The sequence below is a fragment of the Ursus maritimus genome, unplaced genomic scaffold (genome assembly GCF_017311325.1).
Source record: "Ursus maritimus isolate PB19 unplaced genomic scaffold, ASM1731132v1 scaffold_15, whole genome shotgun sequence".
In the NCBI taxonomy this organism is placed as follows: Eukaryota; Metazoa; Chordata; class Mammalia; order Carnivora; family Ursidae; genus Ursus; species Ursus maritimus.
Genome location: NW_024423897.1, coordinates 16,699,905 through 16,955,381, shown reverse-complemented (window position 1 = coordinate 16,955,381; position 255,477 = coordinate 16,699,905). Strand labels below are relative to the sequence as shown.

At 45.4% G+C, this 255,477-nt stretch overlaps 6 protein-coding genes and 1 non-coding gene across 13 annotated transcripts in view; 4 read left to right on the top strand and 3 right to left on the bottom strand.

The window, feature by feature from the left end:
• Window positions 1-14,887: 14,887 nt before the first annotated feature.
• On the bottom strand, window positions 14,888-17,927 carry FAM71B (family with sequence similarity 71 member B). Its single transcript, XM_008692445.1, has 2 exons — window positions 17,283-17,927; window positions 14,888-16,465 (listed from the first exon to the last, which is right to left on the bottom strand). Exons 1-2 carry the CDS (start codon window positions 17,901-17,903, stop codon window positions 15,272-15,274), a joined length of 1,815 nt encoding a protein of 604 aa, XP_008690667.1. The 5' UTR covers window positions 17,904-17,927; the 3' UTR covers window positions 14,888-15,271.
• A 13,122-nt stretch (window positions 17,928-31,049) lies between these two features.
• On the top strand, window positions 31,050-91,120 carry ITK (IL2 inducible T cell kinase). The gene is made up of 17 exons (XM_008692444.2): window positions 31,050-31,366; window positions 50,056-50,160; window positions 52,008-52,089; window positions 53,806-53,934; window positions 57,168-57,208; window positions 59,677-59,828; window positions 63,612-63,677; window positions 67,591-67,645; window positions 76,019-76,101; window positions 77,991-78,124; window positions 78,511-78,585; window positions 80,658-80,829; window positions 81,212-81,428; window positions 82,341-82,405; window positions 82,496-82,614; window positions 85,613-85,770; window positions 87,457-91,120. The coding sequence occupies exons 1-17, from the start codon at window positions 31,229-31,231 to the stop codon at window positions 87,526-87,528; spliced, it is 1,863 nt and encodes a 620-aa protein (XP_008690666.1). The 5' UTR covers window positions 31,050-31,228; the 3' UTR covers window positions 87,529-91,120.
• A 7,088-nt stretch (window positions 91,121-98,208) lies between these two features.
• On the top strand, window positions 98,209-219,177 carry CYFIP2 (cytoplasmic FMR1 interacting protein 2). 3 transcript variants are annotated; one of them, XM_040630371.1, is made up of 32 exons: window positions 98,209-98,335; window positions 118,469-118,603; window positions 120,099-120,188; window positions 124,663-124,740; window positions 126,247-126,348; window positions 129,867-130,018; window positions 131,733-131,856; window positions 133,156-133,284; window positions 135,512-135,616; window positions 137,668-137,759; window positions 139,581-139,698; window positions 142,133-142,252; window positions 142,787-142,912; window positions 146,379-146,545; window positions 147,251-147,398; window positions 149,520-149,594; window positions 150,489-150,642; window positions 151,569-151,725; window positions 152,272-152,368; window positions 155,645-155,721; window positions 158,553-158,661; window positions 160,772-160,891; window positions 166,249-166,448; window positions 168,033-168,120; window positions 183,308-183,451; window positions 184,875-184,965; window positions 186,041-186,171; window positions 205,874-205,946; window positions 206,416-206,510; window positions 211,631-211,869; window positions 213,348-213,495; window positions 216,269-219,177. In XM_040630371.1, the coding sequence occupies exons 2-32, from the start codon at window positions 118,487-118,489 to the stop codon at window positions 216,434-216,436; spliced, it is 3,834 nt and encodes a 1,277-aa protein (XP_040486305.1). In that variant the 5' UTR covers window positions 98,209-98,335; window positions 118,469-118,486; the 3' UTR covers window positions 216,437-219,177. The 3 variants fall into 3 exon arrangements, with proteins under 3 accessions (XP_040486305.1, XP_040486303.1, XP_040486304.1); XM_040630369.1 differs by lacking the exons at window positions 98,209-98,335; window positions 118,469-118,603; window positions 120,099-120,188; ... (4 more) ...; window positions 133,156-133,284; window positions 149,520-149,594 and adding an exon at window positions 137,957-138,146; XM_040630370.1 differs by lacking the exons at window positions 98,209-98,335; window positions 118,469-118,603; window positions 120,099-120,188; ... (6 more) ...; window positions 137,668-137,759; window positions 149,520-149,594 and having other exon boundaries at window positions 138,171-139,698.
• LOC121102811 lies at window positions 143,885-143,991 on the top strand. The gene has a single exon (XR_005834927.1). It is a non-coding gene; the product is annotated as a U6 spliceosomal RNA (small nuclear RNA).
• On the bottom strand, window positions 169,015-174,236 carry FNDC9 (fibronectin type III domain containing 9). The gene has a single exon (XM_040630372.1). The coding sequence runs from the start codon at window positions 170,849-170,851 to the stop codon at window positions 170,135-170,137; it is 717 nt and encodes a 238-aa protein (XP_040486306.1). The 5' UTR covers window positions 170,852-174,236; the 3' UTR covers window positions 169,015-170,134.
• A 20,266-nt stretch (window positions 219,178-239,443) lies between the features above and the next one.
• On the top strand, window positions 239,444-250,898 carry NIPAL4 (NIPA like domain containing 4). Its single transcript, XM_040630200.1, is given in 8 exon segments — window positions 239,444-239,510; window positions 239,513-239,542; window positions 239,545-239,664; window positions 242,891-243,130; window positions 246,045-246,101; window positions 247,212-247,302; window positions 249,277-249,437; window positions 250,229-250,898. Coding segments are annotated over 8 exon segments (1,395 nt in total). The 3' UTR covers window positions 250,858-250,898.
• Window positions 250,899-254,335: 3,437 nt separating this feature from the next.
• The window catches only part of ADAM19 (ADAM metallopeptidase domain 19), a 79,398-nt gene continuing 78,256 nt past the window's right edge, over window positions 254,336-255,477 (bottom strand). For all 5 annotated transcript variants that reach the window (XM_040630366.1, XM_040630364.1, XM_040630365.1 and 2 more), the window contains one exon: window positions 254,336-255,477. This exon is cut by the window's right edge and continues 2,475 nt beyond it. The gene's annotated coding sequence lies outside the window, so the exon portion shown is untranslated.

Here is a 255,477-nt window from a genome sequence, read left to right as displayed (position 1 = left end):
AGAGGGGCAGAGGGAGAGGGAGAGAAGCAGCCTACCGGCAGAGCATGGAGCCCACTGAGTTCGATCCTACAACCCTGAGATCATGACCTGAGCCAAAACCAAGACTCAGACTCTTAACCGACTGATCACAGGCACCCCTTTATGGATTTCTTTTTAATAGCCTTCTCCATCTCTATTTTCCCCCCATATCAATGTATTTGTTGAAGAAATCCATTCACTTGTGAGCATACTCCAATCAGACTTTCTCCCCAACTAAGAACAATGTTGTTACAGGGTTGCAGGATTCTTGTCTCACAGTCAAAGAATGAATCTCACGCACACAAAAGGGTGAAGTGAAGTGAAAGTTTATTACGTGAAGGAGAGAACAGAAAGGACAGAAAAAAGCACTCTAGAGTGAGAGGGGTTGCCACTGTGGGCTTTTACTGGCAGTCTTTTACTGAGAACTGACCGGGAAGTTTGTGGCTTTGAAAGTCTTCTGCTTTCTTGGTTTGAGCAAGGACTGTTGATAACATCCTTAATGGCTTACTTCTTTGAGGTCTGGTCAGTTTCTGTGATTACAATGTGGCTGCCAGAAAAAAAATAAAATAAAAACTCCCTAACATTCAGGGCCAGGCGATCTGGTTTGTTCCCTTTATCTCTGGTTTTGTATGCCTCAGCATTTCTCCACATCTGGGATTTCTGTGAGCCTGGTCACGTAGCCCCGCATAAGCCTAGTCAGGGGAGTCAGGGGCCTCCTATCTCTCCTGCCTAGATCTTAACCCTTTCCTTATTCAGTGTGACCTACACCAGGACCTCCCATGGTCATTCTTAGTCCTCATTTTACTCCACACTCAGCAACATTTGGCACACTTGATCCTTTGTATTGCCCCAGGACTCAGTTCTCATTTCTTAGTGGGATTTCATCCAAGTAATAAAATCCAGGTGATATCCAGACCCTGGCAACACACTCTCCTTTGTCCTCAGACCCCTTATCCAACACTGTCACACATCTTTACTCAATTGCACTTGACTCGATTGCAAAGACTCAAATCTAAAGATTTACCTTTTAGTTGTCTTTCTGCTGTACACCACTGAGACTACCACACTTGCCTTTTGTATTACTTGTATTTAGAATAAGTAAAACTCCCAAATATATCCAATTTTCACCATTCCTACTGCTATGGTCCTAATCCATGCCACAGGACTGGAAACCGGACTTCCAAAATAGCTTTCTAAATGGTTTCCTTGCTCCTACTTTTGCCCTCCCCCAGCCTCTTTATCACAGTCTTAAAATATAAGAATTATCATTATTCAGAATTCTCCAAGGTTTTCTATCATATTTACAATAAAAATCTAATGTCCTCACAATGGCCTATATAAGGCCCTACAAAACCCAGTCCTTGGCTGCTTCCCCAATATAATTTCCTACAATTTTTTTCCATGCTCACTCTTCCCCAGGCCTTATTTCTTCCCCTCAAAATTGCCACCATAACTCTTGCCTCAGGGGCATTGTATTTGCCTGGAACTCTCTTCCACAGATATTGACATGCCTCACTTTCTCCCTTCATTCAGGTCTCTGGTTCAATGTGACCTTCTCAGAGAGGTCTTTCCTGGTCACTGTATAAAAGAGCAGGTTCCCTAATCATTCTCTTGGGGGTTGCCCCAATCCCTTTACAATGCATTATCCTTTCTTCATAGAACTTATCATCATGTGATATCATATTATGCAGTATATTTATTTTTATTGTCTTTCTTCCCCATCAAAATACAAGGTTCATGAGTGTAGGGCCTTTGTTTCATTCACTGCTACATTCTCAGCCCTCAGAATGGTGGCTGAAATTGGCAAGTACTCAATGGACATTAATTGTATAAATAAGAAAATGAATTCAATCATCATTTTCAAATGAATTCACTGTGTGACATTGAAGGATAAATCAGTCTACTTAGCCAAGGCCCCATTGTGTGAAATTATCTTCCTCTAAATTTTTGCTATTATTAATACACTGGATGAACATCCTGGTGCATATCTCTTTGTACATAGGTCCAATTTTTTCCTTGAGATAAACTCCCGAAAATTGAATTGCTGGACCCAGAGGTGCAGTGTCTCTCGGGCAGTAGCAGGATCGAGGCTAGAATCTAGAACTCTTAACTCTCGGGCTAGTGTTCTTTACAATAAACGACAAATAAATAATGATACGAAATTCATACTGTGAAAGGAAAGAGGCTAGTGAAAATTTAGCATGTAATAAATATTTATTTATGTGGCTATATTTTCAGACTCTAAACGGAAAGTTTACTCCTGAAAGATGTCTTCTATAGCCTGACAAGGAATATGGCCATTTGACAAATCTTTACTGCATATCTACTGTGCCAGGGGCTGTTCCAGAAGGTAAAAAAGACAAAGTCTTGCCTTCTAATGGAGAGACACAGACAGCAACATGCAAACAAGTAAGAATTTCAGATAGCGATAGGGTTATGGAGGAAAAAAATAATATAAAATGATGTGATAATTGTGTGGTTTTGGGGGTAGCTACTTTATTGAGAGTGGTCAGGGAAGCCTCTCCCAGAGGTGACTTTGGAGATAGGACATGAATGATGACAGGGGACAACAATGCAAAGACTTGGAAGATAGCAAGTACAAGGAGCCCAAAGCTGCCATGATCTTCCCGAGTTACAGAGACAGAGGGGGCCTGCATGCTCTCAACCTAGTGAGCAAGAAAGAGTGGTAGATAAGGGGCAGAAACAGGCAGGGGTCCATGGTCACTGGCATCTTACCTTTAGGAACTTGGCACATCATAAAAGACATCACTATCATTTGAGCCTAAATGGCAGCAGAAATATTTTCTCTACCCTATTGATTTTTTTAAGATTAGTTTGATGAGGAATAATTTACATATAATAAAATTCACTTCAGGTTAATTTCAGTTCGATGAGTTTTGATGAATACATACTGTCCTAGAACAACCACCATCAGAATTAAGATATAGAATACTTCTATCACCCCAAGCGGTTCTCCTTGTGCACCCTTTGTATTCAACCCCCTCCCTTCACCCCCAGCCCCTAGTAACCGCTGATCTGATTCTGTTCATATGGCTTTGCCTTTTCCAGAATGTCATATAAATGAAATCATACAGTATGTGGACATTTCACGTAGCATAAAAACCTTTGAGGTTCATCAGTGTTGTCGAATGCCTCAATAGCTTGTTCCGTTTTACAGACAAGGAGTATTCTATTGTGTGGATGCACCAAAAGTCATTTATTCATTCACCAGTTGATGGACATTTGGGTTATTTTCCTATAAATATTCATATACACATATGTTTTCATTTCTTTTGAAAAACTACATAGGAATGGGATTGCTAGGCCTTATAATAGTTATATGTTTAGCTATGTAAGTGTCAAGCAGTTTTCTAAAGAGGCTGTATCATTTTCATTTCTACCAGCAAACTATGAGACTTGCAGTTACTCTGCATTTTCAACTGCACTTGGTATTTTCCTTTTACTTCTTAATAGCTACCTAGTGCTTTTGTTTGCATTTCCCTAGTGTTGTGTATCTTTTGTGTACTTATTTGCCATATGCACCTTCTTTGGAGAGCTATCTGTCCAAATTTTAATTGGCTTTTTTGTTTTCTTACTATTCTGTTGTAAGATTGCAGGTGCACATACACACCCAGGATGTAAATCCTTTATCAGATATGGGTTTTGTAAATATTTCCTCCCAGTCTGTAGCTAATCTTTTCATTTTCTTAACAGTGCCTTTCAAAGAGCAGAAGTTTTTAGTTTTGATGAAGTCCTATTTATCTATTGTTTTCTTTTTATGGTTTATACTTTTTGTATTCTATACCAGAAATCTTTGCCTAACCCAAAGTCACAAAGATTCTTCCCATATTTCCCTTTTTCCTCCCTTTTCTTTCTTTCTTTCTTTCTTTCTTTCTTTCTTTCTTTCTTTCTTTCTTTCTTTCTTTCTTTTTCTTTCAACATATTTATTTATTTGCCAGAGAGAGCCAGCGAGCACAAGCAGGGGGAGGGGCACAGGGAGAGGGAGAAGCAGGCTTCCTGATGAGCAGGGAGCCCACCCGATGTGGGGCTCCACCCCAGGAACCTGGGATTATCACCCTGCCGGAGCCTAAGGCAGACACTCAACCAACTGAGCCACCCAGGCATCCCTCTTTCCTTCTTTTTCTTCTTCTTTTCTTCTTCCTTTTTTTTCTTCTTTCTTTCTTTTTTTCTTTTTCTTTTTTTTTTTTTTGCATGTGGGAGTCCAATTGTTCTGGCACTATTTACTCTGATTTTGATTTTGTTGGTCTAACTACCTCTATCACTGATCGACAAGTTCATAAATAAAAATCTGTGAGCTCATACTAGTCAGTTACACTGTGTCTCTGCTTGTTAATCAGCCCAGATAGAAAAATGGAGGCTGGAAAATTAAATTTTTCATCTCCAGTCCCTGTTTCTTCCTGTCATATGATTTTTATCAGCTCATATATATTGTTTAAACAATGCACTTTGGGTGAGAGTCGTGGCTAATGTATTGTTCCCCCACAATCTGCTGTATAGTTTCAATGTGTAACCACCATTTTCATGTTATTGTCTCATGGGTACTACAGACCTTCTCACTAATAACAATCTCAACAACCCAGACCTGCCTCTGGCAAATGGGAGGAGAGGATGACGGCAGTTTGCTTTGCTTGCTACACCTTTCTATGGCAGGAGGGGGCAGCAGTAACCCTGGCATTTGGGAAAGATCCCCAGTTCACACTTTCTTTTATGACAGCAAGATTTGTTTCCCCGCATACGAGGTCCCACTAAGGGACAATTTCAGTTAGCTCTCACAAGCGGAAGAACCTAAAAAAGGATTTAGAATCCTACGAAAAGGCAGGGAAGCCCTTTCGGATTATTTGTTGTAGCTGTTACTGTAGTTAGAGTCCACATTTACATTATGATGTGGAATTTCACCAAAGAAAAAGTAGCCCAGCCATTATCGTAACTGTTTTGGAATCATCACAAGATCTACCCATTTCATAGGTTGCTTGATTTATTTCCTACACATTCCCTAAAGACTCTAGGCTACAGTCCACCCATTTAAGGTCCTCTTTAAGGTCCATCTCAAATGTGACCTTCTCCAAAGGATTTCTCCAAGATCACCCAAATACAAATTACCTCTAAAACCTCTTATAGCCTCTCTTCTGTACTTACAGCACCTCTCTTCCTTAAGTTGTAATTATCCACTTGCTTTATTTATGTGGCGAGAGTTCAGTTCCTGATTTACCTGGCATCAGCTCTAACATTCCCAACATTACTTCCCACATAGCCAGGGCTAAATATATTTTTGGTAAAAAATTGATATTGAACAAAAGCAAAAGAAAGAAGAAAAACTCCATGTCTTCTGAATGGCAAGTGTGTACAGTTAGGGGCTGCCTGCTTTTGATATCACTTCATATTGGGACTGGACTAGGGTCAGGTGAGGCACTTGCCTCAGATGCAAAATTAAGGAGGGGGAGCAAAACTCAGTAATCAAGATAAATATTATTTATTTATTTTTTTAAAGATTTTATTTATTTATTTGACAGAGAGCCAGTGAGAGACGGAACACAAGCAAGGGGAGTAGGAGAGGAAGAAGCAGGCTCTCAGCAGGGGAGCCTGATGTGGGGCTCGATCCCGGAATGCCGGGATCACACCCTGAGCCGAAGGCAGACGCTTAATGACTGAGCCACCCAGGTGCCCCAAGATAAATATTATTTAACTGAAATATTTTAAAGATAAAAATTAAGGCAAAAAAATTCCATCCATGATGGATAAAATATTACAATTTTAAATAAAGACAGGATCAGTAGTTCATGTGCTACCATTTAAAGAGGAGAGGTCCTTCTGAGGGACTCTTATCATTCAAAGATTGGAATTATTTTCCTGAAAGCATGGGTGGCAATATCCTCTTAGACAGATTTCTAGAGTTTAATGACGTATTTGTGTTCTAATAAATTTGTTCATTCACCAATATATATTGCTCATCTACTGAATGTCAGCTGCTATCCTAGGGGCTGTGGCTAGAGTGGCCCAACCCACTGCAAGCCCGGGAGCTGTTTCTCTGCGGTTATCTGAGAAGGTCTTTATCCACTTGGTTCTACCTATTTCAGGTCCAAAATGAACTTCTCTTAGAACCTTGGGCCTCCAAAGGGTGGAGACAGATTTTATGAATTCAGACTCCCATTTTTTCCTTTACCCTATGTATACAGACTCCAGTCTTTGTGACTTATGCAGGATTTGGCTATCTTCCTTCTGAATCTACTTTGTCCCCTTATCATCTTCCTCTGGCTCTGACACCTGAGTCCCAATTTGTTCTCCAGCACATGTTAACCTGGGCTGAGGAACCCTCCAATTTAATCAGAGTTGAGCAGAGTGGAGAAAGCTCTGGTCTGGGAGTCAAAAGATCAGAGTTCCACCAGACTGGTAGATAATCTTAGGCAAGCCGTATCTCTTCTCAGCAAAATGAGAATCTTAGGCAGAATCAGTAGCTTCTAAGTCATGGAAATGCTTTCCAGGTATCTACGGAGGCAAAGGGCAGCCTAACTGGTAGGTCTTTAGCCTGATCACTCTATCCCCACCTTCAGCCAGAGCACCTACACCTTCATGACTCTTTGTTTAATAGATTCTATTTAAGATTTCATATAAAAAAATGTTTAAAGGTCAAACTGTACCAAAAGTTTGGAAGTCACTAAATCACATGGCTTCTAAGTTTTAAAAAAGATTTGACATTGATTAGTTCTATTGTTATCACCCTAGGTATGTATCATTGAGTATATACACCTTAGAGATAGCAATCTCACGCATTTCAAAGTGCATGTGAAAAGTCATGCCCAAAGGGATAAAAAGCTTTTCTTCCCAGGGTTCAGGAGAAAGCTCCGTAATTCCATAACTGAAAAGCTCTGTAAGTACAATTTTTAAATAGACTCTACTTTTTAGAGCTTTCGGGTTCAAAGTTTTAGAGTTTTAGGCTCATAGCAAAATTGAGTGGAAAGTGTAGAGTTCCCGTATAACCCCTTCCCCCAACTACTCATAGCCTTTCCCACCATCAACATTCCCCACCAGACTGGTACATCTGTTACAATTGATGAACCAACATTGACACATCGTTGTTACACAATGTCCATAACTTACATTGGGGTTCATTCTTGGTGCTAAATATATAATGATATTTATCCACAATTAGACTGTCATATAAAAGTTTTACTGCCCTAAAAATTCCCTGGAGTTAACCTATGTATCTCTCCCTTCTTCTAAACCCCTGGCAACTACTAATCTTCTTACTGTCTCCATAGTTTTGCCTTTTCCAGGGTGTCATAGAGTTGGAATCATACAGTATGTAGCCTTTTAAGATTGGCTTCTTTCACTTAGTAATATGCATTTAAGTTTCCTTCATGTCTTTTCACAGTTTGATAGCTCATTTCCTTCTATTGCTGAATAATATTCCATTGTTTGGATGGACCACAGTTTATTTATCCACTTACCTACTGAAGAACATCTTGGTTGCTTCCAAGTTCACGTACTTATGAATAAAGCTGCTATCCATGTGCAGGTTTGTGTGGAGTTTTCAACACCTTTGGGTAAGTATCAAGGAGCACAACTGCTGGATCATAATAAGAGTGTGTTTAGTTTTGTAAAATACCACCGCTGTCTTTAAAAGTGGCTGTACCATTGTGCATTCCCACCAGCAATGAGTAAGTTCCTGTTTCTCCACATCCTCCCCAGCCCATGTTGTGGTCAGTGTTTTGGATTTTGGTCATTTTAATAGGTGTGTTACAGTATCTCATCATTACTCTGCACTTCCTTGATGACATATGACGTGGAAAGTTTTTTGTTTGTTTGTTTTGTATGTTTATCCGCCACATGTGTATCTATTTGGGTGGGTGTCTATTTCGGTCTTTGGCCAATTTTTAATTGGGTTGTTTGTTTTCTTATAGTTGAATTTTTAGAGTTCTCTATATATTTTAGATAATCGTCCTTTATCAGATGTGTCTTTTACAAATATTTTCTCCCAGTTTGTAGCCTGTCTTTTCATTGTCTTTCCAGGATCATTCAAAGAGCAAACAGTTCTGCTTTTAATGCAGTCAAATTTATCAATTTTTCCTTCTGTGGACTATGCTTTTGGTGTTAAATCTAAGAACTCTGCCCAGCCCTAGATCCCAAAGATTATCTCCTATTTTCCCCCCTAAGAGTTCTATAGTTTTACATTTCACTTAAGTTTGTGATATATGTTGAGTTCTTTTTTTTTTTTAAATAAGGTGTAAAATCAGGTCAAGGCTAATTTTTTTGCTTATAGATATCCAATTCCTCTAGCACCGTATTTGGAAAAGGCACTCTTTCTTCCATTAAACTGCTTTTGCACCTTTATCAAAAATCTATTGGGAATGTTTGTATAGTCTGTTTCTGGGTTCTCTATTCTGTTCATTTATCTTAGTGTCTTATCCCTCCACCTATGTCACAGTCTTGAGTACTATAGCTGTGCAACAAGTCTTGTAATTAAGTAGACTGATTCCTCCCACTTTATTCTTCTCTTTCATAATTATTTTAGCTATTCTAGTTCTTTCTTGTCTATATCTACAAAATTTCTCTCTGGTACTTTAATAGGAATTATATTATATTTAGAGAAAACTGAAATTTTTACTATGAGGAGACTTCCAATCCATGAACATATATCTCTCCATTTACTTGGATCTTTGATTTCTTTCCTCAACATTGTGTCATTTTCAGCATACAAATTCTGTATAAGTTTTCTTAGATTTACATATAAGTATTTTTTTAGCTATTGTAAATGGTATCGTATTTTTAATTTTTTTAATTTTGCATGAGTTCATTGGTAATTAATATATAGAAATGTGATTAGTTTTGTATTCTTCAAACTTGACCTCACTTTTTATTTTTTATTATTATTTTTATCTCCTTTTTATCACATAGTTTTTGGAACTTTTTTGTAAATTGTTTGGGATTTTCAATGTACATAGTCATGTATCCTGCAAACGAGGGCAGTTTTATTTTTTTCCTTTATGATCTGCATGCCTTTTTTTTTCCTGCCTATTGCACTGCCTAAAACTCGAGCACTATGTTGCATAAGAGTGATGAGAGTTGACATCCTTGCCTTGTTCCTGATCCCAGGAGGACTTCGCTTGGTCATTGTGTCCTATTCTTTTTATATATTGCTGAATTCTATTTGCTAATATTTTGTTAGAAACTTTTGTATCCATATTCATGAGTAATAATGGTCTTCTTTTTGTACTACCTTTGATTTTGTTATCAGAATAACACTAGCTTCATAAAATAAATATCCCGGACGATATTTTTACTGGGCATAGGTTTTGGGTTTTCCTTTTTTTTCTTTCAGCACTCGAAAAAACATTGTGCTACTTTCTTCCGTCCTCCTTAGTTTCTGATGACAAATCCACTGTCATTCAAATTGTTTTCCTGTATAGGTAAGGCATCATTTTCCTCTGGTTGCTTTTAATATTTTGTTTTCAGAAATTTAACTGTGATTTGGACTGCTGTGGATTTCTTTAGGTTTCTCCTGTTTAGGATCCACTCAGCTTTTTGACCCTGTAGGTTTATATCCTTTGCCAAATTTTGGATGTTTCTAGCATCTCTTCAGCCCCACGATTCCTCTTTTCCATCCAGGACCCCAATGATGTGAATGTTGGATCTTTTGTTCTAGGACCACAGTTTCCTGAAGCGCTGTTCATTTTCCGCCAGTCTATTTTCTCTGGGTTGCTCATATTGGGTAGTTTTGATTGTTCTCTCTTCCGTGTCACAGATTCTTTCCTCTTTCCCCTCCATTCTGCTGCTGAGCCCAGTCACTGAGATTTTCTTTTCTTTTTCCAGTTATTGTATTTCAGTTGCAAAATTTCCATTTGGTTATTCTTTTCATCTCCTATTTCTTGGTTGAGGCTTTCTATTTTTCATGTGTTTTAGGCATATTCCAAATAGCTTTTTTATGAATGCTTTAAAATCTCTGTCAGATAATTCTAACATCTGCCATCTCAGGGCTGCCATTTATTGATTGTCTTTTTTTAAAGATTTATTTATTTATTTGAGAGAGAGAGTGTATGCACATGTGTACATGTATGCAGGGCAGGGGAAGTGGCAGAGGGTGAGAATCCTAAGCAGACTCCCCGCTGAGCATGGAGCCCAGTGTGGTTCCATTTCAGCACCCTGAGACCACAACCTGAGCCAAAACAAAGACTTGGACACTTAACTGACTTATCCACCCAGGCACTCTTGATTGTTTTTTTTTTTTTTAATCAGTGTAAGATTTTCCTGTTTCTCAGTAAGACAAGTGATGTACCAGTGGAAGCCTGGACATTTTTGTATTATGTTAGCAGACTCTGTGTCTTATATAAACTTCTTTTAACAAGCTTCCTCTGACACTACTCCAGCAAGGGAATGAGGGTGGGAGAAGGACACCATCTTGTTACTAGTGTAGGAGTCCAGATATCCCACTTGGCCTCAGTTCCTATAGCAGAGGTTGGAGGTGCTTGTCATTACATTCTGGCATGGTGAGATTTCCAGCTCCCCACATGGTCTCCAATGACATGGGGATGAGTGGGGAGGAGCTTCGTTGCCAGCTGGCTGGATATAAGCCCTAGCTGCTTACTTACCATTCTCTGACACCACCCAGTTGGGAGTATGGGATGCCTTATTAGTCTAGACTTCCCCCTTAACCCTTGCCTGCATGAGTGGGAAGTTAGGGAGCATGTTTCTTTCTGGGATGTTTAGCTGGGCTAATCCTTGTCTAAAAGCTTTCTTTTTTCTTTCTTTCTTTCTTTCTTTCTTTCTTTCTTTCTTTTTCTTTCTTTCTTTCTCTTTCTTTCTTTCTTTCTCTCTCTCTTTCTTTCTTTCTTTCTTTCTTTCTTTCTTTCTTTCTTTCTTTCTTAAAGCTTAGTGTCTTTCTTGGCTGCTCCTTTACTGGTCTTTTGGCTAGAGAGATAAAGCTTTTGTTGGGACTTTTTTTTTTTTCCAGGATTGCCAGCTTCTTTGCAGCTCCAAGTCTGAAATGTATAAGGCAAAAAGAAAACCCAAGGAACTCATCACCATGTTGTTCTCATTTCCTAGAATTCCTGGCTGGTCTGTCTTCTTCTCTCCATCTTTCAGAGTCTTCTAATAGATCTTTAGTCATATAAACAATGAGAGGAATAGAGAAAATATGTCTACTCCATCTTTCTGGAAGCATAAGTCTAACTGGTCCATCTTGGGGTAAGCAATGCATTATCAAGGCAATCAATGGCATGTTTCCTTCATTTTCATATCTCCATGTTCTAAAATTTCTAAAATAGATACAATTTTGCAATAGGGAAATGTATTTCATTTTTAAATGATTTAAACTCAAACCGTGTAGAGTGCATTATACCCTTATCGGCTATCACCAACTATTTTCACAAGGTTAGTGGAATTGGGGAAGGTGATCACAGCACATTATGCTAGCACAGCATCACAGGTCGTGTTCTTCCAGAAGCAGATTTTGAGATGGCATTTTGTGAGAGGGATGTTAAGAAGCACGCCTAGGACCAGCACTTGTGGAAGGGAAGGACGCAAGCAGGAGTGCACCCAGGGTAAAGCCCAGCTATGATGCAGGCTCCACTGGGAGCTCTTGAACTAGAACGGCTCTTGAGAGTTGGTCTGTGTTGGGATAAGATGGCCAGATCTTCACACTCCACATCAATCCACTCTTATTGTGTGCTCTGGAGAATGTTACTTGGGTGAGGGAGTTCTCTGAAGCAGAGGCAATTTCCAGACTCACTGCCAGCTGAAGGCTGTCCATGGTCAGCACTCCTAGCAGCTGTGGCTACAAGTCCTTCATTGAAGGACTGACTACCCCACATTGATATTTCAAATGGAAATGTATCTTTCAAAACATCCCCTCCAATCTCTTCTTTTTATGGGTCCTGTGGCAAAAGACAGGAAATGACAAAAGGTCACATATCAACAACTTCTTTCCCAGATATTTCCCTTCACAGCAACCACAGTGCCCTTTACAAAGTTCAGATTTGATCAAGCCACTCCTTCATTTAAAACACTTCAGGGGCACCTGGGTGGCTCAGTCGGTGAAGTGTCTGGCTCTTGGTTTTGGCTCAGGTCATGATCTCATGGGTCGTGGGATCCAGCACTGAATCGGGCTCCAAGCTCAGTGCAGAGTCATCTTGAAGATTCTCTCCCTCTGTCCTTCCCCCCACTTGCATGAGTGCGTGTGCAAGCGTGCTCACTTGCATGCTCTCTCTCAAATAAATAAATATTTAAAAATAAATAAATAAAACATTTCAGTGGCTTCCTATTACTCTACGGTCAGAAGTTAAAATCCTTTAGATGACCTCAAAGCCTTGTGTGGCCTGTCCCTGCTGCATTTTTTCCCATCATTTTCACCATCAGTCTTGACACTGCCTTCAACATTTTGAGGCACCTTGCTTCTTCCCACCATAGCACATCTTGTGTCTGAAGGACTCCATTCGATCACAACAACACCATGAATAACCTTATTTTGCTGCCGGCCAAAGATCCCTTTCTTGTCTTTTGTGTGTGTGCCAGACTTTATGTTTGGGACGCTGGTTAGTAATCAACCATCCACTGCATCATTGTACTTGCAGCAGCAGAATTGCTACCATGGTGATGAATATTGCTGTCAAAAATATTGACTTTATCTGATAGGGTATATTGACTTGATGCCCCAATTGATATCTCCCTCAGGAGGAAGAGGTCTGTTGTTTTTAAATACGTAAGTATTTATGCATGAGTCTGTTGATGAGCTGTCAAGATAGAAAAGGAAATGCAGAGAAAGTGCCTGGCAGAGCACGTTGTAGTGTGCAAGTCCCCACCTCCATTTTACTTTGGAGGCATTTGTGTAAATCATGGGTCTTCTCAGCTAACATCCTGCATGGTGGACAAACAAGGTTTATATTAAAGAAGCCCTTTGGGGTGTCGAAGTAGGAATGCACAGAACAAGACTAAGAGAAGGACAAAAGACAAAGCCATGGTCTACAGAATCATGTGATTAAGGAATCTGTATCTTCAATAATTCAATCTCTGGCATAGCTTGAATTTGGGACTCTGAGTCAAAAGCTTTTGAATGAGTCCCCCTTTATCTGTCTCCCATACCCCATAACCTCACACATTCCCAGGAGGCTTCTCCAAAGGCGCTATCATGTCTTTGAGGACATGACTCTTTCTCTCCTTCTACTTGTACCCACTGCTTCAAGAGTCAATTCCAAGGACACCTTAATCCCCTGCATCTATTGGTCTTTGCATATTGGAAATCACAAGGTGGGATTTTCCAGCCACCCACCAGAGCAACTGAGAAGGACTTCCCCCTGATGCTCCCAAACCACCACTCCTTCCAGAGAGTACCTCGTTTCTCACCTCCCCCACTTTGCCACACAAATTTGTTCTACAGAGAAAGTCCCCAGGTTTTACTGGAAACCCAACTTCCATCCTAGCAGACACGACTGTCAGAATAAGCAAAGAATTGCAAAGCTGGGCGATGACCTCCAGGCTTATACAAACACACCTGGTTCTCAGAATCATTTTTCTCAAAACCAACTTTTATCATCTGTTAACAGTTTAATGATTTTCATAGACCTGTGAAACTTATCTACAACTTTTTTTTAAATTGAAAAGACAATGTTATTTCTTTTTCACAACAGGCATTTTTAAAATTTATAATCTCATTCCTAATGTAGTATGACTTTTTATTTTTGGAATTATTTTCCACATGCATACATAATTTACACAGTTCATTTGTACACAACCTTTTCGATTATTCTATTATTTCTTAACAACATATCTATGGCTTTTCTGTGTTCCTGAATTCCGAGTATTTATATCACTTAGAATTTTTATTTTATACTGACTGGAAGATATCTTCCAGATTTAGGTCTTTTGTCATCTACCTCTCTTTGCATATATTAATAGGAAAATGTAAGTGAAATTTGTTAAGGTATTTCTAAGGTGGCAACTGCCACCTGGCTGACAACAATTTAAAAACCATCCTGATTTCAGGGATGTTAAAATAAAAAAAGATTCCATAATAAATTACCATGGACACAGTCCTTTGTTTGACAGAACAATCTCCACTCTGTTGAAGTTCTTTGTGCCTTCCAGATCTTCCTCTCGGCTTTCCACTTTATAGATATCTACAATTCTGAATGCTGTGTTACTGTTTTGTTTTTCTCTACACTTTAAGTAAATATGTACCCCCAAATATGTTGTTTGATCTTGTTTTTGAATTGTTCTACAAATGGAACTATATCCTTTGTATTTTTCTATTGCTTCTATTATTCGATATTATGTGAGATTCATCCATGTTAACATGAATAGCTGCCATCCATTTTCACTTTTACCTAATATACACTGTAGTCATATATTACAATTTATCGATCCTCCTATTGGATGAACATTTGTGCTGTTTCCAGAGTTTTGCTACTACAAATTGTTTTACTGTAAACATTCTCCTAGTTATCTCCTGGTGAGCATATGAGAAAGTTTCTCCAAAGTATATACCTAGGAGGAAGAGTTGTTAATATTGGATCTGGAGTGGGCAAACCTTTTCTGTGAAGTACCAGATAGTAAATATTTTAGACTTTGCAGACCATAAGGTCTCTGTTGTAACTATTCAGATCTGCCATTTTAATGAGAGTAGCCATAGACTATATACAGATGAATGGCTGTGGCTATGTTCCAATAAAACTTTGTTTACAAAACCAAGCAGTTGGCAAGATTTGGTTCTCCGGCTGCCAATTCCTGATCTAGATGATAAACTCCTCATTCTGAACGTCTACAAATGTGGCTATACCCCCTTTACCTCCCGATTATCCCAAGAAGACATGAATCCTGTCTTTAGTCTATGGACTGGATTGAAAGTCCATGTTCAGGGACCTTTGGGGAAGAGAAAGAAGAGCATGGGAACATGGTATTGGTGGTGCTTTCCAGCCTATAGTCTGTGACTTGTAGCCATGGTCTTGGGGAAAACAAAGGCAGAAAGGGGTTGAGGCAAAGCACGGCACTCCTACTGGCTCTGCTGGTCATGGGTGGGAGGTGAGGATGTGTTTGACTGGAGACTGGGGTGTCAGGCTGCAGCATGGGTCACATCACAGGAGCCACTGTGAGGTCACTCCCAGGCTAGGGGATATAGACATTCAAACGAGAAAGCATTTCTTTTGGAGTTGCATGGTTTCCTTTATTAGAGAAAGCTAGAATTGACTCTCTAGGGATTCTTCCCTGAGGCTGGGTCTCCACTGCAGCTTCCTGCCTGGTCTCCTATTCAAATGGATTTACCTTCAATGATTATGGTCTCCATTGTCTCGGATGTCACGGTACCAGAGATCTCCAGATCTTCGCTGCCCGGGCATTTCTCTAACTTGGCCTCTATGTTGCGCTTCTCTATTGACTTAGCCACGAAGTCTACCCCTCTATCCTGTGATGTGACCACTGTTTTTGAGCCAGGAATGACTTTCAAGTTCCTGAAGAAAGAGCCAATTTTACTGGATTTCTTACTTACAGCACCTGAACTGCTTGTAGATTTGATCTTCCCCAATTTGTGAGCTGTCCTTGACTCCTTTGCTGTGGGGCTGTGGCTGCTACTCTTGCGAGAGCTGTGTCCTCTGCTTTTTCCGTGGCTCTGCCCTTTTTCCTTTTTGTCATCTCTTTTGTCGTGGCCGGATATGGACCGGTGGGAGGATGATCTCCGGGTCGACTTGTCCCCTCCTGTCCGGTGGTGACTTTCCCCTGTCCTGTGGTGACGGGAACTTTTCCTAGTGGAAGTTCTGTCCTTCTTTTCTCTTCTTTCTTTCTTTCCCTTCCGGGTTTCAGCACCGGGCTGGGAGACCTTCTGGCTTCCATCCCGCTCACTCATGTAGCCTTCACTCTGCAAGGTGGAGACCAGGGGTCCTACCACGGTGCATGCGGCTTTTTCTGCAGCAGGTGGGCCCGTCGTCACTGCGCCTGCAAACACCACGCTCGTGCTGCTCCCTGGGGAGACGCTGGCAGCCCCCGTCGTGAGGGTGGAAGCACCGACCGAGGACATGCTTGCAGCACCCAACGCCACGTTCGTACCCTCTGAGGAGATATTGAGAGCACCTGCGAGGGCCTTGCTGGATCCACTTTCTCCTGAACATCTGCTGGTGGCTCCAGACAGGGCCGTGCTTACCTGGCCTGTACTTGTCGCCTTGGTTGCTGCTACGCTCAGCGCGCCTGATGAAGAGCTCGTTCTCGCCCCAGCCATGGCCAAGCCCGTGGTAGCGCTCGTGGCCGCCCCCGCCATGCCCGCGGCCGCCCTGGCGCCTGCTCCTTCCGCACTCCCGGCAGCCCTCGCGACTGCAGGGGAGCCCAGCATTCTGTGGTAGGCGTGGTGGATTCCCTCTCCCCCCGCATACGCGGAAGAGGTGGCTCGAGACACCTCTCGGGGCTTGTGAAGCCTGAACTCATCCTGATCCCCTTCTCTATGGAGCTCTGCGGCCTGCGCCAGGGGGAGGAGAAATAGGTAAGAGATGATAAAGTGAGACTAGAACCGTCCGCTCCTTTCTCAACGCGGCGCTGGAGCTGAGCAATTCAAGGGCTTCTAATGGGAACGACCCTTGAAATGATCAAATCTATGCTCTCACTCGATGCAAGGTCCCATCTATAGCACCCCTGCCAAGTGGTCACTTGGTTTTTACTTAATGCCAGTGCCAGGGAAAGCACTGATACAATTCACCATCCTCATATACTTTTCTTTTACACACCTGTGTTTATATCTCTGCAGGACTGATTTCTAGAAGTAGGATTGCTGGGTCAAGGGATCCACACATTTTCATTTGGTGGCTGCGAAAATCGTGCATGTGCGGACACACATGGGTGGTCCGGATTTTGATCAGCACATGGTAGTCACAGGGATATGGAATGAAGGAAAGACTTCCTAATTGCTAGCAATGTTTCATAGCTGCTGAGGCTCACTGGGTTGGGGTAAGTGTTCGAGAAGAGACTGGGCCATCAGGATGCCCAGATGGATGGAACGAGTTACAACCCTGGGTATGAGACCAGAACAGCTGATACGTGAGGTCTCTCTGAAATTCAGCCTCGTGGAAAAATTGGGAGAAGCACTCGGAACCACAAGACAAAAGAAGCACTAGGGGTGTTAAGTCCCCTAGTCGGGGCTCATTTAGCCCTGAGCCTATTCAAGTGGAATGCATTTCCCAGGTGAGCCTCAGAGAGCACCAGAGCTTCTGCAGGGCCAGCTTTGAGCTGCTCTCCCAAAGCACCCTGCCCCATGCTCTTGAGTCTCTGTTGATGCTTACCACTAGGCACTTGTCATCCTCTAGGGTGGCTGCGTCCCCAGTTTGCAGGGTCGGTGTACTGCTGCAGCTATCCACTGGTGGTCTCAGGAGATAGACAAGTTTCTCCCAGTAGCAAAAGAGGTCTTCTCGTGCATCTGAAGGGGGACACAGCTGCAGGTAGAAAGTGCGGCCAGTGGCAAGCTTCAGGCGCAGCTGCTGTTTCTCGCGATCGTGAATGGAGATCTTGACAAACTTGAGGGGAAGCAGCCTGGTGAGCTCTAGGGTCTTTGTGGGCTTGCGACCTCTCCCCTTGGTGGTCCGGGCGTGTCTGGCATGCTCTTCGCAGATTTTTGTTGGTCGAGCCAGCAGCATGACATCAGGTAGGGGGAGGATAGGGCTGGTGGATGCAATGCCCACGGTCACCATTCGGACGCGGTTGTGTACATCGATCACCTCTCCTTTTTTGCTGATCTGGATAAAGTCGCTTTCAAACATAGGTGCATATTTGAAAATGTCATACTCTCCTCCTTTGTACAGTTGTCGTTGCAGGTCCCCCATGGAGGTATTGAACACGCCCATTGAACGGTAGCTGTGGGCCGTGTAATAAGGTAACAAACACTCGCTGCTCATAGTTCTCTTCATTTGAGACAGCTCCACCAGCCACAAATCGAGTCCTTGAGAGAGAGAGGGAGTGAAGGCAACTGCCCATCTCCCTGCAGGGCTCTGCCTAAATCTCCTCTCACCACCTCATTTATCCTCCACCGTCCTTTGTGACCTGTCCCCATCACACACCCCTTTGTCCCAGCCTCCAAGCAGCCACCCCCTGGGGGCAGGGTCACTAGTCTCCCCCCCCAAACTAACCAACACCTCCCCCAGGGGACAGGCAGACCCTGCCAGGGTGGAGGTGGGGGTAGGCTGCATCTTCTTTCAGTCAAGATGTTAGGATGTATTGTGTATGAAACCATTCTGCTTTTGTGAATATCTGGGTTGCTTCCAGTTTCACTGTTGTTACAGATATCCCTATAGTGATTATCTTCCTGCAAGTGTATGTTTGCATCTGCTAAATTATGTCCTGAGGATCCAATCCTGGAACTGGACTGTGTGCTTGCTAAGGGCAGGGATCCTGTTGGGATTGCCGTTCTGCATGCCCCGGTGTAGAGCGCAGTGCTGTAGGCACTCAGGAGTTGCTGAGTAAATGGCCCAAAGGGGCTTCTGCTACCTGTTAGAACCAGAGCTCCATTTGTAGAGTGGTTTTCAGGGTATGGAGGCTTCTCTCACCCATTTTCTCATATGAAGGAGGTGACACTTTAAAACCACAATTTTATGGTGATGAACTAAGGCTCAGGATTATCTTGGTCAGCACCAGAATGCAGAGCTGGATTCCATCCCAGGTCTTGTGACTCAGGTCAGGACTTTTTCTCTGCCTCAAGGTGCACGGCTTACCATTAGACTCTCATTCTGCACCAAATATGGAATTATTTGCGGTTAGCAATATGCGTGGGGACTTACTGGGAACCACAGGAATTCATACAGATCTTGAATCACCATAGGATTTCCCGCACTGGTATGTCTGCTGCTTCACTCTTGATGTCTACCTGATAAATCACTGGTGTTTTGCTTCTTTGAAAAGCTCTTCAGAGAAATTATGGCAAAGACATCTTTCTGGAGGGTTTTTTTTTTTTTTTTTTACTTTGTACAGGTGATGAATCCAAATTCCCCCTCCTCCAGTTAGAAGACTACTTCTAAAATAAAAATGTGCCCCCCCCCAACTCAACAATTACCATGTGGAGGTCTTAAAATAAATTTCAACCCCAAAATGTTCTTTTTTAAAACTTTATTTATTTATTTATTTTAAGTAGGCTCCTTGCCCAGCATGGAGCCCAACACGGGGCCTGAACTCATGACCCTGACATCAAGACCTGAGCTGAGATCAAGAGTTGGACGCCCAACCAACTGAGCCACCCGGGTGCCCCCAAAATGTTCTTTTTTATATCCTTAGCGCCTACTACAGTACCAGAAACATTGTTGCCTTCCCATAAATACAAACTTCCTTATAGCCATTGAGATTAATTCTTCTATTTGTTTTTTCCACAAAACTGATTGAGCAAGTATGAATTTGGGGACCAGCTAGAAAATGGAATTGCAGAGATAAAGGTCGTACCTCTGAAGAGCTAAACATTTTTTTTCCTAAAGATGTTAAGTGGCTTCTCCAAAAAAAAAAAAAAAAAAGAACAAAGTGGCTTATGTTCTATTATAAGGAGACAGTCACCAAAAGTTAACACTCTAAGGTTTAAAAATAAGAAGTTAGGTTTTTCTATATTATAGTCAACCATATATTCCCATAAGTTTATTTCTGATGAATGATAAATAATGAGAGGAAACATAATCATATTTTTAAGAACTTATAAGCTAGGCATGTTACTAACCACTTCACATTCCTTTAAAAATGTAATCCTCACAGCAGCTCTATAAATTTAGGTACAATTACTATCCATGTTTTTTAAAGGAGCAAATCAAGGCTGAGAGAAGTTAAACAACTTCTTCAAGGTCACAAGAGATCAAAAGCACATGTGGCAGTGGTTAAACTATGCCAGACTGAGTCACACAAATAGAACACACATATACGAGTATTGTGCAGCATACATTCACCCATTTAATGACAATTCAGTGCCTACTTTGTGCCAGGCCCTGTTCTAGATGCGAAGAGTAAAGCAGTGGACAAACAGACAAATACCCTAGCTCTCACAGAGCTTGTATACAGACAATAAATGAGTAAAATGATGATAACTGCTACGGAGAAAGATAAAGTAGGCAAACTGAATGGGAGTCTGTGTGAATGGGGAGCTAGAGGTGGTGGTCAAGAAGAGCTCAGTGAGAAACAATATGTGAGCAAAGACCTAAAGGAGGTCAAGGAGGAAGCTGTGCAGACATCTGGGGGTGTAGCCTCGCAGTCAAAGGGAATGGGAAGAGCCAAGATTCTGAGGTAGGAGAATGGCTGGTGTGTTAGTGGAACACCAAGGGGTCTATGGTGATGGTGACAAGACTGGAATGGAAGAAAGTGGTTGGAGATGAGGCCAAGAGGCAACTGTGGCAACAGTGGAGAAGCATATGGTGTGGGACAAACCTTGTAGAACTGTGAGGTCTTTGGCTTGCTCTAATGGGGAGATGATCGGACTGACGTAGACAAAGGATCATTCTCACCACCATGTTGAAAAGAGATTGTAGAGGTGCAGGGGGACAGAACTGGAGACTAGGTGGCTTCTGCAAGAGATGATGATGGCTAAGACGAGTGTGGTAGCAGCATAAGAAGTGATAAATGATCAGTTGCTACACCTGTTTTGATTAAGGCAACTATTATATATACTGGTGTTGAACAATTTTCAATAGATGTTAGTAAGTAAAAAAAGCAAGTTGCAAAATAGCATGTATGGTATGCCATATATTTTCAAATCAAAACTCTTAAAACATGTGTGTGTCTATGTGTGTGTATGTATGTGTGCAAAGAAGTGCAAGAAACTGGCAACAAACAGGAGCAACCTTAGGGCAACTTGTTGGCTGAAGGAAATGGTGAGATGGAGACTGCTCTCCAGGGCATTCTCTTTTATACATTTCAGATTTTATTTTGTTGCGTATACTACTTACATAAAAATAGATAATATTTTAAGATTTATAGATTTATAAAAATGTCATGTCAGTAAAGCTCTATTCTTAGAATATTCATTGATTCAGGTTTTGATATAGAAAAGAAGTAAGTAAATAGCTTCATTCGAAGGTAACTCTCTTTAGTTCAAAACTTCAGAAATTGAGAACCAAAATATAAAAAATCATTCCAAATTTATTTTCTGATTTCTCTTTAAGACCTTTCAAAAATTTATTCTCTCCTCCCAACCTTTAAAAGTCTGACACATCCCCTATCAGTAAAATGGAGATCAATAAGTCAGGCTATATTTACTGATTGGCTATTCTATTGCCCATTATTGTGCTAAGAGCATTCAGGTTTTCAAAATGTAAGTCTCAAAAAATTTTTTAAACATGACTGTCATACAAATATAGAATGAAAACATCTTGAAGATTTAATTAATCCATCAATGCGGGAACCAGCAGGATGGTAAAGCTGGTTCCAAGGAGAATCAAGGAATAGTCATTGGCACTGGAAAAAGAATGTCAGGTGAACATTGCCAGGTTAGTTACTAAACTGGTTAAATCTCTACAGGGCTATAAAATCTTAACCTTTGGGGTTATCTTTTTTTTTTTACAAGCCAGAAATCATTTGCATCTCTTCTAAACAAAAATCTATAAGTTATTACAGAACTTCACAGACTCTGAGACTTGAATCAATAGTCAATAGCCTTCTTAGGGACTGAAAATTTTCTCAAATAATTACATTGTGATGGTTACAAACTCTGAATATACTAAAAACCACTGAACGGTACAGTTTCAATGGATGGATTTTATGGTATGTGAAATGTATCTCAGTAAAGCTGCTAAAAATAATAGATAGCAATACTTCAGTCATAACTTACTGATCCAATTCCATTGTCTTACTTCCTTCTCTTAGACAATTAAATAATCCTTGGGCTGGCTTGTTAAGGAATGCTTTAATATGGCACTGAAAATACATGTGGCCTGCTTTTCAATTTTTTTACTTACAAGTTTTGGGTAATTTTTATTTTTTATTTTTTACTTCTTATTTTTTTAAGATTTTATTTATTTGGGAGAGAGAGCACAAGCTAGGGGGAGGGGCAGAGGGAGAGGAACAAGCAGGCTCCCGGCTGAGCAGGGAGCTGGACAACAACAATGTGGGGTTCCATCCCAGAACCCCAAGATCATGACCTGAGCAGAAGGCAGATGCTTAACTGACTGAGCCACCCAGGCGCCCAGTGGGTAATTTTTCTTAACAAAGAAGATAGTGAAGCATGTGTAAGCCACAACCTTAATTTCAGAAAGCTCACTATCCAGGAGAACACAGGGTAGAAACAGAGAACAAAACAGGAGGGCAGTTAAATATATGCTAGGGTAATAGTGAATGAGTTGAATGAATGGTAAACCTAGTAACACCCATCCCGATATTAAAATCAACAGTAATTATTTTGTATGAAAGACTGCTGGGGTTCCTGGGTGGCTTGGATGGTTGGGCATGTGCCTTTGACTCAGGTCATGTCTCCAGGTCCTGGGATGGAGCCCATGTCGGGCTCCCAGCTCAGTGGGGAGTCTGCTTCTCGCTCTCCCTCCCCCACCCCACACTTGTGCTCTCTCTCTTAAATGAATAAATAAAATCTTTAAAAAAAAACTGCCAAAGCCACAATTCTAAGCATAATTTTCCATATATTTTTAATTGGCCTAAGATTAAAGAGACGTGCAAAGTGAAAACACTATGTATGATATATTGAGTATATGTCGACCTCGACCTGCAAGATTATAGGTGATTGAAGTCTGCATATTTATCATGGGAAGAGGTTTCAAGTCAATAACTTTTGTTCCCCATGTATTATTTTGAAAACCAAGGCAAGCAGACAGCTATATATAGCCTTTTTAATGAATATGCCACCCAAGAGGGCATTGTGAGCGAGGGCAGGATGTGAGGGTGGGGAGATTTCCATACAGTACACAATATGTATCTGCTGGGTAAATCCCCTGGCCTAAAATACAATCCACAGTACTTTTATGTCAATGCTGCTAAGCACGGTGGCGGCGTGGGATGAGCTGTGGTTAGCCTTAGGCACCTAGGACTTCAGGAAGCCAACCTGATTTCTGTTTCACCTCTGGCTGTCAGAAAAAGACTGCAGTCACCTTGACTCTTCCCCTGAGGGCCAGTATGCAAATCAGTTTGCTTCTGCCTTGGGTTACAAAGAAAATGAGCTGGTAGGCATAAAAGAAGCCAGACAGGTGATCTAAATAATTTTATTTCTCAGTACTATGATCCAACTCATATCACCCTCTCTTCCCCTTCTACCTTCTTTTGGCTTCTTTCTTCTGTCCTGCACTGCCACATGTAGCCCCACGCTGAGCCAAAATTCTGCCCTCATTTTGCCTTAAGACTGTTTCCTTCTCAGCTTCCAATTTTGCTGTTTAGAAGCCGGGAGATGTCCTACCTCGGCTTATATACTTATTTCTTTGATGTTATACTAAAGAAGCTTGTCATTAAATATACACACAAATACTAAAACAGTTAACAGTAAAGATAAAAACGAAGATTAGAAACTGTATACAGGTAGAGGGAGGTCGCTGATTCAGGAGCTGGGATAAGATGATTATTACTATTAAATATTAAACTTAACTCTGAAAAGTACTGGAGGAATGTACAATCAGTGTTAGCAGTGATTATCTCTGAGGGGTGACACTAGAAGTAATTATTAATTTTGTCTATATTTGCTGGTTTGCCTTTTCCAGCAAGGATGCATTTCACTGTTATAACCAGAAATATGTATGTATTTTAGAAAATTAGCTCTAAGCTTCCTGGCCACCTGTTATTACAGTCTTCTGCTAATTAAACCAAAGATTTACGACAAAGGGCATAATTTTCTTCTATTTTAAATTGGAAAGTAGAAAAGAATTCTCCCATATCATTTTTTTAATTGTATAAATTAAAAAGTGAAATATCTTTCTACCCTTTCAATTCCATTTGCTGGAAGTTTGATATGTGAATTCCCTGACATCGCTGTGTGTGTGTGTGTGTGTGTGTGTGTGTGTGTATACACACACACACACACACACACACACACACACACATTAATATAAACATAAAAGGTTTTTAGGTAAAAACAGGATTATGTCATACCTACTGGTCTAAACATTTCCTGTCTTAAATATATCTAGTACTTTTTAAGAGTGGTACATTATAGATTAACTTTATTCATTTTCATGATCTTAGAGCGTCCTGTCGAACGGATACACCATAGATTATTTAACAAGTTTCTCAGTGATGCACATATAGACCATTTCTGTTACAAATGACACTGCAGGGAACACTTTGTGCATATGTATCTGTGTGCTCGTGCTTTTTTTTTTCTGTAAGATTGATAGCTCTAGAAGGAATAAAGGTTTGTGAGGTTTTGTTTTTTTTTTTTATAATAATATTTTTTTATTATATAATGTTAGTCACCATACAGTACATCCCTGGTTTTTGATGTAAAGTTCCATGATTCATTAGTTGCGTATAACACCCAGTGCACCATGTAATACGTGCCCTCCTTAATACCCATCACCAGTCTATCCCATTCCCTACCTCCTCCCCTCTGAAGCCCTCAGGTTGTTTCCCAGAGTCCATAGTCTCTCATGGTTCATTCCCCCTTCTGTTTACCCCCCCTTTCTTCTTCCCTTTCTTCTCCTACCGATCTTCCTACTTCTTATGTTCCATAAATGAGTGAAACCATATGATAATTGTCTTTCTCTGCTTGACTTATTTTGCTTAGCATAATCTCCTCCAGTCCCGTCCATGTTGCTACAAATGTTGGGTAATTGTTCTTTCTGATGGCTAAGTAATATTCCATTGTATATATGGACCACATCTTCTTAATCCAGTCATCTGTTGCAGGGCATCTCGGCTCCTTCCACAGTTTAGCTATCGTGGACAATACTGCTATGAACATTGGGGTGCATATGGCCCTTCTCTTCATTACATCTGTATCTTTGGGGTAAATACCCAGTAGTGCAATTGCTGGATCATAGGGTAGCTCAATTTTTAACTTTTTAAGGGTTTTTAAAACATTTTTCAGAAGAGGCCATGTAATTACCAGAATATCCTGGGTATCATTTTTATACAGATATAAATAAACCTGATCAAGTTCAGATGAGAACTACAAGGAAAATAGAGAGCTTCGAAGCCACATCCTAAGAGGACCATTAAAGGATCTCTGGCCTGGACATTGGAAGGCTCTGGGGTTACATAAGAAGCATCTTTGCTTTTCTGAATGGTTATTCCCTAGACCAGGGAAGAGGACTAGAATTGTGGGACCTCAAATGATAAAGCAACAAAGATGGACCTTAGGTTAGTGTAAAGGCAGATCCTTTATTGAGGAGTTGGCATCCGTTCCGCTTTCTCTGGTGACAGCACCTGGTGTTCCACCCCCCGTCTATACTCTCAGCCCATATGGGTGGGTAGGGCTGACGGTGCCCCACCCCCAAATCCAGGAGAGAGTACACCTAGAAATAGGCAACAGAACATTCTACTGCCTTGGCTGTGATGCTGGCGGTGCATGGGATCAGGTCGCTCAAGCCAGGTGGATGACCCACAGTTCTGAGGGGTTTGCTGGAACTGTTAGGGAAAAGAATCCAGTTCCAGCAGTAACATGCCAGCCTATAACTCCCGGCATCCATTGCGCTGCTGTGAAGGAAAGTCGGCCTCAGCATGAAGTCAACACCGAACAAAGAAATGAAAGTGAACATTTCTGATGTCTGGATCCGGCAGTGCCAGACTGAATTGTTTGTTTTTTTTCTTTGCTATAGGAAGTTAAATGAGGTTCTCTAACTCAGTTTCAGCCGAGGCCACAAAGGCCTATAATGCTATAATTAAGGGAATCAAGTACCTTCCTGTCCTAAAATAGGATACTATGTCATCTGTGACACAGTACCAAGCAAAACAGGTTCTGCCAGGAATAGTGTCTGCCCACCTCCAGCTCTCAGAAAACAAGGGCTTGAAAAGTCAAGAGAAAGACTTTGGTGCACTACATACTTCCTCTCACAGCCCCCCCCCCCCCCCCCCCCCCCATAGGGGAAGGAGAGTGGATGCTTGCATTCATCAGAAGCCTAGTGACAGGGACATGAAGGGACTACTCAGTGAACTTGACACAAGTCTCATAGAGTTTAGGAGACATAAGGACTGGTGTCTAAATCCCACTTGGAGAAATGTCCTGGTGAAAGTTTGTGGAACAGCTGCTTATTTGGTGCCAAGGGGGGGAGGGGCTGTGCGTGAGGCAAATGGCACATCCCTCAATTGCAGGGCAAGGATCCCTGAGGCTTGCAGTAGAGCCATAAAAGGAATAAATGGCATGCAGTTCATTTTCAAGGAAAACTCACCCAAGAGGGCAGCCCAAATGGCGAAAGGAATCCCAACAGAGTTGGACGGAGCAGGAGGCACACTGAAGATGCGGCAGCAGACATCCGAGCGCTGAGGGTTGGGCTCACTGGCCAGTCCAAGCGGCATCTCCCACATCAAGAAAGCTGCTGTCAGAGCCCTCTGAAAATAATGACAACAACAAAACACATGACAAAACTTTCCTGTGGAAGAAAAGCAACAATTGTGTATCCACCACATGCAGAGGGCATCAATCCCAGATTACAACGGTAGCCTCATTGAATGCTGTACCTTTTTCCCTTCTCCCCACTCAGCCTGAGCCTGAATGGGTGGGTCAGGAGCCAGGCTAATGGGAGTGGAAAGAGGAGGAGTTAGGACATGGTGGAAAAGTCAACATACTTCTAAGTCTGAAGCAGGCTCATGCTTAGGTTGAGGAAAAGCATTAAGTTGAATACATGTTTGGACTTTTGATTGTTATGCTGATCTGGACTGGCCTTGTTTTCTCTTTTTTTAACTTTTCATGATGGAAATTTTCAAACATACAGTAACATAAGGAGAATAGAATAAAGAACCCCCATCTACCCAACACCCAGTTCCAGTAATTGTCAACTCATGGACAAACATTTTTCATCTCTTCCCCTGCTATTTCTCCTCCTTCCCTGAGTTAAAACAAAGCTTATCTTGAGCATTTTATTATTTTATAAATAATTATTTCAGTATGTTTCTGTGCAAAATAAGGACCTTTTAACATAACAGGGCCATTATCACACCTTAAAAATTAATAATCATCAAATATGTAGTCAATGTTCAGATTTCCCAGTGGTCTCATAATGACTTTGTATAATTGGTTTGTTTAAATCTAAATCCAAACAAAACCATCACATGCTTGATATGCCTCTTAAAGTCTTTTAATCTCCAGGTTCTTTCTCTGACTTATTTGTTGTAGACACAGGGTCACTTGTGTTCAGTGTTTTGTGTATCTGGACTTGTCCAATCGCAGCTCTCTGTATCTTTTGTTGTGTTCCTTTATCTCCTATATTTCCTGCAAGCTTGGATTTAGATCTAGAGGTTTGATGAGATTGAGGTCTGATTTTTTTTTTTTTTTTTTTTGGTAAGACTTCTGCGTAGGTGGTTTTGTGTACTTCCTATTGCGTCGCGTCAGGAAACATAATATGTCTAGTTGTCTCTCTCTTTCTGTGATGTTAAGATTCATCAGTACGTGACAGTGTTATCAAGCTAATGTATAAACTATAAATTTTCCTGTTGGTTTTTCACATCATGATTTTAGCAGCCACTGATGATTGTTGCCTAAATCCGTTGTGTCTTTGGGATTGTGAGATGGCAGTGTTCTATCACTCCCTCTTCATGTATTGTTGATATTCTTCTCCAATGAAAGACTTTCCCTTATTAAATATTTGAATACTAAACTGAGATATAGTTCTTCAAGAAAGACAGGAGACATGTTTTATTCTTTCCCTTTGTTTTCTGGTTTTCAGAATAATAAATTGGCTCTCCAGCATCCTCCAAAAGTGATCAATAGATTGAGATTTTTTTTTTTAAGCATCTTATGAACTCATGATTTTAACATTTGGCTGTTCTTCAGTTTATCGTGGTTAATGTTCTTTTTGATGCCCAAATCATTCCATCTTTGACAATTGGGAGCTTTTTGAATTTAGCTCCTGTGAATTGGACTTTTTAAAACCAAAACAAAAGAGACACCTGGATGGCTCAGGCGGTTGAGCATCCAGCTCTTGGTTTAGGCTCAGGTCGTGATCTCGAGGTCGTGGGGTCGAGCCCTGCATCAGGCTCTGCACTCAGCACTCAGCATGTCTGTTTGGGATTCTCTCTCACCCTCTGCCCCTCCCCCTGCTCGCACACACTCTTTCACACTCTCGAATAAATAAATAAATAAAATCTTAAAACATAACAGAACAAAGGGATTATATATTTTTATGAATGTTTTCTGAAAGCTATGAGAAAATATTGGGCCTCTTAAGGTGACATTTAGGTGAGGACAAAGACAAATCCCAGTGAGTGGGCTTGAAGGTATTATGAGAAAGAGAATAAAATTACTTATGATTGCACTTCATGAAGACTTGGCAAATGAAAGGCACCTATTACAACAGTTACTGATGATATTTTGCTTTCCCAGATGAGAACACTTTGTGAAGTCTGTAAATCTTTCAACCTGAACTGAATAGGTATAAATCTACCCTTCTCAAAGGAGTTTACAGTCTGTTTTGAAAGATAGCACTATATTAGTTAACACTAGGTTTGGTGTTAGTGACAGAACTTCAAAATAACAGAGGCTTAGAAAATGTAGTTTTATTTCTTTTTATGTTAAAAAAGAAAAGGGCGATTCCACGCTGGCATGGAGGATCCAAGTTATTAGGACCTATGGCTCTTTCTACCTTACCCTCTGTTGTCCTCAACGTGCAATTTTCACTTCATGATATAAAGTAGCTGCTCCAGCTCCAACCATCATATCCACATTCTAGTCAGTAGGAAGGAAGAAAAAGAGAAGGAAAAGAGTATGATGACTGCCATTAAGGACATCCCCTGGAAGTTGCCATCATCACATCTGCTATGTTCCGTTGGCTAAAAAATAGTCTTGTACTGAAAACTTAATTCTGGAAGCCATATACCCAGATAACCTTTAGGAAGTCAGTTATCCAGAAAGAAGGGGGGAGAGTAGGTGTTTGGAGAAAACAGCATTCCTTGCCTCAAGCCCATATTCAGAGAGAAAAAAGATACTACATCTTTTGGGCAGTGTATTTCCACACACGTCTTAAAACCTCAGAATGTGGGAGAAGGAATCATTTAAAGTATCTCCCTTCCTCACATTCTTGAGTGTCTTGACTATGCTGGAGCATCCAATATATGAAACAAAATTAAGCTGTAGTCTGGTAATTTACATTCAAAACAAAATTTTAGATGATTACACTCCTGTCCAGCAATAACGATTGTTTTGTTTCATTATTTGTCCCTGTACAGTATATACCATCTCTGCTTCCACTGAGATTTCTTCTTATTTACTTCATGCCAGAAGTAAGATTCACATATATTGTACTTCAACCATGTGCTACTTCTAAGGCAAGATATGTGACTAGCATCCACCATTCAGAGTTTATGGGATTCAGTCCTCAACAGGATGCTGCAAGGAGACTAAGGATCAGAGAGAATAAGTAGCTTACTCGAAGAGAACTAACTTAGTAAATAACAGAAATGGGACTCCAACACAGGTTTCTTGGTCTCAAAGCTCAAACATGCTTTGTTTTTTATACTATCCATACTTGTTTTCTGCTCTTCCACTAAGTTTTTGGATAGGAAAGTAATCATCTATTTGTAACTCCTATAGGCTTTCATTTAAACTTTAAAAACCAATAAACTTCAATGTATTTCTCTTAAGTGTTTTATGGTCATTGTCTCTTTTAACTGTCTAACCCAGTTTTGTGATTATTCATTCAACACATTTTTTTTAACATCCTTTACACACACCAGGCATTGTGATTGTTGCTGAGTATATAACGGTGAGCAAAACCACATGTAGTCCTTACCATCATGGGGCTTCTAGAATAGTGGGGAAGAGAAACACTAATGCAAAAATCACCCTCCATATGTGCAATGACAACTGTCATAATGGGTAGAAAAGAGAAAGGTATAAGGGATCATCTGCGTATAATTGGCAAATTTGACTTAGAAAGCCAGGAAGGCTTCCTCGAGGAAGTGACATGCAGGCTGAGACTTGCAGTATAATTTAGAGTTAAAACAGGCAAAGCAGGGGAGAGAAGCTGTTTTCAGGCAAAGCAAGCAGATGTTCAAAGTGGTGTAAGGGGCATGCATGGGGGCTGGAGTGAGAATGGGTGAGCAAGCTGTGAAATGAGACTGGCAAGGAAACCAGAGAGCAGCCCTACAGTGACTTGTATAGGGGCACAGCTGTCCCCTTTCACAGATGAAAAACCTGAGGCTCAGAGCTCTTGAGTAATTTGCCTAGAGACTCACAGCTAGTTACGTGTTGGAGCCAGAACTCAAACTGTGGTAGATAGAGGGATGAATCCGGTAAAGATGTCGATGCCCAACCCCTGGAACCTGTGAATGTGTTAGGTTACATGACAAAGGGGAATTAAGGTAGAAGACGGAATTATGGTTGCAATAAACTGACCTTAAAATAGAGTGATTATTTTAGATTATCTCGGCAGGCCCAGGATAAGCTCAAGCGTCCTTGAATTTGGAAGAGGGAGACAGAAGAACTTATAGTTGTATCAGGTGAGGGACCTTGACCAGCTGTGGTTGGCTTTGAAGATGGAGGAAGGGAACCACGAGCCAAGGAATACACGTGGTCCGAGAAGCTGAAAGAGCAAGGAAACAGATGCTACCCTAAGGAGCCTCCAGGAAGGATCATGAGCCTGCAGAAACCTGGATTTTAGCTCGATGAGACCCATTTTGGACTTCTGAACTACAGAATTATAAGATAATAAATTGTGAGCCACTGAATTTGTGATGAATTGTTACAGCAGCAGGAGGAAACTAATACACAAGCTGTACTCATTGGTTTCAGAGCCTGCGTTCCCACTCCTTGTGCAACATGCCTTAACTGTCAGCCGGGCTAAACCAAGGACTGTAAAGATTAAACTCTAATGCTTCCTATCATTTTGAGTCTAAAATTCTTCAAATATCATTTCCAAACCATACAGCAAAGGGTATGTATAGTTTTTACATATGCCTCTTAGTTTTGTGAATTTCGAAAGGATGTGGTTACAGCCTTTGACATCAGAGGAGAAGCTCCACGTTGTTGACTGAACACTGATCAAAAGATAACGCTGGAGGCAAGAGGCCTTTTAACAGCTCTCTGAAAATCAACTGCCTCCCCAACACCTTCCTCGTGCTGAAGCTGTTTCCACTGGTGGTGCCCCGGGGTGAGGCCCAAGGTGCATCACATCCCAAGAACTGGATCATGAACAACTTTATCCTCCTGGAAGAACAGCTCATCAAGAAATCACAACAGAAGAGAAGAACTTCTCCCTCAAACTTCAAAGTCCGTTTCTTTGTTTTAACCAAAACCAGCCTGGCGTACTTTGAGAACCGTCATGGGGTATGTGAGCACTTTGTCTTGTCTTTTTTTAAACAGTATATTTTCTTTAGAGTGGGCTGAATTATGAAGACATATGTAGAATAAAATAAAGCCAAAGGGGGCACAGACATGTTTGTTATAACAGCCTAAAAAGTACAGTAAGAGTCATCAGAAGAGAATGTGGAAAAACATTCAGAGATGGGGCGGTTGTATTAGGTGATTTTAGTTCTAAAATATGCAAAAGATTAATTTTAATATTCATTAGTGTTTTTTCCCTGCAAGTTTAAGTTTAATTTTAAAATTATAATATTTTATGTGGCAAATGTTATGATTGGATAGAATCTGAACTTCATCTGAAATATACTAGATTTTATGGGACATGATTAATAAAATATTAGCATTTAATGGGACCTAAGGGATGATCTAGCCCAGTTTCCTAAATTTATAGTGGAGGAAAATGATACTTGGAATGGTTAAGTGATAAGATCAGTGCCAACGTTTTTATTAATTTAATTCTATTGGTCGCAACGGTCATTACTCACTTAATATCTTGGAATAATATTCCCTGGGCATTTAGTTATCTAAAATTTGCAAGATCCAATGGTAAGCCTCTTTATCCCTTGGAAAACTTAGCAGGAGACAGGGGCTGTCACAGTGTTATGCAGTATAGACCAGTGCTTCTTATCCAGAAGATTACTCCTGCTTAGCCACGTCAGTCTTTTTATGTATCTAGAGATATTCTTGTATTCCACAGCAGCAATGGCATTGTTACGATTGTTCATGTTGCTGTTGTTATCACTGATAACTCTACTCCTCTCTAGGTGACTGAGCCTGGGCAAATGTCTCTACCTTTTGCATCAGATTCTTTCTTCCCAACATGAAAGGTCTGGAAATACTACCTAAGACATTCCTTTCTTCTTTAAAGATTCTAGCTCCTGTTGAGCCCTTCTCAGCAAATTTTCAAAGCATGTGTGTGACTCCTTACTATATCATTGTATTATTTTTTCCAACATTAGGAAGGGAAGGCAGGGGTTTTCACTGATATTTTACTGAAGGGGAAATAACACTAGGTGCTTGGTGGTCACTTAGAGACAAAGGCATCCCCATTCCTTGTTGGGATCTGGCTTAGTAGGTATAAGCATGAGTTTGGAATCTTCTGAGAGCAGGCTTGGAAGTGTTCAATGAAACGGAGCCTTGAAGGAGGCCAGGCTGGGTGTGGAGCCGACAGATGCTGCAGGTGAAATCAAACTGCTGCTTCTTTAGCAGTTCAAACATGCTCATCTTCAGCAGACTCGTATTGGAAATAATCGATAATCAATCTGAAGGCATATGGAATTACTTACGGACAGGGCCCTTTGCTAGATACTCAGTATTTGTGGACTAAGTTAACAGAGGGCTAGCGGTCAACTTGGAGGATTCATCATACATGGCTGATAAATCACATGGCATCGGTCAATTTTCTCTCTTACTGTGATGTTAGAACTTCTTGTTTCATATTGAAAGAGCAGTCATTTCCTTTTAAATATTTTTTCGGAGCCTATTTTGCAGCTTTCACCAATTTGCTTTCCTGACATTTGTTTTCCAGGCATCATCAGCTTTGTTATTACATATTATTTGCAGCTAATCACACAGCCAAATTGTCTTTATTTAGAATTTTGTTGGTTATAATTTGCATATAGGCAATGTTGTAAAATCACTTATTCATTTTTGACAGATTTTATTTATTTATTTGAGAGAGAGAAAGAGAAGAAGGGAGAGAAAGCACAAGCAGGGGGAGGGGCAGAGGGAGAAGCCTAGCAGGCTCCCCGCTGAGTAGGGAGCCCCATGCAGGGCTCCATCCCAAGACCCTGGGATCACGACCTGAGCCAAAGGCAGACACTTAACCAACTGAGCCACCCAGGAGCCCCTCATTTGTTCATTTAAGTATTATAAAAAAATTCCAGGACACTTAATTCTGGGGAACCATAGGCTACAGTCGCTAACATTTCCATATGGGATACAGCAGATATATAGTGCACAAACATCAAATTTTTTGTTTTCTAATGCCTATGGTTTATATTCATATATAACATTAATAAAAGCATTTCTTCAAATATTATAAAAATCCATTGGTTAGAAATTTATCCAAGGTCACTGAGAAAGGTAAGGCATGTGAGCTATTACTATTCATCCCCTATGTGTGTTCCATTGTTTAGGGCCATCGATTTGCACACAAGTGTGCACTACGTACCACCTATAGACAACAATAGCATAACACTTATGGGAAGAAGCATTTTTAAAAAACTTAAAGCCTTAGTCTTACCATCTGTGAAGTGGGTGTGATAATAGAATTCACTTCACGAGAATATGGTAAAGATTAACAGATAGAATGCATTTAGACTGAACTACTTGAAATTACTACTCAGCAGATCAAAAAAGGCCAGATATTAGCAATTTCATAGAGTTCAACTTAATATCTGAAGTACTTAGCATGAGCCCTGCCACCTCGTAAGCACCTAGTAAAAATTAGCCAGTATTTGTATCATCATCAATTCTCCAAAGGAGCAAGCAGAGTGGCATAACATATTCATTTTCAAATGAAGGACAGCATTAAAGTATTCTTTAAAGTCAGGCTAGCATCAGGGGCCTGGATTCTTTATGTTCGGTGACTAAATGCAGGTCTGTGGAGAGAGATACGTATGCATGATGAAATGTGGGATGCTGAGCCAACCAGTGCCCCTCTCGGGGTCACAGCTTCTTTTTCTCTTTTCCCATTTGGAAAATTATGTTCCTTGCAGTTTTAAAAATCTGTGGATTTATGACGTCATGTGAAAAATAATCCCACCTGCTCAGAAAAAAATTCTGTAATACTGCAGATGAAGTATGTTTTTTCTAACTTTACATAACAACCTTCTAATTTTAAATATCCATGTCTAAACATACATACTGCTGGAGCCTCTTCTTTTCACACGGATTTGGTTCCGGTGTCTGCTGGTGAAATGTGCAGGCATCTTCAGTGGAGTCGAGAAGCGCCTTCCCCCAGCAGCAACAGTGGGCCGGAAAGAAGCACAGATGGCAGCTCGTAGCTCACCGGCAGGCACACTTGCAGACAGCACCCTGTGCCTGCCAGCTTCTTTGCAAAGTGGTCCATGATGCCTGGCATTCTTTAGCAGAGGACAATGAGATCAGGGACCCATGGTATGTTGGTGAAGGTTTACAACTGCTGTGCTGGTCATGGCGTGGAGAGTGTCAGGGAGCCCCGATCCATAGTGTTGGCTGATTGCTCGTATAAGTACGCCCATGGTGGCCCATTTCAAACTACCGTTGTGATGTCTCCTGGCTCCCAAAATTCCTCAAAATTTAATCATCCGCCCTCATGGGCCACAGCAAGCCAACTCCAACACACCACTGGGCAGCTTTACAGACAAATGCTGTCCTGAGAGGCGGTCACCAGCTGCGCAACATGCCTAGTTGCACATGAGTGAAACCAGATCCCTTCCGGGGTCAAAGAGAAACAGAGGGCCTTGGGTCCTTCCGGTAAGCATGAGATCGAAGGGGCAGCATAGATGGAGACAAGTGTCACTGACTGGTGAGGCCAGTAGAGCCAGCTAGAGCTGGATTCAAATTCCGACTCTATCACTTTCTGGATGTGGATCTCGGGCAAGGTATTTAACCTCTTTAAGCCTCTGTTTGCTATTCGTAAAGTGAGGACCTCGATCCTACTTACCTTGGGCAACAGTGAGTATTTCATGACAAAGGCATGTGAGCAGCTCAGCCCTACTGGTAGCACCTTGATCTTTGGAAGGACCCTCAGGAGAACTGCAACGGTTTCCCTGTTTTAATGTATCTGCACCTTCAGGATCAAGCTTGTGGTGCTCACAAGCGTGTGAGCCATTCTGTGTATGTGGGGCAGGATAAAAAGTCAAGGCTGCCATGCTAGTCAGTGTCTGGTCAAGGGTCTCACTCCCCATGGGCTCTTCCCGTTAGCCTGCGGTCTGATCTAGCAGCAGAAACATCGCTTGGAGCATGCATCCTTCTTAAATTAAAGATGGCAGATGGGGAGATGGTCCCCTTTCCTTGCTTTTTCCTTGCTTTTCCTTGCACGTCAGTCAAAGACACAGCTTCTGGTGTCAGGCACATCTGGGTCAGAGACAAGCTCCCCACTTAGAAGCTATGCAGCATTGCGTAAGTTGCTTAAGGCTGTGTGACTCTATATAAAGCTACTTACGTCTTTTGTAATAATTAAACATTCCGTCTTTATCTTGTTTCCTTTTAATGAGGGGGAGGTTACGATTATTCCAATAATAGTAACTAATATTTACTTAACACTTAGTAGGTATCAGCCACTGTGCTAAATGTAGATTATTTCATCTAATCCTTACCACCACCCTATAAATTAGCAAGGACTATTACCCTAATGGACAGAGCAGGTGACGGAGACAAAGAAAATTTCAATACCTTATGTTGGAAGGATTTAACAAACTGCCGTATGTCTCTAAGGCCTACCCAGCCTCCCTGATAAATGGTGCTTATCACTATTAGCAGTGGTGACCCGTGAGCAGTTGGAACCTCCCTCGGGTTATTGCAGAGCGTGCAATGCCTTCTTGCTCTGAAGTCCTCAGTGGAAAGGGCAGTCCTGAAAATCAGTAAGCCAGGGCATGGATCTTCTGCAATGACACATGTTGTGAGCTCTGGCATTTCCACACATACCGCAGGACAAATCTTTGTCCTCATCGCTTCAGGGAGCCCCGCTATGTGTTCAAAAAGAAATGAGAGCCATGGCAAGCTTTGTCTCCTAAAGGTCCTCTAGAATCTTCTCTCCATTTTCTACGGTCACTTTCCCTGTGAAAGCTGCCAGCAGTTCTCGCCTGGGATGCCTAACACCTCCTAATGGTCTCCCTGCACTCACTCTGCCCCAGCCCCCCACCACCCTACTCCCCACACAGCAGCCAGCATGACACATGGTGACTGTGATCATGTCCTGATGATTCTTATCAGAAGCGGACATGTCCCTGCAGCCCTTCTCCCCTTAGACCTAGAGCAGACACCACAATCTATCACATGCCATCCTCCACATCAGCTCATGTCCCCTTTTCTTCTGTCTCTCTGGGATCCAACTACGTAAGATTTCCTTCAATGTTAAGGCCCCATTTTGAAGGTCACTTGCTTGGAAAGCCTTCCTTGATTTCTCTGGACTAGGTCATCTACTCCTGTTACGTGCCGCCTTAGCCATACCTGCCCTCTCTTCAGAGCACGTCCCAGAGTTGCAATTACCCATTTATTAAAGTGATTATTGTGCTAATGTCATTCCTCCACCCTCTTTTATATTATAATAAGCATTATGAGGGCCAGCACCCAGTTTGGTAAAGATGGTATCACCAGTGTCTATAACAGTGCCTGGCATTTTCGACTCACTCATTATTTGTGGAAGGAAGAAAAGGAGGGAAAGAGCAAGGACATGAGGGTTAGATACCATTGGAGAGGTTAGAGTTATACAAATGAGCCCCTAACAGAACAAGGCTCAATTCCAAAAGAGTAGAGAACAAAGCAAGTTATAAAGGACTTCAAAAGAAAGAGTTCTGGGTGTAGAAGTAAGTAAACAAGACTCCCTGGAGGTAGAAGTTCATGGCCCAGCCTTGAAAGAGGAAGAAGAGGCTTCAGGAGGTTGGAATTTTAAAAGCTGGGTCAGAGAGGCACATGTAGGAAACAGCAGTGGGCCAGCCCTCCACCGCTAGCCCCCCCACACTCTTTTCAGGAGAACAAAGCACTCTGTTCTCTTTTTTCCTCCTCCCTGTCTGACGCTTCCTTCCCCTCTACAGCTAAACCCTTTGCCAGTAATATTCTTAAAGTTACCTGAACATTTTTGCTTGAGACTTTCATCAGTCACAGTCTCTCCATCTCATTCCTACGTGATTGAGTTGTCTTCTGGTTGGGCTTTCACTGACACTCAAGGCTCCATAGAATTTATTTTCCATGCAACATCTAGAATGAACTTTTATTTATTTATTTATTTTAAAGATTTTAGTTATTTATTTGACAGAGAGAGACAGCCAGTGAGAGAGGGAACACAATCAGGGGGAGTGGGAGAGGAAGAAGCAGGCTCCCAGCGGAGGAGCCTGATGTGGGGCTCGATCCCAGAACGCCGGGGTCACTCCCTGAGCTGAAGGCAGACGCTTAATGACTGAGCCACCCAGGTGCCCCATAGAATGAACTTTTAAAATGATAAATCAGGTCTTACTCCCAACTTTAAAACCTTCCATGGCTGTTTAGAGTATTTAAGTAAATGCTCAGTTATAGCCTACAAGACTCTTCATCCAAGGGTCCCTACCTGCCTTTCCAATTTCATTTCACACCACACTCCCTTTATCCACCAGCCTTCTACTACATCTGCCTTCTTTCTGAGCCTTGAACACTCCAAGCTCACGCTCCCTGTAGGGCCTCTGGACACGGCCAGAGCTAGGGTAAGGCAAGTGAGGGGTACACTTGAGGGTGCTCACATCCGGGGCATGCAAGTGCGGGGTCTTTGCATTAGTTGTGCTCAGGAGCACCCCAGGCTTTTTGCAGGGCTGGTTCTTTATTATTTCTGTCTGTTTAAGTATTTTCTCAGGATCCTGTTTGTTTATTTTCTTTTCTTTTTTAAGTACATTGATACTTCAGTATATCAGCATCTACATGTACTTATTGTTTATTGATGTGCTTCCCTGTTTCTTTTCTGTCTGTGTATCCACTGGAAGGTCAGTTCCATGAAAGCAGGAGGACCTTGCTCATCACTGCATCACCAACACCTAGAACAGTGCAGGGCACACAGTAAGTGGTCAATAAATACCCAGGGAATGAACAAAGGTCTCAAAAGTCAAATTGAATTCAGAAGAGCATCTGGGAGCTAAAAATTGTCAGCCTTGTCTAGCGAGGCCAAGGGAAGTAAGGATCCAAAGATATGCGGTTTCAATGTCCACCTTAATGGATTTTCTTTGGATCCCAATTGGTTTGCCTTTGTGATGTGAGGTTGATGTTATAAGGAGAAAGCCAGTGAATAGAGAGTTTTTGTTTGGGAGGCGAAGACTCCCACATTAAAATTAAATTTGATTCCTACTGCTCAGGGACTGGTGTATCTGTCAACCAGTCTTTGCAGTAAAAATAGGCCACGGAGCAATACTATAAAGGTCTGGAATGTCGGTCTGGAAGAAAAGTTTGACTGGAAAGTCCAAGAGCTCAGTTTCTTGAGGTATGAGGTCCATGTAAAACAGGATGTCTTCATTTCAAACATAAAAATGGACCCCGCAGAAAACCATTTTAAAGCTCTTCTCAAGTTTTCATGCACCAAATAGTAAATCCTCATCTCTCTATTTTCTTAATAAGTAGTAATAAATTCTTCTTCTCCGTGGGGTATTAGGCCGACTGAAAAAGTAAATCTTCCAGGACCTAATTTTCATTCAGAGGTCAGTCTGGGTTTGACTTCATGACACTGTGGGTCTTCACTTAAAGAGATCCAGGGACAGAAATAGAAGTTCTGAAATGGATCTCCATGCATATAAAATTCCCTTTTTAGATACAATGTCTGCTCAGGTCCTTGAAATTTCAGTAAATTTGTCAGTATTTTAATTAAATAAGAACCTGATCCAAAGTCTTATGTTGTCATATAATCCCCGTTAATGTAAAGGTATTTATAAGCAAGCTTCTCATTATATTTTCCTTTTTTGATAATTAAAAAGTCACAGAAATTATACCAGCTTATTATAGGAAATCAAAATATAGGACTATTTCTACCCTAAACTACATCTATTTGTGCCAAAGTTTTTTTTATTTTTTAAACCCAACACTGTATCAAAGAAACATTTCTCTTTTGGTATATAAAGAGTCATTCATTCGTTCAGCAAACGTTTCTTGGCATCTACTATGTGCCAGGTTCTGGGCTAGGTGCTGGGAGTACAGTGGTAAATGACAGAGGAAAGGTGCCTGTCCTCACCCACTTACATGCTAATGGAGAAGGCAATGACAAGCGAGTATATAAATACATGGGGAAGATATAGATGGTGGTAGCTTCTATGGTAAGACTGAGCTGGGGCTGAGTTGGGGAGAAAGGTGGCCAGAGAAGGAATTTATATCCAGGCTGAGACCTGAAGGGTGAGAAAGAGCCAGTGACATGAAGAAATGGGGAAAAACATTTCAGGTAAAGGATACTGACAGTGTAAAGAATCGGAGGTAGGAAAAGCCTTGGCCTAGGTGAGGAACAGAGACTTAAACATACAGAGTTCAAGACAGGGGTTCTTGCTGACATCTTATAGCATTCTTCTTCTGGGGATACTTTGTCTGGAGTCATCCTACTCCATGTTTTGGTGGAAAGGTGCTTGGTGTACCAACACTGAGGACCTCAGGCACTGAGCACAGGCAGCCATTAGCAGCAAAGACTGAGGACAGGTTAGAATCAGGTTAAATCCACTTTGATTAATACAAGAGATGGAGCAGCAAACATTCATATGCCAACACTATTTTTAAAAATTGATAAAATAATTATTATTTTATTTTTTATTTTATTTATTTATTATTAAGAGTTCTCCATAACTCTTTTGTCTAAAGACATCAATTTACAGTCTCTGTGAGAATGACCTTTGCTCTTGTAAAGACATAAATTTCATGTAGTTATAATCACAATGCATGACAATTTTATATTCTTTCTTCATTTGTTCTTTTATAGATACATTTCCGCATATCTGTGTGGTCTCCAAAGTAATTATCTTCTCATGCCTATGATTTTCGTCATGATCAAATTAATTCACTTTGGAGATATATTTGTCAATTCTATGTACCTGAACAAATGGATGAACTTATCCTCTATTCTTTGACATTTAGTTGTTTCCAGGTATGGTGAGAACACTGAAAAATAGTACTATACCTAACATAAAACTGTCTCCTTTTTAAAATCAGCTCCTTATGATCTAGTACTGCGTGTGGGATAACTGTGTCATAGGAGAAGATATTTTATGGCCTCTATCGTTTGCTGTTGTACCGTCTTACAGAAATTAAAGCAATGCACGGGGCGACCGGAAGTTAGCAGAACCATTAGAGAAAACTATGCTTCTAAGAAGGAACCCATGAAAACGAAAGAATCCCACCGTTGTGGTGATTTTCAAGTGCACTATTTCTATAGGCTTTGAATATGATGGTGAGAGAGAGGGAAGATGAGATGATTTGATTTAAAGTCAGTCTTATATATATGTAGATGAACCCACCACCGATAGAGCAGGATTTAAGGAGTGCCAGAAAGCTTCCTCCTCTGCAAAAGATCCCCATTTTGTTGATGAGAAAAGAGAGGCTTAGAGAAGCTAACTACGTTTTCCTAGGCCACACATCTGGGACAAATATTAAAAGTTGGATTCAATGCTCTTCAATGGGTATTTTCAAATCTAAGCTTGTTTGGGTTTGAGAAGTCGTGTTGGGGTGAAGACTTCCTCGCTGAGTTTCCAACTCCGTGTAATGGAGGTCCTGAGTGGGGACCCCCAAGCTTACCACAATGACAGCACAACATTATCACCAACAACAATAACCAGCATCACCGCAAGGAGAGGACTGAACACATTCCTACAAATTTCCTCATGTAAGCCTCACAGTTCTCCGAAGAAGATAAAAGTAATATTCCTTCTTAGAGAGGAAGCAGTTGAGACATGGAGGAGTTAAGAAGTTCGCCCAAGGTCACTGTAGTAGTAATAAGTGTAAAAGCAGCCTCTGGCCCTGGGCTACAGTAATCCCCTATACTCGGATCCCACTAACATGCGCTTTTCTGATAGCACTTTGGTTGCCCAAGTACAATCTCCTTCTGTGAGAATTCTCTGCAACACCGACACAAGCATCTTGGCCATGCTGTTTCTCATTGCAAGTTTGTGAAGTCGCCAGTCTCCTGCGACCTTGCACAGTGTGCTTCTGTCCACCTGGTCTCTGCGGGCTCACCAAAATGCGCTCCTGAACTTGGAACCCGGAGGCTCTGCTCCTGGGGGTGACCTCTGCTAAGGAAAGATGCTGTATAAGCCTCAGCACTGTTCAGTTGAGCAGATTAGCTAATCCTAATAGCGGCTACCCCTCATTGGGCTCTTTCTTAGAATAACATTCTGGGAACGCATACGCGGAGTGGTAATACAGGAAAGACCATCAAATAGGGGCACCAGCCAAGGACCAGGGGCCCAGAAAGTGAAATTGAAGGCGCTAACACCAAACGCAGCCCCTCTTCACAGTCCTACTGTGGCTAATTTCAGGTACAGCGATCCAATGAAGTGTTTCCCGAAGTGGAGTACCATGAGGTACCCACTAGATGGTACACAGACAAATCTGGTTTTGATATAGTTTTAATTTACTAGTTATATGTTTGTTACAATTTGCTTTAGAAAAGAGTACTTTTAAATGTATGGTGATGCTTTAAGACTTCCTTTTAGAATAAATTTGTTGAAGTGAAAAATCAACTTAAATAATAGCATTAAGTATATGGTACCAGTTGGTGGAACCACATGCTGGTGGAAATTTCGTGGGTGGGTTGCAAAGTGAAGACTGGAAACACTGAATCCATGGAATAGCAACATGAATCACCTTTCATGATTCTCTGCTTTTAAACAACAGACACTTAGTCTGCTCAGAGAATGAAGTGTAATCGTCCCACTGGACACTTAGAGACAAGGAGGAGAATCCATAGAGACCAGGGCACTTGGAAAGGTGAGCATGGAAAAGGCAGGCAACATAGAGCTTCTCGGCCCCCCTGCTCTCCCTAGAAAGCCGTGACTCAGGGGCAAGGGAGCCTGCTACCACAAATGTCTGACCCCCAAATTTCTCTGAGTTCACGAGAAAGCTGGTATAATTCTTGAAAAGTTCATTATAAATCACAGTGACATTAGGTTACTGCTGTTCACGTTGCTTCATCTGTGTTGCAAATTGATCTTAGTTCACAAAACAGAACTGTTGATGGAATGAACTCTTGCCCCCTTGCTTGTACGCCTATTGGATTTCAGGCCTCTGTATTAATAGCCACTTTTGTAAGGCCATCTTCTGCAAAATACAGACTAATTTTTTAAAAAATTCTTGAGTAGATACTACATGCACATAAATGTTTTAAAAACAATTACAAAATGTTAGGCAATGGCCGACTCCCACCCTTGTCCTAAGCCACAGCACTTCATGGCCTGAAAGCGATCAGTATGATCGATTGCTTATCAGTTCTTCCAATGATACCTTATGCATATATATGTAAATATAGATAAATATTCTTCTTTTCCTCCTTTTTATACAATGATGGCATACTCTACACACACTTCTTAGCCTTTCTTTTGGTCTGTCAGCAATACTTCTTAAAGATCAAACCATATCTATATACAAAGAGCTTCTTCATTCTTTTTTGTGGTGGTATAATATTCTCATTGAATGGATAAAAAGTTATCTTAATGATGGATTTGTAGTCTGTTTTCCACTTTTTTTGTCGTTACAAATGACAAGGAACGAATAACCTCATATGTATGTCACTTTCTATATCACTATGTCCATAAGGGGCGATTTTGCCCATCATTGGCAACGTCTGGAAAAATTTTTAGTTGTCATAACTGGGGAGGGGAGTGCTACTAACATTTTTGGGCAGAGCCCAGGGGGCTGCTAAGCATCCTACAAGGCACAGGACAAATTCACAACAAAGAATTATCCAGCCTAAAATGTTTATAGTGCCAAGGTTGAGAAGCCTTGGTCTACAGAAAACATTTCTAGAAGTGGAATTGCTGTGTCAAAGGATATTTGCATCTGTTGTTTATTGAACGTGACCAAATTATTCTCCCAGAAGTTGTGCTGATGAACATTCTCCAGGGCCACATGTGAGATGCTTGCTTTGTCAAAACCTCACCAACACCATTACCATACGTTTTGATCTTTGCAAGTCTGACAGGTTTTAAAAATGGTATCTCAGTATACCTTATTTGCATTTTTGTTTTTGTAGTAACTTTGAGCATTTTTTCATATATTTAAGGGCAATTTCTATTCTTTTTGCCTGTTTTTCTATAATCTTGTTAGTATTTTCCTTAGTAATTTGTAGGAGCTCTTTGTTAGCTCAATCCTTTGTGCAGACCAGTTTGGACCTATGTTCTCATTGTCGAGAGATTTGTATCCACCTGCCAATCATTCTGGAAATCTCATTCAAATCATTTCTATTACAAGTTTTGTCATAGGGTTCATACTCATCACTTTCTGCTGCACACTTAGCCTTACCTGCTGTTCCTTCAATCAACCAATCAACAAACATTGATCGAGCATCACCTTTGTGTTAAGGTTATTTTCTGAAATGCAGTGGAGTTATTAATTTATATGCTTTGGCTACTGACTCTCCAGTGTTTGAAAGGTATATGGAAAAATACACTCTTTCAAACTCATTAAAAATCCACAGGGCCTATTCTGGAAAGAAGGAAGCTTTTGAAAGAGCATTGACAGAGCAGAGACAAAGTGTTCGGGCACCTGACCTGTAGCACTCACTTCTTGCTCTTAGTTTCTACATCACTCCTTTTCTCTCTGTTCCCTTTTGAAAACAAATCTAAACAAACATGCTTTTTTAAGGCTAGGATCACTAATATCTTTAACTAACATGAATGAGGCCTGGAAATTATTCCTCAATTATTGCTTCACTTCTAAGATAAATACACCCACATAAAAGTACAGTGTTGCCTTTTTAGAATCTATGGAGAAAATGGCTATCACTCAAGAAGACAAGAGGACCCATCATGAACGTGAACCTCCATGGAGATAGATGAGCAGGTGACAGGTACTGCCTAGCTGCCACTTACTGCTAATGGGGTCAGGAGGTCACAAGGGCAAAGAGCTCCATCATTTTGCACACCCAGCATTCGACGAGTACCTCTCAGCCCTCTCCTATACTCATCTGCCAAGGTTGTTGTACAGTGTTTTGTTTTTAAGTTTATGACTGCTTTAAAATATTATTTTCATTTTTCTGTTTAGTAAATTTACATGCTCACTGCAAAAGCTTCAAATATTACAGAAACATATAATTTACACGGGAAAGTCTGCCATAGTGCCTCCCACAAGAGACAGCCCGTGTTAGCAGAGTTCCTTTTGAGTTATTTCTTTGAGTTTTGCATATACTATTATGTATTTTATTATTTCTTTTCCCAAAAATGAGATCGTGCTCCATCTGTGGCTCTAAACCTTTTTTCAGTTAATATATATATTTTCGTCCCTCTGTATCAATTGCTTTCACTTTGTTAATGACTACAGAGTAGTCACAAGATAGATGAACCATAAGTAATTTATTCATTTGTCTATTGGTGAATATTTAAGTTTCTCTAGGTTTTTAGTGAAATAAATAATGCTGTTATGAAATCCTTTTCCCTACATCTTTATGTATTTTGAACAAATGTTCGTATAGAATAAATACTATAAGGGAAATCTTTTTCTTTCTTTCTTTTTTTCTTTCTTTCGTTCTTTCAATTAACTGTTTTTAAGTACAATAAAAAACATATATGTTCATGGAAGGATATGAGATTAAAAGCAAAGCTCTTTCTACTTCCTACTCCCAAACATCAGAATCATTCCCACAAATGTCTGCTTTTAATAGCGTCTTGTGAGAAAATACATTCATAATTTTAAGAAAGGATCCCAAATTTCCTTCTGGAAGCTGTATGAGGGTATAGTCCATTATCTATTTTTTTCTTTTCTTGCTTTTTCTCCTTTTTTGGCGTAAAATCCTCACTTTTTCCTCTTGGGTAGTCGGGGTGCTACTACTGACAAGATGGCAGACTTTAAAGGAAGCTAGAGTGTTTTCCCCACAGCACAACGAGCTTCATCGAAAACCACATTGCAAAAAGCTGAAGTGAGGAAAGCCAGTTGACTCTGGTTTAGCTATGACTAAAAGGGCTTGTAGAAAAGAGGAAAGAAAAGAAGGCAGGTGTGGGATGGATCATAGTTTCCTGACTTTAAGTCAGCCCAGGAGCCTTAAAATCTTCCCCTCAGCTCCAGATTCTCCCAGAACTGCGGTTTCATGGACATAGGGCCAGGTGAAGATGGGTTGGGGGAGGAGAGGAGCCAGCAACAGCTAATCCCAAATTGCCCCGGTGTTTTAGAAGAGGCTACATTTTCCATTGAGACAGTAACGATCCCATCTTTATTGGGTATCAGGCAACGTGCCGGGTGCCTTATCGTAGCTCTGGTCACAGTGACCCTGCATGGCAGCTGTCAGCAATACCGCTACTCCTCAAGAACTAGAAGAACGAAGAAGAGCAAAGAGAACTAAGTCCAAAGAACGGAGACGACTTGCACTGTGCTATTTGTCACCACAGAGATTCAAACCATGGCTTTCTGAGTTCTGAATCTCTGCTTTTCTCCCTTGCAACACAAAGCACGAGGCCCCCTGTATCATCAAAGACTTCTGTTGAGTTGGGAGACTGGGAGCGAATTTGTGGGTTACCTTGAGCGTATTTTACAGAGATGATGAAACTAGAATCCAGGAAGACCCCTAAAACCCTTTTTTTTTCTTCTTCAGATTTTATTTATTTATTAGAGAGAGAGCACAAGAAGAGGGAACAGCAGGTAGAGGGAGAGGCAGGTTCCTTGCTGAGCAGGGAGCCTGACGTGGGGCTCGATCCCAGAACCCTGGGATCATGACCTGAGCCTAAAGCAGCTGCTTAACCAACTGAGCCACCCAGGCACCCCTAAAACCCATTTTAGAACTGGTATTCTGCTGTGTGTGTTGGGGGAGAGACAACCCCCAAATCAGTCACTTAAGTTTCATTTCACAGGACATCAGTTTTAATTTCAATTGTGTCATTGTGCGATTTCAGATTTGTACAATGTATTATGGGCCAGAAGAGGCATTGAGCAAAATATTTGAAATTCCTTAGTTAAAATCATCACCAGAAAGATTTTCCAATCACAAAGAAACTCTGATAAAGGCAGTATGTGGCTACTTTTACAGTGTGGTCCGGGAAAGTCTGAACTCCCCTTTGAAAAATACTCTCTCAGCTAATGCCTGAAATTCCATTATCGAAGCTCCTTCTTGGCTTCGGTGTCTAACATCTGTCCTGATCCAAACTCCTCTGAAACAAGCCAAGCTTTACCCTATCAGTAAGTTAATCCCTTGGTGAATGACTACTTGGGGAAGGTTTTGACAGGCGAGTGGGAGGAAAAGCAGAAAGCAAAAGGAGAAAGGAAAAGCCCTCTGAGAGCAAATGTAACACAGTCAGTAAGACCAGGAAATAGGCCCCTTCCGTGGTTTTGGCCTGATTTTACAAACAATTTGCAAATTAAACAAATGACTCCGGAATGTCAAAATCACCAGTATCGCCAGTTAAAAATTAACGTTGCCCCTCCCAGATGGTGGTTCCTGATTACATATTTGCCCAAAAGAAAATCACCCCCCAAACTGTGGACACATAAAGACAAGAGAACAAGGTCTTATCTTATGCACAGCATTTGGAGAAGGAAAGGAAGTAACACTTGAGTGATTGGTTTATCATTTCAATGAATTTATTTTGTGAGTAGGTGTACATGGTTTTTTTAAGTCCTCTAAATTAACCCAATGACTCAGGATCTATTGTCATTCTCACTTAAAAAAAAAAAGGCACTGAAAAGTTGAGACACTTGCCTCAGTTGCATAGCAGGTCAGGCAAATGCCTGTCTACCTGAACTGAAAGTTCCAATCCTCTTCCACTCTGCCTCTCCAAAGCAGAAAGCTGAAATTCAGCTATTTTTCAGAAGGGTGGAGATAACCTCTTTCATAGGTCTCAGATACCTAGCTTCTCACTGACATATCTGTTGGACTAGCCAAACAGTCAAGGAGCCTATGTTAATAGGAGTGAAGTGGACTTATCATTCTGAGGAAGCAGAGAAAGTGCTCCCCTTTCAAATCCAGCATAATCATTGCACGACCCAATAGGGCACAGACAAATGTCTGCTGGACCACAGCTTGGAGTATAGATTCATGCAACTGATTGTTCAGTGTGGAGTCTGGGCGATGAAAATCTCCTGTGGAAAGTCAGGGCAAGTGCAAGAGCCATGAAACATAGTTGTGAAGCGCTCAGGCTCTGCAGTCATAGACTTGAGCTTACACCCTGCCATTGCACTTATTAAGAGACTTGGCCTCTGAACGTCAAGGTCCTCACTTGCAAGATGGGGCAATGATACTTTGCAGGATTGTAGATTAAATGGGCGCTGGCCTGTTGAGTGCCTGAAGTGTAAGACGTGCTCAAAAATGTGAATTGTCCTTTATTTCGGTTTTGTTCCCTGCCTCTCTCTTTGAAACTCACAGTCCAAAATTCTACTTTATGCAATATATTAACATAGAAAGGAAATACCAAAGCTGCGTGCACAAGCTTGCTTTTGTGCAAATATGTAAACACCAGCATCTTGCTGGGTTGTGTTTGATACATGTTAGGTGTCCAGGGGGAAGCTTTGGAATATGAAGACAGGGTAGCTTTGAACATGGCCAAGAAAAGAGACAAAGGCCAAGGGAGGTCTTGTGACTTTCACCCCAAGTGATGCAGATGGAACGACACGTAAGAATGAGAGCAGGTTTTTGCTGTCTCTCTTTTCCTGATGGCTCTTGTGTGGTTTCCTTGGAAGGTTTACCCTGGCATTTTTCAGAAATAGCACAGTTGTTTGGGATGATTACAGGCAATCACCATTTCTCAGAGATAGAACTGTGTTTATCTCACTGACAGGCTACTCCCCAGTCCCCAGCTCGGGGGATGCACAACTGGTCTCTTGTTGACCACGTATCAGATCTTGTGAACTTTGAAGACAACCCGCCTCAGGGAACTCGTTTAGGAAAAACAGTGAGTTTTGATGGTAGAACATGAAATCCATTCCAACAGAAGAGCAAACCCCATAGCCGGCTCACCTGACAGGCTGTTAACACAGTGTCTCTTAAAATCCATGTTTGAAGTCAGTGAATATTAAGAGGTTAAAGGAGATAATCTGAGGTTAGAGGAGAAGCCCTCCTTGGACATCTTGAAGCTGCACTGTCCAATAATGGAACCACAGCCACGTGTGGCCGCTGAGGACTTGAACTGTGGCGGGTCCAAACTGAGATGTGTTCTACAACACACGATTTCAAGGACTTAGTACAAAAAATAATGTATCTCATTAATTTTTTATGCTGATTACATGTTGAAATAATACTTTAGATATAATAGGGTAAACAAATATATTCTTAAAATTAATTTTATTGTTTCTTTTTAATTCCTTGTAGTGTGGCTACTAGAAATCTTTAAGTAACATATATGATTCCCATTCTGCTATTCTTGGACAGCACTGCTTTAGAACATTACACAGAACCTTTGTCCCTACTCACAACTCCCATTAATACTTACCTCCATTTTAGACCCTGATGATGATAGTCCTAGGCTATTAACAACCAATATGTACCCAGAACTTTGCTCTTGCTGTGAACTCTATATAGGATGCTTACCCGCCCCCACACCCCCAAACTTCATGTCTGGCACCTTTTTTTAACTCCCTGATCTTTTCTCAAAGGCCCTTTCCCCAGACAGGCCTGCCCTGTCCACAAGGTGGTCACATTAACCTGTTCTATTGTCTTTATGGCACTTGTTTATATTGTCTGCCTTGTCAACAAGACTGTGAGCTCCATGAGAAGATCTGCCATGTTCACCTCTCTATTTTCTGCTCTCAGAACAGCACTGGCCCCCAGGAGATAGTTCCTGAGGAGCTAAATGCATTAGCTTTAAATCTGCCTGAGATTGTTTAAACTGTGTTTCAACATGGTGCCCTTCGTTCATATCATTCTGACTGAGCACCTGTTGTAGGCCCGTCACTATGCCTTAGGGATATGCTGATAGATGTCCTGGTCTCACTCTCAGGGGGAGCAGGACTTAGTGGGTTCCAAGGTAAATATGTCTTGCAAACAGAGTGGTCCTATTACTGCCATGAGCCTTTTGTTGCATTTTACTGTGTATACTACTAAGGAAATAATACAACAGAGGTCAAAAAACAAGATAACCTCAAAGCTCAGACTCCCTGTTTATCCGCAGTGGCAGAAGGTTGTTGAAAAGGCGCCTTCCTTGTGCTCTTCTGTTTTCAAAAACAGATGAACCATCCTAAAGAACTATGATTATGGGCAGAACCAAGGCATGTATTTCTAGCTGTGGAAGACTCTAAATGACAAGATATCTTGAGCTCAAAGGATACGTGTTTTCAGAGGTTTTTAAGGGAAAACTGGCCTTTCAATAATACATCCTTAGATTACAAAAGCAAGCTGTAGACCACTGTGTGGAACAGATGCTTGTTTTTGTTGGTATATATCCTATAAATGTGTGTGGGAAAGACAAATGCATTCCAAATGGTTAACCTTGGCTACCTCAGGGTTGTGGAGAAGGGTGGAATGATATGACACTATAAATATTTTCTTAACATACTTCCATATTATTTCATTTGTTACAATAAACATGGATAAATTCTGTACTTTCAAAAATGAATAAAGTAGTTTTTAGAAAGAAAATTTAAAAAGAAACACCACAAAGCATCCCTGTATTTGATAGGGATACTTTTCACATCTTGACTTTTTTCATCTCAGTTCTTGCTACTGCCTCTCTGAGGCACAAGAGGCCAAGAAGTAGCTTCTGGATATATGGGGGGTTAGTTTACAAAGCTAATGGATCTTATCTAGTAGTGGATTTCTATAAGCAACCTAGACAAAAATACTGTCTGCTCTCTTCTTTAAATAGAATGTACTTTTTTTTTCCCCACAGAAAAAGCGCACATTGAAGGGCTCCATTGAACTCTCCCGAATCAAATGTGTCGAGATTGTGAAAAGTGACATTTGCATCCCATGCCACTATAAATACCCATTTCAGGTAAGTCAGTTACACCGGAGGGAACTAGTTCCCCAGTCCTTGGACAATGGTCGAAATCCTCAGTCATTGTAAAAGAAAGTGGGACAGGGACGACTCTATAGTTAGATCTTCTACTAAGCCCAGAAGAAAGCTGTTGGTGTTCATTCATTCATTCGTTCATTCATTCAATTCAACAAAGCATAAACTCTTGAAAAAGTTTTCATTTCTCATTTCCCTTTCTCTCATGTCTTCCCTACCTCAATAAAAATCCCAATTCTCTGCTCCTAGAGGAAGGAAAAAAAACCCCAAAACTATCAATGGCCCCAAACCTAATATTCTTTAAGTACAATTCACTCATGTTTGGGGGCAACCATTGCAGTACTTGATTATAAATTGTTTAGAGGTTCTGGGACAAAAAGTCTCAAATTTGATAATCTCAGAACTATCTAGAGTTTTGTTGTCCAATAGAGTAGCCACGAGCCACATGTGGATGTTCAATATTTAAGTTAAACAATATCAAAAATTCCTGAGTCACACTAAACCACACTGAATGAATGAACATTTCACATGTTTAATAGCTGTGTGTTGGACAGAGCAGTTTATAAAACATTTCCACCATTGCAGAAAGTCCTACTGGACAGAGCTGGTGGAGGTTATCATTAGTCTTTAGGTCATGACATTGTCCAAATCTTGTCATCACTCTTGGCATCTGTGACTCTGAAGCAGTGGATATCTCCTTGTACATTCTAGGGTACTAGTCCTTTTTGCCAATTTGAGAGGTTAAACATTCCATTTTTAATGTGACATAGAAAAGGACTTCTTTCCTACTAGAAAGTTGACCTCCATGAGTTGAAATTTTTAGTAATGAAAGTAAAACGATTAGCATGTATTTTCCCGTCATTAAAATTCCAATTAAAAATGGGTACATTAGGGGGCCTAGGTGGCTCAGTCGGTTAAGTGTCTGCCTTCAGCTCAAGTCATGATCCCAGGGTCCTGGGATAGTGCCCCACATTGGGCTCCCTGCTCAGTGGGGAGTCTGCTTGTCCTCCTCCCTCTGCCTCTCCCCTCATCCCCATTCATGCTCACTCTCTCTCTCTCTCTCAAATAAATAAATAAATAAATAAATAAAATCTTAAAAAAAAATAATACATTAAAGGGGAGCCTGGGTGGCTCAGTTGGTTAAACGTTTGACTCTTGATCTCAGGGTTGTAAGTTCAAGCCCTGCATTGGGCTCCAAACTGGGCATGGAGCCTACTTAAAAAAAAAAAAAAAAAAGCCAAGTACATGAAAAAACTGGTGAAATTCAAAGATCTGTACTTTAGTTAGTAGTGTTGGACCAATGTCAATTTCCTGGTTTTGAAACTGTACTATGGTTATGTAATAAGATGTTATCATTAAGGAGAGGTGGGTGAAAAGAACACAGGAACTCTGTACTATTTACGGAACCACTAGGGTGTCTTATATTATTTCAAAATAAGAAGTTTTAAAAATCTCAATTATACATTTTTTATCTAACTTCTTAGTCTTTCATATGCCAGAAAGATTTTTTTAATCACTTAAAAATTAATATGAGAAACAAACGTGCTGTCACATGGAGAGCTTTTTCTCCAACTGTTTTAATTTAACAAAGGCTTCCTAGGAACATGGAATCTCAGACAGGTAGTCTGAGCTGTGAAAATTCACCCTGTGTCTGCATGGCATTCAAATATCTGTATAAAAAGGACACTGGTCTCCTAGTCACCCAGATGTTTGCTTTTAAGCAACAAACACCTAAGGCCCCACTCTCGGCCCCCTACGCTAGATGGACCTGCTGTCAGTCATCCTTCTCTGGGTGCACAGCTCACCTTGGACTCTGTGTGTATCTCCAGGTTGTGCATGACAACTACCTCCTGTATGTGTTTGCTCCAGACCGTGAGAGCCGGCAGCGTTGGGTTCTGGCCCTTAAAGAAGGTAATTACTTTCCTGTGCCAATGGCTCCTTGAGATCCCTTGATCATCTAGCGGGCTTGGGCTCCACAGTAAGATACAGGGCAGCAGATGGTCAAATATTTCTCACTTTTGGTGTTGGTGTTAGATTCCAACTTTTCACCCTGGGCCCAAGAGGCAGCAATCAGTACAGTGTAGGGTCAGCCAAATCCAGCCTACCACCTGTTTTCATAAGGCTCTGAGCTAAGGAAGGTCTTTGTGTTTTTAAATGGTCCCATTTTAAAGGATTAGAGAAGTACCTCCATAATGTGTCGATTTTGCCTGCTGGTGAACAAAACCTAAAATATTTACTCTTTGGCCCTTTCAGAAAAAGTTTTTCCACTCCTGGTCTAGTGTGAAGCATAGGAGGATGGGCCCTTGAGTTAGATGACCTGAGTTTGAATCCCGGCTCTGCTACTTACTAGCAGACGTGCGTGGGCAACGTCCCCGGCTGCTCGGTCTTCAGTTTCCCCATCTGTAAAAGAGGAAAGAAGGAGGGAATAATAATAGTACCTGCCTCCGGAACTGCTGCGAGTAAAGCCCTTGGAACTAGCCTGGCCCAGAGTCGGCACCCAGTAAACATTAGCTAGCTTTAAAGGTTTTCAGATCAGCAGGAAGGGTATTTCTTAAGGCTCGCCTTCCTGACAGCATCATTAGAACCAGCACAGTGTTTGGGTGTACGTGAGAGGTGCAGCCAGGAAAATCCCAGCTCTGCCAATTATTAGTACGTGACCTGGGGCCAGTTCCTCGAACTTCCAGTGTCTCTATTTCCTCAGCTATAAATTCTGACTAGTAACAATCGGTCACACCATTATTGTGGGAATTAAATGTGTTAAGACATGTCAGACACTTAGAATAATACCCAGAGAAAGCACTCAATCAGTAGTACTGTTATTTTGCCTGAAGCCCTGCATTTACAGGAGAACTGGGTTCAGATATTAATCTGTCTCTAAGTAGCTTTAAGGACTAAGAGTAAACAAGCCATTTGGAATCTTGGGAGCCATGATGCCTCTAAGTGAAAAATGAGAATAAAAATACAGTTCTTATCCTCTTCCAAGGTCGTTGTCTCAAATGGGGTATGAATAGGCCAGTGCTGGGTAAGCTGAAAAATGCTCTCAAGTCATGGGGCTCAGTATAAACATTAAAGTAAACAGTTATCAAAAGGGCCCCAACTGTGTGCATTGGCTGTTTTCCCTCTGGATAGGGCTTTACTCACAGGATATTAAAGCTGGAAGGAACATTTGAGATGGCCTGTCTAGATCTCCATTTCTTATACTTCTTTTCTTTAGCGGGAGAGCCTCTTTTTTTTTTTTTTTCCTACTAAAATCTCACTTTAAAACCACAAATCTAGAACAGATAAAGGCAAATACCTGTGGTTGAAGGTGAGAGAGATGAAGGGGCAGGAATCCCTCCCACTCAGTCTTCCCAGTGCCCCTTGGGCACTTTTATGGGGCCCACTGATCCAGTCTAACATTCTCATTGCACAGAGGGGGCATTGAGGCTCAGATGAGGGTGTAATCCAACCTAGGGACATACAGTTAATGCAAGGCCAGACAAGAATCCAGATCTGATAATGTCTAAATCCAACATGTACTATTCACTCAAGCTTACAGCGGGGTCCAACCTAAGGGAGTTGTAAAGTTGGTAGCCCTTGATAGACTGACCTGGAAATAACTCTTCTACTGGTGCCAATCTCTTTCAGAAACAAGGAATAATAACAGTTTGGTACCCATGTATCATCCTAATTTCTGGATGGACGGGAGGTGGAGATGCTGTGCTCAGCTAGAGAAGCTCGCAGTGGGCTGTGCCCAGTACGATCCAACCAAGAATGGTAAGAGACCGGGAATTCCCTTTTCTTCTTTGCAAAATGACTGACCTCTCTGGTTGTAGGAGGTAAAAGCTCTCAGCTTCCCATCATCAGGGATGTCAGGGATTGAATACAAAGTTTTGCATTTTCCGAACTTTCTGAGGGAAATCATCTGCCTCTACCACTAGTCTGTTGATGTTTTTTCATCTCAAACCTACGTCTTTGTAGCTCCTTGCTGCTAAAGTGTCATCCTTGAACCTGTAGTGTCAACATCACCTGTGAGCTAGTTAGAAATGTAAATTCTCTGGCCCCATCCCAGGTCTGCCAAATCAAAGTTTGTATTTTAACAAATCTCCTGAAGATTTGTGTGCACGGTAAATTTGGGGAAGCACAGCCATAACCTTCCAGTTAGAAAATGTGAATGGCGTGGTTGACTTAATCTTAAGTTGTTGAGACAGACTTAGAGGTCCATAACATCATTTATTTATTACAGTGATGTCACATCGCACATGTGTTTAATTCCACCGGCTCAACTTTACACTCTTGGAGAGGAAGAAAGCAAAACCAAAAACTGCTTATTGTATTCTGTGGCTTCTTTCTGCCTCCCCTTCAAACTCGCCGTTGATCTCTATAATCTCAGAGAAAAGGAGGCCACAGCCTAAATGCAAAATGAAAACAAAAGACATTGTTTCTGGTCCTTGGAGGTCAAAGGCCCCGGATTGCGGGATTGGGGTGCCACCGCTTTTCCTTTCTGTGATGGCTCTGGGACCTGAACCTTCAGTGAAGTGCAACTTCACTTGCATGCACTTTGACACATGGGGTGCTCCCATTCCCCACGGTCATCCGGGGGAGATGGTGTGGGGTCACAGAAGCAGGAGACCTTAAGCATTGCCTATGCTCAGGGTCGCACAGTGAGGAAGTGCTCGGCAAAGCCATTGTTGAATAGGAATGATGGATCCTGTGAATTGTTTTGCTCCCATCCCCCTCTCCTCTCAACCTCTCTTACCCTAGCCACAATTTCTCATCTGTCAGTTTCTTTTTTGCACGAAAACCGAATACCTCACATTGACAACCCAAGGCGGATGTGCTAAATGTAACACATGGCTGGGTTTTCCGTGGCTTCCTGAGTCACAGCCCCTCTTAGTACCACTTTAAAAACCAACACTTCTCACCCTCCACCTTGAGAGAGAAAGTTTAAGGTTACAAGTCCCTTGGGCCAGAACAATATGTACCTGGTTTTAGAAGTGAATGATCTTCTTCAGTACCCTACGGACCATATTCACAAAGGCTAGTATTTCATTAAAAGGAAACAGAAGGTTTTACGTGGGTGGAATCCACCATCATAACAAGATGGCATGGGCTTTCCCCAGTTCATGAAAACCCTTTCCAAAGCTAGAGGTCTAGTCTCCAGATTCCTGGCAGCACCTTTGCTGTGGGCCCTTGGACCCATCACTTGGCTGTCAAGGGCCCTAATGTCCTCATCTCTCCAATGTTAGGGGAACTTTTAGGAGTCCTGCAATGAAACAATCTCCAAGCCCCTTTCCAGTTCTGGGATTCCTTGAGCCTGTGTTTTGTAGTTTTCACCATGCATGTTGCTGCTGACCCTCTTCAGGGTGCATAGTACTTCCCTCGGCTGAGTGCTAGACACATGACTGAGGGGGAGGAGCGTCTGAATGACTCACCAGCATGACACTTGGAGATGGCTGCTCGTGCTGAACTGCTCACCCCATGAAGCCAGGGCCTCACTACTATATAGTCACTCTCTTAGTGGTCCTACATTCATGTTTGCAACAATGGGCTTGTGGGAAGCTCTTAGCACATCTGCTGGCCCTTACTGAGCTCTCAACACATGGTAATTGTGCCCACTAGTCTTTCTTATTTTTGGACAGAGGAATTGAAGCTGAGATACAGCAGTGTGTGTGTGTATGTCTGGAAAGCAGCAGAGGTGGTTGGGTAAAAATGGACCCTGCTCTACCCACCCCACAGCGACACTCATTTCTGCAACCAGAATTGGCCCTGATGTCAATGCAAACCAACTTCACCCAGAGGGAGAAGAAAGAAGGGAAGAGCAAGACTAGAGGAAGAGATACACGTTGCAGAATGTTCAGGGCTGGAAGGGGCCCAAGGCTACACAGCTCATTCCCAGTGGAGCTGGAGTGAGAACGCCAGTCACCTGGTGCTCTGGGTTGGGTGCTGAATCGGAACCATGCTTCCAGTTATGTTTGTTTGCTTCTTCTCTGTTAATCACAAACCCAAGTCAGCCCCCCACCCTGCCCTGGCTTAAGGAGTTAGCACACGGGCTGGGTTCCCATGTCACTGTGTGTCTCCTCTTACCACATTCCTGACAGGTGCTGTCCCGGTCAGGCAGCAATCAACCTCGTACGTGAGTCAACCTCATGCAGAGAAGAGGAGCTCACCACCTACTTAGGGAGCCTATTCCTGTATTATCTCTAATTATTAAATCATTCTTTGAACTGAGTGGAAGCCCATGTGTTGCTTCTCATGCCACACCTACCCCCCAACATTCAACTTTGGTCTATTGATTCCAGGCCTGACCTTTTCAGGGCCTCAAAGGAGAAATACCAAGAGACAGAGAGGAAGAGATGAATGGAGGGGGAGAAAAAAAGGGAGAGAAAGAAGAGAGGAGGAAAGAAGGCATAAAAGAGAGGGAAATATGGAGACACAAACAGATAAACAGAGAGAGAGGTGCTAAGGGTGTTGTTTGGAGGATGTAGAAGGAATACATGCTCAGAAGCATTAAAGTAACTAAAAGTAGATTCCAGCCCTCCCAAAAAACAACGTAATGACCCCTCACCTCACCCACCTCCTCCCCAAGCCCACGGTTGCCTCAGGAAGCCAGTGAGTCACTGTTACCCTGAGTCACCAATTCCCACTCCGGGGTTTGGCAGATGGTATGTGTGTTTGTGGAGGTCTCCCAGCCCACAGGGAAGGACACAAGCCTAACGCCTCTGAAGCAACGTTTGGATTCATCTTCAACTGGGAATACAGAATATTGACTTCTACAAGTTTCTGGTATCTTCTAGAAAATGAAATGGGGAGCCAGTAGGCTAAAAGAGATAAAACATGGTCTCCATAAGGTCAATTTTTGTTTCTCTGTGTTTCATCATCTTCTGGCCCTCTTCTTCTGTTGTTCACCCAAGGGCCCCTTTTTCTCTGAAAAGCCCCCTGGCTGCTCGCCTCCGGTCGGGCACATTCGGTTTCATGCTCATTTTCTTTTTCTGTTTTTCTCATTTCAGCTTCAAAGAAGCCTCTTCCTCCTACTCCTGAAGACAACAGGGTAAGTGAGGGCTTGAGCTTTGGGCACGGTGGACGCCCATCACTGCAGCGGCCTGACTAGCATGTCCCCTTTGCACTTTCCCCATCTGCCCAGACTTCTCAAATCCTGGGCAAATGCAGCAGGTTGTAGTAATTCAGTTGATATGAACACACTGGGTCTCTTGGACCTGAACTCTCTCATGGATCTGTTTACATAAAAGGACCGCTCAGCTGCTAAATCCTTAGTTTACTTTATTCACTCAACAAAAACTTATTGATATCAAACTGTTTATCCAGCCATCTGACCCCTTTGGGGTTTAGTGACAGCTATCTATATAAAATGGTGTATTGGGGGACCTGGGTGGCTCAGATGGTTAAGCGTCTGCCTTCAGCTCAGGTTATGATCTCCAGGTCCAGAGATTGAGCCCCAGGTCGGGCTCCCTGCTCAGTGGGGAGTCTGCTTGTCCCTCTCCCTCTGCCCACTCATGCTCTCTCTCTCAAATGAATAAACAAAATCTTTTAAAAAAATAAAATAAAATTGTGTATTTACCCCATACCTTACTTTTGATAATACTTTATATTTTTCAAAGTGCTTCCGCACTTTCACTATTTATATATATGTATGTGCCTCCTTTCCTCACTCTCTATTCTAGCCACTTCAGAGTGTTATAGTTTTATTCACATTTTAAAGCTTAGGAAATCAAGTCCCAAGAGAGGTTTTGAGGCTTTTCCAAGGCCATTCAACAACTTAGTAGTTAAGCCAGTAGGCAGCACAGCTTCTGGACTCAAGTGGTGGTTCTCAAAGTGTGGTCCCTGGACCAGCAGTATCAGCATCACCGGGGAGCTGGTTACAAATGCAATGTAAATTCTCAGGCCCCACCCTAGATCTACTGTATTCGTAACTCTGGAAGAGGGCCCCAGCAATCTGCATTTTCATAAACCTCCAGGTGATTCTGGAGCACACTGAAGCAGGGAGAAACACTGATCTAATATACTGACTTGTAAGATTTAGGTGATACCAAGCCAACTCTGGGGAAGTCAACTCTGCCTTGCAGATGGTTTCCCCCATAGTCCCACCTGTATAGGGTAGAGGTAGGATCTAGGCTCAGAGTATTATTATACATTGTTATTATTATAAGCAGGTTTCTCATCACATGAATGTCTAACAGGACATTCAAAAGTTGTACAGGATGTGGAATATTGCAGAGATTTTTGCATTCCTGGCCCTCTCCCATTAAATGCTAGCAGCACACCTAAGCCTTTGTGATGTTCAAAACATCCCCATAGATGTCCAAGATGCTCCCTATGGAAAGGTACCACCATGGTTTGAGAACCTTGCTCATAGCTTTCTTTTCATTGGGATTGATCCAATTAGTTGGGCTATAATGGGATGAAAACCATGATGTCATAGCCCTCCTTAATCTTCAGATGCCCTTGAATACAACTCCTTCCCCCATTAACTCTTGGGGTGAAAGCCTCAGTCCCATTGACTCTTATCTGCAGTACTCCAATACACCACCTCATGAACTCCACCGATATCTAGACTTCAAATCCTTATCTGGGCTCAGCTGGGATGACATACTACATCAATATGACAAGCTATTCTTTCTAGATCTCCAGGATTTTTATATCACCAAATGCTTCGATGTGCTCATAGAAATGTTGGCTTCTCAACACCAAATCTCATCCCCACCAGTAATCTCAATCTCTTCCGTATTTACTGTCTCACAAAATCTGCCAACCTGTAGCAAGTGTGCCCTTCCTGAACTCCCACAATTGTTTGCTTTATCGTCTCTTCTTCATGTCTTCAACACGTCATCCTTAAAAAGGTACCGAGAAGTAGAGACTTAGGCAAGAGAGCCCCTAAGAGGAAGAAGGAAGTCCATGTGCTATCATAGAAAGAGCATTAAGACTAATTCAAGGGCTAAGCTTAGCCACATCCATTTCCCCTTTTGGGCCTCTGTTTTCCCATTCTTAAAAAAAAAAAAAAAAAAAAAAAAAAAAGAATGGATTGAATGATCCCTCAGAGGCATTCTAGCTCTGGTAGTCTGTAATCCTATGGATCTGAACAAACCCACAAGTCAAATCAGAAAAACATGTGCTGAATAACAGCACTGACTGCATCACTTTCGTCAAGAATATGATGCTTCCAGCAGAGAGACTGCAGAGTGTGCCCAACAGACTTTTATGAAAAGCATGTGGCTGCTTGGAATTCACTGTGGTCAAAATTCAGCACACAGAGTGAGAGGGGCAATGAATCCCAGGTACTGGTTGTCTTTGTGTCGTATTCAGCACTACAATCCTAAGTCATAAAGAAAGCCAACTAGAGAAGGCAGGTGGTTTCAGCGAATACCCGATGGATTATAGGAACTGGTGTGTTGACCTGGCATAAAACCAGGAGCAAGTTATAATTTAGGGACTTGTTGACCTTGTTCTGCAGTTTACCTCCTTTCTATGTCATCACTTGGTTTTCTTTTCTACCTCCTCCAGCGATCACTTCGGGAACCTGAAGAAACCATTGTCATTGCCTTGTATGACTACCAAACAAATGATCCGCAGGAACTCATGCTACAACGCAATGAGGAGTACTACCTGCTGGACAGTTCCGAGATTCACTGGTGGAGAGTGCAGGACAGGAATGGGTAAGGCATCTTTGTGGTTGCTGTCCCAGGGCTTGAGGGGAGGCGGGAATAAAGAAAACACTGGAAAGATTTGTCCTGCCTCCGTCAGTATGACTGCTGCACTGAGTTAGAAGAGGAGAGCAGAGGTAGAAGAAAGAGGAAGGCAGAAGTGGTTGAGGAGACCTTTCCACTTCTCAGAAGTGGCAGAGGAAGTCACTTGCTATGTTTGTTCCCCATCAAGCACTCCCAGCCCCCAAGCCCATCTAAAAATTCCCTGGGTTTTTTCACTAAATCCACAGAGTAGGAGATTGGCAGCTTGTTCTATGAGGAAGCACTATTGTTCTTGAGTGTTTAGATGAGACTGAAGGCACATCCCATTGTGAAGTGTCTATTTTCAGTGAAAAGAAAAGGCATGTACAAATGGTACAGATGAGTGGTTATATTAAGAAGCAGCAGGAAGAAGATACTAAAGACTTAGCTACGCTACCAGTCTTTGAACTAGCCATCTACATGATCCGGGGAGAAAGTTGAGTTGTGCTAATACCCATTGTCCACTATGGCAGTTCTGAATGAAAAAAAAATCTATGAGCCCTTCTCTGATCTGAAATACAACAAAATTACTTTTGTTAACCTTCAGAATGCTCTGGGATATATATGACTTAGATACTAGGACTTAGTTTTAAGGCATCAGATTCATGCTGCTTTATAAGGTTTCAGGTTTTGCTTTTAATATATCAGAAGTATTTACCCAAGCCCTGGAATATTCTCCAGAATATGATTTCAATGATTGCATGAATCCAACACAAAAGTGTACCATAATTTAACAATTCCCTTGCTGGCTGTTCAGGTTATTTCCAATATTTTGCAGATACTAACAACACTGCAATGAAAATCCTTGTATATTAATATTAGGGGTTTACATATTTTTAAAGTATGAGGTTATTACTGATTTAAAAACATAAAAAAGAAAAAGAAAACATTCCATCACTGCAATGTTTGGATGGTCTAGATAGTTGTTTAATTTAAAATAAATAAAAATCCAACCTCCGTTTGTCCCCATATAATTCCAAAAGTAATCACTATTGACGTTTTCTTGTGTATTCCCAGACAAAAATTTATACATACACGAATGCATCCTTTTTTTTTTTTTTTATTCACACAAAGGTGATTCTTCTGCTCTTCACCTTGCTTTTGACCTTTAGTAATATATCTTGGAGATCTTTTCATATCAACAGATACAAATTTACCTTATTTTTTGAATAATCACATAGTTTTGGAAGGTGTGTTTGTATTATAAATATTTGAATGATCTTAAATGTTAAGACGTTTAGTTTCCAAGTTATTTGTTTTCTTTGTTATTTTAAACAAGCCCACAGTGAAGATCTTATATTGCTCATGCTCATGTTTCTGGGCAATTTTTTAAAAAAAAATTTTTGCAACATATATATTTTTGAAAATATATTTTTCTTTTGAAAAAATATATATCTCACATTTCTAACTCTGGAACTGTTGAGTCAGAGCCTGTCTCAATTTTGGTAGATAATTCCCTCAGAAAGGTTGCCAAATTTACATTCCCACTACCCACCAACAGTGTGTGGGAGTGTCAACACTGGGTATCATTAATCTTAAAAAAAAAAAAAAGCTAGCTAATCTGATGAGTAAAAAAAGAGGCACACAAATATCTTTAGGGTTAAGGCTTTACTTTTTACATACACCAAAACTTGCTTCTCAAAGTGCCTTCTCTTTAAGTAGCCTTATTGACACCACTACAGGGGGAGTGAGGGAGGGGTATAAAATATAGTTCCTTCAAGGACTGTGGTCTGGGAGACAGTGTTGCTGGCTCGCTGGGAATAGACCCCAAAGCACGTCAGGTGGAACCCCCCTCTCTAGCTGACTAGCAAGTGAGGACTGTCACATCACCTTCTCTTTGCCTATTATAAGGAGCCCCATATCAGAAACAGGTTTAAGACTGCCCTGTTCTACAAACACCAGAAGAACTTACTCAGAAATTCACTCCTCCAGTCAACTGACATTTATGTAGCACACCTAATGTGCCAGGAAATTTCTTCTCCTAGGTTTCGCTTCCCCAAATGACAGTGTACCCTTTGTTCAGTGGCCTGTGGAAACGCTCAGCTCTGCACTTCAAAGGCCATCAAAGAGGACACCCTAGAGTCTAATTGGTGCTTTGGGAATTTCCCCAACGCGCTTTGTAATAATGCAGTGTAGTGGGAAGTACACAAGGTTGGGGAGACAGAAGACTTGGACTTTAACATCAGCTGCTCTTGCTGTAGGTCTTTGGAAAAGTCACTTAAACTTTGGGTGTCCACTTCCTTATCTACGAAACGCAGATGATAATATCAGCTCTATCTCTCAGTGTTGAGGAAATCAATGAGATGCTGAAAGTGAAGGGAGCTTTGTAAATTCTACATCCACGGACAAATGAAGAGAATCACCATTTGTGATCATCATATTATCACAGAATGTTATGTGGTTGGCATATTAGAACACAGTTATTCTCTTGAATGTAAAAATAGTATTTGACCTATTAATAGAATTGTAAACATACGGTGTGGCAAAACCAGACATAATCAAGTGGATTCCAAAAGACAGATATAAAAGAAAGAGTGAATTTTAGAATAACTTGACTTCTATCAATTGGCACAGACTGCCTTGAACACCATATTAGAGATGCTTCTGAAGCTGGGTGTTCGGTTCTCCAAAGGAAGCATGCTGTGATTAACTAGCAATGTCAGCCATGGGCACAGGATATGAGACAATCATCCCACATTTGGCATCCCCATTCTTGATAGCTTTACTCCTCAAAACAATTCTGTGAACTAGATTATGCATTCCTCATTAAACATCATCACTAGATTGAAAAATTGCTTTATGATATAAAAATTAAAATATGCCTTATGAAGTAAAGAGCAAGAAACTCTCAGGCATCTTTTTATAGACTGGCAGAGTTGGGAGGAATTTTATGTGGCATCTAGTTTAGGGCCCTCATTTTACAGATAGCGAGCCATAGGCCCAGAGAGTAGCAGAGACATTGTTTTCACCTTGTAGTATGAAATGCAATAGTGAATGTGAACGTGCTTTGAAAAATACAGGACCATACACAAATGTAAAGTATTTTGATATGGTGATTAGTATCTATCCATATGTCTTTGTTTATGCACAATTATGTATTCCTGCTCAAAAGAAACTCCCACCTCTAAATCCAGCGTGACTGTATTCTTTTTTCTCATGTTTTACCATTTATGTCTGAAGGAGTTCAATTAAAAACAACAAAAAAATATTAGGGAGGCCTTGAATTAAAAACTTATAATGCTGACTGGCAGTATCTTTTGGGGCCTGTGGTTGGAAAGTGATTTTTTTATATTTTAATTATTTTGGTTTCATGACTATAAAATGGTAGCACTAAAGTGGAAAAAATACTGATTGTCGCACCCCAAAGAAAATGTTTCCTGATAGAAAGTAGAGACCGAACATTAATCTTTTTTCCACTAGAGGAAAATTCACAATAAGGAGAGCAACAAACAGAGCTTTTTAAGTGAAGTAGCCGCTTCTTATTTATTATGGTTCATATTTTAGTGGTGAAATCTATTGCCTTTAACAGATGGCAGATTTTTTTTAATTTTAGCGACTCTTTTATTGTAAAACTTCAAAATGTCTTATCATGAATGCCAAATACTGTGCGACTCTCCCATCTTTAAATGACTTTTAGCGGATTGAACCACCTCTAAAATGGAGATATGAAAATTTGTCCTATAATAGTCTAAACATGAATTTCCCTCTTAACAGGCATGAAGGATACGTACCAAGCAGTTATCTGGTGGAAAAATCTCCAAATAGCCTGGAAACCTATGAGTAAGATATTTTATTTGTTTTCTAAAAATATGGTACTAAGGTCCTCTTTAGATTAGGAATATATTATTGATTGATGATAAAAGTACCAGGCATTTTTTTTTTTCTCCTTGTACTTTGATCCCTAAGTAAACAGTAGAGGAAACTTTAAATAGGAGAAGGGGGCCGATATATGTACTCACCTCCCCTTTTATCAAAGAGATGACTCTAGATATCCACATAGATTGTGGTAAAAGGAAAAGTTTCTTCCAGGAATTTTGGTCTTACTTGAGAAGGAAGAAAACAGTATGAACACTGGATCAAATACAAAGTCACTTAAAACATGATTTAAGGCAGTACTTCCAATGCCAGAATAGCAGACAAAGAGGTATTAAATATCTGCTTAGCTTGTATTGTTTATTTCAATTTGTCATTTACAGAAGAGTTCACATGGATGTAATTTTAATGGAACTACCTAGCGTTTAATAAAATCCAATTGTAGTGGACCATGTACTCAGCATGGACGTATGCTCCCTAGCTTAGCTGCTGGAAGGCCCAGAAGCAATAGCCCCATAGCATCACAACAGCCTTGTGTTCCCAGATCTTCCTTTCTAAGTAGCACTTCCCACTAAAATGGAGTTCTTGGAGAAATGGCTTGGGGATTCAGACCCGAGGCAGGGAAAGAACAAAATGAACTTGGAACACCTTGCACCAGAAAGTAAACAAGTACTGCCCCCCAAAATGTTTTAATGATATAGACTTGTGGAATGGGCAAAGAAGTTAGCTTAAAATTGTTCCTTCTGGCCAAAGATGAAACAATTTGAGTATCAAAATAAGTAGTGACAGTAATGGACTATAATCCATTGGATAAAATGGTTTTTAAAAGAAGCAGATAGTTTGATAGGTAAGTGAGTAAGTAAATAAATAAATAAACGAGAAAGTTCTTTCTTACCACAGAGTGCCAGCTAATGAATGTAGAAAGAATAATCAGGTTTAAAGATCACCATTTGTAACTCAAAGTATCTACTAATTCAGGCAAGAAACATCAATGAAAATTTCACAACTAGGGAGGTGAAAATTGGATATTTACCTAGTTTCAAAATATCTTCTCAGAAATCACTTATTAGTTATAGAGTGGAAATATCTGGTAGACCCCTGTTTTAACAAAGTGGTCAAAGTTCGCATCAATAAAGGGACAAACAGACATCCTGGGCCTCCTGATGTGACGCACTGAGAAGGACACAACATCACTTCTGTGATATTCCTGCCCAAACATGCGTAAATCTGAGTTTCATCGTGAGGAAATATAGACAATTCCATATTCAACAAAATAACCTGTGCTCTTCAAAAATGCTAATATCATAAATGACACAAAAGGCTGAGAAATTGGTCCACATTGAAGGAGCCTAAGGAGATGAGTGTTGATTATATGGACTAGTAATCTTTGATTGGATCTTGAGCCATTAAAAAAAATAATAGGGGCACCTGGGTGGCTCAGTCAGTTAAGCATCTGGCTCTTGATTTCAGTTCAGGTCATGATCTCAGAGTTGTGAGATCGAGCCGTGTGTTGGGCTCCATGCTGGGCATAGAGCCTGCTTTAGATTCTCTCTCTCCCTCTCCCTCTGCCCCTTCCTCCTGCCTCTCTCTCTTCCTCCCTCTCTAAAAAAAATAATAAAAAGTGACAAAACACATCATTGGGACAACCAACGAAATTTGAATAAAGTCTGAAATTAGATAATAGTATTGCACCAATGTTAAATTTCCTGATTTTGGTAGTTGTATTATGTTTATGTAAGTATATGTTCTATTTCTTAGAAATACATACTGAAGTACTTAGGAGTTAAAGTCTATTCTCAAATGGTTTGGGAAAAATTATATATATATATATATTTTTTTTTTTTCCAGGGGGAATGGTGAAGCACAGATGTAAAATGTCAGAAATTAGTTCATCTGGGCCAAGTGTATATGGGGGTTCTTTTGTAGTATTTTATAACTTTTCTATACATTTGAAATTATTTAAAAATGAAAAATGTTTAAGTCCTCACCAAATGTTAAGATACCAGGGTTGAAAAATATTAGCTAATGAAGACTTCTATTAACTCATTTGGGCTCTTATTAGTTCAAATGTGGTCAAGTTATTTGTTGGTGAAATTCTAATAGACACTGTTGTGAAGAGCTATCGTTTTCTGAAGAGTCTCTCAACCTGAGACTTGCTCTGATCAAGTATGTGTGAGTAGCCCCTCCCTCAGCTAACAGAAGAGTCATCAATTCCAAGAATACTTGAGCTGCAATGAAGCATGTAGGAAATATGCTTAAATAAAATTCTTTCACTTTTTATAGCCAATGCCTTTAGGAAAATAAATAGGCATTTATTTCAAATGATCACTAGGCTGGGAAGTTTTGTTTGTTTTTGCTTTTAATCAGAATCTCGTCATTGATGATAGAGGGGGCAAACTCAAAATTCCAGCAGAGTATAAAGCACTAGAGAATGGTGGAGTCTGGGGCAAATAAAAAAGTGTGTTCCCCCTCCTAAAGGTATTTTAAGTCATAAACAAAACAAAACAAAACAAAACACTACACCATACAAGCAAAACAGTCTGTGAGCCCTATTTATTCTACACCCTGTCGGCTTGCATTTTTCAGATTATGGGATCACAGCGAGAGAATGAAACGACTCACAAGCAAACATCCAGACATTTAGAAGTTTATATATATGTAAATACCCAATATGATGAGTTTTTATCCTTGAACTTAATGTTGTCTAGTGTCAGGAACATCTGCATAAGAACTAAAAAATGTACCATCTGGGAGCATAACCATGGTTTGGTACATCCACTGATTGGCTTCAGGTCTCCTGCCCTGATTTGGGGGCATAATCTTGGGCAAGTTTCCTCACCAGGCTGGATCTCAGATCCCTTTCCCTTAAAATGAAGGGTCAGACTAGATGGAGGAGGCACTTCAGCTGGCATTCCCTCCCCGTTCCTGAACTCAGGATAGACATCACTCAGTGTCACACTTACCTACTGAGCTCAGGTGCACAGCTTTGGGCAGCTGTGACTGATTGGTCAGAGCCTGCACATGAGATGAAGTATATTGGCCACCCCTGAACTCGGTAAGTTATGAGTCCACTGAGGTACAAAGCACCATCCAATTGCATCATGTTCAGACGATCAGATTGGGTTCACTAATTCCCTCATTTGTGGCTACTTTCTAATAGTCACACAAGTTTGATAAGTGGTGTCCCTTCCCTACCCAGAACTTCTCTCTTCTGGGGCTTATACTTTCCTAAAACTGATTGTTAACTGATGATCATTCTATCTCCTCTTATCTCATAAGTAGCCGGGGAAGTCAGGATGTGGCTCAAGTGTTACCAGCAACATTCAAAAACTTTACCTCTAAAAATCACTCATATTCTTCTTACCACTTTCTAGGGTTTTTTTTTTTCACCAGACCCCAAAATTATAAAAATAATATAATTACTTTGCAGAAGATCTTGAAAACCAGTCTAAAAGAGGAAAATACTGCAATTGCTTTACAAGGCTAAACTTTCAAATTTGTGCTCCATTTTTATAGCCGTCCTAGCATCATCCTACTTATAACCACCCCCTGACTTATGAAATGGGGAAGATGAAGGTTTTCTAAAATTTTATTATGGAAAATTTCCAACATGCACAAAAGTAAGGAGAATAATATAACGAACCTCCATATACCCAAAACCGCGCTTCAAAAATTATTGATACTTTACCAATTCTGGTTCATCTGTTCCCTTCCAATTAAACATTTTATTCCCTGGGAATGGTTTGTGACTTTGTTTTTAAGTTGGAAAGCACAGGTATAGACAGAAAAGGACCAGATCATTTTCTAGCATTATCTTTTACAAGTAAATAATAAAAAAAATTTTAACTGTCATTGACATATGACTTTTTCCTGCTTTCAGGTGGTACAATAAAAGTATTAGCCGAGACAAAGCTGAAAAACTTCTTTTGGACACAGTAAGTCTCCTTAACCTACCGTTTGACTGAAAATAAAATGAACTGTGCTCTTTTTTCCAGCCATCCTGTGGTTTATGCCAATGCAGTAAGCTGATATAGTGGAATGCAGTGGTTTTCACGGCCAGTGGAAATATTTCGGGGATTTATGGAAACTAGCATACAATAGGATAAGAAAACTCGGGAAGGTCCAAGGCCTTGGTATTGACATGCAACTGTCACAACAGGTAGACTGGTCTTTCTGGCTGCAGTGGTTGACCCCAGGGAGCCATGGGGCTAGTTTGCCTTGCCTGCTTCTCTGGCTAGGTCAGGGGTGGCTGTGACTTAGATACTACTTGGTTGGGTTGTGTGTCCAGAAGAAATACATCACTTGTTTTAACTTATTTTTACGCAGCGGTTCTCAAGAGCCATGCAGTATGAGCAGCAGGACTGATCTTGCCCAGGGATGTTAGAATTAAGGGAGAGAGGGATGAGAAGAGAGAAAGCATGGTGCGGTGGAGAAAGTACAGGTCCTAGTACCCTGCTCCGTCACCATCACAGTGGGTGATTTGGTGATTCTAGTTTCTTCTTCCTGGACCTTAGTTTCCCAATGAGTACAAAACGAGCGTTGGATTAAATCAGCGATGACACTTACCCAACACTTATACTGTCACTCTTCGCCCCTGATCTTATGTGACACAGTTGATCGTGGTCCGTGGCTTTGGGATCTTTCTCAACATGAGGCTCCGGGCAGCTGTCATGAGGTGATTGGCACTCGAGGTGAACCCTCTCTGCCTGGACCAGAAGGTCATTTGTTGTTCTAGGACAATGTCACTCAAATAGCTGTGTTGATGGCTCACTTTCGTGGTTGGTTTTCAATTTCCAATTTGTCACAGGCTTATATTTTATAAAATAAATAAAAATCAGCTACTAGAAAAAATAAAGAAGCAAAGACACAGAAAATGCAAGTTCAGTTTTTTTATTAGTCTTTCATTCATTAGACGTAAAGTTGCTCTGATTGCTATAAAAAAAATTTCTAAATGTCTACTCTCAATTTCTCTTTTTGTATGGTGGCAGACCAGCAACAATTTGCCATCTGGCACTCATCCTCAGACTGCACTTTGGGTAGCACTGAAAATTGCACATTTATGGCTCTTTCAGAGAAACCAAATGCATGGAGTTACAGAGAAAAAGTCTTCCACAGAGCAATCAATGAATTTACCAGCATATATGCCTAGACCAGTGGTCCTCAGGCCTGTCTGCACGTTAGAGTCCCCTGGGAAATATTTTTAAAAATACCAATGCCCAAGCCGCACCCCAGATTAATTAAATCAGAATATCTAGTTGGTAAGATCTAGGCACTAGTAATTCAGAGAAAAATCTCTCCAGGTAAGTCTAATATCCAGACTGTATTAATGACCTGTGCCCAACACTAGCCTAACCGGTGATACCAGTAAACAGTAGGTATGAGCTGATGGAGGCATTAGTCTATCTGTGCCAAAATGTCAACCCTATTTCTGCCATTTCACCATATAACATTTCCCAGTTTGGGCTTGAAGGTTTTTCTATCTTTAAGAATTTTAAATTGAATTGCAAATCTTTCCTGCATGGACTGCAGGTGGGGTGGCCAGTTGCCTGGTTGTTTGCCTGGGACCGTCCCAGTTTTAAAAACTGAGAGTCCTGTGTCCAGAAATCCCCACCCCGCTCAGTCCTGGACAAACTGGGACAGCTGGTCACCCGACCTAGTAGCCACTATTTGCGCAGTTGTTGGGGATGAGCCACCGAGAAGGGGACCTGGGACCATGCCAGGGAGGGAATGAAAGGCTATGATGGGAAGGTGGAAGGTTGATGAATATTGCCAAAACGATAATTTAAAGGCATACAGTTAATTATTAGCATGCTATGTACTTTTGTAGAAAGGGAAACTGGTGACAGATTGATTCATTCTATCAAAGGCAAAAATAGAATTTCTAAAAGAGGAAAAGGGGAGGGGAGAAGGAAAGCCCGCAGTCATACTGGGAGCGGAGAACTCCATTTTCTTCGGGTAAGTTGCCGACTAGCAAGCAGCTAGTGTAGAGGACAGGTGGGATGTTCTGCCCTTGGGCAGCTTGTTCTCATCAAAGAGAGCAAGTTCAGTTGTTTATGGATTTCCCAAAAGACTGTGCTTACCAGGGAGGGCTGCATACGAGGCAGCCTGTGTTCTGGCCGCAGTCTGCGTTAGCAGCCCGCTCAGCTATGGTGTGTGCGCCATTTCCTTGATTACGATCGCTGCCTATAAACTCGAGTGCCGTACCATTTTGCTGAGCGCAGGACGAAGCCCTGAGGGGTGCTTGAGACGGGATCTTTAAGCTCAATAAGCTTTCAACTCTCCTGGGAAACAAGACACACTGAAGAGTTAGAGGGTAATTCAAGGTAAGCTACGAGCATGAGGCAGGCCTTCAGTGACCTTGGAGCTCAGGGAAGACTCTAAGGAGTCACATCTCGTGGAGAGAAGAGGAATTGAGCTGAGTCATGACTGGACCCTGGTTTCTCCTTGGTTCCACATCAGCTCAGCACTTAAGATCATCTCCTGTGTCCCCAGGAGACCACGTGTCAGAATCCCTGGGAAGCTCTTAAGAATCCAGAATCCTGGTGGGCCCGGCCCCAGCCCTCGATTCCGACTCTCCAGAGTTAGTTCCTGGGAACCTGTATTTTTTCAAGTCAGACTTGTGATACCTGGGCTGCCGCCTCAGCTCCCCGTTCCCCAACCTATGTTATTGGAGAACAGAGTAAAACCTGGCCGATGAGAACTAACTGAGAAGATGGCAAAATTAATTAAAAACTTGAATTATAATGTGTAAACAAGTGCAGCTTTGTCATTTTCAATCACACATTGGTTAATGAAGTGTTACCCACGGAGCACTTGAAACAGCCCACATGAATGATCAGCTGAGCAGGTCTCCTGTTTTACAGCAGTGCTTCGGACGCGCTTAAGTACATTTGGCTTGCTGGGGCAGTTGAAACATTCCTCCCTGCTAATATTCTGAACTGCTTTGCCAAATCCTCTTTGCCTCCTTAGGTGATATAAGGGCAAACTTCGGGGAGTCCCTGTATTGTCTGCTGCTTGAAACAAGAGCAGAATTGTTTCCTGGGTGTGTTTAGTATCTCTTTATCTAACACGTATAGGACGCTGGTGAGGTGGATCGATACATTTTTATTAACTAGACCTCCTGATGTACGGCCCCATCCATAGCTCTCCACTAGAATATAAAGGCTTTATCTCCCTGCTATACCTAAATTGGATTTATGATGATGCAGTTGCTCAATAAATAGTGTTGAATGAATGAATACATCAAATGCTTCATTAATGTTTTTAAATTAACAACCATGCTTAAAGAAAACTAGCTGATCAAGGGCATCATTAGGGGATTGTATTTTTAACAATACAAATTCCAGACTCCAGCCATCACCAGACAGAACGTCTGGAGGTGGCACTTGGGACTTACCCAAGTTTGGGAACCGCAGAAAAGCATCTCCTACATCGTCCTATCCATTTATCAGATAACACTGCCTCTAAGAAGCCTCTCATGCTTTCCCCTTCCCTGGCCACGGAATGTGGTGGCCTGGCCTTGGAACCCTTATGGTACAATGTCGTTACTTCTCCAGTGGCACTGTTCTCACTCTGCCTTGGGCCTCAGGAGTTTCTCTTCTGTCTTAACCCATTTAGGTAGAAAAGATATTCCATACCTTACTGCAGTGTACACATTGGGTGACCTGAATTTTAGGCAGGAACCTTATTCTAAGGCATTGATTTATCATATTTCTATGATTCAAAGAAGCCATTAAAGATGCAATGTTGACCTAATAATGTTTCAAGAGAAAAAAACATCCAGCTTCTGAATGTGTCAGAGACATTCTCCTAAAGTGTAATGTCACAGGACAAGGCTATGAATTATCAGTCTGTCTTTTGCAGTAACCTACCCTGTGTGTTGAGATTACCTTCTGTAAATTCACCTTTGAAACATATGATCAGAAAGAAGAAAATATATTCCTAATATGTTGAGATATCTCAGATAAAGGCAGACAGTAGAATTAATACTTCCAACAGATGGTATACCATAGCATGTGACAATAATGGCTAATGAGAGCCGTAATCATCCTTGTTCTGGTAGATTCCAGGAAATCTTGTGTACGTTTTAATTCTCCCAACAACCTTTACAGATGAGGAAACTGAAGCTCATACATTTAATCAGGAAATAGTTGAAACTCACAGAATTATGGGCTGGTAGAATAAGAGTTCCCTTTACAGAATATCTGTGTTACAGTAGAGTAAACTGAGGCCAAGTTCGGAGTGTGAATCAGTGGCATAGTTCTGGACTAGAGGAGGGATGCCTACATACACATACACGCAGGTGCACGCACACACACACACACACACACACGGTTAACAAGGGAATATATGAGTTAAGTTCTATTCTCCCATCCCCATAATTCCCGTCCATATATTTCACCACCTCCATCACTTTTTTTCCACCTATTGATGCCTCTTTATTTTTCTAGGTAAATTAGTAAAAGGTAAACTGAGACCTTGAAGATGTCCCAAGGGAATGAGGGCCCCCCTTCTGGCTGCATTGTACAAGTCAGTGTCCCTCTGCATGGCGGTGATGTGAGCAAAGACCCCTTAAGCTCCAGTGTTCTTGGTGGTTGTGACTTCCTCTGAGCCCCTTACAGGAAGTAGGCGGTAACACACATGCTGGATGCCTCGTTTTCCTCAGAACTCTAGACTGCCTCAGCCCCAGACCAGAGTTTCCTGTCACCCTCATTGAATGTTACTTAGAGCAACGATGGTGGGGGAAGAGCTCTGAGCCTCCCATGCTCAGCTGAGCTGACTGCAAACCTTACCTCCCCTTTTTCTCACGTCTGTGGATTACTCTTGTTAACAGTTGGGCCCCACTCTGATTACAGTTTTAAAAAATAATAACAATAATGGCATCTTTGGAAGAATAAGAACAACAATAAAACATTCCTAATTAAATAGAAGAGATGTTTGCATTCCCCCCTTTACAGACACATGATAAACCTCTGGGTTTGTTTTGTTGTTGTTGTTGTGTGGGGTTTTTTGGTCTATTTCTTCCCCTTTTAGAATAACTTAGATATGCAGATAAAATCTTCCTCTGCTGAAGTTTTGTTTCTTCCTGCCTTGAGTTTAACCCATCACATTCCAGTGAAGCAAGAGCAAAAGCTTCAATATGTAGTGAAGGGGGAAATCTCTGAAGACAGACTACGCTACATGTAATGCACGGATGGGTATCACAAATGTGATGTTGAGCAAAAGAAGCCAGACACGGATTCACTATTCACAGTAGCCACAAGGTGGAAACAGCCCAATGTCCATCCTTTGATGAATGGATAAACAAAATGTCATGTGGTCTTATGATGGAATATTATTCAGCCATGAAAAGGAACGCAGTACTGAAACACACTACAACTTGGATGAATCTTGAAAACAATATGCCAAGCGAAAGGAGCCAGGCACAAAAAACCACCTATTATATTATTTCATTTACGTGAAATGTCTAGAATAGGTAAATCTATAGGGACAGAAAGCATATTAGTATGGCAGGAGTGCAAAAAAAAAAAAAAGGTATATTTGGGGAGTAATGGAAATGTCCTAAAATTAGATTGAGTTGCACAACTCTATAAATTTACTAAAAATGATTGGATTGTACACTTGAACTGGGAGAATTTCATGGTATATAAATTACACTTCAAAAGCTATTTTAAAATCAAATGAACTAATCTGGGATTTTTCATGTCACATGGATCACCTTTATTTTAGAAATTCAATAAACTACTGACCCCAAAGGGGAAAAAACTCTAAGACTTGGAGAATCAAGTTCTTTAAAGGAGGATTTGTAAGCATATATTAAAAGGGTCTTTAGTAATTCACTGGAGAAATGGTTTACATTTATATCTGAGAATGGGAAAATCAGAATCTGTTTACCACTCTTCTGTTCTCACCATGTCCAAGTTTCTGCACAGAACACCTTGTGGGTAATGTGGGATGCAAACTGTAGGCTTAAGATCATATATTGCTCCAGAAAGATTACAGCAGATTTTCTTAAATTGAAAAGAAAATCATGAAATAAAAATTAGCTACTAAACTAAATTCTATGGGAACAAAGAATACTAGGACTATTTCAGGATATCTTAGAAAAAGAAATACAGTAGCTTTCTGCATTTTCCTCCATTCTTCCCCTGTTTTCAGGCAGCAACCAGAGCAGCCCAAACTCACAGCCTTGGGATAGGGAGAACATGGCTAAGCAATAGAGACCTGAAGATTCAGGTCTCAGCTTCAAATTTCTCCCCCCCCCCCAGATTTATCAAGATATAACTGATAAATAACATTTTATAAATTTAAAGTGTACAATGTAATAATTTGATATATGTATACATTGCAAAATGATTAATATAATAAGTTTCATTAATATCCATCAGTAGACATAGTTACAGATTATTTTCTCCTATGATGAGGATGGGTAAGATCTACTCTCTTAGCGACTTTGACATAGAAAATACAATACTGTTACCTATTGTCATCATACTGTACCTTACTTCCCAGGTCTTATTTACCTTGTAACTGGAAGTTGATACCTTTTGGCCCCCTTCATCCAATTCCCCCACCTTCCACACCCCTCCAATTTTCAAAATAGATCCTTGAAATCCTAGAAGAGATAAGAAGAGCTTGGGGAGTTTTACATTTATGTAGTAAATTATAGGTTTAGCAAGAATGCACAATGATGTAAGGGCCAGTTGTCCCCAGCCACCACACCCCAAACACACACACCTTGCAGGTTTAGGGCCAAGTTAGAGGTAGCAGGTTATATTTCTGGGTGAGCTTTCTAACACATAGTGCTGTTTTGAGAGAGAGAGAGACTACTCGTCAGGACTATTCCAAGTAAGCGCTCCATGTGCAGCTGGGTCAATGGAGACCAAACCCAGATGTCTATAAGAATCATGTGGCAAGCTTCTAAAAAGTTCAGGAGACAGGGTACCAGTCTTGGCGATTCTAAGTGTATAGGTAAGGGGTGAAGCACGGTTAACTGTTGTTATTTTTGTTTTGTTCTGTTTTGTCTTGTTCTGTGCTTCAGATTCTTCAGGTGATCACAGTAATCAACAAAGTATGGGACACAGGGGTATAAGGAGTTAAGCCAGATCCGTAGTTCTCAACCGGGGTGATTTTGTCCCCCAGGGAACACTTGGTGGGGTCTGACATCCAGTCGATAGAGGCCAGGGATGCTGTTAAACAGCCTATAATGCTGGGGTTCTAGGAGTCAAATCATTAACATGGCCATCTCTGTGTATTGTTTCTATTGGGTATAGACAACCCACTTTGGGGGCTGGACGATGGAGGGGCTCACGTTGTTCTAAATTGTGTAGACTTTGCTCCATATGCAACCAGTATGTGTGGCTCACCACGAGGCTCATGTGTTTCTCTGGCTTCAGTTGTGGCCCTCACCATGTTGAAGTTACGTAAATCATAATAACAGGTTTTGCAAATATTACCAGCTCAGATTTATAGTTGGGCAAGAACAGAGCGTTAGACATGAAGTGCTCAAAACAGAGTTCAGATTTTAAAGTTCCCACTGGGAATGAATACATTGGCATATGCATTTGCTTGTACTTTTTCTATCAGCACTGGCAAAACTGTTGGGGGTGGTGGGGGTGACGAGTACATTCTTGGGACTTTCCCTTCTCTCCACTTCCCTCATGAGACCAGGAACTTCACGTTATTTTTTTTCCCCTCTTTTTGCCCACAGCAAAATCAGCACTCTAGAAAGGGCCTAATACATACATTCCCCTTAAGGAACTGAGGAAGCTTCAAGATCAGAAAGCTTTGTGCCCTTGGAAGGGAATGGAGAAGTGGCTTCTAACATGTGTTGAGGGGAGGTATCATGGAGCAGGAACATGGGCTTTGCTCACATGCCATGCTCAAGGTTCAAAGCCCAGGTCTGCCCTTACTAGTTGTGGATGGTGAGAAAGACACTTCAGCTCTGTGGCACTCAGTGTCCTCATCAGTAAACTGAGGATATGAAATCTTAGATTGCCATGTTGTAGTGAGGGTTGGATAACGTCTGTAATGAGCCTGGTACATGTGGACCCCCAAAAGGGCAGAGCTTGTATTTATCTGTCTTCATTCCCTATTTATGTCATCACCAGAAGTCTCTGATCCATGGTAGGACCTCAAGAAACACCTGTTGAATGAACAAATGAAATGGTAGCCGTTATTGCTGAAAGTCTGCTCTGTGCGAAGCTGGCCTATTGTCTTTCCTCCTTTCACAGACAAGAAAGTGGAGCTGGAGGCATGAGGCTGGTTTCCTGGGATCACTAACCTTCTATATTTTCTAACCATTCCAGGGCAAAGAAGGAGCCTTCATGGTACGAGATTCCAGGACTCCAGGAACATACACGGTGTCTGTTTTCACCAAAGCAATTGTAAGGTACAGTGTTAAGTCAGCTCAGCAAAGCGGGGAGAGACGGTCCTGAGGTGGGTAAGCCACAAGCCCCACACAGCAACATAGACAGTGCAAGAGGTAGAGGGGTCACCAGAAATGGTGTGCTTTCCCTGATCCCACCGAGAAAACCGAGGCCAGGACATGAAGAACGTAACTGAAGTGATTTCATTGGAAAGTAACAGAGCTGGGTCCAGATGCCAGGTTCCTTTCTAAGTTAACACCCCTGAGTGCAGAACGCTAAAGAAATAAAATACTTGAGCTGCAATGGATGAGTTTATAATTTGACCCAGCTAGCAAAGAAGATACTTTCAACCAGAAGTGAGAAGATAGGCGTCTTCGTTCTGGCTCCTCTAATGAAGTAACCTACCATTTGTTGAGTCCTTACCATGTGCCAGAATGTTACAGACTGTTTCTCATCCTCACAAACTCTGAAGGCAGGAGTTACTCTGCTCCTTCCCCATAGGAAAAAACAAGGCTCAAAGAGCTGATGGTATGTCCCCGAGGCAATGGAGCTCCAGTGGTCAAGCCACCATCATGCTCCAGCGGGCTGACCACAAGACCCTGCTTGTCTCCCCCTCTCTGTACCTCAGTTTCCTGCTCAGTAAAACAAATATCTAAGAGCCTATTCAGGTCTCAAATTCTCTTCTAATTAAAAAATAAGTAAGAACAAAGCAGTTTGTCAATGAGCAAGTTCCAGTAAGAATTAAGAAAAAAGAGAGAAAGAATGATTAAGGTGTCCTCAGGGAACACTTCTGGGAGAATGAGGACATGAGCAGGACTCAGAGCAAGAGCAGGGTCTAGACAGGGGGTGGGGAAGAAGGGTGCTGCCCAGGGATGGGAGAGAAGAGGCACATCACAGAGGGGCCGTGCCTCTGCCATGGCTGGGGACAGTGAGGACAGTGACCTGTAGCTCCATAAGATATGATGGAGAAGGAATGAGAAATAAAGTCTATGCTGAGGGGGTCCAAGGTGAGTGACCACTTCCAGGTTCAGTGATCCACCACCAAGACTCACAGGACTCAGCATATAGTCAGTCGTACTCAAGGCTAACGTTTATTACAGCAGAAGAATACAAAGCAAAAGCAGCAAAGGGAAAAGGCACATGGGCCAAAATCCAGAGGAAGCCAAACGTGAGCTTCCAGGAGTCCTCTCCCAGCGGAGTCACACAGGACGTGCATAATTCCTCCAGCAGCGAGCTTTGACCACAGGGGTAAAACGGTGTCTATCAGGGAAGCTCAGGAGAGACTCAGTGCCCAAGGTTTTCACTGGGGGCTGGTCACCTAGCACCCTCTGCCTAGCACATAGCAAAATTCCAGAGTCCCAGAAGAAAAGCAGGCATGGAACATAAACCACAGTGCTATACAAACAATTTAGGAACAGGGAGCCATCCTTACCAGTTAGGGAATGGTGAGAGTCCTCCCAAAATCCAAGTTCTCAGATGCCAGCCGTGGGCCAACCTTGCAAGCAGGCCTTTCATTCAGGACAGCTATGTTAACTCTTTGCTCTGCAAAGTCACGAGAGTACTAAGGGTCCAGAGTGTTCCCTTATCGTCTGCTGCCAGTTAGTGAAATCCGCACAGCAGAGGAGGCAAGCATGTAGCATACACGAGACCATTCCCCACTTCATGGCTGTAGAAGAAGCATCACCAGTCCCTCGTGGCACTGATTCTAATTGGGTCTAGATGTAGCCTCGGAGACCTCCTGACTCCAGCACCCAGGGCCACCCTGTCAAGACGGACACACGAGTTGAAATATACCTGCCATCCTTCTGCGAGGGTAAAAAACAAAGCTAATAGGAATCTGACACCAGTAGACATTTTTGTGTCTAAGTATTGCTTGTTAATAATCACTGCATTTATGTTTCATTTATTGCAGTGAGAACAACCCCTGTATAAAGCACTATCACATCAAAGAAACAAATGAGAACCCCAAGCGATATTATGTGGCTGAGAAGTATGTGTTTGACTCCATCCCTCTCCTCATCAATTATCACCAACATAATGGAGGAGGTGAGTTCTAAAGGATGAGGCCAGGGGGACCCTTGCAGGGGAACTTAGAGAAAAATGACAACCACCTCACTGGGTTTCTTCATCTCAGACAAGCTGACCATAAATAATAACTAAATCTCCAAATAGAAAATGATGCCAAATATTTGGTTGTATTCTATATTTTCCATTAGCAAATTCTGTTGTTAGACTCATGGGATTTCACCACCTGCCCATCTGTATTTATTACTCTTGTTGGAGGGGGTGTAATATCAGTGACTGGACTTTGGGATTTGTTTTCCAGAATAAAAATAGCTTTTGCATTGGATTATATTTTTGCTGGTAATTTAACTTGAATCATTGCTACAGTAAAGCTCTAACTACTGCCTTTCACGTTTTAATCAACCCAGGTCTGGTCACTAGACTCCGGTATCCAGTTTGTTCCTGGAGTCAGAAAGCCCCGGTCACAGCAGGACTGAGATACGGTGAGCAGTGCATTCAGCAGTATTACGTATTTGCACTAACTCACATCCCTAAAGGTCTGAGGCAAATTCTGAATGGACTTCCCATGTACCTGATTCTTCCCCAGACTTAAAATAACCATTATAACAGGTCCACTGTATGTCTGGAGATGGTGTGCACTAAGGAATATTTCAAGTGTATGAGAGAGATGTATCTATGAGCACGTTTATTGAGGTCAAATCAGTGTCCATTGGTTTTACTAAGAGTTCATCAATGAAGTGTTTATTGAGCACCTACTTTGTTCAGAGCACTCGACTAAACGCTATTAGAAAATAATGCCTTGGGACCACATTCCCTGTCTTCTAGAACTTCCGTATCATCTAGTTTGTTGGGTCTGGTCCATTGCAAGGGCTGGAAGCTGGAAGCATTTACAAGTGTTTGTCTGCATAACATGGTGCTAATTTTTTTTTTCAATGCCTTTAGGCAAAGCTTGCATCTCCACTGCCATAAGCCCTGTTATTCCCTTTTATCCTTTGGAACTACTTCCCTCACTTTTGATTATCTGCCTGGAGCCTAAAGACATCTGAGTTTGCATCCCCTGTTCTTTTTTTTTTTTTTAAGATTATTTATTTATTCGACAGAGATAGAGACAGCCAGCGAGAGAGGGAACACAAGCAGGGGGAGTGGGAGAGGAAGAAGCAGGCTCGTAGAGGAGGAGCCTGATGTGGGGCTCGATCCCATAACACTGGGCTCACACCCTGAGCCGAAGGCAGACGCTTAACCGCTGTGCCACCCAGGCACCCCTGCATCCCCTGTTCTAAACTGTGCTGGTCGAGGAGAAGGCTGGAGTAATTTTCATTGTGTATCTCCTGGGTGGGTGGTTCTCAGACTTCAGTGTACATCTAAGTCATCTGGGATGCTTATTAATAATGTTGGCTCCTGGGGGCACCTGGGTGGCACAGTCGGTTAAGCATCTGATTCTTGGTTTTGGCTCAGGTTGTGATCTTAGGATCGTGAGATCAAGCCCCACATCAGGCTGTGTGCTCACCGCAAAGTCTGCCTAAGACTCTCTTTCTTGCCCCTCCCCCTTCTAAAAATAAATAAATAAATCTTAAAAAAAAAAAAAAAGAATGTTGGCTCCTGGGCACTAACTAACACTTAACCAAAACACAATCCCTGATAATGGAGGCCTGGAGTCTGCATTTTAAACAAACGCTCTAGGTGATTTTGACACAGGTGATTAGAGAGTCATACTTTGAGAAACACTGCTATGGGTTCTCCACCCCGAACTAGCACCATGCCTGGTACATAGCAGGAATTCAGTACTATTTTCTGTTGACTCAAAGAGGTAGAAATTGAGCTGTTCATGGTACTAGGCCAGGTGCCAGGAAACGGTCGTATTCCTTAGCCTCCTTATGAAAATAAGGTAATTCTAATAACTGTAGAATCTTAACATGTCCATGCTGGATGGGATCTCAGAGATCATTTTATGAACCCACTCATTTTGTCAATGTAAAAATTGAGAATCGGATTCCTTTTATTCATTTACTGAACATTTTTTGAGAGCTTACCATGTGCCAGACTGTGCTGGCTGCTACCTCTGTACCAGACCCTTTGGGATCCTTCCTCCCAACCCCTGCTATGGCTGAACAGGGTGCTGTGGATGCACTTGGTGGATAAATGAATGAATGAATGAATGATCAGCTCAAATGAAATTTGCTGTATGTGAAAAATGACAATAAAACATTTTCAATCAGGTATAGAAAATAGTTGAGACATTACAAGAACCCTTTCATTTATTTTCTTTGGTATCTTGATTAATGGCACTTTCCTTCCTCCTTCCGTGTAATCTCCCCCCCCCACATACATTTTTCATGGTTTTATATGCATATGCTATGTTATTATTTGGGGGGAAAAGATAATAATTTTACCTATCTATGATAGTTCTAAGTCTAAAGCTTGTATTATTTGCTGTCTTTGGGTTATATTAACAATAAGGTGACATGCTACCTAGGGCTATATATAGTCTCCTTGTAGCCCTCCACCTCATATCTACTGCATGCCACCCCTGGCAAAACCTCTCTCTCTTTTCCAGGGAAATGGGTGATTGATCCCACAGAGCTCACTTTTGTGCAGGAGATTGGCAGTGGGCAGTTTGGGCTGGTACATCTTGGCTACTGGCTCAACAAGGACAAAGTGGCCATCAAAACCATTCAAGAAGGGGCTATGTCAGAAGAGGACTTCATAGAGGAGGCTGAAGTCATGATGTGAGTAGCCAAAACAAAGGTACGCAGAGATGTCTTGGGGAGGATGTTTTGTGCGGTGTTCTTTACATACATTCTGATGCCATGTCACGCCGCTTTGCTGCTCAAATCTACTGATGGTTTCCAGTGGCGTGGAGAATCAAATCAAATTCCTCACCGGCATGGTCTACAAGGCCTGTCACGGTCTTGCCCTGTCCACTCGCCAGTCTCATCCCCTTCCTCGTCTCCCCTTAGTCCACGATGTGCCAGCCACGCTGGCCTCCATTCATCCTTGCGCATGCCGTCTGACTCCTCACCGTCCTTCGAGTTGTTCTTGTTTGGGGGAGGGAGTGCAATTTTGGGAGACCGAGTTTAGACCATCTTGCCCCTTGCCTTTTCCGTCTAGGAAACTCTCTCACCCCAAACTGGTCCAGCTGTACGGGGTGTGCCTAGAGCAGGCCCCCATCTGTCTGGTGTTTGAGTTCATGGAGCATGGCTGCCTGTCAGATTACCTGCGCAGCCAGCGGGGGCTCTTTGCCGCAGAAACCCTGCTGGGCATGTGCCTGGACGTGTGTGAGGGCATGGCGTACCTGGAAGAGGCATGTGTCATCCACAGAGACCTGGTAAGAGGAAGCAGGGCTGACATCTGTAGGTCTGGGATGAAGGGCTGTGGCCCACTGAAATGTGGAGTACCCAGACTGGGAATACATTATAAATAACAAGTCACAGACCGTCTCCCTTCCATTCTCATCTTCTTCCTTCTTCCACCCACATGGTGATGTCCTAGTAGGACTCAGATCTGGGCTCTAATCTCAGCCTTGTTTCTGATTTGTACCCTCTGAGTCTGAATTGACATTTTTCCAAAATGAAGCTTATAGCCTCTCCTTAACCTCTCCATGCCTTGGTTTCCTCTTGGTAAAATGAGGGAAATGGACAAGCACAGTTTTTCTCAAACTATTATTCAGGGATCTACCCCAATCACATTGGGGTGATACTAAAACCATCCTCAGAATCTCTGGAGGTCAGAGCTCAGGATATTCATTTTAACATACCCCCTTGGGATTTGTAGGCACATTTCAAATGTGAAAAAAGCGTGAGGTCTTTTATCACTCAGGGCTCTTCCAGTGCACAATTGTGTGATCCTCACTGGGGACTAGGTACTCTTCCTACTGAGGAATTGTTTTAAGAGGATTAGCAAATGGGTGATAGTTTCTTCATATCAGCCCTAATGTTCACATTTCCTATTGCATCAGGTTGCATTAGAGCACATCGTTGGTTAGACAACACCACAGATTTCTCTTCTACTTAGGATCTCAGGAGCGAAGCTAAAGGACCACATTTACTCATCCTGATAAAAGATCACACATTTAACTTTTGAGCTCACTTCTGGACACTAGGGAAACTTAATCACCGTCTGTAAAGCCCTTGTACAGCAGCACATAGAAACCCAAAAGCCTGAGATTCTAGGAGACTCCTTATATTGATTATCCACCAACAGTTTTCCTTCCCCTTTTGTTCGCCTGTCTCCACTCCAGGCTGCCAGAAATTGTTTAGTGGGAGAAAACCAAGTCATCAAGGTGTCCGACTTCGGGATGACAAGGTAATATGGGCGTGTGGTGCCAGGAGAGTCTCAGGAATGGGACTCAGGCCCCCAGAATGTTCAGACATTCTTCCTGCACTCTCTACCCAGGTTCGTCCTTGATGATCAGTACACCAGTTCCACGGGCACCAAGTTCCCGGTGAAGTGGGCATCCCCGGAAGTCTTCTCCTTCAGTCGTTATAGCAGCAAGTCAGACGTGTGGTCATTCGGTGAGTGTCATCCTGGCCCCACACCCACGTGATCCAGGACTGCCAGCCGGCTGTTTTATTTGTCAAATCCAGGCAACTCTACTTGCCCAGGACTGCATGGTGAGGGCGTCCCACTGAGAGTCTGTGTGTGACAACGGCTCTGAAAAGTGGGAAGAGGTCCTCGTTACTGCATTTGTTCCTGGAGATCTTTGAAATGGGAGTTAAAGTGAGAGTGGAAACAGATCCGGTGACCCCTTCTGTAAGACCAAAAGCTGGAGGAGTCAGGAGATTAGAATATGAGTTCCTTAAGGACCGGGAGCATATTTGTTCAACATTTTTTTCCCACACTTAACCCTCAATCAATATTTTACTCATTTATTCAGCAACAGTTTATCAAGCATCTACTATAAGCCAGGGCTAATCTAGGTGCTCACAATGCAGGGGCGCATAGGATAGGAAAGATGCCAATTCTTTTGGAGGCAAATTTTAGGGGGAGAAGATAACAATCACATAAATGAGCTAATAGATACATACATAAGACAAAGTCCCATAGTGATAAGTAACTGGTATGAATAAAACACAATAGTAATGGAATAGAAAGCGACAGGGATGGAGGGTCTGTTTTAAATAGCAGGGTCTGGGACTTCCCAAGGGTGGTGACCCTTGAGCACAGATCTGAATGGTGAGAGACAGTCATCCCCACTTGAAGATCCAGGGAACAGTGTCCCTGACCAAAAACCAGCAAGTATAAAAATTTGGTGTGTCCAAAGAAAAGAGGGGTACTGTCTTAGTGAGAGAAGAGTAGACAATGAAGTTGGCTGTCCCTGATAAGGAATTAGAATTTCTAATGAGTGTATGGGGCGCCTGGGTAGCGCAGTCGTTAAGCGTTTGCCTTCGGCTCAGGGTGTGATCCCGGCGTTCCGGGATCGAGCCCCACATCTGGCTCCTCCGCTGGGAGCCTGCTTCTTCCTCTCCCACTCCCCTGCTGTGTTCCCTCTCTCGCTGGCTGTCTCTCTGTCACATAAATAAATAAAGTCTTTTAAAAAAAAAGAATTTCTGATAAGTGTAAATGGGCATGAATGAAAGGCAGAAGGAATGATGTTGGTATGGCAGGAAGTACTAAATATTCTGACTGGATTTGCATATCATCCTAAGCCATAGTTTGTGAGTACTAAACTATACACAAAAACGTACTGGACAGCCTCTTTGATTTGAATTATAAGAAGGGTTATACTTTGGAAAGGAATGAGTGGAGTTTGATTTTGCCAAGTGTATCGACTTAGGAGTAGAAACCAGGGGAAAGCTGACTAAATCTCTTCAGGGAACCGGTTTTGAAGTCTCCCCCAGTATTTTAGAATAGCCAACTTCCGACAACCGAGTGGTTTGTAAATTTCTAGTTCTCCTAAACTGTTCCTTAAAACAGCTTCCTATTTGACAGACCCAGCCAAGACTTCGTTATTCAAATTTAAGTTAGAGAATGAATTTGGAAGAAATAAAACTGCACCAGAGCAATCTCAGGGGATCCTTTTCTCCCCCCAAGTCCGCATATAATAAGGAAAGGTATGGCTGACGTGTGGCCACTCTCTATGGGTGATGCAGCTGTTCACACTGCACCGAGCCCGGTGGCCAGCAGAGGGATGTTTGCCTCCATGGCCACTTTGTCACACTCACCTGCCAACTCTGCATAAGGCTTATTCTACCACAGGTTGTCAGCTTGGGAATTTTCTGTTGCATCTTATAATTAGAGGGCTGAGCTACAGTCCATCCCTGCCTAGGACGTGCCCCCTGAAGTGTCCAAAAATGAGACTGACCAATGGATGGAAGCGGGGTAGAGAGGGGAAGAAAACAGGAGGGGCAAGCCCGAGAAACAGAAACCTGGGTGGACGGAGAGCTTGATCCCTGCCTCGAGGCCGTTGAACTTTGTCCTGCATTTTAAGGTTTTTGCCCTAATTAACTGTGCTATTTTAAGCAAGTCAGGTGAGCTCTTTGGGCCTTACCAAGTTTCCAATCAACGCATTACAAGGTTTACATGAAAGCAATTGTTTTCAAATGAGCTTTGAGCTGCAGGCCTCAATTTCCCAAAGAAATCTCAATTTCCAAAGAAAGTCCTGGCAACTTGGGGAGCTAAACAGTCTTATTTACAGGCAGCTTCCAAATTTCCAAAACTCCAGAGGCACCTCTGGGGATCCCTTAGAAACCCTAATCCAGAGGTCTGGGCCGGGGCCCAGGATCTACCATTTGAACAAACTTCTGTGGTGATTTTTATTCAGTTGTTTTGGGAATCATACTTTGGAAAACCCTGCCCTAAGAATCTCTGAAATATGCCTTGAAAACCACCAAAACAGGTGATCTGCAAGCTCTCTTCCCGTTCTGACATCCCATGAATATATTAGTACATAATAAAATTGGGTGTGACACTTCTGCTAAAGACAGAAGAGGGAAGGAGATTAAATCACAGGTCAAAAATAGACAACCCAGGGATGTGTTTTGCTCTGTCTACACAGTATTTTTAAAAATCAAATTGAGTTTCTATTTCTAAACTCTCAATGTATGACTTATTTTTTAAAAATCAGGAAATGTGGCAGTCCCAAACCCTCATCCCCATGTGCCCTATGGTGGCTGGAGCTAAATCACAGCTGTCCTCTGAAGACAGAACTAGACCCCCAGTTCTCCACAGTCCCCCCTAGTCTCCATTATGGCACATCTCATCCACTCCATCCATTTACATGAAGTGAAGACATTTGAGTTTACATCCCCTGCAACTTTTAGTAGTAGCATTTGAGTTAGATATAAAAAAGGACTGAGCTTGAAAGCTCCTCACCACTAGGCAGGTTGGGAAATCTCTGTTCTTTAGAAATAGTACAGGCTTAAGAAGCCTCAGATGGTTTTGTATTCTCCTTCCTGAAGGTAGGGACTTGAGTCCGAATGTCAAGGAATCTTCAATTTCTCTATGTAGGCTTATTTGTTTGCTAGCTGGGAACCGCATCATTTTCTGTGCTGCCCTCACCATCTCTTGTAGGTGTGCTGATGTGGGAAGTCTTCAGTGAAGGCAAAATCCCGTATGAAAACCGAAGCAACTCAGAAGTGGTAGAAGACATCAGTACCGGATTTCGCTTGTACAAGCCCCGGCTGGCCTCCGCGAATATCTACCAGATCATGAATCATTGCTGGAAAGAGGTCAGTAAAGGAAGTGTTTTTCCCCCTACATTGTAATTGACAACTTTAGGGTCTGTCCCTTTCACTAGAGAAAGAAACTCTTTCAGCTCAATGAGGAGTGTGATTGCTGGATCATATGATAACAATACATTAACTTTGTAAGAAACTGCCAGACTCCCTTCTGAAGGTTGCTATACCATTTTGCATTCCCACCAGCAATGAAAATTTCTATTGTTCTGTATCCTCACTCCGCACTAGCATTTGTTATCAAGTGTTTTGTATTTTAACCACCCTAATAGGTACGCAGCGGTAGCCCATTGTTTTCATTTGTGGTCTCTAATGACATGTGATGTAGAGCATCTTTTCATATGTTTATTTGCCATTTGTGTATCTTCTTTAATGAGGTGTCTAGTGAGATCTTTTGCCCATTTTTTAATTGGGTTATTTGTTTTCTTGCTTTTGAGTTTGAAGTTGTCTTTGTATATTTTGGATACAAATCCTTTATCAGATATGTGTTTTGAAAATATTTTCTCCCAGTCTATGTATGGTTTGTCTTTTCTCTCTCTTAACGTTGTCTTTTACAGAGGAAACGTTTTTAATTTTAACAAAGCTCAACATCAATTTTTTCTTTTATGAATCATAATTTTGGTGTGGTATCTAAAAACCTATTACTGAACTCACGGTCACCCAGATTTTCTCCTATGTTATCTTCTAGGGTTTTCTAAGGTTCGCATTTTACATTTAGGTCTCTGATCCATTTCGAATTAGTTTTGTGAAGGATGTAAGTTCTGTGTCTAGAGTCATTACAAGGCATGTGGATGTCCAGTTGTTCTAGCACTGTCGTTGAAAACACTATCCTTTCTCCATTGAATGGCCTTTGCTCTGTTTTCAAAGATCAGTTGACTGTATTTGTGAGAGTCTGTTTGTGGGCTCTCAACTCTGTTCCAGCAATCTATTTGTTCATTCTTTCACCATACCACACTCTCTTTGTTACTGTAGTTTTATAGTGAGTCTTGAAGTTGGGTAGCGTCAGTCCTCCAACTTTGTTCTTCTGCAGTATTGTGTTGGCTATTCTTAGTCTTTTGCCTTTCCATGTAAACTTCAGAGTCAGTTTGTCAATATCTACACAACAACTTTCTAGAATTCTGATTGTGATTGTGATTGTGTTGAATGTATTGATCAAATTGAGAAGAAATGACATTTTACTAATGTAGTCTTCCCATCCTTGAATATGAAATGTCTCCATTTATTTAGATCTTTCATTTCTTTCTTTAAAATTTTATATTTTTCCTCATAGAGGTCCTACACACATTTGGTGAGATTTATACCTAAGTATTTTCTTTTTTGATGTTATTTAGCACTTACGTTGTGATGTACTTTTAATACATGATTTTATTTAATTCTTACAATTCTTATGAGATGGGTATTATTATTATCCCCATTTTACTGACAACAAAACTGAGGTTCAAACAAGTTAAGTAACCTGCTCAAAGTCACACAGCTAATGAGTGGAAAAGCTTAGATTCAAAAGCAGGCCATGTGATTCCAAATCCCTGCTGTCAACAACTGAGACCCAGTGGCCTCCAACAATACATATGGAAGCATATCTGAAAATGAGCAGAGGGCTAGTGAATTCCGGGCTGCTTTGGAATTAACTATGACACATAAGTACCAGGAACTCACAGAGTCCTTTTCTTCCTTCTCTAGAAACCAGAAGACCGGCCACCTTTCTGCAGACTCTTGAGTCAACTGGCTGAAATTGCAGAATCGGGACTTTAGCAGGACTCAGCCCCAGGCCCCGGGCTGCACATCCTGAAAGGGGGAAGCAAATTCTCCCTTCGTAGAGCATTAAAAGTGCCACCAGCCCAGAATTCCCCAGAGGCAGCTGGCCTGTGGCGCCAGTTCCCGAGTCACCACAGAGGCAGCAGCGCCCAGACAGAGGCAGGAGGCTGGGCCACTGAACTGGGAGTGACGCCAGAGCAGCAGCCATGTCTCTCTCCTTCCAGCCTTTTACCTTGTGCAGTATGCAGACCTCAACCTTCCGGCTTCCAGGCCACATTTCTTGCACTTCTTAGAGAAAAGGAGAGACACGGTAGGGCTGTGGATTATGGTTTTTATTATTATTTCCAACATGGATCTAAAGTGTATGATCGAGGGATTTTTACTTGACCCGACAACACAGAATCCCAGGATGTGGGGCAAGAGAAATGAGGAGTGTGACTCTTTTTCAAGGAGTACTGGTGACTTAATTAAGGTCAGAAAGAGGGAGCTCAGCGGCTGTGATGCTGTCAGCCGCAGCTTCCTGCCGTAGAGGATGATGGAACAGCTGCTCACCTCTGAGGCCAGATATGCTGAGAAGCAGCTTTAGGAGGTTTTATTCATCGAGCACACGGCCTCCTCCCTCCTCGAAGGGGCATGATGGACCTGGTGAACAGTTCTGATCCCACGGTTGGAGATGGCATCTGGACAGAAAGAGGACATCAGATGGTGGGGAACCAACTGGTGCAGAGAAAGGCCTTAGGTTGTTACCACTCCGATGCCCACCTTTAGTACCAAGTTCCTCCCCTTCTGCATGAAATGCTTGCACAGGCATCCTGGGAGATGACTGCTTTGGAACACTGGCTCCCACTGAGGACTCCGCCCTCAGTTTTTCTGACCTCCGGAGTTAGTCCCTTCTCTGCACGCTCCCACCTTCATCAGCAGAGGGCAGCATTGTGTCGGGCAGTGTGGCCTTGCAGACACCTGGAAGCTTGTTTAGGCCCTAGAGATTTGCAACTTGAAGGTTGAGGCTTCAGGTCTCCTGGAAGTTAGGAGAGTTCGGTTCTCATTCAAACCATCTGGATGGAAAGTGAGTCAAGCACTGAGTGGGGTGCTTCCAAGATGCACAAGGCAGCCTACTGTTGATGGAGCACTGAAGTATGCAAAGTGAATACGTACTGAGCCGCAGGCCTTATCCGCAGAATTTCCTTTCTTCTTGAGTTCACACCAACCCCATGAGAATGCGTTCTTGTTCCCATTTTACAGACGATGGAACTGAAGCTTTAAAAAGCCAAGACAGCTCGCCAAAATGACAGAGCTAGGAAATGGAGAGCCCACATTGTGGGCTGCCAATGACCTTTCTTTATTTCTGTTCAACACTGCCTTCTACTGAGGATGAAAGGGATTGCAGAGGAAATAAACAGCTGGGGAAAGACACAGAAAGGCAGTAAAGAAGTCCACCACCGAGTGTTGTTTCTCCCACATAGACCACTGTGGTTGGCCGCGTAGCTCTCCAACTTGGAATAGGAACTTCTTTCTCTCATCTGTCTTCTCGCCTTTGTTAGAGTTAATGACTTTGAAGTTACCCAGTTAATTAACCCTTTGATTCACACACCCCTCCAGAGTCCTGTTGCATGAAGCCATTTATAGATGAGCTTCAAAGCAGTTTTGAAAGATCCTCCTGCAGGTGTATAAATGCTTCCTTTAATTATCAGTTCGACTTGGGGCCAGCTGCAGTATTCTTGGCCACTTTGTGGGGAAGGGTATTCCCTGGTGTAAGAGAGATTTCATATTCCTACAGTGTTCAGATAAAACTTTTAGAGAGATTATTAGATGGTGTTGCAATGAGCTCTTTCTAAATCGTGTGATATTTTGACCAGCTGGAGATTCAGATGCATAACTTGTAACTATAATTATTGTGAAACTGGCTGCCTCAAGATAAAACTCTATCATTCAGAACATGATCTTACTCAACATACCCAAAATCATCCCTGTTTACTTTCGGGCATTTTGTGCATTCTCTTGTGGAACCCTTCATTAGAGACGGTTTCTAGAACATCCAGCCCGAAGGAAAACATCAAAATTGACTGATTGCTGTGGTCTGGATTCAAAAATTGCCCCTTGCATGGTATTATGGTGTTCAAGCTCAGATTCACCGGGGCCTTAACTGAACATGTTAACTCCCCAGTGTCCTAGCCTGAAAAATGGGCTTCCTGCCTGTTTTTTTCTACCCTTCTCACGCTTTGGAAATGGTACCATGTGTTCACAGGGAATTTCCTTATCCAAGGTTTTGGTTCTAGATGCATTTTATAGATTTTGCATTTTGTACCTTTTGAGACTATTTATATTTGGATGTATTGAATATTTATTAGTGTACAGTGATTGCTAGTATGCACAATAAAAATGTTACAAATATCTCTAACCATTTATAAAGCACACATAGTTAAAGATTGGGTCTAGCTGTATGTTTTAATAAATACAGTACATATGGCCTGGGTTCCACATTTGCCCAAATGTCAAGCAACCTAAAATTTCCCTTAAATACAAATGATTACATGGCTTCATGTTCCACAAACGAGTAAGGACTATATATAGTCAACATTTGTTCAACAAGTAAATATCAAATGCTTCCTGTGTTCCTATGATACACTCTGCAGAGAGCTATGGAAACAAAGATGAAAAAAAGCACAGTCTTTACATTTAGAAACTCCAGGTAAGTCATTAAAAAAAGCAGACATATAAACAAGTAAAATTATAATCCAGCAACTAAAGCCAGAACAGAAATATAGTCAAAGAGGAGAAGAGCCCAGAAAAAGTGACGGAATCTCTCAGGGGAAGGGGGACATCAAGAAAAACTTCCCAGAACCTTGCTACTCAAAGTGTGGTCCCCGGACCATCAACAGCAATAGGACCGGCTTATGAGAAATGTGAATTCTCTGGCTTCACCCTGACACTCACTGAATGAGAATCTGCATTTTCACAAGATCCACAGGTGAGCATAAGCACATTAAAGTTTGAGAAGTACCATCATAGAGGATACAATGTCTGGCCCAGCTTTGAAGATGGATTATGGGTTTTTTTTAGGAAGTAAATGGGCAGAAATAAGAGAAATACTTTCCAGGTAGAAGGATAGAGGAAGCAGAATGTATGGATGGGGAAGCTATTATCAGTTTATCCTCGCCGGTTGTGGGGGCGGGTGTGAGGTGTTGGCAAGGGTAAGGATGATAGAAGGGGCTAGGCGCATCGGAACGGAAGCTGTAAATCTAGATAAGGACCATATTTTAAAAGACAAAAAATGTGGGAGCTCTACCTATAGATAGAAAAGATGTCATTGAGCAAGGAGAGAAGGTCAAATCTATGTTTAAAAATACATTCTGGCAGCAGCATGGTGAGTGGATTTGAGAGAGGAACGCTGATGGAAAAGAAGCCAATGTGAAGATGATTTTTTGCCTTGTTCCGAGTACCAGATTATTGTTCATACTCACTTACTGTCATCTGCTGTGTGGGTGACATGCAGAAATTGTAATTCGGAGTTCTTCAGTCACAGTTGGACAGCGATGAATAGCTGTTCCCCTGCCTCTTAAAATCCCAGTGAAATAAAGGCTCGCTTGTATTTTTGGTGTGCTGAGCTCTCCCTGTGCCTTTTAGTTTACCAAATGCCCACGTCCACGGCAGGAGCCAGTTCATGCCCCAGAGGACCATTAGGCACAAGTGAAAACACCTGTGGTTTGGGACACCAGGGTGGCTCAGGCTGTTAAGCGGCTGCCTTTGGCTTGTGTTAGGATCCCAGTGTCCTGGGATCAAATCCTACATCAGGCTGTCCGCTCAGCTGGAAGCCTGCTTCTCCCTGCTTCTCCCTCTGCCTCTCGCTACCCCTGCTCGTGCTCTCTCTCTCTCTCTCTCCTCCTGATAAACAAATAAATAAAATCTTTCTGAAAAAAAACAAAAGAAAAGAAAAAAGAAAAAGAAAATGCCTGTGGCTTCTGCATGGTCCTTTGTGGGACTCACCTTTGGGCTTAACTCCCGCTGGGAAATGACCCGGATAAGAAACTCCTAAAGCAGTTGGATGAACAGCTCTGCTTCTCAGAGCATTTACCTTGCAGAGCCCACTCTCCCTGGAATCTCCCAACACACAAGTCCACCACTTTGAGGAAGAAACGGGGCACAATCCATTCAGCAAGATGGGCAGTGTGTATTTGTGTGTGTGTCTGTGGGTATGTGAGTGTGTGTCTTCAATGACTTTGAGACTCTCTCCAAGTCATGATGTGTCCTTGCCTTGTGGGATCACAGAATCACACAGTAACTGTTAGAAGGAGTTTTAGAGATCATTTATTTACCTCATAAATAATAGTGATCGATTCACCTGACATTGCCTGGCACTGTGTTGGCCGTACAAGATGAATAAGATATCTTATCAGTTAGAGACCAGACACTTCACATTCAAATTAAGATAATTCAAGGAGGACTTATTTATGAAAGGATTATTTAAAAGAGTGTGGGTCAGGTTGAGGAGAACCACAGAAAGTAGTACAGAAGAAAATAACAGCCAAGGAGCAGTTACCACCTGGAGGCCTCAAGAGACAGGAGGGGAGGTGCTCTTTTGAACGTGAAAGCAGCCAGTCACCTGGAGAAGGGTGCCTTGAGAGGAGAGGACCTTTAGTAAGGAAGTCCAAGGCAACATCACAAAGAGGAAGCCAGGGAAATAAACACACCGACCCCACTCTCCTCCCTTACCCCATGAACTGCCGGGGCTTCTTTTTGGCCAAATCCAACCAGAAGCCAGAGGACAAGGAAACTGTAGCAGGGCCGTCCACAGAGGTAAGTCCCCAGGGGAGAGAGCAGTGGGTTTGGAGAAAGAGACGGTATCTAGTACAGACACCAGCCTTCCCATAAGAAGCCCTCAAGCTAAAAAAAAGTCCAACACATAAACAAATACAGTTGATGCTTATTATTTACAGCTTCTCTACTTGCAGATTTGCCCACTCGCCGAAATGTATTTGTAACTCCCAAATCAGTCCTTTCATGGTCATCCGTGGCGTGCCCCTGCTGGCGCCGAGAAACCTGTGAGTTGCCCTACCCGCACATCCCCAGGTGAGGGGGAGAAGGTGCTGCTCTGCCTTCTCATTTCAGCTCTCATTCTGTAAACAAGTATCCTTTTCGAGGTCTATTTAGTGCCATGTTTTGCACTTGGGTACTTTTTGTTGGTCATTTGCAGTTTAAAATGATCCTTAAGCCCAGAGCTGAAGTGCCATGTAGTGTTCCTAAGAGCCAGAAGGCTGTGACATCTTTTTCCAAGAAAATGTGTGTTAGATAAGTTTCGTTCAGGCATGAGTTATAATGCTGTAAACTGTGAGTTTAATGTTAATGAATCCATAGGTATATTAAAGGAAGTGTTTTTTTTTTTTTAACACAAACGTGGGTTAAAAAAGGTTATGGAGATGGATATGGATAGCTCAGTAGATGAAAATGTTCTGAGCAGAGGCTCACAGGAAGCTAACCCTATACTTCCCCTAGGAGCGATGGTTCAGTATTCACTCATTCAGTGTCCATGGTAACTTTATAAATACTGAGAATCACCTTTGATTGCAAATTGCCGTCGTACATTACCCGATGGAGCAGTGGTCACAATATATGAGAGCATGTAGAGTGAAAACACCTGAGGGATCAAGGAGGGCTTCACAGAGGAAGTGATGTTTGAGCTCTCCTGAAGGGTAAATAGGAGCTCCCAAGGAAGAGAGGGTCTGGAAGAACATTTCAGGCAGAGAAACCAGAATAAAACGAAACAAAACAAAAATACATCTTTTTTTTAAAAGATTTTATTTATTTATTTGACAGAGAGAGAGACAGCCAGTGAGAGAGGGAACACAAGCAGGGGGAGTGGGAGAGGAAGAAGCAGGCTCCCAGCGGAGGAGCCCGATGCGGGGCTCGATCCCATAACGCCGGGATCACGCCCTGAGCCGAAGGCAGACGCTTAACGACTACCACCCAGGCGCCCCAAACAAAAATACATCTTATTCCACCTTCTTCCCTTGCATTATTTTTCAATTAGGCCTGGGAACCTTGAGGACACAGGCAATGGGGCTAGCTAGCATGGTCACAGGACAATCAGTTGAAGGACCTGAATGACTATGATTCTTCACCACCCAGCTTCACCTCTACCCACACCCATCGACACCCATCTATAGCTATGAAGGAGTTTCTGGTCCCTTTCCATTTGCTCAGACTGATTTTGAGTACAAGTGCCTATAAGATGAGATAAACTATACAAACATTCATTTGCTTTTCTCTTTTGGATATCTCAAAGCACTTTCCCATCTAAGATGACGTTAGATTTCTCAGCACCTTTGGGATGAAAGCAGGAGTGCATGGTTCCCAGCAGACAGAAAAGGAAAGTGATAGACAGCATGCCTGAGGTTATAAAGCTACTTGACAAAGGTGACATTAGAACTCAGATCTCCTTCCAGGTCCTGCATTCTTCCTAGAGATCACACCAAAATTCCAACCATGTTAATAATAATCATAACAATAAAAGCTTGTTTTTGATGACTCTGCTTGGTGTGTTCCATTTATTATTTCATTTAATCTTCTAAGAACCCAAGGGATAGATACAATTATGATCATTTCAGTTTTACAGAAGAGAACAGGGCTTCATAAATTAGGGAAACAATGCACGGTCCCCCAATTAATGAGTGACAGAATGGGGGCTTAAAGCCAGACCTGTCTGTCCCCAGATTCCATGCTCCCAACCATTCAGTGGGGCTGATTATGGGGCCACCTATGCTAGCCTCTGACACTGGGCCCATTGTGCCTCAGCTCCGTTGCTGCACTTCTGTTCAGAATATGCTCTACAGGCCTTAACAGTTCTTATCTAGAATTATTGTGTATACAATTTGTTTAAATAACGATGAAATGTTCTTTGCTGTGAAGTTATGTATAAAAGATCTGACCTTCAAGGGGGACCAGTTCCATAGAAGTTATGAGAAATGAGCAAAGTGAGAGAAAGACAGCATGAAGGGGGGACATGCATTTCCAAATGGCCCAGGAAGGAGCTGCAATCTTTCAGCAGCACACCAGTCGTCAATACTTCATTTGTAAAATAACAGGGCTACTTCTTAGGATTGCATGAGGCTTCAATGAGCTGATCCATATATAATACTTAGCAAAGAGGCTGGCCCCAAATAAACATTTGATAAATGTTAGTTTAAAACATACGTTTTAACAAATTATTCCAGATTCAAAGAAGGAAATAGGCAACCCAGTTTCCTATGGAGAGACCTGGGTCTGGGTCCAGCCGGCCTTGGGCAACCCTTCCCCTTTCTGGGCCCCAGTTCTTTCATCTGTAAAATGAGGCAACTTTAAGCAAGTGCTCAGGTTTTATCTAATGGACAACATCAATTGCATAACTGACCATCAAGTTTCTCTTTTCCTTCTAGCTACATGCACCAAGTGTGTGAGCCTATTGTACGTAGCAAGCCCATTGCACTTAGAAACTTCTTTTGTATTATTCACAGTTTCTCTCCATCTCATACCCTTTTCCTTTGTTCTTTCTAAAAATTTGTCATTGATGGACAACTGAGTGGCTCAGTTGGTTGAGCTTCTGACTCTTGATTTCGGCTCAGGTCATGATCTCAGGGTTGTGAGATCAAGTCCTGCATGCAGCTCCGTGCTCAGCCTGCTTGCGATTCTCTCTCTTCCTCTCCTTCTGCCCCTCCCCCTGCTCACACTCACGTGCTCTCTCTTTCTCTCTCTCTCTCAAATAAATATATAAATAGATAAAATCTTTAAAAAAATTTATTATTACCTAGGGGTACCTGGGAGGCTCAGTCAGTTAAGTGCCTGACTCTTAATTTCGGTTCAGGTCTTGATCTCAGGCTGGTGAGTTTAAGCCCCGTGTGGGGCTCCACATGGGGCATGAAGTCTACTTTAAAAAAAATTATTATTGATTCTAAAACATTTCAGTCATTATTGTTAATTTTAGAATTTATGTTTTCTCTCTCCAGAACCAATTCTTATACCCATTCCAGATACTCTACTATTGGTTTCTATGAAGCAGGGTCTGTGAATTTTAAATGGAGATCTAGATGTCCTAAGTGACCTGAAACTTTTCTAAAAACAAGGCAATGTTGCCACACATGGAACCACAGTGCGTGGGCCACAGCTTAGCAAGTGGCGAAGCAGTTTTTCACCTGATAGCTTTGATCCTCTCATTGCTGATGGCGCAGCCGGGGGTTGGACGGGAAGCATATCTGAGGGCAGTAGGCAGATGGCTACACATTTTACTGGCAACATGTAAGCTAAGTTTTACTTTTGATTATTCGTTCAACTCATATTTACTGAACTCCTATTAAGTACTAGTCTCTGAGGAGGTGATGAGAAGCAAGAAAGACCCACCCTTATCTCTTAAATTTTATGCTCTAATGAAGGTACGCAGGCAACTATGTCAGCAATCCCAACACAGCACAACAAGGGGGATGATAGAGGAAGCCCAGGGGGCTCTGGGAGCATAGATGACTAACCCTAGCCTAACCCAGACGTGAAGGGAGCTTGAAGGAAAAGAGAGGTAAGTGGACCCCAGAGGGATGAATAGAATTTAGGCAGCAAACTGGGGGCAAATGCAGAAGCAGAGGGGAAAGGGGGATAGATCATTCTAAGCAAAAAGCCCAGCTTAGGTAAAGGCCAAATACAAGAGTGAACATAGCACATTTGGGAAACTAAAAGACTGCTTTTAGCTAAAAGCATAGAGAGCTTCTCACAGCAGAAGAGACTGGAGAGGTAGATGCTAGATCATTAAGACACTTGTGGGCCATTAGTTAAGGAGTTTGGGCTCCATACTGAGAACAATAGGGAGCTAGTGAAGTGCTTTAAGGACGGTATAGAGGGGGAAACAGGTGAAGTGACTTGCCTAGGGTCACTTAGTTGCAAAGCTGGGACCAAAAGGCAAGCCTCTGGATTTCCAACACAGTGGTTTGAACAAACCACATTGCTTCCCCTTATAAGCAAATGGAAATCAGGGGTCAGGGAATTATTTTTGCCTAAGATCTAACCAAATATATATGTAATAGTCTTTTTGTTTCTTTTAAGCAACTTGCTCTTGAAAGGTGAAAAGACAGGGAAGGAACAACAGGGAGAAATATGTCTTCCAAAAATCTACAACATGCAACATAGTGTGCCCTTTAGAATGAAAATCCAATCTCTCTTGTTACATATTTGTAATCACTGACACTCAAGATCCTAAGAATCACAGTGGAAAATGAAAAATTAAAAAAGAAAGGGAGATAAGAAAAGGAAGGAAGGAAGAAGGAAGGAAGGAAGGAAGGAAGGAAGGAAGAAGGAAGGAAGGAAGGGAGAGAGAGAGAAAGAAGGAAGAAAGAAAGAAAGAAAGAAAGAAAGAAAAGAAAGACTGAGTTCAGTTTTGAAAGCCAGCCTCCACAAACACCTCCACAGCTTTCTCACAGGGACAGAAATGTGTGTGTGCACATATATATAAGTCATCCTTTCTGAAAAGGCAATTTAAATTAGAATGAGTGATGTAACATCAAACCATAAAGGATCATGAATTCTGAATGTTCGTGAAATGGTGTGAGATCAGTGAGGGCAAAGATTCCACAAGTCCTATGCCAGAGACTCTGCTAATATGGCCCCTCTATAAATAGCCCCCTAACAGGAATAGCTACGTGATTAAGTATAAATTTGTGGGCCCCAGGCAAACATTTCAGAAAGCTTCCCTTGCGACAGGACTTTATCTTTTATATCTATACACACTTTAAAATGTCTCAAATGCTTTCTAGTGTCTACCCGGTGAGGTAGGAAGGGCAATGACTCCTCACATTATAGATATGGTGGCTTCTCAGGAACCGACTGTTGAAGTGACTTGAGTAGGGGGTCTCAAGGTTGGATCTGAAGGCCCACCAGGCTGCAGCTCCGTGAGAGCCGTTTCTTCCGCCAGCCCTGAATGGCAGATAAGCCTTGAAGAGAAAGGTGCCTGTCCTTTCAGGTTCCTCCTGTCACCATGTATGTTCCTTTTTGTCCATTAGGCAATTCTTCCTGAAGGAAGTTGAGGCAGGTTCCTGCTTAAGAGATGGCAGCTTCAGGGATTTGGCTCCAAGGAACTGAGAAAGTATTCCTGAGCAGAGGCGCCGCACTGGGGACCAGACTCAATTGGTGGGAGTCCCCTCTCCCCAAACCTCAGCTTTATTTTCCATCCCTTCACCCAGTTTCTTTCCTTCACAGAACTTCCTCCAGCTGTAACTGCACATTACTAGGTGAATTTATGCTCTGTCTCTCCTGGTAGATAAGAAGCTCCAAAAGGGCAGTACACCAGTGCATACTCAGCTCCTGGCACGGGGCTCGGAACAAAATAGCTGCTCAATAAATATTAGGTAGATAAATGAGCACTTGGAAATAACGTGAGATCGATGAGATCCCAACCGAGCCCAAAGCTTCCGCCCTCCCACTGCTGCAGGTGTGGCTCCCAGGCGCGCGAGACCTGGGGGCAGGGCCTCCCTCCCTTCCCCATCCCGAGAGCAGCGCGGCTGGCTGTCCCGGGGCAGCAGCCGGGGTGCAGGTCGGGGATGCGCCGGCCGCGTAGAGGGGCGCACCCGGAGCCCCACGCCGCAGCCATTTCCTGCTCTTTGTGTGACAGCCGCCGCGGCGGAGGGGCCGGCATCGCGCGCGGGGGAGGAGCCGCGACGGGCGGGGGGCGGGGCCGAGGGCGGGGCTGAGCGCCGCGGCCGGCGGAGCCGAGCGGAGCCGGGCATAGCATCCTGCGCCCTGGCGCGGGGCCCCGCGGTAGCCTTGGGCTGCTCCCCTGAACCTGCGGCAGACCCAGGTAAGCGGCGCTCGCAGGCCTCGGGGCCGGCATGGGGACCGGGATGCTGCAGGGGACGTCGATACAGTCGTGAGGATGCGCAAGGGGCCGGCGCCCCTTCTCCTAGCCCGAGGGGGGCGCTCGGCTCGGCGTCCCGGCTAGCGCGGCCTGGGGGATCCCCCGAAGCCCCTGGAGGCTGGTCTCCAGGCCCTGCGCGGCCCTCTTCCCCCGCTGGCCCACCCCGGGCCCCGCGGCGCGGACCCCCTACGAGGAGGCGCGGACACTCGACGCAGCTCGGGCGCGGCGGCGGCGGCGGCGGCGGCGGTAGCGGCAGCGGCAGCGGCAGCGACAGCAGCAGGTGCGCGGCCTGGTCCGGAGCCGCTGGCCAGAGAGGAAGCGGCGCTAATCCAGAGCACAGGAGACACCTGCAGCGGCCGCAAGCCCAGCGGCGGCGACATCCCCGAGCCCAGGTATTGCAGAGCGCCGGCTGCCGCCACTGCCGCCGCGGCCACCATCACCTCCTCCAGGGACAGCGAGAGCCGCGTGGGCCCGACTGGCAGACGCCTGAGGCACACAGCGCCCTGCGGTGAACGAGAGATGGGTGGGGCGAGGGGCGAAGCGCCAGTGTTTGGGGGTGGGAGTTTTAACCAGGGAGGAGGCAAGTCTGACCAGCTTTGAAGCCTTCTGGCCTACACTAGCATCACTCTCCTTCCCGGCTGGCGGTGGGCGGGGGAGGACAAGGGGAAGGGGATGAGTGGGCTGACTCCTGGGGTGAAGGTTGGATTTTCTTGAGCTCTGGAGAACCGGAAAGATTGCCTACCTGTCTATTGTAGTGTCTGCTTTTCAGGACATCCCTCTCCCTCGATGGATGGCTGAAAAGGGAGAGAACGGGGGTGAGGGTGGGGGCAGGAAGCATGGTCGGGCAGGAGTATGGTTCTCTGTACTGAGGAGAACCTGGCAGGAAAGGACACTGGCACTGCCCTGGCCCTCCCCAGCTCAGGGAATCTGACTTTGACCCCTGCTTGCCTAGTGTCTCCAGCTCAGTGGAAACACTCACCTAGGGCTGATGGGTCATCTGCTCCCCTTCCAGCCAGGACAGGAAGGTGGCAAGGACCTTTTCTTGCTAGCCCCCAGGTGCCTGTGCCTTCCTAGCATGGGTGAGGAGACTGGGGCGGTCCGGCTGGCATGAGAGACAAATTTAGGGGAGTGCTTGTTCTCATACCCCTCTTTTCTACCTTCTACCTGTGTCCCCCTTAGGGCAATGTGTCTTAGCTTACTTGCTCTTGGGCACAGGCCCTTTTGGAAGCCATGCTGGTAACCCCAGAGATTACAGATGTTGGAGGGCAAAATTCTAGGTCCGTGTCCCTGAGCAAGATTACAAAGGCCATGAAGCCAGTTTTCGTCACCATAAGACCTTCTCTGTGACTCTCCCCGAGGCCTCCCACCTCCACCTCCATGTTCTATGCTCCAGCCCCATTCTCCCGTGTCAAAAATTATTTTCAAGAATGGAGCCAGTGAACATGTTTATCTTTAAAGAGCTAAATACAAAAGAATTGTCATTCGAAGCAGAGCAGGTCCTTTAGAAGTCATTTCACTGGAAAGGAAACAGAGGCCGGAGGCATTTGAATATAAAACAAAGCTTTAAGTCAACATATTTGATATCTCTAATGGTGGAATTTCAGGCAGTGGGCTGCAAGTGGGAACAGGGAACTAGGTCGCAATTTTGGGGAACAGTTCACTGAAATGACAGTATCTAGCAGCTGTCAGCTCTGTTTGCTGCTGGGGCAGAAATACCGTGGGAGCATGTGTGTGTGTAACCCGGCCAGGGGTTACTGTCACTGGAAGGTATTTGTGGAGCACCCAGTATCCGCTTGGGGTGGGGGGTGAACTTTCCTATTGAGAGTTACTCATGGGCACCGGCTGCCATCTGCCCGGGCAGCTACTAGGCCACAAGAAGAGCGTGTTGTTGCTTACAAAGGCAGCACTTCTGCCTGCACTGCGCCTCTGGCTGGGGGCATTAGCTCTCTGCTCACTAAGCTTCTTTATTATATTTCCTGGCCAGTTCTGACCAGTTCTGGAGGCACTCAAGCCTGCCTTGTTCCGTCCCTGCTGAAAGTGGAAAAGGAAAAACTTGCTTTAGGCATTAGGCCAAGAATTGGGGTGGTATATGATCCAGTAGGGGGAGAGTTTTTCTCTCATCAAATCAGAGGCTGGCCCAGAAAAGGTAGACATGAATTTAAAATCTGGAAAAGAGCCCCAGGAGAACACTACATGTCCCCTCTGATAAATCGTGCCCTCTTGGGAGTTCAGTGGGCCTCCACTGCTGTCATTGACCAGCAAGCTGAATGAGGTGATGAATAGGCAACAAGCTAATTAGCATTGGAGACAGCGCTCCTGGAAAACAGTACAGGGCTCCAGTCCCCACATTTGAGGATAGGCCTACACTGTCACTCAAAGAGGTTTCTTTTGGCTGCTGTTGGCCCCAGGGTTCTACCAAGAGCTTCACAAAATGGCCTTTTGTAGCCTCCATGTGGCCACCATAACAATGAGTCTATTTCTTTACTAGCAAGTATTAATTATTCACTTGTAGTTGACGAAACCAGACATCAGTCACCTCATTGGAGCCTTTGTAACAGGCCTTTGGTTTCGTTGTTCTGAGGAGCAAACCCATGTCTAAGGTCTAGAGGGTAGAGCCACTTTGGTAGTGGGACATGCTTGGCAGTAACTGGGAGGCCAGCCGTGGTGGGGAAGGAGCTGGTCCTTCATTGGGTGCTCTTATTTAGTGAGGGTTGCATGAATGTGTTGAGTATCTAGCATATAGTGAAGTGTTATTATATTTATGTGTTTATCATTTAAATGTATTAATTACATAATCATTAAGAGTATGGTTCATGTGTGTAGTCAACCCACAGCTCTTCCCAACCCCTCTACCTCCAGAGCCTTCCTGGATTTTTGGTTTTCCCAGGGGATTTGGCTCTGTGACCAAGAAACCTAGCCCCTGAAGGTTTACCAGCAAAAGGTAGCCAAAAGAGTGATAAGATGTGGTATCAATAAGGGCTTCAGGTAGGAAGTGCTCCTGAGTACCTCACTAAAGGTGGATTTAACTTGAGTAGGCAGAAAGAAGGGGCGGGAATACACTAAGCAGAAGCCCAGAGGTAGTTCTCACATTTCAACACACAGAGGTCAGGAAGGAACTTTCCTTCTGTGTGCATTTAGCATTTTGCAATCAGCCAAAAATGTTAAGGGCACGCTTCACTTCCCAGGCAGACAGAGCAGAGCCGTGGCCTTCGGACACAGGATTTATCCTTGACTTGCTGTGTGCCTTTAAATCCTCCACTACCTCTCTGACTTTAAAAACTGGCTGAAGGAAAGCAGCTTGCCCAGCTTGTTACCTACCTGTTGCCACAAGAGCCTGCAGATGAGATAATGCCTATAAATCCCAGTCTTAGAAGAAAAGGCCATGGAAACAGAGAAGAGAAAGAGGTTTCGGAATGTGTGACTCTTTTGGAGGACTGCCCTTTATTCCTAAAGGAACAATTTATTAATTATATATTGTGTGTCAATTTAAGAAGACAAAGCTGTGGCCTCTCTGTAACATTGAGCCAAGGGGAAGCTGAAAGGCACTTTGTGATTCACAGATTCTGTCAAGGCCCCTGGATGGCCTTGTCTGTACAAAGACACTTCAGATTTCAGCCCGTGGGTGTGGGACGCCTCCCAGGACGCAGAGTTTGGACACTGGCTTCCTAGCCATGGCCATTATGCCAAGGGCTGTGTGTGGTATGCCCCAAAGGATGTCCATTCAAGCCATACTTCTTGGGCCCTGGCAACAGAGGAAGAAACCGACTGGGTGCAAACCCCTGAAAGAAATTATTTTGAGAAAGCAGAGCTTGGGTTCAGGCAGGATTTCTTGCAGGGACCCCTCTGGCTGAGTGGCATTTTGATTGACTTACAGCAACTCAGAAATAGTGCAAGGAGAGAGGAAAGTAAACATGACCTTCTGGAGAGATACCCGAGAAGGACCCAGTGATGACTTCATCAATAGGCCCTTTGATTGTGTGTTTGCATCATCGTTAGGTCATCTTAGAGCCGTGGTTCTCAGACTTTCATCTCTTCGTGGGATAGAGGGATGTTTAGTATGTCCCTGTGGTATGGTCTCTGTCTTCCAGATAAGGGAGGAGATGATGTCCTCTGCAGAAAGTAAAGGTGGTGGACTGGTTAGGAAAGTTCAGGAGACTTCCGGAGGTTTGGAACAGCTGCCTCTGTGTGTGGAATAAGAAATCAGCTGGGGGATGAATGATAGGATTGTCTAACTTTACTGAGACCAGAGAATCTACAGGGCTGACCCTCAGAAAAGATACTCAGTAACTCAGGGTTAAGTGAAAGGATACCTGAGAAAGATAGCCAATTTGTGCTTTTAAACTGTGATGCCTTAAGACTGATTTTGGCAAGGTATGAATGGTGAGAAAAGAATTCAGGACTAAGGTTCAACCATCAACCTCCAAGTATGTTATACCTTCATGTGGGAAAGAGAAATAAGGACCTGCGTCTTACGGGTTAAGGTGGACACTGTATGACAGAATGTTCTAAAGAAGTCCCCTCCGTGTCTTATAGCAATAAGGCTGACTTAGATGTGATGCCTTAGAGGACCATAATGTTTTAAATTAAAAAACATTTTTTTTTAAAACCAGAAAACATGAATTTGGGCCACTCACTTAGGCATTCAACGAATTGTTCCTGTAGTGCTTATTAAGTAAATAATGCATAGCATGTGCCCTGATCTGTACTAGGGCCATGGGTCAAACTCAAAAAAAAAGATGACTATTCCTGTTTTTGATGATCCAAAGAATTAATGAAACATAAAGCAATTTATAATGCAGTAGAAAATTGTGGACTCTTAGACTGAGCACTTTCAGAATCCAGAGAAATACAGATTTGGTGGAGTGTGGCTAGTCAGACCTTCGTGGAGGAGGCCTGTGTTGAATTGGGCCTTGACAGTGGTCAAGGGTAGGATTCGAGAAGGGGAGAGGACAGTCTACTGGAGAATGGAGAGAGTTGGAGCGAAGGCAGGTTAATGGCACCTCATACTGGCCAGAGTGGGTGTCCGTGTTGGAGAACTGCAGTCTTGAAGGAAGCCCTTTGCATGGAGGGTCCATCTGCTGTCAAGTGTCATTTTTTTTCAAGTTGGAAGGGCCCTGGGAGAGGCTCAAGTCCAGTGATTCTTAACTGGTTGTTTTAGGTTTGCTTTCTTTATTTTTTTAGTAATATGATAGACAATATTGACATGTTCAACACCCCACACCCTCAGCCAGTCCCCTCCCCACTCTACCCCCATTTTCTCCCACTCATCAAAAGAGATATACACACAAGCCGTGATAGCACGTGAGCACTTGGAACCCTCCCAAGCACATAATAAAAGTACTTTGTTTGCAAACCTCACTACTTAAACCGTTAACTGGTAAAAGTTGCCCACAAGAACCTTCACGATGGATGTTTTTTGGTTTTGTTATTTTTTTAAAAGATTTTATTTATTTGAGAGCGATACATAGAGCAGAGTAGGAGGGGAGGGGCAGAGAGAGAAGCAGGCTCCCCACTGAGCAGGGAACCTGATGCGAGACTCGATCTCAGGACCCTGGGATAGTGACCTGAGCCAAAGGCAGATGCTTAACCCACTGAGCCACCCAGGGGTCCCCAAAATGGACGTTTTGACATCACGGTTGAGAACCACTGCCCGGCCAAGCTCTCTATTTTACAGACAGGGAAATGGCCTTTTTAGAGAGCGTGAAGAGGTGATTCCAGGACCTAAGTCGGGCTTCAGAGCGAGCCACAGTCGAGCTGCAACTTCATGGAACTGAGGCCTGCTCTCTCAGCTCTGGTGGCTGAACCTGCCGTCTCGCTCTTTGTTTCCACAGCAGATGCGGCGTGGCTGGCTTTCCTTCCTGAGTTTGAGCAGGTGCTCCTGAGACGCAGCCCCTCTCCCCAGACAGAGGTCACGTTGGTGCCCCTCCCACGCTGGCTTGTCACAGGCCCCATCGGGAGCAGATCGGCAAGCTGGCAAGCTGCCCTCGGTGGCATGACCCCCCTCCCTGCAAGAGGATGGGATCTGCCGGGTTGGGTTATCAACGGAAAGGCCCCCTCAACCCTGACAACACAGGAAGCAGCTGGGTAAAACGGCTGGCAGGAGTGGTGGCAAGGGTTCTAACCCTGCCAGGGTCTTGTTCTCCGCCGTAAACAACCAGGAGGGTAGGCCTCCTCCAGAGGCCCCAGACATAGACTTCTCTGCTCTCACCTCACGTCCCTTGTGTGGAGAGAAGCTGCGGGGATGGGGCCTCTGTCCCAGAAGACCCGCAGGGAGGGAGTTAGGTAGCGAAGACCGCTGAAGACAGTGCTGTGGACTGGCCGGATGTCAGTCAGAGATGCTGGGGAGGAGGCCTTGGGTTGTTATCTTTTAAAATAAATTTTAAAATTTCGATCAAAGTAATGCATGCTTTCAAAAGAAAATAGTATTGAAAGACGCATAATGAAAACAGCCATCCAGCGCCCACCTCCCCAGAGAGGCCGTCACTCCTAAGTCACTGTTTCTGCCAGCACGTGCCTCCAGATCTCTCTCAAGGATATGCTTACGCGGCTGTTTCTTGATTTATCTGTTCTATGCATTGTCTGTTTACTTCCTGCTGTGATAGATGAACTCGCTTTCTTACACCATCCGCCTCCCTCCCCTGGCCACATCTCCCAATATAGCAAGAGCTCTGTTTTAACCTAAATCATGTTTGAAGCATCTACATTATTAAGACGTGTAAATGATGATCACAAGAGAGCTAGGTAATGTCCTTTGATTTATCTCCTTTCCTACACGGCTTTTTTGTATTATTGCATAATTAGAATTTTCTCCCTTCCTTCCTTCCTATTTAAATGTTGCTCTTTTTTTTTTTTTTAACAGCTCTGTCATATCTGTTATTGTATCAGATCCTCCTATCTTCCGGGGAAGTTACAGTGTGAACCCCAGCTCCGCCCCTAACTAGCCAAGTGACCTTGCACTGGTCCATCTTGTCTTATCTCTGAGCCTTAGTGTCCTCTGAGCAGAAAGAGAGCCCAGGGAAGGAGGAGGACAACGAACCGAACCAGTCTTGTTCTCATTCTAAACCTCAAAGCCCATCCCCCCACCTCAGAGGCTGTTGCTGTCTGAGCAGTCCCTCCTCCAGGGTGGGGCAGCCACCGCCCTGCCCCCGGACTCAACAGAGGCAGTGCAACAAGACCTGGGGGGTGGAGGGGTGGGGGTGCTGGTTTGGGTCCTGCCCCACAGTGGGCCGGCTCGTCCTGCAGTCTGGGCCTGCTCCAGGATGTCCCGTGGATGTGTCTGTTGCTCTCTGGTTCTCTTCTACTTCCTCTGGTGATTTTTATTCATCGTAGTCTCTGCTTGTCCGGGCAGCACCATAGCTCCCAAACTCGCCAAGCTCCTACTCCAGCTCCCTCTCTCTGTACTGCTCCTACTTATGTATACCTAAGTGTCCCCAAGTACTCATGCCCATGGGAACATGTTTTGGTAATGACTTTATTTATTGACACATTCTGCGGTTCACCCATTTAAAGCATACAGTTCAGTAATTTTTAGTATATTCGCAGAGTTGTGCAACCGTCATCGTGATTGATTGTCATCACCCCAGAAAGAAGAACCTTCATGCCCATTAGCAGCACCACCTAGTTCCCCGCAGTCTCCACCCCAAGCCTAGGCAACCACGACTTACTTACTGTCTCTCTTGATTTGCCCACCCTGGACATTTCCTTTTAAAAAGCATATTATGCTTCTTTCACTTAGCAGATTTTCAAAGTCCATCCATGTTGTGGCATGTGTCTATACCTCATTCTTTTTTATGGCTGAATAATATTCCATAGTGTGGATATACCATATTTTATTTACCCATTCATCAGCTAATGGACATTTGAGTCATTTCCACTTTCTGGCCATTACGAACAATGGTGTCGTGAACATTCATGTACAAGTTTTTATGTGGATGTATCTTTCCAGTTCTCTTGGGATTATACCTAGGAAGGGGATTGCTTCATTCATATGGTAACTCTGTGTTTAAAACTTGGAGGGACTGCCAAACTGTTTCCCAAAATTGCTGCCCTATTTCACCTTCCTTCCAGCAGAGTATGGGGTTCCAATTTCACATCCTCACCAACATTGGTTATTATCTGTCTTTTTGATTATAGCTGTCCTAATGGATGTGAAGTGATAGCTCCCTGTGATTTTGATTTGCACTTCCCTAATGGCTAAGGATATAATTAATAATTTTTATATGCTTATTGTCCGTTTGTCTATCTTCTTTGGAGCAAAGTGTGTTCCTGTCGTTTGTCCATTTTAAAGATTGGGTTGCCTTTCTGTTATTGGATTTTAAGAATTCTTTATATATTCTATATAAATAGTGGATGACATCCAGATAGTCTCTTCCATCCTGTGGATTGTCTTTTCACTTTCCTGGTGATGTTTTCCGAGGTACCAAAGTTTTAAATTTAATTGTGATGCTGTCTATTAATAGACAGCTAATAAAATCGAACAGATGCTTCTCTATTATTTATATCACTGCTTATACTTTTGATGTTATTATGTATTCCAGAGTCACAAAGATTTACTTCTGTGTCTTCTTCCAAGAGTTTTATTGTTTTGGCTGTTACATTTAGGTCTTTGATCTATTTTGAGTTAAATTGTTGTGTGGTGTGGGGTAGAAGTCCGCCTTAATTCTTTCGCATGTGGATATCCAGTTGTCCCAGCTCCATTTGTTGAAAAGAGTATCCTTTCCCCATTGAACCGTTTTGGTACCCTTGTCAAAAATCAATTGACCGTAAATATGAGGGTTTATTTTCAGATTTTCAATTCTGTTTTTATCTTTATACCAATACCACACTTTTTTTTTTTCACACTGTTTAGATTACTGTAGCTTTGCAGTAAGTTTTGAAATTGGGAAGTGGTTGTCCTCCAATTTTGTTCTTTTTTGGGATTGTTTTGAATTTCCATGTGAATTTTAGGATTAGCTTGTCAATTTCCTCACAGATGCCAGCTGGGATTTTGATGGGGAGCACATTGGATCTATATAAATTTGGGGAGTACTGCCATCTTAACAATATTAAGTCTTCCAATCTATGAAAATGGGACATCTTTCCATTTATTTGTATCCTCAATTTTTTTGACAATGTTTTGTAGTTTTCAGAGTATACATTTTTCTTGTCAATTTCCTCACAGATGCCAGCTGGGATTTTGATGGGGAGCACATTGGATCTATATAAATTTGGGGAGTACTGCCATCTTAACAATATTAAGTCTTCCAATCTATGAAAATGGGACATCTTTCCATTTATTTGTATCCTCATTAATTTTTTTGACAATGTTTTATAGTTTTCAGAGTCTAAATATTGTATTATTTATGATACTGTTGTAAATAGAATTATTTTCCTGATTTCATTTTTTGATCATGCATTACTAGTATATAGAGATACAATTGATATTCGTATGTTGATCTTATATCCTGCCACCTTGCTGAATATATTTGTTCATTCTAATAGCTTTTAGTGGGTTTCATAAGGATTTTCTACATACAAAATTAAGCATCTGCACACAGCGATAGTTTTACTCCTTCCTTTCCAACAGGGATACCATTTATTTCGTTTTCTTGCCTAATTACACTGGCCAGAACCTCTGATATAATGCTGAATAGAAATGGAGAGAGCAGACATCCTTGTCTTCTTCCTAATTTTAGAAAAGGATTCAGTCTTTTAACATTAAGTCTGATATTGGCTGTGGATTTTGTTTTGTTTTGTTTTAGCTGCCCTTGTCAGGTTGAGGAAGTTCCCTTCTGTTTCTAGTTTGTTGGGTGTTTTGTCATGAAGGAGTGTGAGATTTTGTCCAGTGTTCTTTCTGCATATACTGAGATGACCCTGTGGGATTTGTCCTTTATTCTGTGATATGCCTTATTACATTAATTGATATTTGGATGTTAATGTTAAACCAACCATACATTCCTGGGATAAATCTCACTTTGTCATGATGTATAATCTTTTTTATACATTGCTGGATTTGGTTTTATTGGGGAAATTTTATTGAGGACTCTCTAGCAAGCTGTTTACATGGATTAACTCATTTAGTTTTCAAAGCCTATGGGGTAGGGACTATTATTATTCCTCATATCAGAGACAGGAAGGTGAGGCTCAGAAACATGATGCCATCATCCCAAGGTCACACAGCCAGCAGTGACAGTCAGGATTCGAACTAGTTCTTCATCCCACTCTCACCAGATAAACCACCTCTCATGAACATATCAATGGTGATGTGAGATGATTTTCAGATGATACCCATTGTTTTCATTGTTTTTATATTTTATAGTTTCCTTTGTTTATGGCAAATGGTACTGGTTCTCTGTTAGTGATTGTAATATGAGCTTTCTTCTAAAATATATTTATAAAGTAAAAAATGAAAAGGCTTTTTAGAAAAAATATGTAAGTAATTGTATAGACAGTTTATGGGTATGACTGCATATTCCATGTTGATTTAAGTTATCTGTGTTGTCCATAGTGAAGGAGAAGGAAAGGGAAAACTAGAAACAAAGACATGACCAATTCAGGTCATCTCATTTCTCCTGTGTGGTCAGGGGATTCAGATGTGTTCACGCATTCACCCGCTAACTCCTCAGTGCCTAATCTGTCTTCAGCACTCTGCTAAGGCCTCTGAGGCTTTCAGTGATGGCTAAGAAACGGCCTTTTACCTCACGGAGCCTCCACATGCCTGCATTCTTCTACTCAGGGGAGGGCAGACATGTTTTCTTTCACGGGCAAACTCAGATTGATGGCCAGTGGCCACCTGGAGCTCTGTATTTCATGAGGAGGATACTCAGGCTGCCTGTGGACTCATTGAGAAATAAAGACGTTATCAGTTAGTAACAGTGGCTCTGACGTGGGAAGAGGAAGTATCAGTACTTGTCACCCTTCCCAGGCAGCACGTGTCGGAAGAGAGGTACTGCTGAGGGACCCAGGAGTGGAATCACCGGGTCACAGGGTCACTCTGTGTTCTAAAATTTGAGGAACTGCTACACTGTTTCCCAAGGTACTGCAGTGTTTTACTTTCCTACCTGCAGTGTCTGAGGGTTCTGATTTCACAGCCTCACCAACACTGGAAGGAGCAATCATGTCCTAGAGGGGAGTGACCTTGAAGGATGAGTGAAATCAGGTCATACGGTGAGAGAAGGAAGAGAGTTAGTATTTCAGAGATAACTGTTTACAAAATATTGAAGCTTTTCACTTTAACTACGCACATGCTAACTATTTGAGCCATTTCGATGGAGTTCTTTCTAAAATATAAACAGGTTTTTGCTATTTATATTCTTTTTCCTCCTCTTCCACTTTTAAAATTCTAGTATCTTGGACATAGTGGTGGCTTTCTTGATGTCTTGGGCTCACTGGCCATCTACTCATTGAATAAATCTTTTTTTTTTTTTAACTTTTTTGAAAAAGATTTTTATTTATTTGAGAAAGAGAGAAAAGCATGAGCTGGGAGGTGGGGAGAGGGAGAATTAGGCTCCCAGCTGAGCAGAGAGCCCAACAGCGGGGCTTGATCCCAAGACCCTGGAATCATGACCTGAGTCAAAGGCAGATACTCACCCGACTGAGCCACCCAGGCACCCCTACTCATTGAATAAATCTTTATGTAGCTACAAATGTGTGGTTGAAACTGCGCTGGGAGCTTGCTGTGAGTTAGACACAGCTCCTGCCCTCAAGGAATTTGTCATTTAGGGCAGGAGAGAAAACGTGGTAAAAGGCGTAATAAAGCATTATGGATGCCACAAAAGTAGGGGCACACTGGGTTTAAGGAGGGCCAAAGGAGAAAGTGAATTTGGGCAGGGGGTAAGAGAGTCAGAAAGGCTCCTTAAGGAGGTCGCCATTCCCTCCAGTCTCCCGAGCCCTAGGATCATCCTAGCAGTGTATCAAGTATTTGGATTGTGTGCTGTGGGTTTTGATGATACTTCTGTAGGCTATTGAAATATGTCGAGTTCTGCTTCTGTACTTTGTGGCCCAGACCCCCAACCTACATGGTTCCTCTCCATCCTGCACGGCTCTACCTCTCCTCTCCAGGCACTACTGGGAGGCTTGCTGCTGTCAGCGTTGGGGCTGCGCCTCACCTATGACTTTATTTTATGGACAGACGATACATAGAAAGAAGTGCCGAGGGGCTACAGTGGGGTTTGGAGCTACAAGGTTTGACCATAGGATCAGTGGAGTGTTCCTGTAAAACTCTCCACTTCCAGCCTGTTCGGGATAACCCACATGGTCCATTCTGGTGGTCTGTGGAAGGCCTGTAAGAGGTACACGGGTGACTGTGTCCCTGCTTGGCCGCCACACCTGTGAAGAAGCTGACTCCGACATGTGGAAGGGTCTCAGCTGCAGAGGAAGTACTGCCTGTGGAGCCACGTCCTGTCCCAGCAAACTTGGGTCCCTGCACAATCTCCAGCATGCCCAGTGTATACCCACAGTGGAAAAGCAGGCTACACTCCGGGTTCCTTCTTTGGATTTTTCCTTGCTCAGTTAAATGCTGTGCAAGAATACATTTTTTTAAGGAGGATAGCCTAAGCCTCCCATTTATTTACTTATGTACTTATTTATTTACATATTCACTTATATAATATTTGTTTACATAAATATACACATATTTATCATTTTTTAAATTATGGATTTATTTATGTATTTATTTAATTGCTTTCTAGCTGGAGAGATTTACAGGCAAGGAAAATATTTCCTGGCTTCCTGATGTGTGTGGGACCCAAAGGTGACAGTTACCTAATCTTTCTAGGTTGGCAGAATCTTGTTCTTCTTGAGGAGGGAAAAAGCAGCCAACCTGGAGGGGAAACAAAAGTCAGGTCCTTGGTACCTTTTATAAAAGTACAGATGTAGGTGCGGTCTAGAAGAAAGGGCATTGAACAGGGAGTCAAGATATCCCCTTTCTGACCTAGCTCAGCCACCAGCTGACCACGTGATCTTGAAAGAAAGTTTTCACTTCTCAGTAACACTGTGCCCTCCTTAGAAAAATAGCAAAAATAACACCTGTCCTCTCGAAACTGCAGGGTGGTTGTAACTGAGGAAATCAATATGAAAGACCTATAGCGTTGAGATGTTGGAGTGGAGATAATAGTAATGCCCTCCTTTTTTTTTTAAATAGAATTGTTGCAATGTTTGATTCGTCCATTCATCGTGTTAAAAAGAGGCCACCTGCCTGCTAACATTTCCCAAGGGCTTACTCTGTGCCTGCTATCGGGCAGCATTCCACATTCTGTAATGTTATATAATCCTCAGAACGAATCACTGAGGGCAGGGACCATTATTAATTATTGCCCTTTTAAAGGTAAGGAGACTGAGACTCGAGAGGTTAAGTAATATGCTCACGGTTATGTAGCTACTAAGTGGCGGACAACAGATTTGAACCCATAGCGAAAGCTTAGCTGCTCTACTTAGCCCAGTATTCCACTTCAGTAAAAAGATCCCACTATTTTTCCTTTTCCTTCCAGAAAGCCAAATAGAAAATGACAATGCAGATCTTTTGCTTCCAGAGTAGCCAGGTTTAGGGTGTGGTTAGTCAGAACCTGCGTCCCCCAAGGCAGGTTCTCCCGGCACGCATCCGGCATTTGCGGGGTCCACCCCCTCTTGCTCGGGGTCCATCAGCCATCTCAGCCGGGGTGTCCCTAAAGCCCTTCTCGGAGGCAGATTGCCTTGGAGCCCAGTGTTGTTACCTCTCGGTGAAACCAGGCCACTGCGGTTGAGCTGGTTAGAAAGATGCTGAGCTTAAATCGGCCGTGAATGCCCCACCCCGAGAGAATGCAGCTGTGCCTGGTAAGTGACACTCCCAAAACACTGTTAATTTTTAAGTATTTTTATGAATTTCTCTCGCAAAGTGACAAAATGGCCAAGTGTTCATTGATTGGATATGAAGACTCATTCTCATTTGGAAGATTGCATAAGAGGCAGGACCCTTGAGCCAGAAAGCAAGTGATTATTTCCATGCGTACCGCTTAAAATTTCCAGAATGTTTTTTTCTTTCTGATTGATGTGGAGTTGGCAGTGACTTACAGCACTTGAGTTAAAAATGTCTGATTTCCTTCTCCCTGAGGCAGTGAATGATCTACAAACAAACACAGGAATCCATTAGAGAAGCTGCATTTAGAAGGAGAAAAGAAAGGTTGCATTAACAGAAATAAAGACTCCTAATTTACTGGCTGGTAGGCTGTTCACTTATTGATTCTCTTCAAGGGAAGTGCAGGGGTATTATTGCGTTAAAGGGAAAACCTTAAGGGTTATTCTGGTAGATGAGTTATTTTGAAGTGTGTGAAGTCCAGAAGAAACCCAGGGTGTAGGAGAAAGGTGAAGGGAAAGATTGTGGCAAGTGGGAATCAAGCAAGGTGTAGGAAGGGGAGATAGGTTAGAGCTGGTGGTGTATAACCTGAGCCTGAGGATTTCATGAAAATTTTCAAACATACATAAAATTGGATAGAAAAGATAAAATAAATCCTTATGTAAGCACCGCACAGCATGAACAGTTATTAGGCCTTGGCCAGTTTTGTTTCATCTGTTACTCACTTTTTCCCTATCTAGTATTATTTGGAAGCAAACCCCTGTATCATTTTATCCATATTTTAGTAGGTGTTTCTAGAAGATAAGAACTCTTTTAAAATTTGACCTTGATATTATTATCACACCTGAAAAATAATAGCGCTGTTTCCTTAGTATTATCAAATACCCAGTCACTCTTAAATTTTCCAATTTCCTCGTAAGTGATTTTCTTTTGGTGGCTTGTTTGAAAGCGGATCCGAACAAGGGGACACACTGTGGTAGTCTGTTAGTCCCCTATGGCCGATTGCTTCCCCTCCATCTCTTTTTTTTCCCCATGGAATTTATTTATTGAAGGCACTGAGTCATTTGTCCTGCAGAGTTTCCCGTAGATTATGTTTTACTAATTACGTCACTGTGGTGTATTCTCACGTGTTCTTCTGTCCTGTCCATTCCCTACGAACGAGTGTCAAAGGTTCGATTGGGTTCACATGCTTGGCTTTGGGTCCCACGGTCTTCGTTCCTTAGTATTATCAAATACCCAGTCACTCTTAAATTTTCCCATTTCCTCGTGATTTTCTTTTGGTGGCTTGTTTGAAAGCGGATCCGAACAAGGGGACGCACTGTGGTAGTCTGTTAGTCCCCTATGGCCGATTGCTTCCCCTCCATCTCTTTTTTTTCCCCATGGAATTTATTTATTGAAGGCACTGAGTCATTTGTCCTGCAGAGTTTCCCGTAGATTATGTTTTACTAATTACATCACTGTGGTGTATTCTCACGTGTTCTTCTGTCCTGTCCATTCCCTACGAACGGGTGTCAAAGGTGCGATTGGGTTCACATGCTTGGCTTTGGGTCCCACAGTCTTCGTAAGGTGATGGCGTGCTTTTCCATCAGGAGGCACATCGTGTCGGATTGTCTTTCATTGAGTGATGTTAGCAGTTGTTTATCTGTGCCTACATCCATTTTAGGCATTAGAAAAATAGGGATATTTTATTTGTATTTTTAATTTTTTAAAGATTTTATTTATTTATTTGACACAGAGAGAGAGAGAGAGAGAAAGAGAGAGAACACAAGCAGGGGGAGCAACAGGCAGAGGGAGAGGGAAAAACAGGCCCTCCGCTGGGCAGGGAGCCCGACGCGGGGCTCAATGACGTGAGCCGAAGGCAGATCCTTAACCAACAGAGCCACTCAGGTGCCTCCAAATTTGGGATATTTTAGTTGTCGATATTTCTGGGGGAAAAAAAAGAACTTCTCTATCTGTAGAGAGAAACATTCCCCTCTTCTGCAATTTGGTTATCCAGTGGTCAGTTTGTATAGGAAAGACCTTGTTTGCGCCTTTCCTTTTTTGTACCTACGGTCAGCATAAAGGTTGGTTCACAGGCATCCTCGAGCAGTAACAACGTAATAAAAACCAAGGTTTTTGTAAGTGTCTTTATGATTCCTTAAACACATGTGATATTGCTTCAGGTGTACTGAGTTATACTAATTGATGCTCACATATCCGTTGGCCAGAGGAAGCTTCCTCAGGTTGGCTATTGGGTCCCTTGGACACACCCCGTACTCATAGATAGAGAGCTGCTTCTTTACTTTCTGCTGCGACAACTTGCTCTAAGCCTTTTTATACATTTTCTGTCCCAGACCTGGACAAAGCTGTTTCTCCAAAATATTGATTCTTTTAGCAGGAAGTGGTATTTGCAGACCACAGCCTGGCAGTAAAGGTGCTCATTGCCCATGGACTGGTTATTGTATCCTGGTCTTTTCAGTGCACAGGGCTAGGAGATCAGCACATGTGCACATACATGTGTACACAAACATAGAAACATACACATATATGGTGTATTTAAAGTCAAAACATGCAGTGACTTCCTACTGATATCCCAAATTCACATTCAGGTCTGTTTGGTTTACTTGGTGTAGTATCTCCTTTCTCTCATCAAGAATGCCAGATCTCAACACTGCCAGGAATGATAGTGCATTCCACAATTGCAAATTTGTTTTACCTTACACTGCATTCAAACATTCTCACTGCAGCAGTTAACCAATATAATTGCCAGAAAAAACCTAAGATGTTTTTTTGCAGCTCTTCATCCTTCTTAGGGTATCTCCTTTCAGAAATGTAAGATCGAACATCTGAGTTTTAAAATCACTTGGAATAAGTTCTTTCTGTGCAGTTATGCCAACAACTAATACATATATACCTTCATTTGTTTTATCTTACCTTTTCGGGGGAGGGGTTGCTTTTTAAATATAAAATTTATTTTATAATTATGTAAAATATATGGCTTCAAAGTCAAATCTACAAAACAAGGTATAGTCAAAGAAATCTGGCCTCTGTTCCCACCCCCTTAACCATATTCCTGCTTATCCCTCTTCTCCATAGGTGGGCAGGTTTTAAATTAAGATGGTTCATTCTTCCATTGTGTGTTTTTTCATGTGTGTGTGTGTATCACTCCTTTCTTAGATAAATGACTGTGTATTGTATACAACATATCCTGCAGATCAGCCCATAGTTGCGTGTATAGATAGATTCCTCATTCCTTTTTACTGCTGCCTCGTATCTCACTGTGCGGCTGTACCATAGTTTATTCAGACAATCTTCTGTCGAGGGGTGTTTGCATTTTGCAGACTTTTGCTATGGCAGGTGATGCAGTAGTGAATAACCTTGTGCAAATGTCTTTTTGCATTTTTATCTACGTATCTTTGGGATAGTTTCCTAGAAGTGGGATTGTTGGTCAAAGAATAAAGTTCTATACAGGTTAGTTAGGTATTGCCAGATTTCCTTCCTTGTGCTGTCTCACATCCTTACCAAGGTCCTAGGGATGGAGCCCAGGCATTTTATTATTAAAAAGCTGTGCCTGTGGGGGGCGCCTGGATGGCTCAGTGGGTTAAGCATCCGACTCTTGATTTCGGCCTAGGTCATGATCTTGGGATAAGATTGAGCCCCAAGTCGGGCTCTGCACTCTGTGGGGAATCTGCTTGAGATTCTCTCTCTCCCTCTTCCTCTGCCCCTCCACCCCCAATAAATAAATAAATCTTAAAAAAAAAAAAAAAGCTGTGCTTATCGTTCTTTGGCATAAGCAGGACCAACAGTCACTGCTGCATGGCATTGGAAAAGACCTAGCACAGACGGAGATAGACCTCCTGCCAGAACGTGCAGCCTCACAACGTGAGTCTCAGCACTTGAAAGGAAAAACAAAATTTGGAGCTGGAGACACCTGGGGTCCAAACCCCAGCCCCACACTTACCAGCACTTGACCTTGTGAAATTACTTAAATTCTGAGCTTCTGCTGGCTCTTCTGTAAAATGGGAGTAATCATAGCTTCTGCCTTTATAGGGTCGATGCAAGATTAAAAGAGTAGAGTGCTTGGCAGAGGGTAAGGGCTAAAGAAATATTAGTTTTATTATTATTATTATTAGAATTAATGAAGAAAGTTATTAGGGCTCTGGAGTCTGTAGATCATTATGCTTTATAAAGTTATTAACCCCTCCTATAAAATGAACATAATACTGGTGTAAGAAAGGAGACAATTTTTTGTGTGTTGATCAGCAAATGGTTTTGCTGTAGAACTGGATGCTGCACTTAGAATTCAGGGGAGAGAACAGGAAGAAGCATAGGTATGGAGAGGACCTAAAGCCACCCCCACGAGGCCACGTGCCTGCTGAGGACAGAGGGGAAGTCCCTTCTGAGCTCCCCAAGCCCTCCCGGGCCGCGGCCTTCGCTGTTGCCACGGCGCATGACAGGATCAGCAAATGGTTTTGCTGTAGAACTGGATGCTGCACTTAGAATTCAGGGGAGAGAACAGGAAGAAGCATAGGTATGGAGAGGACCTAAAGCCACCCCCACGAGGCCACGTGCCTGCTGAGGACAGAGGGGAAGTCCCTTCTGAGCTCCCCAAGCCCTCCCGGGCCGCAGCCTTCGCTGTTGCCACGGCGCATGACGGGGTATGTTAGAAGACTCAGTGAAGTGTGCCGCGTCGTTCGCTGCTCAGCCCTGCCCTGTGCTCCCAGCCGTGGGCCCGACAGAGACACTAGTGTAGGGGCAGCATGTGGTTGGGTACAGTCTGCAGCCCCTAGACCAGCTGTCATGTCCGTGGCCCTTTTCTGCCCTGGTGTCAGACACCACGTTTCCAGACAAGCAATCAAGACCACGTTCTCTGGCACTTGAAAACTGCAACCTGCTCGCCTGTCTCACCCTTGCCTGAGACTGGGGAAGGGAGGGGAGGGTGCTGTGACCGTCAGCACAGTGGGCTTTCTTTTTGTTTCCTTACTCAAGCGTCCTAAAGGGGGGCAGCTCGTTATTATTATTAATCTTATGAAACTCCATTTTTAGATTGTTCACCTAGTCTACTCTTCGTTTGGCTTTGCTTTGTACTTTGCTTCATTTATTTCTGCATTTGTAATGATCAGTCCCTGCATTCTCATTTCATTGGGTTGATTTCTGTTCTTTTTTAAGATTTTTGAGCAAAATTAGGTTCATTTAGTTTCACTTTCTTACTTTCTGCTAAAGGCGTTTAAGACATTTATGTTCTCTATCTTTCCATTCTAAATATTTTATAATTTCTATTTGAATTCCTCTCTTTAGCGATGAATAGACTTGAAGTATGTTTTTAGACATCTTCATAGGTATGGGAGTTTTTTGGGCTGCGATTTGCATTATTGATTTCTAACTGTATTCACGGTTATCAGCGACTGTGACTTCTAGGATGTTGTGTTTGGGGGAACTCATGAGAACCTCTTCTATGGCCTAAATCATGATCTTTTTTTATCAGCATCTCACATAGGTTTTGAAAAAAATGAGTATTCTGTTTGGTGGGTGCTGAGTTCTTAAAATAGTAGTGAGCTCGGCTTGGGTAAGCGTGTCTTCAGCTCCCCTTCAGCCTCACTGCCAGATGCAGCTCTCCTCAAAGCCACTGCAATCTGTCGGGGTCCAAGACACAAAAATGTCCATTTAGGACTGATTTGTTTGGTGTGCCTCGCAAAACCTCTCCAAGCCGTGGAAGACCGTTGCTTCCATTTTTGCAAATAAGGTTAAACGTGCTGGAGTCTGAATTCTTTTAGTTCCAGCTAACTTGGCTTGTAAGATGTGGGCCCCGGTTTCAAGTGGAGAATCTTGGCTATTTCCATCATGGGTATTTGTGCTGTGCAGTGACGTAGGAGCAGAATGGATACGTATCCTCACGGAGAACCACAGTTGGGGGCTGGCCGTCACCCATGTCCAGCATCAGGCCCACTTGAGGCCCTTTGCCCTCTCCACGGTGGTTCTCTGGGTGTCCCATAACTGCGCTGAGCCTTGTTTCTTCATCCGTTCTGTGGCTGTCATATCACCTGCCATGTGCATCACAGAGGGTTGTGGTGAGGCTCCATCTAGACAATAGGTGTTTAAAAACACCAGTACTTCGTAAACTGTAAAGAGATCCTCCAATGTCAGGTACAGGTTGAGGGCACCTTGTGAAGAAGGAGCGAGTGGAAATGGTCTCAGTGCATGTAAATCCTCTTTCTTCTCTGGAAGGGGCCTCCACAGGGGGAGGTTGAGAAACCCTCGGAGGCCCCTGACATCCTTTTCCCTTGGTGCAGAATCCGGCCACCGCAGCCATGACCACCCACGTCACCCTGGAGGACGCCCTGTCCAACGTGGACCTGCTGGAGGAGCTGCCCCTCCCCGACCAGCAGCCATGCATCGAGCCGCCGCCGTCCTCCATCATGTACCAGGTCCGTTTGCCCGGAGCACTGGGCGCCGGGAACTCCGGATGCCCCGAGACGGCTTGCGCTGAGGCCTGGGGAGGGGGCTGTCTGCCTCTACGAGGTGAAAGGTCCTGAGCCGATGGCGTCCCTTGTGCCCTGGTGGCGCTGAGTACGAGGAATAGATTAGCTAGTAAACGGATACCAGGGCCGCTTCTCCTCCCCGGGGAAGGCTTGTTGATCTGCTCTGACCCCAAATACCTTCCCGGCTGTTCTTGCTGCAGCACCAACCAAGGATTTGGCAGCTCTCATCTCATGAATTAAATATTACAATTTAGAAACCCCTAGAGCCTGCCTGGGTAATTACTTTTCCGTCATGTATGTGAGAAGAGCTCTCAGCTCCCCGTAGCGGCTAATGGCTCAGGGAAGCCAGTCACCATTGTTTGCTTTTGCCTGAGCTTGTGATAAACCATGATCAGATTGCTCAAACCCCCCCCCCCACCTCAGGCATGATGGGAAGGGCATCCGGGTAGCTAGAGTCAGCCTCGCCAAACAGCCCCTCCTCTGGGCGTGCTGGGGGATGCGCCACATGAGGAAAGAATAAGTTAATACCAAATTTTCAGCTGTATTTGACCTTTTGTAGGTTCTGGGACTGCTAACTGAGACTAAATATGAATGCATAATATATTTGTAGTTTCATTCAGTAGTTAGATTTTATTATGCACATTCCTGAAGGGTCAAGTCACAAACTTGGCTTATTCATGTTTTCTAACTCAGGCTACATTTTTAATTACATAAATATCTTTTTTATTACAAGCAATACAGAAAAGTATAACAAATACAAATTTCTCTGTAACTGTGATTACACACACACACCCACACCCCTTTTTACCATATATATGATATAAATATATATTATACATAGATCTATATATATATATTTAACCAAAAGGGAACCATACTATATATATTGCTCTATGATTCGGCTTTTTTAACTTAAAATTTATTATGGGTATTTTTGCATGACAATACTACAATGCCGCCATTTTGTTTTTAACTACGACTAGTACTTATAAGTCCTTCGTATGGAGATACTATTACTTATTTAGCCTTTTGCTGTTAATGGACTTTTGGATGGTTTCCAGTGTTTTCTGTCACAAAAAATGCTGCAGTTATCAACCTTGTACATAAGCATCTGCAGCTTCAGGTGAGTGTTTTTACAACTGCCACATGAAAGCAATGCACATCTTAACTTTTCACTGCTATTTAGGGTTCTGTAGTTTAAGCATTTACTTCCAAGGCTCGGCGGGCAACCTGGGGAAGCATATGCGGGCCCTGTCTAGCCAGCGCCTGCCCAGTGTGAGTCAGAGTGGGATTTTCTTGGGGGAAGATCAGAGGACGATGTGGAGATAGGTTTCCACAGAGATGTGTGGCATTTGTTGGCAGCGGTTTGGACTCATTTTTGGACACCCAGTCACCTTGGACTCGTTTTCCAACAAATGTTTCTGTCCTCTCATTCCTACAGGCGAACTTTGACACAAACTTCGAGGACAGGAATGCATTTGTCACAGGCATTGCAAGGTACATTGAGCAGGCTACGGTCCATTCCAGCATGGTAAGTCACTGTGATCCTGCCAGCACGGGAGGGAGGGGCATGTGCTCAGCGCTCCGGGGAGCTGCCTGCCTCAGTCAGACCCATCTCTGTTCTCAGGCCCTGCCCCACCCTCTCCCAGGGCCTGGGGCACACTGTCTTCCAGCTTTGCAAATCCTACTCACCTCTAGGGCCCCACTTAATCCCACTCTTTACATCTCTGAATTTCTGGAGCTTTATAGGTTAACATGTGATTAGATCCTGCCTTGTCTTATACTCTATAGATTACTGGCTGTGTGGAAATTTGTCTCTTGACCAAAGCAAAAGCTTTCTCAGAAAGAAGAGATGGTGGCTATAGAATGACACCTTATTGACCCAAGGAAGCTGGTGGTCTAAGTCATTCACAAGTGGGGTCAGTCGTCTGATAGGTCTGTACCTGACCCATCTGTGAGGAATCATCCTCTTCCCTCTTGGGCTTTCATTGATTTTATTCTCATGTAGCCCTGGAATTTGAAGAACTCCAGAATCCTCATTCAGAGGCCCTGCCTACAGCTCATTGGACCTTTCTCACTGTATCGCTTATATGCTAAAGCCTTGCCTTACCATCCCTGGCCCCATTCATTCAGTAAATACTGTGTACCTGGTACCTGCAGAGACTGCTAGATGTTGGAGAGGGGATGTCCAAGGACAAATGGGACCAGTCTTGATTCTCAGTGAGGCAAGTGGGAAATAGAAAAGCTTTCCATTTATTGAATACTTTCTGTGCAGATATTTTATTTGTTAAAAATTTTTAAAAATTTTAATTCCAGTGTAGTTAGCCTGCAGTGTTATATTAGTTTCAGATGTACAATATAGTGATTTAATAATTCTGTACACGACTCAGTGCTCATCGTAAGTATCCTCTTCATCCCCATCACCTGTTTCACCCAGTCCACCCATCCCCCTCTCACCTCCTCTCTGGTAACCACCAGTTTGTTCTCTATAGTTAAGAGTCTATTTGTTGGTTTGTCTCCTTTTTCCCCCTTTGTTTGCTTGTTTTGTTTCTTAAATTCCACTTATGAGTGAAATCATATGGTATTTGTCTTCGACTGACTTCGCTAAGCGTTTTACTCTCTAGATCTCCCTAGATCCATCCATGTTGTTGCAAATGGCAAGAGTTCATTCTTTTTATGGCTGAATAATATCCCATTGTATATATACACCACATCTTCTTTATCCATTCATCTATCAATGGACACATAGGTTGCATCCATACCTTGGGTTATTTTAAATAATGCTGCAATAGACAGAGGTGCATATATCCTTTCAAATTAGTGTCCTTATATTCTTTGGGTAAATACCTGGCAGGGTGATTACTGGATCGTATGGTAGTTCTATTTTTAATTTTGGGAGGAACTTCCAAACTTTCTTCCACGGTGACTGCACCAGTTTGCATTCCCACCAACAGTACAAGACGGTTCCTTTTGCTCCACATCCTCACCAACACTTGATGTTTCTAGTGCTTTTGATTTTAGCCATTCTGACAAGTGTGAGGTGACATCTCATTGTGGTTTTGATTTGCATTTCCCCGATCTGATGAGAATGCTGAGCCTCTTTCTGTGTGTTTATTGGCCATCTGGTTGTGTTCTTTGGACAAACGTCTGTTCATAAGTTCTCTGCCGGATATTTTAAATGCACAATCCGAATTAGTTCTCACCTCAACCCTATGAGGCAGGTTTTATTACAATACCCATTTTACAGACAGGGAAAACCAGAGTTCAGAAAAGTTAAGTAAATTACTCAAGGTCCTGACAAGTGACATTTCCAAATGCAGGTCTGTCTGACTACAAAACCCGTGCTCTAGATTACTCTGTGCAGGCAGTAGAAATGCACAAAGTTAAGGGTTTATGATATGGTAAAAGTTCAAAGCTCTGTGTTTTTGAAGGGTCCTTGATTGGATCAGAGAAAGCTTGATGAAAGAAGGGGCTTTTGAATAGGGCCTTGTATACTGTATGTATACAGACACACACACATTTTAACCATATATAAGATGATTTAAAATGTATAGAATATTCTCATGCTTGATATCATTGGAGCCTTATAACAGCCCTATGACTTGCAAAGGGATCATTATGTCCATTTTAGAGATGAGAAAACTGAGACCTGGAGAAGTGAACAAGCAAGTTGCTTGTGATCCCACAACTAGTAAATCACAGGGTTGAACCTGGAATCCAGGCTTTTGATTCCCAGGCCTGATCTCTTTCTACTCAACTCTGCTGTCCCACGTAGTTAAAATTTTATCTGTCAGAGAGGAGGTGGGGAGGGCATACCAGATGGTGGAACCAGCAGGAGCAGAGGCACAGAGACAAAGCTCTCAGAGACTTCCTGGGCTCGGGTGTCTCTGTGCACACACATATATGGTGTCTCTTTCTGTGTCCAAATTCCCTTTCCTGAGCTGCACACTGGAATTGCCTCGAGAGCATTAAAAAATACCAGGGCCTGGGCCCCAACCCCGGGAATAAGGATTCAGTTCTGGTGGGGCATGGCCTGGGCATCAGGAGTGAGCCGGTGATCGAGGCCAACTCTACATGAGAAAACGGTGACATTTTCAAGGTAAAAGGTAAGCCCAAGCAGAGCCAGGACCAGGACTTAAGTCTCCTGAGGCCCCACTTAGGGCTCTTCCCGCCACACCGTCCTGACCTCTGTCCTCTAGAGGTACAACAGATCTGTTTGATGGGCACCCAACTCTCCATAGGGCAGAGTCTACACCGTTCTTGTTTGCCGCCCTGTTCACAGCACACAGCACAGAGCCTGGGACCTCGAGTGCTCAGTAAACCATTCATTGAGTGAAAGTTGGCATCTTCCCCCCGCTGGTAGGCTGTGCGGTGCTGACAGGTAGACGCACGTTCCCTACCGTACTGTCACTTGCCTTTTCTGACCTCTGTTCTGAAGCAGGAGCAGCAGGAGACCCCCAGGCTTCATCCTGTTCTCTCTGGTCTCAAGGACAACATGTTATTGATTTTCAAAGTGCTCCAAATTAAGAATTGAAAGTATGACTCATCATTGACATTTGCTGTTGAAAACAAAACTATAAGAAGTAATAAATTCCAAATTAAATCTGATCTCACGCTAAGGAGATATTATGAAATAGATGTGATACTTGGAATAAAAAAATTAGTAAAGGTTCACTTTTATATCAGTGCAGACATTTACAAGAGAGATGGTCTAGTGATACCATTTTTTGGTTGCTTTTTTGTAAACTTCATATGGTATCAAATTCACCATTTAAAGGGTACAGTTCAGTGTTTTTTAGTATATTTACAATGTCATATAAACATCACTGCCATTTTATTTCTCTCACCACAAAAAGAAACCCCAAGCCCATTAGCAGTCACCCCCAATTCCTGTCTCTCCTCATCCCCCAGCAAACACTAATCTGCTTTCTGTATCTGGATCTGTCCATTGCGAGCATCTTCCTGAAGTGAATCAGGTAGCCTTTTGGGACTGGCAGAAGATTTTCCGACTTGATCCATGTTCTGGCACGTACCAGCACTTCCCTTCCCTTCACCGACAAATGCGGCTGCTCTGTGTGGCTGCGTTGTGTTGTGTCTGCCCACCCCTCGGTTAATGGCCATTTGGGCAGTTTCCACGTCTTGGGGTCAGGACAGCGCTGCTGCGAACAAGGGTGCACATTTCTGTGCGGACGTGTGTTTTCATCCGTCTTGGATGAATATACCTAGGCGCGGAATTGCTGGGTCACGTGGTAACTCTGTGTTTCACTTTTTGAGAAACTGCCAGACTATCTTTTTCCTAGTAATACTCTTACTTCCCTTTACGGACCACCTAGAGTGTGGTGTGTGTGTGTGTGTGTGAGAGAAGGAGAGATTTAATTTTCATAAAACTCTCGGAGGTTGTCCTTGTCATTATCATTAAAAAGGTACTAAATGGAGAATTTTAAGTTAAGTGATTTCTTGAAGATCAAAGGACTAAGAAGTGGTGAGGCTGGGATTTGAGCCCAGATATTTAGAACCTGAGTTTAGGGCACTTAGCCCTTGGCGAGCTGAGGTGAATCATCCCTCTATTTTTCAGATCCATTTGCCGTGCTGTTGTTGGTTTTGCCATCTGCTGTCTATTATTTTTAAAAATTGAACTTCATCATTTTCTGGCTTCTGAAATAGTAGCATGGGCTCCTATGAAAGGGCAAACATCGTACTCTGTAATATGAGAAGTGAAAACCCCTGTTCGTCCAGCCCCACAGGGAGCTTCGGAGGCTCACTGAAGCCAGGGCTTCTCAAACTTAATTGTGTAGCTGGGAATATGAGTCACCTGGGAGTAAATGCAGGTTCTGCTTCCATAGGCCCACGGAGAGGCCTATGAGTCTGCATTTCTCATCAGCTTCCCAGGTCGCGCTGATGCTGCTGGCCCGAAGGCCACTGTGAGTCACGAGGCTCCGGGAGGCCGTGAAGAAGCCTTCTGGCACCAGCGTCGTTTCCCCCACTGAGTGTGTTTTGCGTTTCAGAATGAAATGCTGGAGGAAGGACATGAGTACGCGGTCATGCTGTACACCTGGCGCAGCTGTTCCCGGGCCATCCCGCAGGTGAGCCTGTCCTGGCTGGGTGGCTCTCCCGGCCCGCCACGTCACCCCCAGCCAGAGCGCCGAGCTTTTCCAGGTGGCAGGGAGCGAGGCAGGAGGTCAAGGGTGCTTGACCAAGACATGTGGAGTGCTTCCCATAATACCGATGACAACTTAAGAAAATATTTGTTCAATTTATTTCAAAAGCAGTACGTACTGCTTGTACGACACCCAAACCGCTGCCCAAGGTAGAAAGTAAAAAGCAAGACATCCCCACCTCCTCACCCCCACCCCCCAAACCCACCTCCCACCAAAGCATAATCACTCCGGATACTTTGCTGCACGTTCCTCTGGATTTTTTCCTTTCAATATCATGACTATTCCTACGAATATTACTTATAAATTATTTATTTATATTCATAAATGCATATTGTATATATTTATATTTATATTGTTCTGCCACTTGCTTTTTTCCACTTAATTCCTTTTTCGTAACTTCTTTGCGTTGACTCATGCAGATATTATATTTACCATAATTATCATCATCGTATAATTCATGGGTCCCCCTTATAACAAAATTAGCAAACCACAGGTATGCAAAGTAAACAGAAACTCTTCCTCTCTCTTCCCCCTAACCTTAGCCCCCAGAGGTAACTACTTATTAACAGTTTGCTTTGAACTCTTCCAGATTTTCTATGCCTCTCTTATATACGGACACACAAACACACTCACAGTTTTGTTTCGTGTTTTGTTTAACAAAAATGGGATTCAGTAACCCTTCATGCCCTGCAAGTTTTTCACCTGTCAGTTGATGGTAGCAGTGTCTGATGTCACTTCACAGAGATCCGTCTCATCCCTTCTAGCGGCTTTATGATGATACTGTATGAATATATCGTATTTTATCCATTTAATCATCGACTGGTGGGTATTTACCTTATTGCTACCATTTTAAGAATTTCTAAGCAACAGTGTGAAGAATGTCCTCATGCTTATTCGTCGCTCACTGTTCAGTTTCACCCGACCGGTTAGCAGTCTTGGGTGTGCAGGCTATGAAAACATCCACCATGTGATTTCTGATGTGTTGAAAACCACTGGGCAGAGAAAATGGGTTTCTGGATGGGGCCAAGCATGGCCAAGGGGCCTCATGCCGTGTGCATGCAGAGCAATGGCTGGAACATTTTCCTCTGCTTCGATGCTGGTGGGGCCCCACTGAGTAGGAGTGGGGGAAAGGCTGACAGAGGGAGACCTTGCAGATCAAGGCAGGGCACCGAACAGATCGAAGGGGAGGAGGGTTCTGATCTCAGAACCAGCTGGTTTCTTTCCTGCAGCCAGTGTCTGGGTAGCAGTTCTGCTCCTGGTCAGACCTGTCAGACAGGGCTACCCCAGCCCCCGCTCGCTGGGGTGACCACCACATTTATCATTAAAGCGAGGTGCCTTCGAGAGTGCAAAAGGGCCCTAGCAATAAGACAACAGATGTGAACCAGAACTGCCTGGGCAAAGGAGGACGTGTGATCTGCCCTCTCCTTGCAGGTGAAATGCAATGAGCAGCCCAACCGGGTCGAGATCTATGAGAAGACAGTGGAGGTGCTGGAGCCAGAGGTCACCAAGCTCATGAAGTTCATGTACTTTCAGGTGAGGGGTAAGGGCGGGTCTGAATCAGGGGACTCGAGAGGCCCCACTCTGCCGGCTACTGGGGTTTGGAATTTTGACCCAGCTTACTTATCCACTGAGCAAATACTTCTCGTGGTCCCCTGACATGCCCCTTGGTGAGCAAAACACAAGCCTCCCTCTCTCCACGTGATTCACATCCTAGTGAGCACGTGAGTGTGTTTCGGGAAGGGGGAGAGACTGACGGTAAACAATACATACTCCTCTTCAGGGTGTTGTAGGTGCTGTGAGTAAAATAAAATTTAAAAATCGTAAGTCTGGGGTGGAGGGTGTCTGTAAGCTGGTGCAGCTTTAGGGATGGCCTTGGCGCTGAAGTCTGTATGTAACAATCATCTGGCCTGTGATGATCGGAGGAAGAGGGTTTCAGTGGAAGGAACTGCAAAGGCCAAGGTCCTGAGGCCTGAAGGGGCATGGAGTGCCTAAGAAATACCAGGAAGCCAGGGGGGCTGCAGTGAGTAGGGACGGCTGACGGAAGGCGACCTGGGGGAGGTGGACAGGACCTGAGCTTCAGGGCAATGTAGGCCTGGAAGCAGGACATGAAAAGAGTATGTGGATTTCACTCCAGCAGCATAGAAGCCACTGGAGGTTCTTTGTGACGTGTTCTGGTTTGAGGTTTTACAGCAACATTCTGGCTGCTGTGTGGGAAACGGACGGGAGGTGGGGACAGTTACAGATGCAGAAGGTGGGAGGGGAGAAGAGTGACAGCAGGGAGGCCAGCTGGGAAGCCAGGAAGAGAAATCACTTTCAGGAGGAAAACAGAAAAGAGAGCCGTGCAGCCTCCACGAATGGAAGGCAAGAGTGCAAGCTGCTGAAACAGAGAGGGCAAAGGGAGGTTAATGCAGACATGTTGGATGCTGTGCAGGAATGCAGGTTGAAGCCTTCGAGGCCAGTCTGTACCCTGCGGCGGGAGTCATGGCACACACTCCATGCCCTCCACACGTTCCACCGAAGAGCTGAGAGTCACGAATAGCCTTGCCAGCACTGGCCGATGTCCACCCCGCTCCCAGCTCTGCCCAGGCCTCTGGGGGGTGGGACTGGCAATGTCTGGGGAAGGTGCAAATGCGTGCAGCCCAGGGCAGGAGGGCTGGCTTCCGAGGCAGAGAAACTCAAGCTTCTGCACACTGTCCCTGTGTGCCTCTGAGTTCTATAACATCTGACACCACCGGTTCTCTCACCTTGGAAATCATGGCTCAACTCAGGTGTGTGGTGAGGATAAAGGAGGTCTGTGTGTGAAGAGCCAAGCGGAGCCCTGGTTACAGAGTAGGTGGAACAAATGGCAGCCACTGTGACTGGCATCATGGCCCCGCCCTCAGGAGCCAGGTCTCTTCCGGAAGGCAGGTCCGAGAGAGAAGAACTACCCAGAGGCTGATTGAGTGCTAAACGAAGGGCCTTACGACAACGTATTTAGAGAAGGGAGGGTCTGGAGTAATCTAGAACCATGCTGTTCCACACAGTAGCCATTAGCCATAGGAGACTATCCATGTGAAAACTGCGTCAGTGGCTGCCGTATTGGACAGTGCAGTTATGGAACATTTCCATCATTGCAAAAAGTTGCATTGGACTTGGACTCTGGAAGGAGAAAGTGTGGCTTGTCTGGGCTTTTAAGGAGGGGACTGACTGACTGGGGCGGTGTATCCCACGTCCATGGAGTGAAGTTCACATACGAGGAGTGCTTTCTCTCCTCCCCTCTCTTCTTCCTCCACCTCCTCCTCTCTCTGTATCTCTCTCTGAATTGCTGCTTTAGCCTATTTTTGTTATTAGTCAGCTGCTTTTTTTGGTAACAGATTTTTTGAGATCTAATTCACATACTATACACGTTATCCATTTAAATTGGACAGTTCAACGGTTTTTATTAGTATATTCACAGAGTTGTGCGCCCATCACCACAGTTAGTCGTAGAACATTCTCACACTCCAGGAGAAATCCCATACCTTTTAGCTAACACCCCATCACACCCCCTCCTTCACCCTCCCGCTCTCGGTAACCACGAAGCTGTCTCTTGTCTCCATAGATCTGCCTCTTCTGGACATTGCATATAAATGAGATCTCATAATATGTGATCTTTGGTGACAGACTTCTTTCACTTAACATACGGTTTTCAAGATCCATCCATGTCGTAGCATGTACCAAAATATATGACCAAATACTAATCTACTATATTTATTTAAGTATTTATTTTTAGACATTTAGGTTATATCCACTTTGGGACTATTATGAACAAGGCTGCTATGAATATTTACGGATACATTTTGGGGTAGACCTATTTTCATTTCTCTTAACTATTCTCCCTGCTTCTACCTTTGCCCCTACAGTTGATTCTCACCACAACAGCCACTGTGACCCTTTTAAAATACAATTCAGACCATGTTATCTTTGGCTCACTCAGTATAGAAACCTGAGCCCTGGGGGCGCCTGGGTGGCTCAGTTGTTAAGCGTCTGCCTTTGGCTCAGGGTGTGATCCCGGAGTCCTGTTATCGAGCCCCGCATCAAGCTCCTCTGCTGGAAGCCTGCTTCTTCCTCTCCCACTCCCCCTGCTTGTGTTCCCTCTCTCGCTGGCTGTCTCTCTCTCTGTCAAATAAATAAAATCTTTAAAAAAAAAAAAAAGAAAGGAAAGAAAAGAAACCTGAGCCCTCACAAAGGCCTGTGAGAGCGGGTGGCCTCGGTCCCTCTCTGCCTCCAGTTTCTTCCTTCTGCTCACTTCACTTCAACACTGGCCTCTTGCTCATCCTTCAAACGTGTCAGGGACACTCCTGCCTCAGGGCCTTTGCACTGGCCCCTCATCCTGTCCCGAATACACTTCCCTTAGTTATCCCTGCCTTTCTCCTTCTCTTCTTTCAAACTCTTTTCCTAAAAGTCACCTCTGGATGATTTCTTCTCTCATCTTCCTACTTAAAATGAACAGCTCCCCCTGCCCTCCCTATCCCCCTTTCCTGCTTTATTTTTCGCCACGGTGCATATCACATTCTAATATAGAACGTTTGTTTTGTTTTCTGCCTTCCCTCATAATAAAATAAGCACCTTAGGGCAGAAATTTTTTTTTTCCTGTTTTGTTCTCTACTTTCCTCCAGTACCTAGAATGGTTCCTGGCGTGTAGTAGATGCTCAATAAATACTATTAATTGGATGCATTAGCCCCTCTCTCTGAATGCCTGTCTCACTCTTGGTCCCTACCCTACTCTTGCCCTGACATTGCCCTAGATGCTGGGATACAAAAAATGAATAAGACATAATGCTTCTCAGCAAAGGCATGGTGAATGAATTCATAGGTTTGCCTCATTGGGCGGTAGGTTCCAGGCTCCCCTCTCAAAATGAGCTCTGCATTTAGGGATTCCTCTAGGAAAGATCTCCTGGCCGATCTTTCTCTAAATGTCCACACTCTGACCAGAGCCCCAGGGGAGGGGGTCTTGATCCTGCTCTCCCCGGAGAGCACGGTGAGCCAGCTCCTGGGCTGCCTGTCCTTATCTGCCGCCCCTCCGCCTGCAGCGCAAGGCCATCGAGCGGTTCTGCAGTGAGGTGAAGCGGCTCTGCCATGCTGAGCGGAGGAAGGACTTTGTCTCCGAGGCCTACCTTCTGACCCTGGGCAAGTTCATCAACATGTTCGCGGTCTTGGATGAGCTGAAGAATATGAACCCCCCGCCTTCCTGCGGAGCTGGCCTAGGGGAGGCAGAGGATAGAGCCCTCCTGCCAGGCTCCGCCTCCAGAACCAAACTGGCCATTCCCCAACACAGCAGGGGTGGGCCTGTGTCTGTTTTTGCAGTTTGAGGAAGAAGATGCAGAGCTGAGTCTTTGGAAAACTGGGTCTTTGTAGGTGTTCTGTCTCAAGATAGGGTCAGAGCCTCATTTTCCCCAACCTGTAGTAGTTTCCCATGCCGTATGGGACCAGGGAAATATTCCTAAGATGGTCACACCAGTCATTTCCCACGAGATTCAGAAAGCCAATTCAAACGATTTATATAGAAGGAACTGGATTGGCTCCCAGAACTGGAAAGTTTCAGTATATCTGGATCCAGATACTCAGATGATGTTGGTCTGGTTCCCTCAACCTCTCGGCTCAACTTTCCCTGATAGCAGCTTCGTTCTCAGGCGGGCCTGTGCCCTGTGCCGGTCGCCAGCAGCTGTAAGCTTCCCTCTGACTAGCTTCAAAGGAAAGAAAAGGGTGCTTCTTTCAAATACTTTTGCAAAAGTCCCGTGGAAGATTGTCATTGCTCTGGCTTGGGTAGTGTGTGGACCCCTCCCTCAGTTACTGCTGGGAGTGGGGGCTCCAATCAGACAACTGCCAGTCAGTTGGCAGGTCAGTGTCAGCTGAGAGAAGGACTGAGAGTGGGTCAGGGATCGTCCCTCTCCAGAAATTAGGACAGAGCCATCCAGAAGGTGGCAGAGAGCATTCGAAAGCAACAGATATCGCTCCTGTACGTTGCTGAGGCTCAGAAAAGCTCTGCAGTGTCTGGAGATGATATATCTTGGGAAGGATTTTCTGTGTCACTGATGAAGAGGGCCCCTCCTCCTTGAATCCCATCTTCCTGGGCCTCCAGGTTAACTGGAGAAAGCAGGCAACAGACCAATTCCCAGCATTTTCTCCTCCCGAGGGAACTATGTACCCTGGGGGTGTGCGCCTGCAGGCAGAGCCCCATCTCCAGCCTGGTGCGGAAATGGCAGATTCCATAGACAACTCGTGCCATAATATCTCCCACGTCTGCCCCCTTCCCCCAGTTTTGACCACTCCTTGCATCGTGGTCACAAGTGACATGCTCTGCAGAGCAGCTAGGGTCATGAGCAAGGCGGGTATCTTGCCTGTGCTCTCACAGTCGGCGTGACACAGGCCACACCACCACCAGGTTAGGCTGGAACAGCCCAGGGTGCCCTGTGTGTGTTCCCCATGCCCATCATCCCTTCACCTGCAACCCTGTTATAGGTGCAGTAGGCCTTTGTTTTCATGCAGTGCTTTGCTTTAGAAACCTGGAGGTTTTCTGTAAATAACATAATCCATGCAAAACCAACGCACCCTGCCTGGGATTCTCCTCCATGACCGCTGTGTGGTTTCAGGGCAGGTCAGGCACGGCACAACGATGCTCATTTCACTCTGTCTTGCCACCTCTGACTGGTTGATAGGATGCTAGCTGCCCTTAAACTTGCTGGATTTGACCTTCCGTGTATTCTTGCCTCTTATTTGTAGGTGCCCTTATTATAAGGTGTACATGGCCCCAAACGGAATGACTGCAGAATACACTCTCCTTTGATATTAGAGTCACCTGTGATATTCAGAGCTCCTTAACTTCAGGGGGCGGTGGAAGTGTGGGTTAGGTGGGAGCGGGAGCCCGCGAGGCCCGGCTTGGGTGGGTTATGCTTGAGCATTCCTCTCTGCGATGCCCTGTACAGGGCGGCACAGTTCCTGAGGAAGATGGCGGACCCCCAGTCTATCCAGGAGTCACAGAACCTTTCCATGTTCCTGGCCAACCACAACAGGATCACCCAGGTGATGGTAGATTCCTTGTTCGTCTTGGCCTGGGGTCCCAGGACATGAGCAGGGGCCTGACAATTGAGGGACCATGAGCAGGGGTGCTCAGTCCAGATTGGACATCCCCACTTTCCTACTCATGAATTAGCAGACTTAAGTCCCCCCTCCCAACCACACATGACCATTTTACCCTCTGCGGATTTTATTCCCTGAAAGCCTTCTCAGCCCTCATGCTGCCCACACGTCAGTGAGGATTGAAAGCCTGGGTTCTGGAGTTTGACAGCCTTGTTTTCTAATCCTGGACTCTCCACTGACCCCTTGTGAGACCTTGAGCAAGGTCTAAGCCTCAGTTTCCTCATCTGTGAAGTGGCACTATTGTTTTGAGAATATGAGAACCCATCTCCTAGGACTGTTGTGAGAAATGAGACACCATATCAAAAGCCCTTAGTGAGCAGAGCCTGACAAGTGGTAAGAGTGTAAGCCACCGTAGCTATGGTTATGGCCACCACGTTGCCGGGCACTCCCATCAGCTATGGCTCGCGCGCTCTGACTCCCCTGTCAGGTCAGCCTACACAGGCACCAGCGAGAATGTGGGCAGGACCCTAGCTGAGAGGTGCCCTCCATCTTGGAAATATTTTCAGGCCCAAACCTCTCTAGGGGAGCTGCTGGCTTCACTGGGCCCTTCCTACTCCTGGTTAACTGCACAAGGCTGTCAGTGTTGACATGTTTTTCCCGAGACTCAGCCCCACGTCTCAGTCCCAGGCTGTCTGTGGAGAGCACTAGCTGTGCCTCCCACGGCACCTCCCACAGGAGCCCAGGTTGTCCCTTTGGAGAGAAAGGGCCTGAGGTGGAGACCTCAGACTCTCCTCTGATGGGAAATGCTTCGGTACCACTGTGTCCTGCAGGAGGGGCACGCCTGCTGGTCCCGCCCTCCTCCCCTGGCCTGGGTCTTTCTGTCATCGTCTGAGATGTCATGGCTAAGTCTACACCCTCAAAACTAAGCCTAGATTACCACAGGCCTGTTGCTGTGAGGCTGAACTGCTTTTCAGCTCAGCCCAAGAAAGTCCTTTCTAACTGTCAGAATTGCCAGGAAATAAAATGGAGGGCTCCAGGAGAGGGGTGGCCTTCCTGCCGTGGGAGGTTGACAGGAACTCTGACCATCCACCGTGGGGACTTTGAGGAGGAGATGCAGGCTCCCTCCAGCCGGGATGGTCGGGGGGGGGGAGGGGGCTGTGCCCTGTCACTGCCAACCAGCTGTGGGCCTTCTGGGGGGTGGAGCAGGAGAGGGGCTAACCAGGGGCGGGCGCTGCTGTTCAGTGTCTCCATCAGCAACTGGAAGTGATCCCAGGCTATGAGGAGCTGCTGGCAGACATAGTGAACATCTGCGTGGATTACTACGAGAACAAGATGTACTTGACCCCCAGCGAGAAGCACATGCTCCTCAAGGTACAGCCGCACTCACGCGCCTGGGCCTGGCCTTGCCCCTCCGCCTCCTTAGTGGAAATCATTAAAAAAAAAAAAAAAAAGTTTATTTTTTCTTATTTAAACACTGATACAGATCTTCCTGGACATAATTTTTTGTAACCTGTTTTTTTTTTTTTTTTCATTTAATATGTCATAGACGCCTTTCCGGATGCCATTAAGGACATTTCTGCAATGTAGTTTTTAATGACTGCTGAGGGTCTCATGGCACGTGGACATTGTAATGAAACAAATCCTCTGTCATTGGATGCTGGTTTGCTACACTGCACTGAACGTTCTTATAGCACGACTTTTGTGTCCACACTCTTGCCAAGTCAAACATCCTAGAGGAAAAAGTTGCTGATTCAAAGGGAAAGCAAAATCTTCAAGCTTTTGCTGTATTTTGCCTAAATGGTCACATTTGTTCCAATGGTTTGCATGTTTAAATTATCAAGTAATATTTATTGTAGAAAATCTGGAACATACAGAAAAGCACAAAAAATTTTTTTCTCACAATCTTTCCCTCTGGAGGTAACATTTTTAGCAGTTTGATGTATTTCCTTGTAATTTTTCTGTGCTTACACATTTTCAGCATATGCAATCTGCATAAATTATGTGTGTGTGTAATTTTTATCCCATTTTGTTAAACGTAGCGGGAATATTATGCAGCCACTAAATAATGCGGCATGGATGCCCTTGCATTTCGATGACCGTTCCTCTGCCCCTGGCTGCTCGGGTTGTTCCTGATTTCTCTCGACAGCAGTAGCCCTGAGATGAGCAGCCTTGTGCATGTTCTTTGGACACTCTGCATAGCCCCTTTTGAGTGTTTCTTCTCCAGAGCCTCCCCTTTTGATTTTCTCCTGGTCGTTTTATTTTCCCTCCTCTCCTCCATGCCACCCTCACTACTGTAAGAATCCCAGCCCTGTTGGGGTTCCCTTCTTTCTAGTCCCATAGCACCTCAGCTCAGTGACTTGTTCACTCCATCTTCCTCTGTACCGTCAGAAATCCAGAAGCCTAGTGGTCTCTCTCACCCCCTTGCTGTGCCTGGGCAGGTCCCATAGGGCTGCCCAGAGCGGCTGCTGCCACACACCAGGTCACCAAATTCCAGCCCACCAAGCACTCCGAGGGCTGCCCACAGATTTTCTCTCACTGGCCTTTAAGCCTTCCGCACCTCTGCTTCCCAGCCTCCTTGCTCTCAGCTCTCCACCTGGCTGTTCCCTGGTTCTGCAGTTTGTGTTCGTGAGCTCAGACGCTACCAGGGGCACCTCTCACCTAAGCGGGGAGAGTCTCGTGCACGTCCTGCAGAGCACGGGGACAGAATGGAACTAAGGGGGATGTGACCTTCCCGGTCCTCTAGTCCAGGCCCTTACATGTCAGGTGTGACTTCCCCACAGTCACTGCAGCTGTGAGCCAAGGGAAGCTGCTCTCAGCCCAGCCGTTCAGGCCCCTGCCGGCTTTGCTGTACATTTGACAAAAGGAGCAAAACATGTCAGCATTCGAGAAGCTATTAAATGGACTGGCATATCAAGAGTCAGCCTGGTAACCAGCTTGTAGGGCATTGTCAGGCAAAAATGCGTTCTGAATGAAGTCACCAGTGGCTCCCTGGGCATCCGTGCATTGTTTCAGCTTCCTTGGGGAAAGAAGGGACTACTTTCATGTTCATTCAACACCGAGCGGGTATTCCCAAGTCCCTGTGATGTGCTAGACCCCAGGGATGCCGCGAGAAGCAGCGCACAGCCCTTTCTCGCAGGAAGCATATAAATGTGTTGATGTTGTGGTCAGATCTGCCTTCAGAGCCTGTCTCTGCTATTAGCTGTGTGACCGTAGCAGGCTGGCTAACCTCTCTGTGTCTCTAATTCCTCATCTGTAGAAAAAGGTCATTGTGTAAACTTGATTCATAAGATTGTTATGAGAAGAGGAAAATACCCAGGAAAGCCCTACGCACAGACTTGGGCCATAGTATGGACTCAGCAAGCAGCCACCATAATAACCTACTGTAGGAGCGGCCTGAATTCCTTCACAGAAATCAAATTTTACTTGAAATTAGATTTATGTCTCCTTTCTTGAATTGAAGACCTGTGGGTTTTGGGACAGGTGTCCCTACAGGACATGCGTGTGTGTGTGTACAGACCTCCTTTTTTAGTTTTGTTTTTTTTAAAGCTTTTCCAGTGGTTGTGATGGGCTTCTGTGCTCTGTCCCCTTCTTGCTCTAGGTAATGGGTTTTGGTCTCTACCTGATGGATGGAAACGTCAGTAACATTTACAAACTGGATGCCAAGAAGAGAATCAACCTCAGCAAAATTGATAAGTTCTTTAAGGTCAGCGCCTGAGGGTGGGGCCGGGCCGCGGGGCATCTCTCTGGGAAAAGGGAAGAAATCAGCCGCAAGCCGTGGTGTTGTTGATGGAGCTGCAGCTGTAAAGACCCCAGAGGAGGATAGAATGACAGGGCGTCCAGCTGCCCTCCGTAGAAGGTGCTACACTGTCCAAGGCTGCCCCATTCACGTCAGACGTGCTCCCGAGACTCAGGATTCCGCTGAGAGGCCTCACGGTTTTTTCTGCATATTGCCTTTTCTCTTTCCTGAAATCCCTTGCTATCTAAAGAAAGAGGTGCGTCCCAGAAGACAGCGCCTGCATTAATTTTCCATATAAATCAGGGCTCACAGAAGCAGGAGGATTAGAGACTGGATTTTAAATGGGATCACATTTGCAAAGTCACAGACTCTCCTGGTTTCCTGGGGCTCCCTCAGCTCGCCCCTGCCTCTGAGCACAAGGCCTCATCATGGTCCATTATACACTCAGACCTTTGCGGTGCCTCAGACGTTTGATCTTCTGGCCTCAAACTTTTAAACATAAAACCTTGGGGTTAAACGAAGCCTTTGAGGGTTTCATGAAGGGACTTCCTGCTTTGGAATTGAATTCCATGGGGCCGGTTTATACTAGCGTTGGGCACTCCAGACATGGAGCGGAGCCTCAGAGGTCAGATATGGAAAAACCAGGCTTACCAGTGGGCCTGGATCCCACTGACTCTTCCAGGTTAAGGGGGAAATAAATCACCAAAAGGCATTTTGGTGGCTTTGCATCTTTTCAAGTGGGGAACTTTCACTCTTCTCTGGAGCTGCCCCAAATGAAAACAGGGCTCATCTCAGGGGACCTGGCAAAATCCGCCCCTGCCCTCAGATGAGATTGGGGTGCAGTTGAGGAATACAACTTTGCCATAGTCGGGCCAGGGTTTTAGTCTGGCTCTGCCTCTTGATAGCTGGAAAACTCTGGGAAAATCACTAAACCTTTCTGAAGTGGCATTTCCTAGCCTGAAAAATGTGAACGCTAAGGGTATCTACTTTCTAGGGTTCCCTTGAGGATTCAGTGGGAAGGACATAGGTAAGTCAGAGCCCTGGATTATAGTCCTGGCTCCTTGACTTCTAGCTGGGTAGACTTTGTGTGAAAATCCCTTGGGCTGTCTAAACCTCAGTTTTTTCATCTGTGAAATGGGGATGATAATAGTATTGACCTCACAAAGTATTTGTATGGACTGAGATACTGTTTTTTGTTTAATAGACTATTTTTTAGAGCAGTTTAGGTTCACAGCAGAATTGAGCAGCAAGGGCAGAGTTTTCCCATTTACCCCCAGCCCCCTGCCATGCACAGCTTCCCCCACTATCAAAATCCACCAGAGTGATGCATTCTCTACAATCAGCAAACCTCCACTGACACATCATTGTCACCCAAAGTCCATAGCTTACACTAAGAATCACTCTTGGCGTTGAACATTCTATGTGTTTTGACAAATGCAGAATGACATGTATCCATCACTGTCCTAAGAATCTTCAGGTTTTGAAGTGTTTGACATGGTGCCTACTGCCTAGAAGCCAGCAGTCCGCCCCTGCCTCCTCCGTATTTGTCCTGGTCTTCATTTAGGACTTGGCTGCTCTTTAGTGTTTGGTGTTAGGGTTTCAGTTGTAGAGTTTTTCAGGAAGGCCACACCCAGCCAGTGGCGTCCAGGTATCCCCTCCTAGTCCAGAGTTCACAGCGGCAAGGATCCACGAATCCCAGGGAAGTTAGAGCAGAAAGAACCCTGCCCTGGAGGGCAGGCCGTCTGGTCCTCCGCCTTCATCCATTCTGCGTGCTGTGTTACCTTGGCCAAGTCACTTTCCCTCTGGGCTCAGTTGATGAAACATGGGTTGGCTGGAGGCAAGGGAGAACCTGCACACTGTTTGGGACTCTCTTTAGTTCCAAGGTGACCTGGTAGTACGAGAAGAAGCAGAACCTCGGGGTCGGCCCAAAGGTACACAGAGGCCCGCTTTCCCCAGCGGAAGGCAGCTGCCCGGCTCTTCCCTCAGCATCTCACGCCTTGTGTTTGCTTCCTTTGCAGCAGCTGCAAGTGGTGCCCCTTTTCGGCGACATGCAGATAGAGCTGGCCAGATACATTAAGACCAGTGCTCACTATGAAGAGAACAAGTCCAAGTGAGTGCCTGCCATAATGTCTCTTGGCTCCCGCGAGGACGCCCAGCCCGGGCAGGGGGCCGAGGGGCCACTTCAGCCCCTCCTCCCTCCCCAGAGCCCTGGGCAGGTGGATTCCATTGCAACACTGGCACCCAGCTGGCCGGAAGGGAACAGCGGAGGGTGCTCTGAACCCTTTTGTATCTGCCCTTTGCCACCAGGGTTCAAAAGTGCTCAGAGCACAGCCACGCCCCTTCTCTGTCCCGGCGCTGACCCGTGCTGCCCACAGTGGGACAGCAGCAGCCCTCCTTCCCTGGAGAAGGGGGAGGACTGGCTGGCCCTCAGTGGTCGGGTGGAGCAAGATGGCATTCTTCAGCACCTTGATTCTCTCCTCAGATTTGTGTCCGTGCAGTAAGTATGTCATTGAGTATAAGGTTTGGACAGTTGCACCTGTGAAGTGAGTCGATAGCCTTGCCTTAGATTGCTTTACAAGCCACCATTCTAGGTCATCTGTGCTAGGACCTGGGGTGTCAGTGACTCAGTGACAGGTGGGTGACATCCAGCTGCGGCCTTGGCCACTCCTTTGATCTCTGGGGTTGTTAGTAAGGTTCCTTCTGTCTGCATCTTTCCCAAAGCTGAATGAATATGACCTTTCCCTACAGAGAGGGGCTGACTGTCCTTTAGTCTAAAGTGAGGGCTGGTGCCTGAAAAATAGGTAAACGGAGTGTCCTTGAACCCCACCAGCCTTGAGCCCCTGTGAGGGAGTTTCACCAAGGAAGCTGGTTTCGTCTCTTATAACCTGTGGCTGCTAGCATGTGAGGAGATTTTCTAGGAAGAGCATGGAACTGAGAATGCTGAGCTCCTCTCCTCACACTTCCTGCGTGCAATCTTGACCACCTGAAGCTGGGTGGGAGTGGCAATGTGGCCACAGCGGGGTGTCAGAGGTTTGAGTGATCGTGTCCCTGTCCCTGCACAAGTAAGCCAAAAGAAAAGTCATGCCCAAGTGTAAGTGTGAGGAGGTCTATCGCCAGTCCAAGTATTCTTATGAGAGCCACTTCAAGGAGATCCTTTTGAGATATTAAATTTTTCCCAAAATGTGTATCCGCCTTGTCCGGTCCCCATGCTTAGTCTGTCTCCTGGGTCACCCAGCACCAGATGACAGAAGGGGGTCAAGGGGGCTGTCTTTTTTCTCTTGGGGAACGAGAGTGAAGATTTTGATTCATTGATTTCCTCTCCATTTTAGGATGGTTTTCCCAATGATATCTTTCCAAAGAGTTGAGGAGAAAGGAGAGGGGCAAGGGGAACAAGAAGGGAGTGGGGAGAGGGAGAGGGAGTAAGCGAGAACATGCCAGCAATACCTCTCAGAACACATGTTATCCGTCACCGTGGTATCCTTTCATGTGGCCTGCTCACTGTTGAAAAAGAGGCAGGGTCCCTGTAGGTTTTCCCAGTCCCACCATAACAGCCCCACCAGAGCCAGCTTCAACCTCAGAATGTCAGTGCTGACAGTCAGTAGGCAGGCTCGGGGAGGTCGCCCACCTTGCCTTTTCTTTGCTCGGTTTCCAGCTCTTTGTAGCCCTAGAGAGGCTCCTCACTCATATACCTGGTAAGTACGGTGGACACAAGGTACCTGGAAAAGCCTGGGATTGGGTCTCAGAGGAGGAAGAGTATTCCGCTCAGCCTGCGGCAGGCTCTCTCGCTGGTGACTGGGACACTTCTTGGGTCCACCCAGGGGAGCCGGCCACGTGTGGCTGAGCCCCAGGACCAACTAGTGAGTGGAAGGAGCCTATGCCGCTGAGGCACGTCAGGCCGGGACCTGCTCCAACCCTGTGGTTTTCTGCCCAGGTGGACGTGTACCCAGAGCAGCATCAGCCCCCAGTACAACATCTGCGAGCAGATGGTTCAGATCCGGGACGACCACATCCGCTTCATCTCCGAGCTCGCTCGCTACAGCAACAGCGAGGTAAGCTCCCTCTGGCTGCGGGGACGGGGCCCGCGGGGGCTCAGGGTGCGACAGGGCGACGACCAGCTGGGAAGGAAATGACCCTGGGGATGATGGAGAGCAGGAGCCGAAGCAGTACACATCGGAGGCAGGAGGGCAGAGGGGCCAGGAGCGTGGATTTTAGAGCCAGACAGAACTGGATTTGATTCTGGTTCAGCCACTGACCTTCACAAGTTATTCACAATCTCTGTGCCTCCGTTTCCTCCTCTGTAAAATGTGGGTAATAGTATCTGGAAAGATTCATTGAGAGGATTAAACAGTCGGGTGCATGGAAAATGCATCCTGCCCAGCAGATAACAGTGGCCCAGTCAGGGTTCGTCTGCACAAGATCCCAGCCATTTCCACCCTGGATGGCGAGAGAGACAGTTCTGAACACTCAGGCTCAAAGCTGCGCAATAATAAATTATCGTTGTAACACATCAGAAAATGCCATTAGGGACAGAAGAAGGCCATAAAATCTCTGGTAATCCCGCCAATTACATTTTTACTGGTGTTACTTTTTTTTTTTTTATGGAAATATAGTCAATGCACAAACCTCAGAAAAAATACAAATATGCAAAGGAAGGAAATCAATCATGTAAAATTCTACCAAGCAGAAGCAGCTGTGATTAATATTTGGGTTTATACCTCCTCGTGGACTCTTCCCATATATACCCTTCTAGTAAATGTCTATGTTGGTTTGATAATCACAGGTCCCTGATTTGAACCTGAATGACTCTGCACTATCCCACGTTTGCTCACTGGTTCCACCACATGGCTGGCAGCCATAGCACACATGCTTTCCAAACCCAGCCTCTGAAAATGTCCTTGATCAAAGGGCAGCATATTTGAAATGAGGACAGTCAGACAAGTGCGCGCAGTGTGGTCATTAAACAAGTGGCCCATATTCTTAGGAGGGCTCCTGGAAGACATGGACCAAGGTCAAGCCCCAACCTTTAGCTTTCTTAACCATATTTACAATCATCTGGACTAAAGCTATGGAAATAATTTCAGAGCCGGGGCCTCATCCTTGTCAAGTTTTGGTGTGATCTCAGAGTGAACCTGGCTTCATGTTGTCTTTTAAGTTGTACATTTTACACATGTCTACACAGACAATTCTTGTTACTTGCAGTAATTATATTCTGTAAAGTGGGCATGAACACTGGATCAGCAATGAACCATTGCTCCTCGAGGAAGTACAGAGTAAAGTTCCTGTGAACCTCTGGTCACAGTGTTTTCATAGGCCGATCAATGTATAACCTTGTTTTCTGTGTGTTTCTATTTAAAGACACAGTATGTAATAAAAATTGTTGATTCATTGACATTAACTCGCACGCAGCAGCACTATAACTTAACGTCCAAACAAAGCTTATCTAAGGCACCTGCTTTTCCCCTAAGACACATCCTAGCCTTCTTGCAGTTAGGATCACTACACAGAACTTTAGTACCCCAGTTGGGGCCATTTTAAATAGTGAAATCACCAGTAAAAAGTACAAAAATATGGAAAATGTGGCATTAAATTAACCATGACAAGGACTCGTATACAGCAAGATTTCTGAAACAAGAAGGCAGAGATTCACCACGTTCAACCTCAGCTGGGACATGACTCAGATTTGTTACCACTCTGCACATACCTGCGAATGACCAGTAACGGGACTGCAAGTACTGACTGGGAGATTAGAAATAAATTTTAGGGAGTAGGAAAATTCACAAATACAGAACCCACAAATAATGAGGACTGACTCGATATGTATATACAGACATGTGCGTACATACGTGTATGCACCCATACGTATATGTGCACATGCACGTGCGTGCATGTGTGCACGTGTATCTGACTGCACATGCGTACATCCACATTGCCTTACGGAATAAGACACATTCAAATAGATGCTTGTCTTCAGTGCTTTTCAGCTGGTGAGTCATCTAATTAATGAGTTGGGAAATTAATTTAGTGACTTATGATTAACATTTTGTATGAAATAGAATAGACAGAGGAATTCTCATGTGTTAAGAGTAAAGTTGCTTCATGAGAAGTATTGGTTCATATATATATATATAGGTTGGAATATGTGTGTGTGTATATATATATATATATATAATCTCTATGCAGGTATGTGTTCCCAAGTCACTGTGATGTGCACTTCCTACTGTAATTTGCATTTAAAAAATTTGAAAGCCACAGCTCTGCAATATAGCAGGGTAGTTGTGAGTGAGGCTATGACGTCACACCGCCTGAGTTTAAACCCTCAACCATTTACAAGCCATGTGGCCTTCAACAAAAAGCTTGTCTGAACCTCAGTTTATCTATCAGTGGGGTATAATGATAGCACCTCCTTTGTATTATTCTTGGGGGAATCAGCGTCTGAAAGTGCCAGGCGCATACATGCTGAGGGTGACGACCCGTGTTCCCCAGGTGGTGACAGGCTCCGGGCTGGACAGCCAGAAGTCAGACGAGGAATACCGCGAGCTCTTTGACCTGGCCCTGCGGGGCCTGCAGCTTTTATCCAAGTGGAGCGCCCACGTCATGGAGGTGGTAGGTGTCCCAAACGCAGAGGGCTTGCTCCTCCCCGGGCCCCTCCAGCCTGACCTCTGTTCACACGGACTCTTGTCTGCTTCTGCCTCTCCCCAGCACTCTTCTTGTAGCAGCCTTATTGAGATATAATTCGCACACCGTACCATTCACTCATTAGAAATATAGATTCATTGGTTTTTAGTATATTTGCAGAATTGTGCAACCACAGTCAACTTTAGAGTCCTTTTATCAATTCCAAAGAGACCCTGTACAATCAACCCCCATTCCCAAGCCCCGCAGCCCTAAGCAATCTGTCTTCTGTCTCTATAGATTTCCCTATTCTGGATGTTTCCCATAAGGAGAATCATATACTACGTGGCTCTTTGTGTCTGACTTCTTTTATGTCATGACTTTGAGGACCGTGATCCATGTCGGAGCATGAATCAGAACTTCATTCCCTCTTATGACTGAGTCATACTCCCCTGCACGGACACACCACATTTGGTTTTTCCCTTCATCTGCTGATGGACCTTTGGGTTTTTCCTCTCTCCCCAGTACTCCTGGAAGCTGGTTCACCCCACAGACAAGTTCTGCAACAAGGACTGCCCTGGCACGGCAGAGGAGTATGAGAGAGCCACGCGCTACAACTACACCAGCGAGGAGAAGTTTGCCTTCGTCGAGGTGGGTTCTCACTCCCTGCCTCCCCTCCCCCTCGCCCACCCCGCCCGTCCGCCCCAGAGGCTGGTGCTTGGTGTTGATCCCGATGGTTCCAGGATTGCTTCTAAGCAAGATGGCAGCCATGGGCCTCCTGTGTGCATACACTTCCCTGTCCTTCTCCTCCCGCCTGAATTCATCTCTGTCAAAAGTTACCCTTCAAGGGTGCCTGAGTGTTGCAGTCGGTTAAGCAGCCCGCTCTTGGTTCCGGCTCAGGTCGTGATCTCTGGGTGGGGGGATCGAGCCCTGCGTCAGGCTCCATGCTCAGCACAGAGTCTACTTGAGAGTCTCTCTCCCTGCCCCTCTGTCCCTCCTGCTCGTGCTCTCTTTCTCTTTCTAAAATAAGTAAATAAATCTTAAAAAAAAGTTACCATTCAAAAATGATTAGAAACTCATTCTGTTCCTAAGAATCCAGGGGAAAGCATTCACTCCAGTAGAAAAATGGGCAAAAGGAAACCAACAGCAGACACAAGGACAAATAAATGGCTAAAAGAGATAAGAAACATGCCCAAGCTGATGAATGATCAAAGAACTACAGATGGAAGCCAGGATGAGATGAGTTGTCAGATGTTGGACCCCTAGGATTTAGTGTCTCATTTTCTTACCTTTTCTGTCTTATTGTCCATCACTTATTTTTGTTCTGCTTTATGGGATATTTCCTGAAGTTCGACTGTCTACTCTATTAGTATTTTTTATTGTGTCTATTATATTTTTAATGTCCAGAAGCTCCATCTTGTTCTCTGAATGTTCCTCTTAGAAGACCCCGTTCTTGGGCCATGCGTGCGATACCTTCATGAAGATAGTATAGTATTTTTATTATCTTTATTGAGGTATAATTTATGTTCAATAAACTGTATCCACTTGAAGTGTATAGTGCCAAGAGTTTTGACCGTTGTATAGGCACCTATGAAACCACAAAGATTAGATACAGAACATTCCGTGCTCCCTTCGGCAGTATGTGTACTAAAATTGGAACAGTACAGAGAAGGTTGGTGTGGACCCACTGCAGGGATGACACACAAATTCACGAACCATTCCCTTTAAAAAAAAAAAAAAAGATGCAGAACATTTCCATCTCCCCTTAAAGACTTTGTGCCATTTACAATCTGTCCATCCTTGGACCTGATCACTTTTTTTTGGTCACCATAGATTTGTTGGTATTTTTTATCAGTTTGTACTGTTGGTATTTTTTTGGTGTTTGGCTTCTTTTACTCACCATCATAACTTTGAGTTTTATCCCCATTGTTCTGTGTATCAGTAGTTTGTTTCTTTTTATTGTTGAGTATTAGTCCATTGTATGGATATATACTATAATTTGCTTACCCATTCCACTGTTCCAGCTTTGGGCCAGTATGAATAAAGTTGCTTTAAAGATTTCAGTGTAAGTCTTAGTGTAGATACAGGTTTTTATTTCTCTTGGAATGGTCATATTGTAGGTGAATGCTTAGCTTTTTAAGAACTGCCAAATGGTTTTCCACAGTGGATGTACCATTTTATATTCCCGCCAACCGTATAGGAGAGTCCTATTGCTCCACACCCTCACAGTCTTTGATACTGTCAATTTTATTAATTTTAGTCATTCTAATGGCTGTTTAGTGACATCTCATTGAGATTTTAATTTGCATTTCCCTGAAGACTGGTGATATTGGGCATCTTTTCAAGTGCTTATCGGCCATTCATGTATCTTCCTTTGTGAAATCCTGTCTTCTGAAATCTTTTGCCCATTTTTTTAAATTGGGTTTCTGTCTTCTTCATATTGAATTGTGAGAATTCTTTATATGTTGTAGATGCAAGTTCCTAGTCATGTATATGTTGTAAATATTTTTTCTAATTGGTGACTTTGCCTTTTCATTTTCTTAGGGGTACCTTTTGAAGAACAACTGTTTTTAATTTTGATAAAGTCCAACTTACCAATTATTTTATGGTTTGTGATTTTCATATTCCAGCTAAGAAATCTCTGCCTAGCCCAGAGTTGCAAAGATTTTCCCTTAGGTGAAACATATCTGCACACTCTGCTGTGTTTGGAATTATTCTGAAACATCTCCATTATCTCTTCCTTCTTTTGTCTCATTATTTCCTAGTTACGTCTCTAGCCAGGAGCCCAGATGCTTTTGTGATGTAATGTTCCTTTAAGACTTCTGTCACATTATTTCTCTACACTAAAGCTTCTCTCCAGCAAAACCACTCTATTTGTTGGTTCTAATGAAAATCCTCACTGCCTGAACTTTGTCCTCACCATTTCTTCTAACCTCGGATGTTCTATTTATTACTTTAAGGTTTAGAGGAAGAAAAAATCTTAGCATGTAAACTCATTCATTGCTTTATTCATTCCTTTTCAACAAAAATGTTCTGATGGCTCACTACAGGCCCAGGTGGCGTGCACAGGGCGTGCGCAGCATTGCTGGGCCTGGCCCCTGCAGCACTTACAGCCCGGGGCAGAGCGTGGAAGTCCAGCACACCATGATGACATGTTGTCATGTCATCAGACCTGACATATCATGTCAGGAGTCTGATACGGCTTGTGCTGTCCCCTCTGAATTCTGAATCACTCTAGATATTAGCACTTGTGGCTGATAGGGACCAAAGGATCAGGCTCGTTGCTGGTGAAGCTAGACTAGGGATGTGACTTCCACCCAAGGCCACCCAAGACTTCTCATTCCTCCTCCACCCCATGAAACTTACCTACTGGGAAACTGACAAAGCAGCTGCAGAAACACATGCCTCTCTTGCTCGGAATGGGGAGGGAAGGGTGATTGCACAGAAAAGAGAGGAACCCCGCAGAGAAGGCGCATACGCCAAGGCGGGTCAGGATACACTCATCGCAAATACCTGTCTCCCCGTCTCTGTAGCCAGATGAGTAGGTGAAGAGGCCAGGGAGGAGACAAACAGAAGGGTAGAAGCTTTCCCTCACCCAAGACTTCTACAGAGATTTTATGTCATAGGAGGAAGTTCTGTGGGCTCAAATAGCAAATGATCAAATTATTTCAAAAGTCAAGATTGTAAAAATTCTATAGAAAATGTTATGGTCAAAGTTCTATTTGATATGGTCTGCGGGTGTGTGATAGGTAGAGAGGCCTGTAGAAGTCAGAGTGGTCCACAGAATGTGGTCTGGGATCTGGCTGCTATTTGTCAGCAGTCAGCACTGAGATGGGGAGCTCGTGCCAGAGTGAAAGTGAGGGGCATCTGAAGCACACCGTTACGTTTCGCTAACATCTGTACCTTGTGGCAGGCCTTCTCTTGATGAAGGAAGCTGAGGGCTGATTTCCATTCTGGCGCACATTTCTTACCTCGCTACGAACTGGGACTTTGAGTAGCGCTGGCCTCGTGCTTCTGAGCATCTCACACAGCACCCTTCCTGCAGTGTGGTGAAGGGTACTGGACGGATAGGTAAGCTGAGGCACAGCGAGCCTGACCTTGATCTGTGCTTGGCCAGGTGATCGCCATGATCAAAGGCCTCCAGGTCCTCATGGGCAGGATGGAGAGCGTCTTCAACCAGGCCATCAGGAACACCATCTACGCGGCCCTGCAGGACTTTGCCCAGGTGACGCTGCGCGAGCCCCTGAGACAGGCGGTACGGAAGAAGAAGAACGTCCTTATCAGGTGGGTCTTCAAATGGCCTTTTCCAGGGGTCCCATCAAAAATCAAGGGCGCTAGGTGCAGACCGCAGGGGAAGTTCCTGGCTCAGTCAGCTCCCAGCACTGCCTCTGCACACACACAGACCCTTCTAGCAAGTTCCAGCAAGTTCTAGGAGGCCTTCTTAGGAGATTGGACATTTGAAATGAATTAAGCCTCAGTCTCTGGGGTTGAAGCCTATAGCCACCACTAGCTGTGCGCACTTGGTCAAGTAACGTACTTTCTCTGAACCTTGGTTTTCCTCATTTGTAATGAATATAGAGGTATTTACTTTATTGGCTGTTAGGATGATAAAGTGAGGTAATCAGTGTGTAGACCTAAGCACACAGCAGCACAGAGTAAGTATGCAGCAAATATAAGCTATTATTAAAACTTCAAACATACAGAGATGTAATTGGGCTAATGAAGCTCCCCTGTAATGAGAAAGAAAAACAGCCAGTGGGCATCAGACTCACCCGTGGTGCTTATTGAAGAGCAGACTTCTGGACCGTGGCTCAAGCCTGTGGAGCCAGTACCTCTTGGGGGGTGAGTGGGGCCAGGAATGAGCATGCTTCCCCAGCGTCCTGAAAGTCTAAGACAAGGGTCCTGGGCTATCATAGGCTCTAGAAACAGGCTTGCACGGCCTCCTTCCAATGGTAAAACCGGGTCTGAGTATCGGTTCTTCTTTCCCAGTGTCCTGCAGGCAATTCGAAAAACCATCTGTGACTGGGAGGGGGGCCGAGAGCCCCCCAATGACCCGTGCTTGAGAGGGGAGAAGGATCCCAAAGGCGGATTTGACATCAAGGTGCCCCGGCGTGCTGTGGGGCCCTCCAGCACACAGGTAAGTGGCTCCGAGGCCAGCCAGGCCATGGTAGCTCAGGGGCTGGGGGGGCCTCAGGCAGGAGGGGCAGGGTCCAACAGCTGCACTAGTCTTACTCTGCCATCTTGTTTTAATACAGGAGGGAGGACTACCAACTTAAGATTCAGGAGACCTGGATTCTAGTCCTAGAAACCCGTGTGACCTCGGGCATGTTACACAGTCTCTTTGTGCCTCAGTTGTCTAATCTGGCAAATGGGGGTCCTACCAGGATGGGCTGTCTCCTAGCCCTGTGAAGTATAGGTTCCAAAGTGTAGGAGGAGTGTAAAGTAGAATCTATATGCATCTGTCCTGTCCCTCTTCAGTGAACCCTGGCCCCTTACCTGCAGTGACATCCTAGCTTGAGAATTCACGAGTTCTGCCTCTGACATGCTGTGTGATCTTGGGCAAGCACCTTGATCTCTCTGTACTCTGATTATCTTCTCCATTAAGTGAAAATTATGAAGGAGATCATGTTACTGACAAAACATTACTATTATTATCCCCTCAAATGCGTAAGTACCAAAAGCCCTTGATCCCTTAGAGAAAGTCTAATAATCGGAGATATTCAGAGTTGCTAACCGAAGCTGCTGAACAAGAGGTCACCTGTGATTTATCCAAAGTAGTCAGTAAGAGAATCTGGGCATTTTGGTTGAATCCTTGCCACTTACTTAAGGATAAGCAAGTCCTTGTAGGCTTTTTGAGGTATTGAGAAAAAAGCGTAAGGGTCCATCAAACGTTCAGGGGTCTTACAGGAACTGCCCCTTAACATGACCTTTCAGCCTGTCTCAGCTCTGCAGTTGTGTCTGAACCATCTGAGATGAGCCATCTGAGGCCCGCCCCCACCCCTTCTATGTGTGTGTGTGTCTGTGTCTGGGCAGGGGACGGGGAGGACGGACGGGGTAGGACGGCTTCTCAGCACCATAACTTCCCTTGGCTTCACAGCCCGTGGGCCAGGTTGCACTAACCTTGCTGGTCTTGGAAATCCCAAGGAAGCTTCTACAAACACTTGTGTGTAATGTCAAAGACCACAGGCCTTTCCAGCCTAGAATATCCTGCAGGGGCTAAGCAGGGCTTTCGGGTGTTTGTGTAAGTCCCAATACTTGAGTGAGGGAGACACAGACAAAGCAGAAGGGAAACTGGAAAGGAGGATGAGGGGAAGGGCCAAACAGGCAGGGAGGGAGAGAGAGAAGGAGAGGAGAGGAAGGAGTGTTTATATAGGTGGTCTGAGAGGGGAGTGTGGCCACGAGTTAACCCCCCACCACCGCCAAATCCTGTGAGGTGGCACGGATGCATTGAGTAGACTCCTAACAGTCAGAGCTGGCAGAGCCCTTAGAGACAAGCTAGTCCCAGTGCCCTCCCTGTTTTACAGATGGGGAAACTGAGGTCCAGAGAGGGGAAGTGACTTGTCTGAGTCACAAAGTGAGTCACAGGTGGAGGTGGGACAAGAACCCAGGTCTCCTGACTCCCGCCCCCGGGCTCTGTGAGGGTCTTCCTAGCACAGTAGACAGGGGCATCTAGCACAGCTGGGCCGTTGGCTGGTCTGATGCGTTAAATACTCTGTTCGGTAGAAGTAGGTGGGAAAAGAGATCCCCCTCTTATCGATGGCATGGATTTTCACATAGAATTTGATACAAATCAGTCAGTTACATGGATTGTACTTGATGAATCCTTTCCTGGATGACTCCAAAGGCTGTCATTAGAACAGTGCTTCTCAATTCTCAGGGATGATCAGACCTGCCCCCCAATGGGGTCGGCGAGGGTGGACTGTCCACCGTGGTAGCTCTTGGACTATCACGGGAAGTGCTGTGGTAGGGGCCGCTGTGCCCCTCCCCTCTGTGGCTGCGCTGCCCAGCCCAGTGCCAGGTGCCTGGTGGGGACGGTCCTTGAGGAGATCCGGAGGCAGCCAGGGCAGACGTGGTGGCAGAGGGAGGTTGGAGCTTCTGAGAGGTGGTCGGCAAGTGGCCCCTAGCAGTCGCGGCGGCGTTCCCACCGTATACAATACCTCTTGCTTTTCTCTCTCTCTCTCTCTCTCTTCTCTCTCTCCCTCTTCCCTGTCTCTCCTGCCCTCCCATTCCCTCCTCCTTTCTCCTATCTATGTCTTAGGCCTGCCAGTGGTCCCCGCGGGCTTTGTTTCACCCCACTGGTGGCACACAGGGCCGAAGAGGCTGCCGATCCCTGGTATAACACCGCCTGGCTGGGTTGGTTGGGGTACACTTCTCCAGGAGGCAGCAGGAATGGACTAGCCTGGCTCCTCAAGGCCCCTTCCAGCCCTAAGATTCAAAGGCATATGATGTGGAAAGATCTAGATTAGCACTTGCACCCTTTGCATTTAAGGCCCTCTGTAAGTGGGAGTTCATTGTCTAGTAGACCTCCTGTGTAAGTACCCGTCTTCACGCGCTTTCTACCCAGGATTTTGGTAGGCTGTGCGATGCCACTGTCGCCACCAGAGGGCGCCATCGCTCAGTAATAGATTCAAAGCGCTAAGGGTCAGAAGCTTGAGGTGGTGGGGTGGGGGGCTTGCTCTGATCAAATCGCACTTCGCAATTCCTCAAAATGTTAGAGCTGAAAAGGACTGGTTTGAGAAAGCATCTGGTGCAGCCCCCACATGTTAGCAGATAAGAAAACTGAGGCCCAGAGTGGGACTTTGTTGCCCAAGGTCACACAGCAAGACAGTAGCAGTGCCTGGCCTTAGACCCAAGTCCAGGGCTCCATCCGAGGTGCCACCATAGCCAACCAGTAAAGCAGAGAGTGACTCCAGAGTGATGTGAACTGAGGTTCTCCTCTGATGCCCACGCCCTTGGCCAAGCAGAACAGGCAAAAACCTGGGCCTTGAATGACTTGTTATCAGGCCCTGGGCAGAACGCCCTTCCTGGGCTGGCCAGTCTCCCTTGTGAGGGTTTACATGTTTCAGATTCACTTCTCCAACCCTAAACTGGTGCTTCCTTAAGACAGTGCTTTCTAAGAGCAGACATCTGCAGAAAAAAAAAGAAAAATATAAATACAGCACAGAGAAACTTTACCCCAGGGTGGAGGGCCAGCCCCTGACCTTCTCATCTTCCTTTCTCTTTGAAGCTGTACATGGTGCGGACCATGCTCGAATCGCTCATCGCAGACAAAAGCGGCTCCAAGAAGACGCTGAGAAGCAGCCTTGATGGACCCATCGTCCTCGCCATAGAGGACTTCCACAAACAGTCCTTCTTCTTCACGCATCTACTCAATATCAGTGGTGAGTCGAAGCGTCTGGGCAGTGGGGAGAGGATGAGGGTCCCAGGTCCCAGACCAGCTAAAGCTGTTGGACCAAAAGTTGCAAAGAAACATGGTCATTGACCAGAAGAGGCACATTTTGCCACCGAGGTAAAAAATGCACACTTTCTGGTGGGCTTGGAAAGGCCAGGCTCGGTCCTGCTATTCTGACTCCGCTAAATTCGTTTGGTAGCCATTTGTGGTTTATTTGTCATGAAGTCCTTAGTAGAGGGGATTAACCCCAGCAACATAACCACAGTAACAGCCAGACATTCGGTCAGCCTTTTCCTTCTAAGCAGCAGCTCTGAGCTGGTTAGTCTTGTTGCTTCTGGCAAAGGAGGCTTCCAGGCTGCCCCCCAACCCTGTGTCCCCCGCTCCGTGCTCCTGTTAGCAGGATGATTGTGCAGGTGAGACAGGGCAGGGGGGAAGGAAAGCAGCATCCAGGGGCGTGGAAGTGGTAATGCATCTGTTGCGACTGAGAAGAGTGACCTTAACGAACAATCCAAAGTTCTCCACCAGAGCGCAGACCAGGCCCCTTCAAGGCTTCTGAGCGATGGAAGCCAGAATTACCGCATACAAGGGGGCCCGATTGTGGGTCTTCAGGATGGTCGCGTAGGGCGATGATGGAGATTGTGGGTGTAGTGAAAGCTCTAAACATCACTGCTTTCCGACCCCCTGGGGCTGCTACTGTGAGCTGAACAAATGCTGTTTTCTAAATAGATGTTAGACTGGCCTTCAGGTCCAAGAGAGCAGGATCTACTGACCAAGTCTTATTTATGAGTACCTGCTGTATACTAGGATAGCAGTAAGAATAACAAAAGCAATAAGAACCAAGTTAATAACAATAAAAGCAAAAATCTTTTGGTGCTTCTTGTGTATAACCCACGACTCTTTCCTTTATGCTTTCAGAAGCCCTGCAGCAGTGTTGTGACCTCTCCCAGCTCTGGTTCCGAGAATTCTTCCTGGAGTTAACCATGGGCCGGCGAATCCAGTTCCCGATTGAGATGTCCATGCCCTGGATTCTAACAGACCATATCCTGGAAACCAAAGAACCGTCCATGATGGAGTAAGAGGCAGGATTGGGTCAGCAAGGAGGTTCCCAGGGTGCGGATGAAGGGTAGTTTGCTAGGGAGCTCTGTTCTTTCCGGAACTTTCCAGATTAGGCAGTGTGCCCCACCAGGGAGAACGCTCACGCAGAGGATCAAGTCACACCAGATTTGACTCAGCCTTGCAGATAGGCTCAGGATTCTGCCAGTCCAGCTGCCATTCTGGTGCTCTGTCAGTTTCAGGGCAGCTGTGCCTGGAAGATAGTCGTCTCTGGGGACCAGGAAGCTAATGTCCTTAACTGCCACCTGATTTGGTCTCAGACTCATTTTTTCAGGCCTTGGATTTATTAGCATCATGGACTTTTGATTTCTACAGGCAGACCGTAAAGTAAGGCATTCCTAGGGCAGGCTGGAAACCTCAGAATGCTGGAAGGCGCTCTCTTGCTAACCCCGAGTTTGTTCACGTGTTCACCCAACACTTCGTATTTCCCATTTCCCAAGCTGCAGCAGTCGGCTTGCCTTTGGAGGGATTAGTAAGCTGCCGGCCTCTGCTTTTCTCTCGTCAGGTACGTCCTCTACCCCTTGGACCTGTACAATGACAGCGCCTACTATGCTCTGACCAAGTTTAAAAAGCAGTTCCTGTATGATGAGATTGAAGCCGAGGCAAGTGACATTCTTCTCCTTTTGTTGCTGTAATCTTATGCCGAGAATCTGGACTTTTTAAATCCGCAGCTACTGGCGCTGAGTGGGCCGTCTTAGTCCATTCGGGCTGGTGTACCAAAATACCACAGACTGAGTGGCTTACAAACAACAGAAATGTATTCCTCACTGCTGTGGAGGCTGGAAGTCTAGATCAGGGAGCCAGCACTGTTGGGTGAGGGCACCTTTCTAGGTCACAGACTTCTCATTGCATCCTCGCGTAGTGGAAGGGGTGAGGGAGCGCTCTGCAGTCTCCCTCTTAATTTTTTTTTTTTAAGATTTTATTTATTTTAGAGAGAGAGCGCTAGTGTGCACACAGGTGGGGGGAGGGGCAGAGGGAGAAGGAGAGAATCTCAAGCAGATTCCACACTGAGCATGGAGCACAGCGTGGGGCTCGATCTTACAACACTCAGTTTCTCCGAAACTTAACCCAGGGAGCCACCCAGGGCCTCTGTCTTATAAGGCGCTAATCCCATTCATGAAAGCTCTACCCTAATGACCCAATCACTTCCCAAAGACCCCACTGTCTAATACCATCACTTTAAGGGGTTAGGATCTCAACATGTGAATTTCGGGGGAACACAAGCATTCGGACCATAGCAATGCGGGGTCAATAACTTGTTCTGGAGAGTGATCTCTTTTTATGACTTTTTCTTAAATTGCAGAGTAGTTGACACCCAATGTTACATTAGCCTCAGGTGTAGAGCACAGTGATTCTACAACTCTGTATGTCAGGCTACACTCACCACAGGTGCAGCTCCCACCTGTCCCCCTACAATGCTCTTACAATATCGTTCACTATATGGGGAGTGATCTTTACAAATCATGATCATCAAAAAGGACCCAGACTGGGATGATGGTCTTTCTTTTTCAAATGTATTAAGGGATGGTAGATGATAGAACTGCATAGATTAAAATTAATATTTAATGGATTTTTAGGGTTGGATTATTTGGCTAATAATAATAACAGCAATATCATGTATCAGTTATTATATATTTATAACTTGCCAGGCACAACGCTAAACACTATAGAGAGATACTTTTAAAATAACCTTTACAGCAATTTAAAGAGGTATATGCTACTATCTGCTTTACAGATAATAAATCTTAGACTTAAAGTAGTCAGTTATCGTTACACCAAAGTCACATAGCTTATAGTCACTTACTAGTACTGGTAGGACTGAAGCAACCGTCCTTTCAACTATTAAGCTATTTATGACAAAGTCACTCAATGGCTTTATTTCAGTAATGGTCCGGATAAGCTAGGTTATGCTGCAGTGAAAATAATCACAAATTCTTAGTACCTTGCAATCAAAGGTTTATTTCTCCGTTATGGGTTGGTTGGGGGCTCTGGTCCATGTAGTCTTCAAGTTGGGACTTACGTGGAACATTCAGTAATTGCCATATCAGGGGAAATGTCACTGGTACTTAAAGCTTCCACCTGGAAATGACACGTCATTGGTCAAAGTGAGTCACGTGACTGCACCTCCTTTTCCGAGAGGAGCAAGGAAGTCCAATCCTGCCACATGCACAAGGCCAATGGTAGTGATGGCTCCCGAAGTTTCTCAGTTTTGCCTCCTGGGAACTGGAATGATAGTCTGGGTTCATCGTCACTGCATGGGACTATGTAAACACAGACTGAGGCCAATTAGGTAAAAATATCATAGAACTATAAGACATTCTTATGTATAAAGGAAAGACATGAATGTTTCACCACTGACTTAGTTTGACAGTTTATGTATCTCAAAGAAAATCTAGTAGAGATGCTGCTTGCTTTCTCTACCCTCCAGTTTCTATGGGAGTTGAAGACCTTGATGGACCCCAGCCCAGATCTCTTCTCCTGAGCACAGACTTGGGAGGAAAGATTCTAGGAGACAATTGAACTGGTTGCATCTTAGCTCTGACAACTCACTGTTCTGAAAAGATCTTATATACTTGTGTTCTCCAACAGGTTGAAAACAAAACAAATCTAGAGTGTCATGTGGCCAAGTGAGATTTTTAAAATAAATATAAAGAAAGCGTACAGCCAGGCCCTGGGTAATATTTGAGGGCATGGACCCAAGTACACATTGAGACCCCCAACTTGTGGCCTGCCCCCTTTCTCTTCCCATCCCCCAACTCTGTTCTGCACGATGAAGGGCCTCGTGTGCATGTGTGCGGATACCCAAGCTTTGTCTGCCACCGCTGCCCACAAACAGTGGCCCTTAGCTAACCCTTGACCCTAGGGGTGCATACACCTGTGCAGTCCGCTCTCAGGGCTGATCCAGGGAAAACACCAGACAGGCCTGGAAGGGCTTGGGCTTTTGGGGGCAAGGATACTCAAGGCTTAGGGTATGAGTGGGCACCCCCACCTTGATGCTGCAGGTTCTTCGACTGGTGGAAGACCCCGTGGGGACCCTTGAAGCACAAAGTCCAGAGGAGAGGCCTTGGTTACCTGCAGATTAGGGCAGAACTGCACACAGTTCTGTGTTGCGTGTTCAGAATAACATCTGGGGTGTAAAATAAAAGATACAGGAGCTCTTCAGATAAAGAATTAACCTTCCAGAGCTGAAAACTTGGCGAGGGAAGCATGGAAGATCAGTCACCCAGATATGCTTGGTTCCCTTTGAAGTCCCATGGCACCTGCCACCACCACAGCCCCAGCTTATTAAAGCCCCACCCTTGGCTGTTTCTTGCCATCAGTGGAGGGTTTGGTTTTGATCCTGTGTCTGCATGGACTTCTCACTAAGCCTCACGGTCTGCCAGCAATGTGATGAGACCCTGAAATGGCAAGATCCCATATTCATTAAAAACCAAAGGTTTCTAAGCTTAGTTTGCAAAAAAGATATTTTTTCAGTTTCCAAGGACCATCAACTTCATTCGTCAAACAGGGCAAATATAGTGAAAGGAAAAGATGAGAAAGTCTAGCAGGAGAGAGGATGGGTGGGATGATGCGAGCAATTGCAGCATCTGAAGATCTATCTTGCCTTCCCCCTGGGCATGCCACCTTGGAAGGGCAAGGACAAGAGGTAGGGGGAGGGCAGTTCTTCAACAGCTTTTTGAACTTTGCCTTCTCTGTGCCTAACTAAGGACCTTGAGAGTGAGGGACCAAACTTCTTAACTTAACCACAGACTCTTTTGCTATTCAAAGTATCTTGCCCCACAGTACGCAATACTGCCCAACTGCCCCCATAGAGCCACCTGCACTGCCATGCTAAAGCTGGGCACGTACCGCTGACATTCCTGCTTCCCTGTCCCCAGGTGAACCTGTGCTTTGATCAGTTTGTCTACAAGCTGGCGGACCAGATCTTTGCCTACTACAAAGCCATGGCTGGCAGGTACGAGGGTCCGGGGCTGTGAGCAACAAACATTCTTAGCCTGCCACCTGTGAGACATGGTTTCCTGTCGTAAAACCTCTCTTCTTTAGTCCCTAAGGGAATCTGAGCGATTCCATGGGCCGGACTGGGTGCTAAAATACAGGAGAGAGGAAAATAGGCAGCTTTGGCGCTGCCCCTCATGGAGCTTACAGTCTAGGAGGACTATCAGACATTAATACAAACCAATGAGAGCACAGCGGCAAGGGGGGCTGTGTGCTCCCCGTGAAGGAAACATTCCTGAACTAGTCTTTGGGGTGAGAAAGTGGAAGGGCTGTCCTGAGAAAGTAACATTTGAGTTCTTATCTGAAGTTGATAGGCATTAAATAAAACTAAGTGAAGGATGGGATGAGAAACTGCAGGCAAAGGACCTGCTTGTGCAAAGTCCCTGTGGCGGAAGTATTGTGCTGACAGCATTCCTACTCCGTAGGGCAGTTGAGACAATGTAAATTAGTACATGTAAATGTCTCACCCACAGACCACAAGAAGAGGCAAGTTGCATGATAAAGCTGGAAAGGTAGGACTCAGGTGATGGGGCTTGTAGGCATTATCCAGGAGAATTCGAATACCACAGGATGATTTCAAAAGTATGACAGGGACCTGATTCAATTTTTATTTTTAAAAATTTGCCCTATTAAAAACAAAAATGTGGAGAAGGATTGGTGGTGAGCAAGAATAGGTATATAAAGGTCAGATAGGAGACCAGTGGAGAAGTCGGGGTAAGAGAATTAATTGTCAAGTGTTGGAGGCTAGGTGGTATTGCCAGTATGAGCTGATTGAATTCCTGGGTTTTAAGAACCCATAATGGTATTGGTCAAGAAAAACCTCAACATAGGTCTCTCCCTTCTTATTGGAAATTCAAATGTACAGGCCAATAATGTCAAGAATGGTTACTTAACTGTAATAAATTATTTTACGCAGAGAATTTGCTTCATTTTGCTTTGACAGCTAGAGTTGCTCTGACATATTTCAAATAGGAGCTGACGTCAGAACGCACCCATCTCTGTTAACACGGAATGTGCATTATTAAATAAAGTAAATGGCTCTTGATGATGGAAAGTACACAAAGCATGTACTTTCAGGGAAAATGCAGATCACACGGCCTTCCATGAAGTAGTCCCTTAGCAAGTGTCTGGGTCGAATAGGATGCAGTGAGCTGGGCTTCCAGTGTCTCTAAGACGATTTCATTTCAGATATGCTATATACACAAATTCAGACTTGTCAAACCCTGGGTCTTTGTACATTCAGTTCAAAGAATATTCTTATCTGAAAAATGCCCCTTAATCTGTAGTACTCCTTGTAAGATCCATGGTTTCCAAAAATGTGGGGGACTAGGGAAGATTGAGAGAGGTCGGGAGAGTCCAAGAAAGCACAGGAGGTAAAGAAAGATCTAGGTCAGTGCTGTCCATTAGAAATACAGCACAACCACAAATGTGAGCCACAAGTGTCATTTTAAATGTTTCCGTAGCCATATTTTAAAAAGGAAAGAATAGCAGCTGAAATTAATTTGAAGAATATATTTTATATAATCCAATATATCTAAAATACAGTTTCAACATGAAATCAATATAAAATTATTAAAGAGATAGTTTTCTTGTTTTTTTCTAAGTCTTCGAAATCTAGCGTGTACTTTATTCTGCTGGCGCATCTCAACTTGCACCCGCCACATCTCAGGTGCCCCGTAGGCTGCCGTAGCTGGTGGCTGCTGTCTGTGCTGCACAGTGTAGATCCAGGTGAGGTCCCTTTCCTACCTAAAGCCCTTCGGTGGCTGCCAGTGACATCTAGAGAGCATCTAACTCCTTTACTGTGATCGATGTAGTCCCACATGATCTGGCCCCTTAGTTAACTTTATTTTTTTAAAAAAAGATTTTATCTATTTATTTGAGAGAGTGAACAAGAGAGAGCATAAGCCAGGGAAGGGGCAGAGGGAGAGGGAGGAACAGACTCCCCGCTGAGCAGGGACCCTGATGTGGGGCTCAATCCCAGGACCCCGGGATCACGATCTGAGCTGAAGGCAGAGACTTAACCAACAGCCACCCAGGCGTCCCTCTAGATTACCTCAATTCTTTTTTGCATCATGCTCTCCAGCATGCCCTGTCCTTTATGCATCATGACCAACTTTCCTTTTCTCTACCGGAAACACTCTTCCCCTCAGATCTTATTAACATTTTTAGTATGTAGGTGTCCGTGCAGCAAAACTGCTTTAGAGAGGCGTTCCCTGACCTCCTAACACCAGATGATCCTGTTTCTTCATTTTCAGAGCACTGTTACTCTGCAGTGTGTACGTGGGTGTGAAAAGTAATAAGAGTACGTGTAACTCAGAAGGTTGTCGTGAGGTTAAAAATGACTGTGCTCACACAGGTGTATTCCTGATAAGTCCTCAATACTGTGCAGTTATTTCCTCTTACCCGAAATTATTTTCTTCCTCTATTTATTTAGTTACCAGCCTCTCTTCACTAGACGTAAGCTCCATGAGGACAGGAACTTTGTGTCCCTAGCACCAGAATGATTGCTGGGATAGGCAAGCTCGCACTCAGTTCGTTTTTTGGTAAATGAATAAAAGAGGGGAGTGGCTCAACTTCTGTGTTGCTTGTCTTCACCTTCGAAATTGTGCTTCATGTTTGGCTTTGGGGCTAAAAAGAAATCTTTGCTCTAAAGCAGAGAACAGTTGTATTCGAAATACATAAGCTAGCGCTTCCTGAGTAGATCCTCTGGTCTGACATGGATGTGGCTGGGTGTTTGAAAACCATCCACGGTCATGTTTCCTGGCCTTATGTAATTTTTATCCCTTGCAGTGTCCTGTTGGATAAACGTTTTAGGGCCGAATGTAAGAATTATGGAGTCATCATTCCGTACCCACCGTCCAACCGCTACGAAACACTGCTGAAACAGAGACACGTGCAGGTACGGTGGAGGAAGCCAGAGGGCAGGTGGGACAGGCTAGAGAGCAGCTGTGAAGTTAGTGGGCAGGTTGGAGATCAGCCCTGCGTACTCACCACCCTGCGTGCGGCCCGTCTGGACTTCTGAGCACGGGTGTAGCGCAGCCTCAGAATATACAAGCAATAAAGAGGCGTTGGCATCCTGTGGTTCAAGTTCTAGGCTTCTCAGTCCACCTGCAGCTCTCCTCTGGGGAGTCGTGGCCACCAAAGCCTTTGTCTTCTTGTCATAAGCCGTGGCTCACTTCCTTCCATGGGGACCACTGCTCAGAAATGGGTAAATCTGTTCCTGAGCAGGGCCCACACGCTGGTCTAAATGAAGGCGGGCTGCTTCATGCTTTGAAAGGAAGCGTGTCTGCTAAACCCACGCTGGAAATTAGTTTGTTTTTGTGGAGTTGCTTTCTGTTCACATTTGACCCCAGATGTAGAGGCAATAAATGCTGCCAGGAGCTCAGAAACATATCCCTGCTTTAAAATGTTAACATGAGGCAGGCAGGCAAAAAACGAGATGTTCCAGCCGCCCGGCTCCTACACCCCGCTGTGCGCCACGCGGTGCTGGTATGGCCTTAATGCCATGACCTCGGTACTTTGTATGTGGGAAAGAAGCAGGTGAAGGACCACGGCTGAGATGTGCCCCAGGTGAAGAGGAAGGGGTTACCCTGGAAACCCTGGACATTTTCATTGTCATGAGAAATCAAAGGGAAATGGAGAATAATGAGAGAGAAAAGAACATCTTCACCTCTGTCAACAGCAGGAGCTCAGCGCTTTTCCTCCAGCCTCTCAGGATATTACAGCCATCAGTTACTGATGCGACCAGAATTAGCCACGACATTAAATACTGAGGGCTCTATGTGTGCACAAGGTGGCTGCCAGGGGTCTTAGGCATTTGGTGGAAAATCTCCCAAAAGGGAAATAGAAAAAAAAAAAAAGTGAAATAGTTAAGAATAATCCTTGGGCACCTAGCAAAGCGCAGTGCACACAGCAGGTATTCAATAAATGTTTCTTGCTATTTGCATAGCATCTGTGATGATGCCCCCGTGTGCGTGGCCCAGTGGAAATTAGGGTAAGCTCTGTTTTCCATCCAGCCCTTCCTTCTCGTGCTTCTATACTCATCCCCGTAAAGGCACACAGTAGGCCTTGCCGAGGGAGCTGCTACTCTCGGGCGAGTGACGTGGGGCACGGGACCGATGTGGGAAGGACCTCATAGCTAAATTTGGGATGTCAGCATTGCACGGGGTGCCAGAGCCTGTCCTGAGCCTTTTCCTACAGTCTGGATGAATCCTATTTTTCCTCAACTTTTTAAATTTCAAACTTAGAGGAAGATTAAAAGAATAACACAATGAACGTAGATATGCTGTACAGGCAGATTTGCGATTATTAATGTTTTACTGCGTTTGCTTCACTTCCTCTTATGTATATATTTTTTCTCTCTCACAAATACAGTAAAAATAATCCTTGGGCACCTAGCAAAGTGCAGTATCTGAATATGTGTGTGTGTATATATAATACATATACAAATATATATATTTATATATATGTGAATATATATATTCATATATGTGTATATATATGTGCATATACACACGTATAAAAGTATAGGTAAATAGTATATAAATATATAAGTGGTATATGGTATATATACTATAAATACAGAATATATAGTAAGTAGTATATAAATGGTAAATAAATACATAAATAGTAAATATATGTAGTATATAAATATATAGTATGTATAAATAATTTATAAGAATACATATATATGTAACATTAAAAAATATATATGTTTTAAATCTATGTACTCTCTTCCTTAGCCATTTGAGAGGAAGTTGCAGACGGTGTGACACTTCACCCATGAACACCTCAGCATGTATCTCCTAAGAATGAGGACATTCTCTCATAATCAAGATAGAATGATCATACTCAGGAAATTTAACGATACTGTTTTCTGCATAGAGTCCCCATTTGCCCCAGTAATGTCCTTTCTGCTTCTAATCCAGTTTCCTATGAGTGCATTGCATTGAGTTGTCATGTGCCTGTGAGAACCTTAAGGAACTCTTGCCTCTGTCTCTTCCATGCAGTTGTTGGGTAGATCCATTGACTTGAACAGACTCATTACCCAGCGCATCTCTGCCGCCATGTATAAGTCCCTGGACCAGGCCATCAGCCGCTTCGAGAGTGAGGACCTGACTTCCATTGTGGTAAGAGACTGGGGGCCCGTGGGAGCTCTGGTCTGGGATTCCTTAGACTTGAAGCCTAGGTGGAGGTGTTGTTAGCCTAATACTGAGCTAGATAAAGAGAAGCAGTGAGTCTCTTTCCCAACTGAATGGAGCAGGGGGAGAAAAAAGACTTAAAAAGAATGAGCGTGATTTTACCCTCCTGATTGCCTTGAGATCTCTGGGATGGTCAACTGGGGCACAGCTGCCTGTCCTTTGGGTTTTCACAGAGCTGAGCAAGTACAGGGAAGGTCCTGGGAAGCTAGGGAAGGTCGCACAACAAGGTGGGCATCGTGGGTGTGCAGTGTAGGGCCCAGAAGGGCTCTGTGCTGGGTTTAATGCTCTGCCATCGCCATCTCAAATTCCCACATTTCCATTTTGCACTGGGGCCTGAAGACTATGTCATTGGTCCTGACTGACAAAATGGAATAGGCCTGCTCCCTTCTAGTAAACAGCAATTTGAGCTACTCTCTGCTAATGCTTCCTCTCCAAGAATTAGAATAAACTTGATCAACCAGTCCTGAAGTGAATCGAAGAAAGACTTTAATGCTTTCAAAAGCAGAGGAGTAGAAGGAATGAGAGAAATAGAAAATCACCATTGGAACGCCACAGTGACAGTTGTGGGCAAAATCCAGCAATGGATGCCAAAATTAGTAGGCCGACCTTTGAGAAGAATATTTTATGTTTCTTCTTATTACAAGTCCCTAGAGGAGTCATAGAGACGGAAAGTGGGATGGTAACTCCCGGGGCCAAGGGAATTGGTATACGGGGTTTTGGTTGAGGGAAATTAAGTTCTGAAGATGGATGCTGGTGATGGTAGCACAGTCATGTGAATGTTCTGAATGCCACAGAACTATACACTCAAAAATGGTGTCTGTGGTAAGTTTTCTGTAACATATATTTGACCCCAATTTTTAAAATTACCCAGAAATTTTAAAAAAAAATAAGAAGAAGCAGGATTCTTGCATTGTCTCAAACTATCTCCTTCAAGATGTTTATTAACTCCAAAAGGAAGATTAGTAACTTACAGTGGGAACCCATCTTAACCAAGCATCAAAGGTGAACATCACCAGTAATAACGTACATTCATGTAACCCCTGCTAGGTGTTCTTCTGTGGTATTCTTGCCAAAATGCATGTTCTCAATCTAATCATGAGCAAATATCGATAAACCCCAATTAAATGGCATTAAAACAAATGAACAATACTTTTCAAAAGCTTCCAGATCATAAAAGACAAAGACTGAAAAATGTTAGCGATTGAAAGAAGACTAAGAAGACATGACAACTGAAAGCAATGTGGGATTCCAAATTGAATCATAGAACAGAAAAAAAGGACCCTTGTGGAGAATCTGGTGAAATCTGAATAAGTGTGTCATTTAGTTAATAGAATTGGAGCAATATTAATTTTCTACTTTCGATAATTATGCTACAGTTATGTAAGCTGTTGACATTGGGGAAATCGGGTCAAGGATAAGCAGGAACTCTGCTTTTTCACTTACAGAAAAGTAAGTCTAAAATTATTTCAAAATAAAAGAAAGTTTTGTTTTTAAATGGACAAAGTGGTTTAAAAAAAAAAATGACTTAGGAACTAGGCTCTAGAGTCAGAAAGATCTGGGGTCCCCGTCCTGGCCCTGCCACTTACTAGCTGGCAATTTTGGCCAGTTACTTAACTTCTACAAGCCCATTTCCTCATCTACATGACAGAGGAATATTAGAATTCATAGTATAGTGTTTTTATAAGGATGACTCCTCACTGCCTAGAAACAGCTTCGCATAGTTTCTTGCCACTTACTAAATAACAGCTTATGAACAAAAAAAGGATGAGAGGGGCCTAGAAATTTTAGGCTACAATGAGACATTTTCAGGGTGAATTTTCAGCAGCATTTCCAACAAGGACTTGCCCCCAGGTACCCACCTAAGTCCTGGGACAGTTACTTTAGGAGGCTATCATATACACATGTTCTTCTGGGAGATGTATTTTAAGAAACAGATTTTTCTTTGTTTATGCCAGAATGTTAGCAGTGATTATCTCCAAGTGATGGGATTTTTGTTTTCATCTTTGTTGTTTATCTGTATCTTCTAGCTGTCCAGTAATGAATGAGCCTATCTCATGGAAAAACTGGTTTGGGGTGTGTGGGTGTCCATGGCCTCTTCCCATCCCTTGAAAGGCACTAAATGTTCTTTTAGCTGAGAACAAAATCAAAACAAGCCGTGAAAGCCAGTGTTTATCAGGTGAGGGCAGCAGCCCCCGGGAGAGCAGCCACTCCCCGTGAAGCCCATGAAGAGGAGACCCCAGGGATGCTGTCTCCTGTGGGGTCGGGAGGCCCCGACTGGCCTTGGCTGAGAAGCTTTTGCCTTTTCTGAGAACCAGCCTGAGGAATCTGCTCCCTTCAGCCCTTCTCTCCACCTTGGAACCTCTGTTCTGAGACGGGAAGACAGCTTGATGATGCCAAGCTGGGAGGGTGGCAGAGATTTCTTAAGTCAGCCGCCCTCATCCTACACAGCTGAGCAAATGGTTCTCAGAGGGATATGATGCTGAATTTGAGGGCTGGCAGCTTGCAGGCTGTGTTTTGTTTAGGCTGCAGAGCACATTGGAAATTTTGAGCCAACATTTAACATTTGGAAGAATTTGAATAAAACTGCGGAAGCTTTGGCAACATCACACCAGCCCTTCCAGATGGCAATGATCCTCTAGAAATGACTAGACAATCCCGTCAGCCGGGCTGTGCTCTCTTCAACTTGCCGCCAGCCCCACTGGTGCACCTCGTTCTTGCGGAGGACCTTCCACGCCTCGCTGCACCTGACTTTGAGACCCCTGTTCTTCTCACCTGCCTGGGGCCACAGAGCTGGTCAGCAGCCCAGTGCGGCTGACACTCAGGGTTTCTGGTTCCCATCCAAGAGCTCTTTCCACTCCTTCACAGAAGTTGCCCCATTAGGTGTTTCATTGCCCCAGTTCTGCTTCTCTCCGTTGCCCCCAGTAAACCAACTCCACTATAGAAAACCGAGACCCTCTCAGAAGGCACCTGAACCACTCACGAGGCCTTTTCCCAAGCTTGATGCACTCACCCCGCATCCCAGAGGCAAGTGCCCTCCTATGATTTAGAGGCCGGAAGAATTTGACTGAGGCCAAAACAGGGCTTGGATTACCCATCAGGAACCTGGGTACTGTTTCATGGCAGGAGGAGTGGACCTGCATTTCCAGCAGCCCCGCAACAGCAGAGTTGAGAATTCCTTCTTTTGGTCTCCCTTGTAACTACGACACACATTCGTGAGACTGTTAAAATCACAGAACATTAGAACAGAAATTGTTCCCTGGTTTTTCATTTGCAGTTATCTTCCTGGTAACATGGCACCTCCATGTGCCATGGGACTCAGTGAGCTTAGAAATAAAATCATTGGCATTTACTCCATTTATTTTATTTATTTTATTTCTTACCCATCTGAAGTGAATGGGCACAAAGTTCAGAGTCCAGCTGGGGAGGCCCTAGGAGACAGAAGCAGAGCGGGGATTCTTTATTTCTGCCCTCCTTTACTTCACGGTGCACAATGACTGGAAACTTAGTCTTCCAGCTGCCATCCCAGAATGAAAATCCAGATTTTGACCTTCTTTTGAAAGATCGTGAGATCTGTCATTGCTGAGCCCATTCTGAGGGGCAACAACTCTGTGGAGTTAAGTGGCAGCTCCACTGTTGTCTGGGCAGACATTTTGCCACAGACAGCCCAGCCCCAGGAATCCCTCCCGCTCCTGCCTGCCTCTCCTCCCTGAGCTAGCTGGCCTCTACGGCCATTTCTGTTTGCAAGCTTCGATCCACTTCTGCACTTCAGGTTAGAGCCATAGAATCTGAGTTTCAGAAAAGGCAAAGCTCTGCGATTGGAATCATGGTCTGGGGCCTCCCCCTGGCCACACTCTGGACCCCAGCCAGCATGAGGGCTACCTGTGGCTGATGAGAATAAAATTGATTCCCTGGTGTGGGGCTGCATCCTGTGAGCGACTGCAGACACCTGAGCTCCCTATCCCAGCCATTAAAGCTGGCCCTCTGGCTGTCCCACCTCCTGGCCGCCCTCTGGTCAACTGCCCTTGCCAGTGTTGATGGAGTTTTTATATTGTCAAGCCATCTTTACTTTAATCAGCATTACTTTTCAGAAGACTTTCGTAGCAAATTGCTTCTGTATCACAGGCAGCTCTGTCATAGAGGCCCAAACACATGTGATTTGAAGTCAGAAGACCCGGGATCACACACTAAACCATGTTCTATATGCCCTGTGTGACCTTGGGCAAGTTACTTCACCCCCTGCACCTCATCTGTCCCCTCTATGAAACAGGGGCAGTCGTACCCATCTCAAGTGTCCTAGAGCATCACAGAGAGATGGCTTCTGTCTCTGCACAAGACTGTGCTTTGATTCTTTTTCACAGTATCACGACAAGGGACTAAAGCCAACCCAAAGGGTTTCACTCTCCTTTTACTTGCCAACAAACGCAGTGACCTGTTGTGTCTGCATATTGTCCATTCTCTGCCTGAAGGTGGGGTTCCTAGCAGTCAGGGCCCACAGCTCACGTGGGTCCTCGGGCCATGGCTTTCAGCGGCACCTTTACCAACATGTAACCAGCCCCGTGCCTGGCAGACCCAGGAGGAATCCAAAGGAGGGGACATTCAATTTTAAAATTTCAGTAGTATGTAGTGGTTAAGAATATTGACTTTGGAGCCCAGCTTCCTGGATTTGGAGTCAAGTGATCTAACTTCTCCAAGCCTCAGTTTCTCTATGCATAAAGGAAGGGGTTTTTTGAGCATTAAATGAGTTAAGATATATAAAGTGCTAAGGATACTGCTTGGCATATATTAAATTGAATCACATGAACGTACTCATATTCGATGATATTTAACCTAAGAACAAGTAGTTTCACGTGGTCTGTGACCTAACAGTAAGTATTTAGTAAGTGGCAACTCTTACGATGGCTTTCTGCACAGCGGAGATAGAGCCTCTGGGGACAGCCAGTCACACCTTCCTCTTGTCGACTTGCAATGCTGAGCAGCAAGCTATTTCCTCACCAGTATGGAGACTGGAAGGCAAGCAGGCATGCTTTCCACCCGGGGGGTACGGATGGGGATTCGTACATGCCCTTCCCAGAGCAGGCGTGCAGCTTCCCTCCGCACAGTCTGGGAGTTCCTCCTCTGAAGAAGGGTGCATTGTCACATGCCATTGCGGGGGCCTAGTCTCCATGTCAGCCGTCGGGAGCTTGTCTGAGGGGCTCTCCCCCGCACGAAAGGCACCCGTACGATGAAGTGGGGCGCGTGTCAGGTCTGGGTGTATGCCCTTAGCAGCCCTGGGCTCTCTCTGGCAGGAGCTGGAGTGGCTGCTGGAGATCAACCGGCTCACGCACCGGCTGCTGTGCAAGCACATGACCCTGGACAGCTTCGACGCCATGTTCCGGGAGGCCAATCACAATGTGTCTGCCCCCTACGGCCGCATCACCCTCCACGTCTTCTGGGAGCTGAACTTCGACTTCCTCCCCAACTATTGCTACAATGGGTCCACCAACCGGTAAGGGAGTCCCTGTGCAAAGGGGGCTGGGATGGGCCGGGGACCGGGGAAGCGGGTCCTTCCTGTAATAGGCGTCTCATGGAGTTCCTCCTGGCTGGAGGCTCTGGCTGGAGGCGAGGAGGCCGCAGTGAACAGGCCTGCCTCTGAGAGCCTTTAGGCAAGGAAGATGCAGGTGATAAATGCAAAGAGTGAATTTGGAAGTGGGGGAGAGCCCCAGTCATGAGAGAGAAAACACCACCACCTGATCTAGCCTGGGAGGTGCTGGGAACCTCAAGAGAGGCTTCCTCCTCTGAGAAGTAACGCGTGAGTAGAGATGTGAGGGATAAGTAGGAGTAAATAAGGTGGAAAGACGGGAGAAGAATATTCCAGGCGAGGTGTCCAAGGAGCCAAGAGCCTGGTGAGGGTGGAGCCGCTGGGGTGGGGAATGGTGCCATGAAAGACAGCACAGGACCTGGGAGGAAGCAGGAGCCAGGCCGTGCACCACCCCACAGGCCAACATAAGAGCAAGCGTGTGCTTTATGAGCAGATGGTACTTTTATGACGATATCCACGTACATGAATATGGTCGTGCAAAATAGGCACACATATGCGTGACAAAGTGACATATGTCTCCTGCGAGATGCACACAGCCCTGTGTCAGGCTCTAAGGTGAGGACAAGACCTAGTCCCTTATCCTCACGGAGGTTCAAAACCTGACAGAAGAGGGGTGGTGTATTCACGCCCAGAACAAGTACATTAGGTTACACCAACATGCATGTGTTTATAGGTCCTCTCAGTACCCTCAAGGCCTGGCTCATGACCAGTATTTAATAAGTATGTGCTGAATGAATAGAAGGGTCTGGGAGGAAACCACAGATGAGCCTGAATCCACACAATTAGCAAGACAGACTTCTGGTCCTGTAAAGATTTGGGACTTTGAATCCTCTTGAGCAGAGGTCTGCCAGCTATCACCCACAAGCCATATCTTGTTGCCAACTGTTTCTGTACATCTCATGAGCAAAGAATGCTATCGACATTTTTGAATGGTTGGGGGAAAAATCCAAAGAATTATAGTTTGATGACAAGTGAAAATCATTTGAAATATGTGAAGTTTTACTGGAACCCAGCCATGCTCATTCATCTACAACTGTTTATGGGTGCTTCACACTACCAGCACAGTTAAGTAATGGTGACAGAGACCATCTGGCTTGCAAAGCTGAGAATACTTCCTATCTGGGCCTTTACAGAAGGAGTTTGTGGAACCCTGCTCTTAAGAAGCCAACCTGGGGGTGGAGGGAAGGATCAGAGCCCCAGAGAAAGCCATTTTCAGGCCCAGCCAGTTGTCACTTTCTTGCCTACTGTTCTTGTGAGCAGCCATAGCCCAGAAGCTAGCCTGGGGATTTGGACTATGGTTTTCCCACCTATGGAAAGGAGACATTAGGTGAATGAATGGGCGTATGTCATAAGGGTTTAGTACCTTCATAGACAACCACCTAGAAACACTGTGGTTATACCTGGTCAGGAAGGGTTCCAGCTAGGTTGTGTCCCATGAAGAATGCTCTCAGGACCCAGTTAACTCCCGCCTCCTCTCTTTTCCTCTACTAGTTTTGTTCGAACTGCCATTCCTTTCACCCAAGAACCACAAAGAGATAAACCCGCCAATGTCCAGCCTTATTACCTCTATGGATCCAAGGTGAGTAGTCTTGGCTGCGTCCTACTCCTAAGAAGACTAGTGAGCAAAAGCAAACAGAAAAGTGTTCCCCAAATCAGAAAAGTAGAAAGGTGCAGAGATAGAGAGGCAGCAGTGAGATCCAGGCAGAAACATGCGAGTATATTCATCTTTATTTGTGCAAAGCTAGCAAGGGTGGGGGTGAAGCAGACCTGGCAGGGGTGGTTCCTGGGTGGGAATTATTTGGGGGGATTTCACTGACGTGAGCAGCGAAGTAGGCGTGTGGGGCTTCTCGTCTTCATCCTGTCTCCTCCTGTTGCTCAGTTGATTCATTGCAGTATGACCGTGTGATTCTGGGATTTTGTGTTCCAGAAAGGCAAGGGTTTTGTAGACAGGAAGCAATTGGGAAGGTGGAGTTTTGAAGGAAATCCCAGAGAGCTGGAGCTAGAGCCGAGAGACAGGTCTTCTCCCATCTCTTTGCCGCTTTGTTCACAATACACATCCTGACACTAGCCAGGCCTCCAAAATGGAACCCTGTTCTAGACCTTCAGTCCTTTGCCGTCCATTAAACGGACATTTATTAAGCGCCCACAATAAGCCAGACATTGGGCTAGATTCTGCATGCTGGGGATGTATCAGAGATTAAAACAGACATCATCTCTACCCTCCTCGAATTTCTACACCCATGGTGGGGACAGGGGATAGTGGTCACTAAGTCTCACCAACACTATGATAGATGTGGGAGATCTATTTCTTACCCTGTGGGTTTGAAGGGGAAGAATGCCTCTGCAAGAGTGAGATGTGTCCACAACAAAGCCAACATTTTTCTTTGTGATGGAATAAAAATGGCCACCTTTGACCCCGTTTTCAAAAAGTAAGCACAGATGGACTCAGAAGAACTGAATGAATACATATAAGAAAAGGTACTCCTCTAGGTCGGGGAGCCCTAGATTGGGGAGTATGGTGAACCAAAGAGCTCCCACCACTGGGCCCTACAGGTGGGCTTAGAAGGTCTTGGGATGATGCTGGGATGGTGCAGATGTCCTCTCCAGTACAGCCAGTCTGGTCAAGGCAGCTTTCTCAAAACAAGGGACACTTTGAGCCAGCATTTCAGATAGTTCACAGACATGTCATTGAATGACCCTGACTCACAAAGTAAGAAACAACACCTCCTTTTCCAGATCTCTTTCAAACCTTGTGATTATAACAAGGAGAAAGACAGATTTATGTTGATGCTTATATGTTTTTAATACTTTCTGCTTTCCAATTTCCTTTTTTATCAAAGCTTAGAGAGCAGACCTTAAGCTCAGAGTCTTTAGTAGGCAATGGAATCTAAGTCAAACTGAATGTTATTTTGTTTCCATTATATGTATTCTTATGTCTCTTCTACTTATAGCAGGAGGGTGCTGGGTTTTCACTTATATAGTCATATAAGTCTATCTTTTAAAATAAGTTTAAGTTTTAAAAATGAGTCAATTTAAAGACAAATATTGTTAATAATAGTAAAGATAGTGTATGGTTTAAACAAAATGGAGATGGGGTACGAGGTGGTATGTGATTGCCTGAAAGCTGGAAAACACTATAGAGCACGGCTTCTCAATCTTTCCAAAATGATCCCCCCAACAGCAGAGGGGACTGGACGTCTGCCTCAGCTGACTGAAAGCATAACCCAAAGAGCCCATCTTCAACTCAAAAGTTTCCTCGAAGTCCTGTGTTTTATTAAGTCATGCAAATTTTGCTTTCTATGCCATAATTTATTTATGATTGTTTTAACTTTAAAATAATGTTTTTCATTCCTAACTGGGCTCCCCTAAATGGACACTCCTGGGACACCATGCTTCTCCTTTGGCATACTGTGGGGTATATGCTTTCCAGCTTGAGAAGCTTTGCCACAGGGCGTTCGTCCAACCTGGATGACGCACAAGAGCACTGACAGTTGAGGGGAGGCAAATGGGTGGCCTAGGGACACATTTTTACAAAAGATCTAACGTACGGAGGGCTTTAAGCTACACGACGCGGGCCGACCCCTGCCTACCTCTCACTCCCTAAAGTGAGGCAGTATGGCAGGATGATCACCACTGCCCCTCAGTAAGGCCCCCACGTCGTCGGGGACATCCTGATTGGCAGCATCCTGGTCAGCGGCATCATCCTGGTTGGCTTCCCCTTCGGCTTCCGGTTCGGCTTCTGCTCCGGAGTTCTTGCGTGGCATCTCCACCAGGGGGAGCCCCTGCAGGTCTTCCTCCCTCTGCCCAAGCGCGGGGGCCTCCTCCGGCCATCTCACCAACCCATTGGCTTCCTCCATGTGGCCGGCTCTGTAAGACCATCGAGGCTCATGGCAGCGGATACACCAGAACTGGAGGCAGATGAAAGCCAAGACGGCCGTGAAGCAGGCCAGCAGAATGGCCATCAACACCCACAGGGAGATCTGGGGGTCCACCAGGGAGCTCCCAGCGGCCAGTGGGCTCTTATCCAGGGTATGGAACATGGTGCAGTAGTGCCTATAGGGGAAGGCAGCCTTCTTGCAGCTGATGCACAGGAAGTAGAGAGTGGAAGGGGCGAGGTGTTCCAGCACCACGGAGCTGATTGTTCGAGGCACCTTCTCCTCGTGGTGGAAGCTGTAGCGCAGATAACCGGAGAAGATGCTGTTCCAGTTGGGCCTGTACATAATATGGTAGTAGTCCTCCAGGCAGGGCTCCGAGGATGACCAGGAAATGATGGCTCCTGTATAAGAAACGTTCCCAACCTCGATGTTCATCCTGATTCTAGAACCAGAATCAAAGTGAAAATGACAGCCCCTTATTGAAGTATTTATGTACGATACTCATAACTGCCATATATCAAGCATTCATGGTGGGGACTAATATTGCCCCTGTTTTACAAAGAAATGGAGGTCAAGAGGTTACGTTAACTCAACGAAGGCATAGCTAAGAAATAACAGAACGGAAGTTCAAATCAGGGCTGTCTCACATCAAAGCCTGTGGCCTGCAGGCCTGAAAAAGGTGAGCCCACATCCCCCAGCCTCCTCCTGCCCTGGCTCAGTTCCTTTAGACACAACTTTGTTTCCAACACTTTAAAAAAACGAAGAAAGGCAATAAAAGAAATCGGACAACCCGGTTAACGTGCCCACGTTAGTCACCACGGCTCTGCAACCTCCAAGTCAGCCAATTATATCACCTACGATATCCCTTCTGCTTCTGCTCCCAGTGGCTATGAGCTCGGTCATCTAGAACATTCTGCCCACCACTGCTTTTTTAGCTTCCCAGTTCTGTTGCCCATGAGAGTGGAGATTTGCGTCATCACTCCTTGGCAGCTGATTTCTCCCCAAAGCCTCTGCTCATGTTTTGTTTCTTTGTTTATTCAAGGCCGAAGGTACCCAGGAAATTAGTTGTATAGGTCAAGACAGTCAGCTCCTACTACCAGCATAAATGCTACTATTTACTACCTCTGGCACTGTGAGTGTTAACAGTGAGAGTAATCACCAACAGTTAGTGAGTGGTTGCCGTGTCACATCTAGTATGTGTCACGCTAGAGGCTCACAACCGTAATAAATTTCCCTTAATCTTCAACACGCCCTCTGAGCTAGCTCCCCATTTTACAGATGAGCAATCTGAGGTCACTCGGCTCATAGGTAGACTCAAAGCCACTTAACTGCTACATTTCCAAATGCAAGGCTGCTGGGTTCCGTGACAGAACGTTATTACAAAATGAGGTGCTGGTACTAAGACCCAGTTGCTGTTTTTCCACAAATCAAATGAGCCCTCTTCAGATTACCAGCCCTCCCGCTTTGGTAAGAGAACACCATCTTCAAGCTTTGTGATTTCTCTTAAATGCTATCTCTTTGAGAGGGAGAGTTTCCACTGATCTAAAATTCAGGGGCAGCCATATTCATTCAGCCTGTGTCTGTTCACGTATGGGTCTCACCCAGCCCTGTTCTCTGCCCTTCCTGTCTCACGTGAGACACAGAAGACTGCGTTTTTAGATTGTAATGACCTAGTAAAAACCCATCAACCAGATTTTAACCTGAATTGGATGTGAAGCCAAACTGATTCCTATTACAAGCTGTACTCTCTCCTCCCTGCCTCCCTCCCACCTTCCATTTTCATGCCCGTTTACCGAGAGGAGGTGGGCTGCAGGAAGATGCGTAGCACTGAGCGATTTCTCAATCCTTGTTTTTCTTCTCTAAGGATGACAGTGAACTGAAATGCTCAGGAAGGGGAAAGAGTTTCCTTCTGTTTGGTTGGATATTTCTTCCCAGAAACAGGGGTAATGAGAGGGACAAGACAGGTGTGCTCAGATCCCTCCGGGGAAGGTCATTGTAAAGGAGGCTGTTTGCACTCCCTTCGTCAGTCTCCCTTCTCATGACCTCCCCCATTCACTGCACCCCACCCCACACATCCCTATAAACACACTTCTGACCAGAATGAAAAGAGCTTAATTCATTACTTATAACGCAGAGGCAATGGCCTTTGTAAAACCCTTCCAGCCGGCGTGATCGGGAATCCCATTTTTTTTTGTCATGAATCTTTTCTCCTGTTTCGCTTCGCATCTGCTGCTGGCTGTCTTTGCAGACTGAGTTCTCTACAGCAGACATTTTTAAGGGCTTTTTGGCAAGACACTGTAGCAGCATCTTCAGCTTTTGGGACCAGATCAGTCTCCCTTATTTGCTTTTCTTTCTCTGCTTCTGTTTCTAAATTCCCCCTATTTTTAGCTATTCATATTGCCATTGCCTGGCCCTCTGCCAAGCAGAGTGTGAAAGGAAAAACCATTTCCATTTCCAAGAAGAGCCATTTATGTCCCTTACCTGATGCTCGCGCTGTGGATCTGGTTAGAACGCAGCCTGCAGAGGCCGAGACAGAGTGGACCAACGCTGAAGGAATGGAGCCTTCTCCCCTCCTCTGCTCTGGGCTCTCCTTGATGCCTCTCTCGCCACTGTCTGAGTAATCCCACTGTCGCCCCCAACGCTCACATTATTCATTTCTTCAGATCAGCATCATTCACCATGGCAACCAGCAGGCATCTGTACGCACGATGCTTTCAGGGACCAGTCTGGGAAGGCTTTTGCCCACTGAGCGGAGCTCTCATTCCTTTGGCCAAAAAAAGGCAAACAGTCTCCTGCAAACAGATCCTCAGAATGGTACTAATTCTTCCAAGGCTGCCAAAATTTTCTCTCTAATTGGCTGGTGATTGTTTTTTGCCCCATCGAGACCCTCTTTGGACAATGATGAAATGCAAAGATGCCCTTCTCAGTTATCCAATTAAATACAGTTACACAATTAAAATAGTAATTTTATCCCAAGCCCTCCCACCCCTACCCCACCTCTATACCATCTTCTTTCTTCATTCTTGTCTCCCGTGGCATTCTCTAGTTACACGACACTGGCCAAGAGTCTTTTATTCTCTGGGCCTCAATTCCATCATCTGTGAAGCTCTGGGCTTGGGCTAGATGGGGATGGCAGGTGGAAAGCAGGAGTACTACCCCTGCCCAGTCCTGAACTCGTGTCAGGCTTGCTGAACCATCACAGCACTGGCACTGGGTTGATCTGAGCGCACCACCAAAATTCTGGTCTACCCAGAACCCCAGAGTGTGACCTTATTTGGAAATAGGGTCTTTATAGATTGAATTCATTAAAGATCTTGAAATGATATCATCCTAGATTTAAGGGGAGCCCTAAATCCGATGACTGGTGTCTTGATAAGAGAAAGGAGAGGGAGGCTCACGCGCAGAGGGACACAAAGGGACGAAGCCACATAAAGACAGAGGCAGAGGGTGGAATGGGCTCCCATAAACAAGGAGCAGCACCAGGCACCACCCGGAAGTGGAAGATGCAAGGAAGGAGTCTCCCTTGTTGGAGGGGGTGTGGCCCAGCCAGCACCCTGAGCTGAGGCGTCCGGCCTCCCGAACTATGAGATATTACGGTGTTAAGGCGCCACGTTCATGGAAATTTGTTACAGTGGCTTGGGGGGGAACTAATACAGCACTCTGTCCACTTGGGCTCAGAAACACAAGCATCCCAAGAAACTGCTTACCAACCCACCACTTGGGGGTTGACACCGGAAATGGAAACTGCTTACTCTTCCTGGATTGGATGGTCCCCAAAGTTCCTTTTCTTTGAAGAATCCTGACCCGTCTTCCATTTTCCACAAAGGTACATCTGCCTCTGAGATTCCACCCCTTCCTGGACCCTCAACCTTGAAAGAATTTGTTGCCATCATTATTGGGGCAATCACGGAGCGTGTCTGAAGGATAAGGAGAATAAAGTTCGGTCATCTTCGGGCACCAAGTTTGTGGAAATTTGTGATAGCAGTTCCAGCCCAGACAGATTTAGATCTGAATTATTTTACACAAATTACGTGCTTTTAAAAGTCAGGTTTTTTCTCTTCTTGGTTCTTGGCCAAAATATCCAAGTGAACCCCTGAAAGTCCCCTTGTGATTCACATGAGTGATAATCAAAAAGTTATGAAGAGTTTCCTGGTGAGCCACGGACCCTCCCCTGGCCAAGGGTCTCTGTGAGGCTTGGCGTCTCGGGATGTCCCTTGATTAGACACTTGCTCTGTGGCTTTCCCATGGCATTAGGTCTTCCCGGGGGCCTGTCTAAACTCTGCTGTAATGTGTGCTAATGGCGACTCCCTGCAGAACATAAAAGTGTCCTCTCCACAGAAAGGCCAGTGTGGTAGTTTGCAGGTGCCTTTTGAAAAGGTTATTTTGAGGGAAATAAAAATACCAGACTTAGGAGACCTGTGGAGCAACGAGATAGAGCTCGAGCCTTTGCCACAGAAAACAGGAATTTATTTTTAATGCTCCTGGATGCCATTTTTAACACTAAGCTCTTTATTTGAGAAGTTGAGACACTGAGAGAATGGGAGTGAGGCCCAGAAGCCCTTCCTGTTTCACAGATCCCGAGAGAAGGGAATGGCATTCCTCAGACCATACGACTGATCAGTGGCAAAGCCAGGAGTGGAAACTAGGTCCCCAGCTCACAGTCCTGGGTGCATCCTGCCCCTTGGGGCCACCACCATCCACCAGCAGCACCCAGAGGAGCCAGAGAGCCCTCAGGGCGTGAGATAAATCTCCTGGGGGCACTTGCCTCAGGAGGTCACATCCCAGCAGACTCACCCTCTCTCCTCCTTCAGGGAGGACCTTCCTGCGGTGGAGCCAAGCTGGAGCCCTTTCAGCCGGCAGCCCAGGAGGGCCCTGGTTGGCTTGCACTGCTAGTAAATTATTGCCGGGGGAAAGCAGCCTGACTGGGGTCCCCATGCCCTTCCTGACGGTGGCAGCAAAGGACGATTCCTCAGCCCCAAAGCTGACACCACCCAGGAGAAGGGAGTCATTCAGAGTGCAGGCCCTAAAACCCCAAGGCTGGGTTCAAATCCTGCCTGTGTAGCCTTGGCACATCCCCTCACTTTTCTATACCTTGGTTAACTCTTCTGTAAGACGGAATATGGAGAATCCTTGTCTGACGTGTTTTAGCCTGAGATGAGCCTCTCTATGTAAGTGCTAGGTCTACGACAGCTGTTACTCTTCAGAAGGCAAGGTCAGTGGGCCAGAGCCATTTCCCAGGGTGACTGTGGCTTCATCCAGGAGGTATAATGGGCAAGGTTTGCACCCTATGTCATGCTTCCTTCCTTCCTTTCTTTTTCTTTTGTAAAACAGCTTTGTTATTTAAAAAATATCTATATGCTCTTTGTATATAAATTACAGAATACAGAAAGCCCAAAGACAACAGTCAAACCTATACAACTCAGAAATAACCACTGAGAACATTCTGGCGCGTTTTACATGTGCTTTGTCACTTTATCCACGCAACAACTCTTTGAGGTAGGCGTCTTATCATGGTTGTGCAAAAGGGGAAACTGAGGCTCCAGAGGTTCATTAACTTGACCATCATTATGAAGTGGGGTTTGGCAGAGCCATGCCACCCCCTGGTCTGTGGTCCCCGAAGCCAGAGCTCCTGGCCACCCTCGCTGTCGTGCTGCTCTTCCCTCTCCTGCGCCATTCTTCTGTCAGCGCGAGTCAACAGGAACCCTTACCTTTGCTCAGCTTCTCTGGAGAAGTAGACACAGGACTTCACCGTTTAGTGGATTCCAGAATGATGGGAACAGACAAGGAACTAAAAGACCTCAGAGAGAACATCCAACCACCTGAACGCAGCCAGCAGAAGCAGGGGAACCATCAAATACACCTGGAGAAATGCATTCAGCCAGTGTTTCCTCTCCCTGCTCTGGAGTCCGGAGTCCACGTTCCCTGACCAGGAGCTCTGTCGCTGAGGGTTAGAGGGGATAGTAAATGTCACAACTGGTCCAGTAATTGAAACTAGTATAGGAGCCTAAGTTTTAAACATAGTATTCTCTAAGTAACATGCATTATATAGACTCTATCATGAAACTGCCTTCCAGGTGACATTGATTGTCACACAAATCAGCTCTTAAATGATACCAGTAGTTTCCCAGTAATTTTTCAGTCTTTAGAAATTGTTGGTGTGGCCTTGTGTTTGGTGTGGTCATCACTAGCTGAATGATGCCTCGGTCTGAGCCATGATTTGACCTCGGGGAAATTCATCACACTCTTGCAGTGCTTTCTCCAGTAAGTCATAGTCCGTAAGACCTAGGGCCCAGTGCTTTGCTGCACCCAGCCGGGTACATGTCAGCCGGGCCCATGCCTTGCTCCCAGCACTTCCCACGCGGCCGGCCCGGGGGGTCTGCGTCAGCCCCACTGACAAGACCACCAGCAGCGCCACTGGCTCTGCTCTGGTCCCCCTGCTCTCATGCCTGCGTGGCACCACTCCCCAGCATGACCGATCCTCAGTCCGGAAGACTTTTGTTATTTTGAGAGCTTGCACGCGTGGTGAAATAGCATTTTGTTTCTCTTCACTTTGATTCCTCCTCTGCCGAATGGGGCTGATTGTTCCTTGCCTTACCTGGTGTAGGAGCTGATAATGCCCCCCCAAAGACATCAGGTCCTAATCCTGCACCCCAGAAATATTACTCTATTCGAAAAAAGGTCTTTGTAGATGTGAGTACGTGAAGGACCATGAGATGGGAAGATTATTTTAGATTATCAGGATGGGTCCTTAAATGCTATCACAAGAGTCCTTGTAAGAGGGAGGCGGAAGGAGGTTACACACATCTCAGGAGATTGGAGGGAGGTGGGCCACAACCCAGCCACTGGAAGCTGGAAGAGGCAAGGGATGGGTTCTTCCCTCCAGCCTCATGGGGGGAGGGGGGAGGTGTGGCCCTGTTGACACCTTGATCTTAGCCATCATACTGATTTTGGTTTATGGCTTCCAGAACTATGAGAGAATATATTTCTGCTGTTTTACCAGATTTGTGGTGATCTGTAATAGCTGCCGCAGAAAATGAATACACCTGGGTAGTGATGAAGGAATTATTCATAAGCCGAGACGCATTATGCACTTGTGTATCATTGTATGGGTACAGGTTATTTAAAAAGACATCAGTTTAAAACTTTCAGCATCTCTAAGTATTATAGCACTGGTATGATACCACCAAACAGAAGTTCGGTTCCTGTTCCCCCTCTTGCCTTCTCCTCTTATCTTTATTCATGAGACAAGAAAGGGAGGAGCATCAATTCTTGAGGTCTCTAGAGCAACTCCCTTGGATTTTTCAGCCTCTGAGCTCAGAAGTCCAAGAAGGAGCCCAGATGTGCGAGACCCATCCCACGGCTCACTACATATCAAGAAGGGACAGACAGAAACGTTAGCAAACGATGCACTTGAACCTGTAACTCAGGATTTATCAGTCCTTTAACCCAACCCGTCTTAGCCTGTAGGCTCTCCCAACAAGGTCTGCGTTACAGTTTTATTCATCTCTCAGTCTTCTTGCCCTACGCGGATTTCAGAGTTGAGCTGCAGCCTGAATTCAACCTGAACTAGGGGGCCATGTTTGTGTCCTTGGGCTGATGGGATTCGGATTATTCAAGGAACATTAGAGAAATTGTAACTAATGTAGGAAATTAGAAACAGTTTTAACTCCTCTTGGGATCTCTGAAGGCAGGGATTATGATTCCAGAAAGCAGAGATGCAAATTGCTTGCAAATTCAGTTTGCCAAATAAATAGGCCTCATTGCTTGGAGGGGCTGGCTGTGTTTACTGCCAGTGAGGGCTAGAGGCCTGAGGACTTAGAAGTCCATATACAATGCTTAAAAATGATAAAAATGGTATTTTTTATGTGATGTATACATTACCACAGGTTTTCTTAGAATCCATATAATAATATATTACAGGGCCCAGGATCTGCCAGCTCAAACTTACCGTATCTTCTCTCCTTAAAATACTGTCCTGCCTTTAAAAAATAATAATAAAATAAAAATGCACATCTGTGTCATGTATTAAAAATGTGGTTCTAGTTTCTCAATCAGGTTGGTTTATTTCTTGAGATCTCACAAAATTAGCTATTTTGCACAATAGTATGGATTTAAACAAGCTCGATTCGAAGCGAGATATCCTAAATAAGGTACCTAATTCGTTTCTAAGGCAGGCCGGTTGATTGGTACTGAGTCAGCAAGATTGGTTCGGTGTAAGAGATATGTAGCAAGTTTCCAGTGTCTTAAGTCCTGTTGCCTTCCTGTTTTTCTTTGCCAAACCTCAGAAAATGGCCAGGCTCCCATATTCCCACATTTTCTCAATAGGGCCCAGCCTCCTATTGAGCCAGCAGGTCAGACGGGTGCCCTGCGGGGGTGCGTGTGTGCATGCACTTTGCACTATGCCTGCGTGCTTCCTCTTGCATGGCTCTGGTCTAGTTTGGGGGGTGGGGGGAGCTTATTCACTTCGGAGGACTTGACTTCTGCTCATTTCATGCTGATCCTTCTGAGTGTGGGCCATGGGCGGAGGCCTAAATTTCTGGTCTCGACCCGAATCCAAGCCTGATGTCGGCCCCTCCACAAGAGGCGTCTTCCGTGCCCTGAGCGGGTTTGTAAGAGGAATTCTTTACACCCCTGTGTGTGGTAAAACAACTCCAAAATTATTCTCCTTCTTGGTGCAGAACTGGGGAGCTTCCCCAGTTTCCATCTGCTGGAATATATTTTTTATTTGCACTCGCCACGCATGTTAAGGGAGACTTGGTACTGGAAGCTCCTAGATAAGAGTGAAGGTTCAGGCCGCGAAGGAGGGGCACCCGGGAAGACAGCACTGCAGCCGGAGCCGGAAACGGAAGTGAGCTTATCTGTCCAACCCTGAGTGCAGGCCGGGCTCCCTTCTAGCAGCACCGTGTTTCTCAGCCTCCACGGGTTCACTGGCAGCCAGGAGGGCCTCTACCCAACACCGTCTGTTGTTGGACAGCTCCCATTTTTAGACTGTTGTCAATATGGAGCAAAGTCTGTGCATTTTTGATGTTCTGTCAGCTAGTCCCAGTCTTACGGCCTCTGTCACATCCCCATGCGGGATTCACCTAGTGTGTTATGTAAAACTGTAGCCCACACGTGCGCTCCCCTCTGCACATTCAGGGGATTGTGACTGTAGCCAAAGCTGCTGGGAGATATTTGACCAAGAATCTGTATTTTCTTCGTCTTCACTTACCAAATTATCAAACGAAGGAATACTAATTGCAGGGAGTGCATTCAGTGTGCCAGGCACCACGCATAGGGCTTTCTATGTGTTCCCTCACCTACACTTCCCACAGCCAGGGCGCCTGGCTGGCTCAGCTGGTGACACAGCCACCTCTTGGGCTCTGCTCAGGTCTTGATCTCAGGGTCGTGAATTCAAGCCCCACGTTGGGGTCCACGCTGGACATGGAGCCTACTTAAAAAAATAATAATAAATAATAATAAATAAATTTCCAATAACCCTATTGGAGTTCCAATTATTATCTTTCCTTAGGGAAAACCACAGCTTAGAGAGTTTAAATAATTTGCTCAGAATCATCTAGCTAGTAAATTTGTGGACCTAGGATCCAAACTCAGGTACACCCACCGCAGAGTCCGTCCTCTAGAATCAGATAAAGCAAGACAAAAAAGTCAGAGAATCAGGAAGAAAAAAAAAGAAAAAGTAGTTGATTGCTTTTGTACCCTTAGGGATATCCATTTGAAAGCTCCCAGCTGCTCAGAAATCCCTTTCATAGGATATTTGAGAAGGAATGAAGGACAAATGCTCAGAGCTTTACTGGCTTCTGAGGAAAGGTCCAGAGTGTCTGGTGTGGATGGGGGGAGGAGAAGGTGGTTCTAGAAAAGTCAGTAAGCTCTGTCACATGCCCCTAACACAGCCAGGTCGTCGTTCCCTCATTCCTGTGCAGGCTTGAGCTGCAGCCCTTTTCAGGAGAAAATTCAAATCATGGTTTTGTTTTTTAATCTTTGAAAACAAGTGTTGGGAAGTAAAATAGGCTATGGTATGGCTTTTATATTGAGTTATAATCATATACAGGAAGTTGCAGAGTCTTCATTAGTTCAGGCTGCTGTAACAAAAATATCATAGACTAGGGAGCTTTAACATTTATTTATTGCCTGGAGTCTGGGAGGTCTGAGACCACGGCATTAGCAGATCAGGTGCCTGGCACAGACCCACGTGATGGTCTGCAGATCGCCTTCTCCTCACTGTATCCCACATGCTGGAGAGCAGAAAGAGAAAGAATAAGCCCTTGTTTGTCTTCTTAAAAGGGCACTAATCCCATTCATGAGGACTCCACCCTCATGACTCTAATTACTTTCCAAAAGCCCCACTGTTAATCCCATCACAGCAGGGGTTAGGATTTCAACATATGAATTTTGAGGGGATACAGCTGTTCAGTCTATAACATACACAGATCATAAGTGTACACAGTAGTTTCATGAGTTTTGACAGATGTGTACATCTGTGTGGTCAACAACCCAAGCTTCAGGTAGGGCATTCCCATCACCTAAATAATTCTCTCCTGCCCCTTTCTCATCAGTCTCCTTCTCCAACCAGAAGTGAGCCATGGTGTTTGCTATGTACTCCTCATCCCTAGTGCTGGAAACGGGAGAATACAGAATAGGGCTTTGATAATAGGGCCAGAGCTAAGATGCGCTCACTTAGAATGAGCATCTCACCTCACCGCGTCCCAGCCCTCTTTGATAGGTGGCCTGTTATAGAGACACTGAAATGGTTTACTTTCTTTTTTTTTTTTTTTTAAGATTTTATTTATTTATTTGACAGAGAGAGAGACAGCCAGCGAGAGAGGGAACACAAGCAGGGGGAGTGGGAGAGGAAGAAGCAGGCTTCCCGCGGAGCAGGGAGCCTGATGTGGGGCTCAATCCCAGGACCCTGGGATCACGCCCTGAGCTGAAGGCAGATGCTTAACGACGGAGTCACCCAGGCGCCCCATGAAATGGTTTACTTTCATACACAAAAAATTGTACAGCCCAGCCTGGTTCCATGATTGGCTGAATGAAACTCAACAATTCATTCATGTACTTCCAGGGTTTATTGAACATTGACTTCAGTGAATATCATGATTTTCAATCAGTTGTTTTTCCCTCCCTACATAAACCTTTCCTGCCTCATAATATTTAGGAAAGTCTTGTAACTACGCAGAAGATGTCCCTCCCCAGGTTCAAGTAGAATTTGCTGTGACAGCTCATGAGTGTAGAGTGCTGCCCCTTCTCACGTTCCAAGCCTCGCCATATGTAGACCTGCCCTTACCAAACGAGCTATTATTCAACCCGCTGGGTGCAGGGGTGTTCTGATTCCTCATGAGTTCTTATTATTAGTGGGTACTCTAATTGTGTTCTTCTTCTTCATGTTGTTGTTATTAGAGAGTACTATGAATGTGATGCTTGTGTTGTAAAGTTTAGAATTCATATATAGTAGAACGTACTTACTACAAAGCCTAGACTGAACTTAATTAAATCTTCCTTCAATGGCTCCAAGGGGAGTTAAGAATCTTACGTCCTCCAAAAGCATCATTACTGTTCCTGTTTAATTCATGTCGAATTTCTAATTTGCCAACTAATAGAAAATTTCCCACTAATAAAATATCAGATGTGGTCTTTACTTATTTGCATGCTCCATGTATAAGATTTTTACGATTCCAGGTAGAAAACTACACTCGGAACTAAGCTTTGAAGTGACGCCTTATCTAAAAAACTGGGTATGGTTTCTAATAGAATTCAGCTTCCAAAGTCCACCATTATATACAAAGGTGAAGAACGTGGGCTTTGGAATCAGACCTCTCTGGATTCAGGTCAGGGCTCAATTACCTAAGGACTGTGTGACCTTGAGCAAGCTACTTACCACCCTGAACCTCAGTCCCCTCATCTGTGAAACGGGGCTAAGAATTGTCTGTATGCATGTGTATGTTGTGAGGATTGAACGAGAACGACATGGGGGGCTTCACAAAGCCCGGCATGAGGCGTTCCGTAAGTAGCAGCACTTCAAAAAATAAAGTCAACCGTAACTTTACAGTCTTACCAATCAGGTGAGACGAATTTGGGGCCCTGTATTTTAGTTATATATTCCCAGACAGAAAGATCTTAAACAAATTCCATGAATTCGGTGAAGGTGCATCAGTCATGGGGTCTAGAGGACAATGGAGGTGGCTGGTCAATGGTCAGCAGTGGCCAGGGCTCTGGGCCTCCAACCAGCAGCCAAACGGAGCAACTCTGCTTTTGTCTGTTTGACACACCAGCCTCCATGACACCTTTCATTTGGCGCTCCTTAAAAAGTTATGAAACCCGTGATTTTATCCAACATTTCATAGATGAAGAAACTGAGGCTCACAAGAGCATTGGTGATTTGCAGGCACTCAACACAGGTCTCCTGGCTCCCAGTCCCGTGCAGTCCTGGGACCCCACCCCGTTATAAATGGAGACAAGGAAAAGTAGAAGGAGGCAACGTTGAATCAGCTACAGAGTTTCCATACGGTTCCTCCAGCCAGTTTCTAGTACCACAGATGTCTCTAGAAAAATAAAATCATCTGTGTTACCCCTACCCTGTGCCTCAATTTGTCAGAGTCCTGGTTCATGGGTGACAGGAGTGCCTGTAAAAAAGATACTTGTCTGGAAGCCCATCCTCCTCTTCTTCTGGTGAACCGTCCTGGAGTGGCCTTCTTGCCATCACTGCGGTCACTGAGCACACCTCTCTCCGTGACCATCTTCTTGCAAACATATTCACAGGGGTCCCCGGGGAGAGATCGCGGATGATGTCAGGCTTTCGTCCCTTTTAGCAGCAAAAAATCTCCCTCCAGGACTCAGCTGGCATTCATTTACTTGCCAGCCTCTTACTTTGCCACAACGTCTGTCTTCCAGCCTCTCAACATTGCCTACAGCCACATCTACAGCTCCTACAGGAACTTCGTGGGGCCCCCCCACTTCAAGACCATCTGCAGACTCCTGGGTTACCAGGGCATCGCGGTGGTCATGGAGGAACTGCTGAAGATCGTCAAGAGCTTGGTAAGGAAGGACCCTCTCAATGAGGCCTGGGACATGCCTTCAGCTCTGTCTGTGGGAGTCACCCCGGGAATCCTGTGCCCTTAACTTGGGTTACTCTTACCTAGCTCTCTGCGACATTTCTGCGTACCTTCTGACCTTGTGGCTTTGTCTCCCATTTTCTGACCCAGAGCTCACTCATTGTACTTGATAACTGAACTCAGCAATCCTGATTTGGACCTTTAGGGCCTACTAATCACTGCTCATCCTCTCCTCCCATGTAATGTTTTCTAATTTGAGCATGACAAATCCATGACACGCATGCCGCCATTTCTCCCCCGTGCTCACAGCAGACATCTCTAATCAATCGCCATGCCTCTTCCCCTTGGGATTTCTTGCTAACCCCTTGCAATACTGCACTGGCCTCAAGAGAATTCTATATCCGCCCCAAGTATGATTATCAGAACCTTTATTTAGTTCCCCATGACACTGCTGAAGCAAAGCTGAAACATTTAAACAAGATTTTCCTGAAATTTGGAGATGACAAAAGAAAAGTAAACAAAGTCATGAATACCATGTCAGAAATAGGAAACCGCATTCAGCTGCTGACTGTAGTCCTCTGGTAACAGCTGTGTAGAGCTGTGAGTTGTTACAGGTTGTGAGGCTCAATCCGAGTAAAAACAGGAAAATGTAATGGACTAAAGGTGTCTGCCCTGGACAGACCCATGTATTTTCTGTGTTTAAGTTAGCTAATGTGCCTCAGTCTCCATGGCTCCCTGGCCCATGACATTTCAGCTCTTAGTCTGGAGCCGGTGTAAGCACCTCAACCCCAGGAAAGACCCGGGCCTAGAAATTTCCCTCCTGGAAGTCTGTACGCCTAAGGGACTGAAACAGCTCTCTGTTCTATATCATAAAGGCCCATTTTTCTGTATAAAGGAGAATGGGGCTGTGCCCCACCTTTAGGAGAGAACCTCCTCCCCCCTCCCAAGGAGCAGAGCCTTCTTGTCTTACGCAGCTCGGGCTGCTATGACAAGATACCACAGGCTGGGTAGCTTCAACAACAAATGATTTTTCACAGTGCTGGAGGCTGGCCGGCCAAGATCAAGGTGCCAGCATGTGGGGGGGGGGCGGGGAGGGTTCTAGCGAGAACCCTCTTCCTAGTGTACAGATGCCTTCTCACTGTGCCTCACCTCTCTCTCTCTCGTCTCTTCTTACAAGGGCACGAATCCCATCATGAGGCTCCACTCTCGTGACTTAATTACCTCCCAAAGGCCCTGTCTCCACACACCACCACATTGGGGGGGTGGGGTTTCAACATATGAATTCGGGGGGGGGACACAAACATTCAGTCCATAGTGCTTGCCCCCCAGTAGCCCAGCATTTGGTCCAGAGATGCACAGAGACAGCCGCGGTGATTACCCACGCACGTTGCCCTCCTCTTTGTCAGCTCCAAGGAACCGTTCTCCAGTACGTGAAAACGCTGATCGAGGTGATGCCCAAGATATGCCGCTTACCCCGGCACGAGTATGGCTCCCCAGGTGGGTGATGGGGCTCCGGGGGCCCAGGGTAGCGATAGGAAAATAATCCAGGCCCATCCCGCGGTGGGAGACGCCCTGGCCATCTCCCTGGGAACGTTCGCCTCTCTAACATGCGGACAGGCTGGCCCCGCACTGGGTTTGCGTCCTACCTCCGCCACTAGCTACATAGCCTTGACCCATTTCTAAACCCTCTGGGCAATAGTACCATGCTCTCTGGTGAAGGTAAAGATGCGTGCCGCACCTGTCTCACAGGACTGCTGGGGGGCTAGAGAAGACAGCAGGCGTGGGAGCGTTTACAGTCTGCTTGTTAGGGCCTTTCCTGACTCAGCACTCTAGGATCCTGTCCTCCATTTGCCCACTGGTGGGAGGGAGGTGTCACAGGTGGTACTACAAGTGACAGTTCCAAGGTGAGTCAGGAAGCAGGAGTTTTTGCCACTCTGCCCCTGGCCCAAGAAATCATTCTTTCCTTCCCTGGGAATGAATGGCACAGGGCCTGAATCTGGGACCTGGGGAATGGGGAAAGGTGGAGGCTGTGAGTTTGGCACCTGGTGTTTTTTTTTTCTAAAAACCAAGCTGTCAGGGGCTGAGTGGGTGTGATTCAGAAGAGAAAAGGGCTTGTACTCGAAAGCCCTGGTTTTCAATCTCAGCCGCCCCACTTACTAACTGTGTGACTATGGGCATGCCACCTACCCTCTCTGAGCCTCATCTGAAAAGAGTGAAAGTGCCTGGTTCGTGGTATTCTTGCGAGTATTAAATGAGCAGTTGTAGAAAAGTGCTTAGCACAATACCTAACGTTTATAAGCAAGTGTTAATTCCTGCCATTGTCAGGAATTCAGATAACTTTTTGGAAGGACTGGGAGAGATCCAGGGATGCTGTATTTGGGTACATTTGTTTTGCCCCAAATAAGATGTGAGCCAGCCTCCTGAGCTTTCTTTAGTACTGAGCCCTGAAAGAACTCTCTCTCTCACCTCCGGCCCACAAAGAGAGCGACATGGGTTTGGTTTGCCAGCACTTCCCATAATCCGGGCTGAGCAGGGCCCATTTCCCGCTAAGCGTCTGCCTTCGTCCCCCCAGGGATCCTAGAGTTCTTCCACCACCAGCTGAAGGACATCATCGAGTACGCAGAGCTCAAGACAGACGTGTTCCAGAGCCTGAGGGAGGTGGGCAATGCCATCCTCTTCTGCCTCCTCATAGAGCAAGCCCTGGTGAGTCGTGAGCCCAAAGCCATCGGGGACCCCCCCACCCTAGCCAGATACTTGAGGCCACTCTACCGCACCCCACCGGGGAGGCCCTGCAGCATAGACCGGTGCTCTGCCCACGCAGGGCATGCCCTCCATCTCCATTCTGCCTACACACAGCTCCCACCACTTGACCCCTGGGAAGAAGGCAGGCATGGGTGTTAGACAGACCCAGGTTCCCGTCCCAGCCCCACCTTCACCAGCTGCAGGATCTTGGCCACCTATCCGGGCTTTGTTTTCCATCCACTTATTAAATGATACCCGTGTGGCCGCCACAGACCAGGCACTGCCCTGGGGGATGCGGCAGTGGCCAGTCCCTGCCCTGTGTCCTGGACAGTAGCAGGCAGACTTAGACTGAACAAGTATTTACACAGAAATACTGTGTTTACGTTACAGCAGGTGCTAGGAGGAAGGAATAGAGGGTTTTGTGGGAACATAAGATAGAACCTAATGTGGGGGGAGAAGGAGGACTTCCCGGAGGAGGTGACCAGGACAATGACCAAGAATTGCCCTGGTGAAGAACCAGGGACGAGGGTCCAGTCTGAGGGAAGAGCATGGCACGCTCTCTTCATTTGTTGTGATGGGAGGCGGCCATTCTCACCCACAGGGTAGTTTAGAGGCCGAAAGGAGAAAAAGCATGCAAAGTACATACAATAAGAACTAAAGAATTGGTGTAGTTACCATGATGCACAGAGGCTTGCTTCACCATGCTCCCACCTCCCAGGCCGACACAGACCCTGCACTCCCTTCAGCCACCTGACCGCTCATCTGTCCCCACCAGCCCTCATGGCTTCGTCACAGAGGCTGCCTTTTTCTCATCCTCCCCAATGCTCTGCGCTGCCTGCTCCCGTCCAAGTGTGGGGTCCACAGCCCTCCAGCCGTGGGGGAACTGGTGCAATGGAGCAGTGGAGTGCTGGAAGGAAAGGGAGAGGCACAGTCCCCAGGAGGCAGCAGGAGGATCTTTGAGCGTCTGTGTGCTCAGTCAGCAAAAGGGGACCGAGAGCCCGCTCCTTGCTACTGCAGCGCTAGCTTGTGGGTGAAGGGCCTTGGGTAAGGGAGACAAATTACCACCGTTCTTACTCCCGAGAGGGGCATGATTGGAGAAGTAAACAAGCAGAATGCGCAGGGTTGTACAAGTTGTAAAGGAATGAAAAGGAATACAGGATAGAGAGTGATGGGTGTCCGGAGGGATAAGCTGCTTTTGCAGAGGGAGGAGCTTGGTATCTTTAAGAAAGATGAAGAACCCTGGAAGGAGCTGAGGCAAAGGGGACAAGATAGTTGCTGAGGCAGGAGAGCAGGTAGCCGCGGGTCTGGGCAGGAAACCATTGGAGTTTTCTGAGATGGAGGGTGAGGGGGTTGGGGTTACGTTGGTGGAAGTCCCTTTCAGCCTTGGAGAAGCACCAGCCTAAGCAGACTGAGGCTGTTTGCAGCTGCCCAGGCCAGGGATCATCCTGGAGGCAGGAGGCCCATGGAGAGGGGAGGGGAAGGAGGGAAGTAGGGAGGAGACAGGACATGGGTAGAGCAAGAGGAGAAGTAAGCTCAGAATAAGAACAGGGAGATTCCTGCTTCTCATTGTTCTCATGAGTGAGCCGGTTCACTCCATCCTGGGGTCCCCACCTCTACAAGGGACAAGTCCCATCTGCTCTCTCAGACCCTTCCCCGCGGAAAGGCTCGGAAATGCACACGGTTTTGCTTCCCCTCCATAAGGAGTAATTGCCTCTCTGTTCCCCTTTAAATAGACTCTTGAGACAGCTAAGTGTTCCTCTTTATGGTAACAGGTTTTGAACACGGTTCAGTGGCCTGAGTTGCCATGGCAACTTAGCCTTCAGAAGTCACAAGGATAAGATGAGTAGGAAACACTGCTCTGTTCAAGGCTTCAGGAAGATGGGGAGAGGCTCCAGGGGCACCGGGAGGAGTGGAGATGGGGGAGGGCCAGCCCCTGGAAACCCAGTGCCTACGTGTCTCCTGGTAGCACCTTCTTTCACGAGGAGCTGTGACCTGGGAGCAACCATTAAGCTTCCCCCGTGCAAATCCCAAGAAGCAGACTATTGATGGGGATACGAGGAAAGGAGAATTTTTTTCTCAGGCATTCCTGCCGGATGGTCACTGGCATATATCACTGAAGACAAGAGGATACTCGGGATAAAAGACCTTCAGAGCTGAGAGAGGCCTCAACCGTCTATGCTCCCACCCCCTCCATTCATACGTGAGGCAGTGGAAACCAGAGAGGGGAGCTCTGTCCTGAGGTCCCAGGCCCATCAGCAGCAGAGGCAGAAGAAGGAAAGCCTAGGTTTCCAGGACTGAGTCCAGGCCTGTTGGAGGCCAACATAGCAAGGGTTAGGGCTCCCCAGAGCTGTGCGCTGTGCTCTCTACTTGACAACAGGGGAATCCGCAAACCAAGACAGTGCTTTCTGAGATGAGAATGAGGCATGACATATCCACTGTTCTAATTAAAGAGGGGTACTTATAGCACAAAAAGAAAGGGAGGGAGGAAGGAAAGAACGGAGAGGCCTTAATGACCATCTGCAGAAGAAGGACTATTTAAGCTGTGGAACATCTGTTCTTATGGAGGACTCGGAAGCAGTTTAAAAGAATAAGGTCCTCAAATAGCTTTGTATATACCCACATAGAAAATGTTGAAAGATGTTAACACTGAGTGAAAAAAAAAAACAAATCATAGGACAAGACACACATTATGATGCCGTACGTATAAAATGAACAAAAAATAAAACCCACAAAATAACACTGCATTGAAAACAAAAATCTTAGGGGAAAAAAAAGTATACCAAATAGTTCAGTCTTTTTCTTTAGGTATCAGGGAAGAAGCTAGGATTAGGGGTCAACAGGGACTTCAATTTTATCTGAAATGTCTAATATTTTACAAGGAAAATATTTTCATGTATTATTATTCAACTAAAAGTTAATTCAAAACATAGAAGTAATACGTAACATAGATTAATAATGCCAGAAAAACTGGAAGAATACTGAATAGTACAAAGTAAGAAGTTTTTTGCCCACTCATCTCACGTTGTCTTTTTCTAATAGATTTGCAGAGTTTCTGATTGTGGGTTCCATATTGGAGTTTTTGCTGCAAATACCTTCTCTCATCCTGAGGCTTGCCTTTTTGTTTTTAACCGAGATTATTCATATGTTATTAATCCGTAAGTTGGCAGAATATAAATTGAAAAGATTGGTCACTTGTACAATGGTGTATTTTTTCTCTTTGTTAGGTACTTGTGAATATTTCTCAAAATTCAAGGTGTAGTATTAGTACAGAAATCTCTATACCTGTGAATCAGGTTGTTTGCTTGGCATTTTTAATTGTGGTCTAACATCCATAGAGTAATAATATTCTCACTGCATGGACTCATCAGATCATCCCCGTTACTGTGGGTGGAGGTTGGGTTGTTTACAGAGTAAACAGTGATGCTTTTATGAATGAAGATGCCGTCAGTGTTCTTGGGCATTTCTTTTGGTGGATCTATGCTCTCATTTTTATCAGGTAAATTTACCGTGTGATAGAATGGCTAGGCCAGTGTGTGGATAGACGCTGCCAAACAGTTGTATAAAGTAGTTGTGCCAATGCAGTCACTCATTCAGCGATGCAGAAGAGTTTTCACTTCTTCACATCCTTGTGAACGCTGGCTTTGTCTGCCTTTTCCATCATTGCCATTCTGCTGGGTGTGTCGTGATATCTCATTATGGTTTTGATTTCCCTGATGACCGTGAATGTTGGCCCCTTTTCACAGGGCACTGCCAATGGGACAGCCTCTTTTGTGAAAGGCTGTCCACTAGTTTTGCCTATTTTTAAATCAAGTTATCTTTTCCTTATTGATTCATATCTATTATTGATATATTGTGGATACATGAATTGTAAATGTATTTCTGTGGCATGTCTTTTGAGAAATAGAAATTCTTAACACTTGGTATATTTATCATTTCCCCCCATGTGGTTGGTGCTTTTGTGACTTGTTTAAAAAAACTTTCCCACTCTAAAGTCATGAAGATGTGTTATCTTCTAAAAGTTTTAATGTAGCCTTTCGAGGCTTAACAGAACTTTAAGTCTGTTATCCACTTGGAATTGATGTGTGTGTTTCATGGGAGGTAGAAATCCATTTTCCTTTCTTCCCCGGTCGTCCCAGCACCAGCAATTGAAAAGACCTCCTCCCTGCTCCGTGGCGGGGGCGCCACGTGCGTCATTGATCAAGGGCGCACAAGGGGTCAAGCCGTGATAGCCTCTTAGATATTTGTTGAGTCTAGCCTGAGATGAATCAGCATTTGTTAGGTATCTATTTATAAGTCCTGTTATGTTTTCAAAGGAAATTCAGTTATTAACAACTAGTACTTCCTCTGGTGTACCCTACCCTGAGAAATCATAAGATGGTCCTCAGGGAAATATTGCACAGTCACTGAGTTTTTGGACAAATTTTGTGTGGTTTTTGAGCCATCAGCCCCATTGTTCACTGTGCAGACATACGCCAGAAGAGGGCCCTGTTTGTTCACGTGAGCGAGGGAAGGGCTGTCCCTGGGAAGAACACAGCCTGTCTGACGGCCTGTCTGCCGTTCAGGGCAGAACCTCCCGGCCAGGACTTCGGAGTGTTCACTGCCTTGGGCCCTGTTGTTTATTTCTTCTCTCCTCCTGGTAGCGGAGCGGGCTGCAGTCAGAGTCTGGGCAGTCACGAGCACATTGCTCCTCTTACAGGAGGCGAGGAGAGTCGGGGCCCAGACTCACAGAACTGAATGCCATCGAGGCAGGTTTCGCAGCCTCGGCACCGGGACAGCGTGGGCCAGATAACCTTCTGTTGGAGGGGCCTGTCCTGTCACCACAGGGCATTGAGCAGCATCTCTGGGCTCTACCCTCTCTCTAGATGCCAGGAGCACCCTCCCCCGTTGTAACAACCAAAGAAAGTCTCCAGTTACTGCCTATTATGTAGAGGCCAAAACCTCCCCCTGTTGGGAACCACTGAGCTAGTGCGATCCCACATTTTGCAGATAGGAAGCCGAGGCCCCAAGAGGGAGATGCCTTTCCCAGGGTTACAGCCAGTGCGGGAGCCTGGGTGAGAAGCAAAGATGCTTGCAGTTAGCACAGCCAGGGACAGAGCGCTGCTCTGCGGAGCCTTGCGGATTGACTTGCTGGTTTTGGTTTTGGTTTTGGTTCCAGCTCCACATCTGACTCCTCTCTCTCCCGCTTCCACTTTATAGTCCTTTTCCTTTAATTTTGTTTTTCTTATTGCATAACGGAAATAAAGTCATGGCTAGAAAACCCAGAGGAGCAGAAAAAAGAAAAAAACCACCTTGCCACACTAAGATAGCCACTGTTCAACGTTCCAAAGGGTATCCTTGCAGATGGTTTTATGTTCCAGCATATTAATATGAACTGTTTTCTTTCTTTCTTTCTTTCTTTCTTTCTTTCTTTCTTTCTTTCTTTCTTTCTTTCTTTCCTTCCTTCCTTCCTTCCTTCCTTCCTTCCTTCCTTCCTTCTTTCTTTCTTTCTTTCTTTCTTTCTTTCTTTCTTTCTTTCTTTCTCTTTGTTTAGTTATAAGAGTAATGTTCACTGAGCTAGGAAGAGAGGTCATACCTGTAAGGGGTGAGCAGGAGATAGGGGTCTCCCACTTTTTACTTTACACTCTAAATTATTTGAATTTAGTGCAATAAACATTTTTGCTTTCTTTTCCCTTAAGAGGAAGTACTCACCCATTTAACAAATGTGCACAATCCTGATGCGTGGGAAGTAAAACAGCAAAAGCCCGCCCTTCACTGTCCATCTCAGACCTTCGCTCCATATTCCCACCTGTTGTTGATCCAGGGTTATTTTTCCCATCGCCCTGACCAAAGACCCCTCCAGCTACTCAGGAGGCGCATCCTGTCCCCACATCCAGGCACCACTAAGCAGAGCCCCTCAGTCCATCTGCAAGCAGAGCATCTTCAGCCCAGACTCAGAGCCCGGTGGTGTTCTAGATTGAAAATGAGCCAGGCTTGGTGGAAGGGCTTGACTCCCAGTAATACCTTTCCTGTCCATGGTTTTATAGTTCGTTTGTTCATTTGTTTGTGTTTTTTAAGATTTATGGATTTATTTGAGAGAGGGAGAGAGCGAGTGGGTGTGGGAGTGGGAGGTGAGGGAGAGGGAGAGAGAGAATCTCAAGCAGACTCCCTGCTGAGTGCAGAGCCTGACTCAGGGCTTGATCTCATGACCCTGAGATAAAAACCTGAGCCAAAACCAAGTGTCAGACATTCAAATGACAGTGCCACTCAGGCACGCCATGTCTTTATAGTTTTTAACTATTTCGACATCCTTTCAGATTTGTCCCAATCTGGAAAACAAACCCGCTAGCTTCATCAACGCAGCAGGTTCCTGGCAAACAGGGTCTGACAGGTGAGAGTCACTGACTCCGCAGACATGACTGAGAGCCCCCCTGGGGTGTGTGGGACTCCAGAACTCAGAGGTCACTGGACAGGGTCCCTTCCCTGGTGGCGTCCTTCACAGTCCACACCTTCGGCCGGCAGCATAGAAGGTTAGCCGTCCAGGTGTTAGGCAGGATGAGCTCGGAGTTTTTAACCTTTTACTCAGAAAATAATAAAGAAACTAAGCCTTCCTCTTAGCACACTGGTCAAAAATGACAGCTCTCCAGAGTTGATCAAATAAATACATGTCAGTTGAGGTGTGTGCTTAGAATTTTACTGATGAGAGCTTGTGGTCAAAAAGTCTGGAGACCACCAGCCAAGACCCACAACAGCAAAGTGATGAGGGTATAAAACAGTGGAAACCGGGAGGGAGGGGTGATAGGACAGATTTCTTGCTTGAGAGTCATTTTCGTATCCTCCGCACCCAACACAGGGCTCCTGATGGCCTAAATGATGAGGGGAGGGACGTTTTAGCTCAGTTCTAGATGACAAGTAAAAACATCCCTGTTTATCCTCCAAAGCCTGCCAAGATAACACCATTCCATTTGAGACAGAGACTGTCAGTCACCTTAATCCAAAGCCACACCCTGGTCCTTGAAGCATGTTGTGTCTGTTTCATCAGCATTGCCAGTAATTGCCAAGCAATCAGAGCCTTGGTTATGCGGCTCTGCACGGATGACTTTTCTCTGGGGAGCCCCCAGTGGAGAGAACGCCTAGAAGCTGAGGGTTCGGGAGTCCTAATGCAGTCTGCTCTCCAGCGAGTTACTGGAGAGCGATGTCTGCGAACCTCCAGGAGGTGGTGTAGTGGTCCCAGCTGCGGCTGCTCAGTAGCGCCGCTCCCAGAGCTCCTTCCTCATCCCGTGTCTGAACTGCGTCCGGCCCTGAGGAGGCCCTGGCTGAGATGCCAGGCCCAAAGCTCCACACTTGATTCCAGTGTGCAGCCGGGGTGGAGAACCCCGGATCTAGAAGGAGTCTTCTTAGCCAGTGTTCCCAGAGGCTAGTCATTGATGTGTTGTCACAAGTCTTGCCATATCTACAGACCCCTAGTCCTCTTGTTTACAAAGTATTTTTCTTTAAATTAACTTTTTAACTTAAATTTATTTTAAAAAGACACTTAATATCACTTCCAATAAAAAAGTATTATCTCTTACCATCATTAGAAAGCAACCAGAACAAAAAATTTAATCAAAATAAAACAAAGTAATGTAATTCCTGCTACCTGCCCAGACCTCTGAGCCTGAGTTCTGTTAAAAATGGAGATGAGCAAATGTTAGAGAAGTGATAAGATGTGCTGGATCCAAACGGAGACTTTCTCATTAAAGTAGTCGGAAACTGAGAGGGAAAGAACTTTCTCACCGTGACTCGCTGTTGTTAAGTATCATTTCCCTGCATCCCCAGTTCCCACCTTTTAGGAAATGCCGGCATCGGAAGACACTGACATGCACCTGGTAGTGGGGAGGGAGCTACGTCCTAAGCCAGTTTCTTGGCTGTAGGTCTTTCCCAGCTGACCAGACGTGATTCTGATCCAGAATCATAATTATTTTTCCCCTTGACAATTCAGGGAGTGGGGAGAAAAAGCAGAGGTGAGCCATGGTCGTAGACAGCATTATTTGAATGAGGCGCAGATTAGTGGGGAAAGACCACACACACACGTGCAGACACACAGACACACAGAACCAGATAAGATCACTGATTTATTTGGCCAGGTTTACAAAGAGCTCCTGGAAGTGAGGGCCCCACAAAACAGGAGCAGATGGGCTGTATCACCGCTGAGCTTTCCACTGCATCTGGAATCCCAGGCCAGGGGTTGGAAGCCGTAGCTCATACTTTCTGTACAAAGCTGGGTGTGGGAAGCCTAATTTGTCGCCTGCTTCACAGGCTGTATCTTTGGAGCTTAACATCAGCATGCAGGAAACACTTCACTATCCATCTACGTGTGTCCTTATAAGGGAATGTTTAGAATGCTGGGCTCTCTGGTTAGGCTCTCTACACCCCCCCACACACACACTCCTCCCACCAGAAAATCAGAGTGGGGATTCCTGGGGGGTCCTCAGCCTCCAGTCCCCCCGCTCATTTCTCCACACTCGCTTGACAAAGACAAAAACATAAAATATTAACGTTAGTGTTACGGTCTTTTGGTTGCCTCACAACTTAGAATGTTAGGAAAATATTGTTCTGAGATTGGTTTGATGATTCCCTTTAGGAGATCGGCTAAAACAGATACATAGTTTTTCCACCCAGAATCGGAGCCTAAAGGTAGCATCTAATGCTGTTGTATGTAAATACGGCATGCATAGAATCACCTTGACACTGTTTTTTTAAAACACATATCCTGAATCTGTAGGGTGTCCTTTACACAAGAGAAATCAAGTCCCCAGTTAGCCCCAGGCTGAGTGAGTTGGGAACATGAGGTTTTGTGGTATGTGCTGGAAATCCCTCATGGTCAGGGGTACCTGACTGGCTCAGTCGGTGGAGCCTGTGACTCTTGATCTTGGGGTCATGAGTTCAAGCCTCACGTTGGGCAAAGAGTTTAGTTAAAAAATTAAAAATTAAAAAAAATTTTAATCAGTAGTTAAAAATATTTCCCCAGAAAATGAAAAGAAAAAGAAAGAAATCCCTCATGGTCCATCAGTTTTAAGTAAAACAGCAAAGGAAAATTTTAAAACTGAAACTAATACAAAAAATAAATTACTCATCCCTTGAAGAATTTTTATGAGGGTCCCTTACAATAAAATATTTTTACATCCCGATTCCAAAACGTCTTCACTTTTACTCGCTCTGCTGACCACAGGCAATTTTAAAGTAGCTTTTGGTTCTTATTAGTCATCTGATGATCCCTGTTCTCGTAACCGTAAGGTGTTAGTACTTGTGCTAAGCAGTAGGAATAATACGAATTAGCATGGCACTTGGTACGTGCGGAAGTGACCTCCTGGCCCTGGTCACTCACTAGCTCCCCCCAGAGAGAACCCGGTGTGGAGAACCCCACGCAAGCAGGAGGGCGCAGCAGTTCCCAAATAAGGAATTCATTGAGGTCCTTTTGTGTAGAACAGTCACACTTCTTCACGCTTTAGAAAACCCATTATGGTTGGATCCTGGTTCCAAAAAAAAAAAGCTATAAAAGGAATGTTTTAGAGACAACTAAGAACATGTTAGTATCAACTGCATCTTCTGCGATATTAAGAATGTTTTTGAATGTAGGCGCTCGCAAACCTGAAGTTACACAGGAGGACCCTCTTGGTTTTAGGAGCTGTGCGCTGAAGCAGTTAAGGGTGAGGAATGCAGTGACTTCAGCTTGCTCTCAGGGATTCAGTAAAACGTACAGAGTCAAAGCAGAAATGGTAAAAGAAAGGGTCACTGTGACTACGTCCAGAGTATAAGGGTGTGGATTGTTCTTTCAAATATTTTATATATTCCGTGTTTTTCATAACACAAGGTTGAAGGGGGGAGGAAAGGAACTTCATTATGGAATCTGGAAAGTTAAGAAGAAAAAGGGGGTCACTTAAGCAGACGGGGTCACAGTGTCTAAGGAGGAAGAGAAGTTATGAGGGTTTTTGGTTTTTCCAGCTACTTCTGCTAGTTGGTGAGATTTATTTTTGGTAACATATGCTTAGGAGCTGCTTCTGACCTCATTTTTTTTTTTTAATTTATAGAGGCATCTGTAGTGCTGAATTCAGCCACGACTCTCATGCTACCCCTCTATTTGATTTATAAGCAGGAAATGTCAGTGTAGAATCGTGGAAAGGCAGATGAAGCCGGGAAAGCTGTCCAGGCCACATTAGCAAGAGACAGCACAGGATTTGTGAGTGGCCCTGAGTGAATACCCAGCATGCCACTGTCAGCTGCCCTCTTCCCCCGGGCCACGGTGGGGAGGCTTTCCCTCTACTTCAGGGTCTTTTGGAGAAAAGAAAGCAATAATGCCTTCTCCCGAGGTGCCGTTTAAGAGAAATGTCTCAAGCTCAGCTTTTTTGAGGGTCACTGCCTTTCCACTCTTGTTAAAAGGGAAGAATTTACTAGTAGGTAAAGCATTAGGGAATAAAATGGCAGAGCTGATTTTCCAGGTAGCAGCAAACACACCTTAATACAATTATAAATCAGATCATGTTACCCTCCTGCTTAAAACTGACAGGTGGCTTCTCCTTGTACTTAAAATTCTAGCTCCCAGCTGTGACCCACAAGGCCTAGAAAATTCAGCCATGCCTACTGCCCCAACCTCATACATCTCTTATGACACTCTCTCCCTGGGTGCACAGTCTAGCCTCACAGCAGACTTGGAAGGTCAGGGTACAGATAAGGAAACCAAAGTACACCGAAGGTCTTGATCAGGGTACGGCGAAATCCTACCATCCTTGGCGTCTACCCTAATGCTTATTGACTTCCTTGGTGTTATAATTCAAGGGGCACCAAGAGGACTGCCCACCCCCCAGACCAAAGCATCTCTTCTCCTTTCCATCACTGTCTGAAATTCTCCTATTACAGACTTTTGGTTTGAAATGTTATCTGATCTTTAAAAGTGCCATTAAAAATATGAAGTCTGCTAAGACGGGTTTGGAGAAAGATAACGCTGTGAGAGCCAGTACTTTAGGGGGTATTCATCTATCAAATAATTTTGAGAAGTAAGGTTCCTCAGGAAAGGGTGTGGGGAAAGCAAAAGACTCCTTCAGGCAAAAACAAAGACAAATATTAAAAGAGAAACTCTGCAAAATGTTGATAGTATATGCTAAGTGATGAAAACGATTACAAAAGAGTAGACATTTTATGCCCCATTATTGTATTTTTTTAAAAAGAATTTCATTTATTTATTTGAGAGAGAGCATGAGCGGGAAGGAGGGGCAGAGAAAGCAGACTCCCCGCTGAGCAGGGAGCCCAACGTGGGGCTCATGACCTGAGCCGAAGGCAGATGCTTAACCTCCCGCCCCTATACTCAATTGTTTTAAAATATATACTTAAATGTTGTATGTGTAGAAGAACCTGGCAGGATAAATCCCAAAATGTTATCAGTGATGACCCCTAGGTGGTGGGATTAAAAATTTCTTTCTTAAAAAAAAAAATCTGCATTTTCTTTTTTTTTTCTTTTTAAATGAGCATAAATACTTGAGCAACAAGAAGAAAGGGGCTAGAGTAGCAACTTTAAAAACATACGTGCTGTGATGTACCGTACAGCATGGTGACTACAGTTAGCAATACTGTGTTGGAAACTTGAAAGCCACTGAGAGCGTAGATCTTAAATTATATCCCCACCACCACCACCACAACAAAAAATGGTAATTGTATGACGTGAAAGATGCGTTCATTGACCTTATTGTGGTAACCATTTCACAATCATCAAATCATCACAGGGATGCCTGGGTGGTTCAGTCAGTTGATTAAGCATCTGCCTTTGACTCCAGTCAAGATCCCATGGGATTAAGCCCCTCTTGGGTCTCCCTGCTCAGCAGGGAGTCTGCTTCTCCCTCTCCTTCTGCCCCTCCCGCTGCTCATGCTCTGGCTCTTTCTCTCTCTCCACTCTCACTGTCACTCAAATAAATAAAATCTTTTTAAAAAATCACATTGTACACCTTAAAGTTACACAGTGTTATATGTCAATTATTTCTTAGTAAAGCCAGGAGGAAAATCTGCCAAATTAATAGTTTTTCAGGGGACAGCCCTGGCCTGAATTAAGTATTGGGTGCATTTCCAGAAGAAAATGACAAATGTCAAGTCAATTAACACATATAAAGTAACTAAAATTGTGGTGGGGTGGTGGTTTTTAGAGATCAAGGATAACAAATTTGTAACTTCAGTACCATTGTTCCTCTCTTAGCCCAAGACAGACATTTCTGTGTCTCATTCAAGACTGTAGAACTCAGCAGTGGAGCCGAAGGAAAGAACAGGGTCAGGCTGGTTTAGGATGGTGGCCCAGTGGCCAGGCCCTGGTCAGCCAGAGAATTCTGAGAGATCTCAGCTCTTCTACGTATGCTCCGCCCACATCCAGGAGAACACACAGTGCCTTACAATTAAAGAAGGCGTGTCACTAAGTCTGGAGACCATTACACAGCATGAGACTAGAAGAGCCAAAGGAACAGATAAGGCTGAGTTCCATCCGTTTGTCTCAGCCTGACGTCGGCTTGACCCCCAGGCGCTCTCCAGCAAAGGGCATATCTTTGGGCTCAGAAATCCTGGGTTCAAGTTTCACCTCTGTACTTACTAGCTATGAGACTCCAAGGAAGTGATGAAATCCTCTCAACCTTATTTTCCACACCCCAAAAATGCTGAGGCCAAGCGCAAGGATCCCCTGCTCTTTGAAAGTTCGTGTTCTGCCACTTTGCTTTTATAAAAGACCTTACAATGGTACCTGTTTTCACTAACCAGAAGAATTCCAAAGAGGATATTGCTGTCAGGAAAAAAAAGTGAAAAGCCAGAGTAGCAATCAGCTGTTGTTTTGCATCAAGTCGCTCTAGAAGCAGCATGAGTGGCCCCACCAAACCCTGTCCCCAGGAACGACACTGGCAGCTAGCATCAGCCCACCAGGGCTCTGCACTTTGCTTTATCTCTGCTTCATTTCAATTTGTTTTGCATATCCCTCAGAAAGATGTGTCCTGAGGTATCAGGGAAACCTAAGAGAGGTTGTTTTTGGGGTCTGGGAATGTTCAGATTTTTTCCATACAATTTAAGGGACATTGCTTCATTGCTTTATGCCATTTGGGGTTAGGAAAGGCTTCATTAGGAACCCTCCATTTCCAGATAGCAGGGGGACACCTATTCGGACTTCATGGTCTTTATCTTAAGTGAGGTGATGAAGGTAAAGTCACCAGAGCTTCATAAGCAGGCCCGCAGCTCCCATGAGTCTCTTCTCTCCTCTTCCCAGAGCAAAGAGGCTTTGGCTCGGCCTTTCCTGCAAGTCCCCAAGACTGAGAGCCTGGCTCTTGACTGCCGGCAGCCCTGTCAGTCCACCCCTCCCTCAGGAGCCCCAGCAGATGGTTTCTTGCTCTCTTCACATTGATCTTGATCTTGTCTCCCCTCTGCTCTGCCTGCGATTCACGATTGCACCTTTCCTGCAGTTCGGGACCTGGCGCACTCTCTCCAGCCATCCCAAAGCCCTCACCAACTCTGTTCAGCACACACCTTATCAAATGCCTGTTCTCTGCTAGGAACTTGGTGTCATTGTCCCTCCTCCCAATCTTCAGAGCCCTTTGTTTTATTTCCCAGTCGCAGGTGTCCTGGGCTCTTCCCCCACTAAATCAGAAACTTCATTCAAATCCAGTTTTTCCTATCTCACCTGTCGTCATCGTGTTTCCTGCAGCTTCTGGGCCCCTCTCCACCCTGTGGAGGACCCCATCCTTACCTCTGTGCCTTTAGGTTGTGGGTAGATCACAGAGCAAGCACGCAGTGGATGTTTGGTGAAGGGAAGGGAGGAAGAAGCAGCAGCAAGTACATCGGAGTGGCCTTCTTCCCCACACCTGGTTTGCCAGGTGGCCTGTCCCCTCTCTTCAGGTGGTGTGTTGGTAGATATGGAAGTGTCCAGAATTTATCAGTCTCGCCTTGATCTCTTTGCACCCTCTCTTTCTTTGGTCTCACAGAGTCAGGAGAGCTGAAGTATGTGTAAGGGTCTGGTCACCTTGAGAAATGCCCAGCCACGCCTACCCTCTCACTGGTGTATTTCCTTCTCCTGGAGTCAGTTTTCATCCTCCTGAAGATGATTCCCAAGTTCAGATCCACTCCCCAGATTCTGGGGCCTTACCTCCCCACACCTTACCTCTAGTTGTCCATTAGACATCTTCTCTTGGACGTGCACAGACATCAGAAATTCACCTTGCCCGGATCTGATCTCAGCTCCCTGCCACCTGCAAACCTCACTGTGGACCCTGTGACCAAGTGGGCGTGGGTGTCATTTCCCTTTCTGCTCCTGCGTCCCATTTGACACCAGATCTCCAATGTCTGCTCCCTCCTCTCCATCTCCTTTACCTTTTCCTATTTCTATTTTTGATAGTTTTATTTTTTTTTTTGTCATCATGTGTATGTATCATTCCACTCTTCCTCAGGCTTTGCCCACATGGGCTGCCATGGAGAAACCATGAGTATCAAAGTGAAGCGGCCCTTGCTCTTAACGCTGTCAGCCCTACTGCTTCTTTGTCGCCATGTGCACCTGGGTAGGAAGCGTCACCTCCCCCAGAGTCTCTGTGCCCCGGCTTGTGGGATGGAGATCATAAGGCTACCTCATAGGATATTCTAAAGTGCAAAGCAAATGACGGTACAAAGCACCTGACACAGAGTTAGTGTTCAGTAAATGCTCATTGCCTCTCCTTCCCTGAAGAACAAAGCAATTATGTTGGTACAGATTCTCAGTTCTAGAGAAAGACCCTTAGAGACCATTTAATCCAACCTCTTCATTTTATTCCATTTAAATTGTTCTTAATTGCACATGATAAATCAAATACTACAGACGAGCTTATGATGAGAAACATCATTCTAGGCTCCGCTGCACCTCTCCCCACCTGTATCCCCAGTCCCCAAGGCAACTTGTTTTCATCATTTCTATTTCTAGTTCTTCTCATTGTTCTCTCCATGATGCTTAGTAATAAGAGGATAGCTTCTATTTCTTAACTGGAGGCTCTAGACACTACTTACTGACTCCCTAGTTGGAAAGATGAGATTTTAGCTCGTATACATCTCCCCCCTCACTTCCTCTTTAATATTTGATTATGTTACTTATTACCTCTATTGCTTCTCTTGTGATCCGAGATAAAATACTGATACCACCACTGCTTCTTTTTGTAACATCATTTAGCATCTTGACTCCTTTCTGTGCAAGATGAGGAAATTAACACCCTCAACTTCACTTCTGACACTTCCACAAACTCTTACCTCATGTCAGCTACACTTTTACTTTTCTGTGGTCAAAGCTATATTTTTGTAACATTTGTTTTTTCTTCTGCATCTGTAACTTGTCCTTCAATGTAACTTAAAGAAAACAAAACAAAGCAAAAACATATATGATTTAAGTTGTTATATCTATGCAGATATTATTCCTTGCTGGACCATGTGGCATGCTAGGATTTCATTTCCTTTCCTCTAATGCTAGCTCAAAACCCCCAAAGCTCCATATTTTAAGGTTAAAAAATTAGTTACTTTCAGAGTTTTTTCAAATTAATTTTTTAAAGTAATATATGTTCAATATAGAAAACTGAGTAAATATATAAAAAGTAGGAAAAAACAGGGAGAAAGAAAGGGATAGAAAATTAAGAACACCTGAAAGCATTTCTTAAAAATGCTTCATATAATTTACACAGAATAGTCAGTAAAATCGAAGAGAAAATACTTTTCTTAGTAATAAGGGAAAGGTGCAGGCCTGCATAAGATGGGCCCACATCCCAAAATAGAGATGTTGTCCCAAGTCTCAATTCCCTTCTGTGCTACAGACATTCAGTTTTTATTGCACATGCGTACTGAGCATTTACTATCTATCAGACACTGTGCTCACTATTGGGAGTAAAATATAGTCAAAATAGACATTGTCCCTACCTTCGTGGAGGTTACATTCCAGTAGGGGGAGATAGACATTAATCAAGCAGTCATGGGTAGGCAATATAAAGTATAAAACAAATTGGGTTCAAACATTGAAAGGAAAAGAACTTGCTTCTTTGAGGACACCTGAGGAACCTGCCCAGGCTCAGACCTCCCTTTCTTAAGGGGGTCAAGAAAGTCTCCCTTGAAGGAATGATGGTTGAATTGAGATCTGAAAGAAGAGTGGGAATTTACTAAGCAAAGGGAGTGCAGGCAAGAGCTGGGTTTGGGAGCATTCCAGAGAGAAGGTAAAAACTCTATGATGGGTGCACAGATGGTACATTCAAGTAACACAAGCTGTTATGGCTGGAGCAGGAGGAGCCAGGGGCAAGTGGGGAAGAAACCTACTCTCAGGGCACTTCACATGCCAAGGGCTGGATGGGTTCCTGGGCACAGTGGAAGCCCCAGTGTGGATCCTTTAAGATCAAGATTAGATAAGGAGGAGATTGACCATTAGCATAGACACCCACAATGGAGGCTTGTTTGGCTCCCTGACCCAAGCCTTTGTGTGCTCTAAACTGGACATTTTCATCAGTTGCAATGGCCTCATCTAAGGAATGCCGAACAGATACCTTCCCTGGAACGTGTTGCGGCGTATGTAGCCACCTCATGATGCAAATGACCTCATAGCTCATCCTCTGGGACCTTTAAGGTCCTTTTTCCCACCTCTATTAGGAAAGCACATCTTCCTGTCTTTCCTCACCTTCATTAACAAATTGCATTAGGACATATAGAACATACAGGAAGTGTGCCAGACGGAAGTTCCCCTTGCCCCAAAGAACCTCTGATCCTACAGTTGCTAACTGGAGGACAGGGGATATGCAGAGAGGGGTAAATGGAACACTCTCGTCCCTCCCAAAGAAATCTGAAGGGGGAGCTCATCTTGTAAAATGAGTAAAGCAACAACATTGCTCTTGTAGAGGACCCAGAACCTTCTTCCCCTTCCTCCATCCCCTAAGGTGGCACCCAGTGTCAATTTTATTCACATTAATAAAATAGAAAGCTGATAGTTCATCCAATAGGCAACTTTTCTAGTAAGACATTTCTAGGAACAACTGAAATTTTTGGAAGAAAAGAAGGAAGGTAGGAAAACTCAGCAATGGAGCTATCATAACCGATCCTCTGCTTAGAATACCTCCATAGTTCCTCACTGCACTTAAGATAAAATCCAGACTTTATACCATGCCTACGACCCCCACATGATGGTCCCTCCCTATCATTAGGGCCTCAGTCTGTACCATGATTCCTAGCACGGCATCACTATGCTCCAGCTTACTTTCTGCCCCAGGGCCTTTGTACTGGAATGCTCTTACCTCATATCTTCGTGGCTGGCTTCCTCGCTTCATTCCATCTTCTTTCAAATGTCTCTCCCTCCAAAAGGATTTTCCTAACCACCCTTCCTCAAACAGTCTCTTCTCCATTTCCAGTCACTTTCTAGCTTATTACCTTGTTTTCTTTTATCACTATCTGAAATTTTCTGATTTGTTTGCTTGTTTTTATCTGTCTCTATCACCTAGAACATAAATTCCATGAGGACAAAGATCTAGTCTAACTTGTTCAACATCATATCTGCAAAGCCTAGAACAGTGCCAGGCACTCAACCAATATTTGTTGATGAACGTATGTAATGGTATTCTCATACTTGGAGGTTGGTTATGTGGCTAAATAAATTTATTCACCTAAGAAAAATATGAGCTAACAAATATGCATTCATTAGTCAATCGTTATTGAGAAACTGTTATGTTCTAGGCACTGGGGAGAAGAGGCAAATTTAGAGACAGCATCCCCACGCATAAGGAGCTCGGAGTATTGTGGTGGTCAGTGGGAAGGAATGTGGAAAGAAGCAAGAGACATGAAGATTTAATGGTCATGAGAAGTAAAGAAAAGGAAGAAAATGAGCCTCAGGTTTTAGGCTTGGGCAAATAAGGAGATGGTCATGCCTTTCTATGAGCAGAGGAACCCTAGGGAGGAAGGAGGGAAGGTCAACTTCGGAAATGTTGAGGTTTGGAATATCCAAGTGGTGATACCCAGCAAGAAAATGGATATCCAATTCTAGAGTTTGGGATTGGTGAAAGGAGCCATATCCTTGATACATATAAACCCCCAAAACTCACTTGAGAAAAAATTTGGTAACCTGCATCGTCCTATGGCTATTAAAAAATTTTTATTTCTAATTAAAAAAAAAAAAAAACTTCCGACAAAGAAAACTCCACATGCAGATGGATTCACTTGTGAATTCTACAAACATTTCAAGAAGAAATAATACCAATTCTGCACAGTTGTTTCTGGAATACAGAAAAGAGGGGAACTCTTCCCAATTTATCTTACAAGGTCAGCATTATCCTAATATCAAGACCAAAGACATTTAAAAAGAAAACAGCAAATCAATGCCCCTCACGAATATAGAGTAAAAGTCCTCAAGAAAGTATTAGCAAATAAAATCCAGCAATATATAAAAAGGATAATGCATCACAACCAAGTGAGGTTTATCCCCGGAATGCAAGCCTTGTTCATCATTGAAAAATCAATCAGTGTAATTAGTAAATTAAAGAATAGTCTGACTGACCAATAAGCCAAGTTTTAAATTATATGATGAATCCAAGGACCTAAGTTTAGAAATAGCAATCAATACCGTGTTATTTGATTTAGTGGTTATGAGAGAAATAGCTTAAGGAAGAGGGGGAATTTCCCCCCAGCTAAGAAACTGAGAATGGCACTCAGGAAGGTTCCTTTGAGGGGTTCACTCATCTTTTCTCTGCTAGCCTCCCTTCAAGGACTGACCTAGAGTAAAAAAGGAGTTTGGGGGTTCCCCGTCTTGAGCAGTCAGCCTTCCAGATTTCTAGGATGGAGTATTCCACCCATGCCCAGGGAAGGAAAGCCAAGGACACTCACAGTCCTGATTTTCTCAGAGGCTTAGGATCCAAGAGTGCCAGAGCTGAATGAAGTCTGGGCCTTACCTAGTCCAAATCCCTACAGTGTAAGGAAGAGAAACCAAGAGCCATGGAGGGTGGCTTCTCTGGGTCCCTTTACCCCATCCTCTGTTCTGAAATCCAGTTATCATAAACTGGTCACGGGACAGCAAGCCCATTAGACCCTATCTTCCAGGCCTGTCCTCCCCAGACTTTCCCTCTTTTTAAGATGTTTTAAAGCTCACTTTTATGCATAACAAGTTACCATCAAAACCTATCTGTCCTGGGTTCTAGTTTCTCTTTTCTCACTAGTTGGTATCTCGTGCGGAGAAAACCCAACAGAGACAGGCCTTTGCATGGAATCATCATCGGTGGATGGGTGGACTGACCCAGCCACCTGCTTTGAGCCTACAAGCCTCACAACCAACCAGACAAACATGGAGTCTGGGGCCCATCATCTCTGTTCAGTTCCTCTGTCACTCATTTGAAACCCTCAACAAATTCCTTATAAGATTATAATGAAAATGTATTGCGCCCTCATTATGTGCCAGAGACTATGCTGTAAGGTTATGCATTCTCTCACTCGATCCTTACAAAAACTCATTAAATAAGTACTATTCTGCCGGTCCTCATTTTGTGGCTCAATAAAGAGGCTCGAAGAGATTAAGCAACTTGCCGAAGATGCCATAGCCAGTAAGAGGAGGAGTCAAAATGTGGACCCTAGCTGCCTCCGGGGCGCAGGGTTTCAGGAATGAAAATTCCTTGTGGTTTAAAATGAGAATTGTTTCCCCTTTCTTTTCTTCTACCTCTGTTCGCAGTCTCAGGAGGAAGTCTGTGATTTGCTCCACGCTGCACCCTTCCAAAACATCTTGCCTAGAGTCTACATCAAAGGTAAGAAACCACCAACAGCAGCTAACTAGCCAGCTTGCATTTGAACTTCCGGCTCACGTACTCCCAATAAAGGCAGACCTGCAGTACGAAAGGGAGAAGCTTAAATAAAGCTTTGGGCAGCTAGTCAATGCTCACAGAATCGCAGAGTTGGAGTGACCCTCCGGGCCTTGTTCCTTGGTCCTTCTAGGTCGTCCCTCATGTGTTCCTGTCTAGCTTTGGTTGAACTCTTTTGAATGATGGGAAACTCACCACCCCGTAAGGTAGATAATTCTGTCATTGGACGGAGATACTAGAACGTGTTTCCTCGTAGCAAGTTCTGATCACACTTTAGAACGAAGGAGAACAGTTCTATGCTGTCCAGCCACATTTGGGAACACAGATACATCACTGGTCCTCTGAGAGTTTTTCCTTCTTCAGTTCCCCCAGGGTACCCTGAGTCTCATTTTCTGCTCTGCTGCTCCTTTTGCAGAAGGGGAGCGTCTGGAGGTCCGCATGAAACGTCTGGAAGCCAAGTATGCCCCGCTTCACCTGGTCCCTCTGATAGAGCGGCTGGGGACCCCTCAGGTATGATCCTTCTATCCAGACTCTGAGAAACAAAAGAAAGTTTAGAGGGCGAGCATTTGGTCCAACTCCCTCATTTGACAGGCAGGGAAACTGAGGCCCAGAGAGAGGGTGGAAAAGAATGTCTACAAAGCCTGTTAGTGGCAGGGTCAGGTCTGGAATGAGATTTGCTGTTTCCCAGGCCTGAGTTCTTTCTTCTACACCCTGTATCAGCTATTGTACCAGGAAAGAAGGAAGTCAGACAAGTATCTATCATGCTCCCGTTAGGTATTAGAAATTCTGCTAAGTCACCTCTCAGAATTAAAACTCCACACACCCTGAGAACCAGCAATTCACTTCTGGATATCTTTGCTAGAAAAACAGATATAGGAACACAGATGTTAACTGTAGCATTGTTTGTTAAAGCAAAAACTAGAAACAACCAGTAGAGGGTTGACTAACTACAATGTGGTAAAGTTATCTAAATGTTGACTACTTGCTACGTAATGAAAAGGAAAGATGAGGTCTAGGTGCATCGGTGTGGACAGAGCAGAAGTGTGTGCTTAGGGGAAGAAGGCATACAACAAAACTCTATCAGTGAAACTGTTCCTAAAACATGATAATTCTCATGGCTCCTAATGGCGGCACCCTCTGAAGAGAGATAAGAGAGACAGAGATGGGGTGATGGTCTCCTGGGTCAGGACACTTCAGCTTTCTCTGTAATGTTTGAATATTTTCAAAAGTGAATAAGCTCATATGTTAATTCTGTGATTAAAGTTAAGTTTTACAGGGGTGCCTGGCTGGCTGAGTCAGTAAAGCATGGGACTCTTAATCTTGGGGTTGTGAGTTCAAGCCCCACGTTGGGTGTAGAGATTACTTAAAAATAAAATCTTGGAAAATAAGATTAATTTTTACAAACGAGTACCGGTTGCTGTGAACATGGAGGTGGGGGGGCAGGACCCCAGCCTCAGAGAACTCACAGACTGGGGCAGGAGTCAGGAAAGAAAAGAGTAGTGAGGCGGCCAAATGCACGTGCTGTCTCCGGGGGGTGGGGGGGCTGGGGGGGTAGGCCTTCCGGAGGAAGAGAAATGGGGCACCCTGGTGGAACAAGCCGGGGTGGTCTGTCTCGTTTACCTTTGCCAGCTGCATAAAAGGTTAGGATTCAAATCTGCGCTTGGACTCGCATTGCCGGGTTCCTCTCTGCTCTTATCACAAAAGCTGAGGAGTCTGAAGGACTCAACGTCCTCAGCCGGGGCAGAAGGCAGCCTCTTCTCTCAGAAATCAGGGCAAGTATTTGGAGCACATTGCAGGACCCAGTCCGCTCAGGTGTCCCGCTGATGAGCAACCCTTGCCAGACCACCTGCATGCCACCCAGCGCCTGCTGGATACGGTGACTAAATGTTCAGTGGCATTTGGGTTCTTTGAGTCACCACAGGGAGAATTCAGACCCTGCAGAGCGCGCACATTTTCTTTTTTGGCCTTCAGAGGCTGAACAGAGGAGTCCTCGAAAGATTTCCTTTTAGGGAGAAATCCCCCAAGCCAGCGACATAGAAATGTGTCTGCTCTGCTGTTGGTGTCATCCTACAAGAATCTGGCCTCTCGCACCCAGGGTCTGGCATGTGTTTCCACTTAGGAGACTGTGAATTCCTTCCCTGTTCTGGTGAACACCATTTCCCTGGGACTGATAGAAATCTCAATTTGTCAAACGCGGAGTCTTTAACAAACAAAAGCCTAGACATTCTGCTGGAGAGGAAGTACCAGTTTTCTAAGTCACCCGGCCCTCAAGGAATAGTCCAAAGCTAAGTTGTCCCATACACCAAAGAAGAGTAACGAACTATTACCCTCCAAGCTAGCGGGGGTGCGGGAGATTCACATAATAGCTAAGCCGTGATGGGGACATGCTGCCACATGTTCAAAGTCAAGACGTTTTAATGGTATTGCACTGTTTGCATTTATTTCTGGGACATACTAAGGTGCTATCATGGAAAGTGCGCTCCGGCAGGAGGTCAGAACACAGGGGTCCTCATCCCAGCTTCACACTTGATGCACAATCTGGTGCTAGACATGTAATATCTCAGTCTTTGTCTCCCCACCTGTGAAATGGGCTAACAGCTGCCGTGCTGCCTTCGTTGAGCCGGCTTTCGTGAATGTTCTGATGAACGAAAATGAGTAAGAGACTTTCAAAAAACACAAAGGATTGTAGAAAGGATTATCGAGATGTCATTTTCCTCCAGAGATCACTAAATGTAATCAAAGTATCTGTGCAGAAATTTATTTCCACATTTATTTTCACAGGTGCTTTTTCTGTTCCCTTGTTCACTCAGAAAACAAAGGCAGAAAGAGAGAAAAATCCCCCACTGAGTAGAACAGAAAAGAAATGGATGAAATTTATGTGAAACACACACAATATATATGTATATAACACCAAGTCACAAAGTGGGGCCTTGGCTGCAAACGGTCCTCGACGCACTTTTTCAAAGCAAGAAGAAACGGATAGACCTACCCAAAGGAAAAAGGACACGGAAGAAAACTCGCGCCCTAAAAAGTATAAATGCCAACAAAACCAGCAACAGTGTTTAGCCTTACCAGTAATCACTGAAATGGAAATTAAAAGAAGGGGTGCAATTTTTCAGCCCTCAAGTTGGCAGAGACCTTTCCTTACTGATAAGAGAGAGCTGGTGAGGTTACAAGGAGTGGATGGTGGAGAGTGGCTCCGCTTTCCTTCAGCTCGTTACTATGTTGCAGAAGCCTTTTAAAATAGGTACCTACTTCAACAGCCGAGTCCTACTTCTAGGATTTTATCCGAAGCAAATATCAGAGAGAAGCTTAAAAAGTGTTGCGTATGGGGACAGTTGCTTAAGAATTGTCTGTAATAATGAAAATTTGAAAAACACTTTAAAATAACCAGTAAGCATAGAAGACTCAATAAATGGTGATCTGCCAGTGGCCATTTTCTGTAGCTGTTAAAAAATTATGTTGCTGAAAATATTGAAGGAAATGGTTTTGTAGATTGCTGCTACCTGAAGAGAAAAAAAAGCAAGACAGTCTGATCCAAATTCTGTTCACTAAAGATGCATACACACACTCAAATACATTAACACAAATCATAGATCAGTATTTTAAGAAACCTCATTTCTAGGTAATGGGGTTTATGGGAGATTTTTATTTTCTTATGACTTCTTGAAGCTGTTTTTCCATATTTACCCAAGTGACTGTGTTACTTTTACAGTTCCCAAGAGAAACTGAAGGGTGAATGTTTTCCTGAGGAAGGGCAAAAGCCCCTACACCTCTTCTGTCAGGGGCCCTTTGGTTGGCTGTAGTGGGGGGGTCACCAGAGTCTCAAGTCTGTCTGCAGATTTATAAACCCCATTGCTGATTTTTAGATCCCCACCATGATTATCAGGCCCTGGGGATTGATTCAGACTAACTGGATGCACACGAGATTAATTAGTAAAGCAGAAGTCTCTGTGTTAATTCACGAAGAAGAATATTCATGACTTGAGAACAAATCTGGGTCCTTTATGTATTTACTGACCATCTTCCCTGTACCAGCACCCTGAGTGGAGAGCCCTTCCAGGGTCCCAAGACCAGCGTAGAGGGTTGCCCGCTAAGAACAGCATCGAGCACTAGGTTCAGGATTTTTTTAAAGACCTATTTCTGGCCAGCTATGGCAGCCCGAATGGTCTCTTCTCTGCCTAAGAGTTTTCTCTGCCTACGGAATCAAGATGAGTCACCGTGAAAGCAGGGCTCCCTCTCCTTCATGCTTGAAACACACGTTGTCAAACTCCTCTCCAATTCACGTTTTTTGTCCTAGACTTCTCTCAGTTTATAGTTGTCATGACAATGAAGCTCCTGGCCCATTTTCCTAACAGGCTCCAGCATTGTGTTTCCTGATTTATTTCCCTCTGTGGACTAATTTAGAGGTCGCCCTCCTTCTAGGGGCTCCAGGGTGGGAGCTTACAGGGAGAAGTCAGGTAGGCTCCTTCCAGGCGCTCTGTAACGAGAGCTCTCGGGGGAGACTGCCCTCTGGAGAGCTGACCCCACGAGCGCCCTGTGGACCTCTCCGTCTCAGAGGCCAGCCTTCTGTAGCTTTGTCCCTAGATTTGGAGACCTTCCTTTGACCTCAGATTTTAATATTTATCCACTATTTGCAGATGGTTTTGAGACCTCTACCCCCAGACATTTTTGCTCATGATACGGACATGTGTTTTGATGTGCTTGTCTAGCCAGCTGATTATTAGAGATGCAATAACCAGAACCCAGGTGTGAAGCCAGTTTAAATTATTAATAGAGGTGGTTTACTGTGGTCAGAGGACTTCTAATGGGAGGAAATGATCCTGTAAAATCAGTCTCAAATTTTAAGAGTGACATATGCTTATTGCAGAACATTCAACTGTACAGAAGTATTTAAAGTAAAAAGTGAAAATCCTGCCTGTTTATCCAAGCCCATCTGCTCTCACAGTTGGTGTTTCCTTCTAAACTAGTTTACACACACGCGCGCACACACACACGCGCGCACACACACACATACACACACACACAGAGTTTTGTTTGTGGGATTGCATGTTGTTGATGTTTTTATTTTATTTTTCTATGTTAATATTTTTAATAGGACTGTAGTATACATCCTTTTCTGAAACTTGCTCTATATTCACTTAGCAATTTAACCTGTACATCTAGACTATCAGGATTCAGATCCCAGCTTGTACCACTCAGGGCTGCCTCTCTGAACCTCGGTTTCTTTACCTGTAAGATGAGGATAACAATGGCACCTATTTTGTGGGGTCAATGTGAGGAATAAATAGCTTATTATACACACACTCAGCGAGTGTGAACTACTACTAGTGTCATCTCAATCTTTTCAGTGGCTCTATAGCATTTTATTATGTAGTAGACTGGGATGTTTTTAGTTTGACTCTTCCTCCTTGATGCCACCTAGATTTTACTTGCCACAAGTAAGCCTACCACAAGACCCCTGCTACTGCACTAGGGCTTACAAAGGTAGTGCCCAGCCCTGGGCAAGATACCCACTCTGGTGAGTGAATTCCAGACACACCAGCTCCAGGGCATGGGAATCTCTGGTGAGAGGTGGAAGATGGGGTCCGAGGTGAGGATAGAAGGTTTATGCACTTTTCCGTTCCCAGCAAATCGCCATCGCTCGGGAGGGCGACCTGCTGACCAAGGAGCGCTTGTGCTGTGGCCTGTCCATGTTTGAGGTCATCCTGACACGCATTCGGAGCTACCTGCAGGACCCCATCTGGCGGGGCCCGCCACCCACCAATGGCGTCATGCACGTCGACGAGTGCGTGGAGTTCCACCGGCTCTGGAGTGCCATGCAGTTCGTCTACTGCATCCCTGTGGGGACCAACGAGTTCACCGCCGAGTGAGTACCCCAGGGGAGGCTGGGTCACCGCCCAACTTGCATGTCCGCCCCCGCCAAAAGTCTCCAGGCTACCAGGGCTCAACTAGAAGGGTGGGCAGGGGCAGGCTGTCCAACAGCTGTTCGTGGAATACATATGATGTGCAAGGTGCCGATCAGACACCAATGCTGAGCGGAAGTAGACGGTTCCTGGCCTCATACAGCAGAGGCAGGAAGGGGGATAGGTGCCTGAGAAGAGAGCTGAGTGAGTCATTGGAGTGTAAGTCACACGGTAGAACTGAGCTTTGCACATTGCCTGGGATTCGACCCTCGGGGGGATGGGGGGAACACTCCAGGAAGGGCAACACGTGGTTGGAGGCAGAGAGGGAGTGTGTGCATGTGTGTGCATTGGGACTTAGGACCTCTCAGGGCCTGGTCTTTCCACGACCGGAAGCTGCTCTATTTGTGCCGACAGGAGGGGGCCCTGGGGAGGGTTCGGCATTGAGAACCCCAGTGTCCACCTCACCCCTCACAAAACTGTGGAGTTCACAGAACAGAGAGAGGCCTCCCCAGCCAAGGGTCAGGCCCAGCTTGCGCATGCGAGCCTGGCTCGTGAGGCCTCTACTCCTGAAAACCAGGAAGCCTTCGAGAGGAACACAGTCCTGTCGTCCAAGAAGACAGAGGCAGATTCCAGTTCTCCTTCCCTCACCCAGCCACACATCGGGCACAGACTAGTGAAGAAGGCAGACGAGGTCTGCCCTCCAGGAGCCGAGCGCTCTTGAGAACAAGCCAGTGAGGGCCAGAGAAGGCTTCCCCAAGGAAGTGGGGTTGGGGCTGGGCTGGGCAACTGTTTTCGGAGCAGCTGCTGGGCCTGCACCGCCAGCCAGAGTGAGGAGGAAGCAGGGAAGCTTGCCCGTTGGGCTGCAGCTGCTGCTCGAGGATAAGAAAAACAGCAGAGAGATGACCCCACAGCCTCGGGACTTGCCCAGGATGCTGTTGAGTGCTGGCGGCATGCCGGCTGCGCGTCGCCAGACCCAGAGGACTCGCGGCCCCCACGCCCCCGCAGCATCTGCTCCTCCGCGCGCCGCGCCCCGCCCCTGCCCTCTCAGCCTACATGGGCCACCTGGTCTTCTGGTTTAAAGTGGCCTTTCCCTTCACGAGCCTTCCGCCGGCTCCTTTACAGAGGCGAGACAGATTCTCATCCGAATTCTAGTCAGCCACAGAAATCTCAAGGACTGGTTGAATTTTTTCCCTACAAATTTATCTTTTTTTTCTTGCATCAGTGGCTGACAGGCTGACACCTCTTTGTGGTTAGACCTAGAGCCATAGTCCCCGGAACTAATGAATGTATGCTCACATCTTCCCTTGCACCCACTTTACAGATTAAGAGGATTGACCCAGGGACTCGCTTGCTCACTCTCTGTACTCCTGACCTAAGATGAGGGCCCAGCCCCCGCCCTCCCCAGCCCCTCACTCCAGCTGCTTCCTCTCCCCACTCCCAGGCAATGTTTTGGTGATGGTTTGAACTGGGCCGGCTGTTCCATCATCGTCCTGCTGGGCCAGCAGCGTCGCTTCGACCTGTTTGACTTCTGTTACCACCTGCTGAAGGTCCAGAGGCAGGACGGGAAGGATGAGGTCATCAAGAATGTGGTAAGCAGCCAAGGGCTGGGGCCTGGGAAGTGGGGCCAGGCCTGACAAGCAGGCTTTCATCTGAAAAGGAGGGCGAGCTGCTTATGGAGGCCAAGTCCCCACACCACAGGTAGGTACAAAGATGCTCAGCAGCCGGGGACCTTCTCTTCAGAAGCCGTGAGTCACTTGCGCATAACCTGCTGGGATGAATCAGGTCACCCTGCAGGGCTGGGCCGGGCTCCAGACCTGAATTACCCCTTCCCTGCGTCAGACTGCCGATGCTGGCGCCTCGTGCACACAGACTCTCACCGAACGTGGAAGTCATGCAGGCACGGGGCTGGGAGCGGCATTGTCGTGGGGTGAGCGGCGCTGCCGTGGGGGCCTTGAGAAGGGCTGTCTAAACTGAGGGGCAGGTGGGGAGGGGTGGCCCGAGAAGGCTTCCCGTGGAGGCAACGCGTGGGCTGAGTCCAGAATGACCACCAGCCAATAACCAGGCAAAAAATGGGGTGAAGGGTGGGGAGGATGTTCCAGACAGAGGGAACAGCTAGCTGTAACAAAGGCACAGAGATGTGAGGGTGTACGGCTGGAGCAAAGACTGGGTCTCTAGGGCCAGCGGAAAGGAGAAGCAAGCAGGAGCTACCTCATAAAGGGTTTTTTCGTTGTTGTTGTGGTAGAATATACATAAACATAAAAGTTGCCCTTTTAACCATCGTTAAGTGTATGGTGCGGAGGCATTAGGTGCACTCAAACTGTCGTGCAGCCGTCACCGCCCTTCACCTCCAGAACTTTCTCAGCTTCCCAAACGGAAACACTGTGCCCATCAAACGCTAACTCCCCAGGCTCCCCTCCCCCAAGCCTCTGGTAACCACCCTTCCACTTTCCATCTCTGGGCTTGACTAGGGACCTCATATAAGAGGAGTCCTACAGTATTCCTTCTTTCACGACTGGCTTATTTCACTCAGCATAATGTGTTTGGGGCCACCCTGTGGTCGTTCGTACCAGAATTTTCTTCCTTTTTACGGCTGAATAACGTTCTGTTGTATGTACACACCATGTTGTGTTTATCCGTTCCCCCTTCGAGGAGCGCTGGGGCTGCTTCCGCTCCTCGGCCACTGTGACCACGCTGCTGGGATCATGAGTGTACACGTATTTGTTCAGCTCCCTCATTTCTGTGGGGGACTTACCTTCAAGTGGAATTGCTGGGTCACGTGCTGATTCTATTTTTAATGTTTGAGGACCTGCCCTACTGTTTTCATTTTACATTCCCACCAGCAATGCACAGGGGTTCCAGTTTCTCCACCTCCTTCCTAGCACTCGTTCTCTGGGGTTTTGGGTAATAGCCATCATGATGGACGTGAAGTGCTGCCTCATTCTGGTTTTGATTCCCATTTCACTAACGATTAGTGCTGTTGAGCATCTTTGCACGTGCTAATTGGCTGTTTATCTTCTTTGGAGACATGTCTATTCAAGTCCTCTGTTCACTTTGTAATTGGACTGTGTCGTTGTTGAGGTGTAGAAGTTCTTTATATATTCTGGATATTAATCCGTTATCCGATATGCGAGTTGCAGATATTTTCTCCCATCCCATGAGTTGCCCTTTCACTCTGTCGATAGTGTCCTTTGACGCAGACAAGTCTTTAATTTTGATGTGGTCCAATTTATGTTTTCTTTTAGTGTGCTTTTGGTGTCACATCTAAGAAATCGTTGCCAAATTCAGTGGCATGAAGATTTTCCTGTGTTTTCTTCTAAGAGTTTTATAGTTTTAGATCCTATGTTTAGGTCTTTAAGCCATTTTGAAGTTTGTTTTTTGCTGTTGTTGTCGTTGGGTTTTTTTGTGTATTGTATAAGGTGAGGATCCAGCTTCATTCTTTTGCATGTGGATATCCAGTTCTCCCAGTGCTGGGGTTAACATAGAGCATGACATCAGCCATGATACCTGGCTCGCTAACATGGAACACGGAGGCCGCTGGGGGCGAGGGAAGGTTTGGGAGTAGGGCGTAGGCCTTTGGAATGCCGAGGCCTGTGTGACCACTGTTGTAGGAATGCCGCGGGGAGTTGCCTTCCCCAAAGCTCTCTTAGCCCAAACCGCGACCCTGTGATCTAGGATGTAGGCATTGTCCCCTAGGCTGTATTTAGCAGAACTCACAGAACACAGATTAGCATATCGTATCTTTCCCATAAACAGATCCTCCCAGTTTCAGTAAGACCCCTTGTCACACATCACGTGCTTGAGAAACAGTGATAAAGATTTATGATTATCCTGAAGGACCAGTAAAGGCAGGAGCAAAGAAAAGCAAGGGGTCTTTGTCTCTGAGCGTTGACCCCCTTGCCTTCTCCTCTCTTACACAGCAAAGTTTGGAGTCATCTTTCATCCGCCGGTACAGGGATTGCTGGCCATTCCCGGCATCCCAGCACCATTTGTTGAGAACACGATCCTTTCTCCATTGAATGGTTTTGGCACCCTTGTTAAAAATCATTTGACCATATATGGAAAAGTCTATTTCTGGGCTGTCTATTCCATTGACCTATAGGCCTGTCTTCATGCCCGTGCCATACTATTTTGATTATTGTAGCCTGGTAGTAAATTTTGAAACTCAGAAAGGGTTCTATGGCCAAGTTAACATTTGATTGCTAAGCTCTGGAAACCCACGGAAGGCCTGAAAGGAAAAGAGTGACGTGATCATTGAAGCATCGGGACCCTGGACCCCATCCTCACTGCATCTTCTTGCTCTTGCTTTTTATTTCTCTGTCCCCTCCTCCTGCCCCTAACCTGCACATCCCTGTCCTTCCGCAGCCCCTGAAGAAGATGGCAGACAGAATTAGGAAGTACCAGATCTTGAACAACGAGGTTTTTGCCATCCTGAACAAGTACATGAAGTCCGTGGAGACGGACAGTTCCACCGTAGAGCATGTGCGTTGCTTCCAGCCACCCATCCACCAGTCCCTGGCCACTACCTGCTAGGCGGAAGGTCCTGCAGACCCTTGACCTGGAGGAGAAGAAGCAGCAGGAGAGAGAAAGCCATGGCCAGCCTGCCACAGGGTCCGACCGGACAGCGCCTGGGATCAGCCTGGAAGCAAGCAAGAACCTCCCCCCACACACCCGCACCTCCCAGGGCTGGGCCTGTGCATGCTCTCCCGTGACATCTCCATGGTGGTTTTCCATAGCGTCAATGAAAAAAAATGAAAAGAAACAGGGCAGTATGTGCTTTTTCTTTTCTTTTTTCCTCAGCCGTGTGAAGAGCCCCAGTCTCACCCCTTCTCCATCTCACAGCCCCACCCCACGTCCATGGTTGCTTCTCAAGACCTCCTCCCAGATGGTGACCTCCTACCCAGGGCCCCCGTGCGACCTCAGGAGTGAAGTCTCCGAGAAGGAGGAAAGAGCGTGGCTGTATCCGAGATACCAGCCAGACCTGACAGGCGTGTCTCCACTTCCTGGCTTCTTCACCTCCTCTGACTCCCTCCCCGCCATTTTCCCAGGGGGCATCTCCTCCTACTCTGGATGCCGGGGATTCTACCACCAACAGTACTTGTGGACCAGGCGCTGAGAGCCACGGGAAACAGAAGCCGAAGTTCCTGGTACCGGCACCATGATAGACGGTGTTGGCTCTGGCCTTCCCTGGACTCCCCAAAACCACACTCCCCTCTCAGGGCACTCCTAGAGAGAGCTCAGAAATGCATTCACAGCTGTGTCTCACTGAGTGGAACTCGGGTAGGAAGATGGTCAGGCCTGCTGTGCGGAAGCAGTATTTATTGACATAGCCTGGAATTCCATAGCCCCAAACAGAAAGCTGTGGGACCATCTCAGCATAATGACGAGGTGGCTCCTTTATTCATTAAGCAAATCCTGTGAGCAGCAAGGTGCACAGGGCAGTGGACACTGGGAATGCAGCACTGAACAAGTCAGGCACAGACTGCCCACACCCGTAGCCAGTGGCCAGATTAGGGACCACTTCTCTGCACAGACTCTCTCATCAAGGAGAACTCCCACGAGAAAGAAACTATTAAGGGGTTATTTCAACAGAAGCCCAAAACATATTGGGGTCAGAGGGGTGAGGAATATAAATAGCACTTGTCAATAAGTTTTTAATACCAGGATACACTCCCAGAAAAGGAGTCCTGTTTTAGTGAATTGGGATTCTCATTGTCCTAGAAGCTGAAAGATTCTTAGGACATTTTATCTTTAGCTCTCAAGGTTCCTCATGTTCCTTAACCTAGATTTTGAGGCATGAAGCCTATCTCACAGGGGCCTGTCTACTTGCATTTCTCTGACTGAACCAGAATCTCCCACCGAGCATGGGGAGACTGTTTAGAAGGATGGAAGCCTTTGGGAATGAATGTCTCATTACAGAGCACCTCTTCTTCAAAGGGAGCTTATGACCCTGAGCTTGTAAGAAAATATAAAATGAGACATTTGATCTCTCTCCCCCAATCCAGGGAGGAAAAGAAAAGAGAGAAAATAGAAAGAACAACAATGATCCCCTCCCTCAGGGCGGACGAATGGAAATCGTTACCATTAATCAGATGGCCCATTTTAACCCAATGGAAAGAACAAAAGGAGTCCATAGCAAGAGGTTTGTGTGATACACTCTGCTCACCAGAGAGGAGAGAGGCGGGGCTCACCAAGTGTGGCCCGAGGGCCTCCATCAGGACGTCCTGAGATTAGCTCATTTGGTGCAGATTTCTGGGCCCTCCCCCAAACCAGTTAAGTCTGCATCTCTGGGAGTCAGGTAGGGAAATCTGCCCCTTCCACAAGCTGTCTGAGTTGTTCTGTTGCACGTGGAAATCTGAGGACCACTGCTGTAGAGGGTCTCTCCACTGCTAACCTGGGCTCTGAGCTCCCTCTGAGCCATGAAAGAAAATACTTGTAGGGTAGGGAAACGATTCAGGGTGGAAGCTGGCTGATCCTCCTGTCTGGAGAGGCCACTTCTTATTCTGAGTTTTTGTTTTGTTTTTCCTCTTGATGGCCATAGATGTGTCCCAAAGGCAGAAGGGAGAGGCTATACCACATGGTAGAACACGCCTTCCAAACCCACGTAAAATCTCGAAGCTCCAGAGTCTTCTGAATCTTCAGTCCTGTCTGGGGACAGTGGGTCTTTCAGATAGAATGAAGTCCTAGAGTTTATCCCACAACCTTGCCCACTGCTTTTGTGGTTTGGATCACCCACTTGACGGGCTTGCTCTGTCAGCAACCTGCCCCCCCCACCCCCATCCTGCCTCTGTAACCCTGAATTTGACCCCCTGGGTAGAATCTTATCTCCGAGAGACTTGACCCTGGTAAATTGAGGTCTTCACCTTAAGGAGAGACATTTCATTTCCCTAGCTCGCTGGCACATTTATTTATGAATACCAAACAGGTTTAATATTCTTTCCTCCCTGGTATTCCTGCCTCCTTTTGATTTGATTTTTTCTGTGTGTCTAAGAACCAGGAAAAAAAAATCTTAGGTTTTAAAAAGTTTTAAAAAAAATTCTGTTTTAGAAACTGTCAAATGTACCATATTTGTATTAAGAGTTGTTGGGGATTTTTGTACAATGAATTTACATTTATTTATGGTGACTTATATTTACGCTTGTGATCAGATAATGTTGTTAAATTCTTAAATCATATTTGCTATGCAGCTGAAGATGATATTTTGCTTTGTATTTTGGGGTACCTGTGTTGAGTTGATAAACATTTCCATCTCCATTAAAACTGCTTCCAAACCAGCATCTTGGCCCTTATTCCTGGTCTCACCCCAGGATTCGCTGATGTGTGGAAGGCCGCGTGAACACTGATGACTAAGGAAACACCCCGAAGAGAATGGAAGGAGATAGGGTGTAGCAGGTCGGTCATCCTAAACTAATGGCTTGTTTGCTTTCTCGCTGGGGCATTACCTTTACCAATTGACACGGGATGAGACTCCGGCAGTAGCTTCCGCTCGTCAGGATTTCATAGTCTCACTGAGTGACCCCTAGTTTCAGAGGAAGGATGGGAAGCAATATTTAGTGAGGTCTGAAGTGTGCAGCCCCCAGGCTAAATCCTGACCCTCCCTTCCGTGGAATCAGCTGCAATCACTTTATGTGCTATTTCCCAACTTTGAGAGAGAGAGGCTCTGAGGTATATTTATTTTCACACAGTTAATAAGTGGTGATTCTGATTGGAACCCAGTTTCAAAGCCTGAGCTTTTGCTCGCACACTGTAAGGACCTGCTCAGCCAGGCCAGACCCCGAAACTAGACTTACAGCCACTGGACTTTTCAGGGCTTTGGGTGAGTAAGACGGAGCAGAGCCTGGTATCAGGAGAAGGCCCAGCATGGCGGCAGGGAAGTTTCCAGGCTGAAGGTACCTCTCACCCTCATCAGAAAGGATAACCCCAAAGAACACTAGAAGGTTGTATTTAAAACCAACACCGGTGCTTGGAGTTTTACGTTTTATGCAGCGGCAACTTTCCCAAAGACCATCCACAAAGATGAGCCCTGGGGCATTAGTGGCTCCCCCTTGGCTGCGGCCTCGGGCAGCCCTCTAATCTCCCAGGGCTTTGGTTCCCTCTTCTTCAAGTTGGACACAATAATCTGAGGCACCTTCCAGCTCTACGACCCTGATCATTGGTAATGTCCCAGTGGGGTACTTTGAGGTGCCTGACTACTTCCCAGACTCGAAATCTTTTTCAGCCATGTGTCCCCGCCTCCGAGGAGTCCCATCGTTACAGGTTGTGTATTTGAGCCGCTGTAGTTGGGGTGCAGTTGGTATTAGTCCTGAGCAATGCTCAGGGAAAAGAGGGTTCCGCGGTCGCATGGGTTTGGGGGATGCCTCCTGCTTTTTCCCTTCTTGAAGATCTGCAGTGCCCTGAGTCCTGCAGCACTCACCAGCCTGGAATGGACCCCATCACCTAGCGGCCATGACTTTGGAAACCCCTCTCTCTGCAGCACTACTAATCCTCCCGTGGAACATGCTTTGAAAAATACTGGGCTGAGAACATAGAAATCCATGTTAGATGTATACAGACAAACAACAAAAGCAAAAACTCCCACGGGAGAAGGACCCCTGCCTCACAGGCAGTCCTAACACCTGGGCACAATCAGAGATGTGGGGACCTGGCAAAGTACTGAAGGGTTTCAGATGGAAGAGGGAAGCAATTTCACGATGGGAGAGAATAGGGTAGCAGAGCATATTGGTTCGCTAGGGCAGCCATTACAAAATACCGCAGACCACATGGTCTAAACAACAGAAATTTACTTTCTCAGTTCTGGAGGCTAGAAATCCACGACCAAGGTGACATCAGGGTTGCTTTCTTCCAAGTGTCTCTTCTTGGATGTTAGACGCTGTCTTCTCCCTGTGTCTTCACAAGGTCTTCCCTCTGGCTGTGCCTGGGTCCTCATTTCCTCTTCTTAGCAGGACACCAGGCATATTGCTTTCGGACCCATTCACATGACCTCATTTTACCTGAACCAGCTTGTTAAAGGCTCTATCTCCAAGTACAGTCCCATTCTGAGGTACTGGAGATTAGGATTATAACATATGAATTCTTGGGCGGGCGGGGGGTGGGGAGAGACACAATTCGGTCCATAACCCCGGAGAAGAGAAAGCCTAGATCTGAAAAATCTTCTGTCTCTGGGGGCCCCGAACTTGTCTGAAGGCTGGGATACCATTGCTTTGAGAAACACATCTTGAATAGTCACTATTTGCAAGACCATATAAAATTAAAAACTGATCATAGCCACAGACCTAAAGGAACTCCTAGAGTTGTAGGAGGGATAAAAAAAAAAATGCACAGAGTGAAGAAGAATGTGAAGGCGAGAATGTGGTGATTCCAGAGATTACTAGCAATTACCGAGCTTCCTCCTGCAGGCGTCAGGAGAAGTGCTTTAAATTCTTTGTTCACGTAAATGTCACAACTTGTAGGAAGTGGGTACTGTTATTTACCCACTAAATAACTAAAATGGGATCCATTTTACAGATACAGATACTGAGGCACAGAACTCAAAGAGGGGACCGAAAGGAGCTAGAATTCAAAGTCCAGTAAGCCTGGATTCAGGTCCAAGGTCTTACCCACTAAGCATATAACAATATGCTTGTAGCACCTCTATCCTAAGGGATCCCAAGACACAGTCACACCAAGTGTTTCTCAAGATCAGAGGAAGAAGAGTGTTCTTCCAGCTGGGGTAAGACGGAGTGAGGGCAATATCAGGGAGGACTTCATGGAAGAGGTTCCGTTTCAGCCTAAACTTGAAAAATGAGCACCTGAACGCAAGGAGATGCAGGCAGCAAGAGACTGAAGAGAAAGAATCTCCCGACATCAAATGTTGGCCAAGAAAAGGCCCTGACCGGCCTAGATCAGATTAAACATGCTCCCGCCCCTCGCCCTACACTTTACCAGGCCCTGAACGGCACAATCCTACTAAACAATCATTTATTAAGTAGCATCATGCATCTGTGTCACTCGAAATCCGAAGCTCGGTGCCAGCCCAGCACAGCCAATAATCCTGAACATCCAACCTGGGACCAATGCTGTTCAGGCCCCTGTAGAACCCTCTCCCTGATTACGGGCCCACGTCCTTGAATGCAGCGACCTTGAATGCAAGTGTAATGAAGTTTGTGCATCGTGCTGCCACTGATACCGGCGGTGTGTCCGGCTTGGAAAGTGTGGAAGCTGGAGCTGTAGGGGCACATAGGTGAGCAAAGAGGGCAAGCCTACGAGAATGGCAACTGTAACCAAAACTCCAGGAGCATTTTTGTGCCCCGTAATGCGCACAGCTTGAATTTGTTCCTAAGGAACATGGGTGACAACTGTGCCTTTAATGATGTCACCTTTTTTGAAACAAAAAAAGATTATATACGACAGTGTGTGGAGCTGTTGTCCAAAGATAGAATGTTCGAGGAAACAACATCAAATTTCACATTATAATCACTTTCAACCCCTCATTGGAACTGCTGACAAAATGCTGTTCAGGTAATTAGATTTAGTTTAGATAAAAGACGCACTAAGAATTTAAATAAAGGCACAGAAGATCCTCAAAAACTGAGTATTAGTCTTAAGAGACAATAAAATCCTTTTGACTTTACACTATACTTATTTGGTCTGCACTATTGCTTACTGTTATTAACATTACCCAAAAAATCAATGGCATCTAGTTCTGTCTAATTTGCGTCAAGGGGATGCAAACATTTTTACAAATTTTACAGAAATTGGCTTTCCTAAATGAAAATGCATGTGAGGTATGCAACAAAAATGCCATTCCAATGAAATAGAAATTGAAACAGTGAAACAAAAAATATGCAAATAATGCCAGACTAACTTGAATACAAACTGTTTTTTGGCCATCCTAGGTCAAAGTATAGTCTTGAGGACGACCAGAACAAACTGAGCCACAGGCCACTTTTAGGGAGGTTTCCTTATCATATCCCAGAATTGAAAAATTTGAAATAACAAGAAATACTGTATGCTCCAGAGGCTGCTTTAAGAGACAGTGAAAATTATATCTAAGGGATATTTATATAATAAAATGAAAATATTTCGTAATATTTTCTGTTATAATAATTATATGTGACCCCATTACAGTAGTTGAATGTGCTATGTTAAATATCTCTCTTATTTTTTAATCTAAGTGTTGCTTTAAAAATCCTACTGATAATTTCAGGTGCCACCCTCGTATCAGAGCAGAATTTCTTCAAACTGAAATTAATGAAAACCAAAGAGTTACAATGACTCAAGAAAGGTTGTCCGATCTGGCATAACTGACACTAGAACACAAATGATAGAAAACTCCTGATCATACAGAGATCCTGAGTGTTCTCATCACACCAAAAATGGAAAGGTAACCTGTGAGGTGATGGGTGAGTTAATGAATGTGGTTGTGATGAGCATTTCACAGTGGACACATATCCATACATCACCTTGTACTCCTTAAATAGATACAATTTTTATTTCAATTACATCTCCATAAAGCCCGGGAATGGGGCGTCTCGCCTATAACATACAATGTTGCTAAAATGAAGGCCGGAAAGGTAAAATTTATAGTATAAATGCATATTGATTTACGAATTTGATTTATGTCTTTGTTTTACCCATCCACACACCATCGGCCCAACAACAGAACATCCAGGAATATGCAATGACAATGAATTCAGTCATCTTTGATATTTTGGCCAGCTTCCTGTCATATAAAACCCCCAACCTGTCACGTAACTTCTTTTGTGTTATAAAGATGTATTTCATTGTCAGGAAGACAGAGTGTATTTTCTAACAGTTTCATAGTGTGATTTAGAACTTTTTTTTTTCTTTTAAAGATTTTATTTATTTATTTGACAGAGAGACAGCCAGCGAGAGAGGGAACACAAGCAGGGGGAGTGGGAGAGGAAGAAGCAGGCTCATAGCAGAGGAGCCTGATGTGGGGCTCGATCCCATAACGCTGGGATCACGCCCTGAGCCGAAGGCAGACGCTTAATGACTGAGCCACCCAGGCGCCCCATGATTTAGAACTTTTATTCAGAGACATATGATATGTGGTACCTTTGACCCAGACCCTGCAGATGGTTGGAGGGCTCTGCCTCTGCCTCCAGGTCCCCTGATGTGAATAAAGCCAGAAGGGGAAAGGGACAAACACCCATTTGCTTCTAGGCAAGGAGGAGAGTAACCAGCCCCCCAGGCCAGTTCCCACTTCCCCATCTGGTTCGATTTACCCCATGCCTCAGTCTGCTCCCTTTCCAGCCCACTCCCGCGTTCCCAGATGCTGCACTGTCTCACTGGCCCAGAGCTTCCGGCAGAATGGGGAGAGGGGAGGGTTTCCCTGGGAAAATATGCTGCGAGATGCTATCAGAGCTAAAAATATGCAGCCCCTAAGCTCCACCTTCATTAGTCAGAATAAAACCCAGGGATTTCTGCCTTCTGGAGTTTCAGGCCAACAGGAAAGGGGGGAAATCAAAGAGCCTCCTGGTTGGGGCTTATCTTGAAAACTTTCTGGCAAGGAGCCAGGCCCTGAGCTGGAGAAAGCTCCCCAGACTCATCGGTGGCTGCCGTGGGTGAGAGGCTGATGTACCACATAGTCTCATTTAATCAGCTCCCCATGTTCTACTTGAGGAATCTCAGAAAACAGAAGTTAAACCACCACACCGCTGGCCTTTCTCAATCCATCCTGGACCCAGGCTCGCCCTTGTCCCCCACATGCTCACACTGGCCCCTGCCAGTCAGGAATGCTTGCCCCCCCACCTCCCTAGCTTCACAGACTAAGGCCTTCTGTCATCCTTCAAGTCTCACTTCCAATGCCCTTCCTCCTGGAAACCCAAGTCCCAGTCGCTCTGTTCAATACTCCGTGCGTTCTGTACTTGATGTCCTTGTCATTTATCAAAGCTGTGGCTCAGCGTGCACTGTGACCATTGCATAAATTCAGTCCATGAGTACGGGGATTGCATCGGGCTCGCTCACCATCCTCGTGCCTGTGCTTTTCACAGCAGGTGACAGACACATCGGAAGTGTTCCGTCTATGTCTACTGACTGACTGGATTCCCCTGCCCCCTCAAAACAGCCATGTAATTGGCGTCAGCCACGTTAGCCTGCCTCAAAAGGGCAGCTATCGTAAAAGAGAAGAGAAAAAGGACTAACCGTCTGGTGTGGAGGGGAAGCATTCTAGTGGTACTCTACAGGGCTGTGGGGAGCACTGTGGGGTGGGCCAGAAGCAGGAGGGACAGGGACAAACACAGGAAGGAAAAGGAGTAGCGGATGGGCATGAGGCTTGGGGGATCGCGTGCAGGCAGAACCCGCTGGGAGCCGTTGGTGGTGGTGGTGGTGGTGACTTCCTCCCGCTTGGGACTGTTCTCAGCCAAGAATGGGGACAAAAGACAGTAACTGGTTAAAAGCTCGGTTTTTTGAAAACTCAGCTCTGCCAGGAACTAGCAAGTTCCTATTCTCTCTGAATGTCAGGTTCCTTATGGATAAGAATAGTAACAGTGATAATCCCTACTTCGGGGGTTGTGGCAAGGATAGAAGGATAAATATTCCAGTATCCCCCTCCCCTTATCCGCCATTTTGTTTTCCACGGTTCAGTTACCCATGGTCAACAGTGATCTGGAAGCAAATGACCCTCTTTCTGATGTGTTGTCGGAAGGTCAGTGGTAGCCTAACACCACATCACAGGCCTACGTCATTGACCTCACTTCATCTCCTCATGTAGGCATTTTATCATCTCACGTCATCACAAGAAGAAGGCTGAGCATAGCACAAGAAGACATTTTGAGAGAGAGACCACATTCACATTTATTACGCTGTATTGCTTTAATTGTTCTATTTTATTATTGTTGTTAATCTCTTATAGTTTATAAATTAAGCATGATCATAGGTGTGTATGTACAAAAAAACATAATATATATATAAAGGGTTCAGTACTAACCACAGTTCAGGCATCCACTGGGGATCCTGAAACCTATCTCTTGTGGTTAAGGGACCTTAGAACAGTGCCTGGCACACTGTCAGTGCTCAATGACTGGAACTGATTCAGAAAAGGGGTTTCAGCCAGCCAAGGTCATTCATTTTTCCCCTCTGCAGGTGGGGGCCCTATTTCCTTCTCTCCCATCTGGGTTTCCACTCAGGACTCCCCAGGGAAGGTCAAAACATATCTTGGAAGATTTCATCACTCCTTCTCCCCATTCAGTCCAAAGCTATTTTCCAACAGTCTTCAAGAACCAAAAACTTAGAGGAGGGAGAAGAAACCAGTTGGAGGGTACTGTCCCAGAAATCAGGAAGCCAGGAAGTCAGATTGGGTTGTTCTTAAAAACCAACGGGGAGAAGGCAGGGCCTGTTTCCCCATCCCAGCCTTTTTCTGAAAGGCCCTTGAGTTCCCAAGAGAAACCCTGAATGAATTCACAGGACCTGAAGCCTGAGGCCAGGGGCTCCTGAACAGGTCTTCTACAGGACCATTCCTCACCCCAACAGAGTGGAAGGGCAGCCTAGGGGAGGCCTTTACTGCCTGCAGTTGATTGGTTAAAAAAACTGTCCTCACCTGTAACTTGAGGTATTTCCAACACCCCAGCTGAGCCCAGAATGTTTCCCATACTTCCTCTTCCCTTGCAGACAAAGGGTATGCAGACCAGAGAGTACCCAGGACCAGGAATCATGAGATCTGGGTCTAGTCCCAGTTTTTCTACCTCGGGCCTCATTTTCTCCATCTCTAAAATGGTACCCCACATGACTTCTAAGGACTCCTCCTGTGCCAACAATCTGCTATTTCCCAAACGGAGACTACAGATATGAATCTCAGCCTGCCTTTGGGACACTGGCGAGGGAAGAGGCAGCTGAGGCCCTACGAGGACAGCTCTAACCTTGGGAGGTCCAGGGACAAGCTTCGGGTTGGGGGGGCGGTCTGTGGTTTCTCTGAAATGGTAGACACAGAGGTGCATTTTTTCCTTCCTTAGAGAGAGCGCTTCATCGATAGCCTCATACTCCGAGAGGAATCTCAACAGGTTAACAACTTCTGGTCGAAAGAGGATGCAGCCCTGTATTAGTCTCCTATTTACCACTGCTTTAACAAATTACTGCCAATTTCATGGCTTAATGCGATATGAAGTTACTATCCTACAATTATGGACATCAGAAGACCAAGGTCTTCCAATTCAGTCACTAGGCTAACACGCAAGATGGCAGCAGAGCTGGTTCCTCCAGGAGTCTGCAGAGAGTAACCTGATCCTCTCCTCTGCCAGCTTCTAGAAGCTGCAGCTCACAGCCACGTCCTGCAGTCTCCACTTCCGTCCTCTCGTGGCTGCCTCCCCTGACTCTAACCCTCCTGCGCTCTCCCAAAAGGACTCCCATAAGCCAGGATAATCTGCCCACCTTAAGATTCTTAAATTAATCACATCTACAAAGTCCCTGTTATGATGTGAGGTATCACATTCACAGGTTCCAGAGGTGAGGATGCGGACGGGGGGAGGGGGGCTGACTAATACTCCACCTACCACAAGCCCTTTGGGAGGAAACATTTTAAATAAGCAAACCCTTTACCCCAGCAATTTCACTTCCAGAATTTCTCCTACAGGCGTAATTGCCACATGTGTGGCAGGTATATGTTCAAGAATGTCCGTTATAGCAGAGTTTGTAATCCCCAAACCAGAAAACAGCCTGTCCTTCTGATAATCAGTAGAAATGTGATTAAATAAGTTATGAAACATTCATACATTGAGATATTCTTAAAAACAGCATTCTAGGGGTACCTGGGTGGCTCAGTCGTTAGGCGCCTGCCTTCGGCTCAGGGCGTGATCCCGGCGTTCTGGGATCGAGCCCCACGTCAGGCTCCTCTGCTATGAGCCTGCTTCTTCCTCTCCCACTCCCCTGCTTGTGTTCCCTCTCTCGCTGGCTGTCTCTCTCTGTCGAATGAATAAATAAAATCTTAAAATCTTAAAAAAAAATCTTAAAAAAAAAAACCCAGCATTCTAAATATAATAAAGTATATTCATATGTACTGATATGAAAAAGTCTGCAAAATGCCTTGTAAGGTGAAAAAAGCAACTTGAAATACAATCTGTATAACGTGATCCCATGTTTAAAAAGAATGTACACTTTCGTGGGTGTCTAGACAGATACCAAAGAATCTGTTAGCGGTGGTGACTGCCTCTTGACTATGGAAGAGCCAGTGCGCTTTTATCCTTCATTTGATATCCTCCTGAACTACAATTTTTTAATTAAAATCTATTATGAGTTTTATAATTTAAAAACCATACATCTGGGGGTAGGGGCACCTGGCTGGCTCAATCCATCGAGCACGCAACTCTTGACCCTGGGGTTGTGAGTTCAAGCACCACATTGAGGGTAGAAATAACTTTTAAAAAATAAAATCTTTCGCCAAAACCCCATACATTTCAACTGAAATTCAGCACTGTGAGAAAAAAAAAAAAAAAAAAGAGGTGGGAGCAGGGTCACGCTCTGAGGTCATCCTTAGGAAGGTCTGAGCAGGAAGCATGAGGAAGAGCAAGAATCTTCTCTTCCTGTAACTTCAGCTTCCATCCTCCTCCTGCCTCACCCCCTCCTGCTACTGGAGCCACAGGAAGAGGCCAGTTAGTATACAGTTGTGGAGCCTTGGTGTCACATAGGCCTGGGGTTGCATTCCAGTGTGACCACTGACCAGCTCTGTGGTCTTGGTCTTAACCTCAGTAAACCTCTGGGTGAAATGGTGGTAATACCGCCTACCGTTGATGGGAGAGTGTAAGTTAGGTATGTTACATGGAGCACAATGACTTATAGTTGTGATGATTAGTACTCAATGGTTTGTGGGATTAGCACTCAATGACTTGTAGTTGTGATTATTAGTAAGAGTGACTTAACCAGAGAAGGCAGCTTCAAGGCTTAACATGCTAAGTGTGAAGATCAGTGGCTTTGGGCATGTGTAGACAGCCTTGAAGCTGTCGTCCAGACTCCATGGAGAACACTCCCAGCCTTCACTCTTCGTTATGAAACGTACATTCAAAAACTTAGGATTTTTTCCCCTTTGGCCAAAAGCCAAGGGTGATTAACCTGAGTCCCCCTGAAATGCAGTGAGGTAGGTGTGTCTTTCTGGGGCAGGTGTTTACCATTTTTGTCAGATTCTTAAAGGGATGAGGAGGGCCCCTAAAAAGGTAAAAACCACCAGCCAGGCCCTTCCCTAAAACGAGGACCACTCACTCTTGGTTCCGCTGAAGTGTGACTAAAAGACCGCTCTGTACAGACCAGGCTTTCTGGCAATGCAGAACCCGGGATGGAGAGGCACAAACATATTTATCGGACTGGTCGCAAAACAAACATCTACATTTTTCTTTGCAGAGCTAAATGCAGATAATTATCACCAGTCGATCTTTAGCTCAATTAAAAAAAAAGGCGTGGCTTTTTATTGGCCCAGCGCCTTGGTCTGCAGCCAATCCGGAGACGCGTGGCTCTGCCCACGCCCCCTCCCCCACATCCGCATCCCTGTCCCCAGGGGCAGAGGTCCTCTGGTGGAGGGGCGGCGGCTGAGTCCCCTCTCCCACCTGACAAGCCGTGAAGAAACCTTAACCCACGCTCTGGATTCCTTTGGGGCTCCTCATCCAGTCCCGGCTCACAAACCAGAATTTCCAGTGTGACCGTGTTGGCGTTAAGTTAACTAGGCGCAGGGGAGGAGGCTTGGGCGCCCACTGCAGTGGATCTGCGGGGCGGGGGGCAGACCAAGACTCTGCCCATTGGTCTTTCTCTTGGGACCAGACAGATGGGAAAGGTACAGCTCAGAGAGTGGAGGCCAGCATTGAGAATGAAAGCCCTGAGGGGCAGGAATCTGGAAACTGAAACCCCAACCCCTAAATATATTCATGACTTGCCTATATTGAGTGCGTGTTGAATGTACACCAGGCCTTGGGCTACGCACGAGCTTTACCTCAAAGCGTGGGGTTTGAACCAGACGGCTAAGGTGTGAATCGCAGCTTGGCCACTTTGTAGCCGGGTGGCCCAGGGCCAGTTGTGTACTCTGTGTGTGTGTTAGGGCCCTCTTCTGAAATAATGAGCTTAACAGTAGTATCCACCCTAAACTCCTAAGCATAGCTTCTAAGCTGGCGCCTGCTTAGAACTCTGATTTTTTAAAAACTTGAGATGCAATCCACTTACCATAAGGTTCATCCTTTACAAGTATACAATTCAGCAGTTTCTCATATAGTCACAAAGTTGTGCAATAATCACCATTATCTAATTCTAGAACATTTTAATCACCCCCAAAAGGAACCCCATACCCATGAACAATCACTCCACATTTCCACTCCCCACCTCTCCCCCCACCCCCACCCCAGCCCCTAGACACCATTAATCTACGTTTTGTTTCTATAGATTTACCTGTTCTGGGCCTTTCTTTTCTTTTCTTTTCTTTTTATTATTATTTATTTGACAGAGATAGAGACAGCCAGCGAGAGAGGGAACACAAGCAGGAGGAGTGGGAGAGGAAGAAGCAGGCTCATAGCAGAGGAGCCTGATGTGGGGCTTGATCCCATTACGCCAGGATCACGCCCTGAGCTGAAGGCAGACGCTTAACCGCTGTGCCACCCAGGCGCCCCTATTCTGGGCCTTTCATATGATACGTGACCTCCTATATCTGACCTCTTCCACTGAACATAGTGTTTTCAAAGTTCATGCATGTTGTAGCGATTATCGGGGCCTCAGGCCTCCTTAGGGCCAAGTAATACTCCATTGAATGAATGTGCCAAACTTTGTCCATTTATCAGTTGATGAACATTTGTGGTGTTTCCACTTTTTAGACATTGTGAATAACGCTGATATGAACATTTATGTACAAGTTTTGTGTTTTTACTTCTCTTGGGTCTATACTAGAAGTGGATGATTTTATCTTATACCACTCTCTTCACCCTTCATCAAAAGGGTTTTCCTTCTGCCCGTCAAACAAACCAAATTTGCTTGCACCTCAGGGCCTTTGCACTAGCTGTTCCCTCTGTCTGGAAGGCTCTCCCCCCAGATTTTTTTAATAGTTCACTCCTTGTCAGTCAGATCTCAGTTTAAATGTCACCACCTCAGTGAGGCTTTCCCTGACCATTTTATCAGTCATTCTCTGCCCCTTACTCTATTTTATTTTCTCTATGTTAATTATTATACTCTGATTTATTTTTATTTCTTTGCTTGTTTGTGGCATGTCTCCCCCTTCTAGAATGTAAGCTCCATGACAGCAGGATCTTGTCTACTATGACATTAGCCATCCCAGGCTGCTAGAACTGACATACAGCAAGCACCCATTAGACATTAGTTATTATTGCTTGGTGCCTCACAGCAAAGTTAGAAAGTAGGTACCATTAGTATCTCCATATTACAAACAAAGAAACTGAGACTGAGAGAAGTGATTTGGCTAAAATCACGAAAGTAGAAAGCATCAGAGCCTGACCCAAAAGGACCGTCTGGCTCAAAAGCCCGTGTCTATTGCACGAAGCTTAGTGCTTACCCCAGCTTTCCTTCCTGGACCTGTCTTAGCTTTGCAAAGTGACAATTCCAGCAAGGATTCCTCTGAGCTTAGGCAGGAGACAAGGAGAGAAGGCAGACATGGGGACTATTGGGTCTAGCCACACGAGGAGGCCTGGCCCCAGGGGCAGATGGGTAGGAGAACCCCTCCACACACACCTTCTGGGAACTTTGGCTGAAGAAGGGGCTCCCGAGAGCTACCAGCAATCCCGGGCCTCCCTCCAGCAAGGCCCTGGTGAGTCCTGGCTGCCAGCAGCAGCCTCTCCAAAGTAGCAATGGACTCCCCTCCCGTGCAGCAGAACGGGTAAACTTCATTTGATGCAAACTCTAGTAGGAACAGTGATCATTAACTACATGTTGCCGCATGCTATTCTGACCCCCTTTCTTGTATTAACTCACTGAACCCCCGGTTTACCTGATGAGGTATATGCCATATTGTCCCCATATAACAGATGAAGAAATTGAGGCCCAGGGAGGTTAAGTAACCTGCTCAAGGACATTTGGCTAGAGAATGGTAGAGGCAGGGTAGACACCTTGTCTGTCCAACTCCAGGTTCCTGCTTTTAACCACTACTCCACCCTGCATGTGCCTCAGTAGTGAGCTTGAGAATAGAGCTTCTACCCTCATAGCTGTACGACTTTGGATAATCCACATAAGCTCTCTGGCCTCCAGTTACCTCATCTGCATAAATGGAAAAGAATCCGCTTCCCTTCCAAGAGTGTTCTTTAGAATAAAATGTTAATAGATGTTATGATAATAAGATATTAATAGGGGTGAGGCATGGGAATTCCATGATCAGTGGGGTTTGGAACACTCTGGGTTAAACTACATTGAGCAGGATTCTTTACAGGCAGGACTTCTCAGTGCCTTTAACGTGCTAATATGCAATGAGCATCTCCAAGAGGAGGGTTGAGAACGGAGCATTTCCCAAACTTTATTGAACATGGGACCATGTGGAATGGTGTTTCATGGATCACAGTTTGGGAAACACTCATTAAAGAAACATTTTTTGCAGGAGAAAGGTAATTTTTCTTGAGATCAGGTAGAATTCTCTTCCTTTTCCCTACTTTAACTTGCTGGGAAGAGAGAGACTTGTAGACGGACATTCACCAACTCCTTCAGGCTTGTAGGGGACCTTTTGTGCATTTAGCGGGAGACGAGGAACCAGAACCCATTTACTGAGCACCGACTACAAGCCAGCTCTGTGATTATGACGTAGGTTGTCTTTTGTGATTCTCAAAACAGCTTTTTGAGGCAGGTTTAATTCAAGAAGGCAGTTTAATGTCGCAGGTGAAAATGTTGGCTTTGGAGTCAGAAAAACAAGAGTTTGCCTGCCGTGTGATAGCTGTAGCTGTGTGCCGTGGGCAAGCCATCTAACTTCTCTCTGCCTCACTTTCCACATCTGTAAAGTGGATCCTACAACACCCGCCTCATAAGGTCAACGTGAGGATTTGCTGTGTTGTAATAGACAAGACGCACTTACATAGAATCTACACAGAGCGGGTATCAGTGAGAGGTAACTTTACTATTATCATTATCATCGTCATTATCCTTGTTTTATAGATAAGACAGCTGAGGCCCAGGAAAGGTAAGTAACTTGCCTAAGGCCACACAGCCATTGTGTGTGGTGGAGGTGAGACCCATACACACCCCAAACCGGCTCTTCCTCCCCGGAAGCCCTGAAGGAGGCTGAGCTGTTCACAGGCTGGCCAATAAAACATGTCTCCCACCCCACACTGCCTGCAGCCCTCACTTGGAATACCACTCCAGAGTGCGTGGGAATCTCCCCCCGGACTCAGACTGTACCACCCACCCAGGGGAGTTCAGACCCACTTGGCAACAACGTGACTGTGTCTCAGGACCCTTACAGATGGGCCTGGAGAACTAAGGTCCCGAGCCCACAAGCACCCCTTCAAGAGCCTCCCCATGCAGTGACGTATGGCCATTCTTCTGAACCCCAAACCGGCTCTGTGGGAGCATCCCATAAGATGCAAACACTGTGCGGTCAGAAGGCCACGCAGGCCCCCCACTATCAGCATGGGGTCTTCCAAGTCCTAGCGTGGGTGGGGGATGTCCCAGCGGCTGCTGTAGGGGAGGGGGTGGCGGGGAGACCACATGGAAGCCAAGGTGACAAGGTTCCAGGCTCCTGCCCCGAATCAACGAAAGCAGTGCCTCTTGAAGGACATTTGCAGGTTGTCCTTCCATTTAACTTTCTCCTCGGGAAAAAAAATATTTGGTATCTACCCCCATCTCATTAAAAAAAAAAAAAAAAGCCTTAAAAACCACTATCTAGTCCTTCATTTTCATTGCACATTCTGGAGAGACTGAGACCCGGATGGGAAGGACCTGCCTCTGGTCCCAGTATATTAGTGGCAGAGTGGGGACTAGAACTCACACACCTGACCCTTTAATACCAACCTCTCAGATATCAAAGTCTAAGATGGGCTAATTTATTAAAACTCAAGGAAAAACAGAGCCTGAGTTTGTCCTTTCTTTTCAGGGTGACACTTCCCACTTTAAAAGCAGTCCTCCCTCTGGCCACGCAGCGCACTGTGCCCCTGCCCTCCCTGTTCCCACATAACAAATGCTGAGGGCCAGACAGGGGCAGGAGAGGAGCATCACTAGAGTCCCCCGGGTCCCCCGCCTTGAGTCACCAGCCTGAGTAGTGATGCAGACGAGCAAAAGGCAGGGAACGAGAAGGAGACTGAAGTAGAGCTTTGAGGACCCGCTCAAATCCCAGCTTAGCCACTTATTATCTGCGTGAGCTTGAGCAAGTCACCAGCCCGCCCAGACTCTCTCTGTCACCAGTTAGCTGTAAATCTGGGGTAACTCCATTGCCTCATGGGAGGGCCATGAGGATCGGAGGAATACACGTAGAGAACCTGCAAATTGAATATGGGCCACAAGAGTTCATTTCAGTAGTATGTGAACCATAGCTCGTTTTCGATAAGATCCGAAGTTCTTTTCCATGAGTTAAGTGCATTAGGCTCTGCATATCCACACCAAGGCCAAGCCACGCCGCGCTTCCACATACATTCCTCCCAGTGAGCTCTGCCCTCCGTAGGAATTTGAAACGTCTTCCACCTGTAGTCAGATCCTCTGATAGGGGATGCCCTAAATGCAGTGTGATCAGCCTGAGGAATGCAGTCAAGGAATGGTTCTAGACTCGGTCTGCTGGGTTTCATCTTGGCTGCACAGTTTAATTGCAGACAAGTTCCGTGGCCTTTCTGAGTCTCAGTTTGGTCATCTCTAAAATGGAAAATTTAAGCAGCACCTTGCTCAGAGGCTTACTGTGAGGAGTACGTGGGACAATGTGTGTGGAATCTTTTGGGCACTGGCTCATCCTCAAAAAGTGGCCAAAAATAGTTACTCCCATTATTTGCCCTAAGGTCAACCTTTTCTGCTCATGAAGAAAGCATTGTGGGAGATAAAAGTGCTGGATCGGGGTTGGAGTGATTATCAGTAAAGTTCTGATTCTGCCAAAAATTAGCATTGATGTTAAGCATGACCTTTCCCCTCCCCAGGCCTCAGTTTCCCCATCTGCAGACTAAGAGGGTTGATGAGCTCAGCTCTAACTCTGAAGGTTGTATGGCTGCCCGTGTGACTTCTGGATGGCCCCAGTCTTACAACTACTCATACAGAGCAGGGCCAGGAGGAAGTCTGGGAAGAAGCCTCTGACCTCCCCAAACCAGAGCCTTGGTTAAGAGAGCTGCTCTCAGGACACACAAGCCCAGCTTGAACTTTTGTCTTTCCAATTGTGTGTGACCTTGGTACAGTCACTTCACCTCTCTGAGCCTTAGTTCCTTCATCTGTAAAATGGGACCTTAAATGTATCCAGAATAAGGGATTGCAATGACCATTTGAGCCAATGCCTGCAAAGTGCTTAGCACACGGAGGAAGAAGTCAGTAACAGTGTGCTGTTTTAATCACCATTATGGATGCCAGCTGCATGTAGACTCATCCCTGGGCCTGGTGCTCTTCTTAGAGCCAGTCTGAGTGCACCTGTGGCCATTCCAAGTATTACTTCTGGTGACAATAAAGCTTTTTATGAGAACAGCAGCTATCCTGGGGACCCACCTAAGGAAGAGGAGTTGGCCGGCCTCTGCATGCCAACAGTCAAGATGCCCATGATTCCAGGTCAGTCTGAAAGAGGTGATAGCCATCTGTCCTTCCCCACCCTGCCCAGAAGACCAGCTCTGCAGGGTTGGAAAGGACTACAGGCTGCATCTTGTCCAGCCCTTCTACTTGGGGTAAGATGCCAGAAGAGGAAGTGACCTACCCAAGAGCCTTGTGGCATGTTACTAGACCTAGGACACTTAGTGTGTGTAGTATTGAAAAGTATATCTGTGTTTGATTCTTGGCTTCTCAACTTATAGGCTCAGTGACCTCCCTGGACTTCATTCCTCATCTGGAAAATGGGGATAATAATAAAGCCTGCTTCCTGGGATTGCTGCAAAGATTAAACAAGCATGGATATCCATCTATACATATAACTTATATGCATGTAACATATAACAAGTCCTTCATAAATAGCCATGTCCAATAAAAATATAATGTGAGCCGCTATGTAATTTTAAATTGTTCTGTAGCCCCTTTACAAAAAGCAAAAAGACGTAGAGAAAATTAATTTGGATCCTGAATTTCATTTAACCCACTGTATCCAAGATATTATCATTTTAACATGTGATCAATACTAAAAAGTAAATAGCTTACTTTTTTTTTCTTATAAAGTCTTTGAAGTCTGGATGGGTTGCTACCTGGGGAGATTTTGACAATTGTCTGGGATGCTTTTTGTTGTCACAGCCAGGGGAGCCTGGGAATGGGCAGCAGGGTGTGCTACTGGTGTGAGACCAGGGACACTGCCAGAAATCCTACAGGGCGTAGGACAGCCCCCCATAGTAGACAATTATATGGCCCCAAATATTAACATTGCCTGTTGTACACACCTAGCATAGTTCACGTTAGCCACTTGCCACATCCTGAAGAGTCACATGGAACTGGTGGCTACAATATTGGGCAGTGCAGTTCTAGAACATAAAACATTCAGGCGTGCACTTGGACTACATTTTTAGGAATTTTGGGTCTTGGTCAATTAGTTTTCCTGTTCATCAGGAATAACCGGCCACATGAGATGTGACTGGTTCACCAGAGCCTGGCTGGCTAAGGACAGAGCCCATCTGTCTCTGGCTGGTCAGACCCTTCCAGAGTCACCGCCCTCCCCTGGTAGACGAGCCTGGGACAGACAGTGAACACTGTTGTTCTTTTCTGGGGAGACAATGCTGCCGGCCCTGCTACCTGCCTGACAGTGCTATTGTGGCTCAGGGAGAAAAGGGCTTTGTCAGGACAGCAGGCCAGGAGACTGCGGTTCAATGGGGCTCATTATATCTGCACTCCCGGGATGCTGATGCCAGCCCTGGGGAAGCCCCGCCTCCTTCTAGAACAAATGGGGAGCCTGAGGCCCAGAGAGGGTGTGGAAGGCCCTTCAGTAGATCCCAGCTCCTTCCACCTCAGCCCACTGCCCTAAAACATGAAACTCACCTCATTCTGAAAAACCTGTCTCAAAGCACAGGGTGAAGGCGATATTGCCCTTAACCCAGGGTGAGGTAGCCCCTGCTTGGGACCCTAAAATGCAGCAGCTCCACACGTCACAAACCCATCCACAAACATATTTATTAAAGAACACAGGTGCGTACCTGTCTCTCGAGATCTGGGCTCAGCTCTAGCACCATGTGACCATAACCGAAACAGCCTCTCTTGTGAGTAAAAAAGCCCAGGCCAGAAAGGAAGACCACTGATCTCTTGTGCTGTGTCCTTGGGACAAATGCAATCAGAGTTTGAAGGCAGTGAGTGTTTGAGGGTGGTCCTTCTGCCAGCACGCGTTAGATCTGAGCAGCAGAAATGCTTACCTCAGAGAAAAGACCAATTAAATTCTCGTGTCCGATCCTCTTTCTCAGGCACATGGATGCTTCCGTAATGAACCATCATTCCCCATCACCCAGCTTCTGGCTTCTCTGTGTTCCAATTCATACTGGACTTGGAGGTGCTCGCTTCCGTGTGAACTCTGGTGCCACATCCCTCCAAAGTGAGGGGAGGGCCTGGGTGCGTTAAGGCCCCTTGCACTTGGATGCGTCATGTTAGTAATACCTGGGATTTCCCCTTTTCTTTAAACTCTGCCTCACCCACCTTGCCCCCAATCCCATGGTGACACACACACACACACACACACAGAAAGGAGCTCTCTTATTTGACAAAGGAGAAAACCGTTTCTCCTGGAGAGTATATGACTTGTTTAGGGTCACCCAGAAAGTTAGGGGAAGCCACATGCTGGGAGAACCCATCCTTGTGTCCCAGCCAGAAGGCCACCTGGAGAGGGTAGAGAGTGGTGGCGGGGAGGACAGGCTGGGGGGCAGAGCCTGTTTACTCCTGGTGCCCTCACTAGCTGTGGGACCTCGGGGGCAAGTTTCTCAAAGTATTTTAAATATGGGCTTTCTCTATTCCTAGGCAAAATGTGAACATAAGGGAACCTGGTGATAGGCATATGGGAACTTTCTGTACTATTTCTGTGACTCTTCTATAAATCTTAAGTTATTTTATAACCAACAGGTTTTTTTTAAGTACAGTTTTCTCTCATCTGTACCATGGAGACGGTCATGGTACCTACCAAATGAGATAATGTCTGTATAGGGTTTAAAGATTTTATTTATTTATTTGAGAGAGAGAGAAAGAGAGAACAAGCAGGGGGAGGGGCGGAGGGGAGGGAGAGGGAGAGGGAGAAAGAGAATCTCTCAAGTGGACTCCGTGCTGATCACGAAGCCTGAACCGGGGCTCGATTTCACAACCCTGAGTGCATGACCTGAGCCAAAACCAAGAGTAGGACACTCAACCAACTGAGCCACCCAGGCGCCCCCCCCCATAGGGTTTAGTACAGGGTCTGTCCCATAGTGAAGACTCCATAAGGAACTATTTTTAAAAGCTACCTCCTCCAGGAGGTCAGTGACCACGATTACGGGAACTGGCCACTGCTTTCTTGGTGGTCCCATGGCTTCACTCCCCAGGAGCGGGAGTGTATTTCTGTCTAAAATGCCAGGCGTGTTAGTGTGGCCACTGGGAACATGCACGTGATCGTCCCTCTTCCATTTCCTAGCTGGGAAAGCTGGCAAGTTACTTGATCGCTCTGTGCCTCAGTTTCCTTTCTTTGAATAATAAAAGTATGTACTGCATATGGTTGTCGTGAGGGTTAAGTGAATGGGGATTTTTCAGCACTAATGACAGTGCCTGGCCTATAGCAAGCCCTGCACAAGAGTTTTTATGGTCCAAGATAGTGCTTCTCTAATTTATTTTTACTATTACCCATAGTAGCAAATACACTTTCCATAGCCACGGTTTTTTTTTTCATGGTGATTTGAAAGACAACAGTTTCTAGATAGTAAATCCCATTTTGTTTCTCTCATTAATATACAAGTTTCTCCAGGGACAGAGAATATGTCTAATTCATTTTGGTCTCCAATCGCTTGGAAGAAGAAATGTACTTTCCTCATTCATTATCAAGAGTCTATCATCCACTCATTCCACATGGACGTATCGACCATTTGGGGGCACTTCCTTACTATGTGCCTGTGGTGTACTAGTGCCCAGCACAGATCAGACCTATGCTGAATGAATGAATGAATGAATGAGGCCCGGAGGCAGGGAAGTAGGAAGCCAGGAAGGCAGGTGGGAAGGAAAAAACCCAGGGTCTCGGACACCACTCCCGCCTGGGAGGGCTCCAACTGGCAACAGTGCCGTTTCCAACTCCCACGTTCCCACTTCCACTTCGGCCAGAAAATGTCCCCCTCTCCCACCCCTCGGGACTCAACTCTGTCCTGGGGACGCAACTGGGTGCACTCCGGGCTTCGGGAGCGGAGGCTCCGGGGGACCCGCCCCCTTGCCTCCTACCGGGGGCGCGACGCGGTGACTCCCTTTCGGGGAGCCCGGCAGCCTCCGCATCCCGGGAGGGCGTGCGCTCCTCTGCGGGCAGCTGGAGCCCTGGGCCCCCGACCCAGGGAGTTGCCCGAGATGCCGGGTGACTCCTCCCCGGGGACCGTCCCCCTCTGGGGCGCGTCATTCTCTCCACCCCTGGGGCCGACCCCGGCAGCTTCTCGCACGCCGGCCACGCCGCGACGAGTCTCGGCCACCTGCTCCGGAGCCGGGGAGCCCGGGGCGCCAGCCGCCCGCGCGTCGGTCCGTGCGCGCAGGGCCCATGGAGCTGCGGGCCAGCAACGCCAGCTGCCAGAACGGTGCGTGCGGGCCCCCCAGGGGCCCCGGGTGCGCCCTGCGCTTCGCGCCTTCCCTTCCCCGCCGCGCCTTTCCCTCTCGTCCTCTCCTGCGGTGGCCCAAACAGGGGAGGGCTGGGCCAGCGCGACTTGTGGTCAGGCCCGTCTTGGGGGGAGGAGCAGGGATCTGGCTGACTTCCCCCTCCTCCAGAGCTGGGGAGCTGAGAGGGGGATCCGGAGGAACGCGGACGCGTGGGGAGGGAGGAGGCGGAGGCGGCGAAATTGATTGGAGCTGGTCAGCCAGAGGTGGGGCGGGGGGGAGGTGGGGGTTCCCGGGGGTTTCTTAGGTATAGTTGCTTCGGGCTCTAGTACCTGCCCAGGTCTGGTTATCTCCCTGAGGCCCACCGAAGACAAGGGAGGGGGCACAGACACTCACCACCGCCCAACCCACACACACCTTGTAGGAAAAGGAGGGAAAGAACAACCCAGGAAGGGGTAAGGAAAGACCCCGAGCTCTACCGTTGAGTTCTTACCAGGACCCGGGTGGTAGACGAGGCCCTTTACCTGCGTTATCTCATTTAACTCTTAACTCTGGAGGGCGAGTAGGAATTATTACCTTGCTGTCTCCTTTCAGGAGAGAAACAAATGGAGGCTCTGAAAAGCCTGATAATTTGCTCAAGCTCCTGTGGTGGGGGAGGGGAATATAAAACTAGGGCTCTTGGATCCTCAAACCTGTACTCACACTACTATACTCGATCTCTCCATTTTCCTATCTCCTCTTGCAATGGCAGCCTGTCGCATAGCCCTGTTTCTCTAACTTCTCTTGCCCAGTGAAGTGTTCAAAGCCAGCTCCGTGGGTGTTGGCTGGCTTTGGTTTCCTGACCAACAGTGCAGTCCATTTTCAGCCTCACCTTCCCCTGGGAAAGAATATGCTCCCTGGTCCTAGCACATTCTGGAAGAGAAGTGGGGATCACCAGGCCCAACACCCCTTTGTCTAATGAGCATCCTCCTCAGAATTAGATTTTCTTTGGTCATCAGCCCTCTCTCTTTTTCTTGTTGTCCTTATGGGAAAACTTAATTCAGCGCAGGCTGCTGTGTCTTGGGGTGCTTCAGGCCTCCCCAAAACAGGCAAGCTCACCCTTTGGCTCCACCTCCTGGAGATGTACCTTCAGGAGGGCCGGTGAAGGGGGTGGGAATGGGATTGGCCTTCTTGGGAGTCACCTTCCTTGGCCCATGTCCTGGCTCTGGCTCATTTCCTGTGTTCAGGGAACTCCCCAGACTTGACTGTCAGAGCTGAGGAACAGGAGTGAGAGGTCAGACCGAATCTGAGTAGGGATGGAGATGGCTTCTTGTCTCACCTTCTCTTGATTGTGACACAGGCGTCAGGGAAACAGATCTCCTCCCATTGCACAAGACACCTGGATGTCCCCTGGTGGGTTGCAGGCCCAGCTCTGCTGCTAGGTTGTTTTGAGACTCAAGCCAGTCCTTCCCCTTCCCATGGCCTCAGTTTTCCTGGCTGCAAGAGGGTTAGGCAGGCTGTCTTCTCAGGGCTCTCCCAGAGCCATTGTTCTATGCGTCTGTGGAAAGGTCAACATCGCCCTTACTTTATTCCACCGAGATGCCACTCTAAGATTCAGATACACCAATGCCAGAGCTGCATGACCTTGCACTTTGAGGCCCATCTACTGCTGGCCTGTAGTTCTCCCTGCTCTGAGGAGAAGGGCCTGGCCCAGGCTTACATCCTTGGCAGGAGCCTGGAGTTTTGTGCCCCACAGTTTGAAAAAGACCTTTTACCACCAAAAGTCACAAACTCAAATGCCTGCGGGGGCTGAGCACATAACCAAAATGACTGAAGGGAAGCAGATACGGACTCTGGGGGATTGCAAAGAACATGTCCTAAGGGGCCACCTGCTCTCAGCTGCCGTCAGTGGTCAGCTCTGGGAAGGCGTGCTCGATAAGGTAAACAGAGGCAGCTCGAAAGCTGAATTTTCATGGGAAATCTGATAGTAAATCTTAGTAATGAATTCATAGTTTAAAACAACCCTCAAGAGGCCAAACGAAACCCGAGCCTGCCCTTGCTGCCTGCTCAGGGGGCGTCAGTGGCAGTTAAGAGCATGGCTTTGGCATCACATGGACTTGGGGGACAACTTGCCTTCACTACGTACCACCAGTGTCTTACTCAGCTTACCGAACTTATCAGGGCCCCAGTTTCTTCCGCTAAAACCCTAGACATGATCACTGCGCCATTTCCATGGTAGGAATGCTCATGGAAAGCCCCAGAGTGGACGAGTGTGAGACTCCTGGCACTGGGGGATTACGTGGCTGTGCTTTACGTGGTTTTACTGAACTTGGCAGCTTAGCTGTCCTGACGGAGGGTCTGCCCCTCAGGCCCAAGTTTGTCCTATTGTCCTTGGCGTTTGTGCCAGAAGGACAAGCAAGTGTTCGTGGGTTCTGGGGCATGAGGGCTGATTCTGACTCCCAGGATCTCTAGGACTTGGAAGGCAAACTGAAGAGACGCGCCATGGGGCGTCAAGGACACCAATCCCTCTGAGGCATGAAGGAGGCCCCTGCCGCTGACCACAGGCACCGGAGGTCTTAGACGAAGGCCGGGAATGGTCGGTTCTAACCATGAGGCTGCTCCTATTTAGTTATCTTCGGGCCGAGAAGGGACTGCGTGCTCTCTAGCCTCACTCCCTCAGGTTAACTGTCAGGAGTCTCCACTGTGGCTGGAGGTGGGGGTATGGAAGTGACGAGGCCTCTTGGAGGGGAAGATCCCTGTGTGATCCCGAGATGTGGGAGGTCCAGAGGCTGGGAGGGGATGCTAAGAAGGGTGGGAGGTTGGATTCAGTGATTCCTGAGAGCTTGGAGGACCCTGCTTGGTGTGGGGGGCATCAGTACACCTTAGTGGTTATGTGCTTGCGTTCTGGAGTCAGTCTGTGTTCTTCGGCAAGGTGCTTGACCTCTCGTGGCCTCTACTTCCCATCTGTGAAATGGGAACTCAAGGCGGTGCTTACCTGACAGACGGTATAAAAATTGGATGAGTTCATGCAAATAAGACCCCTCACCAGGAGGAAGCACTCAGTGAATGTTGTCTGTTTTTGTTCGGTTGAGGCCCACGGTGCGGATGGAGGCCCGCGGATGGAGGTCCGCTGCAGCTGAACCATGGGGTCTGAAACAGTAGCCGGTCCAGTCTTTTGAAAGCATTCAGATGTCCCCAGCGTGACTCTCTTATCGTGGTCTTCCCGTCCAGGTTCCCTGATCAGCCTCTACTGCTCCTCCCACGAAGTGCTGTGCCAGATCGTCGGGGACCTCAGCCCCCAGGTGCCCAGCAATGTCACCTCTCACGGCTGGAAGGAGAGGTTCCGGCAGAACTACAGCTTCTACGTTGGTCTGGGCCTGGCCTTCCTGTCCAGCTTCCTCATCGGCAGCAGTGTCATCCTCAAGAAGAAAGGCCTTCAGCGACTGGTGGCCTCCGGGGCCACACGGGCCGGTAGGGTCCTGGCGGGGAGGGCGGGCGTGGGGTGCTAGGCAGCTGAGCCCCCAGCCAGCCCCGTGAACAGGGGGGTCCTGCGGCCGTTGGAGAGCCTGGCCTACAGGGTCAGGAAAGGCTCATCGTCAACCCCCCTGGGAATCCAATCCACCCACAGGAGACTTCCCTTTAAGATCTCACATTTCTGGAGAACTTCAAGATAAGTTAACTGGGGTACACGTAAGGAAACGTCTCAGGGCCAAGAAACCAAAACCGCAGATCTAGTCCAGTTTTATTTCTTTCCAGCTCTGGCATCCTGGGAATGCCACGACTTCCTTGCCAAATGGGACACAAATACCTCTGCCCATAGCAGTGTCACACACTACTGTGCCTTCCTGGCCTCTCAGATGGGGGCCCCTCCCAGGCCACAAAAGAATTATTGAGTCTCTGTCCACAAGGGATTTGTTTGCTTGGAAATAAGGGGCATATCTATGAACCCATTCTGGAGAAAAGGAATCATGTGTAAAAGAGTTCGTTCATCTAATTATCATTCACTGCTTACCTGCTGTGCCAGGTCCCACGCTGGACATGGGGACCCAGCGCCCCGTAAGGCATTGAGTGGAGTGGGAGACATGGGCAACTGTTCCACAGTGTATGACATGCTCTTCATCATGGAGAAAATACAGGACGCTTTGGGAATATTTTGGAAGGGCGTGTAAAGCCCAGGCTTGGAAGGTTAGGGGAGGTTTTCTATAAGAGGTGATCTGGAAGCTGGGACCTGAACATGAGATGGCCAGGTGAAGGGTAAAAGAGGAGGACGTGGTGTTTCAGGCAGAAAGAACAGCGTGTGCAAAGGCTCAGAGGTGAGAGAGCATGAGTGATGTTAGAAGCTGAAAGTAGCTCAGGATGGCTGGAGTATGGGGCCGGGGGCGGAGAGATGAGGGAAGGGCCAGATCGTGAAGGGTCTTATAAACTGAGCCGTAGAGTTTCTAAGTGACAAAGTTTTTAGGCAGGGGAGAGACATAGTTCAGTTTACTATTTGAAAGGGTTCCTGGCTGCTGGGTGGACAATGGATCAGGGGACAAGCTTGGTACCTAGGACACCAGTTAGGGGAGAGAGACAGCTCAGAACTCAGGCCAGGGGAATTGCAGTGGGAACGGAGACCGTGGTGGAGTCCAGAGATAGCTTTCGAAGGTAGAACTTACTGGGTTTAGTGTTGAGCGGCTCCAAGGAGAGGGTAAAACAGAGTCGAGACTGACTCAGCTTTCTGACTTGAGCAACTGGGGAGAAGAGGGTGCTGTTCTCTGAGATGAAGAATGCAGGACGAGCAGGTTTATGGGATCATGATGGTCCAAGTTCAGACATGCTCAAGGTAGTGTTCTGCGGGACACTGTGCTTTGGAAGCAGAGTCCTGGGGTTCCAATTCCAGCTCTTCCATCCCTGGTGATGTGATCCTGGGCAAGGGAAGTGGTTTCTTTCTTTCTTTCTTTCTTTCTTTTTTTTTTTTTTTTTTTTTTTTTTTTTTTTTTTTTTTTTTTTTTTTTGCCTCCTCATCTGTACAATGGGGTTGAGAACAGTTCCATCCGCTGGGATTCTTTTGAAGATAGGTAGTGTGTTTACAAAGAGGCTTGGCCCAGAGTCAGCAGGAGTACTGGCATTACTGTTATCTAAGTAGGAGGGCCCGGCAGGCCGTTTGGACCCCCAGGTCTAGAGCCAGGTGCCCTCTGAAATGGAGAGCTGTGAGGTGTGGGGAGGAAGATGGGAGCAATGGTCTTTGCTGCTCTACCCTGTACTTCTGGACAAGTGTTCAAAAGTCCACCATGTGAACTAAAAAAACACAATTCCGGGCATCATAGTGTCTCCATTTTAGTGGGAGAAATGCCAGAAAATAAATACATTAACTCAAATTATAAATAAGTATCACGAAGGAGAAGAGCTGGGTGTGATGAAAGAGAATCCCAAGGGGGAAATAAAAGAGATAAGGGGTAGAGGGAGGGCATCTTAGGAGAAGCAACATTCAAGCAAAGTCCTGAAGAATGAGTGTAGGTATAAGCCAATATCGCTAAGAAGACTGTTCCTGACATGGAAAAGCAAAGGTCTTAAGACCAAAAAGAGCTCATCGTTTTGGAGGGACTAAGCGAAAGCCTGATTGGCTAGACAGTAAGAAGAGTGGCAGGAGATGCCTTTGGACATGTGAACTTGGTCAAAGCTATGAACTGGCTTGTTTAGGAATTTGGTCTTTTATAGAGTATCTGGAAGCCATTGGCCTGTTACAAGCTGAGGAGTGACAGTATGATTCACAGTCTTTAAAGACCATCGGCTGCTATGAGGGAAAGCATTATAAGGGATGATGGGAGTGGCACTGGATGGACCTTGGGAGGCTGTTGGCTCACCCCGGGCCAGAGAGGGTAGTGCCCTGGAGTCGGGTGGCAGTGGCGGAGTGGGCCAGGCGAGATGCTTTTTGGAGAGGGCAATAGCAGGTTGGATGGAACCCAGAAGGTGAAGGAGTGGGAGAGTCGAGGGTGATTTCCTGGTTTCTGGCTTAAGCAACCAGGTACATGGAGGTACCACTGACTGAGTTTCCTTTGGTAGGTGGGTGGGTGTGGAGCATTTAAAATCAAGAGTTCTATTTAGGACAGTTTGGAATGCCTATGAGAGATCCAAGAGACGTCAGGTAAGCAATTGGACATTCATGTGGGCTGAGAAGAAAGGCTCAGTATACATACATATATGAGGTCAGGACACCAGCGTAGATGGTGTATAAAACTTTGGGAGTGGATAAAGGCACCCAGGAGGGGACCCAGAGGCACGCCCAGAGGACTAACCACAGGGCACATAGGTTGAACCCTTCAAGACTGGGGAGCGAAGGTAGAGATGGGAAAAGTGCCTGAGAAAGCATGGCAAGCTCTCACTTTGTGTCCATTCCTTTCTACAGTGGATGGCGGCTATGGCTACCTGAAGGATGCCATGTGGTGGGCTGGATTTCTCACCAGTAAGTGGGCTCTTTCCTAACAACACTGACCCATTGATGGCAGAGCTGGAGATGAAAGGAAGGGTGGATGAGGGCATTTCTATCTTCACTGTGCAAAGTGTGAATCTCAAGGGGGAAACCCTTGGCCATCTTCGTAGGTGGAACACCTTCCCTGCATTTCAGATCACATTTTCCACCCAAAGTCAGTCCTTCCTCCAGGGAACACGTGTCCCCAGAGAGGCTTGTAGAGAGCTGCTGCTAATGATAGAGGTGTTGTTTCTCAACTTCCCTTGAAACAGAGAGAGTCATCACTGCCAGTTGGAGTCTCTTGGGGCTCCTCCGCCAGTTTTCCCATTCCCCAGGCAGTGTGTTGGCTCACTCAGAGCGTGGCTGGTCTGCCACTGAGAGTTTGCCCGGATTTGCACATTCACACATTTCCCCCGCTCACCACCCACCTTCGCTGTCTTTCAAACCCTAATTCTTTAAATGGAAAATCAGCCAGCTTTCCATTTGTGAGTCAGGTTTTGATCCCAGTCTTAACCAGGGCTATCCCATTCATCCTCTCTTTTCAAAGTGCAGACCCAGGTCATTCTCTCCCAGCAGAGACAGAAAATGCACTTGTAGGGGTCTACAAACTAGAAACTCAAATGTGGAGAATTAGGTGCGGTGGGGACGTCAGACTTTCTAACCACTTGCCCATAGTTCCTCTGGGACGGATGGCTTCACGACCCACTGGGACCTGGAGAATCAATAACTTTTCTAACTGTTCCTGTTTTGGTAATTAACACTTTCTAGAATGTACCTTATAGATACAGACCAAACATCTGCAGCCCCTGAGGTACGCTTAACTGTGGCCTGCACTAGAAGCCGAGGGGCCTCGAGAACAGCAAGGTGTCCTTCCACAAACATGTCATGTGACCTTGGACTCTGGGCCTCGCTTGCCCATCTTTAAAATGGAAGGATTTGATCAGGGGAGTCCGGGCCTGACCTTCTGATCAGATGCGCTAGGGGGAAAGCATACGATTCTGTGAATGGTTGATCACTAAATGAAGCTATCTCCACCCGGGTTAATTTGGGCTGGACCTGGTGCCTCGAAGCCACACTAGCCTGTTTTCTCCCTTCATTTCCTAGTGGCTGCTGGTGAAGTTGCCAACTTCGGGGCCTACGCATTTGCTCCTGCGACAGTCGTCACGCCTCTGGGAGCGCTGAGCGTCCTCATAAGGTTATTGTCCCCTCTCTTGCTGTCTCTGCCTCCTTCCTATTTTCAGTTTGTCGAGATCTGGAACTGCTAAGTGGGGTCGCCTGCCACTTGCAATCAGGGACCTGGGTCGGTCCCAGCTCCCAGGAAGAGGCACTGGGCTGGTCAGAGCCCCTGAGCCTCGGATGGTTTGCTGCCTCTTGTGCCAGCATCCCCTCAAATGACTGGCCACTAGAGGGGCAGGCCAAGCCCAGACCTGTTGGCAGGGCTTCCAGCGCCACCACGTTGAACGTCTCACGTCCGCGTTTCTGGTGTGTCGAGAGGAGCAGCGTTCAAGTTGAAAAGCACGAGCTTGAGAGCAGCTTTCCCTGAGCTCTCACCTTGAGCTCTGCCTCTTAGTAGCTGCATTACCATGGGCCAGTCACTTAACTACCCCAAGCCTCAGTTTCCCCATCTGCTCAATGGGGAAGCTAATCCTCCCTACCCGAAGGCATTGCTTCAAGGACTAACTATGTAGGCTTCCCGTTGCCACATTCCTCTTGAACTAACTGCGTAGTTCCTCCGTGGGGGTCTTAGAGCCCCATGTGAAGCTGGCTGTGATTATTGGCTTAACCTGGGAGCCTTGGTAAATCCCAGCGAACCACGCCCAGTGCCCACAGTTTCCTCTGTTTTGTTTTACCCTCTTGATGACAATTTTGTAACATCGACACAATCAAAAGCAAACAGAGGGATGACTCACTTTACACAGCTGGCGGACGTAGCTGTGACGGCACTATCGCATATCTGATTAATGTACAAATTCCCCTTCCCAGGAAGTTGGGAGAGGTAGGGAATCCTCCACCGTGTGACCTCTGCCTATGGAAATGCCCCAGACTCTCTTGAATGCAAATGTTTTTGGTAGTTTTAGAGGAGAGATGAAAGACATTCAAAGGAGCTTGGACATCAATCCCCTCTCTCTTGATACCTTAAACCAGAATTTTGGGGAGGAATTCAATCCTAGATCAGCTAACTGCTTTTTACCCTAAGTTCATGTTACCTTCGTAAAGAAACAGAAATCTGCCCTGCGATCACACCTGTCTTGCCCAGTTTCCTGCCCTCTTCCCTCACCTCTGCCACCGCATCTGAGGATGTGAAGGGAATGAAAATCATGTCACCAAGAAATAGCAAGAAACTGATGGTGTTTTGTCCAGGAAAGAGAAAACTCAGGGAAGTCACGGGATTCTCTTTAATAAAGTGTAGAGGGAAAAAGCATAGGTTTTATAATTTGACAGAAATTTAGGTAAAATCCTGGCCCTGCTACTTACCGGTTGTATGACCTGGCCAAGTTATTTTCACTTCTAGGAGACTCCGTTTTCTCATCTATAAAATGGGGATAGTATATTTTACTTCTCCAAGTGCTGTGAGATGTTAATGAGCTATAGTAAGTAGAAAATTCCTAGCATCATACCTAGTACATGATACATGCCCAAGACGTAGTGCCCGCAGTTGTCATCGTGGTGGTTTATATTGGCATATACAAACGGAAGAAGGAATAGATCTGTTCTGTACAACTCAAGGAATAGAAATAGGACAATGAGTAGACACCACCATGTTTTTGGTAATTAGAATGAACCTACGATAGATTCCTTTGCCTTGTGAAGGGGTGAGTTGCTTGCCATCAGAAGTATACAAGCCAAGCCTGAAAGCAGCCTGTTCCTAATGTTAAGGGAAGATGTGCTCATTGGATAGAAGTTAGACAAGAATGCCTTGAAGGGCTTTTCTGACTCTTCTGTTCGGGGATCCTTTCAGTCTCTAAAGCGAAAGAAATCCACACGTATGCCGATTCCTCCAGCACACACTGTAACCCTCCCAAAAATACGTTCCTATTTCAAACGTTTTGGGGGGAGAGTACTGAGTCCTGTCTCTTCTTCTCCATGAATGCTTGCTCAGCCCCCACTTTCCTTCAGGACGCTGGGACAGGCCTGGCTGCTAATCCCTCTCTCCCATGTCCACATGCAGTGCCATCCTGTCCTCGTACTTCCTGGGAGAGAGTCTGAACCTGCTGGGGAAGCTGGGCTGTGTGATCTGTGTGGCCGGCAGCACGGTGATGGTGATACACGCCCCCGAGGAAGAGAAGGTCGCCACCGTCGTTGAGATGGCTGCCAAGATGAAAGACACAGGTAGGCTCCCAGCCCCCTTGAGCAGGAAGGCCCTGGGGGATGAACCCCGGGGAAGGTCTAACTGGGTGCTGACCATGCCAGGTGCTGCCACCTGGAGGAGAAGGAGGCGAAAGCAGGAAAGTCGGGGGGCTGGTCCTGGGGTTAGCTCACAGGCTTCCCAGCCCCATGTGTATTGATGTCATTTATTACGTGTTTATTATGTGCCAGGCACGGTTCTAAGTACGTTCTGTGCATTGTCCGGGTGTGTTCAGCTGCCATGACAACACCGCAGCCTGGGGGGCTTATAAACAACAGAAATGTATTTCATACGGTTCTGGAGGCTGAGAAGTCCAAGAGGAAGGCCCTGGTAGATTTTGTTCATAAGTGGCCATCTCTCTGTGTCCTCGTGTGGTGGAAGGGGCGAGGGAGCTCTTGGGGCCTCTCTTACAGGGACACTAATCCCGTTCATGAGGGCGCACCCTCATGACTTAATCCCCTTCCAAAGGCCTCATCACACTGGGGATTAGTGAGGGGGTGGGGGGGACGGCACAGTCTTGTAGCATGCATTTTCTCATTTAACCCCACAAATTATTAGCTGTGTTTTACAAATAGGGGAACAGCGGTCTTGCCGTTTAATTAATAACCTGCCCAAATTATTAAGAAGCTGTGACGTGGGCCTGGAACCCGCGTCTGTCTGCCTTTAGAGCCCAAGTTCTTAGCGCTATATCCCGTGACCACGGGTAGAGGGCTCCAGAAACGACCTGGTCTTCTGCAGCTCAGGTTGTCTCTCCCCACCCGCACCCCTCCCGAAGGGTACATCGTGTTTGCCGTGCTTCTGCTGGTGGTCTGCCTCATCCTCATCTTCGTCGTCGCCCCACGCTATGGACAGAGGAATATCCTCATATACATCCTCATCTGCTCTGTGATCGGGGCCTTCTCCGTGTCCGCCGTCAAGGGTCTGGGCATCACCATTAAGAACTTCTTCCAGGGGATGCCCGTGGTGCGGCACCCCCTCCCCTACATCCTGTCCCTCATCCTGGCACTTTCTCTCAGCACGCAGGTCAACTTCCTCAACAGGGCCCTGGACATTTTTAATACCTCGCTGGTGTTCCCCATCTACTATGTGTTCTTCACCACGGTGGTGGTTACCTCCTCCGTCATCCTCTTCAAGGAATGGTACAGCATGTCGGCCGTGGACATTGTAGGCACCCTCGCTGGCTTTGTCACCATCATTCTGGGTGTGTTCATGCTTCACGCCTTCAAAGACCTGGACATCAGCCAGACCAGCTTGCCCCACATGCACAAAACCCCAACCCCCTCTCCCACCCCTGAGCCCACTGCCATTAGACTAGAAGATAAGAATGTCCTTGTGGACAATATAGAACTCTCCAGCACCCCATCACCAGAAGAGAAGCCCAAAGTATTTATCATCCACTCTTAAAGCTTGGAATACATGAGTGAGAAGTGAGCTCCATGGTACAGCCTGACCTCTCCATTTCAGAGGCACCTGGTTATTTTCACCACCACAGTTACCCATGGGCTCTCTTTTCTTGAGATGTTCATTTATACCTCATCACTGTTTCCAGAAGAAAAAGCCCCACCCAGGGAGCAGTGGTGGCAGAACTTCGTGGAAACAGCCTCAGTGACCAAATACATCGGTGCCAGCAGGTCCCCGGACCTCCCTTCCCACTTGCTTCCTCGGTGCTGTCGCTGTGTTGCTGGGAAGAAGCGAGCATCTGACCCGTTGAATGTAGCACAGGCCAAGACCTTCCCAGCGATGCTGGTTGTCGGGAAGTCCTCAGCACCAGCTCTCCTGAGACTGAATCCCATTCCTCGGCCCAAGGATGAGTGCGGCGCGTTCCCAGAGGCCCAGACAGCAGTTCATCTTGCCTCTCCATCCAGCGCCGACAGCTCATGTGAGACGTCCTGCTGCTTTCGCCGCTTCATCTTTGGAGACAAAAGCATGACCTCAGCTGACCTTCTCACTGTGAAAACCACCTGATGTCTCAGGGAACATTTCCACCAGCCCCATTCCCCGAGCGCTCCAGCCTGGAGGTCAGCACCTTCGTTTCCGTCCACTCTACCCCCAGCCCCGCCCCCTCCGTCCCCCTCTCTCTCTAGCCTAAGGAGTCGTCACTGAGACATTCGGGCAATTACCTTAGAACTCAAAACAAAATGGCAAGAACAACGACAACGAAAGATCCTCCACAGCCAAGCCCTGCTGGCGCTGCCCGGTATTTCGTTTTGCCTCGCTCTGGAAAGAGAACAGCGTTTGCACTGCTCTTAAAAGTAGTCTGGCTGTCAAGACAGAATTTGGCAGAATGCACTTTCCTTTTCCCCAAGGAGTCAACCAAAATATGATTTGGGGAGATGGGGAGAAAGAGGAGCAATGTCAGGATTTGGCAGAAAGCAGCCCTAGGCCCTCTAGAAACCTGGGGCTAACTTTTGTGTTTACTCTGGTGCCCAACTAAGAGCCCAGGTAGAAGGGGTGCTGGGTAATTTCTGGGCAGGTAGCCTTAGAGGCCTGAGCAGTGGGATCAGCTTTGAACTTCAGTGACCAGTGGGGTGTAGGCTTGGCGTGGGGTGCCTTCTGGCTGTTGATCAGATGGCCACCAAGCCCCCAGTGCCACTGACGAGCTCCCCGCCCTGGGAAGCAGCAGGTCATGACTGTTCTAACACCACCTCCTTTGGGGACTGCCTTTAGTCCCCTCATATTTGACCAGAAGCATTCAAAAAACCAGAGCAGCTGGAGAGAGAGATAATATCCTTCCTGTCTTCTTTCTAGCTCCAAGAGTATGGGAGTTGGTGGAAGGACCATTGGAAGGAAGTGAGAGAGCCAGTATATCTAGAAAGAGGGAAGGCTTGATCCTCAGCCCCCAGGTGGGCGCAAAGCCTCCCCTATGTAACCCCGTACCTGTGTCCTTTTTTGATGTCCCATGCCCTAAGCACAGCCAAACCCGGGCCCGACTCTTGCTGGCCTTGAAGCTCCAAAGGCTCAGCTCACCAACGGACTGGCCCCCTTCACCTCCAGCCTTGAATCCCCGGGTTTTAATGAACGTGGATGTCTGTCTGTAACTGAAATCAATGCCACATGTTGGATCTTGAGAATGGCAGTCATCTAAGGGCCCTGAGAGTATGGTCTGCAGGGTCAAGAATAAAGACTTCTGAGTGTGTTTACTCGATACTTGCGTCTTGGCCTTCTTTGGACGCGGAACAATTAAACTGGTTTGTCTGGTGCTGGGGGGCTGGTCCCCAATCTCTGGAGGGTTGTGGCTGCCAAGTGAGTCCCTGCGGTAGCTTTCGCGGCCACACCCTCACTGCAGTGGGAAAGGCCGTTTGGGAAGAGTCGGTTGACGATATTCATCCCTTGTTAATGCCTGAGCCCGTACTGGGAGCCAGGCACAGTACTAAGAGCTTCATGGGAATTCGTTAAGTCCTCACAAATCCCTAAGGTACATACATTGTTGAATCCCCATTTTATAGATGAGGAAAGGATCTCAGGGAGGTTAAGTAATTGCCCAGGGTCACACAGCCGGGATGAATCAAAGTTGCTATCTGGCTCCAAGCCTAGAGGCGTAACCACCAGACAGTGTCTCTCCAAAGGGCTAAACGAAAGCTCATATCTCTTTGTTCTTTTCTTTCCTAGTGATCTGTGCTGTCTCCCTTGTCTGGACAGAAGCCCCATGAGAGTTGGTCTTTATTTGCTGCTTATTCTCACTGCCCAACACATAGTTAGCACTCATAAAAACATTTATTGAATGAAGGAACAAAACTGTTCCAATCGTCCTTCTTTGCCCAGACTCTCTCAGGGGCCAGCTCTCGATCCAGAGCAGGTGTTCATGAACCCCTGGCATGTCCCGCAGAGCAACTCTAAAACTACCGTAGTCTCCAGTTTCTGAGCACCTGGCTTGTGCGGGGGACAGGTGGGTGCTGTCACGTGGACCATTTCCAGTGATCACGACACTTTTGAGGGTGGTGTTATTCCCACTGCGTAGCAAAAAGAAGCTCAGGGTTCTGGAATTCATCCGCTCTCATGCATCTAGTAAGCAGCAGAGACCGGCTGGCAGAGGCCACACAGCGGCAAGTTCAGATGGTGGGGGTAAGCGGGCAGGGGTGTTTGGACAAGGGCTGATGTCACAAGCAGGCATTGTAGTAGTCAAAGCATTTGTGTTTGATGCCTTTGAAATCCTTAGGCAATCTCAAAACCCTGAGAAGTTAGAAAGATAGAATCAGATACCAAAGACCTCCCAGGGCTTTTGTGAAGATTAAATGAGATCATTCACATAAAGAAAGTAGGATACAATGCCAGCATATGTTAAATACTCAGTAGATGTTACCTCCTCTCATGGTTATTATGATTCTCTCTTGGAGAACCTTAGAATTGAGATGGGGATCAAATGAGAGAATAAGGGTGAAGTCCTTTTGCAGACTAAGAGGCGCTAATGGATGGGAGCTGTTATCACACAGGGCTCTGGAGTCCAAAAGCCTACCCAACCCTAGCTTTGGCTCTGTACCTGTCCACCCAGCCCAACAGACCTGGAGCAAGTCTCTCCCCACTTTGAAGTGCATCTTACCTAGCAGTAAGATGAGGAGGTGAACACGGGATCTTGGTTGTCTCCTAAACACTATAGTGTAGCAGGAGAAGAAACATAGCAGAGAATCCCAGGATCATTCATGGCTTTAGTGACCCAAGACCTAACTGAAATAGACCATCCCGGGTCAGGTGCAAAGACAAACAGCCCCCTCGACTGGTCATGGGCAAACCCAGGCTTTTCTGCAGCTTCAGGTCTTCTGTTATGGCCTGGACGGTGGACTGCGGGCTTTGTGGGAACTCTCATGAGGAGTCCTCGTGGGATGGATCTTATCCAGGCGGAGCAGTGGGAGATTAAAGCAAACAAAAAAGAATGGCCAAACCAGACAACATTTCAAATGACAATTTATTTTAATTAAATACAAACAAGGAAAAAGGCACCATGGCCCATTCAAGTATTTTGCATAGATGTACAAATATTGTAAACAATTAATAGGAGGACAAGAGAGGAGAGGATCTGTTTTCCGTGAACGATCTCCAAATAAAAAGAAAATTCACATTGCCCCAGATCCCAGACGTACACACAGTGGATGGTGTGAGAGGATGCACAGAAGGGTGACTTGGGGGACACTGGCTTGGGTTCTGCAGAACCCCTCTTAGCAAGCTTCCCTAGGGATGGGGCACCTTTCCAGTCGGCATTCCCTTGGGTGTCCAGCAGAGCTGTTATACACATATTTAACACAATCGTGACTTTAGAACTGGTCCCCAATGTAAAATATGCAAGCCTCCCATACCCTTTGCCAAATAAGAACAAATTTGGACATAGGCAAGGGGAGGTTTTATTCAAAAAGATTAATGCAGGAGATAGCAAGGGGCTCCTGCAGTATGGAGGAGGGGCTCCCCCAATCCTGTAAGATCTGAGAACATTTCAGAGCTGGGGCAGAAAAGAGCCTTTATAGGGAGAAGTAAACAAGGCTAAAAAGAACAGATGGCAAGCAGGTACTTACAACTTGGAGCCAGGCACCTGGGATAAAACTCCCACTGAGACGGGGAGACAGGGAGATAGGGTGCTAGCTCCCTTGAGGTTTACATTTCAGAGATGGCTCCCAGGTTCTTAAGAAAAACATTTCCAGGGCTGTAAACCTGGCAGGCTAAGTTAGCTTTTAAAAAGATTTATATCCAGCTCCGTCTGAACAAAGGGCTGGTTTACTCCACCAAGCTTTAGTTGGGCTCCTCTCCTGCCCGCCCGACTCTGAACTTGGACCCACACTCAGCCTGAGCCAGCATACAGCCCTCCGCAGCAGCCCCTTCCCAAGGAGGCTGAGCGCAAGGACGCCCCAGTTGCGGTTCTCTCTAGCCAAGTCCACTCTGTCGATCAAAGAAAAGGCCCTTCCTTTCTGAGCTTTGAGATGCTCGCAGATCTTGTAGGAGCTCACCTGAACATTCTCCCTGCTGCTACAGCCCCTGCCCGGACTGCAGATTCCCTTTCCCCGCCTTGCAGTAATCCTTTCCAATAAAGTCCCTCCTAAG

Excerpts from the sequence above, each read along its gene's own strand:
- FAM71B (XM_008692445.1), bottom strand. The coding sequence starts at position 17,903 with ATGAAGAGAACTATGAGCAGCGAGTGTTTGTTACCTTATTACACGGCC. Across the intron at positions 16,466-17,282 it reads AGGATGACAAGTGCCTAGTG|GCCGCAGAGCTCCATAGAGA; the intron begins GTAAGCATCAAC and ends CCCCTGGCGCAG.
- ITK (XM_008692444.2), top strand. The coding sequence starts at position 31,229 with ATGAACAACTTTATCCTCCTGGAAGAACAGCTCATCAAGAAATCACAA. Across the intron at positions 78,125-78,510 it reads TCACCAACATAATGGAGGAG|GTCTGGTCACTAGACTCCGG; the intron begins GTGAGTTCTAAA and ends TAATCAACCCAG. Across the intron at positions 82,406-82,495 it reads TCCGACTTCGGGATGACAAG|GTTCGTCCTTGATGATCAGT; the intron begins GTAATATGGGCG and ends CTCTCTACCCAG.
- CYFIP2 (XM_040630371.1), top strand. The coding sequence starts at position 118,487 with ATGACCACCCACGTCACCCTGGAGGACGCCCTGTCCAACGTGGACCTG. Across the intron at positions 160,892-166,248 it reads AGGACCTGACTTCCATTGTG|GAGCTGGAGTGGCTGCTGGA; the intron begins GTAAGAGACTGG and ends TCTCTCTGGCAG. Across the intron at positions 211,870-213,347 it reads ACCAACGAGTTCACCGCCGA|GCAATGTTTTGGTGATGGTT; the intron begins GTGAGTACCCCA and ends CCCCACTCCCAG.
- FNDC9 (XM_040630372.1), bottom strand. The coding sequence starts at position 170,851 with ATGAACATCGAGGTTGGGAACGTTTCTTATACAGGAGCCATCATTTCC.